The following is a 278,693-nucleotide window of genomic DNA, read 5'->3' on the forward strand; positions in this document are numbered from 1 at the left end:
TGATCCTGGTTAGATCGCTGTAAGCCATAGAAAGTTTCATTTTAAAAAAATTCCTTTCACAGATCAGAAGTGATGTCCCCGCCCCCGTCTTCTCTTCTGAGTTTGTGCAACGTCAAAACTACAAGTCCCATAAGGCCGGCGGCCTGGAGTCACCATCTTGACATACCTTAGCGCGCATGTCGGCGGGAGAGCGAGCGTTTGGGGAGAAGAAGCCCCGCCTGACTGCAGCCCATTGGTCAAAGGGGCCGGCAGCGGGCTCAGCGGTTGGCCAGAGCGCCCGCCCGTCCGCCGCGTCGGTCGGGGTCAGAGTGCGCGGAGGTGAGTCGGTGTGTTGTGGACTCGTGGTGCTGGCTGCCGCTGTTCAGGCGGCCGGGAACGGGCGGTGGGGAGCGGGCGGAGCTGGCCCTGCCTCTGCCTGGCCGGCGCCGCAGTCGGCGCGGGCCGCGCCCGCCGCCGCCAACTGCCCTGAGCGCTTGCTGAGGCCGAGGGAGACGTCGGGGCCTGCACCTGGAGGGAGCCTGCCGCGCTGGCCCCGAGGAGGGGGCGTTGCCATGGCGACAGCCTCTCCCGCTGCTGACGGGGGGCGGGGGCGGCCCTGGGAAGGAGGGCTGGTCTCCTGGCCCCCCGCCCCTCCCCTTACTCTCCCCTGGACTTGGATGGGCCCGAGTTGGGGGCAACACCCCGGGGTGGGTGATGCTGAATGGCCCCGCCAAGATTGGGCCCTGGTTAATGCATGCGGGGTGAGGGTCGCGGTGCACAGAATTTATGCAACCTGGGGTGCTGGCCCATGTGCTTACCCTGGATGCTTACTTAATCTACTGAGTAATGTTCTGGCGGAGGGGGAGCGGGGCAGAGCTTTGCAAGACAGGATGGGTGAGTTTATTAAGGGGGTTGACTTACTGGGATTACTAGAGAAGAAAAAGGTTTGACCAGAGAGGCTAGAAATGGAGCATGGAGATTGTAGGTAGAACATTCCCTTGACCCTCTCCCCAACACATGCCCACACACCAGGTTAGCAGTTTACCTCTTTGTAAATCTGAAGCGGTGGTAGTAGTGATGGTGGAAGGAGTGAATAAGGGCCTAACCTGGCTAGCTTTCTGTTTGCCTGTCTTGCAAATGGTCCAGCAACAGGTGTTTTCTTAAAAAAAGCATGAACTTGGATTGAGGCTTGACTGCGAGTTCTTGCAAAATATAACTGCTCCTTGTTGACTTGGAAGATGCTGGATGTGGGGCCCCTCAATGGGGGTTTGGATTTTGTCCTTAGAGCTGGATTTTGCAACAAATAGTGCCCATCGTTGTGTCTGCGAGAGGTCTCTGGCCACTTCAATGGTATTTACTCTTGTCAGACATTTAATCAGTCTCCCAGCGGAAGGGCAGCAAAACATGAATCCTATTGGCTAAAAGAGTGTACGCTATTCAAACTACAGTAGGTTGTGAGTGGCTAAATGAGTTTTGATTGTAGAGTTTCTCCCAGAAATTGGCTTCATCAAATTCTGCTTTATTCTGACTTTATCATATACAGCATGCCTTGTTTTAGTGGGTTCTTGCTTGGAGCTTAGTTTATTATACCTGAATCTCCTACCATTTAAAAGCCAATTTATAAACAGGGACTTGGAGTGTGACTCCACTAATGTGTGTCTGTGATCCTGGTTAGAAACCCACTTGGCTGCCTTTTCCTCAGGAGGTGGGGGTTGGGGGAAGGGAGCTGCCGGGAAGTGATTGATAAGGTTTCCTTTATGGATTCTGTGGTGCTTCACTGGAGCTCAGAGCACTTTGGCAACTTAAGCACTCCAAATTAAAAGCTCATTAACAATTCCTGCCCAAAGATCCTGTAAATAATCAGCTAGCTAGGTCATAGAGCTTGGCTAAGAGCTCTTCTTCCAACTTGAAATTTCCAAATAAAAGTGCTTTTATTCCCTTTCATTTTAAAAAGTGTTTTCTTTGTGGTGGGGTAAATTGGTGAGTGGCCTTTTCCCAGGGGATCTGAGTAGAAGAAAGTCTTAAATGTGTGGAATGGTAGACAGGAATATATTAGTTCCAACCCTAGGTGTTTCTTTATGCAAAAGACATCACTAACAGGGGCATCTCTGCAACTTCTGGTCCTTTGGAGGATATGAATTAGTTGAAAAGGATGATAGGTATCTATTGATGTTTTGACTTGGGATTTAGTTACCTTGACTTTCTTAGAGCTTGAAGCAGGCTTGGAACTATCCTGAAAGTGTTTCCTAGTCTATGTGGCCATTTGCAGTATGGCTTGTGGATTTGTGGCAACCAACCCCTCCCCCAGTCCTGGCCCAGCCTTAGTTCCTTAGTTCTGAATATTGTCAGCCTTACCAGTGTCTTCCTCCTTGACTAGACTAGGATTCTGAAACTACCCAGAGGCACCACTTCATAGCTATCTTTCTCGGTAAATGTTTAGTGTTTCTAGGAGGTGAGCCTCCATAGGAGCAAAAGTATATGACTAGAGAACATGAAAATCATTACAAATGTAGTACTAATAGTTTCTGAAAGCTCTGTGGGGGCACTGTCTTTCCACATAGATAGCAGTTATCCCAAAGTTTGAGTTTAGAGTTTGAGGTGTAGTATCCTTCATGGGGATTTGATCTTGGTATTGAAATAGACTTGTTGCAGAGATGTGTATTTATCCACAGCATTGGGGCTTTCCAGCTCTCACAGAACCTTCAGCATCCCCAGCTGCCGGTCTTGGCATCTTCGAAGTAAGGAGAGGTGAGAATCCTGTTGCATGGTCAAGTCTGGCTTTATTTTCTTCTGAGTATTTGGGCTTGGAGGGTAGGGGGTGGGGGCTGATGCAGATTGTATTTTTTTTCCCATGTATCCCCAAAGTCTAAATGAATCATATTTTTTTGTAGCTTCTTCTGATAAGGTAACATATGCTCAAAGTCTGTAGAAACTTACTTAAAGTTTCTAAAGTGGTAAGAGTTGGAGGTGGGAGATCCAGACTGTCAAGTTCTGTCACAACTGCTTTATGGGCATCTCATGAGCACCTACTTTAGGTTCAGGATGGTTGAATAGAACCAGAATAGCCCATTATCCTGAGAAATACACATCTTAAGAAAATAGGAAGAAACATCTTCATTTGGCTTTAAACATTTATCTATCTATCTATCTATCTATCTATCTATCTATCTATCTATCTATGAGACCTTGCTAGGTTGCCCATGCTGGGCTTGAACTCCTGGGTTCAAGTGATCTCCTCCCCACAAGTATCTGGAGCTACAGGCATGTGCCACTACACCTGGCTCTCGTTTGGCTTTTGCTAATGTATTTGGCCAAGGCCTTTGGGATCTTGGTTTAATTTAGGTTGCACGTCACCTTTTGGTGGGTGGTTAGTTCCAACCTGTCTGTTTTACAAGGATCAGGGACCAGCTAAAGAGGCATACTCTGGATGATTGATATCCAGGGACTCGAGCTTGTTTGTTCAATAGCTAAGGGCCAGGCACTGTGCTAGTTCCTGGGATTGTAGTGGTGAACAAGAAAGCCACCTTCCCTGACACCATAGAGCTTACAAATTCATGGGAGAGACTGATAGTAAAAAGCCAGTTATGATATGATCTGAGAGTGCTATAGTAAGGGAAGTGTAGAGGCTTTGGGAATACTCAGAAAGCTCTCTAACCCAGACTTGTAGACTCAGGGAAGGCCTCTCAGAGGAAGTAAACCTCCTCACATAGAATTAAACGAACCCTCAAAGAACACGGAAAATTAAAAAAAAAAATTAGGTGAAGACATGAGGGACCAAGTGTCAGAGCTTTGTTGAATTTGGGAAAGTTCAATATGGCTGAAACAGAGTACTTAGTGGTCAGGGGACAGGAGGATATGGGGAGAGATGAAGCAGGAGCTAAGCAGAGGCCAGAGCCTTAGCCTTATAAACTCTTAGGATTAGACCAGGGAGTAGAAAAAAGATTAGATTAGTGCTCTGCAAATTTTTTCTGTAATGGATAAGATAGTAAATATTTAGGCTTTGGGTCTCTGTCACAACTTCTCAACTCTACTAAACTCTGCAGTTATGCATGAAGTAGCCACAGACAGTATGAAAAGGAAGAGCATGGATGTATTCCTGTAAAACTTTATTTATAAAATAAAGGTGACAGTTAGATTTGGCCCATGGGACATAGTTTGCTGACCTCTGGATCAGATTTAAGAACAGTAAGAAGCCATTAAAGGGTTTTAAGCAGTAGACTGACATTAGATTTATGTTTTAGAAAGTTGGCAGGCCGGCGTGGTGGCTCACGCCTGTAATCCCAACACTTTGGGAAGCTGAGGTGGGCAGATCACTTGACGTCAGGAGTTTGAGACCAGCCTGGCCAACATGTTGAAACCCTGTCTCTACTAAAAACACAAAAATTAGCTGGGCATGGTGGTGCACATCTATAATCCCAGCTACTTGGGAGGCTGAGGCGGGAGAATTGCTTGAACCCAGAAGGCGGAGGTTGCAGTGAGCTGAGATGGCACCACTGCACTCCAGCCTGGGTGACAGAGCAAGACTCTGTCTCAAAAAAAAAAAAAAAAAGTTTGCTCTGATTTCATTGTGAAAAATGGATTGAAGGGGACAGACGATACTGGAAGCAGCAGGACTAGTCAGGAGGCTGTGGCAATTACGTGGATAGCATTTTATTTTTCCCTTCTGTGGCATTATTTTGGTCCTTAAAAATTGAGTATATGGCTGGGCACGATGGCTCGTGCCTATAATCTCAGCACTTTGGGAGGCTGAGGCTTGAGGCAGGAAATTGGGACCAACCTGGTCAAGATACTGAGACCCAACTCTACAAAAAAACCAAAAACAACAAAACTGATCTATAAATATGCTTTTCTTATAAATAAAAGAAAGAGTATAACTGAATCTTTGCATATATAACGGTTCTCTTTACTAACTTCCTACCCATCTACTAGAATGTCTACCAAAGAATTTGTTGGAGATACTGGCTTCTATTTTACAGACTGGAAAAGATGTAGAAAGGGAAAGATGGTATAAAATGAATTGAAAGAGCTGGGCACGGTGGCTCATGCCCATAATCCCAGCACTTTGGGAGGCCGAGGTGGGTGGATCACTTGAGGCCAGGAGTTTGAGACCAGCCTGGCCAACATGGCGAAACCCCGTTTCTACTAAAAATATAAAAATTAGCTGGGTGTGGTGGCATGTGCCTGTAATCCCAGCTACTTGGGAGGCTGAGGCATGAGAATCGCTTGAACCTGGGAGGTGGAGGTTGCAGTGAGCCGAGATTGTGCCACTTTACTCCAGCCTGGGCAACAGAGCGAGACTCTGTCTCAAAAAAAAAAAAAAAGATTAAAATCCTTTGGAAACTATATTTTAATGAAGTATGGAATAAACGGAGCCCTGGAAGGAGTCTTGGTCTTAGGGCTCATAGCTTATTGTCAATTAATTTGAACTTCTTGAACTGTACACACAGAGGATGACCCATTTTCCTAAGCTTTCCAGGAAATTGTCCTCATTCTATATATGTCCTATTTGGTTTCTCCTTTCCTTGCTTGTAGAAGACTGATGGCCTCTTCCAGACATTTTGGAGATGTCTCCTAGTTCAGGTATGATGGTATATGTCAAGGACAGGGACCAAATAAAGTATTGTATTTGGTGAGCGTCTGATGGATAGGTTAGAGCTGAGGGTCCCATGTCTGCGCTTTCCCTTTCTTCCTACTTTTCCTTTGTAGGAGGTCTTCATCCTACAAGCCCTAGTGTAGGTTTCTGATAGCAGTGTTTATGTGACCTTGGGCAAGTGCCTTCCTCTCTGGGCTTCACTTTGCTATCTGTAAAATGGAGATAATGAGACAATCGAGTTGGCTGAAGGATTTAATAATGTAAAACTCTCTGCACAGTGTCTTGATAACTTTTATCACTAATAAAATTTTATATAATTAATAAGTTTTTAAAAAGCAGCCAGTATTTGGGTGACTTGGCTTTTGGCTTCGTATTTTTTGTGTCCTCACAGTTGTCGTTGTGAACATATGCTAAAAAGATAGCTGCTTGTGGTGGCAGCCAGCAGACAGGAGGAATTTACAACTAAAGCAAGGCACTGCTTTTCATAATGGAAAATTTTCGGACAATGGGTGTTCATTTAGAATCCCAGAACTGGCCAGGCGTGGTGGCTCACACCTGTAATCCCAACACTTTGGGAGGTCAAGGCGGGTGGATCACCTGAGGTCAGGAGGTCAGGAGTTTGAGACCAGCCTGGCCAACATGGTGAAACCCCATCTCTACAAAAATACAAAAAATTAGCCAGGCATGGTGACACACACCTGTAGTCCCAGCTATTGAGGAGGCTGAGGCAGGATAATTGCTTGAACCCGGGAGGTGGAGGTTGCAATGAGCTGAAATCGAGCCACTGCACTCCAGCCTGGGTGACAGAGTGAGACTCCATCTCAAGACAAAACAACAAAAAACAATCCCAGAACTTTTTTCAGTGTGGACCTTAATCCCAACACCATCAGTAAAGCAAATCGAGTGAGCAGCTTCTCGATAGAAATTCACCAAAGTGTGACCAGCATTCCTCCCTGTCTGTCTGGGGTCATTTATTAGTGTTGACACCCTGTGGCCTTACATCTTTGTAAAGTGCCTCTCAAATTTTTTAAAATTACTTTTCACCAGCACTCTGGGAAGTGGGTCAGGTGGTCAGCATTCTTGTCCTTGATACCATATGAAGAAACTGAGGCCTAGAAAGGTTAAATGAGTTGCCTGAGGTCCTGCTGCGAGGTACTGTCAAAGCTAGGGCAGATTTGCCATCCAGATGAAAATGTGTTAGTTTATTGCTGTGATTTCACTTTCCTTGAGTGAGAGGTGCATAGTCATTGCAGAACTGCAGTCTGATGCATGCCGTGTCCAGATCTACTAGGTTTGCTTTGGGTCCCACATTATCCATTTGGTTCTGTTGGGTTTTAATTAATGATTGCTAGAACCAGAACTGTTGGGAAGCAGACTCCCTTTTGGATCATTGTTTTTAGGCTTTCCTCTTTGGGGACATTCCTTGAGGAGCCTTGGGTTACCAGGGATTGCTTTGATGTGTTCAAAATTGTGCCTTGTGCCCCACAGCTACAGGTAAAATCAAAAGGCGGATAATTTATGGGAGTGTCAGAGCTGGCCGCTGGCACCTCAGGAGGCCATTAGTATGCCTGTTCAGACCCTCTGTGTCCTTGCAATTGATTCCTCTTTGCATGAGCCTGATTTGGGAAGCTGTAGATCTGTGGGTAGTGATTGGATGTGACAGTCCAAACACTGGTCCCTAAATTAATCCTTTTAATGGTATTCCGGCACCAAGGCAATTCTCTCTCTCCATGTCTGTCTCTCTGTGTCTCTCACTCTTTCTTTCACTCTTTTTCTCTCTTTTTAACTAGGGAGGACAGAATGGGGTGGGCTAGGAGGAAGGATAAAGAAAGGAAGAGAAGAAGCTTTGTTTGCTGCTTAGGCCCTGCTCTGTTCTAATTAGCATGTTCTAATTCCAGAGCAGTTGGCATCATGACTGTGGGCATATTAATTCATTTAGCAAACATTTACTCTTGCTTACTTTGTGCCTGGTCCTGTGCTGGGTGCTGGGAATACAGAAATGAATAAAATGTGGTCCTTACCCTTAGGGATCTAGCTCAGTGTTTCTCAGGCTTTAAAAACTCTGAGACTTAGCACAGTTTAGATTAAAACACACACACACACACACACACACACACAACAAAACAATCTCATGCTCTTCTTTAATGCTATTTGAAATTTTGAAATGCATTAGTCTAACAAGCAAGTCAAAGAATTATGTCAAACATGCTTTTTTTTTTTTTTTAACACATGCACACATTCACCTATACTGCTGTCTTCTATCCTTCTTCCTTAACTCTTTGAAAATTACTGGTAGTAGAAGAAACATACCTAATATCTTACAACATAGTGAGATAAAAGTTATGAAGTAGGAATAAACTGTGCCACTGGATCATACTTAAACATTTAGCTTTATGATGGAGTGTCAGAGAAAGCCACCAAAAGGGGGGAGATTTGAGCTGGATTTTAAGGAAGGAGTCATAATTTGTCTGGCAAAAAATGGAAGTGCATTCCAAAATAGGGAGCAGCGTTTGCCAAAGCACAAATTTGTAAAAGGAAACGTCACATTTGGGTACTTGAGTAAGAATTGGTTATAACCCTGCCTCCTGCCAGTTTCCACTCTAAGATGGAAAGATTTGCTCCTCTGGAATTTTGTTTGAGAAGAGGCTTCGAGTTCCTTGTGCTGCCGTTCTTTTCTGCTCTTGTGCTCAGGCCTGTAATTTTTCTTTTTAAATATAAAAAAAAAAGAAAACTAGTTAGGATGATTTGGATAGACTTAGTTATTGCTTAAGGTTGAGTTACTTTTAGTTAAAGTTACACTTTGCCTCAAAAGAAAAACTGCAGTTGATATGCATTGTTGGCCCTCTGTCGGATGGAGGGAATCAGTCATGTGGGGAAATGTGGGCCATCACACGTGGTAGAGAACAGGGCCCCAAAGAGCTGAGCACCTCCGAGCCCTTAGTTTCCTCATGTGTAATATGAGAATATTCTTACCCATTCTGCTTGATACTTGGGAGGATTAAATAAAATATGTAAATCATCGATACAATGCCTGGCTTGGAGTAGATTTTCAGAAAAGGGTGTTTGCTTTTTCTCTTTCTCATGTAGTAACAGCTCCCTTTTATTGAGCGCTTGCTATTGTGCAAAGCACTTTTTGTACATCGCACGGTTGAATTGAATCCCAAAGACATAGGTATTATTATTATTATAGCTATTATTACAAATAATTTGTAGTAGAGTCAGGATTTGAACCTAGGTTTGTCTATTACCCACTAGATTATATAACTCCTTGCTTTTACACCAGTTCCCCATCTTGGGACCAGGAGTATAGGAAGTATTTAACAGTTCTGGGTACCTCTCTTCTGGGATCAGATGCTGTCTACAAATGTGAGAGGTGCTTAAAGGGATGATGCTACCATACCCTGCCCTCCATCCATCTCTAGTTTATTTATGGTGTGTTAGGAAGCAAGGCTTTGCCCCTTCTCGTGTGTGATGAGGTTGCAACTGACTTGCAGGACTTTGCAAAAAGATGTCTTCAAGCTTTGGCCGCTGAAAGGAGTTTGCCCAAGCTACTGGGCATGGCTGCTGGTTTAGCAAACAGCAGGCAAATCACAAACAATTGCCTCTTTTTATGTGTTTCTTGGAGCTGCTGAAACAGACCAGTTAAAGGGGAGAGCAAGCCTGCTGTAACCTATGATGTTGCCCTCAGAATTTGGTGTTCCTGAAGATTTTAGTGATTTTAGCTCTGCTGGTAGTTTGGGATTATTAGCAGCTGCTTCTGAGTTGGGGGAGCTCTCCATAGCTGTGCCTTGGAGCAGAAGCAGCTGTAGCTACAGGCCAAGGCAGGGACTGAGTGTAGAGAAGAGGAGACTGTTTTGTTGAGGTGAGGACTCAGTTTTAGAGTTCCTGCTTCCTTTCCGCATTGGGACCATGTGGAGCTTCCAGGGCATGTCAAGCTTTGTTTTGTCTTCAACCTCTAGCCTTCAACAAACTAGACAGAGTCCTCAGGCTCTTGGCCTCTTCTGTGAGACTGCATAGCTTGGGAAATGACTAGTGAGGCCTTTTCCTTGTGTTGGAGCAGTAGCCTGAGACCCTGGCCTTGGAGTCGAGAGCCTGGGTTCTATTCTTACTATTTCTTGCAGTGTGAACCTTGGGCAGTCCTTTTCTCTTTCTAATCTCATTTTCCCTGGCTGGTTGGACTGTGTTGCCTCTTAGGTTTTCTTTCACCTTTGACAGTTTGTTTTTCACACAGAGAGTGCTCTGGCAGTAAGGATATATTCATTAGATTGAAGATTATGACTTTTGAAGGGATGCAGTTTATTTGTATTTTTTCCCAGGCTATTTTTAGCTGCTTGAGACAAAACCAGTGACTGAGTTCCAGACAGGTATTACTGTGTTTTTTGTTGTTGTTTCTGTGACTCAGGTGCCTGAGCACTTGTGATACTGCAGGTCAGATTGGGTTGGGGACTTACACCAGGACTGAGAACTGAGGAAGCTATGATTGTTGTATTCCTAGGTGCTTTCAGTCAGCTGGACTCAGAACCTGTTGCAGGTAACTTGGAGTTACTAGGATGTATCCCTGCCTCCTAGTCTGGCTTTTAATGGAATGAATTGAATCCAGGGGTGGTATAAACATACACCATCCCAGAGATCCCAAGTACATGTGGCTGGGGAGGTGGAAGTGGGAGTAGACCACCTGTTTCACAGTGGGCTCCTCTTGTTTTCCCATCCTGAGGACTCCCTTGGCCTGTGTGTGTGGATGTTAAAGGTTGACCCCCTCCGCTCACCCCTCCAGTAATGGAGGCTATAAAATGTCTATTTACCCAAGACACCAGAACGACTCCTCTGTGGTTCCTCTAATCTGGTGATTTGGTGCTTCTTTGGTCTCTCAGGTAAATACAGATTGAGTCTTTTTATAAAGGCATATTATTTCCCTCATTAAATGTGTGTTTTGGCACATGTGTTATTTACCTGATAGACAGTAATGGCTGCAGAGGAGCCATTGGTGTCTGTTGTGTAAATACTCTGCACAGAGACCATCCTCCAGGGGCTCTGGCGCAGGCCTGCTTCTCCAAATCGGGCTGGCCCTGTGGCAGTCCCATTTACCCCTCCCCTGTCCCCACTGGGGACCTGGGCCCTTCATATTGAGGAGAGAATCATTCATTTTCCTCCTTGCCATGGGCTACTTAATACCTTTAATTTGCTAGGAGAGGGAAAAGGATGTCTGAGAATAAATGTGTATAAATCTTAGTCTCTGATGAAAGATAGTTTGCAGAAATAGGCAGAATCATAAACTTTCTTTTGAGTTCTGGCCCTCATTTAGATACTCAAAGTCCCAGTTGATATTATAAGCTATAGACTTATAGCCTGCAAATTTGTGACTAAAACATAAAGACATCAATAGAAAAGAGAAATCCCTAAGACACCGGAGGGTGCAAGGGCAAGTGGGATGCTGCTGCAGGGAGCAGGTGTGTTTCCTGAGAAGGCTGTATGGTAGCAGGAGTGCCAGTGAAGTGGGCATTGAGTAGGGGCTCTTCTGATGGAAACTCGGCTGGATAGAGATACTGTTTGGGCTGAGAGATGCTTTGAGCCTCTCTACCAGAGAGAACATGCAGCCTACCTTCTGTGGGCATTACAGGGAGATCTGTCTCTTCAAATACTGTCTGTGTGATATTTTTAATTTTAAAATTGTAACCACATTGCACATGGATTTTAAAAAACAATTTTATGTATTTATGTATTTATTTATTTATTTATTGAGATGGAGTCTCTGTCACCCAGGCTGGAGTGTAGTGATGTGATCTCAGTTCACTGCAAACCCTGCCTCCTAGGTTCAAGCGATTCTCCTGCCTCAGCCCCCTGAGTCACTGGATTACAGGCGTGTGCTACCATGCCTGGCTAATTTTTGTATTTTTAGTAGAGATGGGGTTTTGCCATGTTGCCCAGGCTGGTCTTGAACTCCTGACCTCAAGTGATCTGCCTGCCTTGGCCTCCCAGAGTGCTGGGATTACAGGTGTGAGCCATCCCACCCAGCTGATTTTAAAAAACAATTTTAAAAAAACGTTTGAAACAGCCCAAATTTACATAAAAGTTGTAAGTACAGTAGAAAGAATTTTTTCCCTGAACCATTTGAGGGTTAAGTTGCCGACCTAATGCCCCATCACCCTGAATGCTTGGTGTGTATTTCCTATAAACAAGGACATTTTCCTACCTAGTCACAATACAACCATCAAAATCAGGAAATTAACATTGATATAAAACCTCTATATAAACCTTGGACCCCATTAAAGTTTTGCCAGTTGTCCTAGGAATGTTTTTTGCAGCAAAGTGATCCAGTTCAGAATCGTGGGTTGCATTTGGTTATCAAGTCTCTTTAGTCTCCTTTAGACTTTCCTCAGTAAACGTTCCTTGGCATTCATGACCTTGATACTTTTGAAGATTACAGGCTGGTTATTGTTTAGATTGTCTCTCAATTAGGGTTTGTGTGACATTTTCTCATGATTAGATTTAGGTTGTGTAGCTTCAGGAATATAACAGAAATGATGCTTTGTTCTTCTCGTTGTGTGATTTTGATTTATCCCATTATTGATAATGTTCACTTTGATCACTTGATTAAGATGATGTCTGCCAGGCTTCTCCATCATAAAATTACTGCTAGTTGTAATTAATAAGTATTTTGTGGGGTGATACTTTGAAACTATGTAAATATCTCACATCAAAGTTTAATTTTATTGATTTATATCTTTATGGACTCATGGTTTTCTATTCAGTGCATTATAATCCATTACTATCATTGTTTCTTGGCCAGTGGGTGGCTTCTGTATCCTTTTGGTATGTTCCCATCGTTATTTGGGTGTTTCCTTGCTTTCTGATACAAGATGTTATGCGCTCATCTTGTATTTCTCTTGCTGCATCCCTGGAATCAGCCATTTCTCTAAGGACCTCTGTTTCTTTTAGTGGGGAATGGTATTTAGAAGGCAACTGGGGCTGGGTGCTGTGGCCCATGCCTGTAATCCCAGCACTTTGGGATGCCAAGGTGGGAAGAACATTTGAGCCCAGGAGTTTAAGACCAGCCTGGGCAACGTAGTGAGACTCTTATCTCTACAAAAAAAAAAAAAAAAAAAAAAAAAAATATATATATATATATATATATATATATATATATATATTAGCTGGATGTGGTGGCACATGCCTGTGGTCCAAGCTACTTGGGAGGCTGAAGTGGGAAGATTGCCTGAGCCTGGGAGTTCGAGGGTGCAGTAAGCTATGATTGTGCCGCTGCACTGCAGCCTGGGCAACAGAGCAAGACCCTGTCTTCAAAAAAAAAACAAGAAGGCAATGGAGTGCTAGGTGTGCTCATTGCCATTGTTACTGCTCCCTGGCTCTTCCTTAAATAGAGCTAGAAAATATATATGCATATGTGTGTATATTTGTGTGTGTGTGTGTATCCATCTATCTATCTGATACACATCTAATCAGAAACCATGAGTTCACATTCTTCCTGCCAATTCCAATCCAACACCACAGATTTTCTCCCTTTCCATATTTTAACTCCTTTCTCTTAACAGTGAGAAACCTGGGTCCCATTATCCTTAATATATGCACTTCTTTGATCAGTTCCTCTGTAGGTAGCTAATCCTCATTACTGCCACTGCCCTTTATCCTTCATGAGTGCCTCTTTTACCCTGCGTGTGTCACCCCACATCAGACTGCCAGCAGACATGGATGCTCTCCACATCCCCCTCGGCTCTGACATGCTGCACCACACCTTCCCACTTCTGCAAGGATGTCTTCCTCACCCTGCCTGGGCTCTTGACAGTGTCCCCCAGACCTCTCTGGCTCACCCTACTCCACCCGTTGTAGATATCTGCCCTCTTCTGCTGCACCTAATGGCTTTAGGATTGAGTTTTTCAGGAAGGGAAGAGGAAGAGCTACCCTCTGTTTCTTGACTTGAACTGAGCTTGGTTGTTAGAAGTAAGGGAAGTGTGGAATCCAGTAACTGCTGATATGTGGAGGCCTGACCTCCTAATGTCTGCTCTCAAGACTTCCTACGAGAGAAGTTTTTTTGTTTTGTTTTGTTTTGTTTTGTTTTTGAATCATGGTCTTGCTCTGTCACCCAGACTGGAGTGCAGTGGCTCCATCACAGCTCACTGTAGCCTCAACCTCCTGGGCTCAAGTGATGTTCCTACTTCAGCCTACCAAGTAGCTGGGACTACAGGCATGCAGCACCCCGCCTGGCTAATTTTTAATTTATTTTTTGTAGAGATTGGGTCTCACTGTGTTTCCCAGGCTTGTTTCGAACTCCTGGGCTCAAGCAATACTTCTGCCTCAGCCTCCCACAGTGCTGGGATTACAGGTGCAGTCACTGTGCTTGGCCAAAAGAAGCTTTTTGATGTAGATGAAATCAGGTGAGAAAGCAAGGCCTGCAGGCAAGAGGACCACTGGCCATCAGAATAGGGTATATATAGTATGCTCTGTCAGAGGTCTAGAGCATTTTAGGGTTGCAGAAGACATCGATATTACTCTCTGAGGCTGCCTTATGACTTAATTGGATTTGTAGGCCCAGAATCTGGGGATCCAGGCTTGGCCAGGTGGGCATAGCCCAATAGGATAGTAGTAATAACATTAGGCTAATATATATTAGGCTGTTATATGCCAGGCACTGGTCTTAGTGCTTTACATGTGTTGTCTCATTTTATTCTCACTTAAGGAGTAGGTGCTATTGTTATTGTCATTTTACAGATGAGGAATTGAAGAACACAGCATGCCCAAGGTGCCATGGGTAGTAAGTGGTAAAGCTAGGATTCAAACTTGGAAGCCCTCCTTACTCATCATGCTTAATTGCTTATAGTATTTGGTAGACAGGATTGACTGACTGTATATACTACGCATATTCTGTGCACACTGTAGAACATTAGGACTTTCAGAAGTCTTTACACTTTTTTATGGGGTTAGAGAAGAGTCTAAGTCCTTGAGGGACTTTGGATCCAAACTAGAATGGGTAATTTGAGCAGACTGGTGTCTTCCATCTCATTAAGGCTTCCAGTACTATTCAGGAATAGGCGATGAGAAGATTCTGGCTTTCAAAGGGATATTGGCCCTCTTGCCTTTCCAGGAGACTCCATATTGAAACTCAAGCCAGCGTTTGTCTACCTGGGCTGAGTTTTGGCTGTATTTTTGGTGAGGCTATAAAGCAGTGGTGAAAACAAGTGCTGTGCTTGTACAGGATCCATGAAGAACTTAAAATATTTTTTGGTCTTAGCTCCACTGAATCCCCCTGAAATCTCATTATAGGGATAGGGAAATTGAGGACCTACACTAGCGTATATCCTACTATATATATAGGCAAGTTACTGTAGCTCATTCAGTGAGTCAGGAGAGAGATGGGAAGACAGCCATATTTGGCGTTATCTGCTTCTGTTCAGGTAGTAGTGACCTCATTGCCTTTGAGTATGCGCTGGACTTCACAGGGTGCTATCCCTCTACCCTATGTGAAGGGAGCCAGGTGCCCACTTGCAGCCATCAGAGGCAAGCCTTTGGCTGTGTTGGAATGAGGCTTCGGAAAGCACAAACTATGGCCATTACTGTATTGTACAGTGAGATTTCTTATTTGAGGATTAAAGTTGAGAGAAATTTGAATGTTGAGTATTAAAGGGAGAAAGACAACATTTCTGCTTTGTTCCTTTTTTCTTTTTAAGGAAGTTTGAGTTATTCGTGAGTAAAACTTAGGCTTTGATTTTTGTATTTAGTTAGGCCTCTGAGGAGCAGGCATTCTGCAAATTTAAGGGGAAAACTTAAAGGAAAAGTGATTTGATTTTTTTTTTTTTGCACATGTTCACTCAGAAAACTTTACTAGACTTTTAGCCATGTTCCTATTACTGCCACATCTGGGTTTTCTTTTTCTTCCCTATTTAAAAAGTCCCGCAGTCATTCAGGGCCTCGAGTAGAGACCGAGTCTAAGGCAGCAAATGAGAAGGCCTAAGGCTGTAGCCAGCTGTGCTCTCCAGGCACTGTTCATTCCCCCAGGGTGCCACTTACTAGTGTGGGGGTTGGGGGATCACCAGAATGTCAGAGCAAACCCCTGTGATTCGCTTTGTTTGCCTTCACCTTGGGAGAGGGGAGGAGGGTATGTGGAGACATCAAGATACAGACTGGAAAGCCAGGGGCAAATGGCTCCTAGTGTTGCTGAGAAAAGAACCTTGGACATTTTCTGCTGCTTGTCTGAGTCTACTTAGCTTCCAGGACTGATTGTACAACAGGGTCACCTCACGTTACTTTGGACCCATAGCTTTAATGTTAACTGTTGCCACCTGAGAAGTGACTGCACAATTTTTCTCTCTTCTCTCTTTTGAACTTTAGAGCTCCATTTAAAGATGAAGGCCAGTGTTGCATGTTGTTTTGAGAATGATCTGGGAGACTCAGAGCTGTAATAATGCTGCAGGTGCTGCTATTAGGGTCTTGAACTTTAGTAACGAATACTATGATTTAGAAAAGGGGCCCAGAAACGCTGGGGAGTGGCCCATGTTGCATGGATATTCCTGAAGACTAGATGGAACAGGGCCACAGTGGGAGGGAGTAACCCAGGCTCTCTGTTCTTTTTTTTTTTTTCTTTTTTTCTTTTTCTTTTTTTTTTTTAAACTTTCCTCCCCTAAGTTTTAGATGCTTCTGGATGTTCAATGCTAGCACCTTTACAGACTGGAGCAGCTCGATTTTCTTCGTATTTACTTTCAAGAGCAAGAAAAGTGCTGGGCTCCCACTTATTTTCTCCCTGTGGTGTTCCGGAGTTCTGCTCCATATCCACCAGAAAGCTGGCGGCCCACGGCTTTGGCGCATCCATGGCGGCAATGGTGTCCTTCCCTCCCCAGAGGTATCACTACTTTTTAGTGCTGGACTTTGAGGCCACGTGCGACAAGCCACAGATTCATCCTCAGGTAACTGTTCCATCATTGCTTTAGAAAAGGTGGGGTGGGCAAGGAGGGAGGGAGGATAGTTTTGCTTCCTGGGACACAAAGGAGCTTTCTCATGCCTTCCTGTCTTTTAGCTACTCATTTAGAGTTCCTGTCTAGGAAGCAGGACTTGTTTCAGGTATGCTAGTGTAAGGTAGACCTGAGAAGTCTCTGGAGAGAACTGGGTACATTGTTTCTCTCTAGTCTCAGCTTTTGGGAATCAAAATATTTCCTTCTCCTGTCCTTCCTTTCTCTGTTCTCTTCTTTCCTCCATTCTCCTGCTACTGCCACTTGTTCCTTTAAGGAGTGCTATAGTAGCTGGCCTCCAAGATGACCTCAATGATTCTTAACTCCTGCTATTCACACCCTTGGTAGTTCCCCTCCTGCACTGAATCAAAGATATCCCTGTATAGCTAATAGAATACAGTGGAAGAGATAATGTACGACTTTTGAGGGTAAGTTATAAAAAGTATTGCAGTCCACTTTGCTCTTTTGGACCACTTGCTCTGGGGGAAGCCAGCTGTCATGCTGCCAGGACACTCAAGCAGCCCTGTGGAGAGGCACATGTGTGTAGGAACTGAGGCTCTTAGCCAAAATCCAGTGCCCAACTTGCCAGTCATGAGAATGAGCTATCTTAGAAGTGAATCTACCAGCCCCGGTCAGGCCTTCAGATGACTGCAGCCCCAGTGGACATGTGACTTCAACCTTAGGAGGGACTTTGAGCCAGACCAGCCAGCTAAGCCACTCTCAAATTCCTGACTCACAGGAACTGTGAGGGATAACAAATGATTATTGATGTTTTAAGCCACAGGTTTTGGGATGATTTGTTATGCAGCATTAGATAACCTGAGCAAGTACCATTGTTGGTCTGTTGGAAAGGACAATTTCTTTGCTTGCTTTTTTTCATTAGTCACCAGCTGTGTTCAAAGACCTTTTAGCTTTTAAGTTAATGCTGCTAGGAGGCTTGGATTAGCTGCAGGTGATATTGAAGTATGTGGTGTTTGCTTTGAGGGAATGATTGGGGGCTGATGTAGCAGTTCATTGTAGTGTTGGTGCATTGAATATGCCTGGCTCTAGGACTGTAACTCTTCTCTATAGGGTTAGGTTATAGAGTGTGTGATGCATAGACATGTTGCTCTGGGAACAGCTTTCAATCGTAAGGAGGAGGGAGAGAAGGGGACCTCAGCATTGGGCACTTTGAAGGTAGGGAGGAGTGTGGTCCATTTAAAGATAAACTGGGTTCGTCTGTCATGGTTGGTTTTTTCAGGAAGGGATCTGTCTTCAGAATGGTAAATTATTTTACATAAAGCAGATATGACAACCTCTAGTTTTCCCTTTCTCCTCTCCTCTTTCCTATACTCCCTTAATGCATTGGTCTGCCTTTGAGGCACTGGAATGAGGCCTACTGAGGGCTGGGAACCCAGGAGCTGGATAAGGAGAATATCCTAAAGGAAGGTCCTTTGGGTGTAAGGGAATGCAGCTTGGGAGCTACTCAAGCCACACTTACGTTCTCTGCCTCTGGCTCCTGCCTGTACTGTAGTCTTCTTCCATGCCTCCCCAAACTACTGGATTTTCTCTGGTGTGGTGAGGGCAGCTGGTGCTTATGCTGGGAATTTTGGTTATTAAGATTCTCCCATGTTGGGAATTAGGGATCCAAATCTTAATATGTCATATTATTTCTTCTATTTCAGTCACTGGGTGAGCCCTAGTGGGACATGAGACTAAAATCTAACACATCTCTGTCACATATGATTCATCCCTCTTCTGATCCCTCATCATCGCTTGGCACCTCTGTTATGGCATTTACTGCTTTCTGGCATATGCTTATATATGTGTATTTTCTTACCTTTTCAGTTAGATTGTAAGCTCAGATAATTATGTAGCTCTGTTTTCTTGTCCCGCAGAGGGTCCTGCCAATATTCCTGAAGGTGAAGCCTGAATCATGTCTCAGTTTGGTCTGTCAATGTCACCTTTCATCTTTCTCTCAAGGGCTTTATTTTTACTTATTTATTTATCACAATGCTGAAGACATCATGCAGTACAGATTTAAACAGCTTGTATCACCAACTTCCTTCCCAGACTTAGGCACCAAGACCTTCCAGACCCAGGCTGAGTTAGGGCTTCACGTTGTTTACCAGGGTCTGGGCCTGATTAAAGATTATCTCCAGAATCAATGAACCCTGATGATGTGATTCCAAGGGCACTTAAGGAATTGGCTGCCCTGGTTCATTATTAGCAAAGCATTAGCTGTTGCTTTAGAGAACTCGGGAAGAAGCATTTGCTGTCTTGCTTATCTTTAAAAGGAGAATACGAATGATCTTGGAAATTATAGACCCGTTAGTTTACTGTGATTCCAGAGAAGATACTTGACCTGATCGTCAGATAATCAATCAGCAAACAGCTAGAAGAGCGTGGGGCACTGAGTAATAACTTACATGGGTTTGTGAAGAAGAGCAAATCCTGTCAGATCAATCTAACTTCTTGCTGTGACATAGTAATGGATTTGAGTGGATCTAGGGCAAGTGATAAATGTAATGCATCTTGACTTCATTAAACCTCTACAATGCTGTGATCAACAGTTGGGAAGGTGAGTTTGGGGCCAGACATCTGTGTTGGACTACCCATCAGAACACCTTCAGGAAAGGGACGGCAGGTTGAAACTTGTTAGTAGCAACTTAAAATCTCCCTTTTTTATGGGAGAGCTTTTTTAAGGTTTGCAGGTAGCAGGATCCTGATGGGATTCAGAGAAAGCCAAGAAGACGGATTGGAGAAGTTGTCAGTCCTAGATAGAATAGCATCCTTCCATTGAGGTCAACATAGGTCAGGTTCTTATTAGAGCCCCTGTGCTGTTTAGGTCTTCTGGTCAACAAGGGAAGTGGAGAAATTGGAAAAGCTCAGGAATTGGACCACAAATCATTAGAGGCACAAAAATAGAACTTAGAAAATAAATTGATTATAGTTTTGGTGACTGATTTCTTGTTCAGACTGAATAAATTCATCATGTGAGGAGTAATTATTCCAAGGAGTACGATAACAACTTGCTCTTGATTTTAATAGGGACAAAAAAGAAAGAAGTTTAAATGGAAGCAGGAAAGGTTGAGATTTGGGATGAGAATGAACTGCCAGAAGAGACAGCAAAAGGACCGGAATAAGGTATACACCTTAGATCAGCCTTCCTTAGTGCTGTCTCAGAACGGCTTGATGGCTGTCCATTTGACAGAGATTCTTTGATTCTTTTTTTTTTTTTTTTTTTTTTTTTGAGATGGAGTTTCGCTCTTGTTGCCCAGGCTACAAGTTGCTCTTGTTGCCCAGGCTAGAGTGCAATGGCGTGATCTCAGCTCACCGCAACCTCTGCCTCAAGCAATTTTCCTGCCTCAGCTTCCCGAGTAGCCAGGATTACAGGCATGCGCCACCATGCCCAGCTAATTTTGTATTTTTAGTGGAGGTGGGCTTTCTCCATGTTGGTCAGGCTGGTCTCGAACTCCCCACCTCAGGTGATCCACCCGCCTCAGCCTCCCAAAGTTCTGGGATTACAGGCATGAGCCACTGCCCCCGGCCTGATTCTTTATGAGTAAGGTCTGCATGCCTCCTGGGAGTAGGGCTGGGCTTATGAATGAGAACCATCCAGGCTCCTCTCCTGACCAGCTCCCTTTTCTGTTTTTTGTTTCTTTTTTTTTTTTTGAGACAGAGTCTTGCTCCGTTGCCCAGGCTGGAGAGCAGTGTGTGATCACAGCTCAGTGCAGCCTCAACCTTCAGCCTCAACCTCCTGGGCTCAAGCGATCCTCCCATCTTAGCCTACCAAGTAGCTGGGACTATGGGTATGCTCCATCATGCCTGGCTAATTTTCTGTTTATTTTTTATAATGATGGGGTCTCACTATGTTGCCCAGGCTGGTTTCGAACTCCTGGGTTCAAATGATACTTCCACCTCGGCCTCCTAAAGTGCTGTGATTACAGGTGTGAGCCACCACAGCCAGCAGGAACTTTCAGTACTCAAGATCCTGCATGGTACACTTCTGTTTTTATGACAGTGTGTCATACCCCTTGAGTATATAGGAGGCAGAAACAGTTTTAGGCCATGGCCTATTTGGAGGCTTAATGTGGGGCTCTTTTATCTATCTTTGATTTCCAGAAGTTCCTGAGTTAGTTGAGTCAGCTTATTGGGACTATCTTAAAGGAATGCCATCACGAAAAACTAACAGGTGTAAGCCCTGTTGTACTTGGGTGAGTAACGGCATTGGTTATAAACATGGTAAAACATGATATTTTCCATTTGTCATCAGTTTTGCTGTTTATTTTTGTACTTTATTCAGCTAGGTGAAACTGGAGTGGTTGGCTTGCCAGTTACAGGCTTTGGTGTTCTGGTTTTTGCACTCATTTTATTTGTGTTACATGTTTTGATTCAGATTAACATGATAGGTATTGGTTGAATAGGAGACTTTTTCATTTGAAAACACTTTTTTCACTTAAATGTAATTTAGATGGTTTAAAATGTTTTAGAGGGTCCAAATTTCAGGAATGTGGCTCCTTTCTTGTTTTAGGAATTGTTTCCTGACATAGAAGCAGTTTTTTATCTGGTTTAGGAGAATTGTGCCTCCTTTGTCCTCGCTAGCAGGAGTTCATTTTGCTCATTTTGGTGTGGATGTGCACCGAGTGATGGTTGTTGTGACCCTGAGGCCCAGAGAGCAGCCTGAAAGCTTTGGTGGGATCTTTAATTGTGCATCTTTAACCTTGGGGCAAGTTCACTCACCACCTCAGTGTTCAGAAGAGACCAAAGCAAATGTAAGTGAGGAAAATGAGGTATAGGCCACAGCACGTTGGGAGGAGGAGGTAACCTCAGCTGTCTGGATGACCAGGGAGGGAGGGTGCAGCACAGCTCTCCCCATCCGAGGAGCTGCCATCCTGGCGGCTACCCACTTTCCTCCCCAAGTGCTCTGGCCATCCGTCAGGCTCCTGCATAGTCTTTTTGTCTCTGCTCTGCAGCAGCCCTACTGACTGTTTGCCTTCTCATCTGTATTCAAGTGCCCATAACTTTGGAGAAAAATGACGTTTGGGGTTGAGGTTTCTAGTGTTTGGTCTTTGTCCACAGGGGCATTTTTTTCCTTTTTACGGAAACCTTGAAGAGAGTCCATCTGCATTTTGAGTTAGAACTATGAGTAAAGGAGTTTCTCGTTTCCAGAAAATTGTCCAGGTGCTGTTATTTTTGAAGGGTATATGGGGAGGGTTGGTGGTAACAGAGATGGCTAATGTAGAAGAGATTCGGAGGGTTTCGGTGTGACCTAGAGTTGCCACATCATTACTAGTCTTTTGTGAAAGAGACATTTTGGAAAACTTTACAGGAAATTGGTTAAGATCCCTACAAAGCAAACTATATTGATTTCTTTCTCCTTCGTTCGAGGCTGAAAGGCAGGAATCCTCTTAACCCCACGTGCTGCCTCCCCGCCCTGCCCAACACATTGCTCTTTGCCCCATGTTTAGCTTCTTTCCTTCTCTCTGTTCTTGGTTCCTGCCGTGACTAAGTGGACAGAGAAGCAATTCCCTGGAGAAAGAACCCACCCTTCCCTTCCCATGTGCTTGTCCTGGTTGTAGCTCCTCCAGTGGGGAGGGATGGGGCCCAGGCCTTTTTCCTGGAGAGCCTAATCCTTGGATTGTGGTCCCTCTGCCTGTGGCCCCAGTCAGCATGTACTTTTTTCTGTACAGACAGGCGAAGGCGCTGACGCTATTCTTCTAAACTGGGAAATGAAATGCAAAACCGACGTTAATGTAACATTATGGTTGAGATTAAATGCACCAAAATCAGGAAATTCAAAGTTATGCTTCCCACAGCAACTATAACTCAGCCTCATCTGGCATGTGTAGTATTTTGTGTTAGTGTGGATGGTGTTATATGTTAAGACATTAAAGTTAACACCATAAGCAGAGCACAAAATGCTTGAGGGGGCTGAGTTATGATGACTGTGTGAGCTGTAAGTGTTCTTGTACAGGCTCCCGACTCCTGGAATAATTTTTCCCCTGCCCATCAGAGCAATTATTGCCTTTCTTTCTAGTTATATCTCTGCTTTAACACATCTCTTCTTTCAGGGTCACTATAAATGAATTCCTCTATTGATGGCCAGTGATGGTGGGAATGGGGTGGCCCACTAGGCCCCTTTGTCTTTTTTGTCACTGCCTCCATAAATGTGGTCCTTGCCCCTCCTCCTTCCAAAGCCATCTTCCTCCACAGGCTGCTGTTTCCTGGTGGTCCCTCATAAGGATGGGCCTCCCCCTGGCTCCCACTATGGCTCCTCACTAGTATTCCCAGAATGGGAACAAGCGTTTGCTGTGTCCGAGTCTTGGCTGTATTGCAACTTCACGTGAAAGCCGAAGGGCCTGTCTGTATTTGGAGCAGACATAGCAATGTACAAGCAAAATATACATCTCGGGGAATGGAGCACTGATGCATGGTGGCGCTGGCTTGTGTGTTTGGCATAGCAGAGGCAGGATCGAAGCGGTTTATTTGCTCTATTCAGACTGCTTCTCCACCTTCCCCAGGGTTTATACCTTTAAGCTGCCATGGTGTGTAGCAGGCTGTGGAGTTGCCTGGGGGTGGGGCCAGGAACTTTCCTTGGGGAACACTGGGTCACTGGTAACAAAATCACCACATAATTTAGTGCAAATCAGGAAACATCCCCCCTAGCCTCTTATTATCCTGGTGGCCTCCCCAGGGCTGAGATAGCTGTTGGAATGCAGATTTTTTGGGCACTGGGCTAAGGTTCGTGGTGGGGAAGAGCTCTAAAGAATAGGGCCATTGATAAATGGTGAGTGAAATCAGGGACTGTAAAATAACAGTGACACTGAGCTGCCTTTTAAAGTTTTTGTTGGACATAAAAAAACCGCCTAAGTCAGCAAAGGAATGGGGAAGACCTCATTATAACCACCTTAGAGGCAATGAAAAGGCTTCTTTTTACTCTTTGGATAGTAACTTAAAGCTCTGTGTTAGATGCTAGGGGTATAAAGACAAGTAAGGAATGGTCCCTACCCTCAAGGAGCTCATAGTCAAGGAGGGCAGACATTTGTGTAACAACCATTAGGCTGTATGATAACCACCATGACACGGTAAGTACTTGGTACAGTGGGGGCACAAAGGATGGGAATGATCAACCCTGCTCACAGTGTGGGGGAGGGCTGCATAGTTTTCATGTTATAAGAAATTCAGGAGACCAGAAAGGGCCAAGTGGACCTGAGGCCATTCAGAACTGTTATAGCAGGAAGAGAAGAAGGGGTTCACGTAGTAAGCCAGAATGAAATGGCCTAAGTCTGGAAAAACTGACCTTGATTACAGGCTTGTTTGTAGAAATATTGAAAATGAGGTAAAAGGAGAATAAAGACTTTGAACCTGGCAAGTATTTCACTGTTCAGTTAGTTGGATTATCTATATCAGTTTTACGCTGTTTCTCACATTCGAGCTAGAAGGCGTCATTGGGATGCTATAAGTGGAAGTACAAAGGCTAGAAGAGGCTTAAGAGCATTTTACCCAATAAAGTGTGGGTAAAAGGGGTGTGGGTGAAAGTGGATATGGTGTGAGTTAAGGCTCTGAGGTATTGTCAAGAAGGCTAAGGCTCTGAGGCAGTATCAGGAGGCTGATACCTCAGCATAGCATTTGGGTGGGCTGCTAGGTCTCTAGGGAGAGTCAAAGGCTGGGGAATGACATGACGCCTCCCCTTCACCTTCCCCCTGCTTAAAAAAAAAAAAAATTGGGAATTTGGATCTGGATCTGCTAGGACCCACCTTCAATAGACCAGGGAGGTTTAGACCCTTCAAAAAGATAAATAGCTGGCTGACTAACATTGAGATTAGTGTGGAAGGAATGACTGATGAAGAGGCAGGAAGGTCTGGGTAATGTGGAGATTGGTGGGATCAGAAGGGACTGGAGGGCATGGGGGTGGAGGCTGAGCTTCCTCTGAGCATTGGCAACAGGTACAGCCATAGAAAGCAAAGCCAGCAGGTTGGAAAGCGGGGACAGTGGGGGAAGTGAAATCCAAGAGTGTTTAGGTTAAGTCCATAGGCTTCACTTCTCCCTACCTCCATCCTGCCCTGCTTTTCCTCTCCCCTCTTGATTATATTTCTTTTGTAGACTGATCTCCATTGTTTGACATGAGGAAACTGATATCAGGAGACCCTTTCTGCATCTCTGTATCTCACTGGGAAAAAGGATCTTGCATCATTTTGATTAAGATGCCATTGGGATGATTATTTTTTATCCTCTTATCCTGGGTGTTCACGATACTTAAAAAACCCCCACATTCTTACATTTATGTGATGAGTTTTGAGCTCTAGCTGTGAAAATTGAGCCATAGCCTAAAAGCCTGAAACAAGAGTGTACCCACATTGACACCAGCTACCCGCCCCCCGCCCCCACCAGCAAAGGCTGGCAGGTCTGCAGCAGAAGGATGAACAGGCTGGCACAGGCAGAAAGGCGTTTATATGTATTGATGCTACTGCCACGGACAAAAGCCTGTTAGGTGTTGGGAGAGTCAGAAAGGAAGTAAATCAGAAAGAAGAAATCTAGAGGGAGAGACAAACATCAGGGCAGCTTTTATTTGGATGTAGAGGTGCCTTGGGATAGGCTGCTGTTTGGGTCCTGTCCCTGCATGTAGTTGGCCAGTAAGGAGATCTGGAAGGCCTGTGGGTGGCAAAACAGATCTCATACACAAGTGGCTCTACTTCTGTTGTAGTGTATAGTCAGTGTCTAGTCCTGGAAGGCCATTCCAGCCAAGGGCTGATCTGAGGGTTAGGTGCTGGCAGAGGCACTTATTTGGAGATGCCGACGTTGCTGAAAGTAAAGGAGTGTTCATACTCTACAATGGGGGTACAGTTGGGGAGCCGGAAAAGGAAATTTGAATGTATTACTGAGTGGAAAAGAAGAAACAGAAATAGATGTTATAAGCCAGAGTCCATGGGAATGGAAAGGAAGTTGTTCCAAGAGGTTAAAAATGTATGTTGGGAGACTGGTACGGATGCAGTACTTGAGAGAGATGCTAGTGGGTTGGACTAGGATGTTAGTTGGTTGGCGATGGTGAGAATGGGGAGAAGTTACATGTTGTAACCCTTAGGTGTGCTAGGAAGGAAACAGGCTTGAGAACCATGTTCTTATGTAGCTCATAACTCTTTTGGAGACTAGTGGGCTACTGAGGAGTCAGTGGTACTGAGGAGTCAGTGGTACTGAGGTTTGTTAAGGAGTGGCGCATGGAATCTATAGTTGTTGTAAATGGGGTACTCTGAGTAGAAGATCCGTATCAGGGAGAACATAACAGGCAGAGCTGTTATAGTTGAGTTCCTTAGTGGTAATGTGGGTAGTTATTCCTCTAGGACCTATTTGATGCATTGTTTGGCCATTGGCCTAGAGGAGGTAGGTAGTGATGGTTAGGTAGATAGGATAATAACTGGCTAGAAAGCTTGGAATCTTGCTCTCTAAAAGTGTGATAAAACTGAGAGCCATGATTTGAGATTGCATTGTCTGGAAATGCAGGGACATGTCTGCGTTGTTCACAACACTAGCGGCATTTTAAAGGCCAACTGGTCAACTGAACGGGATTGGTAGTTACAGATGGGTGGGTAGGGCTGATGAATGAGATGAAACATGGCATTTTGATCAGGTCTACTTTCACTGGAAAGGTAATGTGACTAGAGAAACAATGTCGGGGGCAGACCTGAAAGGAAATTCATGGTTGATGGTGTTGAATGTGGTGGCTGGTGAGGATAGCAAGGAGTCCCCAAGTAGGTGCCTTAGGATATGCAGGAATTCTGTGATCCTGCTCCAAATTTGTGGCCAGGGTTGGAGAGGCCTTTCTCAGGACCAGAGGCAGTTAGATAGACCAGATAAGCTCCTGGCTTGTGTCTGTAATGAGCGGTCTTCTCATAGGAGAGGTATCCAGTCCTGCTTTTTGGTTCATCTGGACAGAGGAAGGTTTTTTTCTGGAGGGCTGAGACAATAGTGTGCTGAGCACTCTGAGGGTAGCTGATGCCCTGGTCTTGACAGTATTCCTAAAGGAAGCAGGCACTGCCATGACAAGAAGACTTTTTGCTAGCTCCCTGACAGAGATGTGCCAGTCTACTCTGTGAAGTTCTTGGATGTGACAGGCCTGTTTTTCTGCCCTAGCTCTTGGCAGCAAGGAGGATGAAATGTCTGGTGATAAGAGCTAGCGACGGTTAGCAGACTTAGAGGGCTTGACTCGGGTGCTTGAAGTGGGCCAAGTAAGGGTTTGCTCTGAGAAGGGAGCTGAGAGCCATGGGCTCTGATTCTCATTTGGTCAGTACCTCAGCGATAAGGAGTTAGTCACATAAATGTTCTAGACTACACCTTTGCTGTTTAAATTGTGGTCTGAGAACCAGCAGCATCCTCATCACCTGGGAGCTTGTTAGAAATGCAGAATGTCATGCCGGCCCTACTGAAATAGAATATACTGAAATGTATCTGAATATACTAAATATACTGAAATAGAACCTGAAATCTGACACATTCCTCAGGTCATTTGAAGTCTGAGAAACACTGCTGTAGTCTGGACCAGCGGTTCTCAAACTTCAGCGAGCGTCAGAGTCACCTGGAGGGCTGTTAAAACCAAGGCTGTTGGCCCCATCCCCAGGGCTTCTGATTCTGAAAGGCTAGGGTGGAGGCCAGAAATTTGCATTTCTAACAAGTTCTCAAGTGATGGGACTGGTTTGACAACAGCTGACCCTCTTAGCTTTCTCATCTGCAAAACAGGGGAGTGATTCCTGCCTGCTTACAGAGATGTGGGATCATATGGGACAGTGTGTGAGAAATGTGTTCAGTGCATTGCGGGGGTGGGGGGCGGGTATCCATTTGTGTATTGCTTGCTTACTAGTCAGTGAATTTTTAAAAATCTATTGTCATGCCAGCACAACTGTTTACCTTCCTGGCTGCTGGCCATCATTTGTGGGCAGAGAACAGGGAATCTATGAACCACCCCACAGGCATGCAGTATTCTGTGAAGAGATCAGCAGTCCCTGGGGCTATGGATGGGGATTATTGAGCAAGGCCTCCTGTAGCCCAGCTAGCTTCCCTGGCTCCTGGCCAAGTAGTCTGACCAGAATTCTCAGTCTGCCTGAGTGGGCCTGGTCCTGTCTTGATCACTTGTTACTCACCGCCATTTCTTCACCCCCAACTAGTGTATCTTAAGGCAATATTTGAATTGGTTTGAAAAATGGTCTTTGTCTAACCAAGCCTCTGATTCATCTTGTGATCCTGAGCAAGACACATGCCTTTCCTCCACTTTGTTGGGTGACTGATGGAACAGGCTTTGGCTTCATGTGCCCAAGTCCCAGAATGTGGACTCTGGACCTTCAAAGTGAGGGAAGCTGAGGTAGACGCTGTTCTGATGAGAATCAGTAGAGCATAGTAGTTAAAAGCATGGATTCCAAAACTGGACTGTCTGGATTTGAGTCTTGACTACCTACTGGTAGTCTGACCTTGGGCAAGTTGCTTGCACTCTTTATGCCTCAGTTGCCTTATTGGCAAAGTGGGGTTAATAATAGTACCAATCTTATAGGACTGATGGGAGAATAAACTGAGTTAAACATATTAAGTGCTCAAAACAGTGTTTGATATGTAATGGCTTATAGGTATTAGCTCTTATTAGTAGAACTAGTACTAGTATTATTCTGATCCACAACCTCCTAATAAGCTGTTGAGATACAGCAGGTGACTGGGAGGCAGGCCCTGCTTCTCTGGGAAACACAGAGAGATCAGGCCCTCTTATCAACATACTGATAGAACCAGAGTACTATCCAGAGAGATTTTTTTGGGCTTGGCACCCTTCCATTTCTAGGCCCTTCCTTAGTGATGCCTCCAGGGGACCTCTCTAGCACATAACCTGAGATTTGTTTAAATTAATTTCATGACAAATGTGTGTCTACAGGTAGCTACAAACAAATCATTTGGTTGTTTGGTGCCCTTGAAGGGTCAGCTTCACAGAAGCCACTAATATCTGAAGTTATTTACAATTGAATATGTAAAAATGTTTGAACTGTGGCTGTTTCTGAGTCATGTACATACAGAGGGAGACACAGGTGTGCACACCTCAGGTGAGGATGTGGTTTCTAAGACTTGGTCTCCTTCATTTATTGGTATTATGTTTTTGAAAAATTCAGATTTCAATAAGGGTAAATTATAATTCACTTTGCACCCATACTCTCCTCCAATAAAGAATAGCAATGTCTATTTTCAGCCTCTTTTCTATATTTTAATTGCTTTGGGGTCTATGGAGATGGGGAGAGGGGGACATGTAGGTGAAAAATCAGCCTTTTAAAGCTCCGATTTTTTACCCTTCCTTGTCCTGAAACTTCGAGCATCAGCTCTCATCTGTCAAAGTGTAAATCAGCAATTAAAACCCAAACAGCCAAATGCCAAAGATGACCCGAAGCACAAAGCAACTGACAAACAAGTCCGGACAAATCGACGGGTAATTTATAAGCTTTGCCCTAAAATCTAATTATTTGGCAATTCGAATTTGCAGCCAGCCAGGGCTTGGCAATAAATTTAACCCGCCATAAATTATTTAGGAGCAGACTGTGGTGTAAATCAAAACCACGAGTGTTTGTTTAAGAAATAAGCTCCTTGTGCATAAAATGTCTTTTTTTTTCCAAGGGAGAAACTGTTATTGCAAACCATACCCCATTGCCCAGTGTAGCCCTCACTTCTCCCATCCAACTTCCCCTCTTCCCTGTGGCCAGGAGGCTTCTTGATCCTTGGAGAAAGGGCCCGTCTTTGCATGAGACTTTTATCCAAAACTAAATATTTGGGTAAAACCCACATGTTTTCCAGGGACTGCATTTTCTACCTTGTGGTATGTGTTGCTTTTAGATTTTATCAAACCTTTCAGTGCAGGGACACACACTTTTTGGAATTTTCTTCCGAGGGTTGAAGGAATAGATTAGTTGTTTTGAAGGAAAGCCAGTTCCTTCTTCCTAGGTTGGGAGGGGGAAGCCATGAAAAATGATCTGCTCATTCTCTTATTTCAGATAGGACATAGAAACATCAGCTCAGGCAGAGGAGAATCTATGCTTAGGAAAAAAGGGCTAGAATGCTACTCTATTAAACCCTCTGGGCTGGGTGCAGTGGCTCTGGCCTGTAATCCCAGCACTTTGGGAGGCCAAGGCAGACAGATCTCTTGAGGCCAGGAGTTTGAGACTCACCTGGCCAACGTGGCAAAACCCTGTCTTTAGTAAAAACACAAAAATTAGCTGGGCATGGTAATCCCAGCTACTTGGGAGGCTGAGGCATGAGAATCACTTGAACCTGGGAGGCGGAGGTTGCAGTGAGCCGAGATCATGCCACCGTACTCCAGCCTGGGTGACAGAGCGAAATCCTGTCTCAAAAACAAACAAAAAAACAGAATTTATAAACCCTCTGTCCCAGTTTTATGAATCCCAACAGTCTAACCTAAGTGCCTTCTGCTTAAATCCTCTTGTTGTTATTCTATCTTCAAATTTATTTTTATTTCTGCAGACACTTCAGTTGGAGGGAGTTTGAATACCCCGAAAGCAACTTACACATTTATTTCTTGTAATCTACTGATCGTGGGTGTGAAATTTCATTTGAAATGCTGTTGCAGTTGTGTCCTCAGTTTATCAAGGAAATCATTGGGGATTCCTAGCTGAGCAATTAGAGAGCAGCCAGGGGCCGGGCGTGGTGGCTCAAGCCTGTAATCTCAGCACTTTGGGAGGCCGAGGCGGGCGGATCTTGAGGTCAGGAGTTTGAGACCAGCCTGGCCAATATGGTGAAACCCTGTCTCTACTAAAAATACAAAAATAGCCGGGTGTGGTCACGGGTGCCTGTAATCCCAGCTACTTGGGAGGCTGAGGCAGGAGAATTGCTTGAACCCGGGAGGCGGAGGTTGCATTGAGCCGGAGATTGTGCCATTGCACTCCAGCCTGAGTGACAGAGTGAGACTCCGACTCAAAAAAAAAAAAAAAAAAACTGTGTTTAAAATCGCTGCTCCAACCCATTTTACAAGGTAGATGAATGCTTGTTTGGTGCTTCATTTTTATTTCTGTCTTCTCTCTCCTCAACAAAAGATTTACAGGGACAATATTGAGGGAGACAGTAGGTACAATAGGTTTGGAACCTTGGATATTTGAAAAATCCCAATTCTGAGGCTTTTGTTCTTAGCTGTTAAGTTATGGCCAGTTTTCATCCACCGTTGGCAGACAGCCCAGTGCTGTAGGTAGTTTGTGAATGGTGTTTCAGTGTTAGCATTGAAAGTCCATGTTGGCTGGGCGCAGTGGCTCACGCCTGTAATCCCAACACTTTGGGAGGCTGAAGCGGGTGGATCACGAGGTCAGGAGATTGAGACCATCCTGGCTAACACGGTGAAACTCTGTCTCTACTAAATGCACAAAAAAATTAGCCGGATGTGGTGGCGGGCTCCTGTAGTCCCAGCTACTCGGGAGGCTGAGGCAGGAGAATGGCGTGAACCCGGGAGGCAGAGCTTGCAGTGAGCCAAGATCTCGCCACTGCACCCCAGCCTGGGCGACAGAGCGAGACTCCGTCTCAAAAAAAAAAAAAAAGAGTCTATGTTGCAGGAAACCCTTGGTCCTGATCAACCAAACAGTTGATTACCCTAGGTAAGACTGGGATTTGGTGGTTTATAGTAGTTCAGGGAGGAAACCACTCAGAGATGAGAGTAGATCTAGTAGAAAGTGCTTTGAACTGTGAAATATCTGAGTTTGAATCCTGGCTGTACCACTGACCATCTTTGACATCTTAGGCAGATCATTTCCCCTCTCTGATTCTGCGGAGAGTTTTGTGTCTTCTGGTACAGCTAGGCCTTTGGCTTGTCTCCTCCACTTAGCAGCCCTTTCATGTGATTACACAACAAAAGTTGAGAGAGTGAAGCCTGTGTGCCAGCATAGGAATTAGGTGCTGGAGATCACACTGAGGCACATGGTTCCTGCCTTCCCTGATGCCATCTGTGCCATCTGTGTTACTGCAGCCATGGTGGAGTCTTTTCAGTAGCAAACTCTAGAACTTTTCTGCCTGGATAGTCCACATTCATTGCTCTTAAAATTTGAGAGCAGCCTCTCTTTCTAGATGGTAGACTTGAGTTCTCTACAGGATAGCCTTTTAGACTAAGAGAACCAGATCTTTCTTGACCCTTCATATTTTGAAAGCTGCTAGTCCTACTCTTAAGTCTCATTCTCATTTTCCCATTTTGGAGTTCCAGCTCTGTCCCTCACAAGCAGTGTAAGTGTCAGCAAGTGAGTTAACATCTTTGGGCCTTAGTTTATTTGTGAAATAGGGATGACTATGATTCCCACCTCATGAGTTAGGAGGATTAAAATGAGATCATTCCTATTAGCACAGTATCTGCCACGTAGTAAACAATAAATGGAATAAAACGATTGCATTTTCCACATGTCTTGGAGAGCACTGGAGGCCAGCTCCTCTTCACCCTTTGCCCAGACTTGAGCATCTCAGAGAGAGGAGCCACCTTTCATTGTATTCATCTCTGTGTCTACAGCCAGCCCCTGCCTGGTGAATAGTAGATGCTTAATAGTATTGATTTATGACCTGAAGATGGTGATGGTGATGATGATGTAACCTGTCTGCCAGGATTAAGGAGGGTAAAATAAGAAAATGTATGTGAAACTACACTTTTGTGAATGGAAAAACATAACACTGTGTATGTCCCTCCACTAAGGTATTTATCACAGTGTACTGTTCTTTGTTTGCCTATCTTTTCCACTCATAGTCCATGTGCTTCTCCAAAGTGGAGACTACATCTTATCTCTAGTCCTGCTCCAGCCCCTGTCTGATAGCCTACACAAAGTAGGCACTCAGGTAGTTTAATTGAATGCAAATGGCATACAAAGGCAAAGAATTGTAAAGCTATTATTAGGATAGGGAAAGAGGGCTGGTAAATACGACTGGTCCTTCCTTCCTTCCTGGTGCTACTTTTACACAAAACTGTTTCTGAAATAAACCTCTTCCTAGGGGAATGATGAAATTGGCTGAGAGAAAAGGTCAGGGTCAGGAATAACAGTTTCATTATCTGAGCAACTGGACATAGAGGCTGGCACTTGGGCACATTGTCACAAATCTTTGTGTTGGGATTAATGCCACTAACCTGTAGTGTTGGGGTTCCATCTCTGATCATTATCAGCTAAAAATCTTCAAAATGTTTGTCATGCTTCAGGTGCCCTGGCTGCAGAGTTGTGCCAACTTGGTGCAGATTGGGGCACCTCTCCCACTACTGGGCTGTTTGGGCCAGTATTTTGAGGTTCTGGGAAGTATGGAAGTACTGGCTGGGCAATATGGGAAGGTAAGAAGTACCTCAGTGAGGTCCTTGCTGCTCTAATTTCTCAGAGTCTTTTCTCAGAAGCTTCTCTTTTGCATCCTCAGTAGCTCAAGTGAATATGCCAGTGTGTAGGCTCATTGTTAATAACAGCTCCTCATGTTGTGGAGGAAGGGCCCCTGCAAAGTCACGTTTTGAGACTGGTGCTTGAAACCACCTCTTCTTGGTCTTGGGGAGAAGGCTTGGCTGATGAGCTAGCATTATCAGAGATATGTTTATAATAGGCCCAATTTGATGTGTCCTGAGCGTTGGGTGTAGGCACCCTGGGAATTTCAGGGGCCTACCCCCCTCCTCTTTTTTTTTTTTTGCGTGGATCTGAGTCTGGCTTGTTCTTCCTCTCTGGGAGCATGGCACTGAGTTTCAGCACTTAGTTGGCCCCATTTCCCTATGGGTGAGGAAGCTAACATCAGGAAAGTTTGAATATTGAGCTGCAGTATTTGCTGTTATTTGCTGCAATGCGGAAACCCAAAGGCCAAGTTTCCAGAGAGTCTGCTGGGGATGTTGACTTGGTGCTGGTCAGAGTGGAAGCTGAAGCACATACTATTTTATAATAAATACTAATGAAATCCTAGATCTATAATAGCATTTCGGATATCTAAAACAAACCATGTGCTTGTAAAAAAGTGGAAAGAGATCAACTTTAAGCCATAAATTCTTGGTAATAGAGGGTTTTTTTCTATTAATGTTTGATAGATATTTTTATTTCCAGAGGAATGTCAACTCCTAATTTCATAATGTATCATGGGCTTAAGAAAATTGAATTTAATAAAAAGCCAAAGATGAATGGCATCCTTAAAGGTCCCAACACTTGTCTTTATTAGCAGGACAAACTGTAGGTCTCCAAACACTGCTGCTCTCCAAATGAAAGTTTAAATGAAAAGTACAGTTGTGTCACAGGTTAAATTTCATTGTGGGCCCAGCTAACATTGTTAGTGAGGAGCTGGCTGTATTTGTTTCCTTAGACACCAGGGCAGCCAAACTCACCAGGCTATAGAGCTCTTTCTGTTGAGGAAGTGTTTCTTCTACTTAGGGGAAGAGGAAGGACACATCGGAAAAATCAGGAGTCAGATGAGCCTGATTCATGGGCAACACCTCAGAGTTGGCTCTTGGAATCCTGGATACCTGATTTTGCCGGGGGACCAATGTGTATTTTTTTGGTGTGTGTTCGATTTTGTTATTCAGTTCCAAACCCCCATTTACTCTGTATGTAATGCTTCTTGGGGAACAGAAGGTCCAGGGAATTGGGAAATGAGTGTCCCCCTCTCTTCACCTTGGAAGGAGAGGTATTACCTGGTCTAAGCAGCAGTCTGGGCCTCCCTTCTCTCCCCTCTGCCTCAGCCTTGCAGCCATTTTGCCCTTTCTATCTCTGGGAATAAGCTCCTGTCAGCTTCCTCATCTTTGGAGATCAGCCCACGGAGACAAGGCAACCACAATCTTTGCATCTCTCTGGCATGAAGTCTGACTGACTTGATTTGGTTTTTGGTCCTGATGTGTTGGATTGAAATAGATGCTTTAAAAACAAGCCCAATATTAGTGGGTATGTTTTGCCGGGAGGATACCTGGCTTTCCTGGGACATCAAGGAGATTGAGCATTTCTCCTTGTGTTTTCCCACCCATTAATTTCCTAAGTGCAGTCAGGTGTCATCCGTTTCGTGTTGCTTCTCCAGGCTGTCTCTGGAGAGAACCACTTTACCTTGATTTTAATGATACTGGAAAGGTCTTCTCCAGAATGAAGGACCTGGGGAAGGGGTGCTGCTGGAGCTGACTATTGGGGCCACTGAATAGGCAGAGCCCCCTTCCTTTCTCTCTGCAGTGGAGGCCCTTTCCACATGCTAATTTTACTCAGAGAATTTTGCTTTTATTTTATTTTTTTATTATTTCCTATTTGTCTCTTCCAGATGTTTTCAGGGCAGTTCTTTTTTGTGTGTTGTAAACTAATTCCATTCATGTTTTAAAAATTTATGAAAGCGCTAATAAAAATGTCAAAGTGGTAAAAATGTTAGCTTTTCCTCTGCTTTGATTAAATTTTGCAAACTGTTTTTGAATATTAAAAAGCAATAATTTTTTTTATGCTCTCTCCTCGCTTTCCCTCTTCTCTCTGGTACGCATGTGCTCTCTTCTGCCCTCTCCACCCTCTGGTGCGTTCCTCCCTTCCCAGGAGCGATGTATGAGGCGTGCTGCACAGCCAGCGTTCTGCAAGCCTGTTTGCACACCAGGACCTTGGTGCTGTGCATCTCTATTAAATAGCGGAGACAAATTAATCTTAGAGACACCAAACAAATTGTCACTCCTCCTCCTTCTCTTCCATTATGTTTCAGTGGACTGGGAAAGGCTAGCTAAGCGATTGGGCTGGCGTTGTAGAGGTAGTGTGTGCTGCCTGAAAGGTGGGAGGCGCTAGCTCCTATTACTGTTACTTTTCTCCTTCTCTTTGGGATCCCCTTTGGCTTTATTTTTTATCTTTTTTTGAAAAATAAGAACTAATGAAGAAACTTACCAGCTTGGTTCAAACTTCATACAAGGAAATCTATTCATTGGTCTGATGGCTGGTTGTCTATATGGCAGGAGATCAGACCCATTTCAGGACAGGGACCTGGGCAAGAGAAAGAAGGGCGTATTCTTAGGGGCTCAAGTTAGCAAGCCTCTGCTAGAGAACCAGTTGGAGAAACTGGGGCAGATGATACCACTGTCTTCCTTCCCATTTCCAGAAACAGTGGGGATGAGGGCTGTGTCCAGTCCCTGGAACCTATGAGGATATTAGCAGTGGGAAGGTTAGGATTGTAACTGCTGGTGCCGTCTCACTCAATCTTGGGTTTGGCCTGGCAGGAGCTAATGAACCCAAAACACTAATGAATCCAAAACACTCATTCTTTGTTGACTTGGAGCTACTGTTGGAAATGGTTGATTACAATAACTTATTTTTCCTTTTCTGTATCTTTGGCACTCCAGGAAATCATCGAGTTCCCCATCCTAAAGCTAAATGGCCGGACCATGGAGATTGAGTCTACCTTTCACATGTATGTCCAGCCTGTAGTCCATCCACAGCTTACCCCATTCTGTACAGAGGTAAGGGCCCTGGAAGTGGGCAGCAAGGGCTCCTGGGAGGGGAATTTTGGAATCCTTGGTGCTCTATATAGGCCACTTAGAGAAAGCATAGGGCTTATCAATGCTTAAGGCAAGTGCACACTAGACCTAGCAGTTAGGTTTTATAAAGTCTGCCACTCCACTCAGGTCACTGTTGTTACTGGGGACCCAGGGAGAGCAGTGGCTTAGTCTACCCCTGCTTCCCCAGCATCCCTTCCTGGTGACCGGCACTTGGAGACCAGGAGCAGAATGGCATTTCTGGGGTTCAAGTTCTTTCCAGTTCAATTTCCCTTAGGGCCCCTTGGCAAGAGGTAAAGATTTCAGCCACTTGGAAGGCAGGGTTATGTTCAGGCCTTCTTAGCTTTCTGGCATTGTTACTCTGTCCTCCTGTAAAGTGGTCCTGTGTGAAGCGTAGGTTGAGTTTGTCGAAGGTACATTCTGTCACCGAGGGAAGAGAAGAGTGGTCTCAGTGAAGCATGAGACCTGGCTGGCCAAGGCTGAAATCTGCTTATCCTAGGTGGGTACTGTACTTGGCCTCCTTGTCAGCAGGTTAGTATTGGTTGCATTTTACAGATTGTGAAACTGGGCCTAACTGAGATTTTAATCATTGCTGGAGGCTCAAAAGAGCCATTGGCAGAGGGGAGGAGCCCCTGCAAGTTCTAACTCCCAGAACTGTGTGAAGTCTTCTGTGGCTACTTTTCCCTGTGACATGTCATGTAATGCACTCAGTGGTGGCCAACAGGCTGTGGTGCAATCAGGGGTTAAGAATGTGTGGTAGCAGGGGTGATGAGAATCTTTTAAGAGTCTGGGGCTGAGGTACATTAGAGACTTTGTGCCTTCATTTAGAGACCTATCTTCTACATGTGAATGAAATAGGTGAAAAAGGGTTCTTGAGTTATCCCAAACAGTCTCCTTGGTAAGAAGGCTGGGGATGAGCCTGTTTGACCCTCGTGGGCCCTGAGGCTGACTTAGCCCAGATAGGAGGTCTCGAGGTTGCTCCTGAATTCGTTGCCAGTGTTTACCAGCTGACCCAGGTGGGGCTTTTGTTGCAGGCATCCATCTGCCAAGGCGCCTAGCCTCTTAAGCCTTTTGTTATTCCAACTAATGATGTTGGGTTCTGGTTTTCGCCTTCCTCTGCTGGGGTTTCCCCTTTCCCCTGGGATTTACCTATACCACCAGGGGGCGCTAATCTGACTTTTCTGCCCTTTTTGAAAAATCACCATTTTAATGATGATGAAAATTCCCTTGCTTATGCGAAGGGAAGGAAAGACTTTCTTTAAGCCAGCCAGTTACCTGAGCCCTCCACTGGCCTTGAAAGGCTAATGTCCTCTTGTCCTTACGTAGACAGGCAGGCCCAAATTTTAGTAAGTTTGCTACCTGTTTAGGAATGTAACGGTATTCTGCTGGAGCTGGACCCTGGGCAGGAGTGGATGCTTGAGAGTATCGGAAGAAGAGGGACTTCTTTTAGAGTAAGGCTGCTGCTGCTACTTTTTGTGGGAATGGGAGGAGGGATTGTGAGACTATGATGAACAGTTTCTTCTCTCTAGAAAGCTTCACCCAAGGATGCACATACATAATTTGGAGGGGAGTAGGAGTGGTAGTTGGGATCTTTATTATGAAGGCTGTTCTAAAAGTGAAAATGTGGTTGTTCTGTAGGCACTGGGTCTGCCATTTTGTCTCAGGTTTCCAGAGCTCAAAACTCGCCATGATCTTGTCCATCCTTTTTTGGCCAGCCTCATATCTCTCTGCTTCATCTCCCACCTAGCTCCCCTCACCCAGAGGTTGCCCTCTTACAGTCTATCTTTTCACATGATGGTCCTCCTGCCTGCACAGAGTTCCCACTCTCCCCGCCAACTCCTGCTTGACCTCCAGGACTCTGCTTAGGGTCACTTTCCCTGATCCCCAGATTGAGTTGTGCTTATTCCAACATAGAACTGATCAGATACTTTATACTATAATTATTTATCTGTCTTTTCACTAGACTATAAGTTCTTTGAGGGAAGAAACTAGACCTGATCCATCTCCATCCCATCATTAGGGTCTGCTACCAAGTAAACACTTGATACATGTCCCTTAAATTAATGAATATTGTCAAGGAGTTATTTTCTGTCTCTCCCAAAAACAACTGTACTGCTGACTTGTTATTTTGAGTAAGTAAGTAAAGTCTTGTTTGGAAAACCTCAGATCATATAAATTTTGCCCTGTCTCCGTACCAGATGGAATTGTATCTCCGAGAGGCATAGACACAGGATGGGGGCTGTCATTCTGAAACCTCATCCAACCTGGCAGTTGGTGCCTTTTGCGGGTAGGGATGGAGGTCATTCCAACCAGAGAAAATCTCTCATTAGTAAGTGTGAGGAACAGTCCCAAACCTCCAGATTATACTTAAGTAGTTCCTCTGGCAGGATTTTCTCTCTTGTGCACAAGAAGTTCTTAACCCCAGTGTGTGTGTGTGTGTGTGTGTGCGCACGCATGCACATGCGTATGACATGTGCACACACATGGGCACATGCTTGGGGAGAGAAGCAGGCTCAGTGCTGGTAGGAAGAAGGATTCCAGTTTGAACAAGTCTCTAGCACACACAGAGAGACTCTTACTTTTACTGCTTCATATTAGGAATGTGTTAGTACCCTTCTTGAGGTCCCTTCTTAGTTTCAGTTGAGAGTCGGCCTGGAGACGTGGTTCTGACAGAGATAGGATGGGATGTGTTTCATTCCTTCCCGAGCCCTTTCCCTTTGACCTCTAGAATCTGCTCCAGCTCATCAAGTCTCTATCTCTAGCAGCTGGGCTGCTGCACAGCCCCTAACCATGTCTTCTTTTTGTTGTTGTTATCATGAAAAAAAAACTAGAGAAATACTCATTTTGCTAAATGCCAGTAAAGGGCTTTGTCTTGCACCTGTACTTATAAAGGGTGAGATTTATTGGTCTCTTTGTCTGAAGAGAAAGAGTGGGTCTGATTATCAGATTGCACACCAGAGACAAGTGCTTATGTAATCAACAAACTGTCTTGGTGTCAGAATACGATTGTGTTGGAGATAAACTGTGAAAGGAGAAAGCGCTGGATGCTGACATGCTATTGGCACTGAGTTTCCTGGGCTGCTTCCTGTAGTTGCTAGTGTTTATGATGAAGCCAGCTCATTCCTGGACAAAGCCCTTGTGAGGGCAGGGGATCTCAGTAACCAGCCATGTTATCAGTCAGGGTCAAAAGCCCCTTGCCTTGTGGTTTCTGAGTCTGGAGAAGTGGGAGTTAATCTGTAATCCCTCATTGAAAGGAGCCACAGAGCACACATTAATTCTTCCTCTCACCTCTCCTGCTTTAAGTGGCTAAGGTCTCTGAGCTCTGTTTAGCCTGTGAGCCCTGGTTCTCAGCTTAATAATACTTGGCTTTGCTCTAGTACCTTTCATTGTAAGGAGTGAAAGCTTTTTACAAACATGTATTAACCCAAGTGGGACTGGGCTTAAACTGTAACATGAAGGATTTAAGTTAGGCCTAAGATAGAACTTCCCAGTATTAATTTGATAAAATTGTCTCGTTCCCTCATAGCATCCTGTACCTTACACGTGTCTTATAGGTCATTAGTATCAGGTAGAGGAACTAATTTTTACTTAAAAAAAAAAAAAAAAAAGATGGGGTCTCCCTATGTTGCATAAGCTGGTCTCAAATTCTTGGGCTCAAGCAGTCCTCCTGCCTTAGCCTCCCAAAGGGCTGGGATTGCAGGCCGAGCCACTATGCCCAGCCCAGAACTAACTTTAATTTCATCCCTTCTTTGTCCAGTGCCTTGGCAGAGCTGAAAAGGGGTGGTCCATCCTTGGAGGGATTAATACAGGAGCCTGAGGCCTTCCCTGAGAAGGCTTTGTCTAGCTGAGCCAACTGCTCAAGCCCCTGTGTCTCTGGGGGCTAAATGCAAATCCTTGAGGAGCTCAGCTGTGAGCCATGCTTTACTGGGCCGCAAATGAAAATGGCTGTTGTCTGGGAAGCATGGTGAGAGAAGGAGCTGACCTCACTAGGCTCCTCCCAGGCTGATGATTCTAGGATCACTGAGCACTGGAGTGGAGTTTGTGAAAGCCCCAGGATGCTGGAGCTCCATTTCCCCAGCTCCAGGTGGGAGAGTTGGGTTTAGTCTGCAGTGAGGCATCCTGCAGCAGAACACCAGAGCAGCACCCTGGTTTTCCATTTTGGTGTAGTGATTTTCTTGCCCCACATCAGTGATTTTCCTGGGGCCCAGGGCAGGGGCTTATGGGGTACACACAGGTGCTGACCTAAGCCTTATCTCAAGGGAGGGAGGGCTCTTGGCAAGGGTGCATTGCTTTCCTGTGTGAGTGAGACTTTCTTTAAGCCCTTGGCATTCAGCTCATTTGAGAGACCCTTGGTGGGAGCCAAGAGAAGGAGTGGACCTAACCTTGCCGCCTGAAACTCAGACCAGACACAAGACTAACATTTGGACCCTGGAGCTTCCTAAGAAGTGAGAGTGGCTGTGGTCCACCTTTTCCAGGATGGTCCTGATGTTGAGCCTCAGCTCCAGGCCTGAAGATGTATCTAAGCCCTAGGCTTAACAGGAGAGAAGCTGGACCAGAATGGGCAGCGGTGGGCCTGTGGGTGTCTGTCACTAATCTGGGGTTGGTAATAAGCCTCCTCCTGACTCTCTTTGGCCCCTTCATGCCTGAGGCAAAAGAGGGCAACTGCCTGCTCAGTTTGCGGCTCTGGAAGATGTAGAGGCTCTCGGTACTAGTTGGGGCTGGGTGTAGGAGGGGGCTGCTGAGAACATGTATTCCATGAGGGCAGAGTTTTTACATTTTTCTTCACTGCCAGATCTCTAGTTCCTGTAATGCGGCCCTGCCCGTAGTAGGCTTTCTATGAATAGTTGTTGACTAAATAAAAGGAGGAGTCCTTTGTACTCCAAGATTATTGAAGCTGCTGACCGAGGGCACTTCCCCACTCCCAGCCCCCCAGCCCTTAGTGGACCGTCTTTTCTTCTCTTTGACTCAGGCCCTCCCTCTACTGGGCAGTTCTTTGGTCTTCCAAGCAAGGAAAGGGTGTGGAGGTGCCAGCCGGGTGGGCATGCTGTGGGTTAAAGCTTTGCAAAACAACAGTGTAGTTAATCTTTCTAATTTATTTTCCTTTTAGACCATGGGAAGTCTGTAGGCAGCAGCTGTTACCCAATTAAAATACAGATTAATATAAAAACAGTTTCTGGAATATAAAATAGAGTGGCTGTGTCCTTACACTTCCTTAAAATACCACCTAATAATGACTTGATGAACTACAGAAACCCACCTAGAGGAGCTCAGCGTTTTTAAAATGAAAATTTCTCCCTAAAAGGTGTATATTACCATTCCATGTAAGTCACCATGAGAAAATAACCTTCCCTTTTAGAGCCAGCAATTTCTGTGAGTTGGGTATTTGGTATTCATTAAGTGTAATTATAGTTTAACTAGAGTTTAATCTCCCCTCCAACACACTTTAAAAAAAAGAAGTTTCCAAGCAAGTCTGAGATACTGCTCTTTCTGGAAGTAGCCAGGGACATGCTGGGGGTGGTGATTTCCAGTTGGTGTCCAGGACATGGGGGCCTCATGCCCTCAGATCCTTGTAGGCAATCTATCCCCAGTCTTTTTTTTTTTTTTTTTTTTTTACTTTAAACCAAACCAAAACAAAGCAAAACAACAAGCTTGTTTGAACCCAGGCCTGACCTAGGTGGAGCATAGGCCTGAGTCAGAAATTCTCTAGGTCATAGTCTGAACATTAGGCCTTTTTGTCTTAGTTTCCCCATTGGTTAAAGATGACTCTGTCTCTTGCTTGGCTAGTTCATATTGATGGCCCACGTATGCAGGGTGAAGGATAGGAGCCTGTGGGACTTCATGGATGTTAGGGAAGGTGTTAGGGAGAGTGTGGGAGGGGGCAGTGCTGGATATCAAGGCTCAGAGAAGGGGTGGACTTGAAGCCAAGTGTGCCTGTCCTGTATGAGCACTCCCCAAGTTTTACGGGAACTTCTGTGAAGCTAGGAGCTGAATTTACTTGAGACTGTAATTGTGGGAAGTTATTGAGCCTATTGAATACAAAAGACATGTAACATCAATTTGTTTGCAAACTGAAAGCTGAAACAGGTGTGAGAACATGCCTTGTGGAAACAGGTGTGAGAACACGCCTTGTGGTCAGCATGTGTATGTGTACACCCATCTCAGGGCTGGATATTATGGGAGAAGCACACATTGTGTCCTGGGTCCTGGGACTTTATTCCCAAGTCTTCTAGTTGGGCTCTGAACCTAAAGCAGTGCCAGATCAGAGCCCTTTACAACAGAAGGAGAAAAACAGAAAGGAAGGGGTCCTGTTCAGCCTTGAGTCCCTTCACCCTGGTTTTCTACCCATCGGCTATTTCTCTTTCCTTTCAGCTCACCGGGATTATTCAAGCCATGGTGGATGGTCAGCCAAGCCTGCAGCAAGTGCTGGAGGTAGGTTGAGTGACCTTTAATTCCTGACCTCTGACCCCTTCCTGCTGCCTTTCTCTCCCTCCCCTCCTGAGAATGTAGCCGTGTAATTTGACTATGATTATGGCTTGATTAGAATAACATTTGCTGTCACATCAGTGACATGCTGTTGAGAGTATTGAACCATTGATCTGTCATCTCCAGCTGTTCCCGTCAGGGTTTCTGACAAGATGTCCCAGTGCTGCCAGGAGTCAGGCAGAGGGGCCCCCACCCCTTCCTGGCCTATGGCCCTGTGCTGGCTGACTCTGGGGTAGCCTATGCTGGGTGGGCTGGGGAGTAGGGGAGCTGAGCTTGGTACTGTGGGACTAGCCCCGGGGACTGGAGGTGTTTTTGTTTAGCTTTAGTGTTGGCTTCTTGTGGCATGTGAGCACTTCATTAACTCACCCAGAACTCCCCATCGATGGCTTTTGTTTGCTGAGAGCTCCTCCAGGAGCTGTGGCTGGGCCCGCCTGCCCCACTGCAGCTTGCCACTGGATGCATTGTGCCTGTCGGGTGCAGAGGCTGCACTGGGTAATGATTCCTAATCAGAATAATTACAACAATTGCCTATGTGAGGGAAATCAAATTAAAGACTTTAAAACCCTTGGCAGAGACCACACTTCTAGGATGTTCTCCTCGGGGAGCTAGAAAAGGTTAAGATGCTGTTTCTTGCGCTGTAGCCCGAGGGAATAAGGAAGGGCAGTGCTTGGTCTTAGCTTGTCTCCCACCCTCCTCTGGCCTGGAGGTTTTCACAGGGGGAGAAGGTCCCCCTCCCATGTCTTTCTCTATAGGGGGAGGGGAGAAGAGAAAAAGCCTGTGGATCTCATTAGGTGCTTTATTTATTTTTTAAGACCAATAAAGCCAAAGCTCAGACCTTATCAAAGCATAGGAGAAAGCAGAATATCTGCAGGAATAGCAGGGCACATCTGCACTGGAGGTGTGCAGCCTAGAGGAAGTAGCGTAGTGGCAGGGAGCAGGGCAAGATACCTTTTTTTAGCCGAGAGATCCTGTCCCATGGAGGAGAGAGATGCAGATTGAATTTCGTGGGGCCCCCAAGGATGGAGCCAGGGTCAGAGAGGCAAGTTTAGGCTCACCTCAGTGGCAGAGTGTATTTCCTGTCCCTGGGAGTGTGGGAACCTAGGCTGTGACCAGTCTGGTTGGGAGTCAGAGTTTGGGCACCTGCGGTAGATTGGGAGAAGATGAGATGAGCTCTGAGATGCTTCCCAGCCATATTGACCATCTTTTTTTTGAAGAGATTCATTCCTATGACCAAGGGAGCTCCTTAGCATGGACTGTTAAACCAGACTCAAGGAGACAGAGGGAACTCATTCTTTCCTCTGTCCCAGCCACCATCCCCAGCCAGGGCCTGGCTCCTGAGGGATGCCAGAAGACAGGCACCTTTTTCCTGGAACATCTGTAGCTGGGATCCTGGAGGAAGATACTTGCTCTGGGCCAGCAGCAAACTAGAACTCTTGAGGTTATGGGTTTTTTTTCTCAGTGGCTCCAGTCGAGGAGGAGATGTGGTCTTGAGGAGGCAACCCCCTGCTAACCGTAGGCCAGCCCTGGAGCAGGGTGCTTAAAGAATTCTGGGTCTCACCCAAGAAGCTACTTTCTGCTACTTCTATATACTTTGTGGGTAAGGAGGGAAAATTCCTGGTATCAGCCTGAATAGAGAGTTTCTGGCAGGTAGGAGACCAGACCGGGCTCTGCTTCATCTCATTAGTCCTGAGTTGGTTATGGAGATAAAGAGCTCATTTCTTGTCCGAACCAAGGCCCTTAGCAGGCAGCCAGCTAGATGTTTACCTGACTCACGGTAAAAGGTGTTCACTGAATAGCTGCTATGCAAGTGAATGGCCGGGGTCCTAAGATTCCAGGGACCCCACTGAGTGTTGAGTGCTTCCTATGATAAGGGCCCAGTTTTGCTGAGTGTGGCCTCCTGTTGTGTCTTGCTCTCTCTTTCACTGTGCAGGAGTTGGGGCACTGGGGAGCCCCTCTAGTATGTGGGGCACTTAACTTGGGGATATAAAACAGTGAGCTTGGGGGAGGTTATGCTGATTTAGGGAGCCCTAGTTTCACCTTACCTCTTTTCTTAGGTGACCCTGGGGAAAGGATTCATGGATTCACGCACGTGTGCGTGTGTGTGCGCGCGCGCGCACGCGCGATGTGCACATACATGCAAGGAGTTGGGCCAGAGGAGAGAGACCATTTAGCAGTGGAAGATCCAGAATTTATCTTTTGGGAAGATTCTTTGGCTGAGGAGGATTTTCTGGTGTACAGACTGTAAAGAGGGTTTAGAGACCACATGGTCTGCATAGTCTGGCACCGGGGAGCAGCTCTGACATTCTGGTTGGTAGGGCTGCTATAGCCACGGAACTAGGTAGGATCCTTGGCCTTAGTCAAGGATGACTTTAGCGTGGGCCAGGCCTCTAGCATCTCAGAGGTATCCAGGGAGCCAGCCTATACCTGCTAGAAGTAATCTTACTTAAGATACTTAAAGATATCCATGGGCTGTCTCTTTCCTGCTGAGCACACGAGGCCGTTCACGGTCTGGCCTAACCTAGTCCTCCAGCCTTTGTCCTTTCTTTCTATATACTGTGGACTTCGGTCATCCTAAACTTTTACCTACTCATATTTTCAGTCAGTCAGCAAATATCTCTTGAGTAGATCCTATGCTGAATGAGAGATTAAGGCAGTGAGTAAGACAGAGTTCCTGCCTTCGTGGTGCTTATATTCGCAGGGAAGGCAGACATTAAACAGATAATTGCTTCAAATACAAAATTATTGCACATGTACCTTTGCCTCTACCTGTAGTATCCTCTACTATGTTCCACCATGTCAGGCTCCTAGTTCAATTATCTTCTTTGTGAAGCCTTTTCTGACTCCTTTCCCTGTGAAAGGTAGGGCTAGCCACTTCCTCTTCTTGGTCCTGTAGCACTGTGGTCACGTCTCCAGTGCTGGATCTATTGTATTATGATGATCTGCCTTTCTCCCCTTCTCAGCCTATTACCTGTTTTGTGGTAGGTACTTAAAACATTATCACATTTAATTCTCAGAACAACTCTGTGTAAGGTTTTATAGATGAAGGAAACTGAGGTTCAGAGAGGTTACATGACTTTTAAATGACTCCCCATCAGTGACACAGCCAGGATATGGAATAGCCAAGGGTTGGAGGGTTGGAATCCAGATGTGTCTGACTTCCAATCCTGCATTTTTAATGACTGTGTGAGATAGCCTTAAAAAATAATCTCGTGGCCGGGTGTGGTGGCTTATGCCTGTAATCCCAGCACTTTGGGAGGCCGAGGCAGGCAGATCATGAGGTCAGGAGATCGAGACTATCCTGGCTAACACGGTGAAACCCCGTCTCTACTAAAAATACAAAAATTAGCCAGGCGTGGTGGCAGGCGCCTGTAGTCCCAGCTACTCTGGAGGCTGAGGCAGGAGAATGGCGTGAACCCGGGAGGCGGAGCTTGCAGTGAGCCAAGATCGTGCCACTGCACTCCAGCCTGGGTGACATCTCTTGCATGGGTAGAAGCAGTGGTGTGACTCCCTCTCCATGCCTGGGGTCTTCTGAAAAAGGCAATGCTTCATGAATTCTTTTTATTTATTATTTATTTATTTTTTACAGAGTCTCGCTCTGTCACCCAGGCTGGAGTGCAGTTGTGTGATCTCAGCTCACTGCAACCTCCACCTCCCAGGCCCAAGCAATTCTTCTGCCTCAGCCTCCCAAGTAGCTGGGATTACAGGCGTGCACCACCACACCCAGCTAATTTTTGTATTTTTAGTATGGATAGGGTTTTTCCATGTTAACCAGGCTGGTCTCAAATTCCTGGCCTCAAGTGATCCACCTGCGTCTGCCTCCCAAAGTGCTGGGATTACAGGCCTGAGCCACCACACCCAGTCTTGAATTGTTTATTATATTTCTCTTGTTGTATACTGATTTTAGTATTTGAATTTCCAGTGTGAACACAAATAAACTGATCAAAGGGATGAAGGGAAAGAAAGATTTAGAGTGTTTAGGAGCAGTTTTTCTCCCTTTGTAGAAATTGAGCTCAGCCTTCAAAATATTCTGCTGAATTTGAATCCTCAACCATGAACAGGAGAAATACGAAATTGGGGGCCAGTTTTGAACTTTTAGCAGCTGGAGCAGGCAGCACTGTCCCAGGTGTCAGGATGGGGCTCCAGTCCAGTAAAGGGGCCTCTTAAGGTGAAAATGTTCGTCACCTTCATTTGGTGAATAACCAAATTTGTAAGTTTGGTTAATAAACATTTGGTAGAAGAGTAAAACAAACAAACGAATGAGTGAAGCTGTGGGTTGGAGCTCCTGTTTGGGGCCTCCTACTACCCTGTTCTGATGCCCCAGGACAACAGCCTGTCTGTGCTGGGCCAGGGGACCAATGAGAGGAACAGCCAAGTCAGAGCAAGGTATTTGAACTGATTTGCTGGGATCTGGAGCAGGCTGCCAGGCATTAGGCGAGTGTAGGGGCTCCCTCCGGCTACACATTCGGGCTGCAGGATCTTCCTACGGGTTTGTCTTCCAAATGCCTCCGTGGTTCTGAGCCAAGCCTGAGAGCCCACAGTGGAGCCATGGCTGGATAAGATTACAATTTTCTCCTGCTCTGATTACAAGCAGCTTATCTGTGTTTTGCTGTTGTGGCTCTTCACAGGCTCAGGGAAAAAAAAAGGAAAATCTCATTTGTTCTTGTGTACTTTTCAGAGGGTCGATGAATGGATGGCGAAGGAAGGCCTCTTAGATCCAAACGTCAAGTCAATTTTTGTCACCTGTGGAGACTGGGACTTAAAAGTCATGTGAGTATGAGAAGGGCTGCTTTGCTGGCAGGGCTTGGAATCTGTGGGACCAGGTCTGGCCTTTTGGAGGCTTAAATGTCTACAAGGCAGCTGGGTCAGGGATTCTTCAGGTCTTTGAGGCTATCAGGGATAGAAGACGGTTGGGAGCCCTGCCTTCTGCCTCTCTGGAGCAGGGTGTGGGCAAGTCAAGGGCCTGCCTGGATGGTTGGGGCCTTCCTGCCTTTGCCAGGTCTCACTGCTCATGACAGCCCTTCCGATTGCTGGGGCTGTGTGTTATTGCCCTGGAAGGGAGGAGTTAAAAGAGTGTCTTGGAAAAAAAAAATTTTAAGCCAAATACCATGTTTACTATGTAATTAAATATAGTAACTTATTTGTCAACCATATAAAGTAGGCATTATTATTCTTCCTATTTTATAGCTGAGGGAGTAAAGGTACAGAAAGGTTAAGTAATTTACCAAAGGACACACAGCCAGGATTCAAACTCAGGTCCTTGCTCTTAACTATTATACTATGCTGCCCCTTTATCTGGCCTGCAAGACCCTGGTGAACCTACTGGGAGCCCAGTGGTGGGATGAGAGAGGGCTGCTCCGGGAAGCTGCCCACGTCACCAGCCTCCTCTTTCCTCCTTTGTCCCCACTGCTTTTTTACCTTTGTCTCCTGATCCTGTCCCGGTTATGGAAGACAGAACCGGTTCCTTTGCTGGGTTGACACTTGTGCATCTTGTCTGCCCTCATGGATACATGGCTTCAGATGGCCCCCAGGGAACCGAAGTGGGATGGAGGTGGTGGGGGCACTGTTTGCTGAGGAGTCATAGAATCGATTACCTCTGTGTTCATTGTGACTGAAGGTAGCAGCAAGTATTCCGTGTGTGTGTCTCTGTGTGTGTGTGTTTGTGTGTGTGTGTGTTTGTGTGTGTGTGTTTGAACTTTTGAGCATAAAGTGGGATGTTGGTGAGGGGTGTGGTGTAGTAGCTCTGCAGTAACATTTTCTACCACATCAGGTGTCATCTCCTCACCAAGGCCCTTTGTAAGCCTTTTGAATGCTGGGCATTGAGGTGAAGTTATGTACCCAGGTGGGTGTCAAGCCTGCTATTGGACCCCAACTTTCTAGGTGAGACAGGAGGAAGAAAAGGCCCCAAATCACATGAGCACACAGAGACCTCATCTCCCACACCCATCAGGTGTGTACACAAACTGACTGCACCCCTCTTGGTTTACTCCAGAGGGTCTCCATATTCCCACATGACATCTCTTTGTCAGGGAAATTATACAGGCTGGGACTAGAAGCAGATACGAATCAGAGGAGGAGTCCATGGAAAAGGAGTGGAGGAAGAAGACTCTTGTTCTTGTTAATAGCGTCCTGGGCAGCTTTGAGTCCTTAAAGTGAGGAAGGGACTTAATGTGGATTTCTGTAGCCCAAGAGAAGCTACTCAGGGTGGGGCCAGTTTCAGGCTGATACCCAGAATTCTGGGGTTCATATGGCCCAGGAGGAAGGCCCTTTGGCCCAGTCCAGAGGTCCACTTCCTCCAGGTAGCCTCACCAGGACTCCCTTCATCCAGTGTTGTTCTCTCTTTGGCGTCTTCACCTTCCAAACACACACATTTCAGAATCTTCTACTTTAACTGTGCACGATGCGTACATATATGTGTATATGAAAACTTTCCCATGCATGAGGTTGGAGACTATAAGCTTGGAGTTGGTCTCCCCATGAGATGGAGAGGGAATTTCAGAGGGTGCTGTCTTCTTTTGGTCTGGCCTGTTCTGTAGCACAGTGGGCCCTGGACAGGTGTTGGTGACCCAGGAGATTGCCCTGCCTCTTCCTGAAAAATGATATCATCAAGAAAAGAGATTGAGTTGTGGAACCCAACCATATATGAAAGGAAGCCAAGTTTTAATGAGCGCATACCTTACCGCATCCACACCTTCTGACTGCCGTCTCTGGTGGGTGGTGGTATTGTCTTTCTTTTATAGATGAAACAAACCAAAAACCCCTGTGGCTCAGAGAGCTAAAGACGTGTAGCTAGACAGAATTGAATTCTAAGACCGTGTAGTTTCCAAAAGAGATGGGTAGGGCAGACTTTGTGGGCTGGTTTGGGTTTGGACTGGGAAGGCTGATGAAGCTTCAGAAAAGGGTTTTCAGAAAGGAAGCAGGTGGCAGGGCTTGGGGGAGGGAGCTCTGTGGCTGCCTCTTATAAGCAGGTCTCTGCATAACTGCTGGGAAGGCTCTTAATTAAATGTGTAACAAAATAAAAACAGCCGGAGAGGAAACCTAAGTAGTGCTGCGTGACAGCGCACAGCTAATCGGTGTTCCTGGAACCTCGGCAGAGGCTCGTCAGATGGCTCTCGTCAGAGCCATCACCTTTTTATGCGCCCGGTAAAGGCTGCAGATGAGCCTGACAAGGGTGGTGTTTGAGCCTGACAAGGGTGGTGTTAAATTGACACTCACAACTTGTTAGTCTGTGGCTTACTTCTTATTTTGACATCCATTTTCAGATTTAACTAAGTCTTAGGAATTCAGCAAACATTTTCATTTCACACTCTAGTTTCCGGAAGCCATGGTTCCTTCTCATTGCTGTCCTTACCTCCTCCTCCTCTTCTCCCCTCAGCAGCTTCACATCACTTTTGTTGGAAAGGGGCTGATAAGTGGGGCACTGAGAAATGGGAACTGAAGTGGTAGCATAAATCCCACTGGAGAAAAGAAATCTGCTCCCATCCTGACAAATCATTTTATGTCCATCTTTTGTCAAAGCCAGATGAGTTGATTCTTCAAGTTTACGTGGGCTTTGTTGTGTAGTCACAGATCCTGCTAAGGCGAGTTTTTATTTAGTGATGTGGATTTAATTTCCCCTCTCAATTTTTTCAAGAAACAACACTTGTTGTGGGTCTGGCTCTTGGTCAGCTTGCCTTCCCTACCTGACCCACTTTTTCTTCGCCTTGCTTGGTGTTTCTTGAAGCTTCCCATAGGGTTTGGTGTTGTTTCTCTGCTTACCCAGGTAGAAAGTGCCTCTTTCAAAGGGCTCCATCTTTGGTATGGTGGTGGGGTTAGCGCTGGTGTAGACTGAGAAGGGACACCTGCACAGGCACCCACTTGAGGAACTTAGATTTTAGCCTGTAGCTTGAAGATCCAGGTTCACCAGCCATGTAGCACAGCACGGCTGAGAACCTAGACTAGAGGCTTTCCCAGTGGGCCGTGAGTCTGAGAAGAAGGAAGATTGAGAAGAGGGAAAGACTGGAGGGAAAGAGCTGACCTGAGGGAGGCCCTAGCCCTTAGTGCAGTCTGGGAAGAGGCCCCTTTGGAGAGGGTAGGATAATCAGATGCTGTTCTCTGGTGGAATAGGGGCCAGGGGCCTGCTCAGAGTCTGGTGAGAGGACACTCACCTAGGCTCAGCCTCAGTTTTGGAACAGGAAGTTTTCCTCCCCCTGGAGGGAGGAGAGAGGTTGAACACATAAATGCAGGCATTTGACTTCCTTTTTTTCCCCTGCCTTCTTGCTGGGGTGTGCATACTACATTCTGGCTGTGCTCTGCAGGTGTGGACCTGGAGTTCACTTCAGGTTTTAGGAGGTCTGGAGATGGAAAGATACTTGCCCAGATTACACTATCACTGTTGGAGATGGGGAGCATGCACTCAGCAGGGGCTACTGAGGTTTCTTCGAGGCTGCTGTCAAGCGGTCAAGACCACTGAAGAGACTGCTGCTACCTGGAGTGAAAGGTGCCACGATGGAACCACGCACCTGGGCGAGCACTGTGGGGTAGTGACCGTCCTGTGGGGATGTGGAAGATGGCTGGAAGGGTGGCCTAGTGACGTGCTTGCTGCGGGTCGGGCTGAGTCCTCTTGGCATTGCTCAACAGCTGACTACTTCAATCTTCTTGAAATCATCTTTATCTGTACTTTTGTTATGTTTTCTGTTTCTCTGGCTTCTCCTCCTCAGTCACTTGGGTAGATATTAATACTTTTTTCCTTCCTTGTTTTCATGTTGGTGTTTCTTAAATAGTGGTGTTTCTTTGATCTCTATCCTGGTTGTCTTTTCTGTTTATTCTACACATTCACACTTACCAGAGTGATCTCGTCTTTGCCATAGCTTCACCTGTCCTCTGTATGCTGATGTCTTCTAATCTTTTTCTCCAACTGGAGAAAAGAAATCGGCCTCATCTGCCACCTAAACGCCACACCTGCATATCCAGCTACCTACTCTACATCTCCACCTAGACGTCCATAGGCCCCTTCAAGCTCAGATGTTTATCTTTCTTCTCACACCCTGTCCTCCATCATTCCCTCAAATAATGACTGGCACCACCTACTGAGTTGTTCTGTCGGAAATCTGAAAATTATCCTTTCTCTATCCACACCAATTAATTGCCAAATCCTGTTGCTTTTGCCTCCCAGAGGTTTCTCAGATTTATTCCTTTCTTCCCATCCCTACTGCCCTGCCCTAGTCAAGATGATCATATTCTTCTTGGATTGCTACAAAAGTCTTCTAACTAGTCTCTTTGAGTCCAGTTTTGCTGCTCCTATTCCATTCTCCTAATTGCAGCAGATTATGTCACCCCTCGGCTTAATACCTTTCAAGGTTTGCCCTTGCCCTCAAGGGTAAAGTCCAAACTGTTTATTGGGACTTTCAAGGTTCTTGCTTACATCTTTAGCCTCACTTCTCATTACTCTCTGTGGCACCCCCACACCCCTCCCCACCAGCCACATGCATGAGCTGGCCAGTTCCTAGTGATCCCTCTTCTTTCTCTAGGTGCCTTCCTTTGTTTTCCTGGAGCACATGTACACATTAATACATAAAATGGTGCTGTGACTGCCTCTACTTGTCTTTCTCTCGCACTAGATTGTGAGCACTGTTGTAACCCTAGGACAAGGACAAGGCTTGACACATAGTAGTTGTTCAATAAATAACTGTTGAATAAGTGACAACTAAGTAATGGAGTGTTCCTGTGGAATCTCTGCTCAGGAAGAACAACAGAGGACTGTTAGTAGGTAGATTTAGGAAGCATTCATTGCCAGTGTACAGGACAAATAGACTAGAGGAGGAATTCTCAGGCCTTGCTACACCAGCCTGAATGTGAAGAGTTAGAGAACTATGCTGCTAATGTCAGGAAGCCCTGGATTTCCTCACTGCCACTGTGTGTTGGGCCCTCCATGGTGAGTACTGGGTGAGATAGCCCACAGGCTCAGGCCAGGGAGGAGGAGCTTGGTCCCAGGAGCAGTGCGAAATGCTTTCTCTGAGAGATGTGTGCCTCCAGAACTGAGGGTTGGGACTCCTGGAAAAGTGAACATCAGAGAATAAAGAGAGCGTTTATTGAGCACTTATTACTTACCAGGAGCCCTGTTGTGCTGTTTTCACATATGATGTCATTTAGTCCTTACCACAGTTCTGTGGAATAAGTTCATTTTATAATCCTTTTTTAACAAATGAGGAAACTGACGCCTAGAGAGATAAGTAATTTGTCAAGGGCACATAACCTGTTTGTGGCAGGGCAGGGATTTGAACCTGAGCATTCTGACTCTGGAACCATGTGTTTAACGACAGTCCTGTCTGACCGTCCTCCTTCATGGGCTGTGGTTTGGTGATACACGGTGGGAATGCCCCTCTCCTCTCCTTTGTTTGCACTGAGTGGCAGAGCCTCGGGATGTTTTCTGACACCGTGGGCTGTTGGTTCCTCATTTGGTATCGGTAGAGGTGTGGACTGTTAAGTTCATTTGATATGGGAGCCCAGTTGGCCAGGAGATGTGGTGGGGATGATTAGGGGCTGCCTGAAAGCCTCCTTCCAGGGTTACAAGTTAATGAATCTTCAGGTCTGTTTTAAGGAAACCTCAGCCAACTTCACTTTGGACACCTCTATTCTGTATTTATGTTTGGAAGCACATGGGGCATCGCACCGTTGCCCCTTGCCCACAGGTGTACCAGTTGGTACCAGCACTGAGCTGCATCACCTTTGATTAGCAGCCTGCTGGGGGAAGGGGCTTGAGTAAGAACTCCCTGCCAGTCCTGACTTGTCTCATTTCCCATTACTTTTATCTGTCATTGCAAGTGCTTGGGCTCCCCTCCTGAACTAATTAAGTTTGCATGTTTTTAGACATATTGCCAAATAGGGCTTAGCAAAGCGGAACTGAGCTACATCTCTTTCTGAGTAGGGAAGGAAAGAGATATGAATGCTCCTCCACAACGGCCAGGAAGAAGCATGGATGACATGGAGTGAATGTGTGTAGATGATAGGCATTGCCTGGCCTTCCTAGGGACACAGCAGGCCTGCCAGGCAGCCTTCTGATTGGCTGACAGGGACAGGTGAAAGCCCACCCTCCAGCTCTCTTAGTGAATTGGGCATTCTGAGGGGGCTGAGAATGGAAAGAGGGCAGGTTCTGGAGTATTTTTCTCCCAAGCACAAGTGAAGTTGAAAGTCATATTTAGTGATATTTGCATGAGGAATTTGTAGGGCTGTGTGCTGTTTGCTACCAGTCTGAATCAACCTAGCTCCTAGGCCTACAACCACCTATGTGGCTAGCACAGTGCAGGGTGACCTTTCCAAGTCTGTGAGAAGTACATCGGAAACTTGGATAGCCAAAGGCCCCAATTTCTCTTTTTACCTAGAAGACCGCAATTCCTCCTCAGCCATTGGAGTGGGTGGGTCAGGGTAGTGGAGGGAAGTAGAATAGCGTGCCCAGAACCTCCCCACCCTGGAGGTGGGGTTCAGCATAGTGGATCGTCCTAGTGAGGTAATGGCTGATTGCATGTTTTTGTGTCAGACGGATGCCTGGAGCCTTTTCCCTAGTGTGGGATGGCCTGAGGTCTGAGATGCCCTGTGGCAGTACATATTTGGGTCCTATCCAGGTGGCAGTTACGGGGGCAAATTATGTCGTGGCCTCCTTCTCTGATGTAAGGAATGAGGGTATTGCTTACTACAAAAGCAGAAAAGCCAACTGAGGCTGTAGTCAGGGCCTCAGTCCTGTGAACATGAGGGCAGTGGGTCAGCTTCCTGGCCATAAAAAGTCTCTTGATGGGTAAGGTTGGCTCAGAATCAGCCCAGGCTCCCAGTGCACAGTGGGGGCAGGGGGAGGAGGTTCTGAAGGTTGTATAGGAATTCTGGGCCTTAGAGTTGTAGTCTGAGCTCAGAGAGAGTGGGAACCAGACCTTCTGCCCTCCTTTCAGTTTCCCTAGAGCCCTCTGGTCAGCAGAGGTGCACCGGGTTAGCCCCAAGAAGGCAGCGTGAGTTGATAGGGTCATGTTTCAGCTGCAGCTAATCCAAGTCACTCGATATAAATCTCTCCCTGCTGCCTCTCCCCTCCCTCCCATCCCCAACCCACAGACAGGGAAATGAATCCTGGCCCTCACCCTGAATACATCATGGCAGGCTTGCCTCTAATGAGAGAGGGCCATTCATTGTGGGGTGAAGCTCCCTGCAGAGCCCGGGATGCCATTAATTAAAGAAGAGCCACCTGAAGCCAGTCGTGCGGTGCAGCCTGCCACGCTCAGATGGAGTGGTGGTGGGGTAGCCTCGTTAGCCTGACAGCTCCTTGGGCTGAGAGTTCTTGGGCTTGGAGGAACGAGGGGTGCTCCGCCTCTGCCTGATGCCCCTGGGGCTAGCCTACTCACAAACATGAAAGCCCCCTCCTGCACATGTCCCCGGGCCCAGAACTGGCACTAAAGGGGCTCCTGATGGTGGGCTTGGCTGGGGATTAACCATTTCCTAGATGCAGGCCTGAGGGTAGGAGCAGGTTTCTGTGGAGCCAAAGCATCTCTTCTGGTTCCCAACCTTGGCTCCCTTCACACTTATCCATGTGATCCTGGAGCTGCAAGTCAACAGGCGTCTCACCCCATGTCCTTCCCTCAGAGCCTGAGTTTGGGATAGTTGCTCTGCTCTGGAAGGACTTTGTGCCTCAATGGGGACTGGGAGAGAAGCTCTGCTGTCTGATCAACAAGCACAACCCCTCCGTGGCAGACAGGGCCTCTGGCATTTTACTTTCTGGGCACTTCTAGGCTGTAGGGTGGAACCCCAGTGGCAACCTCATTTCTTCACCCACTAGGAAGGTGTCAGAGGGTCTAAATCATTGTAGTGATTATAGGAACCCCTGGAATGGAAATTCTGCTCAGTGAAAACCCTGATAAAAGATAAAGATACTTGCTTAATGACTGATCAGGCTTCAAGATGTTCAAGGCAGTAGGAGCCTCATGCTTTGGCCTGAGTTGATAACTGAGTGGTTCTTTACTGCTTAACTGGTCCAGAAGCAAGTGTTGCTGCCTTGGTTCTGGCCCTGGATTTGATATGAGGCTCTCCCCTTGACCATGGATGAGAGTCTTATCACCTCCTCCTTGCTGGCTGGAGGGGCTGTATGTTCTGAGACTTTCACCTTAGCCCAGAGTTGGGCTAACTCAGCCGGTCTCTGCCTGGTTTGTCAGGAAGACAAATTGGATCCTATGTTGGTGGCTCTTCAGGGCAGTCTTTGGAAGTCTGGTTCTGTGTTCTGTGGCGGAATCCAACAGACAGGCTGCTTCAGAGGGCCTCAGAACCAGCTGGGCACCTGGCTGGACTGTATGACCTATCTCTGCTTTCCTATAGCTCACCTGGCATGGAATAGAGGTTCCATGCAGCTTCCCACCAGGCCACAACCTCCTAGGTGGGGGACCCGGGCTCTACTCTTTTGTATTTTGAACATTTCTCACCTTCCTAGGCCCATTTGCTTGGGCCTTTCTGACTTCTGTCAGATAGAGAGTGAAGGCTGGAAGACCTTTTTTCCCAAGCTCCAAGAAGGAACCACTGGTGCTCCTGGAAAATATTTTCCTTTGTATGAGATATTGCTTAGATCTGTGTTTTTTTAAAACCCTTTTTGAACATCAGCTTGTTTTTGGGTCTTTAAAAAAAATTGAGGTCTGGTATAGTGGCCCACACCTGGAATCCCAGTGCTTTGGGAGGCTGAAGCAGGATTGTTTGAGGCCAGGAGTTTGAGACCAGCCTGGGGTAGCAAGGCCCTGTCTCTATTAAAAATAAAAATAAAAATAAAAATAAAAAATAACCTGGTGTGGTGGCACATGCCTATAATCCTAGCTACTCAGGAGGCTGAGGCTGGAGGATTGCTTGATCCCAGGAGTTTGAGGCTGCAATGAGCCATGATTGTGCCACTGTACTCCAGCCTGGACAACAGAGTAAGATCCTGTCTCTTAAAAAAAAAAATTGAGGTATGAAATAGGTACAGATGCATAAATACACAAATGTGAAGTGTATATAGCTCAATATATTTTTATACAAGTATACACCTGGGTAACTACCACCCAGGTCAAGATCAAGAACCTTTTTCATCATCCCAGAAAGTTCCCTCGTGCCTCTTCCCAGTCAGTGATGCCTTCCCCTTGCCAACTAACCACCGTTCTGACTTCTGTTAGTTTTGGTTAGTTTTTACCTATTGTTGGCTTTCGTATAAATGGAATCATGCAAGGCATACTCTTTTGTGTCTGACTTCTTTCACCCAGGCTAGAGTTCAGTGCTGTGATTTTGGCTCACTGCAACCTCTACCTCCTTGGGCTCAAGTCATCCTCTCACCCCAACCTTCCGAGTAGCTGGGACTATAGGTACATGCCACTGCGCCCAGCTAGTTTTTGTATTTTTTTTTTTTGTGGAGACGGGGTTTTGCCATGTAGCCCAGGCTGGTCTCGAACTCCTGAACTCAAGCAGTCTGCCTGCCTTGGCCTCCCAAAGTGCTGAGATTACAGGCATGAGACACCGCACCCGACCTGTGTCTGACTTCTTTTGCATAACATAATGTATAGGAGATTCCTGTGCATTGTATGTATCAAGAATTTAGGCTTTTTATTATATTTCTGTGTAGTATTCCATTGTATTATACTACATTTTATTTATTCTTTTTTTGTTGGAACATCTATTATACTGTATTTAGTTATTTAGTATATGTTTGCTGAATGAATATGTGAATCTTCAATTTAATATGAGAATCTCCCTATGCCCATCAGCTTGTCCCAATCCCCCTCACCCTTTCAAATCTAATTCCAGTCCTTTGGCCATGTGGTCTTCCCTGTCTTTTCTGGAACCCACACTGTCCTCCCTCTTCTCTGAGGTCTTGTGATAGGGAGAGACTGGCCCCTGTGGAAGTGGCCTTTGAGCTGTATTGACTCATTTATTTATTCTTTCAGCACATGTGTTGACAACCTGCTATGTGCTCTGCACTGCTCTAGGTATTAAGGATACAGCAGTGAATAAAGAAAGAAAACTTCCCAGACATCCTGCCTTCATGGAGTTTGCATTCCAGTGCTTGCAGCTGTCTGCCTTTTGGACCTAATGCTTGAAGAATCCTAGTCATGTCCAGGCTCTTCTGTCCTTTGGGATTCTGCAGGAGCTAGATGGCAAAGCCCTTGCCACCTTGGCAGGACTTCTCTAGGGCTTGTGGCCTTTTATCTTCCTTTTCTGCTGATATTGGTACGGGTGACATTAGCTGCTGTTGCTGCTGCTTGGCAGTGAAAGGGTTTCTCAATATTGGTGCTTCCCTTCCACTATCCTGGAGTCTGATTCCCTCTGTGAGAGGAGAGAATTAATCTCCAACTTTCCATGCCTGTAAGGTGAGTGACCTCTGTTTTGTCAGCGCTTGCCAATCTGTCCTCTAATTCCCAGCCAGGGTAATGGAGACATTACTTTGTGCTAAAGCAAACCACCAGTTCTCCTAGTGCAGATGCTATGCAGATCCAGGCACTGGGAAAGACAGGTCACATGCGGAGACAGCGCCATAAGTGTCTCTTCACAGATGCAGAGGCACATGAAGGCTACAGGGGTGTTGGCACCTGAGCCACTATGCTCCTGAACTGGGGCTGGCAGATTCAAGAGGCAAAGATGGCCTGCCATCATATTCTTCTTATTCCCCAGCCATGCCAATAGGGTGGATGCTTCTGCTTGGTCTGAATTAGGTTTCTTTGGTCGGGTTCCTAAGAGCACATGAGAGGCTGTGAACACCCCAGTGAAGATGATGAGTCAGGGAGCAGAGGTCTTAGGAGTTGAAGGCCGGGGAACTCAAGGCTTCACCTGGCATAGTGGCCCATGCCTGAATGATTTGTGGACTCTGGGGGCTTAGCTTTGTAGGGCTTTGGGAAGGGCAACTATGAGTGGGTGGGATAAATTCTCAGTGTCCCTGGCTAAAGGGTGACACAACTCAGACTTGATAGTTCTGTAAAACTGTTTCTTCCAAAGCTTGCGAGGATGTTGGTTTGGGGAAGAAAGCCAGCCAGCCCAGAGAATCCCGGGAGCCTGACAGGCCTTTTTCTCTGCGATTCTTTCTCGCAGGCAGCCCGAGGCAGCCTGTCTCTTTGTTAACAGAGTGACAGCAATGTGACACCATGGAAATAATTACTAACAAATCACGGTGCTGACTGCAAACAGCTCTCTGTCTTCAGAGGCATGTCAGGGTGCATTAGAGCAGGACTGGAGGAGCGGTGCATGTGGGGGCTGAGGCACAGCCTGCACTCAAACACTCTCTTCTTCCACCACCCTGACCCCTTCCTGCGATATCTGACTTTCTTGCTCTTGGCCTTTCCCAACTAGGTCAGCTAAGGGGCAAGCTGGACAAGTGGCATGTAGCTGGTTCGGCTTCCTCTGGGCAGGTAGCTAGGACTCCCATCTTTGCCAAGGAGCACCTAGGTAGTGATGAGAGCCAGGAGTTTTCCATTATGGGGCCCCTAAAAGGTGGAAGGATGCTCTATTTTTCTGATTTACTCTCTGCCATTGAGACCAGCTTCACCTGCCAGTAGTTTGGGGTTTTAGGGTTACAGAACATTTGCTTCAACTGGACCCAGATTGTGGAGGGAGCCTTGCATCTGTGTTGGCTCAGCTCTGGTTTCTTCTTCAATTGCCATAGTCAATTTTTGGTAAGTCGACTTTGTCCATTCCCTCTTGGTTAGCAGAGTGATTGCTCTGACTGTCAGGACTGTAAATAATGTTCCTGGTGTATGTGGCTGGAGGCAGCGCGTGGGGTGGGGAAAGGAATGGAAGGAGGAGCAGCATTCTGGCTCCCTCGCTCGCCCCCTCCCCTCTCATACAATATTTATCCAGGGATGGGAGTCAGATGCAGCGACCTCAGGGGTCACCCAGTTAAATAGCTTCTGAACCTCCCTGCATTCTAATTGCTGCAGTTGTCCTTTGCTCTGGAGACTTCTCCTCCCCATTGTCTGCTGAGGCACACACTAATGGCTGTCCTCCCTGGCCCTGCTGGGAGGCACAGTGGAGGGGGGTGGAGAAGAGAGCTCATTGCTACCTTCCTTTCCCCAGGGATAAAGGAATCTAGGGCCTATTAACAAGTGGCTTTAGCTAGGACGAGCACAGTCCCTTGCCTTCCTGGCCCCCTCCCTAAACCTAGCTGGAGAAGGAGGCCCATGCAGTAGGCTTGGTTGATGGGGCCAAGGGGCTTTACCCATTCTCAGTCCTATAGCCAGAATCATGGGACTAGTGATTCCTCTACAGGCTACAGGAAGCCAGGGGACAGACCCTTGAATGCTTAGCTGATGAACATCATCCTATGTTCCCATGGTCCCACACACAGGGTTTGGAAGCTTCTAATGAGTGATGTTTCCTGTTGAAATTTGTTGCATTTTTCCCAAAGATTGGCCAAATGCAAAAGTCTGTTTGGTCCCCTGAAAGTTGATTTAGATGATTGCTCGTGGTAGCAGATGTGTCCCATTCATTGATTTAAGAGTGGCATGTGCTATATATACATCTTCACGAGGACCTTTCAGTAAATATCAGTTACCCTCCACTGCAGCTCTTCTCTCCCAAGGAATCCTGTTGGAAATTGCCATTGAAAGTGCTGACCCCAGCATATCCCGGAAGTGCTGGCATTCCGGTAGTAGCCTAAAGTCAGCACCTGTTGAGAGCTGCTCTGGGCCCTGTAAGTACTGTGCTGGGGACTATGGGGACTGCCAAGTGATCAGGACAGAAAGACCAGCACACATATACCTAATTATAGGGTAAGTAAGGTAGAGTATGAAAACACTACAATGAAGGCACAACACAAATGCTGTGAGAATCCAGAGGAGCACTGTAGAGAGATGGAATGGTAGTATTTTTTTTAGTACTAAACTTTTTTTTCTTTTGAACAGAATTTTAAAGCCCAATGTGAACCTGGTTGAAGGTGGGGAAAAGCCCTGCCCATTCTTCCTCTCCCATTCTTCCTCCTTTTACCCCAGTCCATGAAGTAGCCTGATGTTCCTCCTTAGAACCCTAGAACTCCATGGAGCACACTTTAAAAATCACTAGCCTATTCTAATGCCCGCCCAGAAGTCTTACTCTGTATAGGACAAGTGCTTATACCTCTTGAAGGTGTCAGGGGAGCTGGAATCAGGGCAGAGGAGACCAGCTAGAAGGTTAAGGGTACAGCTGTGTCTTGAGTACCTATATGAGAGCGGAGGTCAGACTGCAACCCAGATCCTGAACGCTAGGAGGATGCCTCTCTGCGGAGCCTCCAGAGGGCATCGTAGGCCACACAACGGCAGTTCAGGCATAGGGTCAAGATGGCCACAGGCCAGGGGAAGACTGTAGTGGGATGAGTGAGTTATCTTGGAGACAGCTCAATCTGCTAAGGAGCTCCTGGTTTCCCTGGCCAAAAAGAGAATAGCTCATTAGCTGAGGCACTGACCACAGTGTCTTGGAAACCTCCCATCACCTGCTCAGCCTCCTCTCCATAGCCACTCCCTACTGAGGCTTCTGCCATTCCATCTAGGAAAGAGAGCTCTGGCCAGGCCCTGGTGGCAGCTCCAGCACTTCTACAGTCATGACAGATGGGGCACTGTGCCTTTCCCTGATGAGTTGCCATGGAAAGGACACCGGAGAGGCACTTGTCTTATTATTTCCCTAGAGAGGGGCTGGGGAGATACAAGTTACAGAATTTTAAGGACTATTTGTGGCACTGGGGAGGTGCTTGTCATATGGTTCCACAGCGTGTTTGTGGCACTTGTATGCTTCATATGGTCTCCATAGGGAAGAAATGAGAGACAGTTGGCAGATAGGATAAAGAGCCATGGAGCAGGGAGGCGCTATGTGCATATACAGTGTCTTTTGGAGACTTTGAGCAACTTTGGCACTAGGGATTTGAGCAAGATGGCACCAGCAGCCTGGACCACGGAGCATCCCTCTGCACTGCCTGTGTTCTGGTTTCTGTTGGGAACTCTCCAGAGCAGCATGTCTGGGAACACTTCCAGCTGTGCCGCCAGACCCAGACGCAGGTGACGGCCTTTCGTCTGTACTATAGGGAAACCAAGAGGAAATTAAATGTCATTTGCCCCCTGCACAGCAGGTCGCTGCCAGATCAGACACTCCTGCTCAGAGCTGTGCAGAGGGCACCCGTGGGAGGGCTTATGCCTGCAGCCATGTCCTGTGAGCTGTGGAGACTCCCAGGTGATGGCCTGGCTCATTCCCAGGGCTTTCTCTGCCCGGCTGGGTTCACCCTGGCCTGGAGCCCAGCCCAGTGTTACATGGCAGCCGTGACCCGTGCCAGGCCAGAGGTGCGTGTGTACCAGTAGGGGGAAGTGGAGGGGAAGGGCAGAGCCTGAGAGTAGAGGACACACAGGAGACAGTGAGGTGATCAGCCCTTCCTCAAAGAAGCTGTGTGGCATTGTGGAAAGAACAGGGCTTTTAGAATGAAGAGACCTAGTTTCGATTCCTGGCTTTACTGCTTTCTAGTTGTAGGGTCTTGGGAAAGTCACATTCCCACTCTCATCCTCCATTCCTTTATCTGTAAAATAATAAGGAGCTCTGGCTCCTGACATCTATGGGGGAAATGTAGCTTCCTATTAGGACTGGTGCCAGAGTTTCTTACCCCACCTCGCCTGGATCTGGAAGCATGACCTGTAACCCCTTGCCGTGGGGCCTCACTGTGAAGTGAGTGAGCTGAAGTTGGTTGAGGTGGGGTGGGTGGTAAGTCTGGCCAGGAAGGCACAGCTGGTCATCTCTCCCTGCCTCAGGCCTTTCCTTCTTATCCTAGTCCTCTCAAAAAGGCATCCCAAGACCTTGATGAGATGTGGAAGGGTAACGGTGGCAAGACAAAGTGAGAGGCTTGCCGAGGTCACCCGGCCTCACCTTGGGGCTCAGCCAGCTCCCTCCAGCATCATGCTTGCACTCTCCTCCCTGTTTGAGAGGACAGCGGGGCTTGCCCCACCCCTTTCGGCCCTTGAAGTCCTGGTGGTAGGCCATAGTTCTCAGCTCCGCCATGACATTTATTAACAGGGCTTTGGGAAAATATGTTTTAATACTGCCAGAGTTCTCCCTAGAAAACCCTCCAGCCCCCAGCTCACCCCCATCTGAAGCCTGGCTGTTGGTGGTGAAATTCATTAGTGTTCCCTGACAGGCAGTGGCGACAGAGGCGCTCGCTGTCGGCTTCCCGCTCCCTCGCTCTCGTGCTCCTGCTTCACGCACACTGATATTTAAAGCTGATGGGCTGCTTATAGACTTCTTGTACCATGACAAGTTTGGGGAGGGGGTTGGGGAGGAAGAGAGAGACAAGGAGCCAGCTGTCATGCTGGTATTTCAAACGGTACTCTCTCCTGACCCTTTGCAGGCTCCAGCAAGTGTATCATCTTTCTGAAACCTGTGGTTGGAATTGTAACCTGCAGCCGTCCCAGAGGAAGGGGGCAAGTGTGGGGGCAAAGTGGGCTGATAAGTCAGCAGTGCATTCCCCCCAGGGCTGTGGGCAGGCAGAGGAGAATGGAGGGACTGCACGTGTGCACGCACGCACACTTGCTTGAGCCTGGGGAATTGCAGCTGAGTCTCTGAGTGCCCTTGACATTGCCCTCCCACCAGCAGAAATGAGATGGCCACTTCTCAGTAGTCACTCCTGCAGTGACCATTCTGTGTCTGCTATGGTTATCTTCTGAGTGGGCCTGGAAGCTCTCTCAAGAGAGAAATCAGGTTCCATTAGCCTCTGTCTGAGGGTCCTGGGTCTCAGTGATACTCCTGAATATAAAGTGGTCGGTTGAGGTAGAAAGCTCTCTCATTTTGTGTCTGGCCTGGGGTCTTGGCTTTTGTTCCTTGGTATTTGTGTGCTGATTCTTTGGATTTGGAGAATGAGTCCCAAGGTGCTTCCTCTATTCATATCTCCTTCCCTCAGCCCAAGCTTCTTGGAATTTGTTTTGCAGCTGTGGAGTGGTTCTGGAACTTTCCCTTTTCCTGTCACCCCCAGCAAGCCTTCTCCAGTATCCTTTTCCTGACCAAGGCACTGTCTTGTCAATGCAGGTGGCCTGGAAGCATCTCCAAAGGCCATTACAGGTTTGGTCTCAATCGATCTCCTTATAGCCAGAATCCCTTCTATGAGGCCTTATTTGTAAAGCATGTTACCCTTGGTTGGCTCCTTTAACCCTCACAGAGCAGGGCATGGAGGTGAAGTCACTTACCCCAGGACACATGGTCATTTGACCAAGTTATCTTAGTGTAGTGGAGCTATGGTACTGGACAGGGGTTGAACCGCATGCCCCACCATCAGGGAACTTTGATGGGGAGAATGAGTCCCAAGGTGCCTTCTCCATCTGTAACTCCAGGTCCTGCAGTAGGCGAGGTCACTGGGGAAAAGGCCAGGCTCCTCTCCTCCTTGCTGTTTTGCCTTGTCAGTGCCATCAGTGCTGCCAGTGGCATCCTCAGTTTCAGGCGCAGCGGTGTGGGACTCTCTGTCTGAGGGGTTATTCATAAAACAACCTGGACATCTTCTGTTGGAGGTGGAGCCAGCCTTTTTTCTGTGTAGGCTGAAGTGTATTCTTGAACTGTCAAGGACCAGCTTTGATGTGATCTCCTATAGTATCCCCAGCCCTCGCCAGCACTCTATCCTGTAGGCTTCTAGCAGGGGTTTATGGCCAACCAAGGGTAACATGCTTTACAAATAAGGCCTCATAGAAGGGATTCTGGCTATAAGGAGATCGATTGAGACCAAACCGGCAATGGCCTTTGAGGATGCTTCCAGGCCACCTGGGCAGTGCTTTTCTCTTCCTGTTTTTGCTGATTCCTATCCCGACTAAAGGCACTGAGTGCTAGGCCTGCCATGCTGTGTCTTCTGACATGGTGGATCTTGCAGGTGAGATAGATACTAACCCGCTTTGATAAGTAGGAGGCTCATGCATTAATTTTTTATACATCAGCAGCGGCCAAGAGAGTGAATTCAATTATGAGTCTGCCTTCTCTCTACCCTCCTCCGCTCAATGTGGTAGTTCAGAGCTGAGACTAAGGAACCTGTTGAAATGAGAAACCCCTATTTCCTAGCTTGACCCCCTCACTAATTCGGGTTAAATTGCTACGCTGTTGCAGTGGTGACACATTGTGTCTGCCTCTGTTTGTATAAGAGGATGCAGTGGGGGAGGAAGGACCAATTTGTGCAGAGATAAAAGGTGTCACGGGCAGATAACTAACGTCCCAGCCTCGTGCCTGCTCTCATTGTTGCTCAATTTGCTCCGTGTGTAAGCTCAGCCTTCCCCTCTTTCTTCCTTCCCTCCCCTTGGTCATATTTTACCTCGATGCCACAGTGTAATGATGCCCTGCGTAGTGGGGGAGGAGATAGGCACCTCTGGCTGACAGCCCTTCCTGATAACCAAATTCCAGCCCATCCATCACTAGCTACTCTCCTCAACTTGAGGAAAAGTGATCATGAAAGGCGGGCTGTTTATCACCCAGGGTCTGTTTATCTCCTCTGGGTCGGGGAACGGAAACAGGAGAGACAAAGAGCTGTGTCCCCAGCTAAGTGCTACCTCGGCTGGAGTAGCCTGAACGTGCTGGATACAGACTCAAATCATGCTGCCCATGGAGGCTCTGACTAGATAGGGCTCCCTGACTGGGATCCAGTGGGAATGGGCCCTTTCCTGAGGCTCAAGACTTGGAGAGAAGCATAGGAAATCGTGGCAGTTATGAGCTGCAGGGCCGCTAGGGACAGCATTCTTTGAGAGTGTATTGGAATGAGCAAGTGTGGCAACTCTGCATGGAAGCAAGCCCACCCACCCCTCACAGGTGTCCCTGTGGCAGGATCTTCCAACTGGCTGGTTGGTTGGCTTCTACTGGCCCACTTCTCTCCAAGCCTGGGCCTTCTGTGCCTCCATGGTCCCATGATGACTTTGAAGAAGACAGAGCCTCTCCATACTCCCCCATTTCTGCATATCACATGGAATACAGTAGTTTGCTCCTGCAGGCGAACAGTATGTGCCTGTCCTGGAGCTGGTGGGCACCAGGACTGCCAGCCCACATCACTCCAAGATCCAGGTCCCACAGCCTTTCTTGAGAGGGAGAAAGGAGCCAAGGAGGCCTCCAGAGTCTGCTGGTCTCCCTCCTCTTCAAAGGTTTGAGTCTGCTAAAAGTGAGAATGACATGCATCTCCCTGAGTTGGGTCTGCCCCTAAGTCTTAAAGAGATGAAAGCATGGAAGCCAGAGTGTCCATCGCCTTTTCCAGTATGGTGCCTGCTCTTTTGCTGGTCCTGGCTGTTGGCCTGTCTGCCAGTCTGTCCGGCAGACCTCCATGGATGTGCAGCTTTCCTTGCCTCAGCCTAGCAGCTCTCCCCCACGTCTGCCTCACCTAATCTTCAAAGCTGAGCTCCCGCTCACAAGGGCTTCACCGTGGCCATACCCATTAGCGAGGGGGGTGTTCCCCTAATGAGCTACTCCCCTGCCTTGGCTGGCGCCGGGCTAGCCACACCTGTTTGCCATCAGGGCTGTCTCGGCCCAGCCAGTATGGCTCAGTTGCAGGTGGTAGGGCTGAATGAGGAGTGGGGTGGGGAAGGCTGGCTCCTTTTGCTTTGTGCTGTGTGCTTATGGGGGTGAGGGGCAGTTTCTTACACCCCTGTTTCCTCTATATTGTTCTCTTCTTTCTAAGTAGGGGGAATGCTCTTTGCTTTCTTTTCTGTTATTCAAAAGGAGTAATAAAGGAACTTGAGTATCTCATCTCATTTTCCCTGGATGGAATAGAGAGGAGCCGGTTAGGGTCTGAGGGTAGGGCTTGTTAATCTTTTCAGGTGACCCTGAGGGGCCAGTGTGGTAATAGCAGGATCATATGATAAATGCCAAGGGCGGACCCCCTTTTTGGCCTTAGACCCATAGTCTTTGGAAAGCAATCATGTCCCTTGGTTTAGAGCCCACAGGCAGGACTGGGGGACCCTTCCTTAAAGGGGCCTCTTGCATTCATGAAGCTGAAGGAAGTTTTGATTTGGTTGAAAAAAATCTCATTCCTTTTTATGGCCTGGACATAATTGGCTCTTTTCTATTGGCCATCAGTGATGTCATTCTGGCCCTCATAAAGAAGGGGAAATCACACCTGTGGACTCGGTGCATAAAATTTCATTGGGCAACAGTAATAAGCATGACCAGATGATGTTTGGGCAGTTGGGGAGCTTTGTGCCCAGTGAATCCAGCTGCATGGAGACCTGGGCACCATAAACCTGCCTGCACGTTCGTGCCCGCAGGCTAGTCCAGGGCCCACTGCCAGTGGCTCTTTTCTTGGGATCACGATCTGGTAGGAATGTACAGCATTCAGACCCTTTGTGCCTGGGGAACTTTTTTTTTTCTGAGAAATTGGTGGAACCATGTACCCACTGATACCCACCGACCTTAGGCTCCTAAGAACCTTGAACCCAGGTGTGACCTTGAGCAGTGACCACTATGCTACTTGCTTCTCTAAGGCCCAGGCTTTGCCTTCCCAGGGACTGTAAAGAGCCCTGAGTGTATCTATACAGCTTATGCCTGTGCAGTCAGAAGCTTTAGGTTCTGTTTCTAGTACTACCCTTGCCTTGTTGTATGATTGAGCAAATCCTTTTCTTCTCTGAGCCTCAGTTTCCTCTTTTGTGTAAGGGATGATGACCACTCTAACCCACCTTCCTCACAGATTTCCTGTCTTGATCCTCTCTAAGCTGGGGTAGGGTGTGTGGTAGAGATGTGTAACTGTCTTCCATGAGGCACTTGCAAGCTCAAGTTCTGGCATTTGGCCCTATGTCTCTCATGAAGATGGGGCTGGGCCCTGCTACATTTGTACAGCTTGTGTCTTGGAGTCACAGGGCTAGGATGACCCAGAGGACTACTCAGCAACCTGAATGCCTGCGCGTGAGTCTACAAACTGCATGTGTACCTGCAAGTGACTAGAGCCCCTGAGTGAGAATTATAGTGCCTAACCCCCATGTGCATCAGTCAGACATGGGATTCAGAATGGCACTCAGGACTGCTGCTGAGCCATATCTCAGGCTGAGTATCCAACCTGACTGTCTGGTCTGTCCTCAGTGTGGCCCCTCTGGGATAGGTCTTCCTCTGAGAAGAATAGGCATCATCCTACTGACCTAGACCCTTCCTAGGCAGTGGAAATGCCTACAGCTATGTCTACCCTTAAAATTCTGCTAAAGAGAGAGCCCATCCCTCTCCCAGGGCTAGCCAGAGCCAAAAGGACTCCTGGCCTGTGTCAACTAAAAGAATCAGAGAGTACTGCAGTTGGCTAGGGGAGAATAAGATCGAGGCTCCCTGCCTTTTACTGGCCAGTCCCCCTGGCTTATTCCTTTGTAGATTCTGCTGCTTCTGGTGGCCCCCTTCACTCACAGACCTTAATGTGATTTTTCTAAAATAGCTAAGTTCAGCAAGCATTTTCACAAATATGAAGGATAAGGAACATGAAAGAAAGATTGAAGGAAATAGAATTATTGTCAGATTACAGTTCTGCTTCTTAGGCAACCACATTCTAGCTCCTAAGGCTACCTTTCATTCTTAAAAACCTTGTCTCATTTCCTCATGTTCTTGGTCCTTCATCCCACATGGGCACATCTATCTGGATACCCCTTCATCATGTTGGCCTCAGCCAGAATTTCCCTTCCAGGAAACTGACCAGTTGTAGTTAATGTCACTGTGCCACTTGGATGTTTGAGAGTAGCCTCTTCTTCAGGTGAGATATCTTGGGTCATATAAAAGTAAATCCTTACTATACACTGCCTGAAACAAAGGGATCAATTTTCTATTACTATCTGTCAAATATTTGAAGGGTAATGGAGGGAAGGCCGGACTGCCTTGAACTTTCTGGAGTGGAATCAGTCATCTCAACTGGATTCTTGTAGCCAAACTTTCTAGAAAAGGATTTTGCACTTGTAATCTCCGCTGTCTTATCTCTCACTCTTTCCACACTTTGCAGGTTGCCTTCTGCCTCCCACACTCAGTCCACTGATGCCCCTTTCGCCAAGATTACTTGTGACCTCCTCGTTACTAAATCCATTGGGTTTTTCTCAGCTGTCATCTTGCTTGACCACTCTATGGCAGTTGACACTAATGACTTACATTTCAAACTCAAAAATCATTTCTATATATTGCAGAAAGGGGAAGCATGCTTTTATCACAGTTTAGGTTGACCACAGGTAATATGAAGTGGGGTCAAAAGAGCATGTCTCATCTTAGGTGTCCAATACCCTGAAAAAGGTCTGGGGCCCTGTCCTTTGGGAATGGGGATAGGTTGGGTGAGTCCTGACTCATGGCATATTGTCTCCTTAGGAACTCTTGAAGTTGATAAGGATATGTGGCTTGGAGAAGGGAACTCTGATGGAAGCTTTCTGGACTCTCAGATCTTGGAAGGGTTCTGTGAGGAAGAGATGGAAGTATTGTTCTCTGTGTTTTCTAAAGACATACTTTGGACCCATGGGTAGAAGTTACAGGGAGACAGACTAGTGTTTAAGGAAGGATGTTCTAAGAATTGAGTCCAGAATTAGATCTGGCCGCTTCATGAAGTAAGGTCTTTGTGTGTGATGATGGTCTGATGGGGGTAACCTGGTTTCATTTTAGCTCAATAAAACTTGCAAGGCATTAGCCTGGGCCCTCTGCTCACCTCGCTCTATTCTGTTCCCCGGGTGATCTTATTTACTCTCCTGGCTTTAATTTTACTTAGGTTAATGATTACATTAATAATTATATTAATGATTTGGCAATCCATGGTCTTATTCCAGACCTCTCTTCAAAACTAGATATCCAGTTGCCTCTGAGACACCATTCCACTGCCAGATATCTCCTAGGTGCCTCAAACTAGGCACCTCAAACTCAGCAGACATCGAGTGCTTATTGCGTATCAAGCATATATCTAAAACTGCATTCCCAAACTCATGCTTCCTTCTAGTGGCGTACTAAAGATGGGGCAGGGGAGCAGTTCTCCCACAGTTTGGGCAGAAAGTGGGTATGCTACAGGTAGAGCATTTTAAAACAATAATAAAATTGACCAAAAGCTGGCCTGCTCCAGATGTCACATAGGCTCTCCATGCCACTGCTTACTTCTTTGGATCTATCTTAGTGAGTAGCATGAAGCTAGCCAAGCAGAGGTCTACTGCTTTCTCACTGGGTCCCACATTTCATTTAGTCACTGGGGCCTCCTTTACATCTTAATGTCTGTTCCTTGATCACCATTTTTTCCACTACTGTTGCTCTCTACTGGCTTCTACCCTGCTCTTTTAGTCTATTATTTTTGCTGCCTCCACAACAATCTTGGTAAATCACAACTCATCAGAGGCTCTCCATTGCCTGTAGCAAAGCTCTTCTCTTAGGAATAAGACTGTGATCTTTCCTGGCTGATACTTCCAGTATTGTCTTCCTCCATCCTTGCATATGCCCCCATACTCCAACTTAAGGCTTTTTTTGTCTTTCTTTCATTGCCCATACCTCTGAACAAACTGAGCCCTTTATGGTCAAGAGTTACATCTTACTTTTTGACTCGTAAGTTCCTGACCCTTGTTAAGCATCAATGCATGTTTGTTTGAATGGATTTGTCTGAGTAAAACCATCACCAGCTAGAGGGGGAGATAGTTGATAAATTCTAATTTAAAGAAAAAAAACAAGAACAGACCCTTGATTTGAATTCTGACCTCTTCTTATCCTTCTCCCTGGCCTCTTCTCTATCTGAAACAAACCTGTAGCCAGAGGCTTAAATGTGAGCTGAAACCCCTGCTCATCTATCTCTAAGTCATATACTCTGCCTTTCTCTCCTCCTGTCTTGTCTGTCTGCCTCTCTGCTGTAACAAAATAACAAACCAATGCATAGAAAGAACATACGCTTTGGAGTCAGACAGAACTGGGTTCAGTTCTTGGCACTATCATGTTTTAGCTGTGGGACCTTGGGTAACCTCTCTAAATCTCATTTTCTCGTCTGTAAAATGTAGACAACAGTACCTGTGTCTCAGCATTGCTTTGAAGATTAAATGTGAAAATATAAGGTACTTGGCATACTGTAAGCCATTAGGAAATAGTGGCCTGCTGCTATTATTTTGGAAAGAATTTTTGGGCTCTCACACTTGGATCTGAGGGCTAGAGCTGGAGCCCAGTGTCCATGGTGCTGGAGGTGGGGTTCCCTTTCTTTGGTGGGGTGGGACCCATGGCTAATGGGTTGACCTTTTGAGGTCTGTTTGTCTTGTATGCTCTGTTGGACTTCCCATCTTAAGACTTCATACCTGGGACATGGATGCGCCCAACTTGTTCTCTCTTCCCTTTTTTTTGTAGGCTCCCAGGCCAGTGCCAGTACTTGGGCTTGCCAGTGGCGGATTACTTCAAGCAGTGGATTAATCTGAAAAAGGTACTGTGTCTGAGCCCCAACTGGGTGCTTCCCCTGGTGCTCTTGTGCCTCAGAGCTCCCGTCCTTTGCTTTCTTTTCTTATATCTGTTCTCCCTCTTTTTCTTTTTGTTCTTCTCTTTTCTTAACTTCATCCTTTTCCTTAGCTAATATGCACTGAAATGTGGTTATTTCTGACTGTGGAGAGCTGCTTGGGGATCCGGCTGCTGGGCAGATTATGACACTGCCCTAGTTGGTGTCCCCCAGACAGGCAGAGAAGTCCCAGTTAAGGAGATTTTGGGGGGCTCTTGCTCAGAGCTGAATCTGTGGGCAGAGCTGGCTTGTCTCTAGGAGAGACATGGCACTAGCTGAGCCTCTGGGAAAGTATTCTCCTTTGTTATCATCATGAATGTGGCCTCTGACCCTCCTAACTGGCCCTGATACATCACTCTGGTGGGGAGGCAGAGTACATTTAAGTTGGCTTTGTTCCTGCCTTGCTCCAGGAGAGCCTGGCTCATGTGAGGAAGAGCCATGGAAACTAGAGTCCAATTCCCTTTGGACATGAGGGCAGAGACTGGAACTTATGTAGAATCAAGCACCTGGGGAGTTGGTGCTCAGGCTATGGACCGGCAAGGACCATGTGTGGCTACGATAGTGAGCTCTGGCAGAGAATGAATCACTTAGAAAACTGTACTTTCCTAGCAGAGTATCCCTGCTGTAGAGGAATCCTTGCTCCAGGAGGCCCAGTCCACTAGGGAGACTCACCCCCATAAATCATTCTGACCTAAGGGCAGCAGTCCTGGAACAGCCTCAGGAACCTCATGCTACCAGTCAGAGGAAGCCCAGAGAAAGGAGAACACACCGGGGGTCAAGGTAGTGGCTCCCAGGGGGCTTAGAGAAGAGAGAGGTCAAGGGGGGTGAGGCTAGGTATGGCGAGGATTTGAGTCTTGACCTGGGCATTCAAGGAAGGTGGGATATGGATAGGAGGAGGAGAGAATGCTTTCTCGGCAGGGAGGGCAGCATGCTTTTGGTGTGTGTGGGGGCTGGAGCTAAGCAAACATGTGGAGGAGCAGTGGAAGAGAAAGCTTTATAAGTATTTGTGCCACACTGACAATGACCTTGGACTTAGTTCCATGCTTTGTGGCATCATTTGTGAAGTCCTTTGCTTTCCACTGGTGGACAGGTGCTTTGCACTTGGCTTGTTTGCAGTTTGACTCCTACCCCCTCTCCTGCTGATCTCCCATGAAACTGGGCAACTGCTGCTTACTACTCCTCTTGTGCTGAAAAAGCTGCGCACTCCCCTGGCTTTGGGCCTTGCCCTATGGCTTGCCTTCTGTCTGAAATGTCCCTCAGTCATCTTCATCAGACATATTCCCTGCCCTGAAAGATTCACCTCAGGTATCACTTCTGCTGAGAAGCCCAGCAGTCAGTCTCTTTCCTTGAGGTTCCTTGGCACTTGGGAAATCACTTATCTCAGTTGAAACTGAATCCATGTGTATTTCCTTCCAGACGTGGCCATCTGGATCACAGAGATGAAGTCTGGTTCCTCTCTGTGTCTCCAGTGGCTAGGCCAGGGCTGGGTATAGAGTATGTGCTCAGTGAGTAATTGCTGGCTGACGGATTCATCTTTGAGAACTAGTTCCATAGAGGTCCCCTAAGGCAGAGCTAGGCATGTGGTGGGGCTAGGCATGGACCCCTGGAACATAGCATACCAGCTGTCAGAGCACATCTGAGGCTGCTTGCTGGCCTCAGCAAATGCAATGTGAAGGCCCGGCCAGGCGAGGCAGGCGCTGACCATGAACAATTACCCTGTGAAGTTCACTAGACTTTTTGGTGTATGGATAGCTCCCTGCCTCCAGGTTCCTTGGCAGAAAGGCAGGAAAGCAGCCGACCCATGTGGTAACATTGTCACTCAGGGCCACCTTGGTGCTGCTGGCCCAAAGGGTGGGGGTAAAGGCAGGCTGCCCAGAGTCTGTTCAGTTTGGTTCCCCTGCAGACTGTGCTGACCTGAAGAGGAAGGGAATAGGTACAAGGCGAAACTGAGGACTCTGTTGCTAGTTGGCCTTGTGATTTCCTCGTGTGAGGTAAGCTGAGCAAGTCTGGGAGACATAAGGGGTCTAACCTCTTCCTCTCTGCACTCCAGCCACTTTGTATTGCAAGTGTGCTTAAAGGCCCAACAGGAGAGATGGCTTAACTCTGGACTTTAGCTCAGTCCTTACCAACAGCCATTCAGGACATAGAGGCTGCTGAGTCTGGAGGCCCAGGGGCATGGTACTCTTTCTGACCTTTATGCTGTGTGACTTGGTGCAGGCTGCACTAAGATTCCTGCTTAAAAAGAGTAATGATAAAAGCAAAGCCAGAGAGGTCATTGCCAAGGTTGCAGGAATATTATGTAAAAGACTTACTCCATGCCTTGTGTCCCCTGTGTGACCCAGGCTCTGGTTCTCTACAGGGTCCTCTCCTGTCCTTGATCTTACTTTGTGTTTCCCCCTTCCCTTTCTTCTCTCTTCCTCCTCTGCTCCCCCAGCAGAGCATTACTCCTTGAGAAAGGTGGGGAAGGTCCTGGTCTGCTTGGTCACCTGAGACTTGCCTAGTGAGTGAGCAACTGGGCATGAATTCACCATGCCTATTTCCTAACACCTCTAATCTGAGAAGAGGCAAAATGTCTTTCAGCTGCCCTTACTTCTCCAGAAATGGTGTGGGTTGCATCAGGAAATAGGAACTTTTCAATGGCCAAGTTTCCACATCTCCTGCTGCCACCTACTTCCCCTGTAGCAGAGTGGAGCAGGCCCGTGTTTGCTGACATTTGGAATGTCATTGAATGATCTTATATTCTTATTGAGCTGTCATCTTAGAGAGGACTTGGGGCCCTGCTCCCAGCTCCCTCCAGGAGATCAGAGCTGTCACTGAGGGGCCTGAAGAATACACACACACACACACACACACATATGCACATGTATAAATATACACATGTATATGCATGTGAATGCATACAGCCCAAGTGAGTATACTCCAAATTGCATGTCTGTATCCATACATGCCTTCATGTATATGCACATATTCATATAAGCAGTCACCTGCAGAAATATTTGCAGGCATACCCAGACATGAAGGTGTTTATACATACATATTCATAAAGTATAAAGATAACATGCACACAGGTAAACATATATATATCTCTTCATCGGTAAATGAATATATATATTATATATATTATATATAATATATAATATATATAATATATATATAATATATATTATATATATATTTTATATATTATATATTATATATATATTTTATATATATTATATATTATATATATATATATATTTTTTTTTTTTGAGACGGGGTCTCACTCTGTCACCCAGGCTAGAATGCGGTAGTATAAACATGGCTTGCTGCAGCCTTGAACTCCCGGGCTCAGATGATCCTCCCACTTCAGCCTCCCAAGTAGCTGGGACTACAAGTGCCCACCATTATGCCTGGCTAATTTTTGTATTTTTTGTAGAGAAGGGGTTTTGCCATGTTGCCCAGGCTGGTCTCAAACTCCTGGGCTCAAGCAGTCCGCCCTCTTCAGCCTCCCAAAGTGCTAGGATTGCAGGCATTAGCCACTGTGCCTGGCCAATAAACAAATATTTTGAATGCCTTCTGTGTGCCAGGTACTGTGTGAGGGCCTGGGGATATAAGAAGGTGGATGTTGAATAAATAATTTTAGTTGCATTGAGTAACACTAAACAGTTCAGAGTCATGGATCATATAAGAAGGAACTAACTTAGTAGGGTGGGGTCAGAGAATAATTCCCTGAGGAAGGATGTCTAAGCTGAGACCTGAAGAATGAGTTGAAATTGGCTAAGCACAATGTAGCATGTGGTGAGACCCTGAGGTGAGGAGAAGCCTGGCAGCTTCATGAAACTAGAATGTAAGTTCTAAGAGGAGAAAGAATTTGTGTCTTTTGTTCACTGCTCTACCCCCATCGCTCTGAATAGTTCCTGGCACACAGATGTTTAATCCTTATGTGTTGAGTGAATGAATGCCTAAAACGTAGTGAAGGTGGCAAAAGGAGAGTGGCATGAGATGAGGCTAGAAGGAAGTCAGGAGCCTGTAGACCACACTTTGATTTTGACCTTGATGTTTAGGGTAAGAGGAAGCTGTTAAAGGGTATCAAATATAAGAGGGGCATCATCTGATTTGCATTCTAAGAAAGTTCTCTCTGGCTGCAGTGTAGAGGGAGCTAAGAGCAGATATAGGAGACCAGTTGCTGGTTTTTCTTAATAGAGCTATGTTTGGCATTTTTGGATGGGACAGATCATTGTGTGGGTGACATTGCTGAACTTGTAGCATCCCCAGCCCCTGTTGATTGAATACCAATAGTGACCCTCTCCGAGTCATTGTGATAATAAAAAATATCACCCTGTATACATTTCTAGTGGCCTGGACAGGGTGGGAGTGGAGGAATACTGTCCTTGGTTGAGAACCACAGAATTAGGCTGTTTCTGTGGTCCAGGCGAAAGATGGTAATTACTTGGATTGAACTGATAGCAGTGGAAATGTAGAGAAATGGGCCAATTCCTGAGTATTAAATGGTTTAGTCAGTTCTGCTATAATGCAACATAGAGATTTCTGAAAATCACCATGCTAGAGAAAGTCATGCAATAAAAATTCAGTTAGTGACACATAGAAGATAGGAATCTAATAAAAATGGTAGCATAGTTTTACACATTAAATGCTTAAGAAATACATAAATACCACAATAAATATGGTACTTTACTCTGTAAAACCCCGAAGTTTGCTTATAGAAATGGGCATGAGAAGGGTTGCAGCTTGTGAGTTATGAAGTAGTGGAAGAAGATCATCTGAAATCAGATGGAAAATTGTAACCAGATGAATGTGGTCCATAACATGTGGTGATCTAGGTGGCTGGTAGATGTTTAAGATGTGTGCACGTATGTGTTTTATGTATTCCTACCCAGCCCTGTTCAGTGAGGTATAGTTTCCTGTGTTTATCTAGTGTTTCTTGTGAACAAAATTGCACATTAACAAATGCAAAATTTGTGTTACTATAAATTGTTCCCAATACATCAGTTGCATTGGACAAATTTGCTTTTTCAAAGAGTATTATAGTAGCACTGATTATATAATAAACAGGAAATGGTGATTGGTTGTGAGGGTTGAGGATGAAGGAAGAGACCATGATGACCCCAGGATTTATGATTTGAGCAACTGAGTGAATTGGAATGAGTTGACTGAGATAATGGGAGAAGGAGAAGTTTCAGAATTGGAAAAGAAGATGAAGTCATTGTGGGGCATATGTGTTAAGATGCTTTTGAGACATTGAGGAGGCAGTTAAGTACATAGGTGTGGGGCTCAGGGGTGAAGCCTAGATAAGAGATACAGATTTGAAGACCAGGCATGGTGGCTTATACCTGTAATCCCAGTGCTTTGGGAGGCTGAGGTGGGAGGATCACTTGAGGCCAGGAGCTCAAGACCAGCCTGAGCAACATAGTGAGACCTCATCTCTACAAAAAAATGTAAAAATTAGCCAGACTTGGTGATGCATGCTCATAGTCCTAGCTACTTGGGAGGCTGAGGCAGGAAGATCCCTTGAGCCCAGGAGTTTGAGGCTGCAGTGAGCTGTGATTGTACCACTGCACTCTAGCCTGAAGTGCAAGACCCTGTCTCAAAGAAATAAAAAAAATTGGCAGCGTTATTGGTCTGTGATTGATAATTAAAGCATGGAAGTGGATGAGATTGCCAAAGAAGAGGGTATAGGGTGAGAAGAAAGCCTAGGATAGAACACTGAGAAATACCAACATTTGCGAGATACAGAAGGAATAGTCAAAAATAGAGAATATAATAAATAGTCCTGAATTACAGATGGCATTTTGTGTGCTAGACCTGTGTTTTCCAACATAATTTCCACTAGCCACATGTGGCAGTAGATCACTTGAAATGTAGCTAGTATGATTGAAGAACACATTTTAAATTTTATTTAATTTTAATCAATTTAAATTAAAAACTTTCTTGGCCAGATGCAGTGGCTCATGCCTGTAATCTCAGCACTTTGGGAGGCCGAGGTGGGCAGATCACCTGAGGTCAGGAGTTTGAGACCAGCTTGGCCAACATGGCAAAACCTCGTCTTTATTTAAAAAATACAAAAAATTAGTCGGATGTGGTGGCGGGCGCCTGTAATCCTAGCTACTCGGGAAGCTGAGGTGTGAGAATCACTTGAACCCGGGAGGCAATGGAGGTTGCAGTGAGCTGAGATTGTGCCACAGCACTCCAGGCTAGGCAACAGAGCGAGACTCCATCTCAAAAAAATTAATTAATTAATTAAAAACTTTCTAGAAAAATTTTATGTTTAGTACAGCCTGAGTTGGTGAATCTACATTTTAAACTGTTAATTGTATAAAATCTAAATACAGATTAAGTATTTCCTTTTTTTTTTTTTTTTTCCTGAGACAGTCTTGCTCTGTTGCCCAGGCTAAAGTGCAGTGGCATGATCTTGGTTCACTGCAGCCTCTGCCTCCTGGGTTCAAGTGATTCTTGTGCCTCAGCCTGCCAAGTAGCTGGGACTGCAGGTGTGTGCTACCATGCCAATCTAATTTTTGTATTTTTAGTAGAAATAGAGTTTCGCCATGTTGTTCATGCTGGTTTCCAACTCCTTGCCTCAGCAATCAACCTGCCTCGGCCTCCCAAAGTGTTGGGATTACAGGTGCGAGCCACTGCACTTGGCAGATTAAGTATTTCTGATGAAGATTTAGCATCCCAATTGAGATGTACAGTAAGTGTAAGTTACACGTCAGATTTCAGAGACTTGGTATGAAAAAATGCAAAATGTCTCGTAATTTTCTGTATTGATTACATGTGAAATAATACTTGGATATACTAAAATAAAATATATTATTAAAATAATTTTGTCTGTTTCATTTTACTTTTTAGTGCGGCTGCTAGAAAATTCTAAGTTTCATATGTGGCTCACATTATATTTCTACTGGACAGTGCTGTGCTAGACGCTATGGTTATGTACCTACATTGTCTAGTCCTCGCAGGACCCAGTGCAGTGGTTGCTATTATTTTTCACATTTTAAGGTTGAGAAAACCAAGGCATGGAGCGATGATGAAACTTGCTCAATGGTTTCACAGTAGTACATGGCACAGCCAGAACTTAAATTCAGTTTTGCTAAATGCTGAAGAGACAGAGAGTAAAAAAGTGATAGAAGAAGAAAGACTGTAAGAGTGTGGTATTGCAGAAACCAAGAAAAAGTGTTTCAGAAGAAGAGGAGTGGTCAGTTCAGAGAGGGCTACACAAGATGAAGACTAAAATTTGAGCCCTGAACTTAATAACAAGGGCCTCAGTGACCTTGGTCCTGAGTGGCATGATAGGAACAGGAGCCAAATTGGAGTGAACTAAAGAGTAAATGAGAAATGAGGAGGTAGAGAAACTTCAACTTTTTCAGAAATGTTGCTTTGAAGGTGAGAGAAAGGACAAGAGCTGTGGTGGGGCAAGTAGGGGTTAAAGCGGGTTTTGTTTTTAAGGTAGAAGATGTGTGTTTTTCTGTAGGATCTATTAGAGAAGGAAATCCTGTTGAAGGTGCAGGAGGGAGAAGAAGCCAGTAAGGGAGGCCTCTGAGGAGGTGAGAGGAGAAGGGGTGGAGAACCTAGGCTCTTGAAATTGGCTCTCTTTAGGAGGAAGGTCCCTGCTTCTATTGGGACAGGAGGGAAGGAGAGGAAGATGGGCACAAATGGAGGTAGGTAGGCTTGTAGATTTGGTGGCAGCAGGTTGAGGTAGTTACCATCTGATGGCTTTTATTTTTCTGTGTGAAACAGATGAGTCATTTGCTGATCACTAATAGGGAAGGGCTGGGAGGGTTTACAGGCTTGCCGTAGTTCTACTAAAGAATAGATGTGTGAGCTGACTTGAGAAGTATAGTAGGATTTCTATGCAGTGTTGAGGATCCAGTGGAGGTTGATGGTATTAATTCATTGTGGAACCACTCTGTTCAATTGTACGACTTTTCTTTATTGGACCTCAGCTGCCTGGTTGTGGGCATGGAGAAAGTAGACATTTAGATTCATTCAGGGTGGAGATTTTCCTCAGGGAGGTTTGATGAAAGGGATAGGGAATTGAAAATATTGGTAAGAGAGCAGTTGGCAAGATGGATTATGGGATCTAAGCTGGATGTTGGGGGAAAAGAAGATAGCAGGGGGTCTGATGGATATGGAAAAAGTAAGTACCAACAAAATGAGGAATTGGTATAGTGGATATAGTTTAACATGCCAGATGGAAGGATTAGAGATTATGGTTAGAGAATAGGTGTCTGAATTAGTGATTTCAGGGATGGGGCAGTTCTAGGTGTTGGCAGGTTCCAAGGTATGGCCATGGAAGTGGGTAGCTGATGTTGTATGGAAAAGAATGTTATTATGAATAAGGAATCAAAAAACAGAAAGGATGGATGAGACCTCCATAAGGATGTATGTGTATGTATGCATGCACACATAAAATATGTTTACCTATTGCATATGCATGGACACATATGTATAAATGTAATACAAATGCATACCTACACACATAGCCATGCAAGTGTGTGCACACTGCACATACTTGCAAATTGTGTGGAATTCCCTCTGATGCCTGGGCCTGATAGGGTGGTGTTATGGTTTGGATGTTTGTCCTCTCCAGATCTCATGTTGAAATTTGATCCCTAATGTTCGAGATGGGACCAAATGGGAGGTGTCTGCATTGTGAGTGAATAGTTTAATGTCCTCCCTGGGGCAGGAGTGAGGGATGTGAGTGAGTTCTCACTCTATTCATTCCCAAGAGAGCTGGTTGTTAAAAACAGCCTGGCACTTCCCCCTCTGTCTCAACTTGCTTCCTCTTGCCGTGTGATCTCTGTACAAGCTGGCTCCCCTTCACTTTCTGCCTTGAGTGGAAGCAGCCTGAGGCACTCACCTGATGCCCAATCTTTAACTTTTCCAGGCATCAGAATCATGAGCCAAACAAACGATTTTTAAAAATAAATTACCCAGCCTCAAGTATTCCTTTATAGCAACACAAAATGGACTGAGGGAGGTGGGCTTCTGGGGAAGCAGGCAGGCAGCCTTAGGAGGATTCTGAGTCAGTCCTGGCAGACAGGGCTCAGCCAGTCAAACCCAGCAGCTGTAGGGATAAGGGCCACCTAGAATTTAACAGACCCTGATATATCAGGGTATGAAGATTGCTGCTCCACTTTTCCTCTGCCATCCGTACACTATGCCTTGCTGCAATTTCTGGGTGCTCCGAAGAGGATTGGATGAGGACCAGCTCTTAAAGAAAATCTTGGGTCCCTCCAAGAAACATTCTGTTTCTCCCTCTCCCCTGGGAGGGTGCAGCAGGAGAAACTGCCAAAGGGAGGGTTGATGTCTACAATTGAGTGTGACTTTTCCTGACCTTGGAGCATTCAGAGTCCCAATCAGTGCAGTAATAAATTAAGGGCTTATGGAGGAATAAATTCTCGGCCTTAATGAAGTTCTTTGCTGGGGGCCATAGCAGGTCAGCAGGTCGGGATGATGCAGATTGGAGGCTTCAGCAAGTGGGCTGAGCTGGCTGGGAAGTCATCAGGAGTGAGGGGATCCAAAACCCTGCTAGCCAGTTCACTTTTTGGGGGCTGTGGGGATTAAGCTGCTACAGAAGCTAGGACTCTATAGAAGGGTGGCTGCAAGGTGCTGCCCACAGAGCTCCTCTACTGGGGCCATTCAGAAGCTAACTTGGAAAAAAGAACAAACAAAAATGAAAACCAAGAGAGGTATGAATAGCTAGGGGCTCTGCAAGCTGTTTGTTTTGTTTTATTTTGGAGAGGGGGAGAGTTTGCACTGAGGGCAGTTACTTCTGGGTCCCTCTGAGGTCAGAACCAGGCTGGGGCTGTGGTGTCGGTCTTTGGCATCATCCAAAGTGCAGAGTATTGTCCATGGGGCAGTGGGCAGTTGTGGGCTGGTGTCCTGATGGGAATCAGCTCTGCAGGCCAAGTAGATCAGGGCCTTCATCTGTCTTTGGGAAAAAACACACGCATAGAGCACTAGGTATAGATGAGGCAGAGGTGTGAGCACAGGCATGGGATAAGAAGAGAGTGAGTAGGAGAGCAGCCCAGAGTGCTTGCTGCTGGGTTTGATGCTGGAACCCTGGGAGGGAACAGTCTTGGGAGCTGGAGGCTACTGAATTGTAAGCTGAAACAAGAACCTGAGCCTTGAGACTCCAGATCTTGAACTCTTTCCCCTTTCATCCCATTCTCTGCAACATCTGCTGTTGGGGTAAGCTCTTGGAGTGTAGTCCAGAGATAGAGGAGGGAAAGTGCTGTCTTTGGAGTCAGGGGCTGCCAGAGCTAGAGGGAATGTCTCCTTTCTTCCCATCTCCCTGCCCCCATGGTGTAGTGCCCAGCCTGGGCTTTTCCTTTAAATATGTCTTACAGCTGTCTGAACTCTGAAATTTCTTTCACTCCTTCCCTTGCCTTGTTAACATGTGTTGCCTTTGGGGTAATCAGGGAAAAAATATTATGTCCTTTTACAATTACCGGGTTTTGGAATATTAAAATGTCTCGCTGCATCGGCACTGTTATTTTGATTGGTATTCTAACCTTTGACTAGCCCATAAAGCGCGCCGCTCCTGAAGCCAATATTGCAGGACTGAAATTTAATTCCGAAATGATTCCAGATAATAGGGAGACAGATAATATATGCATGAAGGATATTATGTTTGGACTAACTGCAGCAGGGCCAGGGCTGGGGAGCTGAATAATAGCCCAGAGTGAGTTATAATCTGTGGGACAGAAATGCCTTACTGTCAGGGCCAGGAGAGGAACTCTTAAATCAAAGGCACAGGAAAGGGTGTGATTGCAGGGTGCTTGTTTTGACAGGAAGAGCACCAGAGCCAAGGGTAGGTATGGAAGGCTCTGCTCCATCTTTTCTCTTGAGCAGGATACCAAGGCCCTGGATGATCCAGCTCATTGCACCATTCCTATCTCCACATCTCCTGTCTCTCCATAACATTCCAGCCATATCAAACTTGTTGTTTTTCAAATATACATGACTGTCTCACCTCCCCTTACATATACTGTTCCCTTTTCTTACATCGCCTTTCCCCTTTTAGTGTGTTGGGAAACTCCTGTTCATCCTTCAAAACCCTTGTGGGTGATGCTTTCTCTGATGTTCCCCCATCTCTGGTAGAAATAGTCACTTCCTCCTTTGTATGGCTTCAGAACTTTGTGTTGAGTGTATCACATGCTTTTGTAATTATCTGCTTACATGTTTTTGTTTCCCACTATACTGTGAGTTCACTGAAGTCAATATACCACCCATCTCTGAATTTCCAGTGCATGGCACTGGACCTGGCACACACTAGGCATCAACAAGCATTAATTGAATCCACACTGAATCTTGGGCTAGACTGATGAGCTCCAGAGTCTGGATGCCTATTCCTCTGCTGGAATTCCCAGACAAATAAACGTAGAGAAATGAAGAAACTTGCCTAAAGGCACATAGCCAGGAAGAGGTGAAGCTAGCATTTGAACCCAGGTCAGTGTGCTCTTTTCTCCAGACCATGTATCTTAGGGAAGTGGGCAGGGAAGGAGTTAGAGGTTAAGGTACGAAAGACAGAAATTCATTGCCCTGAATCCTTCCTTCCATAGCCCAGGACTTAGGTCCACTTTGCTGGAAACTGCCTTAGTTCTTAGCATTTATGGGACTCAGGTCCCAGAAGGGATTGTGCCTCCTATTGCTGCTGTTGACCTTTGGACAGTTATTCCATACAGAAGACATTTCTCGATTGTGAGTTTGTAACCAAGAATCAGGACAGTACCTTGGGAAAGGTACCTAAGTGTGGTTTTGGAGAGCTCTTAGAGAAGTAGGCAGACAGAGTACAAGGAGCTGTTAGCAATGTCAGAAAACGCCACAGACATTCCCTTCGTTCTTCAGGACTTGGTGGAACTTGTATTTTGGGTATATAATGATAAAGTACATAATGGAAAAAAAACTATAGTAAATTTGTTTTTTTTAACGTGGATTTGTAGTTTATTTTATTTTATTTTATTTTGTTTTATTTTTTGAGACAGTCTCTTGCTCTGTCACCTAGGCTGGAATGCGGTGGCATGATCTCGGCTTACTACAACCTCTGCCTCCCAGGTTCAAGTGGTTCTCATGCCTCAGCCGCCAGAGTAGCTGGGATTACAGGGGTGTGCCACCATGCGCAGCTAATTTTTGTATTTTTGGTAGAGATGGGGTCTCGTCATGTTGGCTAGGCTGGTCTCGAACTCCTGGCCTCAAGTGATCCACCTGCCTCAACCTCCCAAAGTGCTGGGATTACAGGTGTGAGCCACTGTGCCTGGCCTGTATTTTATTAATTACAATGTTATCTGCAAAAACCTGGAAAAATAGTATGGCTGTATGTGAGATTTACCCCCCATTTAGTCTTCAGGTGATACATGGTATATACGCTGAGTCCTGGGGAGGTGGGATGTGGCTCACAGCTAGAAACTGCTGTGCAAAGGAAGAGCTTTGGAGCCAGACGAGTCTGGCTTGGATTTCTAATATTGCTACTCACTAGCTGTGTGATCTGGAGCAAGTCCCTCTCTGAAACTGTAAATGATGATTAATATCTGTCACACAGAATTTAGGCTCTGGAGTCAAGTAGACCTGATATGGAATCTTGGCTCTACACTTACTAACTGTGGGGTTTTAGAAAAGTCACTTAACTTCTTTGAGCCTTGGTAGCTCCCTCTATAAAACAAGAAAAATCATATCCACCTTCTAGAGTTGACCTGAGGATAAAATGGTAGCACTATGCCCCTGCCCTTCGCTTGCCCCTGGTACTGGCCACTGGAGATGAGATGACTAGGCTACCGGGAGAAGAGGAGTCAGGGGGATGGGAGATCCAGGTAGACATACAGGACATTGTGGGCAGGAGCTAGGAAAAAGAGACTCTCACAGCAGAGTTCATGTGAGCATTGGCAAGGATGAGCTTAATGCTGTCCTTGGACCAGCTTACCCTCAGCTCACACTGCGGGACAGAGTCGATTATCTCACACCCTTGCTTCCAGCTGCCATCAGCATGCCTGGCTGTCCAATGGAGTACAGAGGCACATTCACCTTAGGTCAATTCCTGGCCTTATCATCTACCTGTGTTATGATCTTGGACAAGTTACTTACCTTCTCTGAACCTTGTTTTTTTTCATTTGTAAGGTAGAGATAATTAATAGTAATAATAAAACCAGGTGCTGTTCTAAATGCTTTATATGAATTAACTCACTTAATCCTCAAACAATTCTAAGGGAGAAGTTCTATTATTAGCCATTGTACAGGTGAGGAAACTGAAGGGCAGAGAGGTTCATCAGCTGGTGAGTGATAGAGTAAGTATTTGAGTCTAGGCAGTAGACTCCAGAGTCCATGCTCTTAACTGCTTTACTTTGTTGCTGCCAGTGCAAAGGAGGGAGGAGTCATTTTTATTTGGGGTGTGGGAGAGAAAATCAAGAAAGGTTTTGGTGGAGATACTTGAGTCTTGAAAGATGAGTACGTTCTCAGGTGACAGTGCAAGTGCATCCAGGCAAAGGGAGAAGTGTAAAGAAAGGCCTGAAGTGGTGAAGCACGTTGCAGGATTAGGGAACTACACACAGCAGTTTTCAGGTATTTTAAGCTACTCATGTGGACCAGCCATGTGTATGCTTTTACTGGAGAAAAAGAGGAGTGAGAGTGAGCATGTGCAGTAAGCAATCATTGGCCAATGTCTAGAGTGGTGCCAGCCTAAGCTGCCTTCTAAGAGTGGTACAGTAGCTCCAGAAAACTGCCACGTTTGTGTGCATGAAGGGAAGAGGGAGCCCGTGGGCCAGGGATAGCAGGGAGGGAAGTGGCCACCCTACCTTTTAGCATACTAGCTATGGACAGTCTGAGACCGTTGGCAGAAGACCTCTATATCCTTATGGTAAATGTGGGGAATCAATTAGATCATGCTTGTAAAGCTCTTAGAGGAATGCTGGCACTCTGTGTTAGATGAGCAGCTTGGCACACCCTCAGCTGGAGAGCTAGCCTGCCTTGCTCTGCATCCCTGGTGGGTGTGGCCACACGGGGGAAAGAAGCAAGTGAGGGAATCAGCTCAAGGCAGCTGGGATTCTGTCTTTCTCTCAAGGTTCCCTGCAGCTGCTGCAAAGGTGACCTCTCCACTGGAGTTCTTATAGTGCCCTCCGTGGCAGGCCCTCCCTAGGGCCTGCCTTCTCTTGCTGGCTGCTGCTTAGAGTCTGTATTCTGTCAAATGAGGCAGCCTCTTAGTCCTAGTCCCATGATGAGCCTCACCTGCCTCTCTTGAGTCCTTGAGGAAGTGAATTCTGGGCTTGCTCTGGAGCACAGGAAAGTTGGGAGCTCTGCTGGGTGTGTTTGGGACCTGGATTTAAACCTAGGTGTTCTATTGAGTGTGTACTCCAACACTTTGGCCAGTTACTAGGGCCCAGTGCAGCTCAGAGCCCATGCCTCTTTGTTATTGTGTATGGGCTGGTCTGTCTGGGTGAGGAACCACAAGCCACTTGAGGAAAGGGACTAGATAAGCCGCTTCTCTTAATCCACAGAGCTAGGCAAATAGAGGGGACTTCAGTAAACTAAGAGGCATAAATACTGTAGAAAAGCTGAGGACAGTTTGGGAGAAAGATGGGGTGTGGTGGCAGGGGAAAGATGAACTTATCTATTGAGTCTGAGAGGGTAAAGTTAGTCTGCCTTGTCCCAGGGTTTCTTTTGTGTGTGTGTGTTTTTTTTTCCCCTTCTTTTGATTTTGCTGTTGCTACTCTAGACCCTGAAACTGGGAGTAGTTGCAGAAAAGATGAGGAAAAGACAGGGTAACTTCCTTCAAGGCCAGAAGCACAGTCCTGCCTTCCATCTCCCACACTGTCTGTAGGTCAGTCTGCAAAGGCAGGTTTCACCATGTTTATCAGTAATAATAGAACACCAATGCATTGAGCCCCAGTTGATGCCATCTGTGTTGGATACTTTACACACATGATTGCATTTAATCCTCACAGCTACTGAGGGGCTGTGAGGGCTGTTGTCCCTATTTTATGGGTGCTGAAATAGAAACTCAGAAGCTTGCCTACCACATGACCAGGAGGATGCAAATTCAGTTTCTCTCCTTCCATAGCTTCCTCTTGTCACTTGGCCCATAGCAGATACCACCTGAAGGCAGTCTGGCCTGGTTTGAACTGGAGACCCAGGCACACACAGCAGCCATTATCAGTTGTGTGTTCAATGAAAGTCAGTGAATGGGCAAGGATAGGGATTGGCCTTGTACTCCAGGTCTCTTGAGAGTGACACCACTGTGTGTGTAAGAGGGTGTACCCATTTGTATATGCATGTCTGTATGTGTTTAAAGAAGTGCATTCACCCAATTGGGGAGGTCCGTGCAGGCTTGAGTATGTCTGTGTATATTCTTATGTGTGCACGGGCCCACAAATGGGAATGTGGGTGAATGTGCCAGTATGGGATTTGTGGTCTGACTCTAGGCACTAGAGGTGGGCAGATGAGGCCCTTGTCCTTGGAGGGCAGTATGGTGTAACATAGAGAGATCTGGACTGAACTTGATGCTAGAAACTAAAGACGTGGGCTCTGGTGTTGGGTTACTTGCCCTTTCTGAGTCCTCAGTTTTCTCATCTAACAAATAAGGGAGTTGGATGAGGGAGTTTCTTCTTGTGGTCTCTTGGCCTCTTCTACCTCTGCCACTATGAGATCATTCATGGAAACTTAGGCTTTCCCTTTTTGCTCCCATCTAAACATGAGACAGATGCAAGGAAGACAGCAGAAGTTCCTCTTTTACCCTTACCAACTACAATGTCTGGCCTTGGGATGGCTCCACTGTCCCATTGGAAGAAGTTGAGGGTCCAGGGAAGGCAGGGCATTGCTTGGCATCAGGACAGGAGAGCTAGGGACTCAGGTATTGTGGAGGAGTTTGGATAGCTGTCACTTGTCACATTTTGGGCTGGCTTGGACTGAAGCCGAATGCTTTTAGGCTTTGGGCTTCACCATGAGAATACAGGGTGAGAAGAAGCTTGTTGTCTCCCTGTTTCTTTGTGGGTGGAAAGGAGAGGGGCCTCTGAGTACCCTAATGGCAGGGAGCAGCCTAGGCCCTTCCTCTGGTCTTTTATCCTCTATTTGTTGTCTTGGCAGACACCAAGTGATGCCCAGGTAGAGACTAGGAAAAGTAGCTGGATGTGTGTTCACATTCATATGTGACCATGCTGGCTCAACCCATGGTCTTTCTGTGAGTTGACTTGGCCTGCTGTCACCTGCCTTGGAGGAAGAGTGGTTTGAGCTTGGGTGCCTTACCTTTCCCTGGCTGACTCCTCAGGGCTGATCTGGATGGCTGCTATAGATGGGACCTTTGGCTATCTCAGTCTTCAAGTGGGATTGTAGTAGGTTTTTATTTATTTTTCCCATTAATTGGTTTTCAGTTCTCTTTAATTTCTGAATTTGACCAGCTGGGGCACTAGAGAAGAGATGGGCAATGTATGGTACAGTGCCCTCAGCCCCAATAAAGACATTTCTCTCTTGTTCGGGCTAACATCCCCTGGACCTAGGTCTCAGGTAGCAAGAGTCCTGTGCTCTGCCTGGGCTGGGACATCTATATTCACCTCCAGCCACCAGTCACCCCGTGAAGTCCTATGGGTTGGGACCTCTGGACTCAGAGGTGACTCAGACCTGATCTCCACCTGTACAGAGCTCCTGGTCTGGTAGGGAAGATGGATGGGTCAATAGGCAGATGGGGGAAAAACACAATAGAAGTGGTAAGTACAGTGATAGAAATATGTGTATAGGGTGTGTATGAATCATCTGTGTTAAAAATTATTTTGAATTCAGCTCTGTACTGAGTAAAAATTTACAAGAGACAGAGGATCCATGTAAACACGTCTGTATGTTCCTGTGCCTCCTGCCTGTGCCACTCGATAAGCTTTGAGCTACCCCGATGAGCTAGTCCCTGCTAGTGCCTGCTGTGACTTCTTCAAAGGCCCTAAAGCGGGGCCCTCAAGATACCCTAGATTGCCCTACTTGGAAAAGAGGGTGGCCGTCCTGGGGAGATAAGGTCCAGGCTGGCTTAGGAAGTGTTTTTGTGTGGGTGTGGGCAGGTAGGCTTGAGTTTGCACAGGCATGAACCCAAGCATGTTTATGGCAGCTGTCAGTGGCCTGTCCCCAGCACCACAACCAGGTCTTATGTTGCTAGGCCTGGGCTTGGCACCTACTTGGCTGCAAACAGGCAGGCGGGCTGCAGGCAGATCCCAGGGCAAGCCTGAGGCCTCCCCAGTGGTGTGTTTGCTGTGCCTAATTACCCGGCAGTTGTTTAACTATGCAAGCTGCATGCCTGCCTTTATTGCACTGTGATTGCTGAGCTGCCTATGGGGAGTGTCATAAAAAGATATAAAATGCCCATTATCTGTCCAACGCCCTCCTCCTGGACTGTGGGTGTTTGTGTTTTATTTTATTTTTATGGCTTGAGGGAAGCTCTGCAGGAAAGAAAGGGAGGGAAGAAGAGGGAGGGGAGGAGAGGCCCATAGGAATTGGGGGTTGGGAGAATGAGCCCCTTTCTACTGTGGTCAGAAGGGCTCTCCTAACCAGAAGGATGATATGGAAATGGCAGATCTCCAGCGTCAGGACAAACTGCTTAGGAAATAAGCCCCAGATCTTCCCCTCTTCATCCACCTACAAGTCTTGTAGCTTATGTTTCCACCTTACCTAAGTATGCTAGCTTCTCCCTGCTTTAGGCCCACTGCCTTGGGTGCAGGACAGGGTTGTGAGAATGGTCTCTCATTCCCACCCAGTTCTTTACCAGCTTAGATGACTCAGATTGCGTACTGGCCTCCTAGAGCACCATGGCTTGCTTTGGGGCAAATATCATTAGCACTGCCACCTGCTCCTATTGCTCTATTGAAGCCTTCCATCCCTTCAGCTTCCCTTCTCTTACTAGCTACAGTGGTATGTTCAGGACGAGCCTATCTAAGAATTCACTGGGTCTTAAGGAAACTACGTAGACTATGAGAGGGAAGGGAATTAATACAGATTGAGGACCTGCCCTGTGCCAAACAGAACCTGCGTAAGGCACTGAGGGCAGAGATCAGAGATCAGACGGGGACCCTCCTCTTGAAGAGCTCACACTATATAACCAGAGTGCCAAGGTTTATGGTAGGTATTCAATAAATGTGTGTCAAATGGGATTGAGTTCAACATAGCCATTCATTCATTCATTTTCATTCAGTAAATGGCTTTTGAGCACCTACTGGGTCAGGCACTCTGCCAAGCACTGGGGATAAAATAGTGAGCAAAACAGACAAAATCCTAGCCGTCACTGGTCATTAGAGTTTATTGGGAGAAGGACTTAAGGATTTAAACTCTGGATATTGTGATTCCGAAAACCATCCCCTTTGAACTGTGATAAGTTGTTTCCTGTGCCTGAACCATCAAACCCTAGACTATCAATGTACTGATCTTCTCTACTTGAAAAATCTTAGTGTCTACTGAACAAAGTATAAGCTCTCTAGCCTGACCTTTGAGACACTCAAAGTCCCTTTGAGCTGTGTCAAGATAGCCTGTATGGTCTACTTCCAAGCCTTATTCACTGTTATTCCATTTGGCTAGGAAGTCCTTTGCTGCCTTCTTGCCTAGTGAACTCCTGCTTATCCTTCAAGACTTAACTCCTCTTATGTCCTCAGTGAAGACTTTTCCAGTTTCCCAGTGGAACTTCCTCCCTCTTCACACACCTGTATCAAGTGCCTATATCAAGTGCCTTCAGAAAGCTAGGCATGGTGCTAGAGCCTCCTCTGACTTTGTTCACAGCTTGATGAGCCTGCTGTGGGTTTCTTGCACTTCTTTGATCAGAATTAACTTTTAAAAAAGAGTTTTATTGAGATATAATTTATATACCATACAATTCACCCATTTAAGGTGTACAATTTGTTTTTTAATATATTTACAGGATTGTGCAACCATCATCACCATCTAAATTTAGATTTTTGTCCCCACTAAAAGAAACTCCATTAACAGCTACTTCTCATTTCCCCGCAAATGCCCCAGCCTGAAGCAACTACTCATCTACTTTCCATCTCTATAAATTTGCCTATTCTGGCAATTCTGGGAACTTCTTATATGTGGTTTTTTTTTGTGACTAGCTTCTTTCACTTAGTATATTTTCAAGGTTCATCCATGTTGTATTATAAATTAGTACTTCATTTCTTTTTACTGCCAAATAATATTTCATTGTATAGATAGTACCACTTTTTTTTTTTTAATTCTCCCATCAGGTGATCAATATTTGGGTTGTTTCTACTTTTTGGCTGTTATGAACATTCATGTGCGAGTTCACTTTGTCATTTTTGCCTTTTTAAAAAAACACTTGTCTGTCTTTCCTAGTACATTGTGAGCTCCGTGAGAATAGGGGTCACTGCTATATTGTTGACTGCTGTACCCCCACCATTTAGTCTGTGGATAGTACTCAGTAAATGTCAGTGAATAAAAGCATGCAAGCTTTCTCATTCTGGTTCCCCCCTTGTGATGTAATAGCAAATTGTTGGGACCTGTTTTAGCCCCAGCCTACTCTGCTGTGAGTACAGCTGTATAGGCATATCTGCCACCTGTGCGGGAGTGTAAGTTCATTCATCAGTGCCCTGGACCAAGCCTCTCTAGTTAAGTCCTTCACCAACAACAGGTGATCTGAGAAACTTCCTTGAGTTGTCCCCAGGGTAGCAGATAATGGCCTCGAGCAGACTCAACACTGACTCCACTTGTTCTCTCTCCTTCCCGCTTCTGGGGGCCTCTGAATTGTTTTAAGCATGGAGGGCTGGATCTGTGAGAGGATGCTTGCGGGAGGGAGTGTTGGGCTGGGTGGCCTCCTGGCTCAAGGCTAGGCTGGCTTTATGATAGCTCTGGATACCTGGGCATGTGAGGAGAAGAGGATGCCCCTACCATTCCAGTCAGTAGCCCATATGAACCAGCTCCATGGAAGAAAAGGAATTTCTAGAACCAGTAGCTTCTGAGAGATTAGTAAAACCAATAGTTCTCTTTTCTTTGTACTTAACTCACCCTAATAGTTTGAGCCTATAATTAGAATTGGGTTTTATTAGGCTAATTAGGAGGAAGGAATGATGGCAGGAGGGCATGTGGAGATGCATCAGCGTGGTGGCCAGTAAATCTAGGCTTTTTATAGGTTTGTTCCGTAATCAGCTGATTTGGAAGGCTGACTGGGTGGCTGCCCCCCCTTCCTTGTACTGCCACCACTCCTTGAAGTGGCCTTCACACTTTGCCGTCCTTGTCCTCGATGCTGGCAGCAGCGCTGGGATATGGGGGCTCAGGAAGGAGGGAGGAGACCCCACCCGGAGCTTCATTGCCTATGCACGCGCCGTCCAGCCTGGCGGCATGATTACCTTGCTGAGAAATCCGTCCAGGCGCGGGGCTGCTGATAGCAATCATTGATTAAGAGGGTAATTGTCCTGAAAATTCAGATTGATCAGAAGGCAGAAATGATAACTTGTGTAACTGTGTTTAAAGCCACGTCCTGTCAATAGAAGAGACTGAGATGTATCACGCCAAGAGGGGGGCAGAACGGATGGGTGTGTGCGGGCGGGCGGGTGCTGCCATCCTTCTCTCAGGGCTGAGCAGGATGTTTCTTGTCAGTAACCTGGACTATTGGAGATTCAATCACTTTTATCTCCCCCTCTCTCTCAATCCAAATGCCTTTTCATATTAGGAAATTAGAATTGGCCCTGCTCATGCAAGATTTATTAGCTCTGCTGAGCAGTCGCACCGAAGAGTAAATGATTTTGCTTTGCTGGAGCTTTTTACACATTAGGACCCAACTTCTCCTTTCCTGCTCTGTGCTACTGGCTGCCTAGAGGAGGGAGTGAGCTCTAGAACTGAATACTCAGGGAGTGAGGGAAGAGCATCACTTGGATCTGGCTTCTTGATCTGCCAGAGACAGACTGACTTTTGGTATCTGACTGACTTCCTCCTACCTGATCCCCAGACATGTCCCCTACTGGGGTCTAGGGTTGTCTCTCTCCTGAGGAGATGAGGTTTATTCCTCAGACTTGAATGCCTGGGTGGTGGCTTATCTTGGGAGGAAGGGCTCAGGGCTCAGAGAGGGCTAGAAGAGTTAGAGGAAGCAAGGCCAGGGGAGGGGCAAGAGTGTGTGTTGGGTGAGGACTGGCAATAGCAGCATAGAATAGAGAGGACACCATGAATTCTCTTCTCAGAGCCCAAGCCTATACTCCTCTCAGGAGTTGGGCCACAAGGGCCAGAGCATCTTTCTGAGCCCCCGGGGAAGCTGTCCAGGAAGCCACCTGGTTGCTTAGAGAGTGTGGAAGCTGTTTAGAACAAAGCTGAGGGTGTCTGGGTCTGCTGCCTGTCTGTATCTAAGGTACTACAAAGTTGACTCCGGCTGAGGCTATCTGATCTGCCAACAACACAGGCTCTTAGTGGAAGAAGGACCAGAGATCCATTCCAAGTTTCTGGAACCCTACTGTGACCTTGGGCTGAGAGGCAGTGTGGGCCTGTGTGGCCAGTTGGACCCAGCCTGCCCTGAAAGCCAGGGCACCAGCAGGCTGGGCTTATTTTAGGGAGGACAGTTCCCCTTCACTGAGACTGTACAATCTCTCTCCTTCTTGCTTTTCCTTTTCAGCCCCTGACCTCCTTGGGTCGCTTGGGCCCATGGATGAACATCAGTTACTGTCATTCTTCCCCCTCCCTTTTCCAAGTGTCTGATCCTGGAGGGCTAGTGAAATAGAAAAAAGTGTGAGAATCCTTCTGATGTAGGAGCTGAGGGAAGGTTAATGGAACTTCTGGATTTTTTAATGAAAGGGATCCCAAGGACTGCCCATTTCAACATCCCTTTCCCCTTGTGGTTTGCTCTTTTACTTGGCCCTGTGAAGCCTCTTTTTTTCTGCTTTCAGGTTATTTCCCCAAGTGGAAATGTGACTGGGCAAACTTGAGAGCTGTGGCTGGAAGTGATGGGGTTCCTGGGAGTGAACGGTGGGAGTAGGCAGCAGCCATTCTGGCCCAGAAAAAGGCTGAGTTTTGGGGCAGGAAATGGAGGGAAGCAGGGAAGCTTTTGGGAGGAAAGAATCTGGAGAGTGTCAGTAAGATGTTCCCTAGATGGGACCTGCTCTAAATAGACCACCAGGCCACCAGCTTTCTGCTGAGGGTCCGCTTAGGTCTTTCCTGTACCTCACAAGGCATTGTCCTCAGAGAAGCCTTGACACTTCTAGAAGGCTCCTCCCGCTAGGCTGGATTGGGCAGGGCAGGCCTTCCCTCTGCCTGTGCCATCCCCACTGACCCTGCGCCTGCCACAAGCGTGCTAAGGGATAGGGTAGTCTTGGGAGCCTGGTGTAGCCCCACCTCCCCCACTCTGCTAGATTGTGAAGGCGTGGGTGCCCAGATGGAAGTGCTGTGCCATGGGCAGCTTGGACTTGGAGATAGAGAACTCAGAAGACAGATTCCCAGGGGAGTGAGAGAAGCACACCATCTCTACAGGGTAATATAAATGGTGTTGCCTTCCAGAGCCCGGAGAAGGAAGGTTAATGGAACTGCTGGATTTCCAGAGAGGGAGTAATTGAATTCTCCTGCGAGAGCTCAGATGGGCATCCAGAAGGGGGCCTTGAACTGGGCCTCTGTGAAGGATGGGGACTGTGCTGTGGAGACAAGTGTAGGCTAGCATGGGGCAGAGAGGACAAGTGTCAGAGATCAGTTGGTTAGGGTGGGGCTGGGCCCAGTGGGGGTTATTGTCCTTGTCACACTTCTCCATTATAATATGGAGACATGGACCAACTTCTGCTTTAGCGAGCCTGAGGGACACCTACTTTCACCATCTGGCTGGGCTGCGGTGGTTGGAGGGCCTTGGATTGCACTGTCTGGAGCCTAAGGTTGGAAGGATGTGAGGACAGAGCCTTCGGGAACGACCCCAAGCAGATCCTCCCTCTACTCTGTTCCCTTCCTGTTCTGCTGAAAGAGCAGGGAAAGGGTGAGGTTTTAGGTTAGGAGAACAGCTCTGGGAAAGCTTTAGGCATGCTTTTGCCACACCCATTCCCAGCCCTGTCTTGTACCCATACCCAGCCCTTCTGCCAAGGGCCAGGTGGGTTCCTGGGCCTGGTTGGGAAGCTGGGAGTAGATGGGAAAGCCAGGAGACTCATTTTCACTGGAATTTGACCTAAAGCAGGATTGGAAGGGAAGAAAAGAATTTGAACAAAAGTGCAGGCAGGAAGGAGCTGTTAACGAGCCTTTCTTTCTCTTTGGGGACGGAGCGGAGCGCATAGCGGGGCGCAGCCGCCAGCTCTCCTCAGAGCGGCTCTCTAAGGTAGCTGCAGTCTCTGGCCGCTGCCTGCTCTCGTTCGCTCTCCTTTTTTCCCTCTCCTGTTTCTCAGCTCTCTCTATTATGGGGACTTGCTCCAGCTCTTTCTCTCTCTTCTGTCTCTCCTTTTGTTCTCTCTTTGTCTATTTATCACACTGTGAAGGTTGAAAGAGATGTTATTAATCTGGGAGAATGAAGGCAGGATTAGTGGTATGAATCGGATTTTGAGAGGTGTAATGATAGAAAGACTCGCTCGGCTGGCGGCCTGCGTGAGCTTGATAAATGGGGAGCACTCCAGACTGACTCGCGCCTTCCTCCGCGCTGTGTGCCCTGCCCGCTGGGGCGTGCCGCGCTCTCAGATCTGCCAGCCGGCCCACCCTGCTCCTACCTGAACCGGAGCAAAAAGCCAAGGGTAAAGCAGACACAAATATCTCCCATCGCACTTGGAGACATCATTGCTTTTAGCACCCTTTTCAAGTCGAGGCCTGTCGAGTTCTCAAAGGACTGTGGGCAGAGGGAGTGGGGACCTAGACTTCAGGCTAGAACAGCACCTGCCTGCTTCTAGGACCTGTAAGAAATGGATGTCAGGGGTCAGGGAGTGATAAAAAACAATCCCTAGACCAATCAGGTAAGAATACCAGACCCTATGTAAATACGTGGTTAAGCAAAGTGCTGTTGAGAGAAATGGGTGTGGAGGTCAGGGTGGGGCATGGAGGAGTGGGAAAGAGAAATCATGAAGGGCTTCCTGAAGGTAGTGTCCTAGCAGACAGGATTTGGAGAAGGGAAGTTGAGCGTTCCAGGTGGGGAAATATAGTATAAGCAAACATGTGGGGCAGAAATAAGCCTGACTCTTGGGGTGGGGGTGGGGGAGTTGAATGAAGTACCTCAGATCTGATGAATTTCAGATCAAGAAGAGACCTAAGAAATCCAGTAAAGTCCCTCATTTTTCAGTGAAGAAACTGAGACCCAGGGGCTAGAGTTTCCATTTCTGAAACTATTTTTTATCCAAGCCCTGTTGTTATTTCTAAAGGTACTCCTTTCTAGCCATCCAGAGACTATACAATGGGCCTCTCTCCTCTCCTCTGTGGCTCTGATCACGTCCTTTCAACCTTCATCTTTGTAACCAGAAGGTCCAGGCTTAGGTTCACTGCTACTTGGTCTCCAGCCCCTTCCCAGGAGGCTTGGCTTTAGGGTCCTCCTTACACTCCTGCCCCTGCTCAATCCGCAGTCTGTGTGGGTCATGCTGTCCCAGCCAACCAATTGCTGCTTGTGCAGTGAGGCAGGATCAGAAGCAACACACACCATTCTGGGCTCCAGAGGCCACTGGTCCTGAGAACTTCCCTCCTCTCAATCCCTACTGTGGCTCTCTCCACTCACTGTATCACAGTTATGGGCCGTTACTGGTTTCTGTGTCTGTTTCCCGTCAAAGGACTATGAGTTCTTTGAGGGCAGGTCTACATGTGATTCTGTTTGAGTTGCTGGGTTCTGGCAGGCCTTCAGTGAATGTGTGAATATTCAGTGAATGAATGCTTGTGTACTTTCTTCCTCTCCTTCTAGATGGAAAATCTAGAAGGATCTATTATCTTGGTTCTCTATTAGTTTTTCCCAGGCCTGGCTACCCTTAGGAATAAGGAGGGGTAGATGTGCAAAGGAACTACCGTCTGTCTGTCTGTCTGTCTGTCTGTCTGTCTGTCTGTCTATCTGTCTATCTATCTATCTATCTATCTATCTATCTATCTATCTATCTACCTATCTATCTATCTAGAGGGTTTTCCTCTGTCACTCAGGCTGGAGTTCAGTGGCACAAATACAGCTCACTGCAGCCTCAACCCCCTGGGCTTAAGGGATTCTCCCACTCACCTTAGCCTCCCTAGTAACTAGGATCACAGGTGCACGTCACCATGCCTGGCTAATTTGTGTGTGTGTGTGTGTGTGTGTGTGTGTGTGTGTGTGTGTGTGTGTGTGTGTGTGTGTTTTGTAGATAAAGGATTTTGCCACGTTGCCTAGGCTGGTCTCGAACTCCTGGGTTCAATTAGTCCTCCCCACTCAGCCTCCCACAGTGCTGGGATTATAGGCATGAGCCACTGTGCCTGGCTGGAACTACCTTTTCATATTGGTAGAGCACGCCAAGATCACATAGCGTGGTAGTGGAGGGCCCCTGAATGGCCTTAGGAAACAGTACAAAGCCCTTACCGTGTCCTTTGAGGTCCTGCATGGGCTGCATCTCCTGCCTTCCTCATCAGCCACATTTCATGCTTGATTTTCTGTGCTCAGGGACTCCGGCCTTGATTTGATTCCTTCCAGGCCTTAGCATGCCCCCAGTCACCCCACCTCTGCCCTTCCCCCACCCCACCTCCAATCAGTCAGCCAGGCAGCCAGCCAGCCAGCCAGCTTCTACTTACCTGTTCTCAGGGAAGCATTCCCCACCTAAGTCAGACTCCCCTTTTCTCTCCTATTATAAAAGCTTATGTGTCTTGTTGGAACCTTTATTACAGTTGCTTTGAGCTTAAGTCTCTTGGAGAAAGCTGTGGAAGCTCTCTGAGGACAGTATTGTGCTCTGTTGCTATATATGTGCATATAGCCTGGCATGTAATAGGCTCTCAGTAAATGTTTGTTGTGAATGAGTCAGTGTGATTCCAAAGCGTGCACTCTCCATCATATTACAGTAGAGTGAAGACTGATTTGACCAAGGAAGATACAGGAGCCAGGATGTTGGGTGCACCCCAAAGAGAAGGTTCTTTGGGCCTTAGCTCTGGAGGCTGGAATTTCAACCTTCTCATCCTTTTTTCCCCTCCAAACATCAGAGAAGAGAAGGGCTTCATCTGATTCTAAAGGTTTTTACTTTCTTCCTGGGTGATCTTATCTACTCTTAGTTTCTTGTACCACTCATCTGCTTCTTAGGATTCTGTCTCAGCTCAGACCACTGGTCTGAGCTCCTAGCCTACACCTTCCCTGGGTGCCCCACCTATGGCCCACTAAAGGCCATGTGGGTCCTTCTTGCTGATTTCCTTCAGTGTTGTTTTGCAAATATGTTTACATGTCTCTCCTTCTAGTCTGGGAGCTCCTTGAGGGCAGTGGCTTGGTCTGCTTGACCTGTGTATCTCCAGCACCCAGCACAGGGCTTGGCACATGGTAGTTCCTCAATAAATGGGTGTTACATGAACAATCTAATGAAGAGGGAGGGGGATCTGGGATGAATGTTTTGAACACCCTTCTTCTTTTTCCCAGGGGGAAAGAAAGTGAAGGCGTGTATGCTGTGTGCAAGCATGCATATACCTTTGTATGTGAGGGGTGGCTGGGTGGGTGGTGGTGGCGGTAGTGCCGCATGCTCAATAAAGGATTATATTTTAATTTGGAAAGCACTTTAGAAACTTAAAGTGCTTTGCCTAAGTGCTGACTGCTATTAGTGTCTCCTTTTTATTAGGAAAAAGGACATGATTTTTCTCTTTTATCTTCAGGCCTGTCCAACTTCTGAGAGTCAAACTTAGCAAAATGCCTGCCCCTTACTGAGGACTAGTTACATGCCAGGTTCAAAGCTTTGGACTTGAAACACAGAATTCTGCTTTGCAGACTGGTTCTGACACCCCTGAGGGGATTAGCCCTAACAGCTCAGTATCGGGAAGGGGGGTGGGAGAGACAGGGTCATTTGACATAGTTCAAGCTGCAGTCCCTAGCCCCTCCTCTCTCCATCTAGGCCTGGGTGGGAGAACATAAGAACTTAGACTGTTTTGGGGAAATGGAGGAACATCCCAGTGGTTATCAAAACTCACTTGTTATATGATATGAAGGGCCAGCTTCTGCGAGAGGATTGGGGAGGAATGGCCCCAGGGAGTTGGGTTTGGTCAGCTATCACCAGGGATGATAGGACCAAGAGGCAGAGACATCACAGCTGCTGGACCTGGTGCTGTTAGGAGCTGTCAGAGGGCTGGGTTAGAGGGAGGGTGTATGTGTAGCAGTAGCAGAGGGAATTCTGGCGCAGGAGGCCGTGAGGGAGAAACTCACCCCTGTGCCTTACAAGCACCTTTGAGGGCCTTGCTGAAAGAAAAGGTGACATCCCTCCCCATGGAGATGATTTGGTGCAGCAGTGGTGGGAAGTCTGGAAGGCCCCAGCTAAGCCCTGTAGTTGGGCCTCTCTGGCTTCTGCCCCCAGGCTTCTTTCCTGAGGAACCACAGGATGGACCAGCACCCTGGACTGTCTCTGCCAGCCCTGGATGTGGAAAGCTCTGCCCATGACTGAGGCACTGGGAGTGGGGCTTTGGCCCGGCTGGCAAGTGCCCTGCAGTCCCTGTCTCCTGATCGGGTCCTGATCTGGGGGAGCTAGGATGGGGGTGGGTTGGGGGGAGTACATTGAGCCAACTGCCTTAACTGAATTTCCATACCTCCTGTTGTTAATTATAGAGATGTAATAATGCGATTAGTGCACGATTAAAAAAAATCCCTGATATGATTACCATGGATTTAATATCACATGATATATCATTATATCGTTATGCAGTGACAGATGTAATTGAAATACACTTATTGGAGCCGGGGGTGGTGTTTCATTCAATCCCCAGCACCCCGGGGAGGAAAGGGCTGGCTAAAAAGAAGCGGTGGGAGAGGAAATTGTAATGAAAACAAAGAAAACTCACAATGTAGCTCTCACCCTGGGCAGCTGGCTCAGACTGACCTGCTGCCTTAGACTCTGTGACAGTGCACGTGGAGCCCCAGACAGGCCACCCTCTTCTGCAGGGACTGAGGCAGCATGGCTCAGGAGCTACTTATCTTATTCTCAACCCAGAAACTTCACTGTCCCCAAGGCCCCTCTGACTCAGCGGTGAAGCCAAGAAATCTGGGAGCAAGAAAGAGAAAACTCCACCTGAAAATACTCGGGACCATAATACTTGGGATCAAACTGAGCTGGTAGCTGTCTTCCACTCCTGGGACCCCCAGTACCAAATGCTGTGGGACCTAGACCTGTGGCATAGCCCCTGCCTTTGCTGTAGTGGTGGCCCAGTGCACTACAGGCAGCCATCATGTTGGAGGCAGTGAGCAGTAAGGTTAAGTACACAGAGACGATAATTATCCCACTCAGGTTCCGTTGATGAAGAGAGGCAGCAGCAGCTCTGGGGCCCCTGAAGTATGTTGGTAGCCAGAGAACACTGTACACACAACAGAACTGCCATCTGGGGTTAGGGAGGATGGGCTTGTGTCACCTGATGCAAGTGTCCATCCCTTTGCTGCTTTAGCTGTGCGGGTCAAGCCTCTGCTGGACCCGAGGAATGGGTTGGGGGATATACACAGGCTGAGAGTACAGAAAAGGAGGAGACAGCAACAGTTCCCTCTTCCTTAAAACAGGCAACTGAGCCCCTAGTTCCAAGACTGGCTGTGGGGTGGGCTGTTGCTGTTCTGCTGGGCAAGAACAGCTATGGTTCCTGAAGGAGACTGGGTAGGATTGGCAGGAGTAGCAGCTCCGGAAACCAGGCCTCCAGGCTTGGTAGAATTATACCCAAAGAGATGTCTTTTCTTCCTCTCCCCTTCTCCTCTCGCTTCTCCTTTTCTCAGTGGAGACCACTCAGAGACAGCAAATACAACCCCCCAACCCCCTCAGGAACCTCTCAGCATAATGGGAGACAAAATCCATGTTACAGGTGCCATTCACAGTATGGGGGATTTAAAGGAGGGATGAGCCAGGAAAGACTATAAAGGAAGGTACTTTTTGAATTGAATGTTGAAAGAGGAGTGTGTGTTCAAATTAGGACAAAATGTGGGAGAAGGCAGAGGGCGTTCTAGGCAGGCTGAAGGAACTGCTTCATCAAAGGCTTGAAGGCATGAAACAGCAATCCCAGGACTTGGTGGGCAGTAAGGAAGAGGAAGGAATCAAGATTGACTCCCACATTTCTGGCCTGGTAGACCAGGTAGATGGTAATAGCTTTCACTGCAATTTGGGAGCCCAGGAGAAGAAGCAGTTTGAAGAGGAGATGTTGAAATGAGCTTTAAACATGTGGAGAATGAAGCGTCTGTGTGAAATCCAGGGGGTGATTCGAGGTAGGCAATAGAATATATATGTCTGACACTCAAGTAGGGGTAAGAAATACAGATTTGGAAATTAGAAAGGTTGAAGACAATGGACTTGAGGAAATCACCCAAGGAACCCAAGGAGAGTGGTAGCATGTAGAAAAAAATAGGAAGAGAGAGTGCAGAGTGGGTGAGTACACAGATACGATGACCAAATGCAGAGGAGACTATACAGGAGATTGTGGGGAAAATGACAGAGAGCTAGGAAAACTGAGTAGAGTGTCAAGAAGGGAGAAGGGTTTCAGAGATGGAGCAGGCTGCAAAATGGCGAAGGCAGGTAAGAATCTGAAACTGTCCACAGATGTGGGGCAGCATGGCGGCAGCTTGACCAGACTGCAGGGAGTGAAGGAGTGAAGGAGGAAGGGAGTGGAGGCAGTCTTGAGAAGTTGGTCGTTAACAGGAGAACAGCAGTAGCTGGATAGGATGTGAAATGCATATAGAACTTTAAAAATAATCTAAAACTTAACATAGGTTTCAGAGAGCCAGGCAGTGTTTTAAGCACTTTACAGACAGTAACTCATTTAATCCTCACATCAATTCTATGGGGTAGATACTATTATAACCCCCATTTTACAAAGAGGAAACCAAGACACAGAGAAGTTATGTGAAAGTGATAGAAATCTAAGCATATGCTTGAATGTTAATGAAGAAGCCAGCAGAGAAGAGGAGGTTAAGGATTTAGAAAGACAAGAGATACTAGATGGAGCAAGGGCCTGAGGAGGTGGGGAAAGGATGGCCTGTAAAGCACAAGTACGGGGTTGGCCTTAGACAAGAAGCGTAGTGTCTCCCCTGTTAGAACAGGGGAGGTGAAGGAGCAGGTGGGGAAGGATGCAGATGCATTTGTAGATAAGGGGCAAGAGCTCTGCCTAGTGGCTTTATTATCTTTGTGGAAGTAGGAAGGCAGTAGGGTTGGTGAGTACCATTGAGGGTTGCTAAGGCTGTGGTCTTGGATCTGTAGTAACCACTTTCTGTATATAAGAATGACTTTTTCTGGCATTGTTGAGCTCAAGAGCAAGTGTGGAGAAATGGAGTCATGGTTGGGGTTTTCCAGAAAAGGTGTGCTCTAGGACAAGTGGGCAGGGTGTTAAAAATTGGGGAATGGGTGGTTGAAGTGATAGATTCAAGGGTTGAGGCTTAGTAGAAAAGTACTGAAGCCCGAAAAGGGGATAGACAGACTAGGGGCAGGCGGGGGCTGGGAGGAAGCAAGAGCAGAGGGAGAAAGCAAACAAAAGCTAGAAGATTAGGAGGCTGGGGCCAGAGTGGAATTCGTCCTTGTGAGATTTCAGAGAGAGGGCAGTTCTGGGTGATAACAAGGCTCAGGGGGTGGCTCTGGGGAAAGATGACTGAAATAGGTAGAGGAGAAGCTCATTAGAGCACAGGGAGTCAAGAAATTGAGAGGCAACGTCCATGGCTGGGTTATCTTGTAGATACTGAAGTTACCCAGAGTGATGATGATTTGGAATGAAGTCCCAGAGGGAGAGGAAGAATAGTCTAGAAGCAGCAGGAAAGAATTTGAAGACATCTGCAGAGTATATCCAGGAGTGAGTTAGGTATTGGCTTGCCAGTTAGTGTTGCTGCGTAACTGATCACCCTGACACTTAGTGACTTAAAATAACAACAAATACTGTATTATCCCTCATGGTTTCTGTGACTGAGGAATTCAGGAGGGGATAGGTAATGTGGTTCTGGCTCAGGATCTCTTGTGTGGTTATATAGTCAGGCAGTGGCTGGAGCTGGCACAATGGTCAGAGCAGTTGCGGGCTGGCTGGGCCTCTCTCTTTCTTCACCGAGTCTCATGGCTTCTATCTGTGTTCTCTCTGCATGGGTTAGTTTGGGCTTCCTCATGGCATGGCTACCTTCAGGCAGTCTCACTACTTAACACAGCAGCCCCAGACTGCAGGGAAACTTTCCAGTGATTGAGGTGGAAGCTGCCTAAGCATTTTTGCAGTAGTGTTGAAGGGCAGGGATGGTGACAGAGACTTAGTCTTGATGGTAGGTATGTCAAAGTCACAGTGAAAGAAGAACATGTGAGATGGGAGATAGTGTTGCAACCCATCACAGGAAAATACACTCTGCCACAACTGGTATTAGGCTGAACCTGGAAAAGGGTTCCCTGGGAAAGGGAGAGGGAACTGTATTCTCAAAGGCAAGGTGCATTTTGAGCAATGGCACCAAGAATATCTGGAGGTAGCAGTGGGAGTGAGTAGTCCTGGGTGATCTCAGATATACCTGGAGGAAAGTACTGTCATCCCATCTCGCAGTACAAGAAACTGAGGCTCAGAGAGGTTTAATAACTCATCCAAAGTTATAGTGCTAATAGCTGGCAGAACTGAGCCTTTCTATGAGGCATGGGCTGCTGGGTGTGCCATAAGTATATGTGGCATACTCCAGCCTAGTGTTTACCTGTGGCCTTAGGTATTTGGCTCACCAGCTGTGGAAGTGTTGGTCAGGATAGAGAGTTAGGTAGTATTTGTGTCTGCCAGACTTTCTCTTCCCTATCCTCTGGAGTATCACCATCACAGCTTCATCTCTGTTGAGGGTTAGGGGAATGGCAGTTGGTTTGATTTGGCTCCTAGTCTTGAGCAATCACCTGCATGGTGACAAGTCATCCAGAGGTATGGTTAAAGGCCTGCTCCTCCTCACCTCTAGGTGGGATGGATAGGCTGAATGTGCTAGCACAGGCTTCAAAACTCTGGGTTTTCTGAAAGTTGCAGAGCAGCCTATTCTGTCTGCAGCCTGAGCTGGGTTCTAGCCATTTAGCCCAACCACAGCCCTTCCCACTGTGTGTCCACTCCACTCTGAGGGTCCTGGTAGGTAGTATATGGGTGGGCAGAGACACCATAGCAGCTGCTGAGGCCTCTTTCCTCTTTGAAGGATCTGATGCTGCAGCCGATGAGGGCTACTTCATCTATTAAACCCAATACACTTGTCGCAGCTGCTAAGCCCCCATAAGCCGCCGGGCGCCGTGTTTGTGATGGGACTGACAGTGCATGGAGGAGGCTGATTATACACGATTCCATTTCGCGGGCCCAGCAATGTAATTTCACAGGGCGATCAGCGTTTGCATGTAATAGCAGGCTGTGCTGAGGTGTCAGAATATTAAAGGCGCTAATGGCAAAGCTCCCTGTTACACAGGGGGCCACCCGCCGCGCCTACAGCAGGGCTATGCGGCAGGCCCGTCGCAGATGGCTGGCCACTAAGCTAATGGGGCAGCAGCCAAGGCGGGCAGAGCCACGAGAGGGGAGAGCCAGCCGGGAGCAGCTCGGCACCTGCTTCCCTGTGCATGGAAATTGCAGCAGCCCAGGGGAAGGGAAGAGTGTGTGCGTGCCTGCCTGGCACAGGGCTGAGGTGGTTTGGCTTGGTAGGCCCAGCATCTTTCACCTCAGCCAGCTCCACCTGTCCCTGTGGCTCGCATCAGTACCTGCCCTGGACAGGACTCAGGAGCACCTCAGTCATCTTCCTACCTGCCCCACCCTCTGTCTGGGAACCCCAGGGGCTAGGTGCTGACTGTGCATAGCTGGGCAGGTGGACCCTGATGGCTGAGAGAGATGCAGCCAAAGAAGTGGCACCCAGAGGATTTGGAAGCAGCTTTGGGAAACAGGCTTGGGCACAAGCTCTTGGAGAGAGCTCTTAAAGCAGATTCCTGCCCCCACACTGATCAAGATCAGAAAGCTTCTGGGCCCCATACCCCCATTCCCCCAAGCTGGCAGGAGAGGGAAGGGAGCAGTGAGAGGGAGCAGGCAGGAGTAAAGAGATAGACACAAGGCCCCTTGATGCCATGTTGCTGCCAGGTACGCAGAGTTGAGACGCAGTGCCTTCAGATGTGGCTCCCCTCTCTAATTTGGCTGTCCCAGCCACACCCAAGCCTTTATTGTGCTTGCTCATGCCACTTTCCTTTGTCTTTGCTGTGCCTTCTGTCTGGAATGTTGTACTCCCCTGCCACCTGTCAAACCGTCCCAGCCTGCCAGTACCACTCCCTCCAGGAAGCTTTCCTAGCCTCCTCCAATCTCACCAGGGTCTGCTTGTCTTCATTGTCCCCCGTAGGCAATCCAAAGGGCTCAGCCTTGCTGATCCTCCTGCTCTGATGGGTCTCTGAGTGCCAGCCGTGGCTCCTCAGCCGGAATCTCTGAGACATAGCCCATGACACCTCACCCTGATCAGGACTCCCAGGAAGGTCTCTGCTGAGATTTGTAGACAGATCCAATCTCTTAAGGAGGGCGAATGGAGGGAGCAAGTAATGGAAGTGTGGCAGTCGCCTGAGGGCAAGTCCAATGCATTTGTGGCATGCCAGCATATATGCGCTTGGGCCACTCCATGGCCTGCATATCTTGTGGGGAGAGGCATGGGCTTTAAAAGTGAGTGGTGGGCACAGATGACTACAGGTGCAGCGGGGTAGCAGGTGTGAGGATCCAGACCATATGTTGGCAGACCATATGTTGGCAGGAGCACAGGTTGCTGTGGGACCACCTGTGTTTTGTGGGCAGCTATCTGCGTCTGTTGGCTGTGCCTAAGCAGTACCCAAGATGGCAGGAGCTGGGGGGAGCATGAGGTGCTGGGCCCTGGTACTATGCTTAGGGTGGCCCCGTGAGGCTGGTGGTCACATCTGAAGGTTAGGCTCTGCAGGTGCATGTGTCAGTACCTGGGGAAGACGTGCCAGGGCTCTCAGCAGGGCCAACAGCGGGAGAGCCCAGGCTGAGGGAGAGCAGTTTTAATTAACCGTTTTTAATATCATTTTGGACTTTGGCTGGTATGTGAAGGTCCCGCTGGAAGCAGCATTTGTAAAAATTAAATCCCTCTTATTAGGAGCTTGGCAGACCCATGTGCATGCGCCACCCCCTCTCCTGCCCCATGCCCCCCCTGAGGAAGTGCTGGATGAGGCCATGTCACAGCAGCAATTGGTTATCACGCCTTATCTGGGAATATGAAACTGTGCGGCATGACACCCGTGGCCGCAGTGGAGACGCCAATTCATCTCGCCCTCGCTCTGACAAGCCAGACTGCCCTTCCTGAAAGGCATCTGTCAGGCGGGACCGGGTTGCCTCCTCTCCTGGCACCTTCGCTTTCCTGCCAGGGGCCCAGCTTTCCCTGGTCCAGCCTGGCCCTCCTGGGCTCTGCTGTCCTCCGTCCCCCTTTCACACGTCCCAGTCTGTGGAAGATCTTGGGGAGTCATAATTACAATAATAATCTAATCACGGTGACACGGTGGGGCAAGCATCTAATGTTATCTGAAGTGGTCTTCCCGCTTAGCTGCGATAAGACTCAGGATGACGTGCAGATAACGTTGAGCTGCCCTGTCCCCGAGCCATAAGCAGAGCAGAGGGGCCTCGGCAGCCCTGCCGCCCGCCCGTCGCTTTAAGCCGGGAAGCGGCAGCACCTGCTAATGCAAGTGTTTAATATTTGATGGGCTGGGATAAAGCAGGATCACCTTCGAATTGAATTGAGTGTCAGCCGAGAATCTATTACTGAAATTCGGGTGTGATTTGACAGCAAAGTAGACGATGTTATTCTTCACTAGTTACTGCAATCTTCTCCCCGACATCACTTAAATATTTTTTTCTTTGCTTGAGTAAACACACATTATCCTTCTTTTTTCCCCCTTCCTTCCCTTTTTCCTTTTTAGAGGGGAAAAAAACCCATCCAGCTCGTCTTCTCCAGGCTGATAGAGTAGATTGTTATTTCTTTATTTGTCCTATTAAATGGAATTTCTGATCGTTTAATCCGGCCTTTGTAAGTGATTTTAAAGTACTTGAAAGGCGGCCACCACTGCTCTCTGGCCCACTGCGCTCCAGCCTCAGCCCTGACCAGGCTCAGCGGCTCCTCTGGCTATGCACCACCCACTGGCTGCTTCCCTCACTGCCTCCATCCCAGCTCTGCCTTGGCTCTGGGCCAGCATCTTCTCCCCTGTCCTTGAGCCTCACACTCAGCCCCTGATTTGTGGGTTCAGCTGTGGCCTGGGAAAGGGTGGGGGAAGGCTGGCTGGGAAGTTGGGCTGTGGCTGGTACCTCTGCGGTCAAGGAGAATGGCTTTAGAGGGTGCTAAGGTTTAAGTACACTCTCTCCTAGCCTCCTAGTACCCATGGGGCTGGAGTGTTGGTTCCTGCAGCTGGAAAGGAAGGGTGCACACAGAATCTGGGCCCTGGGCCCTGGCACAGACACTGTGTGCAGCCTCCCATTTTGTGTTTCTGACCCTGTGCTGGGCCCTCTCCCCCGTGTGTTAGTGGGATGGAGACCTCCTGGGACTAGCAAAGGGCTGGACCACTGCGGTGCTCATCTACTCACAGCTGGCAGTCACTTTGGTTCCATCACTGGACCCCCTATCCAACTTCTGGAAACTCACCCAAGCTTCATTCTGACCACTGCCCTGTACGCTGTCCTGCCACTGGTAGAAGGGCAGCCTGGTGTTTGGGGACTTCTAAAGTGAGGGGATGGGTAATGTTTGAAGGCCCGACTAGCTACCAGGCCTACCCGGAGAAGCCCAGGATTTGGTTAACAGGCTGAGCAGGAATTAAATCCTATTTGGCTACTTCATAGTGATCTAACCTATGTTAAGTCTCTTCTTTCTGGGCCTCAGTTTCCTCATCTGTGGCATCAGGTCAGTCATGGCTAAAAGGGACTGTAAGGGAAGGCGCTGCCCCTGAGCTGCCATGTGTCCCCCCCCAGGTGGAGGTTGCTGGCAGCCAGGTGGTGAGGGAAGGGGATGGAGGGGGGGCAATGGAGTGCTGGGGCCTGAGCAGATCGATGCCCCCAGCACTTCCTTCCCCAACCCCAGGAAAACAATTAAGTACAGATCGATGGGTGGCCGCTTTGAATATGCATAAGTGAGCACTTGACCTTCAGCAGAGCATCTGCTCCCCCTACCACACACACACACACACATACACACTCTCTCTCACACACATACATACACACACACGACCCATGTACACCCCTCCCAGCTGCTTGAGTTGACCAAGTGACCTTACTCCTCTCCTCAGTTGAGCCACCACAAAGCTCCCAGATCCTTCCATAGCCTGGCCTGCTTGTGGTCAAAAGCACCTTGACCATGGCACCTTGCTGGCCAGCTCTCACTTCAACATTTCTGTCTGTGGAGTGCAGTTTGGATGCACTGGTTTCCAAGGTCCTGCCTGAAGCTAGTCTTTGTGAACAGTAATACTGTGAGGAGGAGGCCCAGCAAAGTGCTGGGGGCTCCGGAAAGGGGAGATCCTAAGGAGGGGTGCAAGGTGCAGGTATGCCCTTGTGAGAGGAGGGCTCCTGAGAAGGAGGAGCCTAGTGAACGGGAACTCCTTAGAGAGGAGTCCTGGTGAGGGGCACCCGTTGAGGGCCAGGGACTCAGATGGGGAGAAGCCCAGGAGAAAAGGCACTCTGGAGAAGGAAGGGAGTTTCTGCTGGGTTGGGGGAGGACCTGGGTGGAGAAGGGACTCTCACGAGATGGCATTATGAGAGGGATTCCTTGTTGGAAAGATTTGGGGGGTGGGGGGAAGACCTTGTGAGTGGGGTTGGTTCAGAGGGTCAGGGCCTCCGTTAACCACTTGCCTCCTGTCTTCCAGGCTTACAGCTTCGCCATGGGCTGCTGGCCCAAGAATGGACTTCTAGACATGAACAAGGGCCTCAGCCTGCAACACATAGGCCGGCCCCACAGCGGCATTGGTCAGTCCCTTCGCATATTCCCCCGGCAGCTCCATCCATCGTCCCTTGCCCGCGTGCCCCAGTCCCCAGGCACATAGAGAGTTTCCATGGCTCATTCAGTGCCCCAACAGGGCTCTCTACATAGGTGGGGGGATGGCGGAAGGGGGGTGGCATGAGAAAATTACTGAATGGGACCACTGGAAGGCACCACTCACCACTCAAAGTGGTATTTTGGAGGAGGCTGGGGTCTGGGCTTTCGGTGAGTCACAGGTGGCCTTGGACTCAGGCCAAGGTCCCCCTTCACTGGCTGCATCTCTAGTGGGCAATGTCCTCAGCGGGTGGGGACATGTCAGCTTACCCACCCCCCATGGAGCTGGAGGAGGCTGTTTAATATTGTTTCAAGTCTGTGGCCACTAAACTGGACGATCAATGGGAGTTAAGGAGATGAATTATTTAAACCTCACCAGCTTTTAATTAGTCGGGGTCCTTCTGACCGATGACTCCGTCCACAGGGTATTGACTCCCCCGCAGGAGCAGCAGCCTCCATTGAGCGGTGCCTGGGTTGAGGGGGTCCACTTGGGGTACCAAATGGGGGTATACCCTCAAGGGGATTCTTGTTTGGAAGGAAACTGGAGTGGCTATGATTCCAGGCAGTTGGAGGTTTTGTTAGTTTCTGATCTATCAGTATGAATATGTTATCTGTCTGTATCTGTGTGTCTGCATATGTGTGACACCTTTAGCTGTATGTCTCTGTGTCAGACTCAGAGTATAATGTGTCCATGATTATACATGTCTGTTGGGGAGCGTGTAACAGTATATCTGTATTTTTCTGAGGGCATGAGTCTGTGTGGAAGCAGCTACCAGTCTGTGTGTGTATCTGTCAGGTGTGTCTGTTCAGTTCTGTATATCTTATTTTGTTTGCATATGCACATGTGTGCATGCAGATGCTCTCAGGTGGGGCACCTGACCAAGCATAGGCCTTGTTCCAAGTGGGGAGGAGCCAGAGTATCTCTGGGCAGTGTGCTGACATTACCACAACCTGTGAGCCTTTGGGGTCGCATCATTGTGGGGGGTGACTGGAGAGAGAATACCAGGACCAAAGGACCCAGTCACCTCCTTCAGAGTAGATCCTTTATCCATTCCAGACATTCACTGGTACCTTGTGGATGCTGGGCATGCTAAGTAGAAGTTTCTATTCTCAGTGAGCTCACATCCTGGGAAGAGACAGGGACTGAAATAGGTGCTTGCCACCCAGGGTACTAAGGGCTGTGACAGAAAACACCTGGGTTGCCCCAAAGGTGGTTTTCCCTCTCCTCAGTTGCCAAGTAGCTTCTACTTTTTCAGTTACCTCTCACTAAGAGGTAGTGATATGGGGGCATCTCACCCCAGGAGGGATGCCCCCATATTCTTGTTGGGACATCTCAAGGGTTTCCCAGGGCACAGGCTAAGAGGAAGTGACCAACAGGCCTGGGGAAGTGGGGGTGCTCCACCATAACTGCTGTTCCCTCGCATAGATGTTTCACAGATGTTTTCCAAACAATCTAGAGAAGACGCCAAACCCAGCAGTGTAATATGCCTGGGAGTTCAGCAGGAAGTTTCCTAGAGAAGAGGACACTTGAATTGGGATCTTTGAAAGATGAATAGGAGTTTGCTGGGCAGAAAAATGGGGGAAGGGTATTTTAGATAGGAGGACTCAGTAGAAAGGCCTGTGGGCATGAGAAACCCAGTGTGTTGAGGACAAGTTCAGACACCTACAAGAAGCTTCCCATGACTAGAGTGGCAAATTTGGGTTAGGAAGCAGCTAGAAAATAAACAGAGATATAAGCAGGCCTTGAATGCCTGGTTAAAGGGTGTGGACTTTTCCTGCAGTTTTGAGGAGACATAGGAGGTTTGTGAGTGAGAGAATGACGTGATCAAAGCCCTGATTCAGAAGCAATGAGGCAGTTTGTGTTGCACAAAACTAGTTCTTAGTAGGTGCTCAATAAATGCATATGGGTGGTTGAATGAATGAGTAGGTGAGTAAATGAATCAATGAAAGAGTGATGGGAAAGGGAGGAACCAAAGAGGACCAGTGAGAAGACTTGCATTGGTCCAGGGAAGGAAGAACTGGCTGGGGGCTAGGGACAGCCTGGGTTAATGCACCCCACATATACTTTATCTGGGTGCCCCTTCTATCATCTATCCCAGGGTGTGTGTGTGAGAAGGGGTTCCTCGTTCCCACTCTTTGTGCTTCTTGAGACTCAGCAATGCCCCTGTTGTCTGTTCACCTGTTGACCCTAGGTTAGGACCTGTGAGGTGTCCCTTCCTTTTTCAGAGAAGGTTTCTTCATCTGGCTGGGCCCTATGGGGCAGCCCAAGGCTCTGAGTGACAATGGAGTAAGGGCTTTGGAGCCAGAAGTAGTTCTGGTTCTTCCACCCAGAACCCTGTGACCTTAGATGAAGGACAATGCCACCTGCTTCTCTGGGTTGTTGGGAAGGCTCAGTGAGTCCCCTGGGGAAAGTGTTCATGCAGTGCTGGGCACACCATGGGGCTGAAGGGGCTCCCTACTCTGTTGCCAGCACCAGCGGCTCCCCAGGACACTGGGCTTCTTGACACTTGGTCTTTGTAGTCTTTGAATGAAGAGGGCTGCCCTGCCACCTCCAGGCTGGCTCTGAGGTGTGGGTGAGGGTGCTTGGAAGGGAGGGAGGATGCAGGGCATTAATTGGGCTGGGAGAGGCGGGGAAGGGGAGGCGTGGGTTTTGAGCAGTGAGGTTAATGGCCCTCGCACCAAAGAGACAGCTTTAATGAGCTTCAGCTGGCGATGCCCCGAGTTACTGTGCGTGCTAAAAGGGTCGCGCTGTAAGAGTTTGATGTGGACTGCTTCCCAGCCCTGGGGGTCAGAGGTCAGCTCCTGTCACTGGCCACTCAGGCTGGTCCTTAGTGACATGGTGCTAATTAACTGTGTGAGGAGCTGCCAGCCTGGAGTGGGGAGTGGTATGTGTATTGGCTGGGGGGGGTAAGGCAGCACTGGGTGGCTTCCAGGCAAGGGTGCTGCAGATCCCACAGCTGAGCCATGTCCAGGGTCTGCTCAGTCCTCCTGCAGTGCCACAGGGGTGTGGCATGGGTGGTGTGGAGGTGCTGAGAGAACACGGAGGCAGACTTGGGGTGACGGGTGTGGGGAAGGGGCTCAGGCTGTAGGGGAGGGGGCTACTAGGATGGTTGTGCGTGGGAAAGCTGTAGGAGTGTTTTGGGCAGGGGAGTTACATGGTCAGTGTTGGCTTCAGTCAGAGGATGCTCATAGTTTGTAGGGGAAGGACTAGTGAGGAGAGACTGCAGACAAGGAGGCTGAAGGGGAGGGGCAGCAAGGTAAGCAAGAGTGCATCGGCCCTGGAAATAGAGGTGGGACACCAGGTAAAACTTTCTTTCATTCAGTACACACTACCTTGGACCTACCATATATCAGGAACCATGGTAGGTGCTAGAAATGTATTGGTAACAATGGCAGACACAGTGCTCTGCCACCACAGAGCTCACAAATGGAGTCGTGGGCTTGGCCCTGGGGACTGAGGGTGAAGTCAGGTTTAGGGATGGCCAAGGAGGGTCCGGAGGTGATGCAGCACTGGACAGAAAGGCTGCTGGAGGCTTGTCAGCGTGACATCATAGTCAGGGGAGGGCACTTCCTCCTGGGGTAGCGGATTTGGCCTTGGGAGACTGGTGAACAGCATGGTGCCAGAGCAGGTTGTGGTGAGTAGGGCCTGCATGCATCTAGAACTGCTGACTCCAGGGCTGCCGATGGTCTCTGTCAGCATCCTTAGTTTGGACCACAGGCTCTGAGGGAGAGCAGCCTCCACAGGGGACTGCTGAGTGGTTCTTCATTCATTTCAGCAAAGGGGCAGTAAGCACTCATATTATTTGGAAGCACTTTATGTTAACTAATTTAGTTTTCACAACAGTCTTATGAAGGCAGGCATCATCATTCCCATTTTATAGATGAAGAAACTGAGTCTCAGTGAAGTGAACTGCCTAAGGTCACACAGCCAGTTGGTTGAGGAGCCAGGATTCAAACCCAAGCCCATCTGAGTGCAGAGCCTGTGTTGTTATCACTGTGGAACTATGAAGCACCCTTTTGGTATTGGGCTTTGCGCTACCAATAGAGACGATGTGGAAGAAAACAAGCTTGCTTCCCTCATTTCCCTCAGCGTCAAGTGAAACACGCAGGCCTGAACAGACCTTCGGTAGCAGCAGCTGAGGAAGAAAGCAAAGGCAGCATCACCACTCTCTCTCTGCTGCTACAGTCACCCTGAGCCAGGGACCTGCAATTGTTGGCATCTGACCTCCTTCTGGCCCTGACGGTTCTTTGTGATTTCAGTTCTCTGCCTCATGGCCCAGGAAAGTTCTGCTAATCTTCCAGGGGCCACCTCCTCTGGGAATCTCGCCTGGCCCTCCCAGTATGAGTGTTCAAAACAGACACTTGGGCCCTATTATAATTTGTCAGAGGTAATGATCTGGCCCTACGTACTTGGGTTCTCTAAGGGCAGGGCCTGGGCCTCCTTCCCTTCTTTTTTGGAAATCTGCACAGGAAATGTCAGTAAAATCTCACCTGCTATTGTAACTTGGAGGCCTCACAGACTACTGCTGGTTTCAGCTGGCTAGGAGAGTAACTGGAACCTTCCCTGATGCCCGGCTGGGTGGTCCTGCCTAGGAGCTTGTCCCCTCTGCTCTGGGATGGAGAAGGATCCCGCTGAGGCTTGTGGTACAGGTGGCATGGCCAGAAACCAAGTGGACTCTCAAGAGCTTGCTACCCAGAACTGTTTGGCAAGAGAGCTGGGCTGGCAGGTGGCAGGGTGGGGGCCTGGGCCCCAGGGGGGCAGTGGGCTGGCCTGTGGTCTCCCCTGAAGGAGTGGGGTGTCTATCAAGAGTCCAGTCAGAACGCATTAGCTCTGTGACACAGATCTCATTAGTGCCCATGAGAGGTGTCACTGCGGGAGAATCGTCGGCTCAGGGAGACGCTATTACCAAAAGGAAGAAAGGACAGTGACAGCCTTTTCTCTGCCGCCTCTGCCGCCACGCTCACTGGGCTGCCCGCCCTCCTCCTCGTTGGGGGGGGGGGGGGTGGGGTGGGGGGGGTGCTGGCTAATGAGCTCGTCTGCAGTACAGCTTTGCCTTCCCTCCTTGAAGTTTCCCGGGTCCCTCTGAAGACCTCGGGCCCAGGATTAGCACACACCAAACACCAGCCCCCCTCTTGCCCAGCAGGGAGTTCCTTCTGATCACCCTATTCCTGCTGCCATAGGCAAGGAAAGGGGGTGGTACCAAGATAGAGCCACTGTGGCCTGGGGGAGGGGGCCTTGCACCTCTGGGAAGCCTCAAGCCCCTCTGCATCCCTTGACAGAGTGACCATGTCCACCTCTCTGCAGAGGGTTCTTGCTTCCCAGAGCTGCAGTCTTCTCCTCCCATCCCCTTTCTCCATGACATCTAGCCCGGCAGTGTCCCCATTCCTGTGGGGGACCCCCACTCAAGGCAAGGAAGAATGTGAGGACTTTGGCTGAGGGTTTAGGAGGTAGCATTTAGATCTGATAGGATGTGGGACTTTCTGGCTCAACTAGAGAGCCTCAGAATCAGTGAGATTCATGAAGTCTTCTGGGCTTCAGATGACCTGAGTGGTGATGCATTGATGTGAGGCCTCTACAGACCTTGATGTCCTTCCAGAGAGGTACCTTGCCTGCTTCCCCCAGCTTTGGCCACCTTCAGGGCTGGGAGGGGAGGAGTCAGCCCAGCTGCCTTGTGGGGAAGGGCAGAGCACAGTACTACTGTACACTACTGCCCCCTCCCATCCAGTTCTTTCTGGTGTGGCCCTAAGAAAGTGAGAAGCTAGGGAGATGGATGGTCATGAGAAGGGTTAACTCTCCCATCATTGACAGGGTCTGCACTGGCCTGCCTGGATAGTGCCTGGGGAGAGGGTGCTGGCTCCTTCCTTCCTGAGCTGACCCCCTTGGAGCCCCAGAGACATCTGAGGAATTGGTTCTTGCCAGACACCAGACTCTTCTTCAGTAGCAACCATAGATGGAAGAATGGCTAGATGGATGGGTGAGTTGATGGACTAGATGGGTGGGTGAGTTGATGGACAGATGGATGGAAGAAGGTTCTCCTGTATGTATGTATGTATGTATGTATGTATGTATGTATGTATGTGTTATGTGTGTTTGATTCTTTAGGAAGTACAATCTTTGTTTCCCCACCTTCCTAGCCCCAGGCCCCGGCCTCGCCTCCCCTTGTCTCTCTCTCTATCTCCTGTCAAACCATCACAGACTTAAATGACAAAGAAATCAGAAAGACAGATCAATGCCGGCCAAATTAGCACTTGCAGATAGACTGTGCGGGGATGTCAGCGCCCTGACCCCTGGTGATCTTGCAGCCTCCGCTGCTGATATTATGCAAATTGCATCCATCTGGCAGGACCAGCGTGCTGGCTGCTCCTGCTCAGAGGAGTAATGGGCTGGGGGTGGGTGGGAGTGTTAGAGCAAGAGTCAGTGAAGTGTGTGCACGTGTGTGCATGTGTGAGCATGTGTTTGAGTGTGTGTGAGGGCGTGCGGTGCCCACCAAGCACTGGGCGGTGATTGAGTGATTGACAGGGCAGATAAGGGACTGCATTGGATTCCTGTGGGCTGGGGGATTAGGAGCAGCCACAGATGGGAGATAACCGGACTTCATTTCAGTTTATTTTCCTCCTTATCCCCTCTCCCCACCTTCACTCCCCGAAAACACAATATCTGTAGTTTGTGTTTTCATCAATATTTGCAAGTCATTACCACTGGTTTAAGGTGAGAGACAATGTCAGGGCCCAGACCAGGCCAGCCCCTCCCCCAGTTCCTGGTACCCTGAGAATCAATCCCTAGAGTGGCACAGACAGCTTTCACTCCAGTGGCATTCACAGCAGCCCCTCCTTTCAGGCCCACAGTACTCATGGGACAATCCACACTTCATGGGCCAGCCCTGCTGACCTACCCCATCTGACCTAATGCCAACTGACATTCCTTAAGCTGGGCCCTGCCCTTCCACCTGCAGCTACTGTGGGACATCCCTCCCTATGCTTTGGCTCCAGCATAGGTGCTCTGTCCTCAGTATTAGCTGTGCCCCCTGGGGCTGCCCCTACCCTTCTGCAGGGTTCTGGACCCTTCCTCTTAGCTCCTCCCATCCTGGACACTACTGACCAGGCCTAGGCCCCACTGGGCAAAGTGGGGCCTGTGGCCTGCAGAGAGGGGAATTTGTTTGGTCTGGTCTGAATCACACCAGTGTCATTCTACGTTTGCTGAGGGCCAGGTATTAGTACAGAGGGCTTTATATCTGTTCTCTCATTGAATTCTCAAACCCCGTGATAAGGGCTGTCATCTCTACTGGATGTGAGGAAACTGAGGGTCCAGAAGGTTGTCATGACCGATTGCTGCTCAGCAAGGAAGTGAGAGAGCAGGAATTTGAACATATCTCTCCTAGTCTAGGGTTGGAGTTCTTCACCACCATGAGTACTGCTTTCCTTCCATTCCACCAGCTGCAGACACGCGACATGTCACCACGCCTGGATCCATTTAAGAGAGCCATCCTTGTGCCGTAGGCAGAGAAGTTCATTCAGCTACTAGCCTGTGAACACAGACCCTGACTCAGACCTCCTACTAGGCTAAACCAGCCCAAGCCAGGCTGAACCAGGCCAAAGGGGACTGGAATCAAATAGGCCCTGCTCTCAGGAGCTGTGTGTCTGAGACAGTTGGGCTGTAGCAAGGACACACAGAGGACAGAATGTACCCAGCAGCTGAGCCAGCGCAGAAGTGTGTCCCAGCACACGGCCTCCAGGCCCATGTAGCTCAAGGAGGGGCTGGTGTAGCCCAAGCCAGCCTGCTGTGGTGGCTGAGGGTATAGCTGTCCCAGAGGCCCCTCCAAAACTGGGTCCCTGCTGTACCCTCCCACCAGGCAGGGCTGGGAGCTGGGAGTGCTGGAGACATGTCCAGGGACACGTGTGAAAGGGGAGCTTGTCCTAATGAGGAGAACATGGCTGCTAGTTAGGCAAGGGGCGGGCGGGGAGCCGCAGAGCTGATTGAAGGCAGGGGCAGGGGTCAGACAATTAGGCCCAGATCCTGCCGTTTGATGTGAGTTCTGAGGCCTCAAAGCCTCCCTTCAGCCGGCTCCCTCCACTCCCTCCTCTCCCTCCTCTTTCCTTTCTTCTGCCCAAAGACAGGAAGGATGGAAACGCTTACACTCACTGTTACTATTATTAAACCCTGCGGCAGGCCAGCCAGACCCCAGGATTCCTGCCCACAGGGGGCACCCCAGGCCCCCAGGAGGTTCCTTGGGCCCCAGAGGGAACGTCTGGCAAGAGGCCAAGGCCAGGCCAGCTGAGCCCCAGGGCAGGGTAACCCTGCCCCTCTTGCTTCTGAGGCAGGAGAGTGAATGCGGCCTCCCAGCAGGAATTTGGGCTCTGGACTCTGGGCTCTCGGGGCCATATCCCAGGCCTGCATTAACCATCACCTCCTGCAGCCGCTTAGTTCTTTTCTATCCTGGCCTGGGGCTGAGGGTTGAGGGTGTGATTCATTCACACTCATATCCCATCACACAGTGATCTGCAGCAGTCACATCAAGACCTTTTGCCACAAGATGGAGATAACGCAGAGTCTTGCAGCCCCACAGCAGTGTCACACACCCCAGAGCAGACCCCCACACCAGATATCATAGCCACACATACCATCACAGGCCATACCATCACAGGCCATACCCACAGGGTCTTGCACATAAGCACCTACTGTCCCCTGCCACAGGGCCCTGAGTTCTTAAGCCCCTCTCCCAGAATAGCTAAGAATAGCAGTTAGATCTTATGTCCAGGGCTGGGGTTTACCAGGCCCCTTCCAGTCTCCCACCCTAGGAAATAAGCCTAGAGAGTTGGTAGTGACCAGGGAGTGGGAGGAAGCTGGATTGGGGGGGGGGAGGGGGCAGCAGTGGGGAGAGGGAGGGTGGGAGCAGAGATAAATGTTAGCTCATTTCTTCCGTAATTAGTTACTCCCTCATCCCCGCGTTGTAATTGTGAACAAGCTGTAATGTTTAATTAGTCTGTAAATGAAACCCCAATTTCATAATGGCCTGGCTGACAGGGCTAAGTGAGCAGGGGAGGAGGAGGAGGGGACTCTTCCTCCCCTCCTCCTGCAGGGTAGATGCAGGCTGTGGGATCACTTCCTTTTCCTTTCAGCCCCAGTCTGGCCTCTGTGGGGGGAGGCTATGTGATGGGGTTCAGTCCTATACTCTCGCTGTGAATATCCCTTCCATGGGCCCATCTTACCAGAGGAAGGGGAGAGGAGGCTCTCAGGCATCCTTCCTGCCTCCCCGTCACTCTTGGGTTGGGATAGGACAGTCAGCCCAACCCAGATGCTTCTGGTGGGAGAAGCTGACTCCGGTGGCCAGGCCTTGTGATCTCCGCAACGATGATGCTTCTTCCCTAAAGGCCTTTGCTTGGAACCTGGCACCTCAAGATCTGGCCCTATACACCGAAAGGAGCCGGTGATTGGTTTAGGCCCCTCCCCGACCTGTCCCGTCCCACTGCTAGGCGGGATCTAGCGCTGCGCTGACACCCAGGCCGGCCCTTACTCTCTGCAGGGATTATCACTGCAGCCTGCGATAAACCGGAGCTGCCGCAGGGGGGAGCCCCTGGCCCCGCGGCTGCCTCATTGGTCTCTCCCTGTCTCCCCCACAACATCCTCATTGCCTGCACACGCCCCCGCCCCGCCTGCCGCAGCCATAAATCTCAATTTACAAGGGTGGCTCTGGTGGGGGAGGGAGGCAGCACCGCTAATGATGGCTCCTCAGCCGGATTTTTCATGTTGCACAGTCATAAATTTTTAAGAACAGCATGGGCAGCACGTTAGCGAGTTATCGAGGCTGCCTCCGTGCTGGCTGCCTGGCTCCAAGAGAGAAGAGCAGAGGCCGCGTAGGGCCGAGGAGGTATTCTGGGGCAGGGGTGAGGCAGGGCACCCAGAGGAGTCTAAGGCCAGGGTAAGACAGGGCCAAGCAGACGGGCTAGGGCTACAGTGAGCCTGTGCACAGGACAAGGTAGTGCTGCCGGCCGCCGGGAGCCAAGGCCAGGCACGTGGGTGGGATCAGGCACGTGGGCATGCAGACCGTGGCCTTCGGGAGCCCCTGATGGATGCCTCTGCTCCAAGACTTGACACCATGATGTACAGGGAGCCTGGAGACATATGGATTTTCAAAGTGGCCACTTTGAATAGAATTACAAACCCTGAGCATGTGCACAGTGAGGCCTCTGCCCTGGCAGAGCTGCACCTAGTTCATAAACCAGGTGCCTTTTAGGATTGTTCTAGAGAGCTAGGGTGCCTGGGGAAATACCCACAGAGGGAGCATATCTTGATATGCTGGAGCCTGGAGCTGGGCTGACCTCATTCAGTGTAAGGCTCATGCCTTCAAGGTTGAGTGGTACTAGGTAAGTCATTCACTATGGGATGTTTCTTCCTCTTGAAAATGGGGTTGATGCTGGCCTCTGTCAGGCTCACTGGAAGCAAGAACTGTAAAATCTTTGGCCCATATTTGCTCCTTCATCTATTTAAATTTCTAGAAAAGTTTCTGAGTGAAGTGTCTGGGAAAGAGATCATTGTGGGAGATGATGGAGCCTTCCCTGTGTTCAGTCATTCATTCAGAAAATGTTTGCTGAGGTCTTCTGGGTGCCCAGGCCAGTACCAGGGCTTCAGAGGTGAGAGATGCTCCTTCGTGGGAGGTGAAGTGAGCACTTTTGGCTGAGGCACGTCAATGTTGCCAGCCGTGTTCCTGGTTCTACCATAGGGTTGAGGTGCCAGATCCAGCCCTGTTCTTCCATGGAAGCACCTAAGCCTTCAGGATGCTGAGAAGCTCACGCAGGTCTTCTCACAAGTCCCCAGGCCAGGCGCTCCCCTGAGTCCCCTGACCAGCCCATTTGAGGGTTAATGCCCTTGACTACCTCAAGGGTGGGCAAGAAGAGCAAGTAGGACTCCTGGAGTCCCTGGAGGAGGTGGGCCTAGCACGAGGGACAGCCTTAGAAGGCCACAAGCACAAGATCAAGAAATCACCAGGTGCTCAAGTCGGCAGAGGTAGTGGGAGTGTGTGTTTTGGAGGTGGTGAGTGAAAATCCTGTGTTCAGGAGGGCTCCATGGTGACCCATCAGGACAGCTTGATCATTTTGGCGGAAGAGTGTCCCCACTCTGAGCCTTGTCAGCTTAGGGGGAGTCCCTGTCTACTTGGGCACAGACTCACAGCCTCTGTCCTCTGCTGCCCTCTCCTGCCCCCCTTAAGCCACTCTCCTCCTGCTCCCCACACTCCACGCCCTTCCCTCATCTCTTGGAACCTGCCACACCTTCTTTTACCTTATTGCCTTCCCATGTGGCTTTATTTTCCCCCAGAGCCCCATATTTCCACCCCACAACCTAATTAACTCTTCCTCATCCCTCAGAGCTCAGCTTAAAGTTTGCTTCCTCAGGAATGCTTTCCCTGACTCCTAGACTTGATCAAGTCCCCCTTTCCCCGTGTACTTTTTCTCAGCACCCTGCTCTCCCCATTTGTAGCATTTAATCACAATTGTAATTAAGAAATTATTTGTTTGAAAGTTGTTTAATGCCTGTCTCCCTCACTAGATTGTAAGTTCCCTGAGGGCAAGAAATGTCTGTTTCATTTGGCTTATATCCCCAAAGCGTAGCACAGTGTCTGACACGTGTAGGCAGATAGTAAATAAAATATGCTCTTTGAATTGAGTTAAATTGAGTTGAGATGGCCCTGGCCCACCCCTGGGTGCCAGGGCAGGGGGAGGCAGCTAGGGAAGTGCCTGGAGCTGAGGTGGTTCCCATTAGTCCTCATGATTAATTCACAGCCACACTGTGATAGAGTGGGCTTGTCCCCAGTCAGCGCCTCCGCTGGGGCCCACCTGTTAGCGACAAACAAACAAAGGGGATAAATAATGCATTGGGAGCTGAGCCAGGCAAGGCGGTGGTATTGAAATTAATAGGGATTAGCTGAGCAGCTTGAGGATGAAATATTTACCAGGTGGGACACGGCTTAGGGAGGGCATCCCCCCTTCCCAGAGTCCCTAGGCATAGCTAGGCCTTTCTCCAGGGCATCACTGGCTAGGACTGGGGCGCCCCAGCACCACCACTGCCACCCTTGGCTGCCTGGGTTTGCAGGACAGGCTGGCCAGACAGATGAGAGCTCAGGTCCTAGCCAGTCTCCTGGCACAGTGAAGTCCTGGGGACACCAAGATGCTAGAAGTGAACGGAGGTGGGGAAGGGCCTGAAACCTTCAGGGCTTTGGAAGCTGGAGACAAAGACCATGACAGGGTTTCAGGGCCTGGGCATGTCAAGGCTTTGGGTGGCAAATGTCAGGGCTGGAGTAGGTTTGCCTGTGATCTTGCCCCTCTTTCTTTTCCTCTAGTCCTTCCTTTCTTCTTTTCAGTATGTATTTCTTGAGTGTCTCTGTGGATAACATCTGTGCCCTCAAAGAGTTCATGGTCTAGCAGGAGGTGAAGGAGAGGCAGTTACGATAGGCGGAGAATTGGCTGCTGTGGGAGCACACAGAAGAGGTTCCTAACACAAAGGCGGGATGGGGGGAAGGCACCTAGAGGAAGCACTAGCAAGCCTGGGTCCTGAGAGGTGAAGGCAATGAGCCAGGTGAGAAGTGAGGACTTGAAAACTCAAGGTGCAAATGAGCCTGAATTTGGCTGTACAACAGGGGAGTGGGACTGATGAGACCAGAGATGTAAACAGGTCCAGAACTCAGACTTTTATAAAGGGGTTTGGATGCATTGGGAGCTGAGTCAGGCAAGGTGGCAATATTGAACTTAATGGGGATTAGCTGAGCAGTCCTGAGAGCGGTGAGGAGCCACTGGAAGTGGTGCTGGTGGTGGTGGTTTTAATTTTTGACTCTTAAACTTTTTACTTTGAATTAATTTTACATTTGTAGGAAAGTTTCTATGTATCCCTTACCCAGCTTTCCCTCATGTTAACATCTTACATAATCACAATACAGTTATCAGTACCAGAAAATTAACATTGGTACTGTGCTACATTAAAGGGCCTCTTAGGCCGGGTATGGTGGCACACACGTGTAATCCCAGCTACTTGGGAGGCTGAGGCATGGGAATCGGCTGAACCTGGGAGGCGGAGATGCAGTGAGCTGAGATCACGCCACTGCACTCCAGCCTGGGCAACAGAAAGAAACCCTGTCTCAAAAGCCTTATTTTAATTTCACCAGTGTTTCCATTAATGTTCTTTTTCTGCTCCAGGTTCATTGAAGGGTATGTTGTTGTTATTGTTGCTGTTGCTGTTTTTTGAGACAGAGTCTCATTCTGTTGCCCGGGCTAGAGTGCAGTGATGTGATCTCGGCTCACTGCAACCTCCGCCTCCTGGGTTCAAGCGATTGTTCTGCCTCAGCCTCCCGAGTAGCTGGGATTACAGGTGACACCACGCCCAGCTAATTTTTTGTATTTTTAGTAGAGATGGGGTTTCGCCATGTTGGCCAGGCTGGTCTCGAACTCCTGATCTCGTGATTTGCCCACCTCAGCCTCCCAAAGTGCTGGGATTACAGCGTGAGCCACCACGCCCAGCCCGGGTTTTAAGACAGGGAGTGAAATGACCAGATTGGTGGTTTAAAAGGACACCATGGAAGAAAGATTGGCAGGGGCACTGCCGTTACCTAGATGGGAGATGATGGTGGCCTGGACCAGGATGTTGGTAATGGGAACATGGGCTTAGAAATTATTGAAAAATATATGGTAATTAAAGCTCCTAGAAATTATTGGAAAATATATGGTAATTAAAGCTCCAGGAGGGGATAAGTTTGCCCACGGAGAGAGAGTGAGAAGGGAAGAGACCAATGACAGTTCTGAGCAACATCCATATCTACGAGGTGATCAAAAGAAAGGGAGTGTCCAAAGGAACCAAGGAGAATTGCATGAAAAGTGAGAGTGGGTCACTGAAGCCTAGGGAAGAGAGCTTCAAGGAGTGGATTGTTCACCAATTGTCTATCAATCAAAACCTGAAAAGCTTCATCCTCATGAGTCATAGGGATCATTAGAGAAAGCAGTGTTGGTAGAGCAGTGATCAGATCGCAAGGTAGGAGATGAGGAAATAAGATCTTGAGTGTAAACAACTCTGAAGTTTGCCTCTAAAAGGGAGGAGAGATTGGGTACTAGCCAATGGAAAAGGGAGTTAAAGGGAGACTTGTTTACTCCCAAGATGGGAGAGAATTAATATATTTACATGCTAATGTGAAGGAACCAATGCAGAAGAAAAAAGTGAAGCTGTATCAGTGGAAATAGGAGTACTCAATAATGTGTGGACCCTGAAAAGGCCTGGATTCTGGGTTGGACCCTACCCAGCTGGAGTGGAGGGATGGGCTTAGAAAGTGACATCAGGCAATTAGCTGGGCGTGGTGGCAAGAGCCTGTAGTCCCAGCTACTCTGGAGGCTAAGGCAGGAGAATCGCTTGAACCCGGGAGGCAGAGGTTGCAGTGAGCCGAGACCGTACCATTGCACTCCAGCCTGGGCGACAGAGTGAAACTCCATCTCAAAAAAAAAAAAAAAAAGAAAGTGACATCAGGCTTGGCCCTCTCTTGTGACAGGAGGAGAGGACTGGGGCAAACTCAGGAGAGTGGCTTCTGTGTGGCTCCTGTGGAGTAGGAGATAAGATTGTTTGCATGGGTGAGGGGTTTGGGGTGATGTTGAGGGCAGGGGATTTGAGATTTGTGGAAAGTAGAGAAACTTGAAATTGTCACTAGGGGTGAAGGGAGAGAGAGTGCACACTGATCAGGAACACTGGAGATTGGCTGGGCAGTTTTATATACCCAGCTGAGGCTGATGACTCTGATTTTGTAAGTGGCACTAGTCTATATGGTTGTGATTTTCTCTAGTCATACGCTCCAGGTGGCAGGCACAGAGAAGGCAGAGTCTGGGTTTTTCCAGGCAAGGGTGACAAGGAAAAGGGAATAAGAGAGTTGAGGATTGGCAAGAAAAAGACTGAAATGATGGACCATGCAATCCAGGCTCCAAAGGCAGACATGTCAGTTACGTTGCTAGGACAGAAACTATGACTTTTCCCTTCTTTTTCACTAAATAGAACCCCTGTATAATTATAGAACCGCTGTATAATAATCAGTGTGTACCTAGTTAAAAGACTACGTTTTTAGTTTTCCAGACAGCTAGGTACAGCCATGTCTCTGAGCTCTGGCCGGTGAAACAAAAGGAAATGTGTTGTCTGGGACTTGCAGGAATGATACTTAAAGGGAAACAGCTCAGCTGGGAAATACGCTATTCTTGCCTTTTCCCGTCTTCCCCCTTTCTTTTTCCTGGAATGTGGATTTGATGGTTGGAGCTCCAGGAGCTATTTTGGACTATGAAATAGTCTGAGGATTGGAAACCACATGCCGAGAATGCAGGGCAGAAAGAAAGAAGAAGTCTGAATAGTCTGATGATTTTGTGGAACTGAGGGGTGTTTAGTCAACTTATATTGCAAGCCATACTCATAGAATGCCTTTCTTAGTAAAGCTATATTTCTTCCCTCTCTGTTTTCACTGGGGTTTTAGTCTAAACTTGATTCTTTTAGCCTTTTTCCTAACATAGCCTGTGTCCTGAGATACAGCAAGAAACAATTTGATCAAATGTTTCAAGAGAGCAAAAGAAAAAAACGGTTACCAACTTCCCAGCCTGAAATAGCAGTGTCCTCTTTGTCCTTCGGCCTACCTCCTTTATTCAGTGAGTTCTATGTTGTAAGGTCCATTCCTTATGTCATTCTCCTTCCTGCCTTTACATTCTGTATCAGTTAGTATACTTTCAGCTGCAAGAAAAATAAACCCCAATTTTAAATATCTTAAATAAGGGGATTTATTATCTCACAAAAGAAATTTGGCGGTAAGGCGATCCTAAGGTCGGTTAATTCAGCATATCAGCAATGTTATCAGGGACCCAGATATGTTTCCATTTTTCTTTCATCTTCAGCATGGTCTTCATAGGCTAACTCCCCTCAAGGTTGGAAGATGGCTTCTGCAGTCCCAGACATTATGTGCAGTTACGAAAACATCCAGCAGAATATAAAGGACTATTTTTCCCTCATGCTTGTCTTCATAAGAGATAAGAAATTTTCCTTGAAGGCCTTTCAGCAAACTTACCCTCATGTCTCAGTAGCCAGAACACATGCCCATCCCTGTGCCAATGACTGGCAAGGGAGAAAGGATCACCAAAAATGACTCAGACCACAGAGGATTAATTCTGATTACTTGAAGGGGTAGTGGGCTTTGCCAGCAGAGCAGAAGCGGGTGGCTGTTGGGTACATCATCAAAAGTGAACAAGGGCCGGGACCAATGGCTCATGTCTATAATCCCAGCACTTTGGGAGGCTGGGGTAGGAGGACCAGCCTTGGTAACATAGCAAGACCCCATATGTACACACACAAAAAAAAGCCAGGCATGGTGGCATACCTGTAGTCCCAGCTGCTCGGGAGGCTGATGCAGGAGGATTGCTTGACCCCAAGAGGTCGAGACTGCGGTGAGCTATGAGCAAACCACTGCACTCCTGCCTGGGTGACAGAGTAGGGCTCTAACTCAAAGAAAAAGAAGTGGGCAAGGAAAAATGTGAATACAGGAGAGACAATATATATGGAGAGAGTAAGGGTATAAATTTTAAGGTTTCAGTGAGTGAAAAAAAAAGTATACAGACAGGTTAGGCATCCCTAATCTGAAAATCCCAATGCAGAATGCTCCAAAATTCGAAACTTTTTGACTGCCAGCATGATACCACAAGTGGAAAATTCCACACCTGACCTCATGTGATGGGTCGCCGTCAAAACTTTGTTTTATGCACAAAATTATATAAACGATTATATAAAATTACCTTCAGGGTATGTGCATAAAGTGTATAAGAAACATAAATAAATGAATTCTGTGTTTAGACTTGGATCCCCATCCCCAAGATATCTCATGTATATGCAAATATTGCACAATCTGAAAAAAATTCAAAATTCAAAACACTCCTGGTCTCCAAGCACTTTGGATAATAACCTTGTTATTGTTATTGTCAGAAACAAGGGATATTTGGATTTAATATTTCAAAGGAAGAGTAGTAGGATATTTAAAAGGTTGACTGTGTTACTGTGAAAATGGGTGGAAATTAGATACAATGGAGAAGGCCATTAGTGCTAAAGTCAAAGAATGAAGAGGCTGGCAACAAGATTTCTCAAAAGGTCAGGATATAGAGGTTGTGGCAGGCAGGTCTCTCGGGAGGGAGGTGGCCATGGTCTGGATTGATAGCATGTACTCACAAGAAAGTCTCCAGATAGTCTGCTGGCACGTGGGTCTGGGGCCGGGTCACAGGTCCTGGAACTTTCCGGCTGCCTGGGGTAGCACAGGCAAGTGGCATAACCTCTCTGTATCTCAGTGTCCTCATTTTGCAAAGAATCTGTCCTGGTAGTTCAGGCCATTCTGGAAGAGGGTAAGGCCCTGACACCTTCCTATTGAATCCACTACAGGACCCAGAAGACTGATGAGGCTGCCAGGTATGGCAGATCTGCTCAGCTGTTCTCAGTAGCCAACCCCTCCCTGGCTGGGTTCCCTTCACTTGGCTGTAGGTGATCTGGCTATAACCTGGCACTTCTAGTTGTGGCATCCCAGACCAGGAGAAAGGTGAGGCTTCCTGGCTCCTCTACCTGGATGGGGCCTTGGCTGGGATTGATATGGGGGAGGCGGGCATCCTCTGTAATGGCCAGAGCAGCCGCCCTGTTACTACGGCATATTTCACTTTTAATTCTGACATATAATGTAATGATCTTTTTTAAGGCCCGATGATATTATCTGCCTGACTAGATTATTGAGTCTTCATCATCTCCAGATAAATTTATGGCCAGGACGAGGCTCAGGATTTATCATCAGTCAATAGAGCTCGATACTCTAACAAGGCGTGTAATAAGATATACATATTTAATGATCCAAGGGGAGGAGTGCTAATGGGAGTCGCGTGAGTGGTCCATGGGGCTGGGGCTCTGCCCTAGGGTTGCCATGGCTGTGGGGACATGGATGTGGTCTTTGTCCTGTGGTCCCCAACTCTGGTCTTTCTCAGGACTGCCTCAGTCTCCTCCTTCCCAAGAGCCTGAGGAAGGGAGAGGTAGGAAAAGGAAGAGGCAGCATTAGGGCCAGGCCAGAGCTAGGGCCCAAGCATCTTCAGCCCAAAGGGTGTATGCACCCCCTGAGAACTCCGCTCCCGCTTCCAGGCCTTGGAAGGGTTGGGGGTGTCCTCAGACCTGTACGCCCAGGCCCCTGAGCATTAGGGCGGGCCCACAAGGGAGGGAGTGCCGGGGCTGCGTGCCCAGGCCGCACTGATGGTGACGGATGGTTTTTCATTATAGCCTCTCAGGTCCTGCCCGCACCCTGTGTGGAAATTCTATTTATTCCCTAATTTGTAAAAATTCCCTCTTTATCTGATCCCAATCAGGGCGGGGTAATTGGCTCTCTGGGGCAGCGGCTGGGGTCCTTGATGAAGAGCTATGTGGATATACCCAGCCCGGCCCCCACCCAGCCTGCCACCAGGGCCCACAATTAATAATGATTTGCAAATGGCAGACAAGCAATAACACAGAAAGATGTGGCGTCCGTGCTGCCTCTTCATTTCCTTCCCTCGCAGATAAAAATGGCCACAGAACAAAAACCCAGCACTATAAATTCTAGAATTAGTTATTCACTGGGATAAATGGGGCCTGGAGCCACCAGCCACTCTCCCTGCCACCGTTCTTGCCTGCTTTCCCTGATCCAGGTTCTGGCCCCATGTCTGTTCTTGAGCCTGGCCCCTGACTCTTCTGCCTCTTTGGCTCGCAGCACAATTCCTCAGCTTCTCCCACCACTCCAGCTACCTTCTCCTGTGTGGCCAAGACTTGGGAGTGGTCACCTGGTCTGGGCCTGTAGCTTCCTCTGCAGTGGCTGGAGCCAGCAGGTGGGATTCACCCTCCACCTCCTCTTGTGGACCTCCCTGGCTGCCCATCGTGGTTTCTGTTCTCATTCTGTATTGGGGTTTGAATAACGTTGACATGTCCTGCCAGGCCTGGGAGTCTGGATAAGGGTTTGTCTTGGGTATCATCTTTGGCATTTGGGACCAATCATGTCCTTTGCCTGGCCAAATCTGAGTTGAGTTCCTGGTGGCCAAATGCACTGTAAGCGACATAAGGGGTTTGATGCTATGCTTACTGGTCAGGCAGTTCTGGGATGCTGGCAAAGGGGTTTCCAGGCACTGTGCCCTCCCGGCCAGGCACATCCCCCCCCCACCCCACCGCCCCCAAGTGGCTGTGAGCTGGCGGGTAATGGGCGTGTAATGGCCTCATTTCCATGCCTGGCCTCCAGGAGCGGCGGTAAGTGTTTGATTGCCTTAATTTCCAAACACATCATTATCCCAGCTTTACCAGCGCTTAATAAACACTTTATGAGGATTTTTTTAAAAACATCTTCGGTCCGCATACTTCTCTGAAGTGATAAACTCTAATTAAGTCTAATATTTAAAAATATGGTAATGGTGAGTTGTTTGAATAAGTGGACTGCATTTCTGTAATTTCATTATTACGTAAAACACGCTAATTATTTGGAGCGCGCTTATTACGGTGAGAGAAATCGCCTGCTAATCAAGATGAAATTGCCTTTTCCCCTTATTGTGGAACCATCGTCATCCTTCACCATCAGCCTGTGGCACCTCCAGGCACCTCGGTGGGGTGGAGGGGGCTGAGGGGAGGGACTGAAAGAAGGGGTCACTTTGGAGTGGAGGCTGTAAGGACCCTGTCTGGGGGAGGGGTAGGAAGCTATGGGAGCCATGGCTGTGGGGAGAAGGGAGTGTGTGTCTAGGAAGTGGGTCGGGTGGGCCAAGGTGGCCGTGAATGGGGGCGCAGGGGACTGTGTAGGCCATGTCTGAGACAAGGAACCGGGGGGTGGGGATATCAGGAATTTATTGTTGGAATAACATTATTTTTAGATGTTATTGGAATAACAAAAATAATAACTAACCGAGCTACTGTTTTAAGCACTTCACAAATAACTCATCTTTTTAACAACACTTTGAGGGAAGTTATTGCTATAATTATTATTATTCCCATTTTAGAGAAAAAGAAACCAAAACAAAGATAAGTTAAATAAAATTCAGGAACTTGCTCAAGTTCACATGGTTATTAAGTGGTGGAGTTTGGATTCAAACCCAGAAGCAGGATATACTGGGGCCATCTGCTGTGTCAGTCCTAAACTCACTGCCTTGGCCCTCATCTTCCTTCTAAGCTAACATTTTATGCTAAACCTTAAACTGCACCCAGCTGTTGGGTCCCCATCACAGAGTTGCCAGATAATACAGGGTTACAAATAATACAGGACACTAGTTAAATCTGAATTTCAGATAAATAATTTTTAGTGTAAAAAATATAGTATAAGTATGTCCTGTATGGAGCTGGTGGGGCTGCGTTTAATCTGGCAGTCCTGTGTCAAGCAGGCCTAGGCACTGGCACTTTGCTCTCAGGGCATTACTGCTGCCAGGATGTCTGGACAGACAGATGTGGCAACAGTTGAGTTTCTAGAATGTGGACACACCCAAGGATCCTGCTGTGTCACCCTTACCATGCATGGTTCCTTCTCCTTGCACTGTTCTCCACACCTACCTCCCAACTACCCTACCCTACCTCTTCTGGTCCCTGTTTCATGGACTCTTGCCCCATTCCTCACCATGTCCTGAAGATCAGTAATAAAGTGTGTTACCAAGCTAAGCATTCTGCAGGCAGGAGGCCTGTGGAGACTCCAGCAGACCTCAGGATGTGTCTGCATGTTCCTTTAGGCCACACTCCCTCTTAGTCCCATAAGATCAGCAGCTTGCCACCCTACTGTCCCTCCTGTTCCCCCAGTTTGATTGGCTTCTTTGATCATTTCACATACATTCACTCCTGCCTCCAACAGACACATGTATGGGAATTGTATATGTGATAGAGGTGTCATTTCAAAAGGGTGGGGAAAGTGTTGACAGTTCAATCAATGGTGGTAGGACAATTGGCTATTAGGGGGAAAAAAGTTAGAGTTTTTATTTCTTACCACACACAAAAATAAATTCCAGACAGATTAAAAAGTTAATGTATTAAAAAAACTGAAAGTATTAGAAGAAAACATAGGATAGTGTGTGTGTGTGTGTGTGTGTGTGTGTTTAATAATGCTGAGATAGAGAAGCAAGACATTAGCCTAGAAACCATAAAGAAATGCCTGACAAATTTAGATGTCCCATAGGAATATGACTTAACTCATCCAAATTTGCACCTTCCCTGGTATGCCTTATCTCAGTGAGTGGCACTGAGATCCTAGATGCTCCCCCTGTGCTGTCCTAATCTCCCCATTAAGGACTGCTCGTTCTATTTCCTAAAAATTCTCTTACCTCCATCCACTTCCCCCACATCATCAATAGATCTTCTCCTCCATTTCCACTGCCACTGGCCTGTTCTGAGCCATTATTTCTGGTCTGGACCATAGTACAATCTGCTAATTGATCTGTCTGCCTTCAGGGTTAATCCTTCCAATCCTGTCCTCACATCTAGGATCATAATTCTGAAACAAGATCTGGTACTGTCATTCCCCTCCTTAAACATGTCAATGTCCATCATTCTCAGAATATTAACATCTTAAGCTCCTTAGTTTAGCACTTAGGTTCTTCAGGATTCCCTTTAGTCAGTCACTGACCACCAGCTTCATCTCTTGCCACTCCCTTCTGATTCTTCATCCCCCCACCCATCTGATAAACTTATTTGGACACTCCACATTTCACCTCCATAAATGTGCCTATACTATTTATTGAACACCTTCCTCACCCCAGCCCTAACAAGGTGGGTTAGCTCCCTCCCCCATCCCCTAAGACCTCTGCTTAACTTTGGAATATTTAATCCTCAAACAGAACTAGATAACTTTTCCATGCGTCCTTTTCTCATAGCACTGCACACCTGACAGGGCTGTCTTTGAGTTCCTTGAAGGCAGGGAGCTACAGAGTCTTGCACATCCCTCAGAAGCCGTATGGTACAAGATCACTGAGCATACAGAAGGTGTCAGCGCATGTTTGCTGAATGAATGAGTATATGAATGAATGGACTTCTAACTTCTTGGGTCCCCTTCCTCCTGAGGGTCTCCCTAGCCCAGGCCCTGCTTCCTGTCCACTGCCACTCAGTTCCCAGGTAAGTACCGCTAATGGAGAATATCAGCCTTAGGTTGTTTGCCCTTTGTGAGCTCTTTCTGGTGTCCTAAGTGATCTGAGCAACCCTTCTGTGTGGAGATTGTCAGGCAGACATTTGACTGTCCTTGGGCCCAGCCAACAAGCTTGTCTTTCCTTGTAAGGTGCTAGCCCCACTAATCTTCTGTCAGGGATTTATGCAGCTGCACTCCTCACATTATGGTCTTGGCAATATAAAAATATTTCCAACACTGAGAATATTAATGCCCCAAAAAAGAAGAGGAGAGGGTCATCTTGTCACAAATTGATGATCCTGCAGAAACATAAAAACAGGCTAGCCTGGCCAGGTATGGTGGCTCATGCCTGTAATCCCAGCCCTTTGGGAGGCCGAGGTACAAGAATTGGAGGCAGAGGTTGCAGTGAGCTGAGGTCACGCCACTGCACTCCAGCCTGGGCGACAGAGCGAGACAAAATGAAACAAAACCAAAGGTTAGCCTTCTAGAATTTGAAGGTGAGGTAGAGGCCTCTTGGAGGCCTCTATTGTGGGTGCAAGGCTGTGCTCCCTGCCACCCCACTCCCACCCTACAGCAGCTTCATGCTGGCCTCCTTAGCTCAATGAGAGGTGCTGGAAGGCAAGCCTGCTAACCCAGGTGGCCCCCAGAGCTTCAAGCAGAAAACTTTCCAAGAGACTGTGTTGCCACCAGACACCCTGCTGCTCTCTCTGTCTGAATTTTTGGCCTATTAAAAGCCCCAGATCTGTCTCTAGTGCTTCTTCTGCCAAGCTTCCTCACTTTCTAGCAGGGCCATAGACTTTAAAAAACAAAATATATATATATTTGTCAAGGCTTCAAGGGCTGGAAAAAGAGCCTGGAGCTAGAAGCCCATGACTGCCATTCCACTGACTTGTTAGGTGAACTGGAGCAAATTTCTTCCTTTCCCTGGTCTCTCTTTATTGTAGTGGGCCAGTTGCAACATGTTAGACCCCAGAAATACCCAGTAAACAGGATCTGAAGTCAGAATTTGGAGTGAATGCCAATTGGTTTCACTAAGTCTGCCGGCCCCTATCAGTCATCTGTGCTATCAATTGTATACACTTTCTCACCACTAGGTCCTCCAGAAAACTAGCTTCCTTGCCTTTTCTTCAGAAAGAGGAGGCATTCCAAGCATAAAGAACAGCATGTGCAAAGACGTGGGTGCAACACCTTGTTTGGTCCTCACAATAACAGCAAGGCCATTATCACCCTAGTGGAGGAACCTAAGTATTAAAGACGCTAAGCCCTTGCTGCGTGGTATGCAGCCAGTGGGTGAAGTTAAGATTGGAAACATGTCTTTCTGGCTCCAAAACCCACTTTGTCATTTTCAGAAAACAGTGAGTGGGTCCTTGAGATTGGAGTCCAGGGATTGAGGGTTGAGCATGGCAGAGACCAGAAATAGCAGGGATCAATTTTTGCGGAGCCTTTAAGACATATTACTGGTGTAGACTTTAAACTGAGGGCAAGGAGAGCCACTGAAGGGCTTTAAGGAAGAAGAACATGATCAGATTTATGTAAGAAAGATCAGTTTGGCTGTAAGAGAATGAATTTGAGAGAGAAAGAGGACAGCTGTTGTAATCCAAGATGATTAGGCAGAGAAGAAGAGAAAATCTGCGTAAGTTCATACTTGATTAGATTTGGAGAGTGAGGGAGAGGGCAAAGTGGCAACATGACTCAGATTTCTTTGGGCATTTTGGGTGGATTATGGTGCCATTCACTGGGATGGAGAACATAGCAGGGTGAGGGGTAAGCAGCAGCTTGGAGAGAAAATTAGCTCGTGATTGGACGTTTAGGGTTTATCTAGAAAGAGATGTTCAGGAATATGTGGTGTAGAGCCCATGAGCTGTCCAGGCTGGAGAGGTGATCTTTAGGGGGTAGCCGAAACTCACGATTTAGATGAAGCCATCCAGTGTGTAGAGTGGGGAGAGGTCAAGGACAGAGACTGGGACGTGGGGACCCTCTCCCAGCACAGGGCCAGGCACAGGTGGGAGAACAGTGCTTGCCCACTGGATGGCTGGTGGCCTGGGGGTTGGGGCTGGGACATTCACTTGGGCCAGGGGAAGCAAATTGAACGATTTGTCCAGCAATGAGGGAGGAGCCAGATGAAGTCAATAGAAAACTAATTTTCTTTTCTGCTGGAAGAAATGAGGTGTGTGGCCGCTGGGTAATTGCAGATAACGAGGGGACTTATTCTTAATATGCACAGCGGCCACAGTCCCTAGGGTACCAGAGACAGGAAGGATTGGAGGTTCCCTGATAGGGCCAGACTTATTTGGGAAGAAAATCACCCTATCATAGTCTCTCTGTTGGCACTACCACAGCCCATGGGCCCCATCCTAACCCTTCCCCCTCTTAGGCCCCTTCCGGTCCCATTCCCTTTCCTGTCAACTGCCTAGCACAGCCTCTCCCTCCTCCACCCACTACCCCCAAAGCATAGGCACACACACTAAGAGAGACAAATGATGGGGCCTCAGCTGAGCGGGGTGCGTGTCTGGCCCATAAACCATGGGGATGGGTCACGTCTGGAGTTGCCATGGTCGCCACTACCCACCCATCTGTCTTCCCACTGTTCTGCCTCAGACCAGCCCGTATGGCTTCCTGAGTCCCTGGGGGAAGGTGTCACCTCTCTGTGCCCACATCCACTGCAGGTGCGTCCACGCTGATCTCTGCGAGACAGGACCCTGTCTGACTTGCCTGCCCAAAGCAGGCTCTGCAGAGCTAGGATCTGGCTAGTGATACAGGGCCTGGGCTGATCAGAGACTGTGCCCTCCTACTGCCCTTTTCTAGTGCTGGAGGGTCCCCCTTCCTAGGCTAAGGTCCTGGCAAAAGTGGGCCTTGACATGCAGAGGCTTCCTGACCCCACCTTGACCTTAATACCCCCCCACACTTGATTATGACATTGATGTACAATATTTCTACAATCACAGCATCGATCCTATGAAGGTTGGTGGTGGCTGAGGCCCTGGTTATGGCCCAGGAGCATCTAAAGGAGGTGTGAGAAGAGGCAGGTGAGGGGATAATGAGTTTGGTGGCTGCTGTGGGCAGCTGAACAGAAAAACTCAGGCACTCAGGCTGTTTCTCTCCTAGGCTTCTGCTAGTGGAATAAGCTCTGGGCAGGTGCACGTCCTGCTGGTGGTGGTGGTGGTGGTGAAACAAATCCTGGCCCATGTCCATGATGCTGAGGCCCCAGAGGCTTGATCCTCCAGCCTCCAGGGTTCTAGGACAGTTGAAAGCATCCAATACTGGAGAAACTGTTTGTGATAGAGTCTGATACATGCAGACACATTCCACATGAGGTATGGGCAGAAACAGGGCCCAAAAAGGTGACTAGCACCCACTTTGAGCCTACTGGGACAGAAGCAGGGTTTCCGCCGATGTATACAGGAGGGTTTGGTAGACGGCTGATGGCCAAGGCTAAGAGGAGGACCACAAATCTGGACCCTCCCCATCCTGTCGGAGCTCCACAGGAACAGGTGCCCAGGCAAGCTGCTGTTTGAGCACACAAGCCCAGGACACAGGGCAGGTGTGTTTCCCAGGGCCCTGGCCCAGCAGTGCCAAGCCTTGTGCCTTGTCACTAGTGATTATGGCCTGGGTCACATCTCCCACACACACGAAAGTGCCGGCAAAGTCACCCTGGCCATGGGTGTGATGAATGGCCGCGCAGTAATGAAATGGAGACATCAAGGCGGGTGGCGGGAAGACAGAGTGTGGCGGACGGGCCGTCCCCACGCGGCAGCAACAAGAAGGATCGCCCAGCGGCCGGGGGCCGTCAAGGGAAAAATTACACATTTACTCTGCCTTTTTCTTACTGCGACGGCGCCCATACATCACCGCTGGGGCTGGGGCGGGACATGCCGGCCAATTTCCAGCATGAATTATGGAACTGAGAAGCATCGAGACCAGGCTTCCTGCCGGCCCAGCATCACCCAGACCAACCTGAAGCTAGGAATGCTGCCACCAGGGGATGGGACCACCCTCTCTAAAGCCTGTGGCTCCTGAATCTGACCCTGCTTCCCACCCCCACCCTTGTAAGAGCACCTGTGGGCATGGAGGGGAAGGATCTGGGGCTGATCTAAATGTCTTCTCTCCTTTTTAGACGACTGCAAGAACATTGCCAACATCATGAAGACACTCGCCTATCGAGGCTTCATCTTCAAGCAGACATCGAAGCCGTTCTGATTGGCCGAGGACAGGATGGGGCAGGACAGGGTAGCTGTTTGGCCCAGCCCAGAATCCTCCTCTCCCTCACCAGAGGGGAAGAGGGAGAGTGGCATAGCTCTGTGTCCAGAGTGTCCCCAGCTGCCCTGTGGGCTCATGCCCTTGGCGTGGGCTTGTGCCCTTGCAAGGGCTTGGCCACTTGGCCCTTCTGGAGCAGACACTTTGTGCCCCCCATCCCCACCCCTCAATCTCAGCCCAGTATCAGCCCCTCCCATTGCGGGCCTGGGCTAGGGGGACCCAGGCACTCACCGCCTCCTCCCTGGTACACAGGCTTCTGTGGGGCCACCAAGCCCCCCCTGTGCCCCCTCCCATCCATAGTGCATGGTGTGTGGTGCCCCCAGGGCTCCAGGACAGATCAGGCCCCACCTTGTGTCTACCCCCATCCCCGCTGTGAACGTGCCACTGAATAAAGTCGGGGAAACGAGGCACTGGGTGTGTGTGCAAAGCCATCTGTGTGTGTGAGGCTGCTGCTGCGCCAACGCTGTCAGGATGTGAAGGTAGGTAGAGCATGCTCCAGACTGCCTCTGTGCACAAAGCCATCCATGTGTGACTGGCCGTCACTGCAGCACCTGTGACACCCTCCCTCAATATGCACACATCTGTGTAAGCACGGCGACTATCAGTACAAGCTGTGTGCAAAGCCATCTTGAGTGTAAACCACAGGTGCTCTGAGGTGCAGGAATTTGGGTGAAACTGGTAGTGGTTAGTGGTCAGAGAGCTGCTAAGGGCCTGAACACAGGCAAACCTATCTGCCACCCTGTGGAGTGGCCGTGACAATCCCCTCCTTGCCCACCCTTCCCACTAGGGGCATCAGAAGTGAAGGAAAGGAAAAGGAAGCAGCCTGGTCCAACTCAGCAGCTCTATTTACATAACAGCGTCGCCCACACCCCGTGGGGCCTCTCACGGCTTCTTGGCTTTCTTCACGGAAGATGAGCTGGAGGCCGACTCCCGTCGCTTTCTCTGAGGATACACAGAAGGCATTGAGGTCAGTGACCCCCCAAGGCCTGAGTCAGGTTTAGTGCATGTGCTTCACAAGCTCAGGGACAAGGACGCCCACTGGTCAACCCACTCCTACCCTCAGTCTCAGACTCGCACAGAAGTGATGATCGTTCCTGCTGCAGGCACTAGAGGGAGAGGAGCCCCTACACCCATGTGCATGTGCTCACTCGCAGGGCCCAGGCGTGCCTCCCAGCCTGTCCAGACTCTTACCGAATTGGGCGTGAGGGGTGCGCCCACCACATCAATGATGGTGTCCTTGGGGTCAGGGCCAAGTCCGGGTTCAGTCACTGCCGGCTCAGCAGAGGCCGGGCCTGGGCCTGATGCTGGTGTGGCAGGGCCCCCTAGCACACCAGCCCGGGCCAGTGCCTCATGACGGTGCCGCAGCATCTGCAGCTCATACTCGCAGTTGGCACAGGCCTGCTTGAGCTCATAGAGCAGCACCAGGTCGCTTCGCAGCTCATTGAACATGTGCACCAGCTCCTCCGTAGGTGTCGGGCTCAGCTCTGCAGGCAGGCGGCAGGCAGCACGGGCAGAGCCCAGGTGTGGTAGAGGGCCAGCAATGTGAACTCCCCTCCCCCTGCCCAACCTATATCCACAGCCTCGGGTGGGTACACCCTATGGGGCCCAGTCCCCACACTCACCCACACCAAGCTCCAGCAGCATCTGTTCCAGGGCCTTGATCTTCTTCTGTCCCACAGAGCTTGGCAGCTTCATCTGCAATGAAAGCTGGCAAGCTAAGCCTGTCCCAGCCACAAGAGGCTTAGGATGAAGGGGACAAAAGGCAGAGGGAAAGACGGTGGAAGAGAGACGGTAACACATGGAGGTTAACTATGGGCCAGAAAAGGAAATAGCCAGGAAGCTGAATATAGTGAAAGCTGCTGTGACCTTAGCCTGGCCACATCACTGAGATCCTGCCAAGGCCACCTCTGTCTGCAGCAATCTCTCCTACTGCTCCATCCCCACCTGCCTGCAGCGTTTGGGACACGGAGCCCAGAGCAGAGCCCAGGACCCAAACTTGCTAAAGGAGGTGACTCACGTACCCGTTGGCTCCGCAGCGTGACACCTGCAGACTTGAAGTCTGGAAACTTGATGCCTGCAGTCTCAGGAACAGCCTGGGGGAGAAGGCATTATGGAGACCAAGGTGTCACAGGGAGAGGGCCCAGGGTTAGTCCTAGCACCCCATCAGCACTGGGTGCTCTCAGAACCCTCCACTCGGGGTGAGGCCTTGTGCCAGGTGACCCTTCCACCCTGAGCTAGGCTGGCGGAACCTCCGCACCGGCTTCTCAGCCTCCTTTTTCTGGGGTAGCTTCTTCTTGGGGGCCTTGCGTTCCGTGCGCCGCTGCTCTGCAGTGGTGTCTGCCGCTGTGATCAGCTTCTGCAGGTCCTGGCTGCGTTTCTCCCGCTCCTTCTTCCGGGCCTCAATCTTGCGCAGCTCCTGTAGCAGGTACTCCTCCTCTGCCACCTGGGAAAGTGAGGGATGCGAAGTGTGTGAGGGCACTTCTAGGAGTGAGGGTAGACACGCAGGTGACGGGGTGCTGGGCTGTCTGTGAGGGAATCTGAGAAGTAATGGATCATGAGGGAGGTGAAGGGCTATGAAAAGCAGGGGGGATGGCCCATGAGAAGTAGGAATGGGCTTGGGGCAGTTAATAAGGTATCAGTGGGAGGCAGGGGGACCTGGGAGTGGGAGTTGAGGGGATGGAGGATGGAGACAATGAGCAAGGGGTGTGGGGCATGGAGGACAGGTATGTGGCCTTGGGCTTACCTGCTCTGGGGTCCGGTTGTAGAGACGCTCAAGCTGTTCCTTCCGCCGTCGTTCGTGCCCAGCATCAAATACTGGTATCTTAAGGTCTGTGCCTGGCACAGCCCGCACGTTGGCAAGCTTAGCACAGATGTGGTAGTACCGCTCCTTCAGGTCTTCCACAGAACGCTTCTGAGGAGCAAGACAGGGTAGAGGAATGAACATTCAGGGGCATGTGGAAGAGACGGCATAAAAGTAGGGCCTGCTAGACCCAGAAGCTGGGCACCCATGCAAATACACAATGGCTCACCTTGAACTGCTGGTGATCATACCGGTCATGGATAACAACAAAACGCAGGTCAAAGCGGCGGCTGAGGTCAAAGAGGTGGTCAGTTTCTGCCTTAGTCCAAGCATCATCGTGGAGATAAAGCTGGTACTCCTGCTCCGAGTACACAGGCACCTGCACAGTCTACTAGCACAGAGGAACACAGTAGGGGCATGCCCACATCATGTCATGTCCAGCAGGCTCCAGGCCCCAGTGACCACAGCTGCTCCTGTTTGTTGCCAGACCCTGGGGCTGTGCCCCTGCAGCATGGAATGAGGAAAGAACTTGTCTGCTTGACTAGAGGTCCTAGCAGGGTTTGGGACTGTAGCCTGCCTCTGATTTATTCCAGGATCAACTTCACTGTCTCCAGCTCCAGAGCCTCAGTCATGGGACACACACTCCTGCCCCCATAGTTAAGGTGAGGGGCCCACATGTAAGTGCTTCTGTGGAGTCCAAAGGTCAACTCTGGAGTAGGACAGATGGCTAATTACCTGGAGAAAGGCCCAGCAACCCCTAGTCCATACAACTCATCTGAAGCACTACTGCCACCCAGTGGGCACAGTGGGACTTGCCACTCCCCCAGAGTTTGCCAAGGTCAGGCATCTCTACAGAAGCTGGGCCTGAATCCTACTACCAACATACGCAGCCCTGCCAATGCCCCTTCCTCCCTTCTTCCACAGACCTCCCCCAGAGACAAACAGCACTACCATGAGCTGAATCTGTCAGACGCAGCCCTGCCAATGCCCCTTCCTCCCTTCTTCCACAGACCTCCCCCAGAGACAAACAGCACTACCATGAGCTGAATCTGTCAGAGACCCAAGGAAGGAGTCAGTGCTAGACTACATCAGGGAAGTCTCTCTTCTCAGTTAAAGACCACAACCAGCTCCAAAACTGGTCGCCTTTTGGACATCTCCTACTGGAGGCCCCAAGGAACCTCAAACTTAGCTCAGTACTGAACTCATGGCCCTCTCTCAAACATTATCTTCTCCAGTCCAGATTTCAGTCAATATCACCATCACCCAACCCAGCTGCTCAAGCCAGAAACCTGGGAGGCATCTTAATTCCTATCTTTCCCCTTGACTCCTCCCCTTCACCAAATCTGTGGCTTTTACCTCCAAAATTTCTGTCTCCATTGCCACTTCTCCGTCAGCCTACCCACTGTCACATGCCTGGATCAGAGAAATAGCCTCGCTACTGATCTCTGCCCACATTCAATCCTCTTCCAATCAATTCTCCATCTGCAGCTAAGACGTGATCTCTTTGAACAGTGCTACTTAAAGGATAGTCTGCAAACCAGTGCTGTTTACACTTACCCCTGGTCTATGATGAGAATGGAAACTGAGAGTACACACTGAAAAACTTACGTAACAATTTTACAGCAATTGTATGCTGTTGAATCTAATATGAAGAAACATGGACTTGTATTTTGTCTTTATAATTTTATTATCTTTATCAGTCTCTGATGGTTTAGAAATAAAATAGAAAAATGTCCTTCACCACAGATGATTTGAGACACACTGTCCTAGTGTTCTAGAATATATATCTTATCATTACCCCCAACTATCCCTTATTAAACTCTTCAGAAGCTCTCCATCTAAGATAAAGCATCTTCTAGATAATTCACAAACTCCTGAAGAGCAAGGGTTGTCCAGTTCATCTCGCACCTTTAGGACTCAGCACACTGTATGTATCAGTGTCTACCAAATCAATTAATGAACATACAAATAAATGACCTGGTCTCCTCCTGCAGCCGCTGTCCCTCATGAACCCTAAACTGCAGCCAAATGACTAGCAGTTTCTAGAACATAGCAGACTTCCTCCTTGACCTCTGCTCTTGCCTGAAATGCCTTCCACTTCCACATTCCTTCTACCTAGGTAACTTTCTCAACCTTTCGAGCTCTCAGGCATCATCTCCTCTGGGAAGTCTCTCTGGTTTCCCAGGTTTGGTTACATATTTCTCCTATGCATTTTAATTCAATTTAACTAAAAAACAAACAAACCAACAACTCAGGGCCATGTGCGGTGGTGGCTCACGCCTGTAATCCCAATACTTTGGGAGGCTGAGGTGGGCAGATCACTTGAGCCTAAGAGTTTGAGACCAGCCTGGGAAACATGGTGAAACCCAGTCTCTAAAAAAACCACAAAAATTAGCCAGGCATGTTGGTGCACGCCGGTGGTCCCAGCTACTCAGGAGGGTGAGGTGGGAGGATCGCTTGAGCCCTAGAGGTGGAGGATGCAATGAGCTGAGATCACACCACTGCACTCCAGCCTGGCAGACAGAAAGAGACCCTGTCTCAAAGAAGGAAAAAAAAAAAAATCCTCAGGAACTGTGCAGCCAGTCCTCTCAAGTAGCTCATAGTCAAGTGAGGAAGACATTTTTTCATTCATTCAACAAATATTTACCATGGGGCTGCAATACCTATGCTGGAGACACAGTGCTGCATATGACAGGCAGGGATCTTAGCCTCTCAAAGCTCATACTGCAGCTGAAAAAACAATTTTGGTACCGTGTGGGAAGTTTGATACATAGGGTATAACAAGTGACACTCCAGCCCAGGGACAAAGATTGGTTAGAGAAGAGGTAAATGAGGCTTTTAGGATCTAAGTCTAGGCTATTCCAGGCCGCAGCAGCTGTGAGGCCACGCTGTACAATGACTTAAGTAATGGACTAGGAAACCTAGCCCAATCTAGCTCTGCCTCTCACTGAATGGGTGAGTCTGGGAAGGCCGTGCTCTGCTGAGCTACACAGGTAACTCAGCTTGGACTAGGGGGCTGGCATAGTGATGAAGAATATAGTCAGAGATGTGATTTATTATGGAAAAAGAATCAACAGGACTCAATAAATAGATGTATCACTGGCATCCAGCTCAAATGCCACGTTCTCAGACCCTCCCTGACCAACCTAAGGTAGGACTCCCCTACACCTACAAGTTCACTCTTTATCTCATTTCATATCCATTCAAATCCTGGTTTCGTGTTATTGACGGCTCTTATTTGAAAGACTCCAATTTATTTCCTTACATGTTTGTTGTTTGTTTTCCCCTACCTTCTTTGTTCTGTTGTTGATTTAAATACTGTGAGGACTAAGGGAGAAGACTAAGTCAGGACGATCCCCCAAGTTTCTGGTTTGGGCAACTGGGTGAAAGATGGTGCCATTCACTGAGATGGGGAACAGATTTGGGACCGACAGAGGGAAGATGATGAGCTCTGTTCAGGGTACCTACCTGATGTAAGGTACCTGTGGGGCACTGAGAAAGAGATATTAGTAAATGACTGGATGCGAAGGAACCACTGCTCTGGATTGGTGACTTGTAGAGAGGGTAACTGAAGCCACAGGGTTCATACTAAGAAAGTAGAGAACAAGAAGACTAGAGCACCTAGAATACAGCTCTGAGGAACAGCAACATTTGAAAGACCAAGAAAAGCCATGAAAAACCAGAGCAGGTCCGGGAAAGAACAGGATCCCTTGGGCAGAAAAGACCCACAGAGTCCTACTCTGCATGCATTTGCCACAAGGATTGAGTGGGTAATCACAGTTGGGCATGAGCGTGCCCCCAGAACCAACCCTAGGAGACTGGAGAGCTCGCACAAATGGCTCAAAGTGGGAGGGCAATCTTGGCCTGTGTCTGAATGAAGGTAGCTTACCTTATTGAACCTGGCAAAGGGGTAGTCCTTGCCCTCCTCCGCTGCACGTCGCCAGTGGAAGAACATTGCTCCGTCCTTGCGGGCCGGGTTGGTGAATGGCATCCACTTCCAAGGCCGCACCTTCTTGGAGCCCAACTTGGCCTTCACTGTACGGTACCCCTGGCCAGTGTCACTGGGTAGCAGTGGGGGTGCATCCCTGGCAGGGAGGTTTAGGGAGATGCGAGGTTAGAATCAGAAGGTGTGTTAAAGAGCTTTTTGTCCCAGGGAGCTGATCTACCCTACCCTATAGCAAGAAAGTCATGTCCTGGAGCAAAAGATTTCAGGTCCTCCTGCATCCTGCTAAGCAAGCAGGAGCCCTTGCTGGGGAGGAGAAAATTGTTAGAGAAAACTAGTAGTTAGGGGCATGGCAGGTGAATCAGGGGCCAAAACCTGGGGGACTTGGGACTCCAATACTTGCTTCTTGTCAGAGTAGAGCAAGGCATAGACTTCCCGGTGCATGCCCTCGGGCCTCTTGAAAGTCAGTGTCTCAGAGGACTTCTTGGACTTTTTCTGAGGAAGGAAACCACAGAAAGGAACCACAACCTAGACCTTTTCCTGAAAATTCTTTAGTCCAGCTCAATCCCTGAACAAAGCAGCACCTACAGGGTCAATGACAGGCAAACTGACACACTGTAAAGGCACAGAAACCCACTCCCAGGGACACCATCCTACCCCCAAATCAGAGCAGTCCCCTCCCCATCCCACCAACTCTCAGACTGTTACAATGTCTTGATCTCTCCCCAACAATATCTTGCAAAAATCACACTTGCCTGGTCCTCTCAGCTCTTAGAGGTGTCATACCCTCTTGGTCCCACCATCTCCCACGATGTCCCATCTCCTCCCTCCCATCAAGGATGACACATATTCCCTGTCCTGTTATGTCACCCCTTTTATCGCCCAACTCACTGTAAGTGTAGCACCCATCCCTTGCCCGTTGTCACTCCTCCCCATCTTCACTCCCCTACCCTCCCCTAGCCAACGCTTTCAGGTGCCCCTGCTACCTTGTCCGGGTTGATAATGTCCTTCTTGCTGATGGTCCCAGAGGCTGCATCCCCTTCTGGACCCCCGAGTTCTAGAATGTCCCGTACATCCGCGCCCGTAGCCATCGCGCCTGAGAGATGGGGGAGCCACCGGAGGTCAAGGGTCGGTGCCTGAAGAAGGACCAGGCTCAGGTCAGGGGGCGGGGCCAATCCAGACCTAAGCGGAGGCGAGGTGAAGGGGCGGGCCAAGAGGAGAAGGGTGGTCCAGGTCAGGTCGGGGATCTGCCTGTTCCCCACCGCTTGGATGTTCCTAACGGCCCCTTCAGCCACCTGGGCCCTCGCACTTCCGCACCTGGGTCCGGCAGCTGCAGCCCCCACTACCACTCCCCCGTCCCCGCACAGCCGCGGCAGAAACTTCCGGCGGTGCTCATTCGGAACGCGGCCGACAGAAACACTTCCGGTCGGTGTTGTAGGAAAGGAAGCCGACTGGCAACCGAGGGTGAAAGCTACTGGCCGTGCTGAGCTTGCCACCCTTTGGTTCTCCCGCGAGCCTGTTTTCATTGGTGCACTGCCTGCTTTCTGGCATTTTCCCTCTACGATGCTCCGTTGCGTCTCAGGCAGTGAAGAGATACCAGAACTTTGTGACTTTGGGAAGTCACTTAATTTCTCTGGACCTTTTTCTTCATTTGCAGAATGGAAATTGTAATGGCACCTGTGTAAATGAAATACCAAGAATCCTTGTAAAACATTAGCACGGTGCGTGGGACATTTACTATTTTTTTATTAAATGAGTTAATGATTTGAATTGCCCCCTCTTCATTAAGTGCTAATATGTACTAGGCACTGTGCTAAGCTTGGAGATGAAGAGATAAACTTTAAATTGTGATAAGCTTGAAGATGAAGAAATAAAGGCAGAGCTTCCTAGGGCGGCTGCCAAAATGGAGTAAAGTGTGGGCCCTCATTTGCACCTCCTCTGATGGAGATATCTGTGGGTTGTGGCCTCGTGGGGATTTCCTGGAGGCCAGCTTCGTGGCACTTCACTAGTACAGGAGCTAGCTGCACTCTTTGGGGTACGAAGAAGCCCAAAACACAGCCCCAAGCAGGAACCAGCTTAGAAGTATCCCTCAAGGGAATAAACCTGGGGATCTTCCTGGAAAGAGAGAGACAGGAGGTCCTGAGGAAGGGCACAAGGGACAAGGAAAGCAGCTCCCAGCTTCAGCAGTCTGCAAACCAGCCTGTCAATTTGAAGGACACATAGTCTGTGGGATAGGGTGGGGCTTGTTAAGGCATTAAGAAGGCCAGACCCCAAGTCAAGACCTGCCAAAGATACCAGCAGGGACTAGAGGAGCAGACAGTTTGCACAAGTTAGCTATAAGTGGTGTAGCCTGTTCTGGCCTGGAGAAGACAAGGGGATACAACAGCTGTAGCCACAAGCCTGACTAGTCCCCAAAACTTTGGAGAACTAGGCCTGGAGGTACAAACCTGTTCCTGGGTCTGATTCCTGGATGGATCCACTGAGCTCCAAACAGTTTCTGGAGGAAGTCACAGTCTTACAGCAGAAATTGTCCACAGGGTAAGGAAATGGTCCTTGGAGCCAGAAAGGGAGAGAGCAATTGGCTGCCTGAAACACTTGACCCTAGTTGTAGTTAATTAATTGTGTAATTACTTGTTTAATATGTATCTCTAATAGACTCATTTCTGTGAAGACAGGGATCACAGTACATAAAGGAATGTATGTGCCAGGCACTGTTCTAGACTCTGGGCATTGCAGTGGGTGAACGAGATACAAATAGCTACTGGTGGAGCTTATATTTAGTGGAGAAGGAGAAACACTAAGGAAATAGACAATAAAATTAATAATGTAGGTTTTGATGGTAACAAGAGCTAGGAAGGAAATGAAATAGAGCGATGGGATGGAGAACTGCTTTCCATAGTCTGGTCAGGGAAAGTTAGTGGTCTCTCTTTTTTTATAAATGTGTATATACATAGAAAAAATTCTGGAAAGGACTAAACTGAAATGATTCCATCACTTGTTTTTATCTGGCAATTTATATTTTCTATACTTTCTATAATGAATGTGTACCTCTTCTATAATAAAAGGAAGGAATGAAGGGAAGAAGGAAAGGAAGAAGGAAAGACAGGCAGACTGTGCGCTGTGGAAGGTGGACCAGGCCAGAGTTTAGGAGACTAGAGGGCAGTTGTGACTATCTAGGTTAGAGGTGTTGGGAAACTGAACTAAGGTTGTAGCAGTGGCAATGGATTCCAAATATTTAGAGAAAGATGACCATGTTATCTGCAAATAATGACAAGTTTATCCCCTCCTTTCAATTTATACCCCTTATTTCTTTTTCTTTTAGCATTTTCCAGTACCTCCAGTAATTGGTTAAACAGCAGGTGTGGTCGTGGCCTTCCTTGTCTTTTTCCAGATCTTAAGGGGAGTGCATTTAAATTTTTTCTATTAAACATAACATTTGCTCCAGGTTGTTTGTATATACTCTTTCCCAAATTAAGGAACATTCTTCTTAGTTTTCTAAGAGTTATTTATTCCTTAAGGTGATCATCTTTAGCAAAAAAAAAATGCTTTTCATCAATTGATATCAATTGATATATTTATAAGAATTACCTCCTTTAGTCTACTACTGAAGTGTATTAACAGATTTTGTGATGTTACATTTATGGAATGAAATCCATCTGATCATAATACATATGTAAAGAAGGTATACTTTTGGGCTTAGCTAGCTAATAGTTTATTTAGGATTTTTAAAAAATCAATTTATAACTGAAATGGGCCTATAATTTTCTTTTCTTTTAACTATCCTGATGTGATTTTGGAATCAGAATTATGCTTGTCTTCTAAAATGAGTCAGGAACCTTCATTCTTTTTCTACCCTTTGAACAATGCGCAACACACACACACATACATTTTAGTTTAGTAGAAATGACCTAAAAACCCTCAGGCCTTTTTTTGTTTGGGGGCAAAGGGAGTCTTTAAGGATTATTTTAAACACTTATTAGTCTATCTCTTCTTGATTTCAATATTAGTAGTTTATATTTTCCTCACAAGAATAGCTAAAAGTGAAAAGACTGACAATACCAAGTGTTGGTGAGGATGTGAAGCAACAGAACTCTCATACATTACTGGTGGAAATAAAATTATTACAACCACATAGAAACATTGACACTATCTACTAAAGTCAAACATCCATATCCCTGATGTCACAGCAGTTCTACTCCTAGGTATATTCCTAAGAGAAATAAGTGCTTATGTTCACAGAAAGACATATACAGAAATGATCATAACACTGTTATTCATCATAGTCCCAAACTGGAAACAATTCAAAAGTCTCTCAAAAGTATAAATAAATTATAGTATAGTCACACAATGGAATACCACAAGCAATGAGAAAAAAAAAAAAACTGCTACATGCAAGGATATGAATGCATCTCACTGACAAAATGTTGTATGAAAGAAGAAAGGCACAAATGAATACATAATGTATAATTCCATTCATATGAAGTTCAAAACTAGACAAAACTGATCTATCATGATAGAGATCAAAACAGTGGGAGGGGCACCAAGGGGGAGAAGGCATGAGCCTCTTGGAGTGCTGGGAATGTTCCACATCTTGATCTGGGTGATGGTATATGGTTACATACATTCCTATGTAAACATCATTGAGCTGGCACACTTAAGAATGTGCCTTTTATTGTATGAAAGTTATACCTCAATAAAAAGGAAGCAAGTATTAAGCATATAGGAAATAATTGATAAATTTGACTATATAAAGGTAAGTTACAACCCTAGGGTTAACAAAAGTTAAATCTTAAAATTTAGTGTTTTGTTGACCAAACAACAAGGAGGTCTCTGTGAATAAATTAATACCTTCCATTACACCTATGTGAATAAAACTCGACAAATAAAACAAAAATCAGGCTAGGTGTGGTGGCTCATGCCTGTAATCCCAATACTTTGGGAGGCCAAGGTGGGTGAATCGCTTGAGCCCAGGAGTTCAAGACCAGTCTAGGCAACATGGCGAAATCTCATTTCTACAAAAAATACAAAAATTAGCCGAGTGTGGTGGCGCACACCTGTTGTCCCAGCTACCTGGGATGCTGAGGTGGGAGGATCACCTCAGCCCAGAAGGTTGAGGCTGCAGTGAGCCGTTATGGTGCCATTGAACTCCAGCCTGGGTGACAGAGCAAGACACCGTCTCAAAACAATGACAGCAACAAAACATCTGATCAAATCAGAAATCACTAAACAAACTTAGATGGGCAAATCTGTGCTTATGAATGGTAATAGACCCCAAAGAGGGACTGGAGCAAGACTGACACCTTTCTCTGCCCGTATTTTGAGTAGACTTGCAAATCACATCCCTCAATCAGGGAAGAAGTGAAAAAAAAAAAAAACGAGCACTTTGTTCCTGGAGATAAACAAAACAATACAAAAACAGGGCTACACTGAATAGTTCTAAACCCAAAATAAATGAAAGCTTAATTCTTTCCAGTACCTTACTACTGATGCTGTAGCAAAGACAACTTTATTCCCGATTTTTGCAATGCTAATCTCCAACAGAACTCTCATAATTTTGAGAGAGAATTGCTGTTTTTCCACCATGAACAAATTGGTAAGTTTGCTTATCTTTTTTATGTTGTATTTATTATTTGGTTAACCAGTCCTTCTAAAGTCTGGACTTTCTTACAGACTTTTTTTTGCAAGTCAATTATTTTGCTTTCCAAACTAAACTAAGTAAATAAAAATTAAAGTAAGAGATAAAGTGCTGCACCTTGCTCCACCCACCTTGAAGACAGAATTACAAAAGTTGGTGGTCCTCTTTGGATTTGAAGGCATATGAACAATATTTGATCATGCTCTGACTCATTTACAAGGTAACCTATCAGTTTTGAGAGGGGCCTGGCTCAAGAAGGGGTTCTGTGTGACATCCAGGTCACCGTGCAAGATATGCTGCCATTTGGGACTGATTATCCAACAGACCCAATGATATTGGAAGTATCTGGTGACAAAGATCTCATGTATAGTCTCTGGCAATCCTAATAGCAGAATCACAGCACAGCCACCCAGAGTTCTGAAGGCTATAATCTCACCTATAAACAACTACCGCTGCTTAAAAAGCAGTTTCTCTTACCTGGTGCAGTGGCTCATGCCTATAATCCTAGCACTTTGGGACGCAAAGGCAGGAGGATTGCTTGAGTCCAGGAGTTCAAGACCAGCCTGGCCAATATAGTGAGACCTGTCTTTACTTTAGAAAAAGAAAAATTAGCCAGGTGTGGTGGCATGTGCCTGTAGTCCCAGCTGCTCAAGAGGCTGAAGCAGGAGAATTACTTGAGCCCAGGAGTTTGAGGTTGCAGTGAGCTATGATCACTCCACTGTACTCCAGTCTGGTTAACAGAGCAAGACCCTGTCTCAACAACAACAAACAGGCAGTCTCTGGCTTACAGTTGGGCTCTTGTAGAAACTGAATGCCTGACCATGAGACACTAACTGGAACTGCCCAGCATGAACTGAGAATTATCGAATTCACTGAACCATGAAGTTGGGGGTGTAAGTCAACAATCCATTATTAAATGTAAGAGATATGTGTGAGACCTTCCTTCCTTTCCATTATTAATATTTAAAGCTATAAATTTCACTCTAATCACTTCTGTAGCTGTACCTTGCAAATTGTTACATTTTCATTATCATTCTAATTTTCCGTGTGCCTTCTTCTTTGTTTATTTTATTTTTATTTAGAGCAGGGTCTCACTCTGACAGTCCAGACTGGAGTGCAGAGGCAAGATCATAGCTCACTGCAACCTTGAACTCCTAGGCTCAAGTGATCCTCCCACCTCAGCCTCCTGAGTAGCTACGACTACAGGTGCACACCATCATGCCAAGCTAATTTTTAAAAAACATTTTTCGTAGAGATAAGATCTTGTTATGTTACTAAGGCTGGTCTCAAACTTCTGCCCTCAAGCAATCCTCCTGCCTCAGCCTCCCAAAGTGCCAGGATTACAGGTATGAGCCACTATACCCAGCCTGATTCAATCCTTTTAAATTTATGGAAACTTGTTTTATGATCCAGCATATGGTTCATTAGTGAATGTACCAAGTGTACTTGAAAAGAAGGTGTATCGGCCAGGCACAGTGGCTCACGCCTGTAATCCCAGCACTTTGGGAGGTCAAGGCGGGCCTTGAGGTCAGGAGTTCAAGACCAGCCTGGCCAACATGGTGAAAACCTGTCTCTACTAAAAATACAAAAATTAGTCAGGTGTGGTGGCGCATGCCTCTAATCTCAGCTACGCGGGAGGCTGAGGCAGGAGAATTGCTTGAACCCAGGAGGCAGAGGCTGCAGTGAGCCAAGATTGCACCACTGCACTCCAGCCTGGGCGACAGAGCGAGACTTCGTCTCAAAAAAAAAAAAAACCAGAATGTGTATCTTGGTATTTTGCAATTGTTTGGTGTAGGGTTCTGTAAATGTTAATGAGGTCAAAATGATTGATAATATTATTCATATCATCTATGTCTCTATTGGTTGTTGTTTTTTTTTTTTTTGTCTATTGTTCTATCAGTTGCTGAGGGGGGTTAAAGTCTCCAACTATGATTGTGGAATTGTCTCTCCTTTCCTCCCTCCCTTCCCTCCCTCCCTTTCTTCCTTCCTTCCTTCTTTCTTTTTTTTTCTGAGACAGGGTATCTGTTGCCCAGGCTGGAGTGCAGTGGCATGATCTTGGCTCATTGCATCCTCCAACTCCCTGGGCTCAGGTGATTCTCCCACCTCAGCCTCTTGAGTAGCTGGGACTACAGGCACGCACCACCACACATGGCTAACTTTTTTTAGATATTGGATTCACCATGTTGCCCAGGCTGGTCTCGAACTCCTGGGCTCAAGCGATCCGCCTGCTTTAGTATTTAGTTCTTAGTTATATTTTCTAGGAAGTACAAGTAGCCAAAATTGTTCCAAAAAGAGTTGGAGAACCAGATAAAGCAATAACCATAGAAAAACAAGAATGAGCTACAATTTTGAAAGGTAACAGGCTGAAAATTATAAATAGGTGAGTTCTATTTGACCTTCAAGTAACAGATTATTGTTAATTCGAGTCAACTTTTATTTATTTATTTTATTTTATTTGAGATGGAGTCTCGCTCATTGCCCAGGCTGGAGACCAGTGGCGCGATCTCGGTTCACTTCAACCTCAGGTTCATAGTATTAGTATTACATAATACTATGTATATAGTAGTATTTCTCTTTTTACGTTTGGGGTTTGTAAGGTGAAGCAACTTGTTCTCATGGGGGAACATTGTGACATATCCTATAACACTAGACCTCCAGAAACATCACTGAGATGTGTTTTCATGGGATTTGTAGTTTGTTCTTCAGTGTACCTGGGGGATTGTCTCCAGGACCCCCATGTATACCCAAATCCATGCATACTCAAGTCCTGCAGTTGGCCCTGCAGAACCCGTGCATAAGTGGACACGCACAGTTCAAACCCGTGTGTTCAAGGGTCCACTGTACTTTATCTCAGTGAATCTAAGTTGCTTTGACCCTAGTGCGTTCTTGATTTACCAGAAGGTGTCAGAACTATCACCTCTATTTCCTCCTGCTGACAGTGATTTTAAGAAGTCATCCATTAGCCACATCAGGGGAAGAGGAGCCATTTCTGCTGGCAAGAGAGAGGCTCAAGAGGGTAGAATCTGGGATGGCCTGAGTTATCTAAATGCCTTCTTTTCTGATCAGTGCCCCAGCATTCACATGAGAGACCTGGCAGTGTGTGAATTTCCCTCATATTGTGCTACAGCAATTATTGGTATCACATTTTGAATTTCAATTCCAGCTATAATCGGCTCCATGACTGCAAGAGATAAATTATTTTTATCATACACATAGAAAGTCAATGATTTGAGACTTATCTTGAGCCGAATTTTAGGGTATTGAGCTCTTTTTTTTTTTTCAGTCTGACCAGAATAGTTAAAAGAAACCTCTCTTCACTGCACAGTTCACAAATTCCCTCTGCCCCCACCCCCCATCAAATTCTGTGAGAAAAATTGCTTGGTTCCCCCAAAGTTTTGCCTTCAAGGAATCTGTCATTCAGGTAATAATCAATTGCAGGTGATAATCTATTCTCTGCAAGCCAAGGGCTATCTTTAAGTTCAGCTAGATTTTTACTGCCCAAACCTAAATACCAAATCCATGCCTTTCTGATACCAATTCCTGTGTCAGCTACAAGTCATAGTTCTTAGTTATATTTTCTAGGAAGTACAAGTAGCCAAAATTGTTCCAAAAAGAGTTGGAGAACCAGATAGAGCAATAACCATAGAAAAACAAGAATGAGCTACAATTTTGAAAGGTAACAGGCTGAAAATTATAAGTAGGTGAGTTCTATTTGACCTTCAAGTAACAGATTATTGTTAATTCACGTCAACTTTATTTTATTTATTTATTTTATTTTATTTGAGATGGAGTCTCGCTCATTGCCCAGGCTGGAGACCAGTGGCGCGATCTCGGTTCACTGCAACCTCAGGTTCAAGAAATTCTCCTGCCTCAGCCTCCCGAGTAGCTGGGATTATAGACGCCTGCCACCACACCCAGCTAATTTTTGTATTTTTAGTAGAGACGGAGTTTCTCCGTGTTGGCCAGGCTGGTCTCGAACTCCTGACCTCAAGTGATCTGCCCGCCTCGGCCTACCAAAGTGCTGGTACCAGTCCATGGCCTGAGGGTTGGGGACCCCAGCTCTAGAGCGTATTAGTTAAAATTGTTCTCAACTTATGAAAATAGCGTAATATAAATACCAGAGCCTATCAAGAGAGCCTTTGAAGAATATATAATTCTCATCTTATGTAAATTATTTAAGAAAGTAAGGTCTGGGCACAGTGGCTCACACATGGATTGCCAGCACTTTGGGAGGCCGAGGCAGGAGAATCACTTGAGGCCAGGGGTTCAAGACCAACCTGGGCAACATGGCAAGACCCTGTCTCTACAAAAAAAAAAAAAAGTAAAAATTAGCCGGGCATGGTGATATGCACCTGTAGTCCTAGCTACTCAGAAGCCTGAGGCAGGAGGATTGCCTGAGCCCAGGACATGGACACTGCACTCAAGGGCAACAAAGTAAGACCCTGTCGAAAAAAAAAAAGAAGAAAAGAATGTAAGAAAAGATGCCACCCAACACAATTTACTGACTAGTATATACTGAAACCAAAGCCAGACAACAGAAAAAAAAAAGATCTCATTTATGAACAATAAAACAAAAATCCTGAATAAAATGTTAATAAATTAAATCTCGCATGGCTGGGCACAGTGGCTCATACCTGTAAGGCCAGCACTTTGGGAGGAGGGAGGATTGCTTGAGGCCAGGCATTTGAGACCAGCCTGGGCAACATAGCAAGAGCCCACCTCCACAAAACTTTTTTTTTAAACTTAGCCTGGTACGATGGCACACATCTGTAGTCCCAGCTGCTTGGGAGGCTGAAGCAGGAGGATCACTTCAGCCTACGAATTGGAGGCTGCAGTGCACTGTGATTGTGCCACTGCACTCAGCCTGGGTGACAGAGCAAGACCCTGTCCCAAAAATCAACAACAACAAATTAAATATAACAGTATATTAAAAGAACAATTTAGCCAGGTGTGATGGCTCATTTCTGTAATCCCAGCACTTTGGAGGGCCGAGGCAGGTGGATCACTTGAGGTCAGGAATTTGAGACCAGCCTGGCCAACATGGTGAAAACTCATCTCTACTAAAAATACAAAAATTGGCCAGGCATGGTGGTGTGTGCCTGTAATCGCAGCTACTCAGGAGGCTAAGGCGGAAGAATCACTCAAACCCAGGAGGCAGAGGTTGCAGTGAGCCAAGATCGCACCACTGCACTCCAACCTGGGTGACAAAGCGAGACTCTGTCTAAAAAAAAAAAAGAACAATTCATGAAGTCTAAGGAGGATTTATCCCAGCTTTGCTAAGATGGTTCAGCATTAGAATATATATACTTACTAATGATGTAAACGTAAAAAACCCAATTATCTGAATAAATTAAATGCACATTAATAATATAAAAGAAGAAAAAATATCCTAGCAAACTAGGGAAAAATGCTTAATTGATACATGTTTTGTTTTTAATAAAACAATGATAAAAAACCTACAGCAAATGCCATAGGTAATGGTGGAACAATAGAAGCTTTCCAACTGGAGTTAGAAGTAAGATGAGAATGTCCTTTACCACTACTGTTCAGAATGGTACCAGATGTTCTCTCTAATTCAAGAAGAGAAAGAAGGCACTAAGAAGCATAAACATTAGAAAAGAAGAGGCAAATTGTGATTATTTGCAGATGACACTATCGTTTATATAGAAAAACCTAAAAAAATCAATTGACAAACCATTAGAACTAATAAGAGGATTCAGCAAGGTGACCACATACAAGATCAATGTACAAAATCAATAGCTTTCCTATATAACAGCAATAACCAATTAGAAAATGTAATCGAAAGTAAGATCCCATTCACCATAGCAACAAAAACTATTAAGCACCTAAGAATAAACCTGAAAATAGAATTTATTTGAAGCCCTTGGGAATAGTTCAACATTAGGAAACCCAACAATCTAATTAATCACATCGATAAAATAAAATTGAAAACCACAGGCCGGGTGCAGTGGGTCCCGCCTCTAATCCCAGCACTTTGGGAAACCGAGGTGGGAGGAGTTCCTGAGCCCAGGAGTTCAAGACCAGCCTGGGCAACATGATGAAAATCCATCTCTACAAAAAATACAAAAATTAGTCAGGCGTGGTGGTATACACCTGTAGTCCCAGCTAATTGGGAGGCGGAGATGGGAGGATGACTTGAGCCCAGGAGGCAGAAGCTGCAGTGAGCTGAGATTGTGCCATTATACTCCAGCCTGGGTGACAGAGCCAGGCCCTGTCTCAAAAAAAAAAAAAAAAAAAAAAATGAAAACCACACAATTATATTTTACAGCAGTAGTGAAAATTCAAGAACCATTTCTAGTAAAAACACTAAGTAAAACAGGAGAAAAAGGACATTTCCTAATCATGATAAAGAGTTTTGTGTGTGGTTTTGTTTTCAGACACTAAGAGCAAACGTATTAACTGGCTAAATATTAAAGGCATTGCTATCAAAGACAAAAACAATGCAGGGACCATCACCATCCCTCAAAACTGTTTTGTGTAAAAATGGAACAGAGGATTTGACAAGGGGAATAAAAGCTTCATATAATAGAAACTTTTCCAGGGTTTGCCATGTGTCCTCTCTATAAACAAGACTACTTTGATTTTATATTCCACATAGGATGGAAATTGAAATTTCACCTTTCACCCAGAGACTGAGGCTGATCAAAAGGGTGTTTCCTCCTTTTCCCTATCAAAGCCATTGCCAAGCACTCACACTGCTCTTGTCCTCTGATTGAAGGAAAGAATGTTTAATTGTCCAAGAAGTCCTAGGACCCAGAGCTGCTTTTGCTTCTGTGGCAGTGGGGTCTGACGCGAGACAGGTGCCTGAAATGCAGCTAAGAACCTGTGCGCATAGGCTGGGCGTGGTGGCTCACACCTATAATCCCAGCACTTTGGGAGGCTGAGGCGGGTGGATCACCTGAGGTTGGGAGTTCGAGACCAGCCTGACCAACATGGAGAAACCTCGTCTCTACTAAAAATACAAAATTAGCCGGGTGTGGTGGCACGCGCCTGTTATCCCAGCTGCTTAGGAGGCTGAGGCACGAGAATTGCTTGAACCCGGGAGGTGGAGGTTGCGGTGAGCCGAGATCACGGCCTTGCACTCCAGCCTGGGCAACAAGAACGAAACTCCGTCTTAAAAAAAAAAAAAAATTCTGTGGGCACAAACAGCTGCCAAAAAAATGGGGATGAGGTTGTGATTACTTTCTCACGCTCAGAAATTGTAGGCACGTTTTGAAATCCTGTCACTCTTACCTTGTTCTGTACACTATGAGCTAGGCTTGTTCTTTTTTCTTTTCTTTTTCTTTTTGAGAAAGGGTCTAGCTCTGTTGTCCAGGGTGCATAGAGTGGGGCCATCATAGCTCATTGCAATTTTGAATGTTTGGGCTCAAGCAATCCTCCTGCCTCAGCCTCCTGAGCAGCCAGGACTACAGGTGTACACCACCACACTCAGCTAATTTAATTTTTTTTTTTTTTTCATAGAAACAGAGTCTCACTATGTTACCCAGGCCGGTCTCAAACTCCTGGTCTCAAGTGATCCTCCCACCTTAGCCTCCCAAAGTGCTGGGATTACAGGCATGAGCCACCGCACCTGGCCAGCTTATTCTTTTAAAACAAACAAACAAACAAACAAAAGCACTGAGATGGGTTCTAAACAAAGTTGTCTGGGGGTCTTTCTAGCAGGGGGTGACCTGAAGTTACATGTTTTCCTCCCGTCTCTAGGCAAGAGCACACACACCTTATTCTAGAGCGAAAGGCCAGAGTACGCTGGAGAGAATAGGGGAGTTGCTTGTATCCCTCCATGTCCCCTCATGGAAACTGAGTACCGGAAAGACTTTTTCTATTTTATAAAATGAAGTGTTACCTGATTCTAGAATGACAAATAAAGCCAACTGAGATCTTTAAAGAAAATTGTTGTGGGGATGAGATTCTAAATAAAAAAAGGAAAAAAGAAGAGTGCCACCAGTTGAGTTCCTTGGAAGCAGACTCTGAAACAGATCAGCGTGGTGAAAGTTTATTAGGGCGTACTCTCAGTATCAACACCTGTGGAGGGAAAGAGACAAGTATGACTGGGCAAAGGGGGAAGTGTGACAGTGACTGAAGTCCCAATAAGGCCTTACTTGATCCCATGGGTAGACTGACCCTTCACAATTGTCCCCAGATGTGATGAGGAGCCCAGGCCCTTATCTTCCCATGTCAACCAGTCATCAGATGTGAGCAATCTTGAGAAGGAGGCTATTCTTGAGTAAGGTAACTCTAGTCAGTGAAACAATTTTAGCTTTCAGCTGCTGGGGAGACAGATCCATGTGGCATAGAACCCACCAAGCAAAGTAACAAGGAAAGAAAAGGAAAAAAAAGATGCAAGTGATTGTTTCAATAAACCAGGGGACAAAATATCCCCCACAAACCTTAGAATATGAGCTGGTGCAACCAAACTGCAGAAGGACCTGTGGAGTATCATCAACAGTGAAGGAGGAGGCACAGAGAAGCCAAAGGCTGAATTTAGAAATCACCAGCAAGTACTCACCTGCGAAAGGAAGGAGCCCACTCAGATTGGAGACCTTGGCTGGTGAAACTGAGAACAGCCACAGCTGGAGGCAGCTATGCAGGTTCTGGTTTTCAGGTGAGTACAATGGGAGTGCTGGAAGGCTTGAGGGAAGCGGGGCAGCCTGGGTCCTCGGTGCTCCAGAAAATCTCGAGAGAGAAACCTGAAGCCCTCACTCACTGAGGAAAATCTAAGTGAATAGTGTACAAATAGACCTGGACAGATAGTCTGGAGATGAAGGAGAAAGAAAGTGTAGAGGCCGGGCGCGGTGGCTCACGCCTGTAATCCCAGCACTTTGGGAGGCCGAGGTGGGTGGATCACGAGGTCAGGAGATCGACACCATCCTAGCTAACACGGTGAAACCCTGTCTCTACTGAAAATACAAAAAATTAGCTGGGCGTGGTGGCGGGCGCCTGTCGTCCCAGCTACCCTGGAGGCTGAGGCAAGAGAATGGTGTTAACCCAGGAGGTGGAGCTTGCAGTGAGCCAAGATTGTGCCACTGCACCACAGCCTGGGCGACAGCGCAAGACTCTGTCTCAAAAAAAAAAAAAAAAAAAAAAAAAAAAAAGGAGGTGTAGATACCTGTTGGAAACAGAACAAGAGGGATACATATCCAAGACTATTGCCAAGGTGGCTACGCTGAGCAAATATATTTCTTTTTTTTTTTTTTTTTTGAGACGGAGTCTCGCTCCATGCCCCAGGCTGGAGTGTAGTGGCGTGATCTTGGCTCACTGCAACCTCTGTCTCCTGGGTTCAAGCAAATCTCCTGCCTCAGCCTCCTGAGTAGCTGGGATTACAGGTGCGTGCCGCCACACCTGGCTAATTTTTGTATTTTTAATAGAGACGGGGTTTCACCATGTTGGCCAGACTGGTTTCGAACTCCTGATCTCAGGTGATCTGCCCACCTCAGCCTCCCAAAGTGCTGGGATTACAGGCATGAGCCACCTGATCAAACATATTTCTTAAGACTTCAAGGTAACAACAGAAAAGGGATCTGTAGCACCATGAAGCTGGGGAAGTTATCCTGGCCCAACGCCACTCCAGTACGGGAACATTCTCCTGAAAGCCCAGGGAAACCAATCTCACTTAAACATGAGCAACAGAAAAATATTTTGGTTAAACCTCATAGAAATTGTAAGAAAAAATAGGATAGCAATAATAACATGCCTACAGAAATGAAGCAACCAGAAAAATATGGCCACAAAGCAGAAGACTGTAATGTAATTTTGTTTAAAGGCAGAGTCTTGCTCTGTCACCCAGGCTGGAAGTGCAGTGGCACAATCACAGCTCATGGCAGCCTTGGCCTCCAGGGCTCAAGGGATCCTCTTACCTCAGCTTCCTAAGTAGTTGGGACCACAGGCATGCACCACCACGACTGGCTGATTTTTAAAAATTTTTGGTACAGACAGGACAATATGTTGTCCAGGCTGGTCTCAAACTCCTGGCCTCCAGCAGTCACCCCGCCTTGGCCTCCCAAAGTGCTGGGATTACAGGCGTAAGCCTCTGCACCCGGCCTGTAATGTAATATTTTTAAATGAACAAAAGAAATTAAGAAAATAATAGAAGCTATGAAAGAGTGATACAAATTTAACAGTTTAAAGCTCACTCAGAAATAGAATGGGTAGGCAATAAGAAGACATAAAGAGAAAACAGAGCTTAGAAAAGAATTAGAAATAACAGAAAAATGTTTCAGAAATAAAGACTAAACTGGAAGGAACAAAAGAGAGAATAACAAATAGCACTAAAAATTACAGTAAATAGAGGATGGAAAGGAGAAAAAAGAAAGGAAACAAGGCCCACGCCGGTGGCTCATGCCTGTAATCCCAGCACTTTGGGAGGCCAAGGCTGGCGGATCACTTGAGGCCAGGAGTTCCAGACCAGCCTGGCCAACACAGTGAAACTCCGTCTCTACTAAAAATACAAAAAAATTAGCTGGGCGTGGTGGTACATGCCTGTAGTCTCAGCTGCTCGGGAGGCTGAGGCAGGAGAATCACTTGAACCCAGGAGGCAGAGGTTGCATTGAGCCGAGATCACACCACTGCACTCCAGCCTGGGTGACAGAGCAAGACTCTGTCTCAAAAAAAAAAAAAAAAAAAAAAAAAAAAAAAAGGAATCAAATGAAAATTAAAGGAGAAATAAGAAAAGGTTTGAGAGAAAGTGGTAGATATAGAGGGCAGGCAAACATGAAACATGATTCAGAATGCATGTAACAGGAGAACTTGAAAAAGAAAGTCAAAGCAATAAAACAAAGCAGATGCTAAGAACTGTAATTCAAGAAAACATTCCTGCAATATAAGAAGATACATTGAAAAGGCATATCTCATAGCTGATAAAATTAGCCCAGAATGATCAATGCTGAGACATATACTAATAAAAGTATTGAACTTTTCTCCATTGCTCTTAATCACAGGAAAAAAAATTACTGAACTTTTTGACCTTTGGGCAAGAACTTAAAAAAAAGAAAAGAGGCGAGGCATGGTGGCTCACACCTGTAATCCCAGCACTTTGGGAGGCCAAGGTGGGCAGATCACTTGAGGTCAGGAGTTCGAGACCAGCCTGGCCAACATGGTAAAAACCCGTCTCTACTAAAAATACAAAAAATTAGCTGGGTATTGTTGGGGGCACCTGTAATCCCAGCTACTCAGGAGGCTGAGGCAGGAGAATCGCTTGAACCCAGGAGGCCGAAGTTTCAGTGAGCCGAGATCGCACCACTGCACTCCAGCCTGGGCGACAGAGCGAGACACCGTCTCAGAAAAAAAAAAAATGAGATTTTCATCAGAGTTTTCAATGGAAACACTTTATGCCAGGAGACAATAAGGTGACATGCTTAAAATATTCAAGAAAATGTAAGCCATGCATTTTTATCCAGCTGAGCTGACCATACAGTACAAAGGCCATAGATAAACTGTTATGAACATGTAAGAACTCAGGAAATATTGTTCCCATGAGATTATTTCTGAGGAATCTACTAGAGAACAAGCTTCAGACATCAAGAAAAACCTGGATATGCTTCAAAATGAGGATTAGTGGTAAATATTGAATATATTTAATTGTAAAACTAAAAGTAAATATTGAGGAGAAAGGTGACAGAATGGTATATAATTGTTACATGTGCTGACAATGTAGATAAAGTGCAACCATGACAAACGGGGGAAGGCCAGGCGCAGTAGCTCATGCCTGTAATCCCAGCACTTTGGAAGGCCAAGGTGGGAGGATCACTGGAGGCTAGGAGTTCAAAAACAGCCTGGGCAACATAGCAAGACTCCATCTCTACAGGGAACCAACAGACCATTATCTTTAAGAAGATGGAAAATGGTATTTTGCAAATGTATTATTTTATTTAATTTATTTTTTGAGATGGAGAATTGCTCTGTTGCCCAGGCTGGAGTGCAATGGCTTGATCTTGGCTCACTGCAAACTCTGCCTCCCAAGTTCAAGTGATTCTCCTGCCTCAGCCTCCAGAGTACCTTGGATTACAGGCACCCATCATCATGCCCAGCTAATTTTTGCATTTTTGTAGAGACGGGGTTTCACCATGTTGGCCAGGCTGGTCTTGAACTCCTGACCTCCAGTGATCCACCCACCTCAGCCTCCCAAAGTGCTGGGATTACAGGCGTGAGCCACCGTGCCCGTCCTGCAAATGTATTATTTTAAAGGTAACAGAACAAAATATTAAACTCCCTAAATCCCAAGAGCAATATTTTTTTAAGGGCTAGAGAATGAGAGACAGAAGATAGATGACCATGTAGTAAAATACTCCATGATTGAAGAAACAAGCACATGGATTGATTTGTATCTATACTATAAACGAGGCTAACTCACATATTATATGAGAGTATTTTCAAGTTGTCAAAGCAAAGTCTAGCTCTATGCTATGTACAAGATACACCTAAAACAAAGAAATTAAGAACATTTAAAAATAACAGGAAGGACAAACACATACTAGGCAAAATGTAAAATACAGGCAGAGGTTATGATGTTGATACCTGTCAATATAGAATTGTGACCAAAGGGCATTAAAAATAAAAAGGAGGACTTTTTTTTTTTTTTTTTTTGAAACAGAGTTTTGCTCTTGTTGCCCAGGCTGGAGTGCAAGGTTCGAGTGATTCCCCTGTCTCAGCCTCCTGAGATTACAGGCACCCGCCACTACATCCAGCTAATTTTTGGTATTTTTAGTAAAGATGGTCTCGAACTCCTGACCTCAGGTGATCTGCACCCCCTTAGCATCCCAAAGTGCTGAGATTATAGGCATGAGCCACCCCGCCTGGCCAGGAAGAACTTTTCATAATGTTAATGGATAAATTAACAATGGAGATGCTACATATATATATATTACACATATATAATGTATATATATACTCAACACAACAATCAACTTTCATAAAGTAAAAACTACAAGAGCTATAGACAAAGTAGAAACACGTTAGCAAGAGAAAATTTTAATACACACTCATTCCAAGACAAATCAAGTGGACAAAAAAGTGAATAAGAATTTAGAAAATCAAATCTCTTTGATGCAGTATAGGCGAGCCCCAAAATTGGTGCTTAGCCCAGGAGGATTCTTGGCTTTTCCCAGGAAAAAATTCAAGGACAAGAAGGTAGTCTTAGACAGCAATTTTTTATTGAATGGTACTGCTCCTCTGGGAGCAAAGCTAATTCATAGGCAGTGTGCCCAAAATCAGCAACTTATGGGTTGTTGGCAATTGTATTTATACTCACTTATACCCACTTTCGATTACATGCAAATTAAGGGGTGGACTAATGCCAATTGAAGAGCAGGTTATTTAGAACTTTCTAGGAAAGGGGCGGTAACTTCCAGGTCATTTCCATGGCATTTATAAGCTGTCAGGGCACTAGTATGAATGTCTTATTCTAATGAGAAATGAGGGCAGCTAGGGATCGTTTTAGTCCTCATCTCCTTGTTTCTTTCTTTTTTTTTTTTTTTTTTTTTTGAGACAGGGTCTCACTCTGTCACCCAGGCTGGAGTACAGTGGTGCGATCTGGGCTCACTGCAGCCTCCACCTCCCAGGTTCAAGCGATTCTCTTGCCTCAGCCTCCCGAGTAGCTGGGAATACAGGCACACGCCACCATACCCGGCCAATATTTTGTATTTTTGGTGGCGATGGGGTTGTGCCCTTTTGCCTCGGCTGGTCTTGAACTCCTGGGCTCAAGCAATCCACCCTCCTTGGCCTCCCAAAGAGCAAGGATTACAGGCATGAGCCACCCTGCACTTGGGCCCTATTTATTTTCCAAAAGAATTTTATAATCAATTTCTCTGGTTCCAGAAAATTTTAAAAACTGCAGATTTTTAAATGGAAATCACATTTAGTTTATAAATTTTAACTTAGAACTGGATTGGTATCTTTCTGATATTAAATCTTCTTTTTTTTTTTTTTTTTTGAGACGGAGTCTCTGTCTGTCCCCCAGGCTGGAGTGCAGTGGCGCGATCTCGGCTCACTGCAAGCTCCGCCTCCTGGGTTCACCCCATTCTCCTGCCTCAGCCTCCCGAGTAGCTGGGACTACAGGCACCCGCCACCACGCCCGGCTAATTTTTTGTATTTTGTTTAGTAGAGACGGGGTTTCACCATGTTAGCCAGGCTGGTCTCAAACTCCTGACCTTGTGACCCACCTGCCTCAGCCTCCCAAAGTGCTAGGATTACAGGCATGAGCCACCGCGCCCGGCCCTGATATTAAATCTTCTAATCAAGAACATGGTGTGTTTTTCCATTAATTCAAGTCTACTTTTGGTCCCATAAGATGTTTTTGTGTATTTGTTTGTTTGTTTCTTTTGAGACGGAGTCTCATTTCATCACCCAGGCTGGAGTGCAGCGACACAATCTCAGCTCACTGCAACCTCTGCCTCCTGGGTTCAGCAGGAGCGATTCTCCTGCCTCATCTCCCAAGTAGCTGGGATTATAGGCACAAGCACCACAATGCCTGGCTAATTTTGTATTTTTAGTAGAGGTGGGGTTTCCCATGTTGGCCAAGCTGGTCTCAAACTCCTGGCCTCAAGTGATCCGCCCGCCTCAGCCTCCCAAAGTGCTGGGGTTACAGGCGTGAGCCACCACACCCAGCCCCATAAGAGTCTTGTGTAGATTTCCTTGTGTCGTTTTGCATAATTCTTATTAAACTTGGGATTGTATTTGGTTTTGTTTGTTTTTGCTATTGTCAATGGAGTTCGGGATCTCTTCCATTATTTTTTTCAAGTAGTTAATGTGTATATATAAAGACTTCTTACTTCTGTTTGTTAATTTTATATCTTGCTACTTACAAAACACTTACTGTTCATAGAAGTTTTCCATTAACGATAGTAAGTTTCCCAGAAATATATCATCTGTACATTAATGTGATTTTATTTCTTTTCCAATTTTTATCCCTCTAATTTCTTTCTCTTAATATTAAAATAGTGGGCGTACATATCTTGTTTCTGATTTTGGCAGTACATTTCAACACCAAGTATCTGACACCAACTTGGGGTCCCAGAATTCAGTTTAATTCTGACACTAACTATCCACAATTAGCACAGACCCCACAGATTAAGGGGCTTAGTTCCACAAGACTGCTTCCATTTCTGAGGCCACTTACAAGTGCTGGGTATCCCCAAGCCACCTGCATTTCTGTCCAGCTGGCTTCAAATCTGGGACTTTCTACAACCCCCTCAGGTTGACAATGCATTAAGAACAACTTATAGAACTCAGGAAAGTGCTATATTTATGATTACCATTTTATGATAAAGGACACAAACAGCCAGATGAAGACAGGTATGGGTGGAGATGGGGGTATGTTAGGGCATTTGGAATTGGGGCTTTTTTGTTGGGTTTCTGTTTATAAATGTGTATTTCTACAGAAATCTGTCTGTTTAAACTTTATGTCTCTACTGGGATCAATTTTGATAAATTATATTTTTCTAGAAAATTATCTATTGCATCTAGATTTTCAAATTTATTTGCATAGACTTGTACGAATTAGTAGGCTCCGTTTTGATGGATAGCCATGTTTCCCTGGTACATTTGTGCTTTCTTGCTTGTTCAACCATTTTACCCTTCTGCTTCTGTTCATCAACCATTGATTCTTCTCAACTAACCACAAAATTCTTTTTTTAAAAAAATTATCTAGGCCAGGCACAGGGGCTCACACCTGTAATCCCAGCACTTTGGGAGGCCGAGGCGGTCAGATCACCTGAGGTCAGGAGTTTGAGAACAGCCTGGCCAACATGGTGAAACCTCGTTTCTACTAAAAATACAAAAATTACCTGGGCATGGTGGTGAGCACCTGTAATCCCAGCTACTTGGGAGGCTTAGGCAGGAGAATCACTTGAACCCGGGAGGCAGAGGTTGCAGTGAGCTGAGATCACACCATTGCACTCCAGCCTGGGTGACAGAGTGAGACTCCATCCACCCCCCCCAAAAAAATTATCTAATAGTTGTTGTTTTCAAATAATTATTTTTATTTCGGTATTACTTTTACTATTTTTTAATTCACCAATTTTTACTCTTACTGTATTAATTCCTTTCTTTGACCTTTTCTTTGTGACATTGGTGTTTCATTTATTTACTTTCATTTTCATTGACATAGGTAGTTAATACTATGAATTTTCCTCTCATAACTGCTTTTTCTGTAACTATTCATATGTGATGTTTTCATTGTCAGTAGTATCATTTTCTTTAAAAAAAAAAAAAAAACGGAGTCTTGCTGTGTCGCCAGGCTGCAGCGCAGTAGCATGATCTCAGCTCATTGCAACATTTGATTCCCTGGTTCAAGCAATTCTCCTGCCTCAGCCTCCTGAGTAGCTGGGATTACAGGCATGCGCCACCATGCCCAGCTAATTTTTGTACTTTTAGTAGAGACGGGATTTCACAGTGTCGGCCAGGATGGTCTCGAACTCCTGACCTCAGGTGATCTGACCGCCTCGGCCTCCCAAAGTGCTGGGATTACAGGCGTGAGCCACTGTGCCCAGCCAGTAGTATCATTTTCTTTCTTTCTTTTTTTTTTTTTTTTGAGACGGAGTCTTGCTCTGTCACCCAGGCTGGAGTGTAGTGGCGCGATCTCAACTCACTGCAACCTCTGCCTCCCAGGTTCAAGCGATTCTCCTGCCTCAGCCTCCCATGTAGCTGGGACTACAGGTGCCGGCCACCACGCACGGCTAATTTTTGTATTTTTAGTAGAGACAGGGTTTCACCATGTTGGTCAGGCTGGTCTTGAACTCCCGACCTTAGGTGATTCACCTGCCTCAGCCTCCCAAAGTGCTGGGATTACAGGCGTGAGCCACCGTGCCCGGCTTCTCATTTTCAATAATTCTAAACTTTTTATTTTCCATTTATTGTGGGAATTATTTTAAAATATGTGCATTTTTTAAAACTTCCCAGTGGAAAAAACTTTGTTATTATTATCAATTATCAATTTATTGCATTGTAGTCAGAAAATGCTATTTGTGTTATTTGTATTTGATTGAGGTTTTTTCTTTTGGCCTAAAATATCTACTTTTACGCACATTCCATGTGCACTTCAAAAAGTGTATTTTCCCATATTGAAATTCTGAGTTTTATATGTATTTGTAAGTTTCCATATTGACTGTGATGTGTAGGTCAGTGCTACTCAAAGTAGCTGTTCTCCTGTGTCACTGAGCACACATTTAGACTCTGCTACCTTTTTTAAAAAAAAGCATGATTTTCTCTGTGAAAGAAATAATGCATTGATTTATATTCTGGAGCAAGCATCTACCTTGTTGCATCTGGTAGCACAGTTCATGGACTGGCACCTGTCTGTAACCACAGTTTGACTAGCACTACGATGGAGGAGACCAGCAGGACTTATTTCCTGGTCTCCAGGAATGAAGTGAAAAAACCATCAGAAACCAGCAGATGAGAGGCCAGGTGCCATGGCTCATGCCTGCAATTCCAGCACCTTGGGAGGCTGAGGCAGGTGGATCACTTAAGCTCAGCAGTTCGGGACCAGCCTGGGCAACATGGTAAAACCCCATCTCTAACACATAATACAAAAATTATCTGGGTGTGGTGGTGGGTGCCTGTAATCCCAGCTACTCGGGAGGCTGAGGTGGGAGGATTTGCTTGAGCCCAGGAGGCAGAGGTTGCAGTGAGCCAAGATCGTGCCACTGCACTCCAGCCTGGGTGATAGAGCAAGACCCCATCTCAAAAATAATAAAAATAAGAATAAATTACGCAGTCTCAGATATTGCTTTATAGCAATGAAAGAATGACCTAACACAAATGGTGTTGGGATGACTGATAATCGTGTGGATAAAGATAAAATTGGATTAATTCCTCATTTTTATATTAGGATAAATTCCAAATCAGTCAATATCTAAACATAAAAATAGTAAAGTCATAAAATATTAGAGAAAAACTTCTTAGGTATTCATTGTCAAAAAATATATATAATTTTAAAATTAGAGAAAACTATAGGTTAATTTTTTCACAATCTGGAAATGATGAGGACTTTCCTAACTGTGATTCCATATTCAGATTTAATAAAGGAAAAATGGGTAACTTTGTCTACCTAAATATTCTTAAAATTGTATGCACAAAATACCGTATGGAAAGTCAACAGTTAAATAAACAATTGAGACCAAATACTTGTAACTTATATCACAAAATACCAACATCCCTAATATGTAAAATCCTATTCTGACAACCCATTAGAAAAATGGGGAAATTACATAAAAACAAATGAAAATGGCTCTTAAATATGTGAAAAGATGTTCACTTTGCTCATATTAAGAGAAATAATAAGAGAGATGCACATTAAAACTAAATGGAGATACCATTGCTTATCTATCAGTTTTGCAAAAATCCCAAACTTGACACTCTGAGTTGGTGAGACGGTGGAGAAATAGGTACTTTCCTGTATTGTTGATGGAGATGTAAATGGTACAACTATGCAGGGGGATTCGACAACATCTAGCACATTACATATGTATTTACTCTGCCCAAGCAACCCTTCTTCCAAGTATCTACATCTGAGAATACAATGCCAAAACCACAAAATGATGACTGCTCAAGGCTATTTATTACAGCACATTTTGTAATCATGAAAGACTATAAGCAGCCCACATCTCTATCTGCAGAGAACAGGTGAATACACAATGAATGGTATATACATGCACTGAACTACTATTCAGCTGTAAAAAAAAAAAAAAATAGTATCTTTATAAGGCTAGGCACGGTGGCTCACACCTGTAATCTCAGCACTTTGGGAGGCCGAAGTGGGTGGATCATTTGAGGTCAGGAGTTCGAGACCAGCCTGGCCAACATGGTGAAACCCCGTCTCTACCAAAAATACAAACATTAGGTGGGCATGGCGATGGGCGCCTGTAATCCCAGCTACTTGGGAGGCTGAGGCAGGAGAATTGCTTGAGCCTGGGAGGCGGAGGTTGCAGTGAGTAGAGATTGTGCCATTGCACTCCAGCCTGGGCAACAGAGCAAGACTCCGTCTCAAAAAAAAAAAAGAACATCTCTATAAATTGTTAGAGAATGAAAATGAGAAAAAGTAACATACAGAAGAGTATTATAGTATTGCATTTTTTTGTGTATGAGTGGAATAAAAATACAAGTATATGCATATACATTTGCTTCCATTTTCAAAATTTAAAGGTGTTAAAAACTAATAGAAATAATTACCTATTGGAAAAAGGATAAGGATGGAAGCTATAACTTTCTGATGTGCCTTGTTTTATAGTTTTGATAAAAATATATACAAAATTAAAAATAAATTTTACAAAAAAGTAATCACTATAAAAAACTGAATAAAAACCCATTGGTCTATCAAGCTGTGTCATAACCACACAGAGAATTCTTTCACATAATTTTGCAACAGTATAATTGTGTACAGTGTATAGTGGGACAGTGTATACAGGCTGTACAATATATAGTGAGATATATCTGAAGAAAACAAATATAAAGAAATCTTAAGCCATATTCAGTAGACTTATTGCTGGTAATAATACTGGTATTGGTATTTCAAAACTATTATATTTACGTAATGGGATAAAAACTATTATATTTATTTAATGGGATAAAATAGGAACCAAGATCTTCGGTGTGTTTTAGTCCATTTGTGTTGCTATAATTTATAAGAAAAAGAAAAGTGTGTGATCTGTGACACTCATCCTCTCCCATTCCCCCTTCCTCCCCACTCCCGGTTCTCTGACATTTACACTGAGACTGAATTACCACCCACCAGCGTTCCTGGTTCTCCAGCTTGCAGATGACATATTGTGGGACTTTTTGTCCTCCATAATCACATGAGCCAATTCCCATAATAAATTCCCTCTTGTATTTCTATATATTCTATTGGTTCTGTTTCTTTGGAGAACTCTGAGAAATATAGCATCAGTTTACATGGAGGATAGAGAAATATATTAAATGACATTCCAAGGTTACAAATTCAAATCCAGGATGTGGGAAATCACACATGACAAATTACCCAGTTTCTTCAATAAATAAATGGCATAAAACTAAAACTAAATGACACAATGAACAACAACAACAACAAGCCATTCTATTGATTAAAAGAGACTTAAGAGCAGTAACCATCAGCCCTGTCAAGATGGTGGCTCCTTGGAGCTCAGTGGTTGGGAGGCGGCTAGGGGCTCCTATTGGTACACAGTGAGTATGTGGTGGTGATGGCTTATGCCAAATTATCTGTTGCATGTTTGAAAGTTAATGTTGGGCCAGGCATTGTGGCTCCCAGCACTTTGGGAAGCCCAGACGGCCGATCGCTTGAGCTCAAGAGTTTGAAACTAGCTTGGGCAACATGGCAAAACCCCATCTCTACTAAAAATACAAAAAAATTGCCAGGTGTGGTGGTGCGTGCCGGTGGTCCCAGCTATTCTGGAGGCTGAAGTGGGAGGAACCTTTCAGCCCAGGAGGCAGAGGTTGCAGTGAGCAGAGATTGTGACACTGCACTTCAGCCAGTGTGACACAGAGAGACCCTGCCTCAAAAAAAAAAGAAAGAAAAGAAAAGAAAGTTAATGTCATAGATAGCCACTGGAGAGGTTCAAGGGAAGATATATCAATTTTGACAACTGAAGACAACATTGTTTCTTAGCTGGTAAAAATATTAAACTTTTAAGGAAAACAGAAATATAATGTTTATTATGAATTTCCAGCCAAAGGGCAGACACACTGGCTTTCAATGCTCTCCTTGAATAGAAGCTGCCTCCTCTAGCGCTTCACACATTCTGGGTTGAAAGCCACAATTACTCTACTGTAACAAAGCCTTGGTGTTGGTTTGCTTCATAGATTCCTTTTCCCTTGGGTTTGATCCTGCCTGGAAAAATGTCTGCAACAGCACTGATCGGATTATCCTGACCAGAGGAGAGCCTCTCCTTTACCGTCTGTGAGAAGTGGAATCATGGATATAGAGACGCTAAGAAGTGCGTAAATCTTCTGGCAGATAGATTGTGAACATCTCAGCTTTTCCTTGGAGATACGCGTTCTACTTTGGTTACCTATGTGTTTGGTTTCCTTGCACCTCTGCGTGAAGTGCACTTTCCTAAAGTTCAGTTACAAGAACATTTGGAACATCTCTCCAACCTGCGTTCCTTTTGCGATGCTCTCCTAAATAGTTATTTTAGGCTTAGCGTTGGAGATGGATGACAATCTTCACCAAAACCCTCAACTTCCTCCTTGGAAACTGCCAACATTCAAATTGACATCAGTGGAGCAAGAAAGTAATTCCTTATGTTAAATTAAATAATAAGTACTCATTAAATATATAGCTTATTTCCAAATAAAATATGTTTTTAATTTAAAAATTATAAAGACTTTTAAAATATGCTCTTTATTTTAAAAAATGTTTTTAATCTAACTTAATGGTTATTTCAAAATAGAAAACAAAATTTAAAAAACAATAAATGGAAAATATATATTAAAAGTTATAAATATGAAAAAATACATATTTTTGAAAATATATTTTTAATTTAAAAAGGTTAAAAATATTTTATATTAAAAAAACTCAGCCTGACATGGTGGCTCATGCTTGTAATCCCAGCACTTTGGGAGGCTGACAGGAGGCTCACTTGAGGCCAAAAGATCAAGACCAACCCAGGCAACATAGCAAGACCCTGCCTTCCTAAAAAATGAAAAATAAGTTACAGGGGCACACCTGTAGTCCTAGACACACAGGAGGCTTTATCACATTGGAGATCTTTATAACTTTTTGATATGGGCATTTAGAACTATAAGCTTTCCTTTTAACATTGCTTTAGCTGTGTCCCAGAAATTCTGCTTTGTTGTATCTTTGTTCTCATTAGTTTCAAAGAATTTCTTGATTTCTGCCATAATTTCATTGTTTACCCAAAAATCATTCAGGAGCAGGTTGTTTAATTTCCCTGCAATTGTATGGTTTTGGGCAAAAAAACTCTCATCAAATTTTAGCCATGGCTATTCTAAGGCTTTGTTTAATCCACAGATATTATTTTCAATTCTTCCCTAAAAACATTTGCCACCAGCTATAATATAAAATTACTTTTCCCTAAAAAGGCCTCTAGCAAATACTCTTAGACACAAATTTCTGATAACTTTAAAGTCAATCGACTAAATGAAAATTATTAAAACTCTAATAAAAACTAATAGGTTCATAAAAACTACTAAACAAGATCAAACAAAACAGAAAGTTAACTAATTAAAAAAATAAAAACAACGTTTTATAACTGTTATTCAAGATACTGTTAGTTCTGGCTAAGCATAATCCCAGCACTTTGGGAGGCCAAGGTGAGAGAACTGCTTGAGCCTGGGAGTTGGAGACCTGCCTGGGCAACATAATGAGACCTTGTCTCTATTACTTTTTAAACAATTATAAAATAAAATACTGTTATTTCTTTAAGTAATGCTTTAAGTACTGTTTCCTTTTCCATTAAAAAATTTTCAACTGGACATGGTGGCTCACACCTGTAATCCCAACATTTTGGGAGGTCAAGGCAGGAGGGTCACTTGAAGCCAGGTGTTCAAGACCAGCCTAGGCAACAAAGTGAGACCCCCATCTCTACAAAAAATTTTTTTGTAGAGACAAAAAAAATTTTTTGTCAGGTGTGGTGGCATATGCCTGTAGTCCCCACTTGGGAGGCTGAGGCAGGAGGATTGCTTGAGTTTAGGAGTTCAGAGGCTGCAGTGGAGCTATGACTGCATCACTGCACTACAGCCTGGGCAGTAAAGTGAGACCTCATTTCTATAAAAGAAAAAATAAAAATAAGGAAAATTTTCTCTCATATACTATCTATAGTTTACAATAATAGCCTGAGCAACATAGCGAGACCTCGTCTCTACTAAAAAAAAAAAAAAAATGAGCCGGGCATGGTGGTACATGCCCCGTGGTCTCAGCTACTCACGAGGCTGAGGTGGACAGATAGCTTGAGCCTGGGAGATTGAGGCTGCAGTGAGCTTGATCGTGCCACTGTACTCCAGCCTTAGTGACAGAGTGAGACCCTGTCTCAAAAATAATAATATTAATAATTTAATAATTATACTTTTATAAACAATGATAAAAAACATTTGCTTCTTCTCCCTACTTAATTTCTTAAAAAATTCAAAAACTATTTGTATTATTTTTATAACAACATTATTTATACAAATTCAATTAAAATCTACTCTCTTTATAAAAAAACAATTAAAAATATTAGTTATATTACTAAGATTTTGACTGAATTGTCATATTTTTAAATGCACATAAAATGCTTAACTTCAAGAGTTCTCAACCTTACAGTAAATAAATAAAAATTGTTATTTTCTTACAGGCTCAAAAACCATAAGACTATAAAAAAAAATCTGAAACCTGCTTTGATTTGGTTTCCCAGCCTGAAAAAAGTTCTTAAATCTGAGATTTCTATATAATCAACTTTTTTAAAAAATCATGTTTCTAAAAAGCCTATAAAACACCTATTATTAGATTATAACCCCATCCATTATTTACAAATTCCTTTTATCTACCTGTACACTATACTAAATCCTAAATTTTTCCAATTTCGTCCAAAATTTGGCTACAACTCCCCAATGAAAAACAAAAAATACTCTGTTTCTAAACTAAAACGAGATAACTTTTAAAAACCAAGTCTCATGCCTGATATATGGGCCACACAAAAGATTCACCAAACCATCCAATGTCATGACCAAAGACATTAAAACTGCAACCCCCAGAAAAAGTTAATGGTTTTTACTTGTGGAAGGAAGTCTTGGTTAAAAAAAAAAAAAAAGTTAATGTTTTCATGTTATAGACAACTTTTTCTAAGATATCAGAGCAAGAGTCTATATCATAATAAAACTTTTATCCCTCTTAATGCCTACCTTTTTCATTGAACAAAAAGATATAATTAAAATTTCACAATCAATAACTTCTGCTAGTAACATAAAAGCTAACCTAGGCCAGGTGTGGTGGCTCATGCCAGTAATCCTAGTGCTTTGGGAGGCCAAAGTAAGAGGATCACTTGAGGCCAGGAGTTTGAGACCAGCCTGTTCAACATAATGAAACCTTGTCTCTACAAAAAAGAAAAAAAATGAGCCAGGCTTCGTGGTGCAGGCCTGTAGTTCCAGCTACTCAGGAGGCTGAGGCAGGAAGATCCCTGGAGCCCAGGAGTTCAAGGCTACAGTGAGCTATGATGGCACCACTGGACCCCAGCCTAGATGACAGAGCAAGACCCTGTCTCTTGACCAAAAATAAAAGAAGAAGAAGAACTTAAAAAAAATCCTTTAATATCCATTAGTTAAAATTTTAAAAGGCTAGAGTGGTAGGTGCAGTGGCTGACACCTGTAATCCCAGCACTTTGGGAGGATGAGGTGGGAGGGTTGCTTGAGCCCAATGGTTCGAGACCAGCCAGGGCAACATAGGAAGACTCCATTTCTACAAACAAGCAAACAAACAAACAAAAAAGGCAGCTGTGGTGGCACGCACCTGTCGTCCCAGCTACTCGGAAGGCTGAGGTGGGAGGATGGCTTGAGCCTGGGAGATCAAGGCTGCAGTTAGCATGACCCAGCCTGAGTGACAGAGAAAGATCCTGCCTCAAAATAAAATAAAATTTAATTTAATTTAAATTTAAAATAAATAAATTTTAAAAGTCTATACTATTACTAATATTACATGCTATACCTAAATAAATTCCTCTAAAAAAGCTAAGATCCACTTATAGAAAATTAACAAAACGGGTCATATAATTACAACAAGTGTAACTAAATTCCCTATGGTCATTTAATTTATTCAATTGGTAGTCTTTAAGTCTCAGTTCATGGCCCAAAACCATTATACAAACTAAAATTGTTATATTGCTAATAATTTACTCTAATTTTCCCTTTTAAAACTTTATATCTATTGCTTGTTAAATTTTCACAAAAATACAGCTCTTAACAAAATAATGCTGCCCCAAAACTTTAAAATAAGAACAAAAGACTGAAAAACAGCCAGTAATCCCAGCACTTTGGGAGGCCGAGGCGGGCGGATCACGAGGTTAGGAGATCGAGACCATCCTGGCTAACACAGTGAAACCCTGTCTCTACTAAAAATACAAAAAAATAATAATAATAATTAGACGGGTGTGGTGGCGGTCGCCTGTAGTCTCAGCTACTAGGGAGGCTGAGGCAGTAGAATGGCATGAACCTGGGAGGCAGACCTTGCAGTAAGCCAAGATCGCGCCACTGCACTCCAGCCTGGGCAACAGAGCGAGACTCCATCTCAAAAAAAAAAAAAAAACAGAGACTGAAAAACAAACAAAAATAAACTTAATAATACACACTAGATAAACAGCCTAAGGGCCATTTTCTTCAAACTCCATTGTTACTCAAACATGACTAAAATCATTCTGACACTGACTCTCAGTTGCCAGTTATTCCCCGAAACAAGAGATGAGACCAACAACCAAGATAGGTTAATCCTGACACCAAAGGACATCAAAGCCTAACTGCAAAGTAATTGATCAGTAATACTTTCAAAAACAGATTTGGGCCGGGCACAGTGGTTCATGTCTGTAATCCCAGTACTTTGGGAGACCAAGGCAGGTGGATCACTTGAGCCCAGGAGTTCGAGACCAGTATGGGCAACATGGCAAGACTCTTTTTGTCATTTTTTAAAAATTAAATTAATTCTTTAAAAAAATTTTAATAGAAAACAATATATAAAAGTTGGTAAAATCATAATAAAATCAGGAATATTTTTAAAATGATAACAAATTGGCTGGATGCGGTGGCTCCAGCCTTAATTCCAGCACTTTGGGAGGCTGAGGTGGGCAGGTTGCTTGAGCCAAGGAGTTCAAGACCAGCTTGGGCAACATGGCAAGACCCTGTCTCTACAAAAAATTTTAGAAGTAGCCAAGTATGGTGGTGTGCACCTGTAGTTCCAGCCAGTTGGGAGGCTGAGGTGGGAGGATTGCTTGAGCCCAGAAAGTTGAGGCTGCGGTGAACTCGGCTCATACCACCGCACTCCAACCTGGGTGACAGAGCAAGACCCTGTCAAAAAAAAAAAAAAGAAAACAACTCATAAGACTTAAGCGATAAAGTGAGAGTTCTCATTCTTGCATGCCTAGTAACAAAAACTATCACAAAACACTACAAAAACTACAACCTTACACAAAGACTATCACAATTTTGTACAAAAAAAAAAAAATACTTCTACATGGACACTTGCCCAACAACTACAAATGGTGTCACTCTTGTTATTGATCTTTATAGCCAAAGATAATTATTTCAAAACAATTGTATAAATCCTCATTTTTTTCTTTAAAAATTTGTCTTCCTTTACCTCCATAAATATACACATGGTTTCACACAATACAGTGTCTTATAGTTATACTATAACATATTACTATTACAATACTCTAGTCCCATGTAAATATCTTTTTCTTTTAAAAAGCCTCTCTGGGCCAGGCGCGGTGGCTCACACCTGTAATCCCAGCACTTTGGGAGGCCGAGGCGGGCGGATCACGAGGTTAGGAGATCGAGACCATCGTGGCCAACACGGTGAAAGCCTGTCTCTACTAAAAAATAGAAAAAATTAGCCGGGCGTGGTGGCGGGCCCCTGTAGTCCCAGCTACTAGGGAGGCTGAGGCAGGAGAATGGCATGAACCCGGGAGGCGGAGCTTGCAGTGAGCCAAGATCGTGCCACTGTACTCCAGCCTGGGTGACAGAGCAAGACTCCGTCTCAAAAAACAAACAAACAAACAAACAAAAAGCCTCTCTGCTTGTTATTTAAACTACCACAAGAGTTATCACCATCAGCATGCTTTGTGCCCAAACCTTTGCCTCAAGTCGTATGATTATTGCAGTAATTTCTTACACTAAGTATGTGAGGTCAAAAATGTTTTTAAAAAGTATAAAGAAGACTAAAATAAAAGGAACTTTCTATTCTATGTATGTATTTTTTAACTAGAAAGTTTGCATTCTAACTTAGCAATACACATTAAATAATGTCAAAGTGAACTTTAAATGAACTTGGAAAAAAGAAAATACATCGTGCTGTATATATTTTTTAAAAGAAGAAAGCAGCCGGGCGCGGTGGCTTACGCCTGTAATCCCAGCATTCTGGGAGGCCGAGGCGGGCGGATCATGAGGTCAGGAGATCGAGACCGTCCTGGCTAACATGGTGAAACCCCGTCTCTACTAAAAAATACAAAAAATTAGCCAGGTGTGGTGGTAGGCGCATGTAGTCCCAGCTACTTGGGATGCTGAGCCAGGAGAATGGTGTGAACCTGGGAGGCGGAGGTTGCAGTGAGCTGAGATCATGCCACTGCACTCCAGCCTGGGCACAAAGCGAGACTCCATCTCAAAGAAAAAAAAAAAAAAAAAAAAAGAAGAAAGCCTGCTTTAATCTTGGCATTTGCCTTTGGTTTACATGTTGCTGACCAAAAGACACAATTCTGTTCTGAATGTGTGTTCAATTTATTCAAGTTAATTTACTCAATTTGTCAGTTTTTTTAGGCCAATCTGAATGTTTAATCTTCATCTCTTTGGCTAAGGCCTTTTCTTCTGTTTAGAAATCTGATTTCTGGGATGGGTGCAGTGGCTCATGCCTGTAATCCCAGCACTTTGGGAGGCCGAGGTGGGCAGATCACTTGAGGTCAGTAGTTCGAGACCAGTATGGCCAACATGGTGAAACCCAGTCTCTACTAAAAATACAAAAATTAGCTGGACGCAGTGGTGCATGCCTGTATTCCCAGCTACTTGGGAGGCTGAGACAGAAGAATAGCTTGAACCTGGGAGGCGGAGGTTGCAGTGAGCTGAGATGACGTCACTGCACTCCAGCCTGGGCGACAGAGCAAGACTCTGTCTAAAAAAAAAAAAGAAGAAAGAAAAAGTAAAGAAATCTGATTTCTGTTTTAGAAACTAGGAAAAATATTAATTATTTCAATAGAAAAGCGTGTATTTAACTTGAGAGAGAGAGACAGAGAAAGAGAGAGAGAGAGACTTATCAACCAAATGAAATATGTAGTCTTGTTTCAGTCCTGATTTTTATAAACCACCTTTAAAAGACATTTAGGGACAATTAGGAAAATTGAACACAGACTGGTCGTTATACTAGGGATGTGAAAGGAAAATAAACCTTGGATCCCAAAATCACTGTGCTAAAGGGAAAAGTCATGCTGTGGACTGCTTAGGACAAACCTGCCTCCCATTCCATTCAGTCATCCCTCTGCTCACTGAGATAAATGCATATCTGATTGCCTACTTTGGAAAGGCTAATCAGAAACTCAAAAGAATGTAACTGTGTCTCTCACCTACTTATGGCCTGGAACCCCCTCCCCTCCTCCCCGCTTCGAGTTGTCCCACCTTTCCAGACTGAACCAATATGCAACTTACATCTATTGATTGATGTCTCATGTCTCCCTAAAATGTATAAAACCAAGCTGCGTCCTGACCACCTTGGGCACATGTCATCAGGACCTCCTGAGACTGTGTCGTGGGTGTGCATTCTTAACTTTGGCAAAATAACCTTCTTAAATTGACTAAGACCTGTTTCAGATATTTTGTGTTCACATTTGGCAACCACGAAGGGACCCTGAGTGGAGGTGGCCCTGACTTTTGATAAATCTCCTACTGGTGCTTGGTACCAGCTTGAGCTATTTTTTTTTTTTTTTTTTTTTGAGACGGAGTCTCGCTCTGTCGCCCAGGCTGGAGTGCAGTGGCGTGATCTTGGCTCACTGCAAGCCCCGCCTCCCGGGTTCACGCCATTCTCCTGCCTCAGCCTCCCTAGTAGCTGGGACTACAGGCGCCCGGCACCATGCCCAGCTAATTTTTTTTTGTATTTTTAGTAGTAGAGACGGGGTTTCACCGTGTTATCCAGGATGGTCTCGATCTCCTGACCTCGTGATCCGCCCGCCTCGGCCTCCCAAAGTGCTGGGATTACAGACGTGGCCACCCTGCCCGGCCTGCTTGAGCTATATCTTTATGGCTCAAACCTATAGGACAATTTGCCGAGGCCTGGAAGCTCCCTGCCCTCCAGAGAATCCCAGATAGCTGCTTTATTTTGCTGTACACTCCCTTTTCTGGGTTTTTACTTGTTTCCAACAGGGAAGGCAAGTTTTCCTGCTTCCATAACGATGGAAGGCAGGTAACTCCTTTCTGGAGTTTGAGCTCGCTTCCAACAGGGAAGGTGGGTGTCATGCGCGTCCGTGGGAAGAGACCACCAAACAGGCTTTGTGCGAGCATTAAAGCTTTTTAATCACCTGGGTGCAGGCAGGCTGAGGTGATTAAAAAGCTTTATTGCCCCCGTCTCCCTCTCCCTCTCCCGTCTCCCTCTCCCTCTCCCGTCTCCCTCTCCCTCTCCCGTCTCCCTCTCCCTCTCCCGTCTCCCTCTCCCTCTCCCGTCTCCCTCTCCCTCTCCCGTCTCCCTCTCCCTCTCCCGTCTCCCTCTCCCTCTCCTTTCCACAGTCTCCCTCTCATGCCGGGCCAAAGGTGGACTGTACTGCTGCCATCTCGGCTGGCTGCAGCCTCCCTGCCTGATTCTCCTGCCTCAGCCTGCCGAGTGCCTGCGATTGCAGGCACGTGCCGACACGCCTGACTGGTTTTCGTGTTTTTTTGATGGGGACGGGGTTTCGCTGTGTTGGCCATACTGGTCTCCAGCTCCTAGCCGCGAGTGATCCGCCAGCCTCGGCCTCCCGAGGTGCCGGGATTGCAGACGGAGTCTCATTCACTCAGTGCTCAATGGTGCCCAGGCTGCAGTGCAGTGGCGTGATCTCGGCTCGCTACAGCCTCCACCTCCCAGCCGCCTGCCTTGGCCCCCCAAAGTGCCGAGATTGCAGCCTCTGCTCAGCCGCCACCCCGTCTGGGAAGTGAGGAGCGTCTCTGCCTGGCTGCCCATCGTCTGGGATGTGAGGAGCCCCTCTGCCTGGCTGCCCAGTCTGGAAAGTGAGGAGCGTCTCTGCCCGGCCGCCATCCCACCTGGGAAGTGAGGAGCGCCTCGTCCCGGCCGCCATCCCATCTAGGAAGTGAGGAGCGTCTCTGCCCGGCAGCCCATCGTCTGAGATGTGGGGAGCGCCTCTGCCCCGCCGCCCCGTCTGGGATGTGAGGAGTGCCTCGGCCCGGCTGCGACCCCGTCTGGGAGGTGAGGAGCGTCTCTGCCCGGCCGCCCCGTCTGAGAAGTGAGGAGACCCTCCGCCTGGCAACCGCCCCATCTGAGAAGTGAGGAGCCCCTCCGCCTGGCTGCCACCCCGTCTGGGAAGTGAGGAGCGTCTCCGCCCAGCAGCCACCCCGTCCGGGAGGGAGGTGGGGGGCTCAGCCCCCCGCCCGGCCAGCCGCCCCGTCCGGGAGGTGAGGGGCGCCTCTGCCCGGCCGCCCCTACTGGGAAGTGAGGAGCCCCTCTGCCCAGTCAGGAGCCCCTCTGCCCAGCCAGCTGCCCCGTCCGGGAGGGAGGTGGGGGGGTCAGCCCCCCACCCAGCCAGCCGTCCCGTCCGGGAGGGAGGTGGGGGGGTCAGTCCCCCGCCCGGCCAGCCGCTCCGTCCAGGAGGGAGGTGGGGGGGGTCAGCCCCCCGCCCGGCCAGCCGCCCCGTCTGGGAAGGAGGTGGGGGGGTCAGCCCCATGCCCGGCCAGCCGCCCCGTCCGGGAGGGAGGTGGGGGGGTCAGTCCCCCGCCCAGCCAGCCGCCCCGTCCGGGAGGGAGGTGGGGGGCTCAGCCCCCCACCCGGCCAGCCACCCCGTCCGGGAGGGAGGTGGGGGACTCAGCCCCACGCCCGGCCAGCCGCCCCGTCCGGGGGGAGGGGGTCAGCCCCACGCCCGGCCAGCCGCCCTGTCCGGGAGGGAGATGGGGGGGTCAGCCCCCTGCCTGGCCAGCCACCCGGTCCGGGAGCTGAGGGGCGCCTCTGCCCGGCCGCCCCTACTGGGAAGTGAGGAGCCCCTCTGCCCGGCCACCACCCCGTCTGGGAGGTGTACCCAACAGCTCATTGAGAATGGGCCATGATGACGATGGCAGTTTTCTGGAGTAGAAAGGGGGGCAAGGTGGGGAAAAGATTGAGAAATCGGATGGTTGCCGTGTCTGTGTAGAAATAAGTAGACATGGGAGACTTTTCATTTTGTTCTGTACTAAGAAAAATTCTTCTGCCTTGGGATCCTGTTGATCTATGACCTTACCCCCAACCCTGTGCTCTCTGAAACATGTGCTGTGTCCACTCAGGGTTAAATGGATTAAGGGTGATGCAAGATGTGCTTTGTTAAACAGATGCTTGAAGGCAGCATGCTCGTTAAGAGTCATCACCACTCCCTAATCTCAAGTACCCAGGGACACAAACACTCTGCCTAGGAAAACCAGAGACCTTTGTTCACTTGTTTGTCTGCTGACCTTCCCTCCACTAGTGTCCTATGACCCTGCCAAATCCCCCTCTGTGAGAAACACCCAAGAATGATCAATAAAAATAAAATAAAATTAAAAAAAAAAAAAAAAAGCTTTATTGCACCAGGTGGTGGCTCACACCTGTAATCCCAGCACTTTGGGAGGCCGAGGCAGGCGGATCACGAGGTCAGGAGATCGAGACCATCCTAGCTAACACGGTGAAACCCCGTCTGTACCAAAAAATACAAAAAATTAGCCAAGCGTGGTGGTGGGCGCCTGTAGTCCCAGCTACTCAAGAGGCTGAGGCAGGAGAATGGCGTGAACCCGGGAGGCGGAGCTTGCAGTGAGCCGAGATCGCACCACTGCACTCCAGCCTGGGTGACATAGCAGGACTCCCTCTCAAAAAAAAAAAAAAAAAAAAGTTTTTTTTTTTCTCAGTTGACTGATTTCTGTTTCCTTCATCTACTTCTGCCATCTCTCCTTTCTCTTGCCACCGTCTGCTGCATGAGGAACCTAAAATACTTTATAATAGCCTGGGATTCCTTAAGGAAAATGAAGAAGGACCAGACATTCTTTTGGGGAGTAACCTCTGTTTTTTCTTATGGAACCCCAAGAATGTAAACAGACAAGCTTGTCTCAGATCTTAAACTGCTTGCTTTTTTTTTTTTTTTTTTTTGACTAAAATAGTTATTACAACGGAGGCTACTCTTGGGTTTTTATGGAAGAGTGTATTTACTTATTTATTTATTATTTATTTATTTACTTATTTGAGACCAAGTCTCACTCTGTCACCCAGGCTGGAGTGCAGTGGCATGATCTCGGCTCACTGCAACCTTCACCTCCCAGGTTCAAGTGATTCTCATGCCTCAGCCTCCCGAGTAGCTGGGATTACAGACGCATGCTACCACACGCGGCTAGTTTTTGTATTTTTAGTAGAGACAGGGTTTTACCATGTTAACCAGGCTGGTCTCAAACTCCTGATTTCAGGTGATCTGCCCACCTCAGCCTCCCAAAGTGCTGGGATTACAAGTGCGAGCCACCATGCCTGGCCAAGGAAGAGTGTAATTTAGACACTCAGAAGTGTCTTCATTTAGGAAAAAAAAATTTGTTTTTAAGTGCACGTTAAAAGCATCCTATGGTCTAGCTTCATACTAATTCTTTCTTTTTGGAGACCCAGGATTCAGTGTGGGCTCTGCCCAGAGCTCTGGGATCCACTTAAATATAAGTAGTTCCTATCTAAATAAAATTGGTCTCCTTATACAATCCTATGATACATTTCTATAATTTTATGTTTGATTTGGTATCTATCTTTAATCTCCCTCTACCACCACCAGATTCTCTCTCTCTACTTTGAGATGTAAATTTTGCTATCTGATTTTTTTTTTGACCTGAGAGTTCCTTTAATATGCAAATTTAGGGCTGTCTAGCTGACAATTGCCTAGGGTAATAAAATAGGTTATCAAGAAATTGAAAGTCTAAAATAGGAGAAAAAAATAGAGGACTTGTGAGTCTGTAAGATTGACTTCTATTTGGTGGTTAATATATCTATGTATGTATGTGTCATGCATATGATGTTTTAGTACTAAAAATGTATAAAGGAGCTCTAATTAATTGGCTTAAAAAAGCACTTAAATACTTTATCAAAAAAAGAGAGACTTTAAACCAAATGCTTTTTCAAGTTCACAAGACTTAAATAAACTTTAATAAATAAATTGGTTTTAAAATTTTTGGTGAAATAGAAATGGCTTTGGAATTGTCAACATACATTATTTATCTCGGCTAGATGTCAAAATTTGGCATGAGGGTTATAAAGCTGTGAATGCAGCTCAAAAGAGAATTTTCTTTGTTTATGGGCAATGTAATAAATAACATAGTTAATATTGTTTGGTTAATGAAAACAGCTAAATCCTGAATTATTGGCAAAAAAACAAACCCATCTATTTAACCTTAAATTTCTTACTCATGAAAACCTGAAATTCACAGGTCATAAAAATGGTTAACAAGGAAATATCTTTAAATTATAACTATCACAGTTTTAGTAAGTAAACTGAGTAGACTATTTTTTAAAAATTACTTAGGTAAATGGAATATATGCTTGTAGATAATCTTATCATATAATTTAAAGTCTAAAGTTATATTAAGCTAAATAATAGATATTCATTAAATGTCTGGGCTATTTCCAATTTTTTTTAATTATAGGAAAACATTTTTTCTTAAAAAAAAAAGAAAGGTGCTCTTATTTAAAGGAAAATAATTTTTATCTAATTCAAAGGGTATTTAAGAGTTACTTAAGAAATTAGGTAAAGGTAATCAATGAATAAGAACAATGTAAAGAAAGTTAAAAACATAAAGAGGTATTTTGGGCAAGAAATGTTAAAAGAAAAATAATTTTCTATGGGAAAGAATCTTACATGGTAAATTTTTGTCCTAAAATAAAATAATTGGTTATTTAAGAAAGAAGGGTATCTAGGATAAAACAGGAAGTCCAAGCATGTCATAAATGATTTGTGTCAAGTTGTCTATAATTAAAGAGAAATTATTTATAATAGTTTTTCTAGAGATGGGGTCTTGATGTTTAAAAAAAAAACACATATACACTAAAGACTTGTTTATTTATTTATTTATGTATTTTTAAATTTATTTTCTTGAGACAGAGTCTCACTCTGCTGCCCAGGCTGGAGTGCTGTGGTGCAATCTCGGCTCACTGCAAGCTCCGCCTCCCAGCTTCACGCCATTCTCCTGCCTCAGCCTCCCGAGTAGCTGGGACTACAGGTGCCCACCACCACGCCCAGCTAGTTTTTTGTATTTTTAGTAGAGACAGGGTTTCACCATGTTAGCCAGGATGGTCTTGATCTCCTGACCTTGAGATCCGCCCATCTTGGCCTCCCAAAGTGCTGGGATTACAGGCATGAGCCACTGCACCCAGCCGAGAATTGTTTAGAACAATGAAATTTTCTTTAGGGATTCGTTTACTCTTAATAAATTATTTGAGACTTTAATTTTTTTTAACCCAAAGTTCAACTTTTATTATGTCTCACCATTTTTGGTTTCCTTTCCCTTTTTAAAACACGCAAAATAATAATGTTCTCCTTCAACTCATTTTCAGCTCATATAAATAGTTTTTGCCTTGGGTTCTGTTTGTTGTGCCTGATGCTAAAAATGTTTTCTTAAAAGTCTAAAGGAAATGTTTTCTTCCAATATAATATTTTGTGCACTGCAGAAGGTCTTTTCTTTTGCATTTTGGTAACTGGTCCAACAGATTTTATATTTTATCAAAACAATTCCTATACCACTACTATAAAGTTTTGGTATGCTTAGGAAAAAAACTGAGATTAAAAAAATTTTTTTAATTAAGTTTATTACATCAGTATATCTTTCTGTATGTATTTTTTTTTTTCTGAGACAGAGTTTCGCTCTTGTTGCCTGGGCCTGGAGTGCAATGGCATGATGTCAGCTCACCGCAACCTCCACCTCCCAGGTTCAAGTGATTCTCCTGCCTCAGCCTCCCTAGTAGCTGGGATTACAGGCATGTGCCACCATGGCTGGCTAATTTTGTATTTTTAGTAGAGATGGGGTTTCTCCATGTTGGTCAGGCTGGTCTCAAACTCCCGACCTCCACCTGCCTCAGCCTCCCAAAGTGCTGGGATTACAGGCATGAGCCACCGCGCCTGGCCTTGTATGTACTTTTAAAGTCCTTGTGCCATTAAGTTACAGGGCTTTGACTTCTGGGTCTGAAAAAGACACCAAGTCCTTCTAAATCTTAAACACTAACAGCAATTAAATCCTCATCTTCAAGCCTGGTAGAAGATGCCAATCAAAATAAACTGCATTCATGAGACTCAGGGCCACAAATTAAAACTATTCAACTCCTCAAGATTCAGGTACTATCACAGAAGAGATGGGCACATGAGATTGTAAGGGCCGATTTTGAGAGATAAAATAAGTTCAAGTTCTCTATAAATCAACCATTAATGTCAAAGGCACACTGATGCAAGACCAGTATATGAGCCCCTGTATCAGATTAACAAGGTTTTCTTGGAGCATTAACCCATTCCTTAATAAAAAGTATAAAAGTTATAAAAGGCTTATGGAAATTATATATTATGGTCAAGATAATTAAAATTGTAAGGGTTGTTTATAAAATTTTGAAAAACAAATGTAATCAGCCTCATGCTATTTTTATTAGGGCTTATTGTTTGGGAAATTAAGTCTCCTCTCTCAAAGAATAATGGTTTTCACCTTTTTAAAAAAATCTTTGAGTTATCAGTTCAGTTAAATGAATGACTTATTTTATAATGGCCTGTGATCCTATTTGTTATATCAGGCATTTTAAATTTTTTATATTTGACCAACTTTCCAAAGTCAAATTCTAACTTGGGTTCTCATTAATTTTTTGATATTAGCCCCCTGATGTCCAAAAGAGACATAGTCAGCTTATTTGGTATAAAAATCATACAAGAAGCCTTGTCAAATATGAAATGCTGTTTAGTATTCTTTGGACTATATTTGTATAAATGTTATTGGTATGTATTCCAAAACTATGGGAAACTCCTATAATTCTGATATGACTTAGTGTATGTTATTATTAATAATTATAATTGTTACATAAAATTGTTGAATGCTATAGAAGTAAGTAACCAAAATTCCTAGTCAATTGTGTGTTTTTTTGTTTTTGCTTTTTTTTTTTTTGAGACAGAGTCTCACTCTGTCACCCAGGCTGGAGTGCAGTGGCATGATCTCGGCTCACTGCAACCTCCACCTCCCAGGTTATAGCAATTCTCCTGCCTCAGCCTCCCGAATAGCTGGGACTATAGGCGCGTGCCACCACACTTGGCTAATTTCTTTGTATTTTTAGTAGAGACAGGGTTTTGCCATGTTGGCCAGGATGGTCTGGATCTCTTGACCTCGTGATCCACCTGCCTTGGCCTCCCAAAGTGCTGGGATTACAGGTGTGAGCCACTGCTCCTGGCCCAATTGTGGTTTTAATAATGGCTGTCTTATGACTTTTTGTCATCCACAGACAATTGTTGTCTTGTTTTGATCCTCTTCAAAAGGTGGTTTATAATTAGCAATAGGACTTTGATAGGTGCTCTTGAATGCAGGTTTCTAATAACTTTGGAAATTGTGACATTAGAACAAAGGAAAAAAACTTTCAGGACTCTCATGGAGAGCTGAAATATTCATGAACATCAAACACAACAGGAGTTAACTGCATGGACTGAACTAGCAGAAGACTGAAGTAATCCTTTTTGACTTTTTGCTTAAAATGTTGCTGATCATTCGTTTTGTTTTTCAGAGCCAAGAAAAATTTTCTTAAACACACTCCTGTAAACAAAATTTGGAACATATTTGTTTATCTGATTTCTTCAGAATTTGGAAACTGTGAGTATTCTTAACTTATGACAATATAGTTATTTGCATAAGTGCAATAAGAATCTGTTTTGTTTTGTTTTGTTTTGTAACAGGACATAATTGGAGGAACTGTTTATTTTATCAAGGCTTTGACTGGAATGATATGCTTTCCTTTAAAGAATTAAACTTGACTTATAGAGCCAATAAAAGCACCTTGAGAAAACTGGCCTCATACCTTGTCTACACAGCCCCTGTACAGCATTCCTGACCTGTGGTGAGTAAAGAATGTCACTTTCTGACAGGCCCAGAAGCCCCAAGTTATTCTGAGACCTCAAGAGGAGAGGAAGTTACCCAACTCATAGATATTTGATGGTATAAAGCCGTGGCTGGGCTCAGCTTTAAAAAAGTCTTATCTGAGATTCCTTCTATGGAACAAAGTTCCATCAAAGCTGATTTTAAAAGCCTATGTGAAAAATAATCATTCTTGCTGCACTGTTTTATAATCAGGCCAAGAATAGTCAAGCAAATGGGTCCTACCATGATTGGTCTTTAGTAAAAATTGAAAACTGGAGAGAGAAAAATGTTTCAAAAACTATAGTACACCTGTTGTTAGATTCTAATCTTGCCTAATGTTTTTCCGTTTTTATTATTTTCCACAGTTTGAACTGAATTCTATTTTTTCCTGGCTACCAGTCTCCAAAACAACGTTTTCAATTGTTTGCCTTCTCTCTTTTCTCCTCCCCTACCCCACTTTTCCTAATTTGAAATCACTGAAAACTAAGCTGTGCTTTCTTAAAGCCCTGCAAACTGAAGCTAGACAACAAATTTCCGAAGCAAATAACAGCAACATATTTACATACATAAGCCACTTTCATACCTGCCTACTGATGTACGGACTTCAGAGTAATATGGCCTTTATCAGTTTTCCAGGATTGTTCTTTTTTGTTTGTTGTTTTCTCCCTTCCTCCCTCTATTTTCTCTTCCTAGGATATGAAACTCCTGCTAAAAATGAGTTTTCCTAATAACATGAGACCTACCTGTCTAGGAATAAACCATCCTAACAATGAGAAATCACAGGAAACCTGAGACCAGAGACTCATTTTCTTCTAAAATGCCCTCTCTGAAAGATTTCAAAAAGAGAAGGAGGAAATATGAAGGGAAAATAAATCTTGGGATCCTCAAATCACTATGCTAAAGGGAAAGGTCAAGCTGGGAACTGCTTAGGGCAAACCTGCCTCCTATTCTATTCAGGGTCATCCCTCTGCACACTGAGATAAATGCACATCTGACTGTCTCCTTTGGAAATGCTAATCAGAAACTCAAAAGAATGCAACCAGTTTGTCTCTCACCTACCTATGACCTGGAAACGGAAATCCCCTCCCCGTTTTGAGTTGTCCCTGCCTTTCTAGACTGAACCAATGTACAACTTACCCATATGGATTGATATCTCACGTCTCCCTAAAATGTGTAAAAGCAAGCTATGTTCCCACCACCTTGGGCACATGTCGTCAGGACCTCCTGAGGCTGGGTCACAGGCGTGCATCCTTAACTTTGGCAAAGTAAACTTCTTAAATTGACTGAGACCTGTCTCAGATATTTTGTGTTCATAAGGAATTATTGTTAAGTTTTCTGGATCTGGTCATAAAATTGTGTTTGTGTTATGGTTATTCAATTTGTCTATGTTAGAGATTTTTCCTAAAGAATTTACAAGTAAAAGGATATTTTATCCTTGATTGCTTTAAAATACTCTAGTAAATGAACAAAAAGTGGTGGGGAGGATAGAGTATAACTAAGAGCAACAGAATGTTGCTCACTGTTGAAATGGAGTGATAGGTGCATGGACACTTCTTATACCATTCTCTCTGCTTTGTGTGTGTTTGACATTTTGCATAATAAAAAGGTATTAATTCCCTCATTCCTGTCCCCCCAAGTGAAGCTTTGAGCTAAAAAGGTCAAGTGTTTTATCAAATAAAAATTTTAATATAAATTACTTTCTGTAAGTTGCTTTCTTTGAACAAAAGCAGCCGCTGGGGAAGAGTCCTGTGGTGCCTCACCTACCCCTGCTGCCAGTGTCAACCCATCTGGCCCCACACTGAAGTCCCGCTTCTGCAGCCTGCTAGAGACTGCCTGGCTCAATGGCCTGGCTCTGCCCACCTGGGGCTACAGGGCCTCAGGACAAGACCAGCCCTTGCCCCACCCACAGCTTCTGGGCAGCCAGAGCCATCACCTGTGGCACTGGCTGCTGGTGCTTTGTGGGTAGCAATCACTCTTAAGCCCCACTTCTGCCTGCCTGGCTGCCTGGGGCCAGAAGTAGATGCTGGGGCTGTGGCTACTGCCCTGGAGGGGTTTCAGCTTTGACCCTGGGGGCCCATCCAGGGTGGGCTGAGAGCCCCTGAGCTTTTAACCTGAGGGTCTTTATTGGATAGGACCGCTTCTTATGTCTTCCGTAGAGAAAACACGTGGGCTTCAGAACCCGACAGACCTGGGCTTGAATCCTGGCTGGCGTTCCTTGCTGCATGACCTGGGCAAGACTCTTCACCTCTGCTGAGCCCTCATCCCCCATCTGTACAATAGAACAACGCAACCTACCTCACAGGGTAGTTGTGGAGATGCTGCCTGACACACATCCCATTAAGGTTTGGTCTCTGCTTCCTCCCCGGCACAGGGCCCGGAATCGGAGGCTGAGAGCCTTCCTGTAGAAAGTCTTCATGTGTCCTAGGACTGGCTATCTGAGAGTGGTACATTGTGCGGTGGATGTGGCTCACACTTTCTAGAGTCACCCCTGCCACGAGCATTTGGAATTGGGTTGGCCCAATCCCCGAGCCTGGAGCTCCCTGAGGGAGCCTGTGCTGCCCACTCCCAATCCCCGCTATTGGTACAACGATGCAGCCTGGGGCTGGCATCCTTGTTCTGGGCCTGCTGCTCCCGCCTCAGGACGCCCCAGGCCTGTCCTCAGTGGCTTCTCTGAACTGCCTCTCCCACCCCAGGCATTATGACAGGAAACATGTTTTCTGGAAGCCAAGCAGCTGCTGGGACTCAGGGACTGGTGCAGGCAGGCTGAGTGGCAGCTCAGTCCTGGAAGGTCTCTGAAGATCTGGACTGGGAATCCTGGTACTCCCTAAGCCAGAACCCACCAGCTAGGCCTGCTGTGGGCCACCTGCCTGTGGGGTGCTGGGCGGAGCCAGAGGCTGGCAAGCTCTGGGCCTTATTTAAGGATTTGTGATGAGCCTGTGGGCCCTGGAGGCAGGCCATTAAAGCATCTGGCTTGTTTTGAGGGGGGAAAAAAAAGAGTTGCTTTCTTTGGTCTTGGACGTGTTTTATCAAAGTTAAAATATTCTGAAAAAATAAAAGACCACTGTCATAGTCTGTTAATCCCATATGCTTCCCATGAGAAGGATAAATAGTTATATGGCAGTTTTATGGGATCCAGGGCCCACTATAGGAAAATTTCCCAAAGGGCTCTCTGAACTGTTTTTACTCACATCACTTCAAACACCAGTGTGTGGATTTTTCACACACCACCAACAACCAGTTCTCCAACTCTCTGGACACCAACTAGGTGTCCAACAATTCCATTTAATTCCGATACAAACTACCTGGAGTTAATGCAGGCCCAACCTGTTAAGGGTTCAGTCCCACAACACAGCTCCCACTTCAAATACCAGTTGAAAGTCCCAGGTTGCCACATGTACTTCTGACCAACCAAATATAAATTGGAGGTTTCCACGACCTGCTCTTCACTTTTGATAATTTGCTAAAATGGCCCACAAAACTCAGGGAAACACTTTACTTGGTTTATTGGTTTATTATAAAGGATATTATAAAGGATACCAGTGAGCAGCCAAACGAAGAGGCACGTAGGGCGAGGTCTGGAAGGGTGCTGAGCTCAGGAGCTTCTGTCTCCGTGGAGTTTGAGGTGCACTATCCTCCCGGCACAGGGATGCATTCACTGACCCAGATGGTCCTGAACCCCATTGTTTCGGGATTTTTACAGAGGCCTCATTACAAAGGCATAATTGATTAAATCATTGGCCACTGGTGATTAACTCAATCTCCAGCTCAGCTCCTCCCCCTAGAGGTCCGGGGATGGGGCTGAAAGTTCCAACCTTCTAATCACAAGACTGGTTCCTCTGACCGCCAGCCCCCTAGCTACCAGGGGCCACCAAGAGTCACCTTACCAGCATAAACTCAAGTATGGTTGAAAAGGGCTTTTTATGAATAACAAAAGATGCCCTATCACCCCTATGACTCAGAAAATTCCAAGTTTTGGAAACTCTGTGTCAGCAACTGAGGACAAAGACCAGATGTGTATTTCTTATTGTATCACAGGCTCTCTAATACTCCTTTCCTCTTTTTTCTTCTTTTTCTTAATCAATAGGAGAAAATGGGGGAAAACATTGAAACCTGAAGTAATCTCTTATTTGACTAGTTAATGAAACTATGAGAGCTTTAGGGCCTTTGGTTTGAGAATCTCTGATTTGATATTAACATAAGTGCATTAAGGCTACAGGACAATTCATTTGAAATTTCCAGTGGAGCCCAGCTTTCCTTTATTGGATAGAGCATCATTTGGAAAGCGTGTCCTCTTTGGTACACTCTTCCTTTGAGAACTAGCTTGCTACTAGACTCCAAGAGATTATAAAAACCGTGAAGAGGGGATTCAAGATAGCTGACTAGAGGTGCCAGGCACCCGCCTCCTCCACAAAGAACGACCAACACAGCAAGTAGATAACCACATGTCAAATAGAGCTTCTAAGAGAGAACATTGGAATTCATCAGGGAAGTCGCAGGGAATCTCTGAGGCACGGAAAGCTAGAGAAGTAAAGCAGCTGGGCCCGCCAGGATCGGCTCACAGCTCCCAATTGCAGGGAGACGTTGAGAGATCCCCAGCAAGCTACGTTCCCACTGCAGACTCCTGCAAGCCTAGCCATGGGAAGGCCCTTTGGCTCTTGCAAGCCCTGAGACTAGAATAGGGAGCTGCCTGGAGACACGTGATGACATTGTTTCAGAGAGGGAGTTCACGCTCAGTCCCACATCCCCCCCAAAACCCAAGCAGCTGTAGCATAGGGCCGCTTGAGAGCTCAGCCCCCACCAGACTGCATCCTGCCCTGGGGCCCAACAGCCCCTGCACTTCCACATCCCTGGACCCTAGTGACATCCCCTCACATCCTCAGAAGGCTGTAGCATTGAGACGCCAGCAGTGTTGCTGCATTTCCGGCACTCTAGCCCATGCAGTGTACTACACCCTAGGGAACAGGCAAAGCAGTGCACCAGGAAGATTGACCTGGGACAGAGGGAGCCAAAGCATGCACTTCCCAGAGCCTGAGTGCTGCCTGCCCCAGGGCCACTGCCATTGACAGCAACCCTACTCCTTTCTGAAGAAGGGCCACCATGCACCGCATGTGCCTTTACAGAAAGCCTGGGGAACAGCCCACCTGTGTACTGTCCTTATGCTGGAGGAGGGGGGTTGGCACCCACGTGCATCATCCAGGGACCTCAGGATGGATCTGTCTCTGCTGCCACCACCACCCACTGACACTATCCAGGGGCCTGGGGATAATTTGGCCACCCTGCCCTCCACCACTGGTGCATGTGTATGCCATCTAGGGGCATAAGGACAGGCCCGCCCACCACCAGATTACATGTGTACCTCTCAGGGGACAAGGGACTGGCCCTCCCAGCTCACCACCAGCACTGACTGCTATGCATCCTGCTCCAGGGCCTAAGGGTTGTCCCCTGCTGCTACTACCACCACCAATGCCACGCACACCACCTGGGGGTCCAAGGGCATCCCCACTCATCTCACTACTGCCACCGCTGGTACCTAAGCATGCCACCTGGAAGCCTAAACACTGGTCTGCTCATACCCACCACTGCCAGCACCCACATACACCATCCAGGGCCTGAGGACTGGCACACTTGGCCCACCACTGCCACCACTGGCAGTTGAGAATTGGCTCAACTGGTATCCCCTTCCGCAGGAAAGTCTTGTCACAGCCCCTACTAATAACCACATCCTAAGCCACCGAGGAACCCACAACCACCACTGATGCTGATTATAGATGAAGACATCACATGGAGACTACACTACTGCATCCACCCAGAGTCAAAGCCAAAGTACCCTGCCAACCAACTGTAGAAGCAGCTCTAGGAAAGAGCCTTCCCCTACAAGAGCCAATCTGTAAAACTGGAATAAGTAACTGTTACACCAGATGTGCAGATATCAATATAAGGACACAAGAAACATGAAAAAGCAAGGAAACATGATGCTTCCAAATGAAGACAATAATTCTCCAGTAGCAACACGAAGAAGAGGAAATCTATAAAATAGCCTGAAAAAGAATACAAAATAATGATATTAAAGAAACTCAGTGAGATACGAGAGAACACAGATAAATGATAGAAAGAAATCAGGAAAACAATTCATGATCTGAATGAGAAATTCAACAAAGAAATAAAATTCAACAAAGATATAAAAAACAAACAGAAATCCTGGAACCAAACAATTCAATGAATCAATAAAAAAAATTCATTCAAGAGCTTTAGCAATAAACTACATCAAACACAAGAAAGAATTTCAGAACTTGAAGTCAGGTCATTTGAAATAACCCAGTCAGAAAAAAATAAATGAAAAAAGAATGAAGAAAGCATGGATGGCATATGAGATACCATAGGGCAACCAAATATTCAAACTTTGGCAATTTCAGAAGGAGAAGAGATGGGCAAAGGCATAGAAAACCTATTTAACAAAATAATAGCTGAAAACTTTTAAAGTCTTGTAAGATACCTAAATACAGAAAGCTTAAAGATCCCCAAATAGATTCAACCCCAAAATAGTCTTCATCAAAGCACATTGTCATCAAACTATCAAAAGTCAAAGATGTTGGGCACACAGCTGTAATCCCAGCTACTTGGGAAGCTGAGGCAGCTACTTGGGAGGCTTGAGGCCAGGAGTTTGAGGCTGTAGTGTGCTATGATTGTGCCTGTAAAGTAGCCACTGCACTCAAGCCTGGGCAACACAGCATGACCTCATCTCAAAAAAATAAAAAATAAAGTAAAAGACAAAGAGAGAATTCTAAACACAACAAGCAAAAAGCATCAAGTCACATATAAGGAAATCTCCATCAGACTAACAGTGGATTTCTCAGCAGAAACTGTACAGGCCAGGAAAGAATGGGATGATATATTCCAAGTGCAAAAAGAAAAGAATTTTCAGACAAGCGTACTATATCCAGCAAAGCTATTCTTCAAAAATGAAAAAGAAATATTGAGGGAATTCGTCATCACTACACTGGCCCTACAAGAAATGCTTAAGGAAGTCTTACATCTGAAAGAAAAAGGACAATAACTATCATGAAAGTATAAAACTCACTGGTGGAGAGGATAGGCAAATGAGAAAAAGAAAGGACTCAAACATTATCACTATAAAAAAACACCAAATCATAAAGGTAAACAATAAAAGATGAAGAAAGGAACATAAGATATACAAAACAATCAGAAAACAACTAACAAAATGACAGGAGTATTTTACTTTCACCTATCAATAACAACCTTGATTGTAAATGATTTAAATTCCTCAATTGAAAAACATAAACTGGCTGAATGGATTTAAAAAACAAACAAACAACCCAAACAAGACCCACCTGTTCCACCTGCAGGAAACTCACTTCACCTGTAAAGGCATACATAGGGCTGGGTGTGGTGGCTCATGCCTGTAATCCCAGCACTTTGGGAGGCTGAGGCGGGTGGATCACTTGAGGTCAGGAGTTTGAGACCATCCTGGCCAAGATGGTGAAACCTCGTCTCTACTAAAAATACAAAAATTAGCCGGGCACAGTGGCGGGTGCCTATAATCCCAGCTACTCAGGAGGCTGAGGCAGGAGAATCCCTTAAACCCGGGAGGCGGAAGTTGCAGTGAGCAGAGATCGCGCCACTGCACTCTAGCCTGTGTGACAGAACAAGACTCTGTCTCAAAAAAAAAAAAAAAGACATACATAGACATGAAAGGATGAGAGGCCAGGCACAGTGGCTCATGCCTGTAATGCGAGCACTTTGAGAGGCCGAGATGGGCAGATCACCTGAGGTCAGGAGTTCGAGACCAGCCTGGCCAACGTGGTGAAATCCCATCTCTACTAAAAATACAAAAATTAGCCAGGCGTGGTGGTGCATGCTTGTAATCTCAACTACTCGGGAGGCTGAAGCAGGAGAATCGCTTGAACCTGGGAGGCGGAGGTTGAAGTGAGCTGAGATCACATCATTGCACTCCAGCTTGGGTGACAAGAGCGAAACTCAGTCTCAAAAGAACAAAAACAAACAAACAAACAAAACAAGACACGAAGGGATGGGGAAAAAATCCACACAAACAGAAACCAAAAGTGTGCAGGAATAGCTATGGACCATGATACATACATTGACATTATGTTCTTGACATAAACGTTCAATACAAGAAAACATAGGAAAGACACTGTGGATAAGTTAACTTGTAATATCAAGGCTGTAGGAGAGCAATTTTAAACATGCCAGAACTTGGAGAATATTGTTCCCATTGCCTCTTCTTGATGAACCTAAGAGGGAATGGGCTAGAAAAGATAATTGGGAAAACTTTGGCAAAAATATTTGTGGCAAACCTTGACTGTGTTTAGCTGAAAATGTGAGGCTAAAACAAATGTGGAGATAAGGATAGTAACTAATATGAAAATCTGATATACTCTGTCAAAATGGAAATAATATCACTTAAAAAGTGGGAGAAGCCGGACGCGGTGGCTCCCGCCTGTAATCCCAGCACTTTGGGAGGCCGAGGCGGGCGGATCACGAGGTCAGGAGATCGAGACCATCTGGCTAACACGGTGAAACCCCGTCTCTATTAAAAATACAAAAAAAATTAGCTGGGCGTGGTGGCGGGTACCTATAGTCTCAGCTACTCGGGAGGCTGAGACGAGAATGGCGTGAACCCGGGAGGCAGAGCATGCAGCGGGCACCGAGATCGCACCACTGCACTCCAGCCTGGGGGACAGAGGGAGACTCCACTTCAAAAAAAAAAACAAAAACGAAAAACAAAAAACAAAACAAAACAAAAAAAAAAAAGTGGGAGAAGACAGAAAGCCCAGACACTCATTAACTGATTCAGAGGCAATAGCTATATGTCACAAGATACTACATAAAGCTGAAAAATCAAAAAATGGAAGCCTGGGTTTATTTGAAAGTACAAAGAAAAACTAAACTTTGGATGGTGGGGGAAAAAGAGGGAAGACTGAGGAAGAGGTTACAAGTTAGTTTTTTTTTTTTCTTTTTTCTTTTTTTGAGGAGTCTTGCTCTGTCATCCAGCCTGGAGTGCAATGGCACAATCTCAGCTCACTGCAACCTCTTCCTCCTGGGTTCAAGCGATTCTCCTGCCTCAGCCTCCCTAGTAGCTGGGACTACAGGCGCACACCACCAAACCCCCAGCTAATTTTTGGCATTTTTAGTAGAGATGGGGTTTCACCATGTTGGCCAGGCTGGTCTTGAACTCCTGACCTCAAGCAATCTGCCTGTCTCAGCCTCCCAAAGTGCTGGGATTACAAGCATGAGCCATTGTGCCCGGCACAAGTTAGTTTTATAACAATAGACATTGTCTAAAGGAGGCCAGGCCTAGTGGTTCATGCCTGTAATCCTAGCACTTTGAGAGGCCAAGATGGGAGGATTGCTTGAGCCCAGGAGTTCAAGACCAGCCTGGGCAACATAGTGAGATCCCATCTCTAAAAAAAGTAACAACTTACAGAAAATATTTTTTAAAAAATTTTTTGTTTAAGCCATTGCCTAAGGGAAAGTGGGAACTGAACATATAAAATACAACAATTAGAAAAAATTAAAACCTTAAATTTTACACACACACACGGACTTTGTGATGTTTCAATTTAGCTAAATCCATTTAAAGGTTTCTCCAAATGTCCTTCCCTGTATCATTCTGAGTTAGGATTGGCCACAAGATACAATTACAGTTTACACACACACACACACACACACACACACACACACACGGACTTTGTGATGTTTCAGTTTAGCTAAATCCATTTAAACGGTTTCTCCAAATGTCCTTCCCTGTATCATTCTGAGTTAGGATTGGCCACAAGATACAATTACAATTGCATTGTTCCTGATCTACTGCTCACTTTGTTGCAGTGGGACAGCCAGACCAGCTGCTACCCCAGCTCCTGTCCGATCTCTCTCAGCTTCTCTGAATCCTGGGCCAGGTGTGTGTGCTACCAATGGTGAAGAGAACCAGTTTCTCCTGCAGGTCACCTACAACATTGAGACCTGAGACATGAGATTTGATGCCATTCTAGTTTGTCCTCAGAAGTTCCCATTTGCCCGTCCCTGATTTCCTAACTTCACATCCATCTTCCCTTCCTTACTGCTGGCCCTGCTGACTTCAGACCAGCATCAGTCACAGAGGCAAGTCTTACAAAGACTTATTCACTAAATCCTAAAGTTATATAAGGCCTAGTACCTATAATAAATCTGTTATTTGTACCATTTGCGGTGGTTCAGCTGCTCTGATTTTTTTTTTAAAGAACGAAAATGAGCAAAGGAAACACAACAGAGTATAGTAAAAACAGAAAATTCAGAAAAGATAATACAAATAATATAACAGGGACTAAACAAATCCATTGTATCAATAAATGCAAATGAGCTTAAAAGACCTATTAGAAGAAAACAAAAATAAATGATTGATAAGTGGATTAAAATAAATGGATTAAACACACAACTCAAAAAAGAAAAGAATGGCGAAGCAAATTGAAAAAATACAGAAGGATGAAATTGCTAAATATGAAAACAGGAAATATTGAATCAGAAAACAGAAAAGTCTACATAATAAAAAGTATGCTAATCAAGCAATTAAAAATTAATTCTTTGAAAAATATCAAAACTATAGAAAACCATTATATAGCATAAACAAGAAATGACAAGCGGGTGGGATGCAGTTGGCTCATGCCTATAATCCCAGCACTTTGGGAGGCGAAGGTGAGGGGACTGCTTGATCTCAGGAGTTCAAGGCCAACCTAGGCAACATAATGAGACCCTGTCTCTACAAAACAAATTAAAAATTAGCTGGGCATGGTAGCACATGCCTCTAGTCCCAGCTACTTGGGAGACTGAGGCGGGAGGATTGCTTGAGCCCAGGAGGTTGAGGCTGCAGTGAGTTGTGACCACACCATTGCACAGCCTAGGCAACAGAGTGAGATCTTGTTTCAAAAACAAATCAACAACAACAACAACAATAAAAACCAAATAAATGACAAGTGAGAAATAACTATTGAAAAGAGTAAATACAAAGTAATAAGGGTTGGGTGCAGTGGCTCATGCCTATAGTCCTGGCACTTTGGGAGGCTGAGGTGGGTAAATTGGTTGAGCTTAGGAGTTCAAGACCAGCCTGGGCAACGTGTGAAAACCCTGTCTCTACACAAATACAACAACAACAAAAAAATTAGCTGGGCCTGGTTGCACCATGCCTGTAGTCTCAGCTACTCAGGAGGCTGATGTGGGAGGATCACTTGAGCCCGGGAGGTTGTGGCTGCAGTGAGCTGTGATTGCACTCCAGCCTGGGTGATAGAGTGAGACCCTGTCTCAAAATAAAATAATAAGATCATAATGACATCAGGGAAGGTGGCAGAGTAGAAAACACCAGGAATCAATCTCTCTACCTAGTCAATTGTACTGACAGAATCTGTCTAATATAACTATGTTGGAACTCTGGAATCTATTACAAGGGTTGCAACTTCCAGGGGAAGACTGTGGCTAATTTCAGTCAATTTCAGCTCTCACACTTTTGGAGCAACTTGGACTTGGCTTGCAGGAGCCAGGGTAGGCAATAAGAACCTTGTCTTCCATGTTTCTGGGATCTATGTTTTGATCCCTGATTGCTGCTTCTGATGGTAGAGGTGTAGACACAGAAGTGAGCTGCCATTGTTGTAACCCCCATTGTCATTTTTACAATCCACACTGGAAAAGTGACTTTCAGGAGACTTAAAAAGCCAATGACTGGCTTTCCTCCCCTTCATCTTTCCCTTTTCCCCCTTTTAGGGGCCAGACATTTAAGGACTAGGACATCCGAAGTAACTACATACACAAGGGAATAGGGAAAGTCACCATGCATGTCCAGGGAAAGGCATAGACTCAGAAAAGACCTTCAATTTATTTCTCAATCTTATCCCCAGCTTAGAGACACCATACAACCATAAAAATAAAATAAAATAAAAACAGCATGCCTTTTTTATCCATGTGCCAAAAAAAAAAGCAAACCCTGGAGAAGGAGAGAATTTTATTTCCAGAGTTACCACATTATAAGATTCAAAAGTCCAGTTTTCAACTACAACAACAAAATCACAAGACATACAAAGAAACAGTAAAGTATGGCCCATCTAAGGAAAAAAATGTCAACAGAAAACATTCCTCAGCAACTGTCTTAAAGATGCTCAAAGAGCTAAACGAAGAAGTGGACAAAGTCAAGAAAATGATATATGAATAAAATGAAAATTTTTTTCAATATTTATTGAAAAATAAAGAGAAAACATAAAAAGGAACAAAAAATTCTGGAGCTGAAAAGTACAATAACTACAATGTAAATTTGACTAAAGGGATTCAAAAAGCAGATGTGAGTAGGTAGAAGAAAGATTCAGACCAACATATGCACTGTAGGAGTTTCGTAAGAAAAAGAGGGAAAGGGAAAAAGGAATTTTTTTTTTTTTTCAGAAATAAGGGCTAGAAAAGCCCCAAACTGGGTGAAAAACATGAATACAAACATCCAAGTTGCTCAACAAAGTTGAAGTGGAATAAACTCAAGAGAGGTCCCACCAGGAAATATTATAGTCAAACTGTGAAAGGCCAAAGGCAAAGAGAAAATCTTGAAAACAGCAAGGAAGAAGCAACTGTTTACATACAAGAGATTCTGAATAAGATTGTCTCCTGATTTCTTACCAGAAACTGTGGAGGCCAGAAGCCAGTGGATCAATATATGCAAAATGTTGAAAGGAAAAAACTGTCAAGCAAGAATCCTTTACCTGGCAAAACTGTCCATCAAAAATGAAGAAGAAATTAAGAGGCCAGCCATGGTGGCTCATAACTGTAATCCCAGCACTTTGGGAGATCAATATAGGTGGATCACTTGAGCCCAGGAGTTTGACACCAGCATGGGTAACATAGTGAGACCCCATCTCTATAAAAAAAAAAAAAAATACATATACCATTATAAAAGCTAGTATTAATGTAACTTTGATTTAAAACACCACATTTTGTTTATATTATTTAAGAGACTAAGCATTAAAAAAATCACTAAGAAGCTTGTGTTTTTGGACATACAATGCACAAAAATGTAATTTTATGACATCAGTAACTGAAAGGGATGGGCACAGAACTGCATAGGAGCAGAGTTTTTGTATGCCTTTGAAGTTAAGGTGGTATAAATTCAAATTAGGCTGGGCGTGGTGGCTCATGCCTGTAATCCCAGCACTTTGGGAGGCCAAGGCAGGTGGATCACCTGAGGTCAGGAGTTCAAGACTAGCCTGGCCAACATGGCAAAACTGCGTCTCTACTAAAAATACAAAAGTTAGCCGTGGTTGCACACTTCTGTAATCCCAGCTACTCGGGAGGCTGAGGCAAGAGAATCGCTTGAACCCAGAAGGCAGAGGTTGTAGTGAGCTGAGATTGCACCACTGCACTCTAGCCTGGGCAGCAGAGCAAGACTCCATCTCAATAAATAAATAAATGAATAAATTCAAATTAGTGTTATAATTTTAGGATGTCAAATGTAATTTTCATGATAACCACAGAGAAAATATCCATAGCATATGTACAAAAGGATACACACACACACAAGCATTTAAAACTTTTCACTACAAAAAACTTAACTAAACACAGGACAGTAATGCAAGAAATGAAGAACACAAAGGGTATAAGGCATATAGAAAACAAAAGCAAAAGGGCACAATTAAATCCCTCTTTGTCAGTAGATACTTTAAATGTAAACGGATTAAACTCTCCAATCAAAATACAGAAATCAGCATAATGTATAAAAAACATGAATCAAGCATATGATGTCTACAAGAAATCATGTTAGATAAAGACACAAATAGGTTGAAAGTAAAAGGATGGAAAAAGATATTACATACAAATAGTAAACAAAAGAGAGTGGGGTGTCTATACTAACATCACACAAAACAGACTTTAAATCAAAAAAGTTTACACAAGACAAAGAAAGGGATTACATATTAATAAAAGGTAAAATAAAGCATGAAGATAAAACAATTATAAACATTTATGCACTTAATAACAGACCATCAAAATATATGAAGCAAAAACTGATAGAATTGAAGGGAGAAAGAAACAGCTCTACAATAATAGTCAGAGACATCAGCTGGGCCTGGTAGCTCATGCCTGTAATCCCAGCACTTTCGGAGGCCAAGATGGGCAGATCACATGAGGCCAGGAATTCGAGACCAGCCTGGCCAACATGGCAGAAACCACTGTCTCTACTAAAAATACAAAAATTAGCTGGGCGTGGTAGTACATGTCTGTAATCCCAGTTACTCAGAGGCTGAGGCAAGAGAATCACTTGAACCCAGGAGGTGGAGGTTGCAGTGAGCCGACGAGATCAGATGGTGCCACTGCACTCCAGCCTGGGCTATAGAACAAGACTCCCTCTCAAAAAAAAGAAAGAAAGAAAGAAAGAAAAAATCGGAGACCTCAATACCCCACTCTCAATAATGGATAGAACCATCAGACAGAAAATAAGGAAAGAAGCAGAGGACCTGAACAACACGATATACCAACTAGATCTAACAGACATATGCAGAACACCCAACCCAACAACAACACAATACGCATTCTTCTCAAGCGTACATGGGCATTCTCTAATATAGACCATAGAGTAGGCCGCAAATCAATTCTCAGTAGATTTTTTAAAAATAAATATGATACAAAGTACCTTATCTGACCACAAAGGTAAGTTAAAAATCAGTAACAGAATAAAAACTGAAAAATGCACAAATCTGTGGAAATTAAAAAACACACTCTTAAACAATCAATGTGTCAAACAAGAAAGCCTAGAGAAATTAGGAGATAGAGACAAATGGGATTAAGAACACACTATTTTCATTTGCACAATAAATGAAAATACCTAATGACAATATGAAAACTTATGTGATGTAGTAAAAGCAGTGCTAAGGGAGTAATATATAGCTGTCAATACTTAACATTAAAAAAGAAGAAAGATCTCAAATCAGGCCATGTGCTGTGACTCACATCTGTAATTCCAGCACTTGGGTGGCCATGATGGGTGGATTCCTTAAGTCCAGGAGTTTGAGACCAGCCTGGGCATGGCAAAGCCCTGTTTCTACAAAAAATACAAAAATTAGCTGGGTGTGGTGGTGCACACCTGTAGTCCCAGTTATCAGGAGGCTGAAGTGGGAGGATCTGGTTGAGCCTGGATGGTTGTAGTGAGCTGTGATTGTAACACTGCACTCCAGCCTGGGCAGCAGAGTGAGACCTGTCTCCAAAAAAAAAAGAGAGAAAGAAAAAGAAAGAGAAAAGAAAAACAAAGAGAAAGAAGGAAAGAAAGAAAGAGAGAGAGAGAAAGAAAGAAGGAAAGAAAGATCATAAATCAACAACCTAACTTTAGACTTTAATAGTTAGAAAAAGAACAGCAAACTAACCCAAAACTAGCAAGAGGAAGGAAATAACAAAGATTAGAGCAGAAATGAAATAAAGAATAGAAAACAGAAATAGAAAATTAAGGAAACCTAACACTGGTTGTTCTAAAACATTAACAAAATTGATAAACCTTTAACTGGATTGACTAAGGGGACTATATTTGGTTTAAAACAGTTTGTCCACTAGCCTCTTCTTTCTTTTGCAGAATCCAGGCCAAGATACCACATAGCATTAACTGGCATGTTTCCTCACTCTCCACCAGTTTATGAGTTTCTCTGTGTTGCCTCGACTTTCATGACCTGGACATTTTTGAAGAGTGCTGGTCACATATCATATCATATTATATTATATTAATTTATTTATTTTTGAGATGGAGAGTCTTGCTCTGTCGCTCAGGCTGGAGTGCAGTGGTGCGATCTCGGCTCACTGCAACCTCTGCCTCCTGGGTTCAAGCGATTCTCCTGCCTTAGCCTTCCCAGTAGCTGGGATTACAGGTGTGCACCACCACGCCTGGCTAATTTTTGTATTTTTAGTAGAGACGGGATTTCTCCATGTTGTCCAGGCTGGTCTCAAACTCTTGACCTCAAGTGATCCACCCGCCTTGGCCTCCAAAAGTGCTGGGATTACAGGCATGAGCCACCATGCCTGGCCATGGTCACATATTCTTTTAGAATGTCCCTCAGTTTGGGTTTTTCATGATTAGCCTGAGGTTATAGATTTGGGGGAAGAATTCCACAGAGGTGAAGTGCCTTACCCAGGGAATATGATATGAAGATAACTTAGTACTTTTCTGGGTAGAAACAACCTTATGGCACCCCTAATGTTTTTCTCTTTGTCTTGCCAGTTTTTCCCACATTGTAAAAATGACAAGGCAGTTTTTAGTGTACTGTTGAACACCTCCAGAAGAAGTTGGATTGTAGCAAATTGTTTCTAGAATGCCTTTGAGGGTGCATTGCCTTTGGATGCCCAAGCAAGATGAGGAAGCAAATCTTTGATGCTATTAAGTGGCCATCTGGGAGAGACACAGGCAAAAAGAGCCTGGGTGCAAGAGAAACCATGATCATAGAGAGAGGCAGTATCAGGAAAAGTGGTGAGAAAGAACTGGTCAGTTCACAGAGATAAGACCAAAGGTGACTTGACAATGAGCAACAGCCACACTTTTGCCTATGTTATTAATCAGTGAGAATATTTTTATTACATATCAACAGAAAGTTACATGAGGATTATTAGAAATATTCCTTCAAATGGAAGATGCCTTATGGTTTCAAAGATGTCCCAAGTTGGACTATCCAAAAATGTAATGCAAGTCAACCCAAAGGTTAACACTCTTAGAGAGTAGCTTCATGAGACAGCACAGGAAGAAGGGATAAAAGCCTGTGGTGGCTCATGCGTGTAATCTCAGCTACTCAAGATGCTGAGGCTGTAGATCTCCAGGCGCTCCAGATCAGACTGGGCAACAGAGTGAGGCCATGTCCTTAAAAAATTACTATTGATTTAATTTGCTTTTTAAATTTACTGCTATTAGGCCAGGCACGGTGGTTCACGCCTGTAATCCCAGCACTTTGGGAGGCCAAGGCAGGCGGATCATGAGGTCAAGAGTTTCAGACCATCCTGGCCAACATGGTGAAACCCCATCTCTACTATAAATACAAAAATTAGCTGGGCATGGTGGCATGCGCCTGTAGTCCCAGCTACTCGGGAGGCTGAGGCAGGAGAATTACTTGAACCTGGGAGGCCGAGGTTGCAGTGAGCCAAGATCGTGCCACTGCACTCCAGCCTGGCTGCAGAGCGAGACTCAGTTTAAAAAAAAAAAAAAAAAAATATATATATATATATATATATATATAGCTATTATTATTTAAAGACAGGACCTCACTCTGTTGTCCAGGCTGGTCTCCAACTTTGATTGGCCTCAAGCAATCCTTCTGCCGAAGCCTCCCAAAGCACTGGGATTACAGGGATCAGCCACACTGTGCCTGACCATAGTTTCCCTCCACTGACTCCACCCACAAGCAATCATTCCCAACCTAAAAACATTATTTTAAAAATTAGCGGAGCCAGGGTTAGTGGTTCACACCTGTAATCCTAGCACTTTGAGAGGCCAAGGCCAGCAGAGAGCTTGAGCCCAGGACTTCGAGACCAGCCTGGGCAACATGGCAAAACCTCATCTCTACCAAAAAAAACCAAAAAAACAAAAATTAGTCGGGCATGGTGGTGCATGCCTGTAGTCCCAGCTACTCTGAGGGCTGAGGTGGGAGGATCTCTAGAGCCCAGGAGTTCCGGGCTGCAGTGAGCTATGATTGCACCACTGCACTCCAGCCTGGGTGACAGAGTGAGATCCCTGTCTTAAGAGATGAAAAATAAAGAATATTTTTGTACAGAATTTTGAAGACAGATCCTATACCCAGAGCCCAATTCCTTTTTCTCTGAGCTACCAGTATCTCTTTTATACATTCCTTATATTCAATAATTTTATTATGCATTGGTAGATAAGTGTGTACATCTACACATTTATATAGTCACACCAAACAACATGCTTAAATGATTATTTGTTGAAAGCTTTTTTTTTTTTTTTTGAGATGGAGTCTTGCTTTGTCGCCCAGGCTGGAATGTGGCGTGATCTTTGCTCACTGCAACCTCCACCTCCTGGGTTCAAGTGAGTCTCCTGCCTCAGCCTCCCAAGTAGCTGGGACTACAGGCATGCAGCCACCATGCCTGGCTAATTTTTGTATTTTTAGTAGAGACGGAGTTTCATTATGTTGGCCAAGCTGGTCTCAAACTCCCGACCTCAGGTTATCCACCCGCCTTGGCCTCCCAGAGTGCTAGAATTACAGGCGTGAGCCACTGTGCCCAGCTGGCCGGGCCCACAAATCTGTATTTTAATAGATTCTCCAGGTGGTGCTTACAAACGCTAAAGTTAATGCAAAGGTGCTATTTCGTGTTTTGTTTTGTTTTGTTTTGTTTTTTGAGATGGAGTCTCTCTCTGTCTTCCCCAGCTGGAGTGCAGTGGCACTATCAGGTTCAAGTGATTCTCCTGTCTCAGCCTCCAAAGTAGCTGGGACTACAGGAGTGTGCCACCACACTCAGCTAATTTTTTTGTATTTTTAGTAGAGGCGGAGTTTCACCATGTTGACCAGGCTGGTCTTGAACTCCTGACCTCAGATGATCTATTTGTCTCGGCCTCCCAAAGTGCTGGGATTACAGGTGTGAACCACCGCCCCCAGCCCAAAGGTGCTATTTTGGAGCAATGATTTTAAGACTTGGCTTTATTATCTTAATTTGAACATCATAAAGAACAAATACATAGTCAAAAATACATAACTGTTTTCTTTTTTTTTCTTTCTCTTTTCTTTTTTTTTTTTTTGAGATAGAGTCTTGCTCTGTTGCCCGGGCTGGAATGCAGTGGTGCAATCTGGGCTCACTGCAACCTCCGACTCCTGGGTTCAAGCGATTCTCCTGCCTCAGCCTCTGGAGTAGCAGGGATTACAGGCATGTGCCACCACGCCCAGCTAATTTTTGTATTTTTAGTAGAGACAGGGTTTCACCATGTTGGCCAGGCTGGTCTCGAACTCCTGACCTTAAATGATCCATCTGTGTCTGCCTCCCAAAATGCTGGGATTACAGACGTGAGTCACTGTACGGCCCATAACTGTTTTCTGAGTAAGATTCAGTTTCCAATCTCGGCAAATGAAGACTTTCCTGGGGTTAAAAGGGCTCTTTCTGGTTCACTCCTTGATATGGACCTGTGCTGGGGATTGAGCAGCTGTTCAAGTCCAACGCACCCAGTTTTGGTTCTATGCCAGGCTTAAATCCACGATATTTCACAATTCATGTATGCCACCTGATGAAGTGTTTTTAGGTGATGACTGCCTTGTAACCTAACATTTTGCCAAATGTTTATTGTAAAATTTTCTACCATCATCATTACTGTGGTATTGTAACTAAAACTCTCCAGGAAGTTATTCAGCTTAAAACTAAAATCGAGTATATCTCAAGTAACTCTACTGTCTGATTTGAAATGCCTCTGTTATATGCTGTCTGCAATCAGCATCGTCTCGTAAATAAAGTTGAAAGGAAAGATGATGAAACTGGCAGTGTTACTGAATGGGAAATAAAGGTGAGAATACACACTGCGAATGAAGACATGGAAGTTACTTCTATGACATAATCGTGTAGGAATCTGAATGCCGTGTTCCCTTGTTTACCAAATGAAGCACCTTTATTGCAAGAGAAGAAACTGGGCTGTTCCCGCCAATATTCGGAGGCCATTTGGAATCTGCTATGATGGCTTAGATCTGAGGACTTGGTGCTCTATTATTTTGTGGGATCTGAGAGGCAGGAATGGGATTTAATGATATCTTAATTCTCATCCATCTAAAATAACCTAATTTGCAATTATAAATAAAATGGCATGTTGCATTTATATATTCCCTTTTTAAAACAGGAACTGGTCCTGCTTTTAACTTTATGGAGTCTTATTTATGAATAAAGCTCAAATTATTAAAATATATATTCAGATTAAAATTCATTTGAATAGTCTATGGCTATTATGAATTTCATTTACTTCTCTTCCCCGAATTTTAATTTCTTTGAAGGCTTCCAGGTAAACAGTGATTACTAATTATTTCAATGTTGTATGAGTCCAAGATCCTTAAGTCAGTTCATTTTGGATAACCTAATCAAATTATCATTAAAGAATGATGCAATCACTGTTAATCTTAAGAATCTGACAGTGAAATATGACCCCTTAAAACTATTCAGGTGGGCGGGGCCCAGTGGCTCAGGCCTATAATCCCATTACTTTGAGAGGCAGAGACCGGTACATCGCTTGAGGCCAACAATATTAGGTGACATAGCAAGACCATGTCTCTAAAAACTAAACAAATAAAAATGTCCCCCAGTTAGTGCAGATGGAATAGCTGCACTGATTCAGATAAGTTTCAGTTTTGTCTCAGATTTACAAGAACAGAATTTATAAAAACATTGGTTATTTAAATTAGGATTCAACTTAATTGTATATCCATGTTTACATTTAGGATTCTTTAAAATAGTGTAAATAGTAATAAACTATAAGACTCATAAGCAATTCTAAATAATTTAGGTGATTAATTTAGCCTTTTTATTTAAACAAAATCCAGTCTTGGATCCGTTAAAATGATATATTGCATGTTTATTTCTCACAGTGGTAAAATCATGGACTCATACCATGGACCATTTTTTAAACTCCTCACTCTCCAGGGGAAGTTGGTGAAAAATTTTCTTATAGAACCCTGGGCCAGGAGGGGTGGCCTTGGGCGGGACTGTTTGTTCTAAAAATTGGTAAAGCCCAGGGCTTGTTGGTGATGGATGAGCCAGAAGTGATGAGGACCCAACAGAGACTTAGAGTGGAGTCGGAATGACGTCAGAAGTCACTTGCGTGACTCCAAGTGTGTGTCGGGTCCTGCTAGGGTAAAATAGTCTCTGGACCTGGGGGCAGGGAGGAAATGGACATCAAAAAATACCATTATCATGGCTGGCCCAATGATAGTGGGTTATCAGAACTTATCAACATTAGTGTTGCTAAAGTTGGTATACAACCCCCCACTGCGAAATTTGGCTGGCTTTTAAAAAAATGCCATTATGGGTAGACACTTTGATCTTTATTGGCAGGGTCAGTATGGCCCCTGGGTCCATGTGGTGTAAAAGTAGGAGTATCTCCACTCATAGGTGGGAATTGAACAATGAGAACACTTGGACACAGGATGGGGAACATCACACACTGAAGCCTGTGGTGGGGTGGGGAGTGGGGAGGGATAGCATTAGGAGATATACCCAATGTAAATGACGAATTAATGGGTGCAGCACACCAACACGGCACATGTATACATATGCCATATGTATACAACATGGCACATGTATACATGTATGCATATGTAACAAACCTGCACGTTGTGCACATGCACCCTAGAAATTCTTAAAGTATAATTTTAAAAAAGAATCAAAAAATAAATAAATTAATTAATTTTTTAAAAAAAGTAGGAGTATCTCTAAAATCTATTGCTACTAGTGGAATTGCCCAATAGGGCTGCTTCCTTGTGCAAACTTGGAAACTGTGTCATCTTCATCCTGGAGAAGGCAGGGTGGCCCCAGGGCTCATCTTGAGCTCTAGGATGGTACTTCAGCCCTAGCATTAACATTGGAGTGCTGTGTCATTTCCCCAATAGTAGGTTATATGATCCCCTATTGAAGCAAGAAGACAAAGTGGATGGTGGAGCAAGAAGTCAAAAAGAAATCTATCCAGAAGCCTGAAAACATGATTAGCAGATGGAGAGGCAACAAGACTTAGGAGGCAGGCTGGGCATGGTGGCTCATGCCTGTAATCCCAACACTTTAGAAGGCGGAAACAAGAGGAGCGCATAAGCCCAGGAGGTCAAAACTAGCCTTGGCAACATAGTGAGACCTCCAGCTCTACAAAAAAATTTAAAAATTAGCCAGATGTGGTGGAGTGTGTCAGTAGCCCCAGCTACTCTGGGGACTGAAGTGAGACGATTGCTTGAGCCCCTGAGGTCCAGGCTGCAGTGAGCCAAGATCAAGCCGCTGCACTCCGCCACAGAGCAAGACCCTGTCTCAAAAAAAATAAAAACAAAAAAAAGAAAATTGGAAAGCTCCCTCCTCTGATCTCAGACCTTATTTCTTTTAAGGAAATATACTTTTGAAGTTTTGAGTTTGAAACACAGTTTGGACTTAATCACGAGGGATGTTGTGTAGGAAAGAATCATTCATTTAATTAATTTGGAACCCCTCCGCCAGTTTACTCCTTATGATATTAACCTCCTTTAAGCATACATCATTGTGAAAATGTCTTCAGTTTAAAAAGGCATTTTACCTCTGATGGGGTAAAAAAGTTTGTACCCTATCTGAGACCAGAGCATTCATACTGAAGAGAAACTATGAAGTTACCAAATGTGGGGAAACTTACTCACATGCCATCTCGTGGAACATAGAAGTCACACTGAAGAGAAACCCTGTGCCTCTAAGGAATACTGAAAAGCCTTTAGCTAGATTACCAATCTCATAAAGCAGCAGAAAATTCATGCTGGAGAGAAGCCAGTGAAAGCAGCAAAAACGTCATTGAATTAATATTCAATTTATACTGCAGAGGAAGCTTTGAATGTACTACATATGAGAACATTTTCTCTCACACCTTATTCCTTACTCTGCATTTGAAAGGTCTTACACAGATAAACCTTATAAATGTAAGAAATGTGGAAATATCTTCAGCCAAAAGTAAATCCTTGCTCAAAAAAAAAAAAAAAAAATGTACACTGGAGAGAAACCTCGTGAATGCGGGAAAGCTTTTGTTTAGATATCCCTCTCAGTCAGCAGAGGGTTTATGTGGGGAAAGCCCCTCTGCCTGCATGGTATGTGAGAAAGTCTTCAGCCACGTGTCAGTTTCACCGAGCATGAGCATTTTCACACTAGAGAGAAACCCTTTGAATGTAATGAATGTGGAAAAGCCTTTACTAAAAGCAGTATATCATTAACCATCTGAACGCTCATAACCGCAGAGAAGCTTTGTGAATATAACAAATGTGGAAAATCCTTTTGCCAGAAGGAAAGTCTCCCTACCAGTCAGAAAATTCGCACTGAAGAGAGACCTTTTGAGAGTAAAGACTGTGGGAAAGTTCTCATTCAGAAGTCAAACTTCATCCAGTACCAGAGAACGCACACAGAAGAGAAACCTTTTGTGTATAAGGAGTGTGGAAAAACCTTTAGTGGAAAATCAAACCTTACTGAGCAAGAGAAATTTCATATTGGAGAGAAACCCTTTAAATGTAGTGAATGTGGAACAGCTATTGACCAGAAGAAGAAGTACCTCATAAGAAACCATACTGGAGAGAAATCCTATGAGTGTAAGGAATGTGGAAACATCTTCTGTCAGCAAATACCACTTATTGTAGATGTGAGATTTCAGATGATCAACCCTATGAACTCACTGTGGAAAAGCCTTGTCTCAGTTCATCGCTTACTGTGTGTGTGAGCAGCCCCGCAGGTGAGCAGCCCTATGGTTTCCATGGCTGTGGGGAAGCTTTCTCCCAATTCTCAACTCTTGCTCTGTATGTGAGAATACACACAGGTAGGAAGCTTTATCAATATGGTGAATGTGGGAAGCTTTCAGCCAGAAGTCACACCACATCAGACTCCAGAAAAGTCATACTCGTTTAAAAACTCCAGCAGGACATGATGGCTCACGCCTGTAATCCCAACACTGTTAAAAGCTGAGGCAGGAGGATCACTTGAGCCCAGGAGTTTGAGACAAGCCTGGGTAACACAGGGAGACTCCGCCTCTACAAAAAAATTAATAAAAACCTTGAAAATGGGAGTGCTTTTATCAGGAATGTACACCTCATAATGCATCAGAAATAATCATTTTGCAGCAAAGCACCACAAATAAGGTAAATTTTAACAGATACTTTATGTATGTAACTTGTGGGACATCAGAAAATTCAATGTCCTTCTGAAGAGAAGGGTATTCATATGATAAAAAGCCTGAGTCTGGCCAGGTGCAGTGACTCATGCCTATAATCCCAGCACTTTGGGAGGCTGAGGCAGGCAGATCACCTGAGGTCAGGAGTACAAGATCAGCCTGGCCAAAATGGCGAGGCCTGTCTCTACCAAAAATACAAAAATTAGCTGGGTGTGGTAGCGGGTGCCTGTAATCCCAGCTGCTTGGGAGGCTGAGGCAGGAGAATCACTTGAACCCGTGAGACAGAGGTTGCAGTGAGCCAAGATGGCACCACTGCACTCTAGCCTGGGCGACAGAGACTCCATCTCCAAAACAAAATAAAACAAAACAAAAAAAGCCTGGGTCCAACAAAGAAACCCACAGCAAAGGCAATGCTGAAACTTTAGACACATTTCCACTAAAATTGGGAACAGAAAACAGATGCCTGTTAGCATTGCTGTCAGCATTGATCTGGAGATCTTCACCAGTGCAGTAAGTTGTAAGCATTGGAAAGGAAGACACAAAATTAGATATGATCATCTATAAATACATAAGACTCTTGTGGTGTTGACTGAACAGAGCAGAACAGATTTCAGAAAGAGACCTATGCATTATTTGAATTTGGAATATGATAGAAGTGAATCAGGATGGGGGGAAATATGGGACGATTTTTAAAAATGGTTGGGAGGTAATCTGTTCTCCAAGTAGGGAAAAATAGACCATGAACCATACACAAAAGTAAAATCCACAGAGATGAAAAGCAGGCATTGAAAAAGCTATGTATTAAAATTGTATGACTTTGGGAGTAGGGAAACATTCCTTGTAACAACTTCAGAAATACTTAGCAATTCTACTTTTGAATGTGTATGCTCAGGAAATATGTACTAGGATATTTACTATGGTTTGATTTGTAGTAGCCAAAAATTGGAAACATCGAAAAGGAGAAATCCTTATGATGGAATAATATATGTCTGTAAGGGCAACACCTGAGATCCGCGTGTATTAACAGGAAGATCTCAGAATCATGTTGAGGGGGGCAATATCAAGTTGCAGAATGATGCGTATAGTACAATGACTTTCTGTAAATGTGTTGCTGTTTTGTGTTATTTATTTGTTTAATTAATTAATTATTTTTGAGACAGGATTTCACTTTGTCGCCCAGGCTGGAGTGCTGTGGCGTGATCTCGGCTCACTGCAACCTCCACCTCCCAGGTTCAAGCGATTCTCCCACCTCAGCCTCCTGAGTAGCTGGGACTACAGGTGCGTGCCACCACGCCCAGCTAATTTTTTGTGTATTTTTTGGTACAGACAGTGTTTCATCATGTTGGCCAGGCTGGTCTCCAACTCCTGGCCTCAAGTGATTCACCCGCCTCGGCCTCCCAAACGGCTGGGATTACAGGCGTGAGCCACTGCACTCGATCTAATTTTTAATTTATTTTTAAATAGAGACGGGATCTTGCTACATTACCCAGGCTGGTCTGGAACTCCTGGACTCAAGCAATTCTCCCACCTCAGCCTCTCAAAGGGTGAGGTTATAGGCATGAGCCACCATGTCCAGCCACTTTTTGTAAATTTGAATTAAAATTTCCCTCACAAAATTCAGTACTATACACATACTATACATGTATGTACGTAAATGTTTCTGAAATGGTTTGGAAGAATATAGCCCAATACTTGCTAGTGGTCACCTGTAAAGAGCGAAGAAGGGAAGAGAGTGAGTGTGAGACTTCAGCTTTGTATCTAAACATCTTTTCTTTAAAAAGACTGCAAGTAGTGAGCCGAGATCACACCACTGCACTCCAGCCTGGGCGACAGAGCGAGACTCCGTGTCAAAAAAAAAAAAGACTACAAGTAAAAAGAGGAAGATACTGATTAATTCTGTACTGTGGTATATGGATCTCTAGTCTTATTTTTTATACTTTTCCATGTTTTTAAAATTTCTCAGAATTGGTAGGAATGAGGGTGAGGATGGGAACTCTGTATCTGTAGAAATCATGCTGTAATATTCATTCCCGGCCAGGCGCAGTGGCTCACACATGTAATTCCAGCACTTTGAGAGGCCAAGGTGGGTGGATTGCCTGAGCTCAGGAGTTCGAGACCAGCTTGGGCAACACAATGAAACCCTGTCTCTACTAAAATATAAAAAGTTAGCCGGGCGTGGCAGCATAAGCCTGTAATCCCACCTACCCGGCAGGCTGAGGCAGGAGAATCACTTAAGCCTGGGAAGCTGAGGTTGCAGTGAGCTGAGATGGTACCACTGCACTCCAGCCTGGGCGACAGAGCGAGACTCCATCTCAAAACAAAACAAAACAAAACAAAACGAAAATTCATTCCCAATCAAATACTAAATTTGTATAGCAAATATTTCTAAAATTTTATCAACAATGAGTGGATGAACGTGCTATGTATGTAAAATGAAATTATCTGTTTTTTTTTTTTACATTCAAAATGAAGGCCGGGCATGGTGGCTCATGCCTGTAATCTTTGCACTTTAGGAGGCTGAGGTGGGAGGACCGCTCGAGTCCAGGAGTTTGAAAGCAGCCTGGGCAACATGATGAGACTCCGTCTCTACAAAGAATTTAAAAATTAGCCACAGTGAGCCATGATTGCACCACTACACTCCAGCTTGAGGAACAGAGTAAGACGCTGTCTCAGAAATAAATAGATGGCAAAAAAATTAAAAATAGTAAGTAAAAACCACAGCCAAAAAGAAAGAGAGAAAGAAAAAGAAAGAAAGAGGAAGGAAGGAAGGAAGGAAAAAAGGAAAGAAGGAAGAAAGAAAGAGAAAAAAGTACCATGATCATTTCTAGGGTAACCTGATGGAATTATCAAGATAATTATGCAAGATAAAATAAATAAATAAATAATAAATAAGTAAATAAGTCAAAACCACAGGAAAAAAAAGCCATTAAGTTTCCAGGGTAAACTGATGGAATTATCAGGATTTCACAGTAGAAGTAATTTGATGAAGTTTACAGCTGCCAAAGAGGTGGAGTCTGCATAAGTGAACAGCTGACTGAATCTGATGCCTCTAGTGTGTTTAAGGACTCAGATCATAAGAGCAAAACCGTTTGAGTTCAAATCTACTATCAGTGTTTGATTCTGTGACCTGCAAATACTTAATATCTCTGAGTCTCAGTTTTCGCTTTACATGATAACAATGATAAAATCCACCTCCTAATACTGGTGAGGGTAAAATTCGCTAATTAATGCCAATTGCTTCCCTGCACAATGAGAACAGGGGAAGTGATTGCATTAATGTCCAGAGGCCTCTGGTAAGTAACTCAATCACTCTGCCTATATAGGCTCCGCCCCGAGGGGTGTGGCCGACCAAAGACGCAAAGCAGTGACCTGGGTGCATCCGGGCCAGGCTGTATAAAAGCCCAGGCCCCAGAAGGCGCCCAGAAGTTTCAGAGTGTGTTCCTCTCCGTCTGCAAGTAGCAAAGTGCCCGGCCTGCCATATGGATCAATTTCTGGTAAGTCTATCTCCAAACGAAAGGGCGAAGGTCGGTGTCATGGAGTGGTAGGTCAGAAATTCAAAGATGTAGGCGTCCAGAATCCTAGCAAGGGAGCCCGCTAATAGGGGAGGACAGAGAAGTGTCTGAAACGGTTCATTTATTGAGGGCCATTTTTACTTCCACGAGCCTGCCCTCCGCAGGGCATGCCTTTCATCAGACAGACGGGGGGCCTGCAGAGAAGGCTGTGGTTGTGATCCTGGGGGTCTCTCAATGGCACCCGAAGGTCTTTCTATCACGTTGGCAGGAGCCCAGGACGAGATCGTGGTCTGGTCGAAGTCTCATGGAAGTATACAAGGAACACTAGGCCCATGAGTCAGAGGGGCCTGGGTGGGTTGGGTTGAATTGTTGGAGATCAAGAGAAGGAGGCATAGCCCATGGATGGAACTATCAGGGTTTATTGTTTGTTTTGGTTTGGTTTGGATTTTTTTTTTTTTTTTTTTTTTTTTTTTTTTTTTTTGACAGAGTCTTGCTCTGTCGCCCAGGCTGGAGTGCATTGGCACGATCTCCACACACTGCAACCTCCGCCTCCCAGGTTCAAGCAATTCTCATGCCTCAGCCTCCCAAGTAGCTGGGACTACAGATGTGCACTACCATTCCTGACTATTTTTTTTTCTTTTTTGTAATTTTAGTAGAGGCAGAGTTTCACTATTTTGGCCAGGCTGGTCTCAAACTCCTGACCTCAAGTGATCTGCCTGCCTTGGCCTCCCAAAGTGCTAGGATTACAGACCTGAGCCATTGCACCCCGCCGGGACTATCGTTTTAATAATTCCTTAAACTGGGGTTGAAATCCATCTGTTTTTCCAAGGGCCAGAAACTTTAGGGACCAGAAGCAGACCTAGAGCAGGTGGAGTGGGAATCAGTCCTTCACTGGGTTCCTGTTTTCTAAGGTTCCCAGTGGGATCCATCAGGCCTTGCTCAGAACGAAATAGAGTTCTGTCTGCTCAGAGGAGCTTCTAGTCCAGTGGTGGGGAGAGGGGGTAAACAGGAGTTAAGCTTTTACATGAGTAGGAATGGTGGGAAACTAAGTGTAAGAGTAAGATACTATTAGAGATTGATTTTTAAAGTTTAATTTTATGTATTTATTTTTTAGAGAGGAGGGGGTTCTTGCTATGTTGCCCAAGCTGGCTTCAAACTGCTGGGCTCAAGGGAACCTCATCCCACAGCCTCTGAGTACCTAGAGCTAGAGGTGCTGTGATAGCTAGAGATTGATTTTAATCTCAGAGGACATCATTTCAAAGATTTCCTGTTTGGAATTTTTTTTTTGAATTTTTCTCAGTTATTTGTATGATCTTCAAATATATGTAATATAAAATTACCATCTTAGTCATTTTTAAGTTTACAGATCAGTGGTGATATTTAGATACAGTCATAGTATTGTGCAACCATCACCACCATCCATCTCCAGAACTCTTTCATCTTATAAAAGTGAAACTGTACCAGTTAAACAGTTAACTCCTCATTCCCCCTCCCCCTTTTCCCCCCAACCATCTGTCTGTCTCTGATTTTGATTACTCTTAGGTACTTCATATAAGTGGAATCACATGATTTTTTTATGTGAGTCACTTTTTTGTGGCTGGATTATTTCACTTAGCATAATGTCCTCAAAGTTCATCCATGTTGTAGCATGTGTCAGACTATCCTTCCATTTTAAGGCTGGATATTCAGTTATATATTCCATTGTTTGTATATACATTTAACCCTTGAACAACACAGGTTTGAACTGCATAGGTCCACTTATAGCTATATTTTCTTCAATAAATATATTGAAAATAGATTTTCATATGTTGAACCATCCTTGCATTCTGGGAGTAAATCCCATTTGGTCTTGTTGTATAATCCTTGTAATATGCTGATGAATTGGGTTTACTAGTACTTTTTTGGGATTTTTGCATCAATGTTCTTAAGGGATATGAGTCCGTAGTTTTCTTTTCTTGTAGCATCACATCTGGCTTTGACATTGGGTATGTGCTGGGCTCGTAGAGTAAGTTAGGAGGTATTCTCTCCTCTTCAATATTTTGTAGAAGTTTGAAGGATTGATATTAGTCCTTTAAAATTTGGTAGAATTGACCAGTGAAACTATCAGGTCCACAGCTTTTTTTTCATTAGGAGATAATGATTACTGATTCAGTCTCATTAGTTATAGGTCTCTTCAGATTTTCTTTCTTCCTGATTCAGTCTTGATAGGTTTTGTGTTTCTATGAATTTCTTCATTTTATCTAGGTTATCCAATTTGTTGGTGTACAAACTGTCCGTAGTCCTGTCTTAAAATCCTTTCTATTGCTGTAGAAGTAGTAGTAATGTCCCCACTTTTCTTTCTGATTTTAGTAATTTGAGTCTCTTTTTCTTAGTCCATCTAGCTTAAAGGTTTGTCAATTTTGCTGATCTTTTCAAAGATCGATTTTTTGTTTCATTAATTTTTCTGTATTTTTAAAAATTTCCATTTCATTTATCTCTGCTCTATTCTTTTTTGTTTTGTTTTTTTACAGGTGGGGTCTTGCTTTGTCACCCAGGCCGGAGTGCAGTGGCACAATAACAGCTCACTGTAGCCTCTGACTCCTGGGCTCACGTGATCCTCCTGCCTCATCATCCCAAGTAGCTGGGACTACAGGTATGTGCCACCAAACTCAGCTAATTAAAAAAAAAAAAATTTGTAGGAGCTGGATCTCACTATATTGCCCAGGTTAGTCTAGAACTCCTGGGTGAAGGGATCTTCCCACCTTGGCCTTCCAGCATGCTGGGATGACAGGCCTGACCCACTGTGCCTGGCCTGTTCTAATCTTTATCATTTTCTTCCTTCTGCAAACTTTAAGTTTAGTTCTTCTTTTTCTAGTTCCCTAAATTGTAAAGTTAGGTTACTGATTTGAGATATTTCTTGTTTTTTTTAAATGTAAGTGTTTATAGCTGTAAATTTCTATTCTAGCATTGCTTTTGCTACATCCCATAAATTTTGGTCTATTGTGTTTTTGTGTTCATTATAACTTCCCTTGTGATTTCTTCTTTGATCCATTGTTTGCTTAAGAGTATATTCTTTCATTTCCACAAATTTGTGAATTTTCCAGTTTTACTTCTTTTTTTTTTTTTTTTTTTTTTTTTGAGATGGCATCTCACTCTGTCGCCCAGGCCGGAGTCCACCTCCCAGGTTCAAGCGATTCTCCTGCCTCAGCCTCCCGAGTAGCTGGGATTACAGGTGCTCACCCCCAAGCCCAGCTAATTTTTGTATTTTTAGTAGGGACAGGGTTTCACCATCTTGGCCAGGCTGGTCTTGAACTCCTGGCCTCATGATCCACCCACCTTGGCCTCCTAAAGTGCTGGGATTACAGGTGTGAGTCACCATGCCCGGCCTTCCAGTTTTACTTGTATTATGGATTTCTATTATGGATTTAGAGGTGGATGTGGTGGCAAGCACCTGTACTCCCACATACTAGGGAGTCTGAGACAGGAAGATCGCTTGAGCCCAGTAGTTCAAATCCAGCCAGGGTAACTTGGAGAGAATCCATCTCTGAAAATAAAAATAAAAAGAATTCCTAGGTTTTGAGAGCTCCTCTTGGTAGGGTGTCACCACAAGAAGTGGCATCAGCCCAGACCTCCAAGTGAAAGTGGCTTCTGCTTCCACTGTGGCTTCAATTATCTCCCTTCTTTTAAGGGTACCTCCTTCTAGTTCTTGGGAAATTCCACTTATTTCCAATCATAAATAGATATATGTTACATATGTATATTCTTTGGGTTTTTAAATTTTTCTTTAAATATATGTAATATATGTACATATGTTATATATATATATTTATATATATTTAAAGCCATCTATCATGTCTATGATTTGGTATAGAAGGGAAGGACTTCAGGGTCTCCTCAGTCTACCATATTCAATGGCAGTCCCGTCACACATTTTGAATACAGCCTGGGGGAATTATGGTATTTCTCTATTCTGAGAGTCAGGACAAGGCAGGAGGGACCAGACTTTGATGGCAGAGATAGGAAAGGAGAACGTATTAGATAAGATAACTTGGCTGGATAAGGCAGACTGAGCAATGGATTGGATAGGAACATGGCAAAACTGAGTAGACTGATCTGGCTAGAGTAGGACAAAAGCAGGGAAGAGGCACAGGGGATGAAAAAGATGTGAGGCTACCCAGATGGTGGCTTTGGGGAGCTCATTATAAACTTGACACTTTTCTTGCAGATCATATGGGGCAGAGAAAAAAGAGAAAATAATAAATAAATAAATAAATAAGTACATACATACATACACTTGATACCAGAGACATAGGAAGCCTAGAAGCATATGGATGGCCACTTTGAACAGAAATATAAACCTTATCCATATGCACAGTTAGGCCTCTGTCTCCAAAGAAACTGCTTCTTGGAATGTATCTTAGTCTGTTCTGTCCAGGAGCTGGTAGATTCGGTGTCTGGTAAGGGCATACTTTCTGATTCATAGATGGCACCTTTTAGCTGTGTCCTCACTTGGTAGAAGTAAAGAACTCTGACCCTCAGCCCCTTAGAAGAACACTCATCTCATTCTTGAATGTTCTGTCTCCATGACCTAATCATCTCCCAAAGGCGCTACCTTCTAATACAATCACACTGGAAATTCAGTTTTAGCATACGAAATTTGGAGAAACACAAACATTCAGTCCATAGTAGAATGGTTCCTAGAAGCTGGTGGTTTCCAGGATGGTTCTCAGGAGGCTAGAATCAGTGGGTGCCCCCAGTGAGATCTCTGGGAGAAATATCCCATTTATCTAGGGGACTGTAAGGACCTACAGCCAGATAGGTCCAGTACAAATTAAGAGTCTTCCACCTGGGCCAAGTCAATTTACCTCCCTGGACTTCTATTTTCCTTAAAATGGGATTAATTATGACCCTTATTTTCTGGGGTCATGGTGGAAATGAAATGAGATAATTTATTTGAAAATTTAATCAGCTGAATCTGCAGTAAGATGTCTGGAGAGGAGACTTTGGAAAAGCCTCTGGGGAGAGATCTCTTCAGAGGATGATAGGAGATTCACAACATCCATCTAGACTCTCATCTCCATTGGTAGATAGGAGTAGCTTAGTAAAAGTTTGCACTTGAGAAATGTTTGCACTTTTAAAATGTTACTCTGTGTGTGGAGGGGACACTGGATGAAGTTAACTCCAGAGTCAGTTGAAAGGCAACTACAGGCTTCTAGGCAAGAGATGACGGTGGGCTGGATTAGGATAGGGTCAACAGGGATGGAGAAGGAGGGTATGTGGGGATTGGAATTTGAGCTGGGATGAACCCCTGACCTATTAATTTTTTCGCAGGATCCCATAACTAAAGATCTAGTTCAGTCATCAGGCAACATCAAAGAGATGGATTCCAGTCTTCTCCAGGCAATTGAGGAAATTGATAAATTTTTCCAGCATCTCTCTGAGCGGCATACAGAACAGGCAGAAACCCCAGATGCACCAGAACCACAGAACTGTATGCCTCTGACTGCCCATGCTGAGGAGAGCCAACATGAGTCAACCCAGAGCAAGACGATGCCTCCCTTGGGGTCCACAATGATGACTTCTGCATGCACTAACATCCCTGGGACAGTTCTCACCCAGGACTTAACAATGCACCCTGTTAAAGCCCTTGAAGACCTAAGTGAGACTTATTCCATGGGCCAGAAAGTGACTTCCTTTGATCAGATAAAACACACAGCAGGCTCCCAGATGACAGATGTTACTGACACCCCAAAGTCATCACCCACTGATTGCCAGAAGACAACCATCACTGCAAGCAACATGACAATCTCCAATGAAAGTAGCCAGCTGAACACCCCAAGCAGTGACCAGACCCTCAATGAGAGTCAGATACCAGCCCTGCATGGAGATCAGATGAAGACCCTCAGTGATAACCAGACTCTCTGTGGGGACCAGGTGACCTTCAGTAGTGACCAGACCCTCACTGATGGTCATACAGTGACTTCCAGTAGCGATGAGACCCTCTCTGGGGGCCAAATGACAACCAGTCTAGACCTCTATGGAGGGCAAATGATGACTTCCATTGATAACCAGACCCTCTGTGGGGAGCAGATGACGACCTCCAGTGGTAACCAGGTCCTCCACGGGAGACAGATGATGACTTCCACTGGTAACCAGACCCTCTGTGGAGAGCAGATGACAACTTCCACTGGTAACCAGGCCCTCTATGGGGGGCAGATGACGACCTCCACTGGTAACCAGGCCCTCTACGGGGGGCAGATGACGACCTCCACTAGTAACCAGACCCTCTGTGGAGAGCAGATGACGACCTCCACTAGTAACCAGACCCTCTGTGGGGAGCAGTTGATGACCTCCACTGGTAACCAAGCCCTCTACAGGGAGCAGATGATGACCTCCACTAGTAACCAGACCCTCTGTGGGAGACAGATGACGACCTCCACTGGTAACCAGACCCTCTATGGGGGGCAGATGATGACCTCCACTGGTAACCAGACCCTCTATGGGGGGCAGATGATGACCTCCACTGGTAACCAGAACCTCTATGGGGGGCAGATGATGACCTCCACTGGTAACCAGAACCTCTATGGGGGGCAGATGATGACCTCCACTGGTAACCAGAACCTCTATGGGGGGCAGATGACGACCTCCACTGGTAACCAGAACCTCTATGGGGGGCAGATGATGACCTCCACTGGTAACCAGAACCTCTGTGGAGAGCAGATGACAACCTCCACCGGTAACCAGGCCCTCTATGGGGGGCAGATGACGACCTCCACTAGTAACCAGACCCTCTGTGGAGAGCAGATGACGACCTCCACTAGTAACCAGACCCTCTGTGGGGAGCAGATGACGACCTCCACTAGTAACCAGACCCTCTGTGGGGAGCAGGTGACGACCTCCACTGGTAACCAGGCCCTCTACGGGGGGCAGATGACAACCTCTGCTAGTAACCAGGCCCTCTACGGGGGGCAGATGACGACCTCCACTAGTGACCAGACCCTCTGTGAGGAGCAGGTGATGACCTCCACTGGTAACCAGGCCCTCTACTGGGGGCAGAATATGATGACCTCCAATGGTAACCAGAACCTCTACGGGGGGCAGAATATGACCTCCACTGATAACCAGGCCCTCTATGGAGGCCAGATGGCAACATATAGTGGCAACCGGACCCTCTATGGGGACCAGATGCTGACTCTTCAGGTGGGCAATATGACAACGCTCACTGATGACCACAGCCTTTATGGGGGATATATGATGTCCCATCAGTTCTCATCATTGCCATACCCAGGATTCCTATGCTTTTCAAGTTCCCATTTGATTCAAGGACAACTCCCAAAACAGAAGACACAGAGCTGCCAGTTCTGGAAGAATCCTGAGGTTTCAAGGCCCTATGTCTGCACTTACGAGGACTGCAAGATGTCTTATTCAAAGGCTTGCCACCTCCGAACCCACATGCGAAAGCACACCGGTGAGTGAGGACCCAGAAACAGGGGTGAGGGGCAAGTGGCTACAGATTTGTGCCTTTACAAAGCCTTGGAAGCATTTGAGATTGCTGCCACTTCCTTTAAGCCAGGGATTCAAAAAGATTCTATAATAGAAAAGGTTGGCACCTTCAGAAGGGTAGATAAAGCAGTCCTAGGGACAGGCTCTAGTCCTGGACCAGAGCCAGGCTGGCTATAGCCTTTAGTGGTGTTGACTGCTGGTTTGATGGGAATAAGTGGAGGGATTTCTTTGGCCTCTTGCAGGTAGATGTTCTTGACGCTATTTCTACTGGGACCGTCACTTCATAGTGACAGGGCCCCCAGGCCCCACTTCCCTCATCCTCCTTATTCCCCCCACTAACTTGCCTGCCAATAACTGTCTCTCCTCCTGTTTGTTTTTTTTCTTCTTCCTTTCCTCTTCTTCCCTTCTTCACAGTTTTCCTCTTGTCTCTCCAGCTTTTGCAGCCCTCATTCCCCTCCTCCTTCACTCACCTCCCCCACTCCCGTCTCCTCTGGCTCTCCCTCTCCCACTCCAACTTGTTCAAAAACTTTTTCTTGTTCACTTTCAATGTCCCTGCCCTACCTCACCCTGATGTATGACAGGTCTCTCTCTCTCTGTCTGGTCCAGGGGAGAAGCCCTATGTATGCAATGTAGAGGGATGTACGTGGAAATTTGCCCGCTCAGATGAGCTCAACAGACACAAGAAAAGGCACACTGGGGAAAGGCCCTACCTGTGTTCAATATGCAGCAAGAGTTTTGCAAGATCTGATCACCTAAAGCAGCATGCAAAGGTCCACAACATTCGCCCAGGATTATGAACCCTTCAGCCCATGTGGAAATGTGTACAGCTAAAAGATTCTCCCTATTGAGTTTGTTTCCCTTGAACAAGCTCCCCTATTTCCCTATGCCAGTAGCTAGTAGGTGCTTAATATTATTCATAAGTTTTCTAAAATATACAAAAAAAGTAGGTATGCGTTTTCATGTAAAAACTGGATGACTTTCAACTTGAAACCAGAAGCGCTCTTCATTCATTCCCCTCTCTCAGGGTAATGGCTTTTATCAGCATGCTGTGAATCCTTCTAGATCTTACTCTGTATTTACCTGTATGTGTACTTTTAAAAACGTATCTATGTAGGTGATTGAGATTGATATGTGTATAGCTCAGAGGGTAAAGAATGAAACTTTTTTTTGTCTGTAGCTGAGTCCATGTTTCTTTGGAGCCTCATTCCTATGAGGTAAAAAGGAGGGGACGCTCAGTCACGTCCAGTGTAAAGTGGTCTCAGGTTAAATGGACTTTGCTTAGAAGAGTACTTAGCCTATTCAAAGGTTCAACCTCAGGCAGGTGTGGTGGCTCACACCTGTAATCCTAGCACTTTGGGAGGCCAAGGTGGGCAGATTGCTTGAGCCTGGGAGTTCCAGACTAGCCTGGGCAACGTGGCGAAACTCTGTCTCTACAAAAAAAATACAAAAATTAGCCGGGTGTGGTGGTGCATGCCTGTAGTCCCAGCTACTTGGGAGGCTGAGCTGGGAGGATCACTTGAGCTCAGTAGTTGGAGTTGCAGTGAGCTATATTCACACCACTTAACTCCAGTCTGGGCGACATAGCGAGACCCTGTCTCAAAAAAAAAAAAAAAAAAAAAGATATTGTGTAATATTATGTATGAAATGTATTGAATAAACTGTTTAAGTTATAAGTAGAAAAAATGAGCACCTGTAAGAGCTCATCACCCAGTGTCATGCAATCAGGTGTTGATATGGCCAATCGGAACAATGAGCCAGATGGAAAGGAATGATCAAGCCTTATTTACTGACTGCTACAGAGCAGATGGGAGAGATAGCCTTAGCCAAGACCCCAAATAAGGAGGCCTCTGCATGGAAGCATCATCGTCCTTCAACCATCCACATAAACCCAGGGTATAAAACTGTGCGCTGGCTGCTTTCTGGGGTCCTTCAGCTGTGGTACAAGTGGGACACATGCAGTTAGACTCCATCCCCCCTGGGCAGCTTTCCTGAGCCTTGGGGGACTCACTCCCAGTGAATCCTAGATTGTTGTCCCTTGCTGCCTGTTAGTAATAAACCTATTTTATTTAACTTGTTGTGTGTATGGGTGTCATTGGATCTCACTGGACTCAGACAAGCTGATAACCAGTGCACAGTGAACCTGCTTTATGGTAGGGATGCCAAGTCCTTGACTATAGCTCCTTTCAGAAAACTGCAATGCCCCGGCTATGTGCCAAGTCTGGTGAGCTCCCCTACCCATCCTTCTATCTTCTAAAATTGATGACTACCCTGAATTTTGTATATATAAATCCCTTGATACATTTATCAAAAATGCATGTATTCAAAGATAATTTGCAGGGTTTTTTTGTTTTGAGCTTCATAAATATTATACTAAGCTATGTAACTTATACTAAGTTTCTTCTGAAACTCCCTTGTTTTCAACACATTATCTCTAAGATTTCATCCATGTTATTACTAAGGCCAATAAAAAGAATCCATAACAGCCCCAAACAAAACTTCTCTACATTGTCAACACAGCAGGGTGGGCGTGGGGGAGTGAGAGACCAAAGAAATCTGAGAGTGCGCTACAGTCTTACATGAAGTACAACAACTATAAAAAGAAAAGATCATACAACTGTTCCTCATTATCCAGATCTAATCTGCTAGATCATAAATTTTTAGACTAAAGTTTTTATTTCATTAAGCTAAATATGAAAAAGAGTAACATATTCCCAACCCATCCAAAAACCCCAAACATTTCTTCAGATTTCACTACAACCCTTATATATTCTAACAATCCACCAAGGATTTCACATTATATAAAACCCCCAGGTGTGGTGGCTCACACCTATAGTCCCAGCACTTTGGGAGGCCAAGGCGGGCAGATCACCTGAGGTTGGGAGTTTGAGACGAGCCTGACCAACATGGAGAAACAGTCTCTACTAAAAATACAAAATTAGCTGGGTGTGGTGGCACACAGCTGTAATCCCAGCTACTTGGGAGGCTGAGGCACGAGAATCACTTGAACCCAGGAGATGGAGGATGTGGTGAGCTGAGACTGTGCCATTGCACTCCAGCCTGGGCAACAGAGCAAGACTCAGTCTCAAAAAAAGAAAAGAAAAAAGAACCGAAAAAAATGAACAGGGCATCAGTAACCTGAGGGACAATATCAAGTGCTCCATCATATAGGCAGACTGTGTGTCAGAAATAGAAGGTGGAGGAGAACCCCAAAATTTGACAAAACAATGCCCAAAATTTTTCCAAATTTTATTAAGACTACTAAACATTTAGATTGAAAAAGTCTGATGAATCCTAAACAGAATAAAGGTAAGTTCAAAACCATACAAAACCAATCACTATATTTAAGAACAGATACATTATGTGGTAAAAACAATAAATAGCTAAGGCAAGATTAATCAAAATTCAGTATAGTGGTTACCTCTGCAAAGAAGGATGGGGAATTCAAAGCTTTAAATGTACTAGTAGATCACTTTCCCTTCTTTTTCTTTTAATTTTATTTTTTACAGAGACAAGGTCACGCTGGTCTCAAACTCCTGGCCTCAAGTTATCCTAAGTATTTTTATTATTTTTTATTATTTTTCTTTTTTCCTTTTTTTTTGACCTTCCTGAGTGCATTTATTATTAAATTGGATATATACAAAATATTTTTTGCACGTATGATAGATATCACAATCAATGGAAAACGAATCAAGTTCATCCATTCTTTTTCTGTGTTACTTATAACAAAAGTCAGGAACCTGGAAGTCACCCTTGGCCTCGCCCTCACCTAACAAATCCAGTTAACTATCACTTTCCTACTTCTCCCTACCTCCACTCTCACACCCTAGCCAAAGCCACCTTGACTCTCACCTGAAATACTGCTATGTCCCTTCCTCTCCCTTACATCCTTGCTCTAATCTAATCTCCATGTTGCAGCCAAAGAAAACACTTAACCTTATCTCTCCATCTTGAATCTATCGCACCATCCCCTTTACTATCAGAAGCAAGAGTGACAAGTAAATTTCTCAAGACACCTCATAGCCAGGAAATGGCAGAGGCAGGATTCAAAATCTACTAGAGTCCACAGGTCTTTTTTGTTTTGATTGTTTTGAGATAGAGTCTCGCTCAGTTGCCCAGGCTGGAGTGCAATGGTGAGATCTGAGCTCACTGCAACCTCCGCCTCCTGGGTTCAAGCGATTCTCCCGTCAGTCTCCCGAGTAGCTAGGATTACGGTACCCGCCATATGCCAGGCTAATTTTTGTATTTTTTGTAGAGATGGGGTTTTACCATGTTGGCCAGGCTGGTCTCGAATCTCTAACCTCAAATGATCCGCCTGCCTCGGCCTCCAAAAGTGCTGGGATTACAGGCGTGAGCCACTGCGCCGGGCCCAATTTGTGCACTTCTAGTAACATCCCTTCTCCGCTAGATTGTGACCTCCACAAGAGCAGGAGCCTGTTTTGCCCACCATTGTAGTGCACATCATACACCCTTGATCACTCTGGTCCTCTCCGCGTCCACTTCTTGGTGAAAATGCTAGGTCACCAAGCAGACCTCTCATCGTACATTCCAACAACAAGCCATCTGGTTTGCTGACCCTACCCATGAGGCTGTGTGTGAGCCAGGTGGGCTGGGGAACAGAGACCAGCCCTGGCCCAGTGAACCCGAGATGGCCTGCTCCATGGAAGGGATCTGGTGCCCTGGTAGAAAGACACGTTGAGTACCCAAGACTTCAATCCCTGGGGCTAGTGAATGGGTCATAAATGAGCCACTTCTGCCCCTGTTCTTTTAATCATGTCCATTCCCCTCACATAGGAGCTTGGATGAAGGGCACCTGGATGTCCATCCCAGGTATACTGGGGCCACTAGTAACACAGACAAAGGCAGCGAAGTAGGACAAGGTCAGGGTAGGGGTGAGAGGGCAGGGGCAGGCACAGCCAAGGCTGTGGGGCTTCCCCAGAGGCCCAGATAGGCTTGAGCCTGCAGAGGACCGGCTTCTCTTCTTGGCAGCACTGGGCACATTCATAAATGTTGTCTATGATCTTTCTGCTCTGCAGAGGCAGGGTGCCTTCATGCACTTCTGAATCCTTACTGTCCATGCCATAGTTTCCAGAAGATAGACATGTCCAACGGTATATGTCCAAGAAATGTGAGGTGCAGCTAGCCCCCATGAGTCCTTCGGGTCTGATGGAGGCACCTCCTTGAGAAGTCTTTCTTCCCTGACACATCCTTTAGTTAACTCCATGCTCCTCACCATGGGTCTCCACAGCCTTGGTGCGCTCAGTATTGTAGGCTCAAAAAACATTTTTCTGAATGAATGTAGAACTTGAAGACTGCCTCTCCTCTGAACACTTGCCACGTCCAGTGCTCTCAGCCTGGAATCCTCTTCCTTCTTCATTCACCTGTTCAGTTTATTTCAAAATTTGAGGGATTACTAGGTGTTACACTCTTACTGGGCCCAGGGATTACCTCCTCCAGAAAGCCTTTCTGACCCTTCCATTAGGGGCTCCTCTTCCCCATGGCTACTGTACTGAGGTGGACCTCTGAGCCCCCAGATCAAGACGGTCCCTTGAGCACAGAAACCAGCTCTGATTCATCTCTCTGTGCTTGGCACCAGCCTGGTTCAGGAAACACCCATAGAAGGCACCATCTTCTTAGGGAAGAGACCACCTCTGGGGCAGACAGATCCTGGTTGGGATTCTAGATCTGCACTTGATAGCTTGGCCAAGTTCCTTTCTCTCTATCAATTTGCTGGAGTAAAACAGCCTGCCGAGTCTAAATATGAGGTTCTAAACTACCTGGCTGGTTTGCCAAGATAGTCATTATCCCCTTAACCCCAAGGGAGAGCAGGGAAAGATAGGCCACTTAATATCTGGTGCTTTGTAGTCCAGGGACCTAAGGAAGGTGGGAGGAGAAGAAGTTACAGTGAGATTCATCTTTATCTGCCCCAGGCTTAGGTCCTCCTCTCCCTCCTAGTCCTCAGTCACCTAGAATACAGAGCCTCAAAACAAGAACTAAGTACTGGTGTTTTATTTGGAGAGGTGCAAACCCAAGGCATTGGAAGTGAGAAAATGGAAGAAAGGCGGGAAAGAATGGGAAGTAACGTAAGGTGATGCATTTAATAGGCTGGGGTGGGCACTGCTTCATGACGAGCCTTGCAGAGGTCACAGTAGTTCTGTCCACCGGCTACTTGGGAGGGCTCCCCATTGATGGTACTGTTTTGGAGAGTTGGTGCCATGCAGCAGTTTATGAAAGGCAGGGGAAAAGGGGGAATTGATCTGCCTGAGTCTCACCTATCTCCCATTTTCCACTAGTCAAAAAAAAAATTTTTTTTTTGAGATGGAGTCTTGCTGTCTCCCAGGCTGGAGTGCAATGGCACAATCTTGGCTCACCGCAACCTCCACCTCCCGGGTTCAAGCCATTCTCCTGCCTCAGCCTCTCGAATAACTGGGACTACAGGCGCACGCCACCATGCCTAGCTAATTTTTGTATTTTTTGTAGAGACAGGGTTTCACCATATTAGCCAGGCTAGTCTCAAGACTCCTGACCTTGTGATCCACCCGCCTCAGCCTCCCAAAGTATTGGGATTACAGGCGTGAGTCACTGCGCCCGGCCTCAAATTTTATCCCATAAATATTAACTCCCAGCCAGACACCATGGCTTATGCTTGTAATCCCAGCATTTTGGGAAGCTGAGGTGGGCAGACTACTTGAGGCCAGGAGTTTGAGATTAGCCTGGCCAACATGGTGAAACCCCGTCTCTACAAAAAATACAAAAATTAGCTGGGTGTGGTGGTGCGTGCCTGTAATCCCAGCTATTCAGGAGGCTGAAGCAGGAGAATCGTTTGAACCCGGGAGGCAGAGGTTGCAGTGAGCTGAGATCACACCACTGTACTCCAGCCATGGTGACAGAGCAAGACTCTGTCTCAAATAAATAAATTTCCCCGCACTTCTAAGTTTGCTAGCAGCAACTTGGGATGCCAGATCCCATGCCCTACGCTAGGGCATTCCATCCAAGTCTGTAAAGTGGTGGGAAGAAACAGAAACTCTGGGTACATGGCCAGTGAGTGCCAGGGAGAATGATGCAGTATATGTGCCACGTCCAATACAGTCCAAAACTAGTTTTTTCATTTTCTGGAAGAAACAAAGCATAGTGATCCAAGAACTTTCTCAAGGTCACATGGATATTAAGTGGCAAATTCAGGATTTGAAAATAGTCTGGCTCTGGAAACTGGATTTTATGTAGCAAGCAAAGGAGTCACTAAAGGGATTTAAGCTGGGGAGCGACAAGAAATAAAGAGCATTTTAATGAAGCTCCCAGTCTCTACTGTGCTCCACATTCGCATCTGACTAAACTCCAGCAGAAGCAGGTGGCCCCGGAGAGGTTAAGGGCATCCGAGACAGGGTTTGAGGAGTCTCTGGCTCCAGAGCTCCGTGTAGGCTTCAACACTGACCCATAATCTTCCTGTCTTCATCTAATCCTACACCTACCAAAGAGAAGAACTGGTCAGAGGCAGGTAGGATCTGTGTAGAAAAGCCAGAATGAGGCCGGCCTCAGTGGCTCACGCCTGTAATCCCAGCACTTTGGGAGGCCAGGGTGGGCGGATCATGACGTCAGGAGATCGAGACCATCCTGGCTAACACAGTGAAACCCCGTCTCTACTAAAAATACAAAAAATTACCCGGGCCTGGTGGCACGTGCCTGTAGTCCCAGCTACTAGGGAGGCTGAGGCAGGAAAAAAATCACTTGAACCTGGGAGGTGGAGGGTGCAGTGAACCGAATCGCGCCACTGCACTCCAGCCTGGGAGACAGAGTGAGACTCCGTCTCAAAAAAAAAGGAAAAAAGGAAAAAGAAAACCCAGAATGAGGACAGGAGACTGACCTAAGGACCAGCAGCAGGAGGACTGTCCTGCTCTCCATTGTTGTTGTTGGCCTGTGGGTCTGAGGGTCCCGGCCGATGAGTCTTCTGGTGTTGCCTGAGATGGTCAGACCTCATGAACTCCCGGCTGCACTGATCACATTTATATGGTCGATATCTGGTGTGTACCCGCATATGTCGTCTAAGCTCATCAGAACGGAAGAAAGACCATGAACAACTTTCCCAGTTGCAAGAATACGGCCTCTCACCTGGGAATGACAAGGGAGAGATGGAATTTAGAATACAGTAGGAAGGAAGGGGTCTAACTCTGTGAGGCATAGCAGTCCAGGTTGAGGATTCAAAAGGGAAGGTCCAGGGAACCAGGGAGGGGCAACACAATCAGGAGTGCCCGCCCCAGTCATCTTGGCACAGTCCTCCTGTATGGCAAGTCGGGGGGCCAGTCTAGCTTAGTTCCAAGCTTGGAAGATGAAAGGCTCATCCCAAACAATTACCCACCAGTGGCCCAGGACAAATCTAAAGCCCAGAGACTCCTCCATCCCCACCCCACCTGACACCTCCTTCACCTGTGTGCTTGCGCTGGTGGCTCACGAGGTGGGAGCGTTTGGTATAAGCTTTTCCGCAGTTCTCGTAGTTGCAGCAGTAAGGCCTTGCCTCTGAGGAGCCTCCTCTACCAGTCCCTTCCTGAGGCCTGGAGTTCTTCTTTATTGTCTGTGGAGCAGGTCTGGGCTGCTCCGGTAGAAATGGGCCTTCTTGAGAGTCTGGCTGACTGACAAGAGAGTCCTGAGATCCTAAAACCAGCAATGACTGGGACTCAGCTGGGGGCATCCCAAGGTCATGGGCATCTTGCGGGGGCAACATCTGAGCCATGGAGGGGAGCACTGCCTGGGCCTCAGTGGAAGGCACAGTCGGGCCCAACAATGTTTCGTCAGAAGGTACTGTCGAGAGGCCAGGGTAAGGCACTGGAGGGTTCCCAGTGTGGGACATTATTGGGATTCCAGTGGAAGCCGAGACTGGCAGCCCATTGGGGGGCATCCTTAGATTCCCACCGAAGGGCCTGGCCACCCTTGGAATATTGGGCTCTCCTACGGGCATTAGTTGGGGCCCACTGAAAATCGTCATCTCTTGCTGAGGGGGAGACACTCTCTGACAGTAAATCATCTGGGAAGGAGTGAGAGTCGCTTGGGGGCAGTAGCTCATACCACGCTCAGGCAGTGGCATACTGAACTGTGGCCCCCCTTCATTCACATTCTGCCCCGGCGCCTCAACAGACACCAAAGGGGACCCCAGCATCTCTGCGCTGTGAGGAAAGTGCTGAATGCTTGGTAGGCCTTGGTTCCAAGAGGTGTGCACTCCAGAGCTTCCAGAAGATGAAGACATGTTCAAGATGGGCGCTGAGTTCTCGTTATCCTTGGGGAAAAAGAGTCACGTGATTTTTGCTCAAATTCCAGTTCCACATGTTCCTCCTCTTCATCCCCAGACCCCATCCTAATCCAGCCCTCTATTTCCATCTCTTGCTTGAATTATCCTGCCTCCAGACCATTTCCCAGCTTGGGCTTTCTAACATGAGGTCTGGCTGATACAAGCCCCACGGAAGCCTAAATGTAACTCATGCCACCTTCCCTTGGACATGTTTTTGGTTTTTATTTCACACAAAGCAACAAAGAGAGCAAATAAAACATTCCATAACCTACACCTTCAGCAAAACTGAGAAAATGTTCAAACTCCAGTGTTTTTTTTTTTCTTTTTATTGAGACGGAGTTTCGCTCTTGTTGCCCAGGCTGGAGTGCAATGGCGTGATCTTGGCTCACCACGACCTCTGTCTCCCGGGTTCAAGTGATTCTCCTGCCTCAGCCTCCTGAGTAGCTGGGATTACAGGCATGCACCACCATGCCCAGCTAATTTTGTATTTTTAGTAGAGACGGGGTTTCTCCATGTTGGTCAAGCTGGTCTGGAGCTCCTGACCTCAGGTGATCCGCCCACCTTGGCCTCCCAAAGTGCTGGGATTACAGGCGTGAGCCACCGCGCCTGGCCCAAACTCCAAATTATACATAAGTGTGAAAGTGAAAGAACATCCCAAACCAGCAGAACGGGTGCAGAAAGCCACAGAGATAAAAGGAATTGAGGCTGCAGATGGGTCTCGGCTTTGGCAAAACTTAGACATCATCTGCAAATATTTACAGCGTCTGCCCTGAGTGGGAACTGCCTGGGCAGGTCTGAGATCAAGCACTGGAGGAGAGATGGGGAAAAGGCAGATGTGAAAAAAACACTTCTTAAAAAAAGGGATGGGGGTTGTCTGGAAGTCAGGGGCAGTTTCCTTAATGACTGACTTGCATGAAGGGTAAGAAAGAGATTGGTGGTAGAAGGTCTTAAAATAGGATAGAAGCCAAGAACCATATTTTTAAAAGCTGTCAGTAGGCCAGGCGCAGCGGCTCACAACTATGTAATCCCAGCACTTTGGGAGGCCGAGGCAGGTGGATTGCTTGAGCTCAGAAATTTCAAAAAGAAAAACAAAATCAGCTAGGTGTGGTGGCGTGTGCCTGTAGTCCCAGCTACTTGGGAGGCTGAGGCAGGAGAATCACTTGAGTCCAGGAGGCAGAGGTTGCAGTAAGCTGAGATTGTGCCATTGCACTCCAGCCTGTGCTGACAGAGTGAGACTCTGTCTCAAGACAACAGCAACAAAAAAGTCCATTACTGTAGCAATAGAAGAGGGAGCTCTTGAGTTGAGAAACGAATGAAGCTATCCTATCATCTCCTATTCACTCTTCAATTGGGATGGTCCAGAAAAGAACAATCCATTCAAATATGACAACCAAAAGAGAAGGTTAAAATACAATATCCATACAAGATAATAAACCATCAAGACAGAAATTGAAGATTGCAATTTAAAAAAAAAGTCACCAGAAAATTGTTGCTACAAATCAAGGGAAAACGTAACAACAATCAAACACAAGAAAGAAAAGATAAGAGAAGAAAGAAAAGAGAAGAAAGAAGAGAAGAAAGAAAGAAAAGAGAAGAAAGAAAGAAAAGAGAAGAAAGAAAGAAAGAAAGAAAGAAAGAAAGAAAGAAAGAAAAAGAAAGAAAGAGAAAAAGAAAGAAAGAAAGGAAAAGATCCACGGAGGTGGGTGGATCACTTGAGGTCAGGAGTTCAAGGAAGGAAGGAAGGAAGGAAGGAAGGAGGGAGGGAGGGAGGGAGGGAAGGAAGGAAGGAAGTAAAAACTTGAAGCAATTACAACTTTTGCAGCAGTTATAGGAACATCACAGGTCAGAAATAGGGAAATTCAAAAAAGTTACATCCAGACAACAGGATGGGGTTATATTAGAGAGTAGGGAATGAGGAAAGATAAGAAAGGGACACTGGACGGGCTTCTATTTCTTGACCTGAGTGACAGTTTCACAGGTTTTACTTTGTAACAAACAGTTCATTACTTTGTAGAAGCTGTACTTACATTCACTTTTCTGTTTGAGTGTCATTTTTAGCAATATGGTTTAAAATAAGTTAGTATTGCTAGGCACAGTGGCTCATGCCTATGATCCTAGCTCTTTGGGAGGCCCAGGTGGAAGGATCACTTGAGTCCAGGAGTTCAAGACCAGCCTGAGCAACATAGGGAATCCTCATCTCTACAAAGAATTTAAAAAAAGAAGAAAACAAACAAAAAAAAACCAAGCCAGCCATGGTAGCATGCGCCTGTGGTCCCAGCCACTCAGGAGGCTGAAGTGGAAAGGATCACTTGAGCCTGGGAAGTCGAAGCTGCAGCGAGCTGTGATCGCATCACTGCTGTCCAGCCTGGGTGACAGAGTGAGACCCCATCTCAAAATAAATAATAATAATGCTAAATTTAAATAGGAAATATTCTATACAAATTCACAAGGTAAAAAATATATTTTTTTTTTCTAGCTGTGTCCAGTAAAATAGCCTATCGAAGCATTTGTGACTCTAATAACAACGTGTGCCTCTAGAGCCTAGACTTGTCTCTAATTCTCTTCCTTGCTAAAAGTTAGACCAAGAATTTCCTGACTCCAAGACTGGGAAAAGGAAGGTTTAAGGGAAACTGGTACATTTCGTGCCAGAAAATAAGGGAGCTTTCAAAGATTAGGACTGGGTCAAAAGGAGACAGGAAGTGACATCAAGGAAGATAGCAGGGTAGCAAGCACCAGGAAACTATCCTCAGCAAGGTAACTATCACACTGGCAGCATTTGTCTGTTATAAGTTTTTTGGAACAATGAAGGGTATTAAAGGCTTGTAACTTCCAAAGGAAGGCTTTGAAAGTAAATTGCAGTTAATTTTGGTCAACCTAAATTCTTAGGTAGGTAGTAGCTATCGATACACATCCCATGTTCCTGGAGCAACTTGCATGCAGCTTGCAGGAGCCAGAGTGGGCAATAAAAACCTTGTCCTTGGCCGGGTGCGGTGGCTCACGCCTGTAATCCCAGCACTTTGGGAGGCCGAGGCGGGTGGATCACAAGGTCAGAAGATCGAGACCATCCCAGCTAACATGGTGAGACCCATGTCTCCACTAAAAATACAAAAAAATTAGCCGGGTGTGCTGGTGGACGCCTGTGGTCCCAGCTACTCGGGAGGCTGAGGCAGGAGAATGGTGTGAACCCAGGAGGCAGAGCTTGCAGTGAGCCAAGATCATGCCACTGCACTCCAGCCTGGGCGACACAGCAAGACTCTGTCTCAAAAAAAAAAAACCAAAACAAAACAAAAACAAAACAAAAAAAAACCTTGTCCTCCAACTATTAGGGAATCTATATCCTGATTGTTATTTGCTGTTTCTGATTATGAGGTGCAGACAGAGGTTGGCAGCCATTATGGCAACTCAACCCCCAATGTTACAACCCCCTCCCCTTCCCACTGAAGAGACTTCCAGATATGAATACAAATATCCAAGAAGCTCAACAAAATTCAAGTAGGTTAAACTCATAGACCTATACCAAGAAACATTATAATAAAACGGTTGAGGCCGGGTGCGGTGGCTCACGCCTGTAATTCCAACACTTTGGGAGGCTGAAGCAGGTGGATCTCTTGAGGTCAGAAGTTCAAGGCCAGCCTGGCCAACATAGTGAAACCCCGTCTCAACTAAAAATACAAAAATTAGCCAGGTGTGGTGGCGGGCACCTGTAATCCCAGCTACTCAGGAGGCTGAGGCACAAGAATTGCTTGAATCCCGGAGGCAGAGGTTGCAGTGAGCCAAGATCGCACTATTGCATTCCAGAGAGTGAGACCTCGTCTCAAAAATAAAAAATAAAACAGTCGAAAGCCCAAGACGAAGAGAGAATCTTGAAAATAGCAAGAGAAGTGACTCATCGCTTATAGGGGATCCCACAAATTACCAGTAGCTCTTTCATCAAAAACCTTGGACACTAAAAGACCATGGGTTGATATATTCAAAGTACTAAAGGAAAAATAACTATTAACCATCCTATATACGGCAAAACTGTCTTTGCAAAATGAGGAAGAAATTAGACATTCCCAGGTAGGCAAAAGCTGAGAGATCATTACCACTAGACATGTCCTGCAAGAAATGCTAATGGCAGTCCTTTAGGTTGAAATGAAATGACACTAGATAGTAGCTTGAAGCCATGTGAAGAAATCTGTCATAAGAAAAATTTCTGATAAGGGTAAATATATGGACAATTGTAAAAGTGAGTATTATTTTAACTTTGATATATAACTCCACTTTTTGTTTTCTACATGATTTAAAAGAATGCATAAAATTTATACTTTTATTTTTTGACATACGATGCATAAAAATGTAATTTTGTGAGATCAGTAACTGAAAAGAGGTGGGAATGGAGCTATACAGAAGCAGTTTTTATGTGTTATTGAAGTTAATCTGGTATAAATTCAAATTAGAATGTTATAAACTAGGATGTCAAATGTAATCCCCATGGCAACCACAAAGGACATAGCTAGAGAATACATACAAAAGGGGCCAGGCACAGCAGCTCACACCTGTAATCCCAGCACTTTGGGAGACTGAGGTGGGTGGATCACTTGAGGTCAGGAGTTCGAGACCAGCCTTGCCAACATGGTAAAACCCCGTCTCTACTAAAAATACAAAAAATTAGCCGGGCAAGGTGGCGGGCGCCTGTAGTCCCACCTACTCAGGAGGCTGAGGCAGGAGAATGGCGTGAACCCCGGGGGCAGAGCCTGCAGTGAGCCGAGGTCGTGTCACTGCACTACAGCCTGGGCGACAGTAAGACTCCATCTCAAAAAAAAAAAAAAAAAAATTAGCCAAGTGTGGTGGCACGTGCCTGTAGTCCTAGCTACTCAGAGGCTGAGGCAGGAGAATCACTTGAACCCAGGAGGTGGAGGTTGCAGTCAGCCGAGATCCAGCCACTGCACTCCAGCCTGGGCAACACAGCGAGACTCTTCCTCAAAAAAAAAAAAAAAAAAAAAGAATATATACAAAAGGAAATTGTGTTTTAAGGAAATGTATTTTCACTACAAAAAAAAAAAAAAATCAAACAAAAAGACAATGCTGGAAATGAGGAAAAGAAGGGCAGAATTAAATCATTCCTTGAAAGTAAAATACTTTGGAAAGTAAATGGATAATACTTTCCAAAAGACAATTTGGCAGAATGGATTAAAAACATGATCCAAATATATGCTGTATATATATTTAGATCCAAACACCACAATAAACCAACTAGATCTAACAGACATACACAGAACACTCCACTCAACAATAGAATATCCATTCTTCGAAAGTGTTCATGGGACATTCTTCAGAAGACCATATAGTAGATCACAAATTAAGTCTCAATAGATTTCAAAATAAACTTTTCTCTTGCCGCTTTTAGAAAAAAAGCAAAAAAAAAAAAAAAAAGGTATCATACAAAGTATCTTCTCTGACCCACAACCAGATAAACTAGAAAATTTACAAATCTGTGTGGAAATTAAATAGCACTCTCTGAAACAATCAATGGGTCAAATAAAAAGATCACAATGAAAATTAGAAAATACTTAGAGACCAATAAAAATGAAAACATAACTATCAAAACTAATGGGATACAGCAAAAGCAGTCATAAGGGGAAAACCTACTGGTTTAAATGCTTTCAGTAAAAAAGATCTCAAAGCAACAACCTAACTTTATACCTTAAGGAACTAGAAAAATACACTAAACCCCAAACCAGCAGAAGAAAGGAATGAAAAAAATCAATGAAACTAAAAGTTCTTAGGAAAGATTAACAACATTGCCAAACACTTAGCTAGATCAACTAAGGAAAAAGAAAAGACTCAAATGATTGAACATGAGAAATGAAATCGGGGACATTATTACCAATTTTACAGAAGTAAAAAGGATTATAATACAATATTATGAAAAATCGCACACCAACAAATTGGACTACCTGGATAAAATGGACAAATTCCTAGAAACACAAAACCTATCAAGACTGTTACAGGCTGAGCATTTTGAGACTATGAAGCAGGTGGATCGCTTGAGGCCAGGAGTTCGAGACCAGCCAGGGCAACATGGTGAGACCCCCCATTTCTACAAAAAAAACCTAAAAATTGCCAGGTATAGTGGCAAGTGTCTGTAGTCCCAGCTACTCCAGAGGCTGAGATGTGAGTGGTGCGATCAATCATGGCTCATTTTGGGCTGGAATACAGTGGTATGATCATGGCTCACTGCAGCCTCACGTGACAAAAGCTCAGCTCTTACCCTAACTTTGAACATTGCTAATAGAAGTGAATAAATTAAGCATTTATTCTGCCTCTAAAAGAAAAAAAAATTCAAAATTACCAAATGATTGCAGTTAAATATTACTTCCTACTTTACAGAAGAATACAAACTAATAAATGTAGAATGAATGGTGGAATTAGAAAATTTATTTTGCTGCCAGGTGCAGTGCCTCATGCCTGTAATTCTAGTACTTTGGGAGGCCGAGGGGGGTGGATCACTTGAGGTCAGGAGTTCAAGACCAGCCTGGCCAACATGGCAAAACCCTGTCTCTACTAAAAATACAAAAAAGTAGCCGGGTGTGGTGGTGCATGCCTGTAATCCCAGCTACTCGGGAGGCTGAGGCATGAGAATCGCTTGAATTTGGGAGGCAGAAGTTGCAGCAGTGAGCCAAGATCGTGCCACTGCACTCCAGCCTGGGGGAGAGAGTGAGACTCTATCTCAAAAAAAAAAAACCAAAAACGGCCATTCGTACTGCAGTCGGTCAGTATTCGGTTGTTGGATTCAGTGTGCTATGGGACCCAAAGGGTGATGGCACCGCTAGGATGAAGCTCGTGAGATTTTTGATGAAATTGAGTCATGAAACTGTAACCATTATATTGAAGAACAGAACACAGGTCCATGGAACAGTCACAGGTGTGGATGTCAGCATGAATACACATCTTAAAGCTGTGAAAATGACCCCGAAGAACAGAGAACCTGTACAGCTGGAAACGCTGAGTATTCGAGGAAATAACATTTGGTATTTTATTCTACTAGACAGTTTACTTCTGGATACACTACTTGTGGATGTTGAACCTAAGGTGAAATCTGAGAAAAGGGAAGCTGTTGCAGGAAGAGGCAGAGGCAGAGGAAGAGGACGTGGCCATGGCAGAGGAAGAGGGGGTCCTAGGCGATAATGTCTCTCAGGATTACTGTTTCAAAGTCATATGGGATTTGGGATATTTTTTGTACAGGCTGTGTTTATGTCAGTTTTTAATAAACATAAAAGTGGGACAAAAAATGAAAAAAGGAAAAGAAATAAAGGAAAAGGAAATTTATTTTGCCATCCCTAAGGAAATTTAATTGAGGAAAAATTTAAATTTGGTGTTAAAACCAGTAGGTGAATGGCTGGTAGGGAACTGGACACTGGATACACACAAGGCAGAATCACACAGATTACTTTCTGACCACAAGGTAAATTTCTACAGAGAGATCAATGAGGCTTTTCGCTACCTTAATACAAGTATCACCAAATGGTAGCCAGATGTGTCTCCTGATGTAATGCAAGATGAAATCTACCATACACATGAGGCATTCTTGCCAAAAATCTTGAATCCAGTTAAGCTGTAAGATCTAATCATAACTTAAAGGTAATACAAGTGATAGAAGATAAAGCTAAATGTTATCATGAGGAAGCAATCTGATATATCGGAAAGGAACATTCTATATGACAAAAGTTAGCATCATGAAAAACTGAATCCCAATCATGAAAAAATAAAACTATTCTAATTTCAGAGACTCAAGGGACATAATCACCAGATACAGTGTATGGTCTTAAATTCTGGTTTGGACGTACCAGCTACGAAGTACATTTTAGGAATAGCTAGGGGCATTTGAATAAGGCTTGCATCTAAGATAATTTAAAGGAATTATCGGCTGGGCGTGGCGGCTCATGCCTGTAATCCCACCTCTTTGGGAGGCTGAGGCGGGTAGATCATTTCAGGGCAGAAGATTGAGACCAGCCTGACAAACATAGCAAAATCCCGCAACTAAAATTACAAAAAATTAGCTGGGTGGAGTGGCACACGCCTGTAATCCCAGCTACTTGGGAGGCTGAGGCACGAGAATTGCTTGAACCTGGGAAGCAGAGGTTTCAGTGAGCTGAGATGGTGCCACTGCACCCCAGCCTGGACAACAGCACCAAGACCCTGTCTCAAAAGAAAGTGTATATATATATACAATTTTGATACATTTGATTATGTGGTTTTGGCTATAGAGAAAAATGTTCATTTTTAAAAAAAACTCTAGAAGAGTTGGGAAGATCTTGTTTTATTTTTTATTTAATTAATTTTAGAGACAGGATCTCACTATATTGCCCAGGCTGGAGTGCAGTGGCTATGCCCAGGCGTGATCGTTGTGGACCACAGCCTAAAACTCCTGAGCTCAAACAAGCCTTCTGCTTCAGCCTCCTGGGCTGCTGGGACTACAGGTGTGAGCCACCATGCCCAGCCTTATCTGTTTTATTTACCACTATATGCTCAGCAACTAGCATAAGACAGACATATAATAGGAACTAGGTAAATGACTATTGGGTGAGCACCTCTGGGGTGCTCAGCCTCTCCTCCCTAACTCTCAGCTATGGCCCTCTTGTTTTCCCAGTCCTTCATGGCAAATTAAGTTGTCTAAACATGCTTTCACCACTACTTTGCCTTATGATTCTCCCAAATTTGCTCTGGCCTCCATCTCTCCACAGAACCAGCTTTCATAAAGGTCACCACTGATGACTTCCATCCCACTATGACCAAGCAGCACTTTCCAGACTCCTCGCTTGACCTCTCAGGAGCTTATACGACCACTGGCCACACCCTTCTTATAATGCTTGGCCTCTCTGACACGCATGGCCACACTTTCCAAGTTTTTCTCCTTCCCTTCTCTCAGACCCCCTCCTTCACAGTCTCTTTTGCAGATTTCCCTTTCTCTGCTCTCTCTGGGCAAGCTTCCCCATGCCAGTGGCTTTGTTTCTGTTTACAGTCCAACTATTCCTAAATCTGGAATCTTCGCTCTGGCGAAGATGGCTCCTGAATTTTCCAGCTACCTATTGTTTGAGTCCTTTCGGATGGCCCACAGGCTCTTCTAATGGACTATGGCCAAAATTCACTAGCATCTTTGCCCACCTCCCTCAAACAACAAATTAATCTTGTCCTTCTCATCCTTCACTCTCTCTCAGAAAATGTCACTATTTTCACCCAATTGTGCAAGCAAGAAATCTGTTTCTCTAGATGTCTCCCTCACCACCCGGGGACCAATGATTGTGGTCTCTGCCTCCAAAACATCTCCACAATCTATGATATATTTAGCTTCTCCATCTCCACTCTCACTTCTGCAGGTAGGCCGCCATTTGAATTCTCACCTGGATTATCACAAAAGCTTTCTAACTGTTGCCTTGAATCCAGCCCACATCCACCAGGGCACTCCTTTGAAAATGCAAATCTAATTGAGACAGATTATGTTTAAACTCATCAATGGCTTCCCACTGTTCTTGGAATAAACAAGCCCTGAATGATCTCAATGGTGTCCCTGGGGCCACCCTTCCATCACTGTCTAGGCCCTGGTCTTTCAGTTCCTCCTAAGAGGAAGCATGCAGCCTGTGGTCTCAGACCTGGGAACCTTTCACCTGACGGGTTCTTTAGTCCCAGAACAGCGTCTCAGCTGTCTCCTAAGCCTCCCAAATCGGGTCAAACACCTCTGCTATCTGCTCCCATGCGCCCCCGACTTCTTCTTCATGTAACGCTGTACAATTCCAATCATTCAGTTAACGACTTATTCATACAATTTTATATATATCTGTTTCATGGTAAATTCATCATTGTATTTCCAGGGTCTGGGAAAAGCCTACCACTTAGTAGGGCTCCAATTAACATTTTTGGGTTTGTTTTTTTTTTCCTATTGTTTCCTGCTCACTTCCTAACTTGGTCTTTGCTGTCCTGCCTACTCAAGTCCCTCACCAGAAAGTTGCCTAGAACCCTCTTACCCCCCACGCGTCCAATACAAGCTCTACTGCTGGGCGAACATTGTTGGAATAAACGACGTATGATTTACACCCTCAATCTCACAACCCTCCCTTTCCAATCCCTCCCCAATCTCCCATCCCTTCCTTTGCAACCCCTCCCCAATCTCCGATCCCTCCCTTTGCAACCCCTCCCCAATCTCCCATTCCTTCCTTTGCCACCCCTCCCCTCGGATTTCTACCCCTCGGGTTTCTGCTTCCCTCCGCCTCACCTCTCCTCCAAGGCCTCCCCTCCCCGCCGCCCCCTAGCCTGGGCCCGCCCGGCCTGCCAGAGGCTGGCACCTGACTCACCTGGGCAGCCTGGTGCGCCGCCTGCCACCGGCTCAGCTCCCCAGCCTCCTGTTCCATCTCAGCCTGCAGTCGGCCGTACATGAAGACTGGGTGGGGTCTAGACTCTCTACTGAAGAGACAGGGAACCAGCCACCACGGCGTCGCAGGCGGGTATCGGTACATCACCACGCCACAATCACCTTCTATTTACCTATTTACAGCTGCGCCAAGGGGCGGGGTCAGGCCCCACCCGTCCCGCCCTGCGCCGCCCTCGCAGCCCTGCCCCAGGCTGCCACCCGCCCTCACCATGCCCCAACCAAGGCAGCCTCACGGACAGCCACTTCAGGCCTTGAACGCTTCTTAAAGGAATTTGGTCCGCCCACCCAACCGACCCATTCCACCCTTCAGTCTGAGCAACTGTTTCACCCAAGTGGGGACTGAGGACAGCCAGGTCTCCAACTCCAGCCAGGAGGAGGCTGGAGAGAGAGGCGAGGCTGGAGAGAGAGGCAAGGCTGGGTGTAGGGCCTCTACCGATAGGAGAGCCTCCACCAGCACTCTGTCAGGTCGGGATCTTGCCATAAGCTTTGGAAGGGCTGGAGCTTTTCTGCTACAGTCTGTGCCCCTCTGTCCCTTGTCTGTACGAACTGAAGACTGGGAGCTTCATGGCACAACCTGTTTATTCCGCAGTGTTTACTGAGTGCCCCGTGTGTGTTGGGCACTGATCTCTGAACTAGGGGTAAAATGGTAAACAGGACAGAACAAAGTCCTTGCTGTCAATTTCCATCTTATATGGGAAGACAAGAAATGAGTAATAAAGTTGTTAACTATTATAATTTTAGGTGGTGGTGAGTGCTATGGAAAACCAAAACAGAAATGTGAGCTGAAAATGAAATGCCTGAAAGGAGCCAGCCATAGGAAGATTGAAGGGCTCTAAGGCAAGAAAGAGCCCAACGGTGTTAGAAGGAAATTGAAGGCAGGGTGACCACGGTGATACCACATGGACAGTGACACGAGGACAGAGGGATAGGGCCTTGAAGACCATAGAAAGGAATTTGGATTTTATTCTAAGTGTGGCGGGAAGCCACTGATGCTTTTAAACAGGAACTTGATGTGATCTGATATATGTTTTTAAAATAAACCATTTGGCTCCTTATGGATTATAAAGGAGCAGAGGGGTGCAGAGACACCAGTTAGAAATCTAAAGGAGATGAGGCTGGGCGCAGTGGTTCACGCCTGCAATGCCAGCACTTTGGGAGGCTGAGGCGGGCAGATCACTTGAGGTCAGGAGTTTGAGACCAGCCTGGCCAACATGGTGAAACCCCGTCTCTACTAAAAATAAAAAATTAGCCAGGCGTGGTGGCGCGTGCCTGTAATCCCAGCTATTCAGGAGGCTGAGGCAGGAGAATCGCTTGAATCCGGGTGGTGGAGGTTCCAGTGTGTCGAGATCGCGCCATTGCACTCCAGCCTGGGCAACAAGAGCGAAATTCCGTCTCAAAAAATAAAATAAAATAAAATAAATAAAATAAAATAAATAAAAAAGGAGCTGTCCAAGAAAGAGACGTCAGTGTTTGGTCTTGGAGGTGGTGCCCACCTGTAGTCCCAGCTACTCAGGAGGCTGAGGCGGGAGACCACTTGAGCCCAGGAGGTCTGGGCTGCAGTGTGCTGTGCTGATTGGGTGTCCACACTAAGTTCAGCATCAGTATGGTGAGCTCCCAGGAGTGGGGCACCACCAGGTTGCCCAAGGAGGGATGAACTGGCCCAGGTCAGAAATAGAGTAGGTCAAAACTCCTATGCTGATCGGTAATGGGATTACTACACCTGTGAATGGCCAGTGCACTCTAACCTTGGCAACATAGTGAGATCCCATCTCTAAAAAAAAAGAATGAAAAACAGAATTTGTAATGGATCAGAAGGGGGTAGGGAGGGAGGGAAAGAGGAATCAAAAAGGCTCCTAGATTATTGGCTTGAGCAACTGCATGATGATCGTGCCACTTGGTATATGGAAAGATAGGAAGAGGAGCAGATTTGGAGGCAACTGAAACAAGAATTCCATTTTAGACACTGATTTTGAGATGTCTATTAATTATGCTCAGAGAAGGTCAGGGCTGTAAATGTAAACTTGGGTGTTGTCAGCATAGAGATGTTAGTTATAAGGCCATTAGAGTGGATGCTATCAACACTGGAGATAGTTTGACAACAGGACAGAGGACAGAGCCTGGGGACTCCTACATTTAAGGCCCAGCAGAACAGCAAAGTCATCCAAAGAACCTGAGAGGTTGAAATAAACAGGTAAGTGACTACTGGATTTGGCAAGACGGAGGTCACTGGTGACTCTGACAAAACCAAGTGCAGTAGGAAGGAAGCCTGATTGGACTGGGCTGCCAAGGGAAGAGGAGTTGATGGAGTGGGACATTATCTCTAAACTCTAAACAAGAAGTTTTGCTACGAATGAGAGCAGAAAAATGAGGTGGCAGTTAAGGGAGGGCGTGTTATAGGCTGATGGGGATGCACCAAAGGAGAAACTGATATAGAAACAGAGGGCTCAATTATAAGAGCAAAGTCATGGATGAATCAAGAAAGGACAGGATCTGGAGTACCAATAGACAAGTGGGCCTTTAGTGAGAGCAGGGACGTTTGCTCTATCATAACACGTGGTGTAAGAAGGCTCTTATGTATCTTAGGGTCCCCAACTACTAGTATGGAGTGGGGCTGAGAGCAGGCCCTTGAGAAATGGTGGCTATGATTCTATGGCTAACAATGGCTCAGCTCTCAACTCCAGGATCACCTCCTCCTGGGGCCATCTCTGACTCCCATTTGATGCCTCTTTCAGTTCCCACATACCTAGTGTTTCTCCCAACATGGCATTTAGGAAATATTTGTAGAATGGATCATGTTTGACACACAGAGCAGATCATTTTTATACCCCCCTCCTCTAAAAATAAAATTATTTCCATAATTCAAATTTCATATTTTCAAATCATCATAAAATGAAACAAATCATAATAATGGCCAGAAAAAGGAAAGGCAAAAGTGAAAAATTTATTTGCCAAAATTTGTATGCATACTCACATCATAAAATAAATACATAAAATTAATATTATGGCTCCAAAAAATGAAAAAGGCACAACTATTTATTTCAATCATTTTCACATCTACCTGTTTAAATTTTGATCCTTTCTTTACAATCTGATATACTCCCTTATGTAAATGATCATCCAGCAACCAACAAGCAAATTTTAATAAAACCAAAACATCTAAATAAGATACAATTTAGGCAATAATACTTAGGCTATAACACTTATTTCCTTTATTCATCTTTCATTTTAAAACCATTAACAAGTATAAAGGAATAGGTTTTCATTTCAAAGGTAAATTTTTATTCAAATTCAGTAACATATTTCATGTACAAATTAAAAATTTGCACTTAACAAACAAAAATGTTTTGCCTCTCAGTTTGCACTCTGTCCCACTGGTTTTTGTTTTTTGTTTTTTTTGTGTGTGTGTGTGTGTTTTTGACACAGAGTCTTGCTCCATTGCCCAGGCTGGAGTGCAGTGGTGCGATCTCGGCTCACTGCAAGCTCCGCCTCCCGGGTTCACGCCATTCTCCTGCCTCAGCCTCCCAAGTAGCTGTGACTACAGGCGCCTGCCACCACTCTTGGCTAATTTTTGTGTGTGTGTGTATTTTTAGTAGAGACGGGGTTTCACTGTGTTAGCCAGGATGGTCTCGATCTCCTGACCTCATGATCCGCCCACCTCGGCCTCCCAAAGTGTTGGGATTACAGGCATGAGCCACCGCGCCTGGCCTGTCCCACTGTTTTAACACAAAAGTCCAACTGGTTACATAGAATGACAGAATTGAAAAAAGTCAAGCCCTGTTTGTCTTTGTCATCACTGACAGTAACTCATGATTGTTTATTCTGAATCTACAGTGTAAACTTGGATGTATCTAATACCACAGGGGTAGGAGATGTGACCCTTGCCTAAAGTGAGCTCCAAAGATGGGTATTGGTGTGTCTATATAACCAAGCATTCTCCAAATGAACTTCCACATAGAATGCAATAATTATTAAAGGATCGCTAATAAAAATGTGTTAGTGTGAAGTTTACATGTACAAATAAAATTCAGTATCTACAGCAATTATTTAGAACTTAAACCAACAAAAGATTTTTTAGGAGAGGAGTATTTCAACAGTATTTAAAAATCACTGGCACACAGCAATAATAAAAGGCAGACCAACTTTTAGTTGGATCTATTATTGTTAAGCTCTTTATAGATATGCACCCCTTCTAGCCTGCATGTGGACAGACTGCTACCACCGCCCACTTTAATATGCCAAGGGGCCCCAAGTCTTCTTGACCCTGCCAGGTGGCCCTGTATTATCTCTGCCTGGAATGCTCTTCCCCCCTTTCTTCATCTACTAACTCCATTTGTTTTACCAATATTTAATGAGTGTCTACTATAGGCTACTCTCCCTTGGGGTCACCTCCAGGAAGCCTTTGCTGCACCCCGACGTCCCATTTCCATGCCCCATTCCCAGAAGTAGTATTTGGTTGAACTGCAAGGACTACTGGGAACTCATTTCCAAGTGGCTACTGCAGTCGGGATATGTTTCGAACCATGCCATCTGTTTGAGATGAAGTCTGGACTCAAGGTCTGGGATTAAATTCCAGCCTGAGATTTTGAAATCTGTGATTTAATCTTCCTGATTCTCGCTTCATTAGCAACCAGCACCTCAGAGGATTAGTTTCCTGATTTATGAATGATCCCATTAACATCTTTATCGAATGCCTCAAAGCATATCAAAATAGGACAGAGCCAGCCCCACCTTTCAGCCTTTTAATTTGGAGCCAATTTTTGCGTGGACATCTGGAATGCCTGGGCCTTGTAGGTCAGAGGAGTTTGCCCTGAGGTCCTGCCTCCTCCCCCAACCTTACAATGCACCCTATCCTCCCCTGACAGTCCATCCTGTAGACACACACCTAGGCCTGGGAATGACTCAGGGGCAGGCATGCTGCCCACCCCACCGCCATTTTCCATGTTACCTTCCAGAACCCTTGTCATTCTGGGCTCTAGTCCTGGGTCCATGAGCTGTCCCCTGCAAAGTGCTGTAACTCGCTGTCTGTGGCAGCTCTGACTCCTGCATCTTTTACACACAGAACAGCAATATTAGCAAGCACCAGGCATTATAACAGGTACATCTCATGCTTTATCTTTTTTTGTGATTCAAAGAAAGGATTATCATATCCATTTTATACACATGGAAACTAATGCTGATGCGCAGAGACAAGTAGCCATCAAATCACAGGAAAGGTCATCCTCTAACCCATATGCTGCAGAATGACTCCAGAACTTGTTTCTCTGCCTGGAGTGTCCTTCCCACTCGTCACTAATGCTTCCCCCACCCAACTCCTACCTGTCTTATGCCTTCCCTGATACCCAGGCTGGCCTAGGTGCCTCCTCTGCACTTGCACTGCCCCAGGTTACCCATATCTTAGTACAGAGAACTGATTGAGTACAGAGAACTTAGTAGAGAACTACATCAGTAACTGTAGTTACTGATGATGTCATTATTACCTGTTTGCTTAAAAGAATCTTCTTTTTCTGCCTTCTGCTGTCCTGCTCTAAGGACCACATATGTACATTCTGTTCTGTTGCCTCTCTTTGGTGCTACTCAAAGTGTGGTCTGTGGTTAACAATGGTTTGCAAATTTCACCAGTCTGCAACTGGATAGCTACAGAAATTGAAAGAAGCTGTCTTGAAATTTCTTGAACTCTTGGGCTCAAGGGATCCTCCCACTTCAGCCTCCCAAAATGCTGGGATTACAGGCATAAGCCACAGCACCCAGCCATGAAGTAATTTTTGAACAAATCAACTTTGAGGTTACCTATGAGAAATGGGAATGTCCAGGAAGCAGTTACATATATGAGCTAGAAGCTCAGGAAACAAAGTCTGGGCTGGAGTTATGGATTTCAGAATTGAAGCCATTAGAATGAACAAGAGCCCCTGAGATGTGGAATGAAAAGGGGAGCATCTAAGGACAAACCTCTGGGTACCTAGCACTGTGTCTGCCACATGGGAGATAATTAGGAACCCTTTGTCAAATGAAGAGGTAGATAGACATGAACATAAGTCTCTTTCATGCCCAGTCCAAGCTTTCCTTACTAACCCTATTTTACTCTTAAATTGCACAGCATTCAGATAGATACTGCTGGGGCTGGCAGTGGGGTAAGAAAGATGACCAGAAAAGGGAAGGCTGAAGGCCAATTGCGGTGACTCACATCCATAATCCCAGCACTTTGCAAGGCCGAGGTGGGAGAATTGCTTGAGCCCAGAGCTCCAGACCAGCCTGGGCAAAAAAGCAAGACCCCGTCTCTTCAAAAATAAACAATAAAAATAGCCAGGCATGGTGGCAAGTGCCTGTAGTCCTAGTACTTGGGAGGCTAAGGTGGGAGGATTGCTTGAGCCTAGGAGATCAAGGTTAAAGTGAGCTATGTTCATGCCACTGTACTCCAGCCTGGACAAAAAGAGTGAGACCCTGATGCTAAAAAATAAAAAAAGAAAATAAAAAAAAAGAAAGAAAAAGAAAACATTGGAGAGAGCTGGAGTAACCAGTCCTGAACCTGGAGGTTTGGTGGGAGATGAAGAGGAGGCTAGAAGAAAAAGTCAGAGCCAGGTTTTGAAGGTACAGGCTTAGACGTCATCGTAAATTATAGATAGATGCTCTCTGTTTCCTGACAGTGTAAAGAAGATAAGGACAGAGGTACAAGTATTGCACCATTGTCTGTAATAGTAAAAGAAATTTGGAAACAACCTAACTACCTACCGACAGGAGAATAAATACATGTTGGTATGGTCAAACAATGGGAATCCAACTTCAATTAGAATGAATAAATTAAAATGTCATGTGTCATCATAAATCTCAAAAATGCAATCTGCTAAGTGTAATGTGGTATCCTGGGTAGGATCCTGGAAAAGGACATTAGTGGAAAAACTGGTGAAATCTGAATAAAGTCTATAGCTTAGTTAATAGTATTGTACCAACGTTTATTTCTTAGTTTTTGTTTTGTTTTGTTTTGAGATAGTCTTGCTGCGTCGCCCAGGCTGGAGTGCAATGGCGCGATCTCAGCTCACTGCAAGCTCTGCCTCCAAGGTTCAAGCAATTCTCCTGTCTCAGCCTCCGGAGTAGCTGGGACTACAGGCGCGTGCCACCACACCCAGCTAATTTTTTGTATTTTTAGTAGAGATGGGGTTTCACCGTGTAAGCCAGGACAGTCTCGAACTCCCGACCTCATGATCCGCCCACCTCGGCCTCCCAAAGTGCTGAGATTACAGGCTATTTCTTAGTTTTGATAAATGCACCACAGTTATGTATGGTGTTAACATTAGAAGCTGACTGAAAGGCATACAGTAACTGTACTACTTTTGCAATTTTCCTGTAAACCTAAAATTATTCCCAAATAAGAAGGTTTAAAAATATAAGCTCAAAAAAAAAAAAAAACAAGTTGCAAAGGAATTCATGCAAAATAACAGCATTTACAAAAAGCTTTAAAACATGCAAAATAGTAGAAATTGTTTATGGATACACCAACATATGTAATAAAGACATAAAAACATTCATGGGAATGATAGATACCTAATTTGAGATAGTAAGATTAAGAAAAACACAGGCCGGGCATGGTGGCTTAAGCCTGTAATCCCAGTGTTTTAGGAGACCGAGGCAGGTGGATCGCTTGAGCCCAGGAGTTTGAGACCAGCCTGGGCAACACAGTGAGACTTCTTCATCTCTACAAAGCATTAAAGAATATATATATAGCTGGGAGTGGTGGTGTGCACTTGTGGTCCCAACTGTTAGGGAGGCTTAAGTAGGAAGATTAATTGGGCCCAGGAGGTCAAGGCTGCAGTGAGCCATGGTCACACCACTGCATTCCAACCTGGGTGGCAGAGAGAGACCTTGTCTCAAAAAAAAGAAAAACAGAATAATGCGTTTAACTAAATTATTTTTTTTTAAGATGGGGTTTCGCTTTGTTGCCCAGGCTGGTCTCAAACTCCTGGGCTCAAAGCAATCCTCCTGCCTTGGCCTCCCAAAGTGCTGGGATTATAGGTGTGAGCCACCATGCCAGCTGAAGCACAATTCTGACCAATTTTTTTATATAAGTAGTAGTCAGGTTCTATAATACATCCGTTTAAATATAATCCCCAAGATCTTTAGCTAACTTTTTTTCTTCTTTAGCTAACCTTATTTATTTATTTACTTATTTATTTATTTCGAGATGGAATTTCGCTCTCGTTGTCCAGGCTGGAGTGCAATGGCGTGATCTCGGCTCATCGCAACCTCCGCCTCCCGGGTTCAAGTGCTTTTCCTACCTCAGCCTCCTGAGTAGCTGGGATTACAGGCATGCACCACCACACCAGGCTAATTTTTTCTTTATTTTTAGTAGAGACGGGGTTTGTCCATGTTGCTCAGGCTGGTCTCGAACCCCTGACATCAGGTGATCTGCCCGCCTTGGACTCCCAAAGCACTGGGATTACAGGCATGAGCCACTGCACCCAGCCAGCTAACTTTAAAACCTAGGTTAAATATTAAATAATAATTTTTGGGTATCTGGATAATTTCTAATTAAGATAGAATGCTCAAACATGGGTCACCAAGCATAGTCTGTCTACCTTTACTTCTTACTTTTCTATATTATGGAGTGGCTTAACCTTTGGGTCATTTTCATGAGTGTGTTCATCATTGCCATTTTAAGAAAGTGTAGGCCAGGCCCAGTGGCCCACGCCTATAATCCCAGCACTTTGGGAGGCTGAGGCAGGTAGATCACTTGAGGTCAGGAGTTTGAGACCAGCCTGGCCAACATGGTGAAACCCCGTCTCTAGTAAAAATACAAAAATTAGCCAGGCGTGGTGGCACATGCCTGTAATCCCAACTACTGAAGAGGCTGAAGCAGGAGAATTGCTTGAACCCAGGAGGCGGAGGTGCAGTGAGCCGAGATCGTGCCATTGCACTCCAGCCTGGGTGACAGGGTGAGACTCTGTCCCCCCAGCAAAAAAAAAAAAAAAAAAAAAAAGTATAAAAAAGATATATGTATATGGCTGTGGGGGTCATATTATATATTCTTTGTAAACACTGTTGATTTGATAAAATGTTTGTATATAATAGATAGTTCTCAATGCCGTACCTCCCAGTTCTCTCCCTCCCTGAAACAGAACGTAGCTACTTAGGTAAAGTTGGAAAGAGGGTGATTGATAAAGTTGGAAGAAGGGTGATTGATACTGGGACCAACAGAGGCAGAGGAGTACGTCTGTGTGTTCGGTATACAGATTATTCTCTCCATAAGAAAACAAAAGCAATTCTTAAAATCAAACTAATCCTATTCCAGCAGGTACAGTTAAAAAAAAATAAATAAACTGAAACATATGTTTGTATTATATTCTACACTGGTAAAATCAGTAAAAAGATGTTACTTTTTAGGGCAAAATCATCAAATCAGTCTGACTTGCCCAAGGATTAAACCTTTCCTGATTACATGAACCGTGGATTATTGTATAAAATTGCTTCTGAGCTAGCAGTTTCTATGAAAAAGGTTTTTGTTTTGTTTTGCTTATCCCATTTAAAGTATTAGGAGTTCAGCTTCTTTGTTTTCTGGGAGTTTGGGCAAAATTGGGTTTACAAAAGCTCTTACTGGTCTCTATAAACCAATCAGGACAAAGCCTCGTTAATTTAAATCTTTATAATCTAATTTGTTAATACCCTCAGGAGGTAGAAAAATTTTCCCCATTCACACAATGAGATTTAAGGCTTTTCTCATTTACAGGCCTAGAGACCCCAGAGTTTGCAGCTTCATTTTTATAACTCCTCATCGGTCAGTAGCCACAGAACCACAAAAACTCACCAGTTCAGACAGATCTCAAAGGGTTCTTCTCCTTCTTTTGGGCACAAAAGAGTTTAAGTGACTTGATCTCACAAATAAACAATCTGTCATACAAAAAGAACTAACAGGCTGGGTGCGGTAGCTCATGCCTATAATCCCAGCACTTTGGGAGGCCAAGGCGGGCAGATCACCTGAGGTCAGGAGTTCGAGACCAGCCTGGCTAACATTGTGAAACCCCATTTCTACTAAAAATACAAAAAAATAGCAGGGTATGGTGGCGGGCACCTGTAATCCCAGCTACTTGGGAGGCTGAGGCAGGAGAATCACTAGAACCCAGGAGGCAGAGGTTGCAGTGAGCTGAGATCACGCTATTGCACTCCAGCTTGGGCAACAAGAGGGAAACTTTGTCAAAAAAAAAAAAAAAAAGAGCTAACAAACGAGATTCTCTGTCATCTCTCACCTATCAGAGACTAGATCCCACCAGCCACCCAGCAGAGATCACCAGTGGTCAAACCATGAAACCAGGCTCCTAACCAAGTCTGCTGCCTACCCAGGGGGAAGCTCACCACCCTGCACAAATTCAACTTGAATGCGTGGGCTGCCTTCTCACCCCAATCCCCTGCATTCATGGGCAGGCTATGGAACAGCAAAAATACAAGTTAGATGACTCACAAACAGCCCTAGCCAATAACCAGAAACTGAAAGAATCAGAAGGAAAAACGGGGAAACAGTCAGCAAAAGTAAAGTTCCAATGCCTCTTGGGATTCACTCAAGAAGTCAAGAAGAGACATAGCTGGGCTTAAACAATTTGTGAGATTCTATTGCTAATTCCAGCAGAAGGCATCTGGACAGAGCTTCCACTGCTGAATTCCCAGCACGCATATAAGGGAAGAAACCTGAAATCTTTAAGCAAAACAGCAAGATCTTGGGAAAGAAAGAGGCTCTACACGGCAGGTGACTGGTTAGTTGAATAATCTGAAACTCAGTGGCACAAACATGAAACTGTTTTATTTTCCTCCAGTCACTGCCTTCAACTCAGTGTTGTCACATTTCCCTTCTCTGTGCCTTAACAGTATCTTGGATGGGCTCATTAGTCTTCTAGTCATTCAATATACACTAGTCCTCTCTTATCCAAGGGGATACTTTCCAAGATGCTCCAACGGATGCCTGAAGCTTTGAATAATATCAGACCCTATATATGCTATGTTTTTTTTCCTATATGTACATACCTATGATAAAGTTTAATGTATAAATTACACACAGTAAGAGTTTAACAGTAATAATAAAATAAAACAATTATAACAATATACCAGCATCACTACTCTAGCACTTAGGGGCCATTATTAAGTAAAATAAGGGTTACTTGAACATAAGCACTGTGATACCGCAACAGTTGATCTGATAACCGAGACCTTTACCAAGCGACCAATGAAGGGTAGCATAGACAGAGTGGAAATGCTGGACAAAGGGATAAGTCAAAGAAATGATTCCTCCTGAGCAGGACGGAGTGGAATTGCTTGAGATCTTACCATGCTACTCAGAACAACATGCAATTTAAAATTTATGAATTGTTTGTTTCTGGATTTTTCTCATTTTATAATTTCAGAGTGTGGTCGACCTCAGGTAACTGAAACCGCAGATACAGGAGGAGGGACTACTGTAATTTAAAACTCCAGTCTGAGCCAGGCGCGGTGGCTCACACCTGTAATCCCAGCACTTTGGGAAGCCGAGGCGGGTGGATAACCTAAGGTCAGGAGTTCGAGACCAGCCTGGCCAAAACGGTGAAACCCTGTCTCTACTTAAAATACAAAAATTAGCTGGGCATGGTGGCAGGTGCCTGTAATCCCAGCTACTTGGGAGGCTGAGGCAGGAGAATTGCTTGAACCCAAGAGGCGGAGGTTGCAGTGAGCCAAGATCATGCCATTGCACTCCAGCTTGGGGAACAAGAGCGAGACTTTGTATGAAAAAAAACTCCAGTCTCACATTCATCAACCCATCACCATCATCATTACATTCCCACCTCTCTCCTCCTCCCCACCCCCTCTCCCATCCTGAAAGAGAATCATCTCTGCACTCTGCAGCCAGATAAACCAGAGATAACTGTCCATTTCAAGCTCCTTTCTTCTGATCCATTTGAATAAAAAAAGGAATGCTCAACAGATAATGGACTGAATGAAACAGCAGACCACACCTTTTTTCTTCTCTAAATTCCTTGTGTCAAAGCCTGACCTGTATGGGGATGGGAAGGTGGGGAAGAGGTTAAACTAGATTTGAGATCTGTTATCCATACATTTCTCATTTGTCTCTGTCTCCCAGTCTGTGACTTCTTAGCTTCCCTTGTTGAATCTTTACCTTCTTGTCTCTCTGGAGAGCCCTATCTCCTTTTTATTCCCTCCTGCTTCCCATCCCAGTCCTAGCCCTCCCCCATACTCACCATGGGCAGTGAATAAGTTATATCTGAAATCTTGACTTGAGTAATTTATTTCAAAGTTTCTCCTGGGAATCTGGGGAAGAATTTCTAATGGAGAGACTGTCAACCTTGATAGTCCCCAACATCCCCAAAACTCTTAGACTTCTTTATGAATCTGCCTCAATTTTCACTCTGGAGAAAGTAAGGGTAAAAAGGAAGTGTATCAGAATAGGGATGGGGTATAGTGGGGATAGGATGGAGATAGCAATGGGAGCTGGGATTCACCTGGAGCTGGAGATTGCAACAGATGGGAAAACAGACAGAAATGAAGATAGCGATATGGATGCAATGGAGACCACATGCAGATGGGGTTGGGAAAGAATCTGAGGATGGAGAGAGGGACAGCGGAGATAAGTGGGAGTGGAATGGAGATGGGCAGGTGGATCTGTAGGGATCCTTGGCCCCTCCCTGGGACCTATGAGCTCAGAACCAGTATGGAGATAGGAGTGGTGATGGAAGGAGAGTGGAAGTAGGAATAGGATGAGTGTACTTCCTGTGATGAGGTCTCCTCACTCAGCAGTCAACACTCGGGTAGGAAACTGGCAGGGTGGCTTGCTTGCTTGCTTTTCCCTCTTTCCCTCTCTCTCTTCCTCCCTCCCTTCCTTCCTTCCTTCCTGAGATGGGATCTCACTATGTTGCCCAGGCTGGTCTTAAACTCCTGGGCTCAAGCAATCCTCCCACCCCAGCCTCCAAAAGTGCTGAGATTACAGGCGTGAGCCACTGAACCTGGCTGCAGAGGCCACTTTCCACTTGGAAATGCTCTAGCTTCTGGCCAAAGTGGGGTTCCATGAACCAGAAGCAAGGACCTCACCAGGGAGCTTGTTAGAAATGCAGAATCCCTGGTCCTTCCCTGGGACCTACTAAACCAGAATCTGCATTTAGTAAGAGTCCCAGTGTGCACACTAAAGTTTAAGAAGCATTGTTCTAGAAAAAAATTAAAAAGAAAAAAATGGAAAATATAAGTAAATCAATGCATTGTGTGGAAACTTGAAAATATATACATGCAAAATGTTTTTAAAATAAGATGATAAAGGAAAAGAAATAATGAAAAAGAAGCACTGCTGTAGCGAATGCCATGGCTGAAGCAGTGGCCACTCACCTTTCCCAGGCCACACTGCTGTTTCTGTCCCTCCGCATTGATGCATTTCCTCTGGCATCCTGTCTACCAAATTCAGGAAAAGACACCAGGAGACTGGCATCATGAAAACTTCAGGTTATGCTTCATGTTTTTTTTTTAATCCCTTATAAGCACCATTCATTTTAAAAAGTTTTAATGTTTTTAAAACATTCCACCACCACCCACTTCAAAAATTAGAATTTACCCAGCACCCCAAAAGCAGCCCTTCATCCATACGAGACTTCCCTCAGGTCACACACCCCATTCTATCTCTAGAGGTAACCATGATCTTGAATTTTATGTTAGCTACTTGCTTGTTTTCCATTTTACCCCTTATATACACATCTCTCAACAATACAGTTTCATTTGGCTTGTTTTTTGACTTACTTTTTTCTTTTTCTATAGGGACAGACAGTAGACAGATCTCCCTCTGTCCTGTCATGACTCACTGCAGCCTTGAACTCCTGGCTCAAGTGATCCACACACCTCAGCCTCCTAAGTAGCTAGGACTCATCCTCCACCATACCTGACTAATTTTATTTTACATTTTTGTGCAGACAGGGTTTGGCTATGCTGCCTAGGTTTTGTTTTGTTTTTTTTTTTTACATTTATATAAATGGAGTAATTTGTATCTTGCTTCATATACTCAATCTATAAGATTCATAGTGCTGTAGTTCAGTCATTCCCATTGCTGAATAGTTTCCATCGTATAAATATATCACAATATATTTCTCAATTATGCTATTGATGAACAACAGGGTTACTGGATTATTGTAAAAATGCTGCTATGCCGCTCCTACACGAGTGGGCCCAGTGCCTGCATCAGCTCTTAGAGCTTCTCCCTACTGGGCAGCAGCAGCTTCTGGGCTGGCCTGGGCAGAGGCTATGGTGGGACCAGCGGCATGGGAGGCATCACCGCTGTCACAGTCAACCAGAGTCTGCTGAGCCCCCTTAGGAGGTGGATCTCAACATCCAGGCCATGCGCACCCAGGAGAAGGAGCAGATCAAGAACCCCACCAACAAGTTTGCCTCCTTCATCGACAAGGTGCGGTTCCTGGGGCAGCAGAACAAGATGCAGGAGACCAAGTGGAGCCTCCTGCAGCAGCAGCAGACGGCTGGGAGCAACACGGACAACATGTTCCAGAGCTACATCAACAACCTTAGGCGGCAGCTGGAGACTCTGGGCCAGGAGAAGCTGAAGCTGGAGACGGAGCTTGGCAACACGCAGGGGCTGGTGGAGGACTTCAAGAACAAGTACGAGGATGAGATCAATAAGCGTACAGAGATGGAGAATCAATTTGTCCTCATCAAGAAGGATGTGGATGAAGCTTACATGAACAAGTTAGAGCTGGAGTCTGGCCTGGAAGGGCTGACTGACGAGATCAACTTCCTCAGGCGGCTGTATGAAGAGAAGATCCGGGAGCTGCAGTCCCAGATCTCCGCCACGTCTGTGGTGCTGTCCATGGACAACAGCCGCTCCAGGGACACGGACAGCATCATCGCTGAGGTCAAGGCGCAGTACGAGATCGCCAACCGCAGGCGGTCTGAGGCTGAGAGCATGTACCAGATCAAGTATGAGAAGCTGCAGGCGCTGGCTGGGAAGCACTGGGATGACGTGCAGCATACAAAGACTGAGACCTCCGAGATAAACTGGAACATCAGTGGGCTCCAGGCTGAGACTGAGTGCCTCAAAGGCCAGAGGGCTTCCCTGGAGGCCGCCATCACAGATGCCGAGCAGCCTGAGGAGCTGGCAGTTAAGGGTGCCAACGCCAAGCTGTCCGAGCTGGAGGCCGCCCTCCAGCCGGCCAAGCAGGACATGGCGCGGCAGCTGCGTGAGTACTAGGAGCTGATGAACGTCAAGCTGACCCTGGACATCGAGATCGAGATCGCCACCTACAGGAAGCTGCTAGAGGGCGAGGAGAGCCGGCTGGAGTCTGGGATGCAGAACATGAGTATCCATACGAAGACCACCAGCAGCTATGCAGGTGCGCTGAGCTCGGCCTATGGGGGCCTCACGAGCCCCGGCCTCAGCTACCGTCTGGGCTCCAGCTTTGGCTCTGGCATGGGCGCCAGCTCCTTCAGCCGCACCAGCTCCACCAGGGCCGTGGTTGTGAAGAAGATCCAGACCTGCAACGGGAAGCCGGTGTCCGAGTCCTTTGACGTCCTGCCCAAGTGAACAGCCAGGGCAGCCCCTCCCAGCCTGCCCCTCCTGCGGCTGCCCCAGAGCCCGGGAGGGAGGCCGCTGTGCAGGGGAGCACAGGGAACAGGAGACCCACCTGAGGCTCAGCCCTAGCCCTCAGCCCACCTGCGGAGGAGTTTACTGCCTGGGGATACCCCCTTGCCCATGTCTCCAGCTACAAAACAATTCAATTGCTTTTTTCTTTTTTTTGTGTCCAAAATAAAACCTCAGCTAGCTCTGAAAAAAAAACAAAAATAAAAACAAAACATTGCTGCTATGATTGTTCTCATATAAGCATTCTGGCGAACATGCCACAAATCCTCTAGGGAAGTGAGCTCAAATTATTTTTCTCATTTACCTGTAAAAGCCTCTTTGTGTCCTTCCACACATTTAAATAAATAAGTTTATTATATTATATTATATATATGACAAGATATCAAGCAACATTTTTTTACGGCAGTTTTAGGTTCACAGAAAAAATAGGTAGAAAGTACAGAAAGTTTCCAAGCACCACTCTGGCCACATGTGCACAGCTATTCCCACTATCAACATCCTGCGCCAGAATGGTGCATTTGTTACAATCGATGAACCTACACTGACAGATCATTATCACACAAAGTCTACAGTTTCTATTAGGATTCACTCCTGGTGTTCGTGCTATGACTTTCTTTCTTTTTCTTTTTTTTTTCTGTGTGTGTGTGTGTGTGTGTGTATGTGTATGTGTGTGATGGAGTTTTGCTCTTCTTGCCCAGGCTGGAGTGCAATGGCAGGATCTCAGCTCACTGCAACCTCCATCTCCTGGGTTCAAGCGATTCTCCTGCCTCAGCCTCCTGAGCAGCTAGGATCACAGGTGCCCACCACCACACCTGGTTAATTTTTGTATTTTTAGTAGAGACAGGGTTTCACCGTTGTTGGCCAGGCTGGTCTCGAACTCCTGACCGCAAGTGATCTGTCCACCTCAAGTGATCTGCCCACCTCAGCCTCCCAAAGTGCTGGGATTATGAGTGTGAGTCACCGTGCCCGGCCTAAAGTGGGTTCTTTGTAGGAATATATAGTTGGGTCTTGTTTTTTGATCTACTCTGATAATCTTTTAATCAGTATATTTAGACCATTGACAATTAAAGTGATTATTGATATAGTTGGATTAATATCTACCATATTTGTTTTCTATTCATTGCCCTTCCTCTTTGTTCCCATTTTGACTTCCACTCTTTTGTTTGTTTGTTTGTTTGTTTGTTTTTGAGACAGGGTCTCAATCTATTGCCCAGGTTGGCAATAGAGTCTGCTCACTGCAGCCTCGACCTCATGGGTCCAGGTGATCCTCCCACCTCAGCCACCTGAGCAGCTGGGACTACAGGTGCATGCCACCATGCCTGGCTAATTTTTGTGGGGTTTTTTTGTTTGTTTGTTTGTTTTGTTTTGTTTTTGAGAAACACGGTTTCACTACATTGCCTAGGCTGGTCTCAAACTCCTGGGCTCAAGTGATCTGTCTGCCTCGGCCTCCCAAAGTGCTGGGATTACAGGCATGAGCCACCGTGCCTGGCTGCATTTTGTGGTTTTAACTGAGCATTTTATATGATTCAATTTTCTTAAAATATCAAGAAAATAGTAACTTTATAGTGGAGAAATTTGTGACCAAAGTTAACATCACCAGTAAAAAGACAAATAGATACCATGTGTCTCCTGACGTGATCATTGAGAAGGGCACAACGTCATTTATCTGGTATTCCTGCCAAAAAATGCATAACTCGAATTAATCATGAGGAAACATCAAACGAACCCAAATTAAAGGACATTCCACAAAGTAACCTGACTGTACTCTTCAAAATGTCGAGGTCATAAAAGATAAGGAAAGACGGAGGGAACTGTTTCAGTCATAAAGAAGACGGGACACATAACAACTGAAGGTAACTCATGGTCCAAGATTTTCTTTGCCTATAATGAATGTTATTAGGACAATTGGAAAAATTTGAATAAGACCATTTAGTATAAATATCAGCATTAGTTTCCTGATTATGAGGTTTATATTGTGGTTCTGTAACAGAATGGCCTTGTTTTTAGGAAATCTACACTGTATTTTGAGATAAAGATATATAGGTAGGTAGGTAGATAGAGCAAATGTGGTAAAAGGTTAACATCTGAGGAATCTGAGTGAGGGTACATGGGAATTCTTTGTAGTATTCTTGGAAACTTTCTGTAAATCTGAAATTATTTCAAAATAAAAAGTTAAAAAAATTCTGAAGGTACTTAGAGTCCTAGTATTTAGATGGTATTAGAGTGTTGTAGTAGTTGTGTTTTTAAATGTCAATGTTTATAGTACTCCAGAAATTATATCCTTTGCAACTATTCAATTTACAATGAAAATGTTAGATATCAACATAAAAATGTGAGGGTTTTTAGGGCAGTAAAATTTCTGTATACTACAATGGTGGATACATGTCATTATACTTTTGTCTAAAGTCATAGAATGGGCTGGGCGGTGGTGGCTCACGCCTGTAATCCCAGCTACTTGGAGGCTGAGACACAAGAATTGCTTGGACCCAGGAGGCAGAGGTTGCAGTGAGTGGAGATTGCGCCACTGCACTCCGGCCTAGGTGACAGAGTGAGACTCTGTCTCAAAAAAACAAGAACAAAACAAAACAAAACAAAAACAAAAACAAAAACAAAACAGCCAAGTGTGGTGGCTCACACCTATAAAATTACTCGAGTTAGTTCTTTTATTTTTTCCTCCAGTGTGGTTACGTTATTCATTTGAAATACATTTTGTTTCATTTGTTTCTTTATATTACATCATAGGTTCCCCCCCTCATTCTTAGATTTTTACTTGTTTTTGTTTCAATTTATAAAATATATAAATTAGCATGGTTCTAAAACTCAACTGTACAAAAAAGTCCACTCAGCAAAGCTTCTCTCCTGTTTCCCATCCTCTGTACCTCACTTCCATTCCCATATTCTTTCTACCCCATCCGACCCAGTACGGGTCACCAGTGTCATTTCTTTCTCTCTCTCTTTTTTTTTTTTTTTTGAGACGGAGTCTCACTCTGTTACCCAGGCTAGAGTTCAGTGGCGTAATCTCGGCTCACTGCAATCTCTGCCTCCCAGGTTCCCTGCCTCAGCCTCCTGAGTAGCTGGGATTACAGGCACACACCACCATGCCCAGCTAATCTGTGTGTGTGTGTGTGTGTGTGTGTGTGTGTGTGTGTGTGTGTGTGTGTATTTTTAGTAGAGACGGGGTTTCACCATGTTGGCCAGGCTGGTCTCGAACTCCTGACTCAAGTGATCCACCCACCTTGGCCTCCCAAAGTGCTGAGATTACAGGCGTGAGCAACCGCGCCCAGCCCAGTCTCTCTGTCTCCCTCCCTCCCTCCCTCCCTCCCTTCCTTCCTTCCTTTCTTTTCTTTCTTTCTTTCTTTCTTCTTTTTCTTTCTGAGACAGAGTCTCATTCTGTCACCCAGGCTGGAGTCCAGTGGTGCAATCTCGGCTCACCACAACCTCCGCCACCTGGGTTCAAGTGATTCTCCTGCTTCAGCCTCCCAAGTAGCTGGGACTACAGGCATGCACCACCACACCCAGCTAATTTTTCTACTTTTAGTAGAGATGGGGTTTAACCATGTTGGCCAGGCTGGTCTCGAACTCCTGACCTCCTGAATCCTGATTCACCCACCTTGGCCTCCCGACTCCTGATTCACCTGCCTTGGCCTCCCAAAGTGCTGGGATTACAGGTGTGAGCCACTGCACCTGGCCCCGGTCTCATTTATTTCCGGTCTATTTTGTTATTCTTGCACAAATGAGTAGGTATATGCATATTTTCTTTTTAAAAATATTTATTTATTTATTTAGAAGACTGTCTTGCTCTGTCATGCAGGCAAGAGTGTAGCAGCGTGATCACAGTTCACTGCAACCTCAAGTTCTTGGGCTCAAGTAATCCTCCCACCTTAGCCTTCCAGGTAGCTGGTACCACAGGTGTGAGCCACCACACCTGGCTAATTTTTTTATTGTTTGTGGAGGCGGGGTTTGATGGTGTTGCCCAGGCTGGTCTCGAACTCCTGAACTCAAGCAATCCTCCAGCCTCAGTCTCCCAAAGTGCTGGGATTACAGGTATGAGCCACCTTGTCTGGCTCACATTTTCTTGTTTTCTCTTTCTCACACAAAAGGTAGCACATTATAGATACTCTTTTGCACTTTGCTTTTTTCATGTAACACTGTATATTGGTTGGCTGGCACAGTGGCTCATGCCTGTAATCCCAACACCTTGGGAGGCCAAGACTGGCATATCTCTTGAGGCCAGGAGTTTGAGACCAGCCTGGGCAACATGGTAAGACCCTGTCTCAAAAAAATAAATAAAAATAAAAATAAAGTGAGTAAGACCTAAAATCTGTTAGAAATATGAGTAAAAGATGGCTGGGCACAGTGGCTCACACCTGTAATCCCAGCACTTTGGGAGGCCGAGGTGGGTGGATCACAAGGTCAGGAGATCAAGACCATCTTGGCTAACATGGTGAAACCCGGTCTCTACTAAAAATACAAAAAATTAGCCGGGCATGGTGGCGGGCACCTGTAGTCCCAGCTACTCTGGAGGCTGAGGCAGGAGAATGGCGTGAACCCGGGAGGCGGAGCTTGCAGTGAGCCGAGATCATGCCACTGCACTCCAGCCTGGGTGACAGGACGAGACTCGGTCTCAAAAAAAAAAAAAAAAAGGAAATATGAGTAAAATACATGAATAAATACATCACAAAAAAGATTTTAAAATAACCTTTTTTAAAAAAATAATAATAAAGATCAGAAGAGAAATAAATAAAATTGAGACTAAAAAAGTGCAAAAGACCTACAAAACAAAAAGTTGTCTTTTTGAAAAGACAAACAAAATTAACAACCCTTTAGATGGACTAATTAAAAAAGAGAGTGACCCAAATAAATAAAATCAGAGATGAAAAGGGAGACATTACAACTGATACCACAGAAATTCAGAGTCATTAGAGACTATTATGAGCAACTATATGCCAGTAAATTGGAAAATCTAGAAGAAATTGATAAATTTTAGAAACATACAACCTACCGAGATTGAACCATGAAGAAATCCTAAACCTGAATAAACAAACTAACTAAAAAATTAGTTAGGCATGGTGGCACATACCTGTGGTCCTATCTACTCAGGAGGCTGAGGTGGGAGAGAGTGCCCAAGTGTTTGAGGCTGCAGTGAGCCATGATCACACCACTGCACTCCAGCCTGGGCAACAGAGTGAGACTCTGTCTCAAAAAGATCATTCATCATGATCAAGTGGAATTCATACCAGGGATGCAAGGATGGTTCAACATATGTAAAGCAACAAATATGATACACCATATCAACAGAATGAAGGACAAAAACCATAAGATCATTTCAATAGATATCAAAAAGCATTTAATAAAATTCAACATCCTTTTATGTTAAAAACTAAAAAAATCTGGGTATAGAAGGAACATACCTCAACACAATAAAAAATCATATATGACAAACCCATAGCCAGTATCATACTGAAAAGGGAAAAACAGAAACACTTTCTTCAAAGATCTGGAACAAGACAAGGAAAACTACTGTCACCACTTTTATTCAGCATAGTACTAGAATATACCTATAATGTACCCACAAATTTTTTTTTTAATTTCATTCTTTTTTTATTATACTTTATGTTCTGGGGTACATGTGCAGAACATGCAGGTTTGTTACACAGGTATACACGTGCCATGGTGGTTTGCTGCACTCACCAACCTGTCGTCTACATTAGAATCAATATCGTGAAAATGGCCATACTACCCAAAGTGATTTATAGATTCAATGCTATCTCCATCAAGCTACCATTGACTTTCTTCAGAGAATTAGAAAAAACTACTTTCAATTTCATATGGAACCAAAAAAGAGCCCGCATAGCCAAGACAATCCTAAGCAAAAAGAACAAAGCTGGAGGCATCACACTACCTGACTTCAAACTATACTACAAGGCTACAGTAACCAAAACAGCATGATACTGGTACCAAAACAGCATGGTACTGGTACCAAAACGGAATGGTACTGGTACCAAAACAGATATATAGACCAATGGAACAGAACAGAGGCCTCAGAAATAACACCACACATCTACAATCATCTGATCAACCCGACAAAAACAAACAATGGGGAAAGGATTCCCTATTTAATCAATGGTGTTAGGAAAACTGGCTAGCCATATGCAGAAAACTGAAACTGGACCCCTTCGTTACACCTTATACAAAAATTAACTCAAGATGGATTAAAGACTTAAATGTAAGACCTAAAACCATAAAAACCCTCGAAGAAAACCTAGGCAATACCATTCAGGATATAGATATGGGCAAAGACTTCATGACTAAAACACCAAAAGCAATGGCAACAAAAGCCAAAATTGACAAATGGGATCTAATTAAACTAAAGAGCTTCTGCACAGGAAAAGAAACAGGCAACCTACAGAATGGGAGAAATTTTTTGCAATCTATCCATCTGACAAAAATTTATTTAATTTAAAAATTAAAAAAAAAAATTTTTAAAAACAATGTAGGCCGGGCACGGTGGCTCACGCCTGTAATCCCAGCACTTTGGGAGGCCAAGACGAGCGGATCATGAGGTCACGAGATCGAGACATTCCTGGCTAACACGGTGTAAACCTCGTCTCCACTAAAAATACAAAAAATTAGCCGGGCGTGGTGGCGGGCGCCTGTAGTCCCAGCTACTCTGGAGGCTGAGGCAGGAGAATGGTGTGAACCTGGGAGGCGGAGCTTGCAGTGAGTCGAGATCACGCCACTGCACTCCAGCCTGGGTGACAGAGCGAGACTCCGTCTCAAAAAAAAAAAAAGAAAAAAAAATAATAAAAATAAAAAACAATGTAGTACTAGAAGTCTTAGCCAGAGCAATTAGACAAGAGAAAGAAGTAAAGGGCATCCAAATTTGAAGAAGTAAAATTATCCTTGTTTACAGACAATATAATCTTAGATTTAGAAGAACCTAAAGACCACCAAGGCCAGGTGCAGTGGCTCACACCTGTAATCCCAGCACTTTGTGAGGCCAAGGTGTGTGGATCACTTGAGGCCAGGAGTTTGGGACCAGCCTGGGCAACATGGTGAAACACTGTCTCTACAAAAAATACAAATGTTAGCTGGGCATGGTGACACACGCCTGTAGTCCCAGCTACTCGGGAGGCTGAGGCAGGAGAATCACTGGAACCTGGGAGGCAGAGGTTGCAGTGAGCCAAGATTGGGCCACTGCACTCCAGCCTGGGCAACAGAGCAAGACTCTGTCTCAAAAAAACAAAACAAAACAAACAAACAAAAAACTCCACCAAAGCCTCTCAGAACTGATAAACAAATTCAGTAAAGTTGCGGGATATAAAATCAGCATACAAACTTTGTCATTTCTATATGCCAACAGCTGAACAATATGAAAAAAAAACCCCAAGAAAGTAATCTCATTTATAATAGCTACAAACAAACAAAAAAAAATAGATAGGAATGAACTTAACCAAAGGAGGGAAAGATCTCTCTACAATGAAAACTGTAAAACATTTATGAAATAAATTGAAAAGGATACCAAAAAATGGAAAGATATTCCATGTTCATGGATTGGAGAATCAATATTGGTAAAATGTTTATACTACCCAAAACAATCTACGGATTAAATGCAATCCCTATCAAAATACCAATAATTTGGATAGAAGAATATTTGAGGGATTAAAAAAAAGATATAAAAGGCCGGGCATGGTGGCTCACGTCTGTAATCCCAGCACTTTGGGAGGCCAAGGCAGGTGGATCACCTGAGGTCGGGAGTTCAAGACCAGCTTGACCAACATGGAGAAACTTCGTTTCTACTAAAAATACAAAATTAGCCAGGTGCAGTGGCGCATGCCTGTAATCCCAGCTACTCGGTAGGCTGAGGCAGGAGAATCACTTGAACCCAGGAAGTGGAGGTTGTGATGAGCTGAGATCACGCCATTGCACTCCAGCCTGGGCAATAAGAGCAAAACTCTGTCTCAGGAAAAAAAAAAAAAAAAAAAGATATAAATAGGCCGGGCATGGTGGCTCACGCCTGTAATCCCAGCACTTTGGGAGGCCGAGGCGGGCGGATCATGAGGTCAGGAGATCGAGACCATCCTGGCTAACACAGTGAAACCCAGTCTCTACTAAAAATACAAAAAAATTAGCCAGGCATGGTAGCAGGCACCTGTAGTCCCAGTTACTTGGGAGGCTGAGGCAGGAGAATGGCGTGAACCTGGGAGGCAGAGCTTGCAGTGAGCCGAGATCACACCACTGCACTCCAGCCTGGGTGAGAGTGAGACTCCGTCTCAAAAAAAAAAAAAAAGATATAAATAAAACAATAAAATGACATTTTTCACAAAACTAGAAAAAAATATTCTAAAATGTGTATGGAACCACAAAAGACATAGAACAGTAAAAGCCATCCTGAGCAAAAAGAACAAAGCTGGAAGCATCACATTACCTGACTTCAAATTATACTACAGAATTATGGTAACCAAAACAGCATGGTACTGGCAATAAAAACAGACACATTGCCCAGTGGAACAGAATAGAGAACCCAGAAATAAAATTAATGCATTTACAGTCAACTCATTTTTGACAAAGGTGCTAAAAACATACATTGGGGAGAGGATAGTATTGTCAATAAATGGTGCTGGGGAAAATGGATAGCCATAGTCAGAATGAAAGCAGACCCCTATCCCTCATCATACACAAAAATCAAATCAAAATGGATTAAAAACTTAAACCTAAGACCTGAAACTATGAAACCACTAAAAGAAAACATTGGAGAAACTCTCTAGGACACTGGTCTGGCAAAGATTTCTTGACTAAGACCACAAAAGCACAAGGCAACCAAAGAAAAATGGAAAAACAGGATCACATCAAGCTAAAAAGCTTCTGCACAGCAGAGGAAACAATTAACAAAGAAAAGGGACAACCCATGGAATGGGGGAAAATATTTGCAAACTACCCATCTGACAAGAGATTAATAATCAAATACATAAGGAGTTCAAGCAACTCAATAGGAAAAAAAAACAAATAACCTGTGTTTAAAATGGGCAAAAGATTTGAATACACATTTCTCAAAAGAAGACATACTAATGGTCAACAGTCCTGCAGTCAGCCTGCAAAATCGTGGTATATGAAAAGTCACCCCTCCATATACATGGGTTTTGCATCTGGCGAATATTGTTTGATCAAAAAAAATCCACATCTAAGTGGACTCACGTAGTTCAGACTCAGGTTGTCCAAGGTTTAACTTGGACTGTTTCTTCTCTGTCTTCCATTTCAAGCACTTTCTCTCTGACTCTTTTTACTTCTGAAGAGAACAGTCCACTAACTTGGTAAAGAGATAACTTCCAATGAAAAATATCTGAGCTACAACAGACGCAGAGAGAAATCTTATCTGAAACTTCCCTTATCTGACTAACTCAGAGCCTTAGGAGACATAGCTGCCACAAACCCTCCTCCAGAGGTCTCTGGTCGCAGAAGCACTGACGTTGAACATCAAGACACTTTTTAAAAAATTGTATAAAGCTGAGTGCGGTGGCTCACACCTGTAATCCCAGCACTTTGGGAGGCAGAGGCAGGTGGATCACTTGAAGCCAGGAGTTTGAGGCCAGCCTGGCCAACATGGTGAAATCCCGTCTCTACTAAAAATACAAAAATTAGCTGGATGTGGTGGCAAATGCCTGTAATTCCAGCTACTCGGGAGGCTGAGGCAGGAGAATTGCTTGAACCCAGGAGGCAGAGGTTGCAGTGGGCAGAGATCGCACCACTGCACTCCAGTTTGGGGGACAAGAGTGAAACTCCATCTCAAAAAAATAAAAAATTGTATAAACAAGACTCATAAGAAGCTTCCATTCTTTGAAGTCCTAAAGCCCCGCTGGGGTAGTATATAGGTTGGTACATAAACTTTTACCCCCAGCTGTTCAGGGAGTTACTCTCTCTATAGGGTACGCCCACATGTGTATTTTCCCCCTGTTACTCTATTGCCATTTAATTCACAGGCCCCCAACCAGCTAGACTTAGGTTGGTAGAGGAGAAGTCTTTCTTCCCAACACTTTTCTCTTGATTTCATTTTCATCCTCTTGGTTTTTCCAAAGCAAACATGGACAAATAGGATCACATCAAGCAAAACTGTCTTTCTTCAATGCCCCTTATTACATTTCCACTTGAATTTATTCTCCTTTGAGTACCTTATAATGTAGGCTTTATTTCTGAAATCATTTTGTCTGTTCCTTCTTTCCTGAGTTCAGTGAACTCTTAATTTATTCCTTCAGAGCAGGGGGATGTCCATTTGCTTTTAATTTTTGAATTTTGGTTTCAAGATGGTTTTCCTTTTTTTGTTTTTTTTTTGGTTTTTTTGATAAATTTTTGAAGTACAAGTATAATTTTGTAACATGCATAGATTACATAGTGGTCAAGTCAGAGCTTTTAGGGGGTCTATCACTCAAGTCACATATATTGTACCCCTTGAGTAAAGGGTACCCAGCTACTCGAAAGGCTGAGGTGAGAGGATTGCTTGAGCCTAAGAGTTCAAGTCCAACCTGGGCAACATAATGAGACCCTGTCTCAAAGGAAAAAAAAAAAAAGCTAAAGAGTGATTTGTCATATCCTCAAATGTTTGCCTGAAGACGACAATTCATTGAGTTTGGTGTGTTGTGTTACAGCATTTTTCTTCTGCTTCATGGTAATTTTTCTTTTGGAGGGAAATGTAGAAACGTTCATCACTTGAGCTATTTTGGTTCTCATTTTCTATTTTCTTATAGAAACGTTTAATCTGTTTTTGGCTATTTATTTTTTGGAATGAGTGGTCTCCAAGATTCTTAGTTGAATGGCGTCCCCTTCTGTCAGTGTAGTGAAGTACAAGTTTTTTTTGAGACGAAGTTTTGTTCTTGTTGCCCAGGCTAGAGTGCAATGGCTCGATCTCGGCTCACTGCATCATCAGCCTCCTGGATTCAAGTGATTCTCCTGCCTCAGCCTCCCGAGTAGCTGGGATTACAGGCATGCACCACCACGCCCGGCTAATTTTGTATTTTAAGTAGAGATGGTGTTTCTCCATGTTGGTCAGGCTGGTCTCGAACTCCCGACCTCAGGTGATCCACCCACCTCAGCATCCCAAAGTGCTGGGATTATAGGTGTGAGCCACTGCACCTGACCCAAAGCACAAGTTTTTTTTTTTTTTTTTTTTTAATGCAGTAGTTCTTTTTAAATTTGGGGGAGGGAAGTGGGCAGAGAGAGAGAGAGAGAGAGAGAGTGTGTGTGTGTGTGTGTGTGTGTGTTGTTGTTGTTTGGGTTTTTTTTTTTTTGAGACAGAGTTTTTCTCTCTCAACCCCCAGGCTGGGGTGCAGTGATGCCATCCTAGCCCACTGCAGCCTCGAACTCCTAGGCTCAAGCAATGAATACAGCAGTTCTTAAAGTGTGATTCAAGAACCGTTAAGGTCCCCAAAATTTTTCAAGTAGCTGCAAAGTCAAAACTATTTTAAGAATATGCTAATATGCTTTTGTCTTTCTGACCTTCATTCTCTTAACAAGTATGGAGCTTTCTTTTTCTTTTCTTGTTCTTCTTTTTTTTTTTTTTTGAGATGGAGTCTCATGCAGTGGCACGATCTCGTCTCACTGCAACCTCCGCCTCCCAGGTTCAAGAGATTCTCCTACCTCGGCCTCCCAAGTAGCTGGGATTACAGGTGCGTGCCACCATGCCTGGCTAATTCTTATGTTTTTAGTAGAAACAGGGTCTCACCAGGTTGGCCAAGTTGGTCTCAAACTCCTGACCTCAAATGATCCACCTGCATCAGGCTCTCAAAGTGCTGGGATTACAGGTGTGAGCCACAGTGCCTGGCCCACAGGTATGGACTTTTCTAGGAGCTACAGGACATGTGATATTGCATCAGATTGAATTTAGACATGCAGATATAAGACCAGCTGTCTTCTGTTTAGCCAGATATTAACAGATTTGTAAAAATGTAAAAAAATGCCACTCTTCTCATGAAATTTTTTGTTTTGGAAAATATAGTTATTTTTCATTTAAAAATTAGTTATGTTAATATGGAATCGGTTTATTATTCTTTTTAAATTAATTCCTAAAATACTTTTTAAATTCTCAGTTTTAATATTGAATATAGTAAATGTTGATAGATATAACCTACAAATACAAAAGCTCTTTAGGGTACTCATTCTAAGAGTATAACAAAGTCCTGAAAACAAAAAAGTCTGATAACTGCTGCTTTAATGGATGGCTCTGTGTGTGTGTGTGCATGTGTGTGTGTGTGTGTGTGTGCGCGTGCGTGTGTGTGTGTGGTGGGAATTGTATCTCCTGCAAGTTTTGGGTTCTGTTTTGTGTTACATGCCCTACATTTTCCTCTTTTGATTCTTTTTTTCTCCCCCTTGGTACTCACCGGTTATAGCACCTTTTGATTCTTTTCCCCTTCACCACCTAATCTTCAAAGGGTGCCTCTCCTTTCCTTTCTTGCATTCTATTTCCCCAGAAGCGCGACTTTTCTGAGGTTGTCTCCTTGAGGCTACGCTGCCCTTTTAAGTCCCTCCCCGTGGTCAGTGCTCTGATCTACAGGATTCGTTTTCGTGTTGTTTCTCTTAGGGCGGACTTTCTCTTTAACACAATGATTTCAGATCAATCTTTGGCCTGCTGTTACCTGCCCCCTCTTCTCTTCCACAGTTTTTCCAGGACTGCCCTCGCTCTCCACAAAGATTTGCAGTAGAACTGTGAAAGCCATCTCACTGGAATTTGGTGTTTATTTTTTCTACTTACAGGTAATTTAAAGTTTAGGAATTCTCTGTCATCTAGTTATGCTGAGAATTTAGTTTTTGTTATTATTTTTTTCTGTATCAAGAACCAGGAGTCAACAAATCTTTTCTTTTCTTTTTTTTTTTTTTTTTGTTGTTGTAGAGACAAGATCTCACTGTGTTGCCCAGGCTGGTCTAGAACTCCTCAAGAGATCCTCCTGCCTGGGATTACAGGTGTGGCAGCACCTGGCCAGCAGATTTTTTCTTAAAAGGGCCATATAGTAAATAATTGAGGCTTGCAGGCCATACTGTCTCTCTCTCTTCTTTTTTTTTTTGAGACAGAGTCTCACTTTATCACCCAGGCAGTGGCATGGTCAGAGCTCACTGCAGCCTTGATCTCCCGGGCTCAAGGGATCCTCCCGCGTCAGCTCCCCGAGTAGCTGGGACTACAGGCTTGCACCACAATGCCCGGCTAACTTTTTGCATTTTTAGTAGGGACAGGTTTTCACCATGTTGGCCAGGCTGGTCTCGAATTCTTAGACTCAAGTGATCCGCCCCCCTTGGCCTCCCAAAGTGCTGGCATTACAGGCATGAGTCACCGCACCCATCCCATACTGTCTATCACACTACTCAACCTGCCTTTGTAACATGAAGCACTCATACAATGCATGAACTAATTGATGTGTTGACAAAAACAGGTGCCTAGCCCACAGGATGTTATTTGCTGACCTTTGTTCTATATGGTTGCTTGGGATATGAAGCGATTCCGATTTGGACAGCCACTATTATCTTTAGCAACTCAGAAGTTCATAGTGATTTGTACGGGTTCTTTATGTTTGCAAAATAAAATACAACTCTCTTTGTGGCAGACACAGAGACGCACTGCCCAGATCCCCCTTCAAGGAAGAACTTGTTGCCCAGCTGCAGGGAGTGCATTAGGCAGACAGCCTCCAACTGTCAGCTATTTCAGGATCTGCCTCATCTGCAGAGAGCTGCTTCACCCAAGGTCATACGCTTCCCAGCAATCCGTAGCTGGTAGAAAGGCCCAGCTATTTTGGCCTAACTTAGAACACTTTGATGTACAGTGTTTGCTCCAGAGCTCCCTGCTGGGTTGGTTGAGGCTTTGTGGGGCCTGATTCTCAGTTCAAGTTCTTCCTCTGCCCAATCCTGCTTCCTTCTCCTTCCTTTCACAAGAGTTGATCCCTACTAAGCTTCTTGCACCTCAGATTCCATCTCAGCATCTGCATCTGGAGAATCCAATCTGTGACCCTCCTGGTAGTTACATGCATTGCAGATATTTTCTTCTATGACTTGTGTTTGGTTATGCTGCATTTTTCCCCCAACACAGTGTACCCCTGCCTTATTGCCCTTATTTTACCTTAGGTTATGCTCCCTCCTTCTTGAAGATTTAACACCTGGCTCACTGTGACTCTCTTCAGCACCATTCATGTGATAATTCCTGCTAATTTCAGTAGAGATATTCCTTCTAACGCTTTGGCCTGTCGGTTCCTTAGCATACCCTCCTCCTGTGGTCTTTTTATCCACTAAGTCAGCCACTCATCCCCATAGTCATACCCTAGATTTTGTTATGACAAATTATTGCAACCCTTCTTTGCTCCCAATTTCACACACCCCATTCTCCAATCAGCTCCTCCTATTTTCAGCTCACACCTAACGCTCTAGCTCCAGTGATCATTACCTACAATGCATTCATCTTACCACTGTGCCCTCATCTATCTCACTCCTTCCTGTTGCAGACTAAATTATGCCCCCCACCAAAGTTCAGATATTGAAACCCTAACCCCCAATGTGACTGTATTTGGAAATAGGGCATGTGAAGAGGTAATTAAGGCTAAATGAAGTTGTAAGAGTGGCCCTATCGCATAGGACTAGTGTCCCTATAAGAACACGAAGAAATCACCTTAGGCAAGGCTGAGAAAGGGCTGCAGGGCAGTGGGAGTGCAGACTGAAAAGATGCAGACCACTGGGCCTCTACTTCTGTTTCCATTTCTGATCCGGCCTGCATCTGCCTCCTTCCTGAACAGGCCAGAGAATTCATCTAAATAGCCTAAGCAGGCTGGGTGCTGTGGCTCACCTGTAATCCCAACACTTTGGGAGGCCGAGGTGGGCAGATCACCTGAGGTCAGGAGTTCAAGGCTAGCCTAGCCAACATGACAAAACCCCATCTCTACTAAAAAAATACAAAAATTAGCCAGGCATAGTGGCGCCTATAGTTCCAGCTACTTGGGGGGCCGAGGTGGGAAGATTGCTAGAGCCTGGGAGGTTAAGGCTGCGGTGAGCTGTGATTGTGCCACTGCACTCCAGCCTGGGTGACAGAGCAAGACCCTGCCTCAAAAATAAATAAATAAATAAATAAATAAAAATAAGAGTGCTTGGCAGCTTGATCAAGCTATGCCAGGAACCCATCTCTCAAGCAGCAGCTCTTCTCCTGTGCCATTGTCAGCTTTGTCCTGTCTGAGTCCATGGGACTCTTCTGTTTGATGGTGGTCTTCCTCATCCTCTTCATCATGTGAAGCTCCATGGAGATCACCTACCCATACCTGCTTCTGTGACCTCATGCCATTCCTGGTGTTGGAATGTGCCAAGGTTTGCCATTAAACACACATTTCTCATTTCATATATATTATATATGTGTGTGTGTGTGTGTGTGTGTGTATAAATATAAAATATATAGGAAGAGGCACCAGAGAGCTCTCTGCATAGTCACAGAGGAAAGGTCATGTGAGGACAGCCAGAAGGCAGATGTCACAAGCCTCACCAGCAACCTACCATACCCTGCTTGTACCTCCATCCTGGACGTCCAGCTTCTAAAATTAGGAGAAAATAGTCGGGTGTGGTGGCTCGCACCTATAATCCCAGCACTTTGGGAGTCTGATGTGGGAGGATAATTTGAGGTCAAGAGTTTGAAACCAGCCTAGGCAACATAGGGAGATCCTGTCTTTAAAAAAAAAAAAAAATTTGTTTTAATTAGCTGGGTGTGATGGCGCACACCTGTAGTCCTAGCTACTTGGGAGGCTGAGGTAGGAGGATCCCCTGAGCCCAGGGAAGTGGAGGCTGCAGTGAGCCATGATCACACCACTGCAATACAGCCTGGGTGACAGAGCAAGACCTTATCTCAAAATAAACAACAACAAAAAAAGATGACAAAATAAGTGTCTGTCGTTTAAGTCACCTATTCTGTGATATCTTGTTACGGCAGCCTGAACTGACCAATACACCTCCTCACCCAGTTTAAATTCCATGCTCAATCATAATCAGCCATTGCAATTACCCTCAACTGTATTATCAACCCTCAATTTGTATTAGTTGCTTGGCAAAACCCAAACCCTTGTGAAATCCAGTTCTTCTATATCTACATCGATGCTGCCGAATATGGCTGAAGAAAAGCAACTGTGTTGACTGGACTGCTTCAAATTCATGACCACTTACCTCAAGTGGGCACTGAACTTCCTGGCAATTATTCTACATTTTTCTAGTCCATTAACTCTCCTCCTCTCTGAGTTAATTATTTCACAGCTTTTCCTCCCTCTTTATACATGTTCCATCCTAACTCTCTGCTCATGACCTGGTTTCTTATTTCACTAATAGAGGCCACCAGGAGAGAACTCCCACAGCCATCAAATTCACCAAGCCAACAGCATCCTTACACAAATCCTCTGCCTTCTCTCCGGGCTGGCTGTGCCCTCTCTTTGCTCCTGCAATTTCCCTAACTCTCCTATACTGTGTTATTCACTCTCCAGTGGATAATCACCATCAGGATGCAAAGATGCTGTACTAGCTTCTGAACTCTCCAAAAACCCAGGAAACAAAAAGGCAAAGGCTAAGCTTTTTCTTATTACCCCTTCCAGCTATTGTACTGTTTCTCCGCTTTTAATTTATTTTAATTAATTTATTTATTTATTTATTTATTTTTGAGATGGAGCTTCACTCTTGTTGCCCAGGCTGGAGCGCAATGGCACGATCTCAGCTCACTGCAACCTCTACTTCCCGAATTCAAGCGATTATCCTGCCTCAGCCTCCCGAGTAGCCGGGATTACAGGCATGCGCCACCAAGCCTGGCTAATTTTGTACTTTTAGTAGAGACGGGGTTTCTCTATGGTGCTCAGCCTGGTCACAAACTCCCGATCTCAGGTGATCTGCCTGCCTCGGCCTCCCAAAGTGCTGGGATTACAGGCGTGAGCCACCACGCCCCGCCGTCTCTGTTCTCTTTTAAAGCACAATCCCTCAACACAAGTGTCTATACTCAGCGTCTCCACTTGCCCTCCATCTGGTCTTCCCAGTGCCCCCTCGTCAGGTTTTCACCCCATGCTTCTCCAGGGCTAGTCTGCTCTTGCTTCCCGTCTTACTGGAAGACCAGCAGCATTTGACAGAGTTGGTCACTCTCTCCTCCTTGGACACCTTTTCTTCACTTGGTTTCCAGAACAGCATTATCTCCTGCTTATTGTCTTCCTCAGTCTACCTCAGTGAAAAGCTTTAGTGGTTCCTCCACATCTCCCAGACCTCCAGTAATAACAGGAATGTACCACGCCATTGCTCTCTCTCTATCCTTTTTTTTTTTTTTTTTTGTTGAGACAGAGTCTCAATTTTATCACCCAGACTGAAGCACAATGGCATGATCATAGCTCATCGCAGTCTCGAACTCGTGGGCTCAAGCAATCCTCCCACCTCAGCCTCCTGAATAGCTGGGACTACAAGCACACACCACCATGCCCAGCTAACTTTCTATTTTTTATTTTTATTTTTTGTAGAGATGAGGTTTTACTATGTTGCCTAGGTTAGTCTCGAACTCCTGGGCCCAAATGATCCTCCCACCTTGGTCTCCCAAAGTGCTGGGATTATAGGCGTGAGCCACCGTGTCCAGCTTCTCTTTCTTAATGGAATTTAGGCAAAATTTATTACTCATGGCCTTGGAATGCTCTTTCCTCAGATAGCCACATGGCTCACCATTACTTCCTTCCAGCTTTCTTCAAAGATCCACTTCTCAGTGAAGCTTTGTCCTGACCACCCAGCTGAAAATTGCAATCGTCTTCTGTCTACCATGTACATACTCTCTATTTGCTTTCCTTCCTTTATTTCTCTCTGTAGGTGTGACCTAACATAACATATAATTTACTTCTGTACCTTGTTTGCTTTCTGTCTTCCCCTTTAGAACATAAGCTACATGAGGGAAGGCGTTTTTGCCTGCTTTAGTCACTTTATCTCCAGCAACTACAACTATATATATATATACACACACACACACACATATATATATATACACACATATATATACATATATATATATAGTAGGCACTCAATAAACATTCACTGAATGAATGAACAGTAATGCTCACTTGCCCATAAATGCAAGTACCTCGTCTTTTACTACAAAGGGTATTTGTAAATATTTAGGTTGTTTCTACCCAGATTATGGCTTGGTAATTCTTTTTTTTTTTTTTTTTAATTTTTATGTTTTTTGTAGGGACAGGGTCTCACTATGTTGCCCAGGATGGTCTTGAACTCCTGGGCTCAAGCATTCTGCCTGCCTTGGCCTCCTAAAGTGCTGAGATTACAGGCATGAGCCACCGTGCCCGGCTTCATGTATGTTTTTAGAACACAGAGAAACTCAGCAATGAGCAAAGGCTTACGCAGTCACCACCAATCAAAAACTTTTTTTTTTTTGAGACAAGATCTTGCTCTGTTGCCCAGGCTGGAGTGCAGTGGCACGATCATAGCAAGCTGCAGTCTTGACCTCATAGGCCTAAGTCATCCTCCCACCTCAGCCTCACAAGTAGCTAAGACCACAGGTACAAGCCACCGTATCTAGCTAACTTTCAAAATTTTTTGAATTTTTAAATTTAAAAATTTTGAGGCCAGGCTGGCCTCAAACTCCTAAGCTCAAGCAATCCTCCCACCTTGGCTTCCCAAAGTGCTGGGATTATAGGTGTGAGCAACTGTACCTGGCAAAAACTTTCTAAGAGCTTCGCTTCCAGGATTAGGCAACTTTAACCTTCAACAGTGATCATAACCCTTAGTTTTCAGATCAGATTATAGGGAAATGTGTAATATTTTACTGACACACTAATCCCATCACTGCTCACACCACCCACAATTAGCTGGGGATAGTAGAAAGCCAAAATGGGATTCTGAAACATAAATTGGTTAAAATGTATCGACCAAAATGGCCAGATGTCTTGCCTATAATTCTCAAGAATTGTGTACAGGCACATGCAACTTCCTTCTACAGTTCCAGTGACCATCCACTTGGAAAACATTTATGTATAAAATGGGATTTTGCTAGATATTCACAAAGCATTACTGAAGTGTGTCCAAACTTTCTATGCACAGAAACAAGAGTCTAAACAATCACCCTGGTGAAACTGAGCTGGAGGTTGAATATACACGAAGATTAATCAGAGGAAAGAAGCGTCACTTGAACTTTCCTAGAGAGGATGATCCCGGCTTGTACTCACCACCCATGCACCCTGGACCAGGCTTCTCAGCTTGAGAAGATGTCTGCCTCAGGGGCATGGCAGCTTCTTGTGCCATTTTTTTTTTTTTTTTTTTTTTTTGAGACAGAGTCTCGCTGTGTCTCCCAAGCTGGAATACAGTGGCGCCATCTTGGCTCACTGCAACCTCCAACTCCCGGCTTCACAGGATTCTCCTGCCTCAGCCTCCCAAGTAGCTGGAACTACAGGCACCCGCCACCATGCCCAACTAATTTTTGTATTTTTAGTAGAGATGGGTTTCACTATGTTAGCCAGGCTGGTCTGGAACTCCTGACTTTGTGATCCACCCTCCTCAGCCTCCCAAAGCGCTGGGATTACAGGCGTGAGCCACCGCGCCTGGCTCTTGTGCCTATTTCATGAGCTTTTAGCCTTAAGAACAACTTGCTGGATATTTTCTATTGGCTTATTATTTGCTCCTAGGATGCCAACTGAGCAGGAGGCTGGGAGTGGGCTAGTTTGTGAGCAAGGTAAGAGGTTACAACTTTCAAGAGAATAATTCTGTCACCAACCTCTCTTCTGCAAGGAAAAAACTTAAGCAATTAGCAATTTTCTTTCATTTAACCAAAAAAAAAAAAAAACCCTATTCAATTCTCACCTCAAAAGTTTAAAGGTAGCTGCGTGTGGTGCCTCATGCCTATAATCCTAGCACTTTGGGAGGCAGAGGCAGAAGGCTTGCTTGAGCCCAGGAGTTTGAGCCCAGCCTGGGTAACATAGCAAGGCCTCATCTCTACAAAAAAAAAATTTTTTTTTAATTAGCTGGGTGTGGTGGCATGCCCCGTAGTCCTAGCTACTCAGGAGGATGAGGCGAGAGGATTGTTTGAGCTCACGAGTTTGAAGGTATAGTGGCCTATGATGGCACCACTGCACTCCAACCTGGGCAATAGAGTGAGACCCTGTCTCAAAAAAAAAAAAAAAAGTTTAAAGACACAGTGAGTGTGCTGGCCCCCTCTGCTCTATGAACAAGAGACCAAATGATGAGGTCAGCTTTACCAAGCAGTTATCACAGTGCTGGTCACATTTTCCCTTCTGAATGTATCAGTTTGGTTTGAGGTCGCGTTTCTAAGGTAGAGACAACTTGCCATACCAAGGTAATAAGGATCTTCCCCTCCAGAAAGAATAGAATTATCAAAAAGGTCAAGAAAAGTTTCAAAATGACTGATGGACCTTTGTCTGAATATTGGTGTATGGCTTTTGTGTGTCAAAAATCCAGGGATAAAAATATGACACTTTTCTTAAACTATCCCTTCTGTTCATAAAGAAACTTCCTATCTCTGAGTGTTGAATCTGTTCTCAGGGAACCCCCATGATACCAATGTCCCTCATCTAGGGAGACTTTTGAAGCCTGGGGACATACACAAAATTGTTTCTGACTGCTGCTGGTCCAGGACCAATAAAACCCTCTGAATGCACACAGTCCCCAGTGTAATTTCCAATACTTCCACACTCTTTCCACAAATAGCCACCACCATTAAAGGGTTTTAATGTTTCATTCAAAATGGATTAGTTCCTGTGGCCAATAGCCAATGTAATTATAATGAATGTTGTATTAATCCTTATGATATTTCCCTGAGTTCAATACATCACTGTATCTTAATCTTCCGCTATTCAGTTGCTCAATTACCCAATTAGACTGTTGGTGATCATTTACTGGGACTTATTTCATCTGTGGTACATGAGCTTACTTTTGGTTCCTAAGGAATTGGTCTGGCTTATGTGATTATGGGGATATTATTCTGGTTATGCACCACTTCTAGTCTCTCCCCTAAGCAAAATTATGGAATCTCGGAGAAATAACTGAAATGGAAAGGCTCTGGACATTAACTTTCCCAATATATGGTGTTGCCAGGTCCATTAAGAAAAATTATTTAACATTTTAGAACAAGTTGGTAATGTCACATATAATAACATTCTAGACGATGTAACAACAAAAAAGACTTCTGACACTAGCGGTATGGCTCACTACATATTTTGAAAAGCTCTTCTTTAAAATATATTGATAGTGGATACATTTCAACAAATAGATATTTATACACTTAGGAGTACAAGGAACTAAGGAAAATCTCTAGGAGCCTGAAACAAACACAAAAAGCTGAAATCGGTGATGTGCCCATATGGAAACAAGACTACCATGGGGAGGCCAAGTGCAGTGGCTCATGCCTGTAATTCCAGCACCTTGGGAGTCTGAGGCAGGTGGATCACTTGAGGTCAGGAGTTCAAGACCAGCCTGGCCAACATGGCAAAACCCCATCTCTATGGGAAAAAAAATACAAAAATTAGACAGGTGCGGGGGTGGGCACCTGTAGTTCCAGCTGCTTGGGAGGTTGAGGCAAGAGAATTGCTTGAACCCGGGAGGTGGAGGTTGCAGTGAGCCAAGATTGTGCCACTGGACTCCAGCCTGGGCGACATGAGACTCTGTCTCAAAAGAAAAAAAAAAAAAAAACTACCATGGGGAAAATGCCAATACTAGAAACCTAGAGCTTTGAGTTTTGAGCTAAGCTTCGTTTAAACCTAGTGCTTTAAACTAAACAGATTTAGTTTAACATGAGATAGTGTTACAGAACCAACAATAACAAAACAGATTAATTAAATCTGTTTAACTGAATCTGATTAACTAATGTTTTTTTTTTTTTTTTACAGGATCTTGTTCTGTTACCCAGGCTGGAGTGCAATGGCGCTATCTTGGCTCACTGCAACCTCTGCCTCCTAGGCACAACAGATTAACTAAATCTGTTTTGTTACTCTATCTTACAGTGGTATACTTCCTCATGCAGTAGATTTTCTTTCGTATTAGTTGTCCATTTTGATTAAATTAACATATAAGATTAAATCATGTAAATTTGAGGTGGGGTGCGGTGGTTTCTGCCCATAATCCCAACACTGTGGCAGACCAAGGTGGGTGGATTGCTTCAGTCCAGGAGTTCGAGACCAGGTTGGGCAACATGGTAAAACTCCATCCCTACAAAAAATACAAAAATTAGCCACGCATTGTGGCACATGCCTATAGTCCCAGCTACTTGAGAGGCTGAGGCAGGAGGATTGTTTGAGCCTAGGAGACAGAGGTTGCAGTGAGCCGAGATCACGCCATTGCACTCCAGCCTGAGTAACAGAACAAGATCCTGCAAAAAAAAAAAAAATTCAATATAATTCACCATGAATTAAAGAAGAAAATATGAGATCATCCAATTAAAGGCAGATAAAAAGGATTTGATAAAAATTCAACATACTTTTAAAGAAAATTAAAATAGTGGAAGGACATGCTTTATCAGCTACCAAGACTTATTGTAAAATACGATAATTAAGACACAGAGAGAGCCTGGCGCTGTGGCTCACGCCTGTAATCCCAGCACTTTGGGAGGCCAAGGCGGGCATATCACGAGGTCAGGAGATGGAGACCATACTGGCTAACATGGTGAAACCCCGTCTCTACTAAAAATATAAAAAATTAGCCAGGGGTGGTGGTGGGCGCCTGTAGTCCCAGCTACTCGGGAGGCTGAGGCTGGAGAACGGTGTGAACCCGGGAGTCGGGGCTTGCAGTGAGCCTAGATTGCACCAATGCACTCCAGCCTGGGCGACAGAGCAAGACTCCGTCTCAAAAAAAAAAAAAAAAAAGACACAGAGGGGCCAGGCACGGTGGCTCACGCCTGTAATCTTAGCACTTTGGGAGGCTAAGGTGGGTGGATCACGAGGTCAGGAATTTGATACCAGCCTGGCCAACATGGTGAAATCCCATCTCTACTAAAAATACAAAAATTAGCCACGCATGGTGGCACGCACCTGTAATCCCAGCTACTCAGGAGGCTGAGACAGGAGAATTGCTTGAACCCAGGAGGCAGAGGTTGTAGTAAGCCGAGATCATGCCACTGCACTCCAGCCTGGGCGACAGAGTGAGACTCTGTCTCAAAAAAAGAAAAAAAAAAAAAGACATGGAGGGATTAGTGCAGGCACAAATAGAAAAATGGGTAAAACAGACAGGCTAGAAATGGACCCAAGCATATATGGATTCCTGATATATGACAGAGCCGTCACCAAAGGACAATAGGGGAAGGATGTTCTTTCCAAAACATGGTGCTCAGACAATTGGCTATCTGGATGGAAAAAATGAAGTTGAACTCTGATCTCATACCATATATGAAATATTTTCCAGGAGGATTAAATCTGACTGATTTGTCAATCAGGTTCCGGTCAGGAAAAAGAAACCATACCAGTAATTTGAACAGGGAAATGTTAATATAAAGAATTACTAGGCCAGGCGTGATGGCTCACATCTGTAATGCTAGCACTTTGAGAGGCTGAGGTGGGAGGATCGCTTGAGTCCAGGAGTTTGAGACCAGCCAGGGCAACATAGTGAGACCTCACCTCTATGAAAAATAACAAAAAAATGTAGCTGAGCATGGTGGCGGTATGTGCCTATAGTCCCAGCTAGTTGGGAGGCTGAGGTGGGAGAATTGCTTTAGCCCAGGAGGTCGAGGCTGAACTGTGATTTGCGCCAACACACTCCAACCTGGGCAACAGAGCAAGACTGTCTCAAAAAAAAAAAAAAGAAGAAGAAAAGAAAAGAATGATTAACTAGTCACAAGGGGTTAACTAAATTATATGTGCAGAGAACTCCGAATAATACAGGCATAGCAGATGTAGGGAGCAGACACCCTCTCTATGGTGAAGGCAGAGTACCAAGGAAAGGAGTAAGCTTGGAATAGAGCTGCCCATGAATTAAACAAGAAAATATGAGATCATCTAATTAAAGGCAGAAAAAAGGATTTGATAAAAATTCAACATACTGTTAAAGAATATTAAAATGGAGGAAGAACATACTTTATCAGCTACCAAGACTTATTGTAAAATATGATAATTAAGACATGGAGGGGCCAGGCACGGTGTCTCATGCCTGTAATCCCAGCACTTTGGGAGGCTGAGGCTGAGATTCAGACCTCCCTGTAGAGGGTGTCACTGTGCTGCACTGGATGGGAGAGAAGGTACCACAGACCAGGGTGGCAGGAAGGAAACGGTCCACTGGGGCACTGGTGAAACTTGCTAGGAAACCACCTGTTGTGGGGGTGCCTAGCTGGGAAACTGCCTGCTGGCATCCACACCAGTGGAACAAGAAGGAAAAGCGGCCGGGCACAGCAGCTCGTGTCTGTAATCCCAGCACTTTGGGAGGCCGAGGTGGGCAGATCATGAGGTCAGGAGATTGAGACCATCCTGGCTAACACGGTGAAACCCTGTCTCTACTAAAATACAAAAAATTAGCCGGGCGTACTGGCACGCACCTATAGTCCCAGCTACTCAGGGGGCTGAGGCAGGGGAATTGCTTGAACCCAGGAGGCGGAGGTTGCAGTGAGCCGAGATTGCGCCACTGCACTGCACTGCACTGCAGCCTGGCAACAGGGCAAAACTCCTTCAAAAAAAAAAAAAAAAGAAGGAAAAGCCCCAGAACCAGGAAGAGGAGCCCCTTCCTCTGGCAATGACCCTCCAGCAATTTCTTCTGGCAAGATCTACCATTGTGTCAGGTGACAAAGCAGAAATGTTTACAAGGTCTGGCTCCAGTATCACAAAGCAGGGCAAAGAAGATTGGATTTGGAGTCAAGCAGCAATAAATTGCATAGTAACTGTGTAACTACCTAAATGTGAAAGGCAAAATCATAAAGCTTTCAGAAGGCATTATAAAAGAATAGCTTGCTTCATGGTTTCAGTGTTATTAAGACATCTACAGCACCAACCATAAAGGAACTGATTGATCATTTTGCCAAATTAAAGTAAACTTCTGTTCAACAAAAGTCGTCATTAAGGCAGCAAAAAAACTAATCCTCAGAGTGGGAGAAGATATTTGCAGCATATAAAATCAATAAGGGACTAGTATCCA

At 45.5% G+C, this 278,693-nt stretch overlaps 5 protein-coding genes and 1 pseudogene across 30 annotated transcripts; 4 read left to right on the forward strand and 2 right to left on the reverse strand.

Annotated features, from left to right (window-relative positions):
* The first annotated feature begins 243 nt into the window (after positions 1-243).
* ERI3 (ERI1 exoribonuclease family member 3) lies at positions 244-134,566 on the forward strand. Of its 21 annotated transcripts, none has more exons than XM_016961252.3 (10): positions 244-318; positions 2,652-2,727; positions 16,205-16,482; positions 35,795-35,911; positions 42,317-42,376; positions 47,106-47,197; positions 70,646-70,718; positions 107,621-107,720; positions 113,597-113,762; positions 134,020-134,566. In XM_016961252.3, the coding sequence occupies exons 3-9, from the start codon at positions 16,228-16,230 to the stop codon at positions 113,752-113,754; spliced, it is 855 nt and encodes a 284-aa protein (XP_016816741.1). In that variant the 5' UTR covers positions 244-318; positions 2,652-2,727; positions 16,205-16,227; the 3' UTR covers positions 113,755-113,762; positions 134,020-134,566. The 21 variants fall into 21 exon arrangements, with proteins under 21 accessions (XP_016816741.1, XP_024200994.1, XP_024200996.1 ...); XM_054682295.2 differs by having other exon boundaries at positions 245-318; positions 16,211-16,482; XM_016961202.4 differs by lacking the exon at positions 244-318 and adding an exon at positions 538-686.
* A 420-nt stretch (positions 134,567-134,986) lies between these two features.
* Positions 134,987-142,331, reverse strand: DMAP1 (DNA methyltransferase 1 associated protein 1). Of its 4 annotated transcripts, none has more exons than XM_009455793.3 (11): positions 142,220-142,331; positions 141,889-142,084; positions 141,306-141,397; positions 140,849-141,044; positions 137,189-137,347; positions 136,903-137,070; positions 136,417-136,602; positions 136,181-136,252; positions 135,782-135,854; positions 135,351-135,643; positions 134,987-135,101 (listed from the first exon to the last, which is right to left on the reverse strand). In XM_009455793.3, exons 2-11 carry the CDS (start codon positions 141,991-141,993, stop codon positions 135,042-135,044), a joined length of 1,404 nt encoding a protein of 467 aa, XP_009454068.1. In that variant the 5' UTR covers positions 141,994-142,084; positions 142,220-142,331; the 3' UTR covers positions 134,987-135,041. The 4 variants fall into 4 exon arrangements, with proteins under 4 accessions (XP_009454068.1, XP_009454073.1, XP_009454065.1 ...); XM_009455798.4 differs by having other exon boundaries at positions 141,889-142,038; positions 142,198-142,287; XM_009455790.3 differs by having other exon boundaries at positions 141,889-142,038; positions 142,165-142,284.
* Positions 142,332-207,167: 64,836 nt separating this feature from the next.
* On the forward strand, positions 207,168-219,770 carry KLF18 (KLF transcription factor 18). 2 transcript variants are annotated; one of them, XM_063788927.1, is made up of 4 exons: positions 207,168-207,310; positions 210,666-210,836; positions 213,365-213,486; positions 216,165-219,770. In XM_063788927.1, the coding sequence occupies exon 4, from the start codon at positions 216,213-216,215 to the stop codon at positions 218,307-218,309; it is 2,097 nt and encodes a 698-aa protein (XP_063644997.1). In that variant the 5' UTR covers positions 207,168-207,310; positions 210,666-210,836; positions 213,365-213,486; positions 216,165-216,212; the 3' UTR covers positions 218,310-219,770. The 2 variants fall into 2 exon arrangements, with proteins under 2 accessions (XP_063644997.1, XP_024210988.2); XM_024355220.3 differs by lacking the exons at positions 207,168-207,310; positions 210,666-210,836; positions 213,365-213,486 and having other exon boundaries at positions 216,213-218,301; positions 218,943-219,193.
* A 3,273-nt stretch (positions 219,771-223,043) lies between these two features.
* On the reverse strand, positions 223,044-238,104 carry KLF17 (KLF transcription factor 17). 2 transcript variants are annotated; one of them, NM_001280370.1, is given in 4 exon segments: positions 223,044-223,714; positions 226,195-226,439; positions 226,755-227,598; positions 237,942-238,020. In NM_001280370.1, coding segments are annotated over 3 exon segments (1,146 nt in total). In that variant the 5' UTR covers positions 237,999-238,020; the 3' UTR covers positions 223,044-223,714.
* LOC107976721 (small nuclear ribonucleoprotein Sm D1-like) lies at positions 234,405-234,795 on the forward strand. The gene has a single exon (XM_054682217.2). The coding sequence runs from the start codon at positions 234,427-234,429 to the stop codon at positions 234,778-234,780; it is 354 nt and encodes a 117-aa protein (XP_054538192.1). The 5' UTR covers positions 234,405-234,426; the 3' UTR covers positions 234,781-234,795.
* A 14,444-nt stretch (positions 238,105-252,548) lies between the features above and the next one.
* On the forward strand, positions 252,549-253,676 carry LOC456519 (keratin, type II cytoskeletal 8-like; annotated as a pseudogene).
* The last annotated feature ends 25,017 nt before the right edge of the window (positions 253,677-278,693 follow it).

Source organism: Pan troglodytes, chromosome 1, assembly GCF_028858775.2.
Source record: "Pan troglodytes isolate AG18354 chromosome 1, NHGRI_mPanTro3-v2.0_pri, whole genome shotgun sequence".
NCBI lineage: Eukaryota > Metazoa > Chordata > Mammalia > Primates > Hominidae > Pan > Pan troglodytes.

Coding starts and splice junctions, on each gene's coding strand:
- KLF18 (XM_024355220.3), top strand. CDS start 216,213: ATGGATTCCAGTCTTCTCCAGGCAATTGAGGAAATTGATAAATTTTTC. Junction 218,302..218,942: donor CCACATGCGAAAGCACACCG/GTGAGTGAGGAC, acceptor TGTCTGGTCCAG/GGGAGAAGCCCTATGTATGC.
- ERI3 (XM_016961202.4), top strand. CDS start 552: ATGGCGACAGCCTCTCCCGCTGCTGACGGGGGGCGGGGGCGGCCCTGG. Junction 16,483..35,794: donor AGCCACAGATTCATCCTCAG/GTAACTGTTCCA, acceptor TTGGCACTCCAG/GAAATCATCGAGTTCCCCAT. Junction 35,912..42,316: donor TTACCCCATTCTGTACAGAG/GTAAGGGCCCTG, acceptor CTTTCCTTTCAG/CTCACCGGGATTATTCAAGC.
- KLF17 (XM_009455810.4), bottom strand. CDS start 238,103: ATGTACCGATACCCGCCTGCGACGCCGTGGTGGCTGGTTCCCTGTCTC. Junction 227,599..237,941: donor CGGCGCACCAGGCTGCCCAG/GTGAGTCAGGTG, acceptor TTTTTCCCCAAG/GATAACGAGAACTCAGCGCC. Junction 226,440..226,754: donor CCACCAGCGCAAGCACACAG/GTGAAGGAGGTG, acceptor TGTCATTCCCAG/GTGAGAGGCCGTATTCTTGC.
- LOC107976721 (XM_054682217.2), top strand. CDS start 234,427: ATGAAGCTCGTGAGATTTTTGATGAAATTGAGTCATGAAACTGTAACC.
- DMAP1 (XM_009455793.3), bottom strand. CDS start 141,993: ATGGCTACGGGCGCGGATGTACGGGACATTCTAGAACTCGGGGGTCCA. Junction 141,045..141,305: donor TTGCTCTACTCTGACAAGAA/GCAAGTATTGGA, acceptor CCTCCCTGCCAG/GGATGCACCCCCACTGCTAC. Junction 136,603..136,902: donor ACAACCGGACCCCAGAGCAG/GTAAGCCCAAGG, acceptor TCACTTTCCCAG/GTGGCAGAGGAGGAGTACCT.